The 222,071-nt window shown below is 35.6% G+C and overlaps 2 protein-coding genes and 1 non-coding gene across 4 annotated transcripts in view; all 3 read right to left on the bottom strand.

Moving 5' to 3' along the window:
• Positions 1-13,910: 13,910 nt before the first annotated feature.
• LOC115940033 (U6 spliceosomal RNA) lies at positions 13,911-14,017 on the bottom strand. The gene has a single exon (XR_004074817.1). It is a non-coding gene; the product is annotated as a U6 spliceosomal RNA (small nuclear RNA).
• A 6,704-nt stretch (positions 14,018-20,721) lies between these two features.
• Positions 20,722-121,891, bottom strand: GABRG2 (gamma-aminobutyric acid type A receptor subunit gamma2). 2 transcript variants are annotated; one of them, XM_006730680.3, is made up of 10 exons: positions 121,495-121,891; positions 94,463-94,614; positions 92,875-92,942; positions 90,204-90,424; positions 87,065-87,147; positions 84,167-84,304; positions 38,490-38,642; positions 26,383-26,588; positions 24,399-24,422; positions 20,722-23,099 (listed from the first exon to the last, which is right to left on the bottom strand). In XM_006730680.3, exons 1-10 carry the CDS (start codon positions 121,599-121,601, stop codon positions 22,824-22,826), a joined length of 1,428 nt encoding a protein of 475 aa, XP_006730743.1. In that variant the 5' UTR covers positions 121,602-121,891; the 3' UTR covers positions 20,722-22,823. The 2 variants fall into 2 exon arrangements, with proteins under 2 accessions (XP_006730743.1, XP_006730742.1); XM_006730679.3 differs by lacking the exon at positions 24,399-24,422 and having other exon boundaries at positions 121,495-121,883.
• Positions 121,892-216,268: 94,377 nt separating this feature from the next.
• Positions 216,269-222,071, bottom strand: part of GABRA1 (gamma-aminobutyric acid type A receptor subunit alpha1) — a 59,005-nt gene continuing 53,202 nt past the window's right edge. Inside the window, exon 10 of the mRNA XM_006730677.3 lies at positions 216,269-219,131. Within this exon, the coding sequence (XP_006730740.1) occupies positions 218,820-219,131 (312 nt within the window). The 3' untranslated portion in view covers positions 216,269-218,819. The remainder of the gene's footprint in view (positions 219,132-222,071) is intronic.

The following is a 222,071-nucleotide window of genomic DNA, read 5'->3' as shown; positions in this document are numbered from 1 at the left end:
TTGTTGGTGGGAATGCAAGCTGATGCAGCCACTCTGGAAAACAGTATGGAGGTTCCTCAAAAAGTTGAAAATAGAACTACCCTACAACCCAGCAATTGCCCTACTGGGTATTTACCACAATGATACAAATGTAGTGATCCAAAAGGGCACGTGCACCCCAATGTTTATAGCAGCAGTATCCATAATAGCCAAACTATGGAAAGAGCCTAGATGTCCATCAACAGATGAATGGATAAAGAAGATACACACACACACACACACACACACACACACACACACAGTGGAATAGTATGCAGCCATCAAAAAATGAAATCTTGCCATTTGTAACAACATGGATGGAACTAGAGAGAATTATGCTAAACGAAATAAGTCAATCAGAGAAAGATAAGTATCATATGATCTCACTGATATGAGGATTTTGAGAAACAAGACAGAGAGGAAGGGAAGGGAGGGAAAAATGAAAGAAGAAATGAAATGAAATGAAATGAAGAACAAGAAATGAAACAAGATGAAACCAGAGAGGGAGACAAACCGTAAGAGTCTCTTAATCTCAGGAAACAAACTGAGGGTTGCTGGAGTGGAGGGGTTGGGAGGGATGTGGTGGTTGGGGGATGGACATTGGGGAGGGTATGTACTATGGTGAGGGCTGTGAATTGTGTAAGACTGATGAGTCACAGACATGTACCCCTGAAACAAATAATACATTATATGTTAATAAAAACATTTTAAAAAAACAATTATCTCTTTAGAAGTCATGTACTAATGGTGCAAGACATGTACTAATGGTGTAACATAGTTGAAGTAAGTGAAGGAACTTACAATCTATTTAAAATGAGATCTTGTGATTCTACAAGAAGAAATTTGGTAATCCTTACAAATTTTACCCAGTGGATCACCTGTTATCGTATAGTTTATAATGCCAGGCAATATGGTTCACCCTTGAACAATACAAAGGTTTGGAACACTGACTCAACTGCCCCACCACCCCCCCAGTGCCGTGTATAAAGGGACACCTGGGTGGCTCAGTCACTGGTTGAGCATCTGACTCTTGATTTCAGCTCAGGTCTTGATCTCAGGGTTGTGGGTTGAGCCCCGTGTCAGGCTCCACACTGAGCGTGGAACCTGCTTGGGATTCTCTCTCTCCCTCTGCCCCTCCCCCCACCACCCCAGTTGTGCTTTCTCTCTCTCTCAAAAAAAAAATCCATGTATAACTTTCTAATACCCCAAAACTTAACTACTAATAGCCTGCTGTTGACCAAAAGTCTTACCAATTACATAAACAGTCAGTTAACACATATTTTGTATATTACATGTGTTATATATTATATTCTTACAGTAAAGTAAGCTAGAGAAAAAATATTACTAAGAAAATCATAAGAAAAAATATATTTACAGTACTCTACTGTATTTATAAAAAAAAATCCACATACAAGTGGACACACAGTTCAAACCATGTTTAAGGGTCAACTATTTATTTTACACTTTATAGGTTTAAAAAGCTAGGAAAACAACCAGGTAAGCAGAAAAAAATATTATGAGAATAACAATATTTTAATATTTTTTCTCTAATTTAGTTAATATACTCTGGTTTATTTGTAACAGAGATATACAAAATTATTGGATATATGGTTAAATTAAAAACCGAGAACATTGCAATCTGGCAAATCAAAATGTGCCCTGCTTTCTCGAACTCTTCTTCTCTGAAATTGCTTTTCTCAATGAAATTACATCTAATCAATCAATTTGATTAAGCCATCTGGTGTTGCATTACTTGGGCTGAAATGAACACAGTTTTATTAACTCTTGGTGCTCTACTTCCAAACTGGCATAAGCTTCTGAAATAGGTGATTTCTTGCAGGTGGTATGCAAAATCCCAAAGTAATCATGCCATATCTTCCTGGAAGTTCCAACTTCATTCAAACAGTTTTGGAAAAGTAAACAAAAGAATCACAAGGAGATACATTCACTAGAATGACTAAAATTAAAAGAAATGAAAACAACAAATGTTTCATGGATATTGAACAACTGGAATCCTCGTACATTTTTTTATGGTACCATTAAGTATTACAACATATTTGGGAAAAGTTCTGATGTTTTTTTATAAAATTAAACATATATCTACCCTATGACCTAGCAAGTCTATAACTAGATATATACCCAAGATGTATGAAAGCTTATGCCCACAATGATTTGAAAAACAGTGTTCATGTAAGTTTTATTTATAGTAGCCTTAAACTAGAAAAAAATTAATTTTTCATCAAAGAGATACTAAGAAATATAAAGGAACGACTGATATGCAATTACATGGATGAATCTTAGAAACATTATCCAGGGGCCCCTGGGTGGCTCAGTCGTTAAGCGTCTGCCTTCGGCTCAGGTCACCATCCCAGGGTCCTGGGATCGAGCCCCGCCTCGGGCTCCCTGCTCGGCGGGAAGCCTGCTTCTCCCTCTCCCACTCCCCCTGCTTGTGTTCCCTCTCTCGCTGTGTCTCTCTCTGTCAAATAAATAAATAAAATCTTTAAAAAAAAAAAAAAAGAAAGAAACATTATCCAAGTGAAAGAAGCCTTACACAAAATAATACACATGGTATATTTCCTTTTACATAATACTAGTAGAATTGAAACTCAATATGGTGAAAAAATTCACAAAAGTAGTTGACTCTGGGGAGATGATGGATAGACTTCCCAGGGGAGGGACATAAGTGAACTCTCTAGGGGTGATAATGTTATATTTCTTTTTTTTTTTTTAAAGATTTTATTTATTTATTTGAGAGAGAGAATGAGAGAGAGAGAGCGAGCACATGAGAGGGGGGAGGGTCAGAGGGAGAAGCAGACTCCCTGCCGAGCAGGGAGCCTGATGCGGGACTCGATCCCGGGGACTCCAGGATCATGACCTGAGCCGAAGGCAATCGCTTAACCAACTGAGCCACCCAGGTGCCCCGATAATGTTATATTTCTTGAAATTGGTTTTCATTACCCAAGTGTATGCATTTGTCATATAATGGCACACTCATGATTTGTGCATTTCCCTGTTTAGAAATTTTGCCCCTGAAAATGAGTATGGATTAAGATAGTAATAGATCGATGAATTATAGGTTGAAAAGCAAACATAAAAAATATATAAATCATGTTAGTGTACATATTAGAAGGGAAAAGCCTGTAAAATAAATAGTTTTCAACATGAAATTACATAGAAACGTTACTAAAAGTTCTGTCTTTTGTGATCTTAATATCAAATTAAGATTAAAGTACAATAACTTAAACATGGGCCAATTGATTGATACAAAAAATGGGGACTATTGGCTTAAAACAAGCAAAAAATGAATAGTTAAATATGCTAGGAGAAAATTCAGATTTCTCAAGAATTTTGATGAGATTCTCTTATAAAGATAAATTGAGAAGAAAGGATACTATAACAGTGTTACAATAACACAATAAAATAATTGGTCTTTGTAGCACTGGTTTAAAAACAAAAAACAAACAACAAAAAGCCTGTGTTGTCCTTGCATCCTTACTTACAATTTGATTTTAACGTTGTAACACTGCAAATGAACCTAGATTTTTATGTCCCTTGTATATGAGAACATAGTATTCCTCAATTGTACAAACCCATTGACTTCTAATTCTGACATGATTATAGCTACAAACATCTTGAAATTCTGAATAACATAAATCAAATTATTTTGGAGGCAAATTTGGAATTAAAAAAAGAAAATCTATAGGTGATATAAATAAAGAGTGAACAATACCTATGCAGCAAGAGGGGAATGGGGACCAGAGTTATCCATCATTTTAATCTAGGAGTTTAGAATTAACAAATGACCAAGGAATAAGAGAGAAGTCCTTGGTCTGAATAGGAAATAAGACCCCTGCTTAAAATCATGTCACAGGATGGATTATTTTTCCTTGCAACTTAGGACACTGTATGGAAAATGTGTAAGTGCCTGAATGATCTTAGATATGCTAATTTCCCCCCTCTGAGTCTCCCATTTCCTTATTTACAAAATGGATATTGTAGTTACCAAGGGTTGGGCAGTTTTTATCAAAAGAGGAATCTATTACGTTGGAGGATAGAAATGCACTAGATTTAATAGGTAATTAGAGTAATAAGCAGTTAACTCAAGAAAGCTTAGGTCGAGAAACAAAAGAAGGCTGGACAGAATATTGAAATCCTTAAAACCACAAGAGTGAGGTAAATGAGAGTGCAAACAAAAGGCTGGTTCTTTTGAGTGGTTGGTCTTTTATAGGCTTCCAACCAAAATTGGTGGCTCCATAGCACCTGCCTCTGTGAGTTACTTGTTCTCATATTTTAGTCTCTTATTTTATGCCTCTTGAATTTCCTACCAGTGTCTTAAATATTTTTGTTCATTTATTTTTTTATTATCTGTTTTTCCCATCCCATCACACTTGTCCAAACATGTCAACAGAAGATTAAGGTCCAAAGTCCTAATAGGTTCAAGTTCTGTCCTCATATAACTAATGGTTGCCTCCCTGCCTGGCATTACTGTCTCCAGCCATACTGCTCCTAGCATAGCCTCAGTCATAGACCATGCTCTTTCTGTTCTCTCCGCCTTTAATACTTTTCCCATGGATTTATTGCAAGATCCTCCCTCCCACTCAATACAGGTTTTTACTCAGATGTCACCTCATTAAAGAGGACATTCTGATCACACCAGCTCAAATAACATCTCCCTTGACTTTCAGTAGAGTTCTCTGAAATTACAGCAGTCAATGCATCAGCAAGTGTTCTATTAACATAGGAGAACTCATCTTTTTTGGTTTTTACTTGATAATAGATAGTTATGGCCATGAGTGTGATTATGGAAATTGAGATATACCCATTCTAATTATATAGAGGGTTCCTGTCTTTCTTATGGTACAAATAAATCGTGCTTGTTGTATAATATTAAAGGCATATGTACCAGTAGAAAGAACAAAGTGAGCATTCCTCTTCTCACTGTACCCCCTCCCTCGCACCCATCTATCATCCCTCCAGTCCTCCCTCCCTCTTTCCTTTTTTCCTCTCTCTCATTTGCCCTTCCTCTCTTTCTTCTTTATGCCTCAAGGATGACATGTAGTGCTGAGATCAGCATTCTCAAGAATTAGTGTAAACCCTTCCATATTTTAAAATTTACATTTATTATGTATCTGTGTGTATATGGCCTTATAGGTACGCTTTTTTTTACATATGGGATATACACACCAGTGCAACTTGGTGACTAAATCTCTATGTCTATATAATTTTGCAATGTGCTTTTCTCTCTTAGCAATATATCATGGATTTTTTTTAATGTTAATGAGCTTAGATCCACATCATTATTTCAGCTGCTGCATGGTAATCTATACATGGATGTACCATGCTTGTAATAATCAGTCTCTTTATTTTTTAATTTTTTTTAAAGATTTTATTTATTTGACAGAGAGAGACACAGCGAGAGAGGGAACACATGCAGGGGGAGTGGGAGAGGGAGAAGCAGGCTTCCCATGGAGCAGGGAGCCCGATACAGGGCTCGATCCCAGGACCCTGGGATCACGACCTGAGCTGAAGGCAGATGCTTAATGACTGAGCCACCCAGGTGCCCCATAATCGGTCTCTTTAATGGTTGCTTTCAATCTTATATTAACATAAATGCAGCAGTGCATGTATTATATATAATTTTACATATCTTTTATAAACTTGCGTGGACATTATATTATGTTGCAGTACTACAATAAATGGATCAGAATAGAGATTTCTGGAAAGGTTAGATAGATGATAGATAGATGATAGATGATAGATAGATGATAGATGGGTAGATGATAAATTTATTTTATGACAGAAGTAGCAGGCACTTTAATGTGGCAAATACCTGATTAGTGAGTAATTTTTGTTGGGTTAGGTTTAAGCACATGAAATAACTTAGGTCCTACTTTAAATCATATAAATTCCAACTAGAATGATTAATATAAAAAGAAAAGTACAAAACTATTATAAAAAGATATACAAATGTGGTTTTTACTGTTTAAGGAAGACTTTTTGAAGGAAAAGTACATAAACAACAACTGTGAATTAAAAACTTCTGTATGCTTTAGAAATCATAAAGTTTAAAAAACAGTGTGGGTAAACTGGGGGAAGGTAAATACAACATCTGTGTATCAACAACAGAGGCTAAATATGCTCACCACAAAATAAACACCTACAAATGAATAAGACTGAAAAAGAAAAAAAAAAGAATGAAAGAAGAGATAAAGTGTGAAAAATATACAGAGGATATGAATAATCAATTCACAAAAGAAATTTGAATGATCACGTAGGTAAGGAGAGAGATTGAACCTCATTAACATAAAGAAAGTGCAATTTAAAACAAAGCAGCACAATTTCACACCTTGAAGATTAGAAGAAGTATTAAAAGTCTTAAAGTAATATCTATCAGCAGAAATAAGAAAAACATTTTTCTCCCATATTCTTTCTGGTGGGAGCCTAAATTGATGTAGCCACTTTGGAGACAAATGTTAGTAGGTATGAAAACTAAGAATAAGAATAGGGTGAACAAACCTACCCAGCATTTCTTTCAGATTATATACCCTGTATGTAGGTTCTTCTTTGATTTATTTGAGTTGGAAAAAAAAAATACACATAAATTCAGAGGATTTATAGAATCCCTTAAATCTATTAATATTCCAGGGTGTCCATTAACTTCTGCACCAATGACCTCTGGTGTAGAACTTCCTTGTTTGCAAACTAACATCATGTAATAAATATCCAGTGACTAGCAGAGCCCTCATAAGAGACTGAGAACAATTTAGACATCTCAAAGCTACTTGAAGAGCAAGAAATGGGGCTTTCTCTGTTATAATTTCACCCTTGGTGGAATTCTAGCTGAGAGGCAGATGACCAACTGCTATTCCTGATGTTTGTGCCCCTCCAAAGTTCATATGTTGAAGCCTAATCCCAAATGTGTTGGTAATTATAAGTGGGACATTTGGGAGGTGACTAGATCATGAGGATGGAGCCCTTATGAATGGGATTAATGCATTTATAAATGCATTAGGGGTGTGTGTGTGTGTGTGTGTAATACCTATTCTCTAATGCCAATTAGGTCACTGCTTCTCAAGTGCTTCATAAATTGAATCTACTTCTTTTTCATACAAATTACTTGGGAAGTTGTTAAATGTATAATCTTGGGCCCAATATCCAGAGATTCTGATTCTACAGATCTGGACTGGTATCTGGTAATCTGTATAATTTAGATGTATTCTGTGACTTTTCACTATAACAATCTCCATCAGTATTTATCCCTTCACCTTCCTAAAACTTATGGTCCACCAGGTACATTATAGTCTTCATGACAGACCACCTTCACATCTCATCACATCACCGAATTTTTGCTCCTTCTTTAGTCATGATATTAAAGATGTTTTTCCTTTGCTTATGGATCCCATTGCATTTAGTCTCATTAAGAGTCTGTATCATTAGTGATACAAGTTATTTTCTTTGTCTTCAACTTTTTCTTGATGACAGTATTAAACATGTAAAATTCTCTCCCATCTTTAAAAAGATAAAAACTTCCCTTCACCTCTTTTAGACCCCCTAGAGCTATTTTCTTATCTCTCTCCCTCCATTCACAACCAAGTGTCTTAAAGGAATTGTCTGCAATTGTTGTCTCCATTCTTTCACCTTCTATTTGTGCTTTAGACAACTACTATCTGACTTCTGCCACCTCCATTCAGCTGAAACTGTTGTAGATAAAATCACCATTGACTTCTTTGCTACTAAATTGAATGGAAACTTCCCAATCCCTGTTCTAGTTAAACTTTGTGCAGAACTTGATCTGTTCATTACCCTCTCCTTGAATTGCACTCTATTTCAGAGGAGGTGGGGTTCTGTGACCCCACACACTTCTTGCTAAGTCCTTCTGAGCCTTTTTATTGGATTTTCCTTTTGTTTTTCTCGTGTTTATATCCATTTTTTTCTTTTTTTATTCTGAACATCATCCCTCAGTAATCCTATCCAGTCCCTGATCTTCATGTACTATTTTCTAATAATTTAGACAATATTTCCAGTCTGTATCTCTCTTTTTGGTTCCAATCTAAATATCCAAGTTTCTATTGCATATCACAACCTGGATGGTAATACTACTACTAAATATAAGAATCATAATAATTGAGAAATAACTACAAATCAGGCTCTCCATTAAGCCTATTTCATGAATTATCGCAGCCTTATAAAGTAGGTTCAAATAAGGTCCCCATTTAAAGATAAGTAAACTGAGACTTAGAGTTATTTAATAAGTTACTCAATATGTACAACTAGAATCCTAGAATCCAGATGTGTTTGATTCCTAATCCCACACTGCTAGCCATTTTTTTATACTACATCTAAGGTTAAATATGCAAGGAGTTCTCCACAAAAACTCAAATCCAGCAGATCCTAAACTGAAATCTTCCATCTGGTTTACTATCACAATGATTTTCCACTTTTCCATTGGTTCACACAAGCAAGAAACTGGACTTTTTGGCTTATAGACCATATCTGATAAATCACAAATTTTATAACTTTTACTTTCTTAATAGTTTAAAAATGCAGGACTTTCTATCTATCCCCACTGTTCAAAACACAATTACCTGAATCAGTGCAGCAGCTTCCTAACTGGTGTCCCTGCTTCAGGTCATGACCCCTCCAATCTATTTTCATAAGGCAGTCTGAATGATTTTCTGAAGTCAAATCCAATCATGTCACTTCCTTGCCAACTTAAAGCCTGTCAATGCCATTCCACTGCCCTTAGGATAAACTCCTTACCAGGGCATGCAAGGTTATTTGTGACCTAGTATCTCCTTACATCTCTCTCTTCTTCCATCCAAACTACTCATTTTATTCTGAACTCCAACCTAAGCAGGCTGTGCTTCATTTCAGTTCTAAAATTTTAAAAGAATATTTTCTCCCACCTAAAAATTGTATCCTTCTTACCCCATTCAATGGGTCCTTCATAATTCAACTTAGATGGAGCTTCCTCTTGTAAGCCTTCTCTCCCCCACCAAGATCCTCCTATGTTCTCCCAGAGTGCATAGCTGTTTCCTTATAGAATTCATCACACTGCATTATTATTACTCATTTTCTTACTGAATCTGTCACTGCACTTTATATCCCTTCAATGGTGGCATCATGACATTAGTTTAGTTTAGTTTTCCCCAGAAGCAGAGCCTAAGGGAAGGATTCAAGTACAAATAATTTTGGAGGTGATCTCTGGAAACACTGACTGGAGCAGACTAAAGAAGAGAGGGAAGGGAAGGTAGCCAATGAAAAGCTCAAGTGCATTACCACTATAGGTTAATGGAGCTTAATATGCTGAGGTTCTCTGAGAGCCAGTGTAAAATCTGCATCTCAGAGTTACCCCAACCTAGGAGAGAGTTTGTGTATTCACATACTGTCCTGGTTGCCCTGAACATTAAGTTGTAGCACTGATGAATCCCAGACAAGCCAGAGTGGTTAACCACCCTAACCACCGGCTCCTACCAGTTACTAGTTAAAGGCATCTAAGGGAATGGCAGGTGAGTGGAGAAGTGGATATTAACTCCCTGACACTTGTAGCCTGTTGTGTAGACAACAAAATTAATTCCAGTGATCCAAAAGCCCTCAATCAAAGAAATTTAGGAGCTGGCAACTGAAGGTAGGGCCATTACACACTGGATGTGGGTGATGAATATGAGTTTCCATGGCATTAGCTACAGCCTTGTTTACTCTTCTAGACTTAATGCCTCTGAGTGTCTGGCACATAGTAGGTATCAAAAATATTTATTAAATAGGTTTACGTATGAATAAGTTACATACATATATTAATTTAAGAAAGAAGCAAATTTGTGATTTGTTTATTCTGTCCTCAGCATGGAGCATTAATTCTAGCTCTTAGTAAATGATTAATATTTTGAATGAATGAGTAATTAAATAAAGGTCTTACTGAATGAAGTAGATGATCCTTAAGGTCCTTTAAGCTGTAAGATTCTATAATATTTAAAAAATCAATATGTACCTTCCACAGTATCCTCTTCAAACACATCACATTATTATCTGTGTGGGTACTGTGGAGAGCGAAGCACACTATTTAATCATCCTTAACCAGTCCACATTAGGCAAGTGGAGTGTTGCAATGTTCTTTCATCAGCCTCATAGCAGAGTGACTGTGACTAATTGGACAAGGGCCACCATGACCCAGTTTTTGGGCCCTGTCACTTCAGAAATATTAAAAACACACTGAGATGGTGGAACATAGATCGACTGTTGCCACCTGAGCTCCACTAATGACAGAAGTATAAAGAGAACTCCAGTCTCCAGAGCTATTATTCTGGTGCTTCCCGTGAGCATTTTCTGTATTTAAAAAAAAAATGGAATTGAAAGGGAAGTGTGGGTGTGGAAGAAGCTGAGTCTTCAAATAGCTTTCTGAATGCCTTCTGAAACAGGAAGGGTTTTGAGGAAAGGATTGTGGGAATGTGTTTAAACAACAATGGAAAGTGGATGCACTTTATTTCTGGTTTTTAGAACATTTAGCATTTAAAAATTTTTTTGTTTGTTTGTTCTGGCTAATTGTCTATGTACCACTGTCCTCTGCATTGCTGGTAGTGATTTTTTGGGTAGAATTTCTTGTTCTCTAAGAAAGCTCTTTTTTATCCTGACCACATATAATGTATTCTAAAAATGCAGATTTTTATCACAGCAATTTTCTAGTTTAATAACATATCCCTTTTCTGATTATTAAATCATGTGCGCAGCTAAGGATTTTAGAAAACTCAGAGAGTGATTTTATTAGCATTTTTTTTCTTGTATCTATCATCTACCTATCCATCCATCCATTCATAATTACATATTCTGTCTACCAAATTTGGGAGTTATCTTCATGATTTTCTGACTTAAGATACACTAGGGTACATACTAAAAATCTATTTTGGAGGCCAAGAGTTAGGATCCTAGATAAGTTGCAGGTCATGATTTGCTTTAAATGTGAGTGACTTTTGTAGTTCCATCTCAGATGGGTGGCAAAGGACTTGATTCTTATTGGATAATTCTTTTTGGGAGCCAGCTTTCAAAGCATCTGAGATCTAGGCACAGCTTGAGGGTCAAGTAACTCTGGTCAGGGGATATGGACCCACAGGTACTAGAACAGTGAATGAGAAAACAATGATTTCAGGTCACAAAGGCAATTAATTTTTATGTGCCTAATTCTCTCTCAGCAAATGTATATAGCACACATCAGGGAAAATAACATTTAGAATTTCCTCATTTGGAGGTGCCTGGCTGGCTCAGTCAGTATGTGACTCCTGATCTCAAGGTCATGAGTTTGAGCCCCACTTTGGGGGTAAAGATTACTTAAAATAATAAAGTAGTTAAAGCGGCAGAGGTTATGTGTACTTTACCCCAATTTAAAAAAAAATTTTTTTAGGGTGCCTGGGTGGCTCAGTTGGTTGAGTGACTGCCCTCGGTTCGGGTCATGATCCTGGAGTCCCTGGATCGAGTCCTGCATCGGGCTCCCTGCTCGGCAGGGAGTCTGCTTCTCCCTCTGGCCCTCCCCCCTCTCATGTGCTCTCTCTCATTCTCTCTCTCTCAAATAAATAAATAAAATCTTAAAAAATAAATAAATAAAATTTTTTTTAAAAATTGCATTTGGTGAGGGTTCATGATTCTCTCTCTCTCTTTTTTTTTTTAAGATTGAGAGAGTGCATGTGCACGCATGCACGTACACGTGAGTGGTGGGGAGGGACAGAGGGAGGAGAGAATGTTAAGCAGGCTCCATGCCCAGTGTGAGCCCATAGGAAACCCGAGGCAAGGCTCAATCTCAGGACCCTGAGATCATGACCCGAGCCAAAATCAAGAGTCAGGCACTTACCCAAGCCACACAGACACCCCCACTATTCTCTTAAATTAAGAAATGAAGGTTACTGTATGGGCACAGATATACGTATAGGTATATTTTCCACAACAATTGGATTATTCTGTTCACACATCTTACAGAATATTTTCCAACTATTAACATATTATTTTTCTACTTGCAATTACATAGTTAAAACTTCTCATGCACTTACAAAATGCATTTTGTAAACTAGTATAAACCTAAATAAACATAACAATGGGTCTATTGATATTCCAGAAACTATATCCATTCCCTTCATTTTTTTTTTTTTTAAGGCAGTGTTTGTACTTGGGATGTTTATGTGAAATTCTACTCATATCTTACATAAGTTATAAAAAGTAAACCTGGAATTAATGTGGTCCAAATTTCTCATGAGACTATTCTGAACCTGCTCTCTTTTCCTCAAGGTCACAATGCTGGTTAGTTGCAAAAACAGAGTTAGAATAAAATTGATTTAATTTTCTTTCAAGATTCTTTATATTGTGCCCCTGGCTTAAAAGCCAACAGTTATATTTTATTTTTATGGTAGATTAATATTGTTTATAGATAGATATAAATGAATATAGAAAATGTACATATGTAATTATATCCCTTTAAGTATTTTTGTCTTTTTTTAAATAAATATATATACTGAAAAAGACACTGATCAAGTAATTTTCACAAAATGCCCTACCCATGTACCCGAAATACAGATCAGGAAACGGTATTATCAGTTCCCAGAAGCCTCTCTTGTGCTCAGGAATCCTCTCCTTTCCCATTCCCATAAGAATTCCCCTTCACCACCATAGATTAGTTTTGATTCTTTTTGAATTTTATATACATAGAACTTAAAATATTCTCTTTTGAGTTTGGCGTTTTGCTCTACATTATACATGTGGATTCATTCATGTTATTTGTAGTTTATCTGATTGTTGTAAATTATGTAGTGTAGAATATGCTGTTGTGTGAATATTCTACAGCTCTTTTTATTCATTCTGTAGTTGATAGGCATTTGAGTGGTTTCAAGACATAAGCTATTAAAAAACAGTGCCCTGAGTGGGTGCTTGGGTGGCTCAGTTGGTTAAGCATCTGCCTTTGGCTGGGGTCATGATCTCAGGGTCCTGGGATCGAGCCCCGTGTAGGGCTCCCTGCTCATGGGGGAGTCTGCTTCTCCCTCTCCCACTCACCCTGCTTGTGGGTGCTCTCTCTCTCTAATAAATAAATAAATCTTTTAAAAAATATTGCTCTAATCTTTCAAAAATAAAAATAAAAAAATTTTATGGGTATTTTAAATGAAAATTTCACAAATCATAGTGGGTTGCATTCATTTTACAGATTTTATTTTGAAAATTCTCCTTTATCTCTCAACTGCCTATTACAGGTGAGGACTTTTCTATGTTTTAATAAAAATTCGGAGGTAAAAACTATAGCCCCCACTTTTAAGATGTTTTTAGCTTTACAAGGAAGGCTATATCATATATACATTTTGCAAATTTGGGGAAGGGTAAGGATTTTGTGGCCAGATCTTTACTTGTGAATTAATGGTTTTTACTTACCTGGTAAATTTCCAATTTAATGCTTTTTTGCCATTATTTTATCGTGGCTCATGTGCATTAGTTTGTAATGTAAAATAATTTTCTACCATAGCTCAACATAAGTCTGAAAGCCATAGCTTTCATGGCAGTAGCAGGAATTTTTTTACTTTAATAAGTATTATCAATTCTCTACTGCCAAACTAGGGAGGTGAACAATTTATTTTTGTGTTTATTCATTATTTTTTTAGTTTTTATTTAAATTATAGTTAGTTCACATACAGTGTAATATTAGTTTTGGTGTACAATTTAGTGAGTCAACACTTACATACAATGCCTGGTGCTCATCCCAAGTGCACTCCTTAATACCCGTCACCCATTTAACACATGCCCTGCTCACTTCCCCTTCAGTAACCATCAATTTGTTCTCTGTAGTTAACATTCTGTTTCTTGGCTGGCTTCTCTCTTTCTTCCACCTATGACTCTTTGGTTTCTTAAATTCCACATATGAGTGAAATCCTAAAAATATGGAACGTTTCACAAATGTGTGTGTCATCCTTGCATAGGGGCCATGCTAATCTTCTCTGTATCATTTCAATTTTAGTATATGTGCTGCCAAAGTGAGTACAAGAGGTCAACAATTTAATATAAAACATCTTTCAGAGTACTTTTAGATTCTCTACTTTTAGTTCCTAGGTAATGTTACTGTGCCTAAAAACAAATACATGTTCAAAAGAAATGCATGTTGGCTACATAACTTCATATAAATGACAAAAATGACAATTTTGAAAGAAAAACTGATTCACTAATCTATTAGGTACTAATAAAGTTTCTCTCCTTGACCAAACTTTAGTACAACTTCTCTGAGTCCTTTATCTCAAATAGGCTCAACTTTTGGACTTGTGTATTCACCTTTGCATTGCCCAGTTTCAGCAAGAATCCTGTTGAGTCAATCTAGCAAAAATCCCTTGATGTGTCCTTTTTATAATTTTCTATCCACTGAGTCCTACTGTACTCTGTGGCCATAAATTCCCACTTGTCCTTATATTTGTGGTTTTCCCTCACTGCAAAACCCCCATTGCTGTAGCCTCTCTTAAACAGTCTTTCATAATGTTGTTAACAAGTGTCCTGAATAATTATATTCTAGTGGGGGCTTTTTAATGAAAAATGTATTATCCTGAGGAAACCCAATGATCCACCACCTTCTAGTCTTGTTTTCTATCTGTATCTTATAAATATAAATATAGACAGAAAAGATATAAATACAGTTGAAATTTGAATAATACAAGTTTGTACTGTTTGCATCCACTTATACACAGATTTTTTGATACAGTTCTGTAAATGTTCTCTTATGATTTTTAACATAACATTTTTCTAGCTTAATTTACAGTAAGAATATAATATATAATACATATAACATGCAAAATATGTTAATCAGCTATTTATATCATCAGTAAGGCTTTAGTCAACATTAGCAGGCTGTTAGTAGTTAAGTTTTGAGGGAATCCAAAGTTATATGCTTATTTTCTCTGCACAGAGAGTCAGTACCTAAACCCCTGAATTTTTAAGGATCAATTGTATATTAAAATTAATGAAAGAAACCATATACATATATATATATATAAAATTATATAGGATCTGGGGAGAGGTAAGGATTTTGTGATTAGAGCTTTCCTTTTACATTAATAATTCTCACCACCTATTGAATTTCAAGTACAATACTTTTTTTTTTTTTTTGGCAATACAGTATAAACTCTGTAAGGACAAAGCCTATGCCAACAATTTCTATCATATCTCCAAAGCACAGTGCAGTGCTTGGCAGATGGCAAGTACTCAACATACTTATTGAATTGAATCATATCTTCATTACTTTACAAAGGCATCAAGTATTTTGGGGGTAAAAAACTAAAAGATTAAAAAGGGAGAGACAGAGTCAGTAGAGGCTTAAAAGAGAAAAGGAACTAAATTTAAGTACCAAGTATAATTGCACTACTATTCAGCAGGGTTCAGATCTGGTCTTCATGAGCACTCAGTTCCTTCTCACTTTCAAGGGAGTCAGAACACTGTTCACTAAGGAAGTTGTAGTCTTGTACCTTGTTGAGTGCTGGGTTCAGAGGGTCTATAAATTGATCCATTTTCCGTCTGGTTTTATTTGTAGTCACTTTAGGTTAAATTGTATCCAATAAAGTCTCAATTGTCCCTATAGTCATTTTATTTACAGAAAGAGGACTCTGGCTTTGCTAATTTTAGCATCAGCCCAGTATAGAATTGTACAGTTGGGGTACTCCTAACTCAGAAACCATGTCTCTTTTTTAAACTGAGCAATAGCGGATGAGAAATATTGGCTCAGAAGGTCCACATTTTGTTAAGATAGCTCCAGGCCGCTTTACCCTATAAACCACTTACTGACTTGGACATTTGCCATGGGGCTCACAAGAGGGCCATAGCTATTAGCCCACATTAACTCCCCAAAAACAGTTTCCTGAAGGCATTTCCTTGACTATTATAAAGCCAATTGGAAAGTTGTTCATGTTGAACAGAATACAGAGTGTAAAATATATCAGTTTTTAGTACTCCAATGTGATTCCCTTCAAAGACTACTTTTTCTTCATGGATTAGGCATCAACTGAAAAGACCTAAATTTAACCTTTATAATCAGAGTTTTGATGACTATGATGCAAATGAAGAGGCTTTGCGATGCACTACATGTACTAATTTTTGGAGATTTGCTGGATAGTTTCTTTTTCTCTAGACCCATTCTCCAGCCTTCCTCACCATGAGGTATACCCCATGAGGCTAATCTCTGTAGCCCACACTATCTGGGTTTCCTTGCCTTCTAGTCTCCATTTGGTTTGACCACTGGGATGCTTTAGGTAGCAGAGGAGAGAGTTCTGGGTGTTTGTTCCCACCCTCCCTCCCTGCCTGGCCACTGTTTGGCAGTGGCTATGTCATCTATCTAAAATCACAGCTCCTGTTATGTGGCTTCTATTCTATGGCATTTTCTATGTTCCAATACTCCTTCCTCTTGCACTTTCAGGACTAGAGTGGTGTCGTAGACAGAATAACACCCCAAAGATGTTTATGTCCTAATTCCCAGAACTTGTGAATATGCCTTACTTATTAAAAAGGACTTTGCCGATGTGATGAAGTTTGGAGTCTGGAGATGAGTGCATTATCCTGGATCATGGAGGTGGGCCCAGTGTAGTTACAATGGTCGTTATAAGTGGGAGGGCAGGAGGTCAGAACTAGAGGTATGGTGGAGGGAGCAGAGTTTGGAGTGGTGTAATTGCTGGCTTTGAAGGTGGAAAAGGGCCACTGGCCAAGAAATGAAGGAAGCCTCTAGAACCTGGAAAAAGCAAAGAACAGGTTCTCCCTTAAAGCCTCCAGAGGAAACTCAGCCCAGAGAACATCTTTAGTTTAGCCAGTGAGACTACCGACTTTGAGGTATGATCATGAATTTGTGCTGTTCTAAATAACAAAATTTGTGGTAATTTGATACAGTGGTAATAGGAAACTGAAGCAGATGATAATGGCTTTCTCATGGTACTACACCATCCTTTCATTGGTGAACCTTAACATTGCCTACATCTTTGTGAATAACCCCTTCATTAATTTTTCTTCATTTATCCCTAGTGTACCATTTGATTTCTTCAAGGACTCTGTTAAATGCATATACTTTATTTAGTAAACCACTTTTAGAGATTTATTCTATTTAAATAGTGGGAGATATACACAGTGACTGTGGGAGAGATACACAGATATTCATTGTATCATTATTTATAACAATAAAAATAAGTGATAATGTAAATTTTCAGAATAGGGACTGACTAAATTATGATACAGCTGAATGATATAACAATAGAATGCCAGAAAATGTCTGTTACATATGTACATACATACATGCAAGACTGTGTGAAAAAAAAATCAGGCTATAAAACAGATCTATATCTATACCTATATCCATATCATGTTTATACCTCTATTACCCATCCATCTCACTATATAAAGAAAAAAAATAAATGATGCTTTTAGTGGTTAACTCTTGCTAGTAGATAAAGGATATTTTTTTTCTTTGCAGCTTTTCATATTTTTCTAAAAAGTTTTCATTTGTGTTCAGAAAGTTTTAAAGCAGTAATGGGTTCTCCTCACATATGGTGGAATGCTTTGTATTACAGAGAAAATCTTTTCTAGTTTCACCAATTAGAATAATAATTTCTTCTATCTGCAACTATTTAGTGCAGTTCATTATAGTTACTTGTATTCTTATCTGACTCTTTTATCATGTTATGGGCATTTTGAAGCAGAGAATGCCTTAAAATTTATTTCTTCCTATACTCATAGTACCCTTTGCGAGGCTCCTGATAGGTGTTTACTGAAAGCTTTATATTAAATTGATTTTATAGATGCTTAATCAAAACTTCTTTGATGAGGGACCCATAAAAAATACAAATAACAGAAAAAAACTAAAAGGCAAATTTATATAGCAGGGAGATAGAAGATAACCTGATTTAAGATGCAAATGGTGTTGAATTATTTATATCAGATTCTTGTCACAGAATTGTTCATTTAAAATTTGCTTACTAAGAGGATTGAATAAATGTAAGTACTTAGCTGAGGTAAACATTAGGATTAGGCTACTCAACAATCCCAGTAAGTACTGGAAGAAATAAAATAGCCTATCATACTTTAGTCATATTGGAAAGGCTTCATGGACTAGGTAGAATTTTTAATTAGCAACTGTTCACTGTGTGAACAGAGAAAGGCATTCTAGTAATATGGCACTATTTTGGAAAAGACTCAAGGAGGAAATAGGACAAATGAGTCAAGACAACTGTGTGGAGATATGACACAGTTTAGGAGAGTCTGAATGTTAGATGGTATTAAGAACATTAGAGTGATAGAATTAAGATGGGTTAGAAGGGACCAAAATAGGAATAGTCAGAAAATCCCCAGATGTGACTTGAATTTTCTATCCCTGGTCCAGTGACACTTTTTTCTTTTTTATAGCAATAAAAGTCCTCATGTTCATTTCATTAAGGATCTTATAAATTTAGCTAAAAAATAAATTAGCTTAGTTATATTGGAAAAACATACTATATTAAAATGCAACTACACAGCTATTGATAATGTCACTTATGTTTATTTAGCAGTCCAATTAGGCATTTCCATATTTTTAAGGAAAATCATGTTTTACTTTTTAAAAGCTATCTACATGTATATTTATATTTATCATCTATGGCAATTTAAATGATACTGTTCCAGTTGGGAATAGTTACTCACCAATACTTGGCTCTGTAATTTTCTTCATGTACATGAATTTCCCAAGCATGTTATATCAGTAAAGATGTTTATTATTCCCACAAAGTGGGAATATATAGTAATTCACTTCATAAATTATAATCATTATTCTTAGGCAAGGTAAACTATGATCCTGTGCCCTTTCTTTTCTGACCTTTCATATATGTGCTGAGGAAAATTATTAATATCCAGTCCCTCTTTGGTATTAACTCAGTTACTCCTTATAATAAAACTATGAGTTATAAACCATTATTATTCCCATTTTCAGGTATAATAGGTCTTGAAAGGGCCTGGATTTGAACCTAGGTAAGCTGGAACAAGAATCTCTGCTTTGCCATTTTGTTATACAAATAATAAGGGAAACCTTTTATTTATATCCCAGATATGGCAGAAGAAAGTTATAACTGGATTTACAATTGGTCTATGATTTTTAACCTCAGAACAAGTAATAATAAAGTTCTACCACTTTCTTGATTTGGTAGAAATAATGAGCCTATAGAGACTAGTCATGGGAAACTCTTTGGTTGTCCATTGTCTCAAGCCCTGAGGGACAAAGGCCAACTCTGAGTCTGGAATTTTTCAGATAACTGGAGATCTCTTTTTTCAAACAGAATTCTGAAAGCAGTAGGTAACACTGACTATTGATTGATCATTACATTAGGTAGAGAATGAAAGAAATGCAAAATTTATCATCTTATCTTTTTTTCTGGGTATTCTAAAATTTCTGTCTCATTGCAATAAAATAAAGTGAGGTCGAGATCAAAGAAAGAATGCATCTTCAAGTTTGGCAGATCCTAAAATATTAACAGAAAGAAAGTATTCCAGAATACTCCTGAAACACTGTAAGGCCCAATAGAAAGAGCAATGGTCAGATGCCTCTCCCTCTTGCTGTGTGACCTTTGGGCAATTCAACCAGCAGTAAAAAATATAGCAGAGCTTTTGGTCTAGGTCATTCTCCCTACTCCTACACATTTGACAAAAATTCGTAGTGACAAAGCATAGAGATAGCAATTTTTGACATAATCCCCAAAGACCACATCATTTGGTTAATTTAATTTGACCTTCACCACAGACAAAAAAATGTTGCTACTAGTCAGAATAATATTGAGACTTAAAAGAGGGGATGAAGGCCATATAATGAATATGTACTCAGCTAAAGATAAGGGCATTCGGTTAGACAGAAGACACAATCTAAGTGAAAGCTATTTTTTTAACATGTCTGGAAGGTGAGAAAGAGATGTTTAAATTGGATGCAGGCAGCCATGAAGAGCCAAGAGAATGACAGGCAGCTGTGCTTGTAAAGGATTATGCTACTTTCTTTGGAGAATTTCAAAAGACTTCAGTGAAATATGACACTCTCTCTGGAGCATGTCTCCCTATGTTTTTAAGTTTTGGGGATACAGAGAAAGGTTCTTTGTCCTTAAAAGTAACTAATGTGTAAGATTTTCTCAAGAGAGTCTCAGATCTTCAACCTATAGTTTAAAGGAATGTTTGCAATACAAATACTCCTTAAAAATGAAACCTCATACTGTAGAATCACATTAAGACATACATGAGTATTGCTGGATTTTTTAAGGAAAGTTGATCTGATGGAGGTGAGAGGATCGTGGCAACAGAATACGATACTTTTGACCACCTGCTGAAGGCTGAGTGCCACTTCATGGGGTGGCATTATTATACCTTTTAGCTGGTAAAATGGAGGCTTATAAAGGAAGAATTGACAATTGTCAAACAACGGTAGTAGAGTTGGGATCACAATTATGTCTGAGACCAGTGTCCATGTTCTTAACCACACCACAAGTTTTGAGGTTTGAGCTTTACTTACTTGGTGACATTTCTTCCTTCTATTTCCATTCCATACCCCCAAATATATCTCTTAATTTCTTTGAAGTGAGGAGCATCACCATGCATAATAAGATCACACTGCTCACAAATAAAGCTCACATAAAGGGAAGGCAGCATTGGGGAATGCTACAGGAAAGATGGGTCACAATCTTTACAAGTCCAGCCAGACCACTGACATGCAACCATCAATTAGAATGCAGCATTTTTATTGTAAAAGTCCACATATTAGGCAATTCCCTTTGTGAAAAGGTTTTTTAAATACATAGATGGGGAGCAGCTAATAATTAAGAATTAGATTACATATAATATATATTCATATTGCCAGTACTATGCACACATTGGAAAGCTAGCTTTTTGAGTGTCCCCATTACAGAATACATTTCAAGTTGACAATAATGTGTTTCTTACCATTGAAAATTTGCCAACAACTCTCCCAAAGAGTCAACATTAAATATGTTAACAATTCAAAACATGAAAATAATTCTATTTACATGTGTTTGAGGTCATATACTAGAGCACTGATGTATTAAAGGTTTGTAAAAGTGGCAGCTGAATGTGTTTCAAGATTCATCCAGATAACTCAATGAGGACCTTACACAGTTTCATAACAAAGCCACTCTGAATTCTAACTTAGAAAAATGATTGCCATAAAGAAGAACTGACAACGGGTGCTATTTTAGAAAAATAAGGATTCAGGATGAGTACATGAAGGTGGAGCTCAACTCATCATGTTTGAAGTCTGGGACAACCACTACATGTGATTATCACATACTTGAATGAGGCCACAGTCATAGGTTCAACCTCCATGTAAGTCATTCATTTGTTCTTTCAATTTTTAAAAATTAATCTTCAGTACTTTCTTTTCTTTTTTTTTTTTTTAACAGAGCATAGAATACAACATTCTAAACACCAGTCAGGTATGAATCCTGCCCTTGCCTGTCATGTCTTCAAGTGGAATTGTGGATGGGGTCAAAGCTAACTCATCCCCAAACCTGGGAAAAAATATACAAACTCTAATTATGCCCTAGTAGGCCCATTTCTGTGCATAAACATAGGACTTAAGTATTGTTTTAAAAGAAGTATGGACTTTGGCTATTTTTGCTCATTATCAAAAATTTATTTTAGGCAAAGGTCTTTGGATCCTTCTGTTAATTTTCACAAGACCAAATAACATTTGACAATACCTGTGTGAAAAGATGAATCACTGGTTGCAGCTGGCTCAAAGAGATTCACAGAAGCATATGAAGCCAGTTCACTTCAAAACATACCTGTTGAGCACCAACTATGTGCCAGGCACTATATAAGGTGCTGAGGATCCAAAGAGGAAGTTACAAGGATTTTGCCCACAAGGCACTCACAATCACTAGAAGCAGATCTTGAGATGGAGAATAAATTCTGTTATAATCTATCATCCTAAAGGAAGATAAAGTAGCTGCAAGCACATACAATTACTTTATACTCTATGAAATTGGGCATATTTAGAGGTGGCAAATGTCAATTATTCAGTCTATATTTTACTTAAAGTGTTTTAATATGTCCTACATGGAAAAAAAAATAAGCTGTTTGAATCTTCATGCGTGAGGGAGATGGTAGAGAAAATTCCTCCCTCCAATTCCAAACCCAAACCCTTATAATTACATTCATGATTCTTTTATAGCCCAAAGACACAGAATAAAAGACAATGCTTTATGATGTTAACTTCATTCCATTTATTTTGGCTCTAAAGAGATGCATGCATTAAACTTGAAGCATTCTACGGTATTTAAATATTTACATCATTGTACATGTGATGTGGAGGAAATTTTCTTCCTATCTTGGGATAGAGGTGTAATAGATTTCTAGTCTAGACTCTTATATTTAAAGTGACTTGTGATTTTTCTCAAATGAGGGAGATATCCTACTGGGACCAAATTTATTACAACCTACCCCCAAATGAACATAGGGTACAGTTTTGGACCTTTTGCATCTAATTGTATTTTGAATTGATTAAGGACACCACCACGGTAAGTAGTCACGGCTTCCACTATTTCAATCATTGTAGCTGAAAAAGATCTAGTGTTCTTGCTCTAATTTCACTTTGCCTTGCAGGTTTGAAACACAGCAAACATTAAAGTTCAAATTACACTTACCACAGGAGAGTTGGGCAAACAATAGGACATTAATACAATTTAGCAGGTTAGAACATAGAAACAAATTCAAAATTACCATAAACCACACAGGGGATTATTTAAGTGGACTTAGAAAGGACATCTTCTCTCCATGAGATTTAGTGAATAAAACCCATACCTCTTTCACAGGTAAAGGTAGGAAACCCAATAAACCAGATTGAACAAGCAGAATGCAGTGGGGAAGAAGATCCGTGCATATGAGTCCATTTTGGCAATACGAATATGTATCCTCCCATGTCTCCAAGCTCCTGTTCGACAGTCTTCAAAACAGCAGAAGAAACTGGCACAGTCCTTGCCATCCAGACACTCATACCCATATTCTTCATCTCTCTCTTGAAGGTGAGTGGCATTGTTCATTTGAATGGTTGCTGATCTTGGGCGAATATCAATGGTAGGGGCCTGAGACAAGGGTAGGGAAGAAGAGTTAGTTATACTTCATAAATCCTAGACTAGGTCTCCACAATGTCACCAAGGTGAATGATGAATCTGAAAATGAGTACTCAGGAATTGCTATGAAATCGTGATCTACAATGGTAAAATTGAACTTAGAAGGAGAGCACATTTGCAGATTTCAAATTTTGAGCTTAAGCAGTGCAGCTGAAAATAATACTGTCAAGCTAATAGCTATAGCAAGAAGATTGAACACCAAAAGAACTCAAAGTTTAAAGATTTAAATCAAACAACTACATGGAATCTTATTCTAGTAAATATTAGATGTGAGGTTGGTTACATGAAGGCGTTTAATGGTGCTGCATGTGAGTAGAACAGAGAAATAAAATGCATCAATTTTGAACTCAAATTTTTTGTCATGCTTACCTATAGGCAAATAGTAAACCCCATTACACTGAGCAAATGTACTAAACGCTATTAAAAGAAAATGTTAAAATATATACAAATATAGGAGTTTTCTGAGTTTATACCACAAATGGTATGGCTTATGTTTTAAAGAAATACAGTGTTTTGTCTACCATTCAGCATCTAGAAGCTTCAGAATGTCAGCAATGTTTACCTAATGTGAGTGAAAATTGGGAAAAAAAAGGCTACTGCCTTTTTACTGTTTGAGAAGAAACTAATACCAATCAATCGAATGATAATTTAATCTTTGCTGCCCTATTAATTATGAAAGTACAATAAATCACAATGATTAATTCAGAGGAGTTAATTTTAGGATATTTATTATAAATATGAACCCTAGTGTCTCTAAGTTATCAGAAATCGTTGCATTATTGCATGATAGAGCCAAAAGGCCCCTGGATTATCCTAAATGGAAGGGATGGGTGTTTTAACTTAAAGCATTTCAAAGTTTTATAGAATTGATAGGTTCAAAATTCAGAACAATGGAGATTACCGAGTTACATTTTAAGAGCATTTATAGTATATATGGTAGGTGCAGTCAATGAATTTTATCTGAGAAGGGAGGATAAGGTTTGACTTTGATGTTTAAAGAAACCCTCTTTTCTAATGATATGTCCTAGAGCTTATAGCTTTATAGCGTCAAACCTCTGCAAATTAGTGTAGGGTTGATGACTCAACTCTAGAAATCTATAGAACTTTCTTCATCTCAAAGGTCGTACCTCTCGTAGAATGCTTAAATATCTACTCACTAAAAAAACAAAAAAAAATCGAAACACCATGTAAGCGTTAATAATTAAATTCAGCAGTTGCATGCAGTGAATTTTCATTCCAAAAACATTATACCTTGAAGGAAAACATCCGAAGAAGCTTTGGGTTTGTAGACAGAAAAGAGAATTGCATTTTTTTTTAATTAAAAGAAAAAAAAAAGAAGAAAAAGACAAAATGATAAATTAAAAATACATTTTAAAAACAGTAAAATGAACTGAAATTATAAACACAGAAGGACAATTCTGGGCTTGGAATAAAGTATATGCCCAAATTTGGAAAATGGAATTTGGGGATTTCAATAATTTAATCCATAATTATCTAACTACAGAAGACAGTGTTGTTCACTTGTGAGGAAGCTTTCCACTGCCTGGTTTCCCTGTATAAAAGTACTGTGATTTTATTTTCTAATTAACATCAAGGAGGCCTTACTAGGTAAGTCTTAGCACAATGAACCAAAGGGCATATTTAATGGAAAAATGAAATTTCAGCTTCTCATTCACAGCTTAGGCTCTTTCTAGTTGTGATAAATCATCTAATTGGCTTACAAGAGGGAAATCCATAAAATTTTCAGATAATTTGATTTTTTCAGTTTCTTTAATCCCCTCTGCAATGATAGAGCTGTTAGAAAGGGCAGAAGAGCTTTTTCCGAAGGACTCTTGTTTAAAAGTTCACCCTCACATCCTTGTTAATGCTGGCATGTAATAATGCTGAGTGTCATAGAACCCTCTTCTTGGGGAAAAATGTAATGGAAAGTGAAGGATGGGGAGAAATAATAATTAAAAAAAACACAGTAAGGAAAATAAAATAAGGATAGAAAAAATGCAAAGATAGAGAGGCAAACAGGAAAGGAAAGGACTGCATAAAGCATCGTGAATATTTGGGAAATTAAGGATTAGCATTTCTTTTTGTCTTAATCATCAAGAATAATGATTTTTTTTCTTTACCTGTTACAGATTCTTACATTCAGATAAATATATGCCATTTGTAGAATTTCACCAGCGTTCCTGGAGAACAGGCTTCAACCTAGAATCAGCTGTATTTCCTCATTAAAATGTAGTTGCCCCAAAGTTGGTGGGTCAGAGCGCTAGCCAATATCAAGGCCTTCATGGCCTTTATGACTGACCAGGAAAGCATGAATTCAGGAAGCTAGGGTGACTTCCTTTGCCCCTGTCTTAGAAGGGAATAGACCTTAACTTCAATGGGGCTTCCTAGAAGCCAGACAGCCACTATACTCAGGTGCATAAATGAGTAGCTACTTGCTCTCTTCAACATCCATACTAAAGGATAATTATATTAGGCTTGTATATTTGTGCCTTATCATCTCTATTTAAAGTTTGGTGACAAGGTGAAGAAGTCATCCTACCTTTTTCCAAATCATTGAAATCAATCCAGGTTGGTAACTGTATAAATCATCAACATCAACCATCATCATCAACTATTAATGGTAAGGACTTTCATGTGTAAGGCACCATGTAATGCTTTTTACCTTCATTTCCACAGCAGCCCTTTAAGTTATATATTTTTTATAATACTCATTTTATATATGAGAAAACAAAGACACAGGGAGGCTAAGTAACTTGCCCAAACAATAGATGATCCATTTCATTTAAAAACGATACTTTTTAAGTATGAAACCAATTGTATCTTCTTGTGGTAAAACACACACAATTACTTGCAAAAGTGTGGTAATCTTTGAAACTTCAAGAACATTCAGGCTTCCTAATGGAAAGCCTTGAATGAAAATGTTAATTTAAAACACCAATAATTTAAGAATGCTATAGTAGGGAGCAGAAAGATGACAATCAATGAAACCTAGAATAAATGCATGTCTCAGAAACGTTTATAATCCCTATGAAATGAGAATAAGAGTATGCCTTAGTGAATCAGGTCTCTCCCAAGTAAAAATTCTTCTGGCCTGGTCAAAATCATACATTCTCTTTTCATTTTGGAGCCCAAAGTGTTGAGGCTTAGCCTGCAGACAGGCTAAGACCAAGCCAAAACAAAATCAGGTGGCCTTTACATAAAAATTTCAGTGATCCCAATGGGAAATGATACATACAGGGTTTTTCTTCTTTTTGTCTTTATCCTTGCTTGGTTTCCGGTTGCTGACAAAATAATGCAAGGTGCCATATTCCACCAAAGCAGAGAAGACAAAGATGAAGCAAACAGATACAAAGAGATCCATTGCTGTAACATAGGAGACCTTGGGGAGTGACTTCCGGGCAATGGTGCTGAGGGTGGTCATTGTCAGGACAGTGGTGATACCTGAAGAAAGGTACAGTAAAACAGATCATGCGACCTCATCAGCAAGTTGGGTAACTGAGTCATTACTGAGACCAAATTTGTTTTGTGACTTCTGATAAGCAACCTCAGTAATGGGAAAGGAGGCATAACTAACTGTAACCCATTCACTCTGCCCACAAATATTTATTGCCTGCTTACCAAGTATCAGTTACTATGACAAACACTGAGTATATGCTGAAAACTAAGACATGTTCCCTGACCTTATGTACCTTATATTTTAGTGACAGAGAACACTATAAATCAAGGGGGCAAAGGACAGTATAATTACAAATTATGGTTTATGTGATGGAGAACAGCAGGGATGGTGAAAACCTAATTAGATGGGATACTGAGGAAAGACATCTTTGAGGTGGTGATATTTAAGGAGAAGTTTAAAAAGTTAGAAGACACCAACTTCTGACTAATTGCAGAGTAAATAAAGGAAGATACTGAGGAAGGGACACATTATCTTTTTAAAAAAATTTAGAATACCTAGCACCTGGGGAGAGGCAAGGGTATCAAAGTGATGCTGAGATAACAGAAGTTATATCATGCAGAGCATGTAAAGGAGTTCACACTTTATTTAAAGTACAAGGAGAATCCATTAAGGGTATCAAATAGAGGAAATGAGCTATGTGACATGTTCTGATTAATGAATTTTAAAAAAACTAGAAAGAAGATGGTGTGGTAGAAGGATCCTGAGGTCACCATCCCCAGGGATATACCAAGGTGTAACAATTACATATATTGCAACTCATTCTGAAAATGACCTGAAGATTGGCAGAACATATTCTATAACAGCTAAAGTCATAAAAAGCCACATCAAGAAGGGAGAAGGGTAGGAGGAAAGAGGTATGGTTAGGAACCAAACTACTCTTGTGACTACCCAGAAGTGGGAGGGATAGGACAAGCATGGAGGAATAAGGGGATGAGCACCCCCATCCCTGGGTGCCTGCACTGAGATGAGCCCCCATAATGTCTGGCTTTAAAAATCAGCAGGGCTTAACTCTAGGAGAGCCAGAAAGGTCAGAGGAAACCAAGTCTCCACTTCTAATTAAAGAGCCAGCATGCTATACTACTCACCATGTATTCCAGCACAGAAGAACCAGTTTGATAAGTGCCTGGGTTATACAAGAAGGAGATTTTTTGAACTGGTGTCAGAATCTGCAGAAGCTTTCTCCAGGAACAGAAGTGCTGATGGGCACCATTTTTCTTACCCTACTTCAGCCTGGATGGCTATATGTTTGCAAAAGCCAGTTCTGAAACTCTCTACTTGCTAGCAGCACTTGCCCCACCCCATCATTCCTCAACAGATCCATCTTACATAATCTACCCTCTCCAGCCCCCTCCAAAGGGACTCCTGTCCTGCCATAACTGGCCAGGTAACCTCAGTTGGGAACAGCAACCCCTCAAAGAGACTACTGCCCCACAACACCTGGCAGGTGGCCCTTGCCGGAATCAGTGTCCCTCCAAAGAAAACCCTGCCCTAGGGACTGGGGAGCTAACCCCACACACCAGCATGTCCATAGTAGCTGTAACCAGGCCTCTTAGCTCACTGTACTAGGGGCAGTCCCTACCCACCACTGTGCCCACAGCACTCACTGCCACAGCAGGACAGTGCACACAGCCTACACAAGGGACATCCCTGGAGCACCTGGTTCTGGTGACCAGGAGGGGATTGTACTACAGGGCACCACAGGATGCCTTCAACGTAAGGCCACTACTTTCAAGATCAGGAGATATAGCTGACCTACCTGATAAATAAAAACATAGAGACAAAATGAGGAGACATAGGAGTATATTCCAACAAACAAAAAAAACCCAAAACCACAGAAAAAGAGCTAAACAAAATGGAAATAAGCAAACTACCTGACAAAGAGTTGAAAGTAATGGTCACAAAGATACTCACAGAACTTGAGAGGTGAGTGAATGAACTCAGAAGAAACAGAAAAAATTAATAACCAGTCAGAACCAAAAATATAAAAACATCCCTAACCTGGAAAAGAAAACAAACATCCAGGTCAGAAAGCCCCTAACAAGTTAAACCTAAGGAGGTCCACACTAAGATTTAAAGATAAACAATCTTAAAAGCAGCAGGAGAGGGACCAACAATTACATAAAAGGGAAAACCCTCTAGGGCTATCAGCTGATTTTTTTTTTTTTTTTTTTTACAGCAGAGACTTTGCAGGCCAGAAGGGAGTTGCATGATATTCAAAGTGCTAAAAGGAAAGAACCTACAAGCAAAAATGCTCCACCTGTCAAGGCTATCATTCAGAATTGAAAGAGAAAAAGTTTCCCAGACAAACGTTACAGGAGTTCATCGCCACTAAACTGTCCTTACAAGAAATGTGAAAGAGACTTCAAGTGGAAAATAAAAGGTCATAACTAGAAATAAGAAAATTATGGCAAGAAAAAAATCTCAGTGGTAAAAGCAAACATACATTAATGGTAGCAAATTAATCACTTATTTAGCTAGTATGAAGGCTAAAATGCAAAATTAGTATGATTGATTATAGCTACAAAAATTAGTCAAGGAATACATAAAATAAAAAGATTAAAATATGGCATTATACATAAACATGGAGAGTAAAAATTTAGTACTTTTAGAATATGTTTGAACTTAAGCAATCACCAACTTAATATAGATGGCTATATACTTAGGATATTATATATGAACCACATGATAACCACAAACCAAAAAATTATAATACATACCCCCCCCCAAATAAAGTGAGAGTAATTGAAGCTTAACACTAAAGAGAGTTCTCAAACTGTAAGGGAAGAGAGCAAAAGAATATAGGAAGAAAAAAGAACTATAAAACAACCAGAAAACAATTTTAAAAATGGCAATAAATACATATCTATTGATAATTACCTTATAAATGGACTAAATGCTTCAATCAAAAGACAGAGTGAATAGATTAAAAAAAACTAGACCTATCTATATGCTGCCCTACAAGAGAATACTTCAGACCTAAAGACACATACAGACTGAAAGTAAAGGGATGGAAAAATATATTCCATGCAAATGAAAGTGAGAAAAAAAGCTGGGTAGCAATACTTAGACAAAATAGACTTTAAAGCAAAGGTTGTAACAAGAGACAAAGATAATGATAAAAAGGCCAATACAATAAGAAGACGTAACATTTGTAAATATCTCCACACCCATCATAGGAGCACCTAAACATATAAAGCAAATATTAACGGACAAAAAGGGAGAAATTTGTCAGTAATCCAATAATAGTAGGCAACTTAAACAGCCCATTTACACCAATGGATAGAATATCCAGACAGAAAATCAGTGGAGAAACAGTGGCTTCAAGTGACATATTAGACCAGATGGACTTCACAGATCTATACAGAAAATTCCATTTAAAACTAGCAGAATACACATCCTTTTTCAAGGGAACATGGAACATTCTCTAGGATAGAGCCCATGTTAGGCCACCAAACAAGTCTCAATAAATTTAACAAGACTGAAATCATTTCCAACCACAACAGTATAAAACTAGGAATCAATTACAGGAAAAAAATTGGAAGAAACACAAAGATATGGAGTCTAAAATGCATACTACTAAAGAACAAATGGATCAAAGAGGAAATAAAATATGTGGTGGGATGCTTGGGTGGCTCTGTTGCTTAAGTGTCTGCCTTCAGCTTAGCTCATGGTCCTGGGATTGAGCCTTGTGTTGGTGGTGGGGGGGGGTCCCTGCTCTGTGGGGAGTCTGCTGCTCCCTCTCCCTCTGCCCTGCCCCACCACTCATTCTCTCTCTCAAATAAATAAAATCTTTAAAAAATATGTGGAGACAAATGAAAATGGCTATACTATAGTTCTAGAATCTTTGGGATACAGGAAGTTTATAGCAATACAGGTCCACCTCAAGAAACAAAAGAATATCTCAAACCTAACAATCTCAGATCTAACCTTACACCTCAAGGAACTAGAAAAAGAACAAAGCCTAAGGTTAGTAGGAGGAAGGAATAATAAAGATCAGTTTGGAAATAAATGAAATAGAGACTAAAAAAGAAAAGATGAAACTAAAAGCTTGTTCTTTTAAAAGATAAAATTGATAATTCTTTAGTAATATTAATCAAGAAAAAAATAAAGGACTCAAAATCAGAAATGAAAGAAGTTATAAGTGACAGAACTATAAAAAATAACAATATAGGGGCACCTGGGTAGCTCAGTCATTAAGCATCTGCCTTCGGCTGAGGTCATGATCCCAGGGTCCTAGGATGGAGCCCCGCATCGGGCTCCCTGCTCTGCGGGAAGCCTGCTTCTCCCACTCCCCCTGCTTGTGTTCCCTTTCTCCCTGTGTCTCTCTCTGTCAAATAAAATCTTTAAAAAAAAATAATATAAAAAATTTTATGCCAAAAATTGGACAACCTAGAAGAAATGGATAAATTCATAGAACTATATAATCATCTAAGACTGAATCAGGAAGAAATTAAAAACTGAACAGACCAATTACTAGTAATGAAATTGAAGTGGTATTCAAAAAACTCCCAACGAACAAAAGCCCAAGACCAGATGGCTTCACAGATGAATTCTACCAAACATTGAAAGAAGAGTTAATACCTATCTCTCTCAAACTACTCAAAAAATGGAACAGAAAGAAAGGAATGCTTCCAAATTCATTTTATGAGGCCAGCATTGCCCTCATACCAAAACCAGAAAAAAGACACTACAAAGAGACAACGAATTGCAGACTAATATCCCTGATGAATATAGATGCAAAAATTCTCAATAAAATATTAGCAAACTGAATTCAACAATACATTAAAATGATCATTCAACACTATTAAGTGAGATTTATTCCAGGGATTCAAGGATGGTTCAATATATGTAAATCAATCTATTTTACACTACATTAACAAAATGAAAGATAAAAATGATATGAACATCTCTATAGAGGCAGAAAGGCATTGCACAGAATTCAAAATCCATTTATGATATAAGCTCTCAACAAAGGGGGTATAGAAGGAACGGACCTCAACAAAATAAAGGGCATATATGAAAAACCCACAACCAACATCATATTCCAATGGTGAAAAGCTGAAAACTTTTCCTCTAAGATCAGGACAAGATAAGGAAGTCCACCCTCACCCCTTTTATTCAACATAGCTGCAGCAATCAGACAAAAAATAAATAAATAAATGACATCTGAACTAGTAAGGAATAGGTAAAGCTGCTACTATTTGCAGATGACATGATACAAATATATAAAATACCCTAAAGAATCCACCAAAAAACTGTTGGAATGAATAAATGAATTCAGTGAAACTGTAGGATGCAAAATCAATATACAGAAATCTGTTGTTTCTATACATTAAAAATGAAATAGAGGGCGCCTGGGTGGCTCAGTTGGTTAAGCGACTGCCTTCGGCTCAGGTCATGATCCTGGAGTCCTGGGATCGAGTCCCGCATCGGGCTCCCTGCTCGGCAGGGAGTCTGCTTCGTCCTCTGACCCTATCCCCTCTCATGTGTTCTCTCTCTCTCAAATAAATAAATAAAATCTTTAAAAAAAAAAAAAATGAAATAGAGAGATTACAAAAACAATCCTATCTGCAATTTCATCAAAAAGAATAAAATACTAAGCATTTAACCAAGGAAGTAAAAGACCTGTACTCTGAAAATGATAATGGAAGACAACATAAATAAATGGAAATATATACCATGCTCATGATTTGGAAGAATTAATATTGTTAAAATGTCCATATTATCCAAAGTAATCTACAGATTCAGTACAATCTCTATCAAAATACCAATAGCATTTATTGCAATCCTAAAATTTGTATGGAACCATAAAAGACCCTTTAATTGCCAAAGTAATCTTAAGGACAAAACTGGAGTTATCACAATCCCATTTGAAACTATTCCAGAAAGCTATGGTAATAAAATGGTATGGTACTGGCAGAAAAACATGTAAATCAATGGATCAGAATAAAAAGCCCAAAAATAAGTCCACGCTTGTGTGGTAAATTAATCTACAAGAAAGGAGGCAAGAATATGCAATGGGAAAAAAAGTCTCTTCAGTAAATGCTGTTGGAAAAACTGGACAGCTACATGAGAAAGAATGAAACTGGATCAGTTTCTTATATCATATACAAAAATTAACTCCAAATGGATTAAAGACCTAAATATAAGATCTGAAACCATAAAACTCCTAAAAGAAAGCAGAGCTAGTAAACTCATGGACCTCGGCCTTTGCAATATTTTTTCTGAATATGTCTCGCCAGCTAAGGAAAACATAAGCAAAAATAAATAATTGGGACTATATAAAACTAAAGAGCTTTTTGCATAGCAAAGGAAACCATCAACAAAACAAAAAGACAATCTACTGAATGGAGGAAGATATTTGCAAATGACTTATCTGATAAGGGGTTAATATCCAAAATAGATAAAGAACTCCTACAACTCAACACCAAAAAATAATAATAATAACCAAATAAAAATTGGGCAGAACACCTGAATAGACATTTTTCCAAAGAAGACTCAGAAATAGCCAAGAGACTCATGAAAAGATGCTCAGCATCTCTCATAATTAGGGGAATGTAAATCAAAACAACAGTATCACCTCACACCTGTCAGAATGGCTAGTATCAAAAAGATGAGAAATGACAGTTGTGGCAAGGATGTGGAGATAAGGGAGCCCTGGTACACTGTTGTTAGAAGTGTAAATGGGTGTAGCCACTCTGGAAAACAGTATGGAGGTTCTTCGAAAAACAAAAAATAGAAAATACTGTATGATCCAGTAATTCCACTTCTGGGTATTTACCTGAAGAAAACGAAAACCCAAAAACAATTCAAAAGTTACATGCACCCCTATGGTTATTGCAGTAGCATTTAGAATAGCCAAGATATAGAAGGAACCCACGTATCCACTGATAGATGAATGGATAAATATAATATGGTATACACACACACACTGGACTATTTCTCAGCCATAAGAAAAAAATAAAAATCTTGCCTTTTGTGACAACATGGATGGCCCTAGAGGGCATTATCCTAAGTAAAATAGATCAAAGACAAATGCCATGGATCGAAAAAAATAAAATGTGCAAATGGGCAAACAATAACAAAAATAGATACAGACTCATGAGAACTAACTGGTGTTTGCTTGAGGGGAGATGGATAAGGGTATAGGCAAAATAGGTGAGGGGGATTGAGAGGTACAAACTTCTAGTTGTAGAATAAATAAGCCCAAGAACCATGTGGCTCTCTTGGGTCATTAGATCTTAGTTTAGTATCAAGTTTCCTCAGTGTATTTTCTGTTATGAAATTCCCAAGAGGTGAAAAATTGGTGTTGGTTGAAATAACTTCACAAAAAAAAGAGTAGCCTTTCATAGAGGAGAAGTATGATCAAGGGAACTGCAGTTATAAACTACAATCATAACCTCTTTCCTATATTATTATTAGGGAATAGCCCATCTCCCTTTGTAATCTGTATATTATGTGACAACAGAAAGGACCTCTATCTTAATGTCCTTTGTGACTTCATAAGACAAGTATAGTGCTGGGACTCAATAAACACCCTTTTGAATGCATAAATGGAGCAATCAATGAATAATGTATATATGATAGGTCAGAGAGACTCATGCTACATCTGAAAATAGGAATCCACATTGATGGCCTGTGGGATAGAATTTTAACTGTACATAACAACAGCTAACATTTAGTGGATCTCTTTCTTTGACCAGGTACTGCCTCAAGTACTTTATATATTATCCCACAAAATCCTCACAATGAGGATTATCACCGTTATCCTTTTTCTGCAGGTGGAAAAAACTTGAGCACAGAAAGAATAAAGAATCTGTCCAAGGTAGAAAGTGAGAAAGATGAGATACAAGCCTACAAAGTCTGACTTAAAATGCTGTGCTCTGACCCACATTGTTATATTCCCTCTCTATGAATATGTACCTAATATGCAGCATGAAGCACCAGACACTTGGGAGCTAGTGTATTTTCTTAATTCAGGATGATGTGGACTGTGGGTCTTCCATATTGTCATGATAGAACCTTAGCAATGGTCAAGTTTCTCAGCTACAAACTAGGGGTGGCGTGGGAGGGGCATACCTCATAGTGTTCTTGTGAAGATTAAGTAATATTCATTAACTGCAATTCCTAGTAAAATATCAATAAATGTAAGCTATTTATTTTAGAGAAGAACAGTCTGCTTCTCAAATTAAAAAAACTTCACTCAAGTTGTCCATGCAATAATTCATGTAGAAGTTCTTGACTATACATAATTACAGTTGATATATTTTGTGGGGGAGAATTTATTTTTGATTACTTGAATTTGTAATTTTATTATATATAAACAAACAAACAAACAATAGCCCCTAGGAATTCTCATCATGTATTATTCAGCTGATAATATATCACTTTTAAGGAGGGTAATTTTTTTTTAATATTAGTCACCATACAGTACATCATTAGTTTTTGATGTGGTGTCCAATGGTTCATTATTTGCGTATGGGGGGAACCTTGGCCTTCACATTCAGGCCTCAAGCCACACTTGACCTATGGAGGAGTGAAAATGTCATAATTTACAGCAGATACCATAGACAATTTCACTTAAGAAAATCTGATCTAACATGTAAGTTAAAAACTTATCTAGCAAGTTAGGAAGATGTTATTTAGGCTACATGGAAGTTCATCACAGCCATGTAATGTAAAGGAAGACTCCTGAAGAACCACTTCATGATATTTTCAGGTTTCTGGTTGGATCCGCGGGGAAGAGAACAGTGGGTGGGAGATGAGTGGTAGTTTTAACCGATCCACCCACCAACAACAAGATAGCTGGGGGTGGTTTTTAAAGTCCAGTTTTGCTAAGCAAAGGATTAGGCTTACTTGGGATAGATGAAAAGATATCCATAGCTTTTATCAATTCCTCCAGTCTGGGCATCAGGTAAGCTCTTCAGGCATGCTACCTCACCTCAGATTACTCGTGTGAAAAATACCAACTGGTGTTTTTATTGTTTCATCCGTCGACATTGAACCATGATTAAGGCTTACCAGCTACCACCTGTGTGCCAAACTACATTCAAGTGTTGTAAGCCCCAAAATGACTGCTTCCCGTGCTCTCGTGGTCTGAGCTCAGAAAGAGTCTGAGCCGTGTAGGTATATTTATCTCACTCATCCAACAACTTGGCTTTAACTATTCTGTGACAATAAACTTTAGGTCCACAGGTGTTTAGGGTCATCTGGTTTAATGCTTGATTGTAAACACTGAAAAAGGTAATGTGATCACATGTTAGAATCACCTGGGGAATTTTTTTTTTTTTTTTAATCCTGACATGCAGGCCAAGCTCTCAAAATTTAAATAAGCATCTTCTGTGATTGGACTGAGGCAGCTATACATGTAAAGGCATCCTAGTGATACAAATGTGCAGTTGAATTTAAGAAGCACTGATCTAGAGAATTGAGAAAGCAAAGTTAACACAGAGAAACTGTCTCTCCTGCCCACCTTTCCCCACAACTGGCCTTCAACAAAGCCTCACACAAAGAGCAACTCTAAGCCCCATTAGCCAAGGTGCAGATAGACTATCTGCTGGGGGTGTGATCTTGTGAATGTCATTTAACCTTGCAGCACCTCTGCTTCCTTGGCCCTACAAAATGTGTTAATAATTTTTATTATCACTGTAACTTCTGTAAGTAGTTGTGAAGGGTAGAAAAGTCACGGGGACTATATTAAACAGGCGTGACTTATAGTCAAAGATCAACATAGAAGAGCACGTACCTGTTATTTGTTCAGGGGCCTCTCTCTCATTCCTCATTCTTTAGCTCACTCACCTTGATCCCTTCTCCTACAGCAGTTTTGGCCAGTAAGGGCTCATTTAATGACTGGTTGAAATGAATTATCAAAGTGGCCTTAAGAGGAGTTTGACCAGCAGAAGTCTGGACTTCAAGAGAAGAGATTGATTTGAAATCTTTTTCTTAAAATATTTTTGGTATGGGTAGATTGGAATGTATTAATGCATTTGTTCCATCCATTCATAAGAGCATACATTACTTGAATAATCAGTGAAGAACCAGCTATGGGCCAGGCACTATACTGGGAATGAAAAAACATCTACATTCTGATGTGAGAGACAGACATGTAAGCATATAAGGCAATACATTCTACTCACAGTGACAACAGTCCTAAAGTAATAGGCTCGACATACTTTGGGTTTATTTCAGCTGGTAGAAGTAAACAAGATATTCTAAGTGTTGAATAGGACTTGTAACAATGTACCACATATAACAGAAAAGTCCAAACAAAATTATTTTGAAACAGATGGGAGACTAAATTAGGTTTGGAAGAGGACAAACATGCAAATGATGTCTTCTTCCCAGTAATCTCTTTTGCCCTCAGTTTTAATAACCTGGTACAGAGCATTTTGTCAGAAAATGATATATAGTTGACCCTTGAACTACATGGGTTTGAATTACATGGGTCCACTTATATGCAGATTTTTTCAACAAATAAAGCACAGTACAATAAATGTATTTTCTCTTCCTTATCAGTTTTTTAATAACATTTGCTTTTCTCTACTTTACTTTATTGTAAGAATACAGTACATAATACATGTGACATACAATATATGTGTTACTGGGAAGGCTTCCAGGCAACAACAGGCTATTGGTTTGGGGGGAGTTAAAAGTTATATGTGGATTTTTGACGGCTCAGGTGAAGTTAGAACCCCTAACCCCCACATATTTCAAGGGTCAATTGTAGTTGCTAACATTTCTAATGCTTTAGTATGTTTCATCCATGTGTGGAATACCTTATTTTCTTAAGTATTTTCTGTACCTAACCTAGATTAATCTAATAAAACCCTATAGAAAATGATATATGTTTCACATTTGAGGAAAATATGATTTACAGAAACTAAAGAGCATTTCCAAGCCATACTATACATGTGGGATGAAATCCAGATTTATTGGGTTTTAAAACCGGAGCTCTTAACTACTACAATTATATTTACTCACTAGTCAAGAGCGGGCAAGAGATGTGGTCCTAGTTTTCACATAGCTGATAAAAGAGGACTGTGATTGTATAATTCATCTTTCAACAGCTTAATTCTTAGTTAACTACTTAACATTCATGGACCTAGACTCCAACGTCCTTGTGAGTCTGTGGCTTTGTAATAATCTATTTGAACCTTATTCCTCACATGAGAAAAAAATGTGAAAATATAAACATCTCTATATATAATACATCAAGAAAGATGCAAATAATCTTAAAAGTGTATGCGTTTGAGGTGGGGAGGGGCTGTATTCCCAAAATGTCACAGGTATTTTTCCAAAAATATTTTCAATGGTTAGAGCCAATTGCTGTGTATATACATCTTCAAATGTCATTATGATAATTATGGATGTTGGAATTAATAGCCAGTCATGTGCTGGTAAATGTGTAACAGTTGACTCTAGGGGAAAAAAGGCAGTCCTGATTTTTAGTGTTTGCCGATTTCTATGATGTTAATACTTTCACCTTGGCTGACTTCAATCTACCAATGTGACATCTCTCAATACATTTGGAAAGAATAAACACAACCAGCTCTCATGAGCTTGTGTGAGCAGCTCCGCAAATAACTGCCCAGAGACCAAAACACAAAATCTACTGAAATTAGAAGTTTGTTTTTTTTTTCCTAGTCAAACTTAAATTTATCAAGAGAATTCACTAAAGAAAGTGAATTGAGGTAATTAAGGAAAACTAGAACTGGAAATCTTTTAAACACCTTTTTAAATATGCTAGTTTTCTTTAAAATAAAATCATGTCATTTCTATGTAATTGCTGACTGAATTAACAGCAAATCAACTTAGAAAGGGGAATAAAGATTACTGATACCGGATACTTATCTTGGAACACTAAAAGAAAAAGAAACGTGTCTCACCTAAAGAAGTTCTGGCTGGAACAGCATCCTTATTGATCCAGAAAGATACCCAGGATAGGACAACAATGAGTGTGCAGGGGATGTAGGTCTGGATGGTGAAGTATCCCATCCTTCTGCTCAGGTCAAAGTAGACAGACATGACCACATAATCTCCTGGAACAGAACAGAGCATCATGCCAACACTTATCAAACTTGGAAAGCATTTAGAATAGGGAGCCCAGATATAAACTCATGCTTATATTGTCAATCAATGACAGAGGAGGCAAGAATATACAATGAGGAAGAGAGAGTCTCCAATAAATGGTGTTGGAAAAGTTGGACAGCCGTATGCAAAAGAATGAAACTGGATGACTACTTTAAACTATATAAAAAAATAAATTCAAAATGGATTAAAGACTTGAAACCATAAAACTTCTAGAAGAAAATATAGGCAATAAGCTCTTCAACATCAGTCTTAGTAATATATTTTTGGACCAGTGTAAGGCAAGGACAACAAAGGTAAAATAAAGAAATGGAATTACATCAAATTGAAAAGCTTTTGCATAGGGGCGCCTGGGTGGCTCAGTCGGTTAAGCGGCTGAGTAAAGACTCTCCCCCTAACCTTGCAGTGTTTCCTAAGTGTAGTTATAAAAACCTCTTAACACTGCCTTTGGCGAATTGATGTACTGTCACTTGTCTGAGTCAAGCTTGGTTAAGACAGTGATAGTGACCCAGAAACTAATTAGGGAATTTACCTTCCATTTGAACATCAGTTCCCTCTCAGAGATCATTAAGTAGCCATTAATGAGCAACTATCCCTGAAAACTTAAAGTGGGAACTTCTTGTTGGTAGTAAGTAGGTTTTGATTAGTTTTCTGAGATTATGCTTCTCTATGTTGATTTATCTGGACTTAAGCTACTTAAAATCATGGCATTTCATAAATTAGTTTGGTCTCTGCTTTTCTTCTAGTTTACAATATAATAGACCCAGGCTATAATTGTGGAATAAAGACACTTAATTTGAGATGATCCCCATTAATGTCTGTTTCTTTCCTGTTTCTTTGATCAGAATACTGTAGGCAAATGCAAGTTCTCATATTCTAGATAGGAAAAACAAGGAGAGGTTTTCTTTTTAAATAGTAATATTCAGTGGTGCTTTTTCTCCTTATTTTCAGAGTCCTTGAGAGTTTTCTGCATATTTTAAACATGTGTTTAAGTGAGACTTTACAAATTATAATATTTTAAATAAATCTAGATAACTTTAGTAACTTTTTTTTTTTTACTTCTTATCACATAAGTGAATGAGAATCTACACTTTGGCATTAATGATCTGACTCTTTTAAAGGTGAACTTTAATTTTGTCTCAAGTTAACCCGATAATTATCTTAGTTCAATACTCCACTTCCCTTTAGGTCATAATCTAAACGTCCATAGCCTATTTATCCATCAATTTCTATTTGAAGGTAATAGCTTCTGAGCATCTTTCATCTTTGCCAGCAAATCCAAAGCTTTTCTACCACTAGATTATGAATTCAAACTTGGGAACAGGCCATTTAAAAGCAAAGCAGTTTTACAGTGACAGCCTGATGCCTGTCTTCTCTAAGGCCACAACCTGTGTCCCACCCAGGCGCCCATCTAAGGCCACAACCCTTTTTGTATTTTTAAAAACTCTGGGCCAAGGAGCCTATAAAATCAAAACCCCTGAAAGTGCTACATCAGTGATTCCTAAGCCCAAAAGGTTTAAATGCCAACCAAGTCAAAAGTGGTTATTTCAGCCACTTCAAATATATTCCTTCCATTGATTTAGTCTAACATATGATATTTAAAGTCATAGCATTTAATAAATTAGTTTGGTCCCTGTTTGTGTCTTAATTTAGAATGTTATAGACACAGGCTATGATTGAAAAGAGAAGACATAATTTGAATAACACCCACTAATGTCCATTCTTTCTTTATCTTTTATAAGCTTCTCACATCTGGTTTTAGGAAGAGACTATCAATGTTAATGAACGATGAATTCCAATTTTTTTTAACTGTGGTGCAAAACTATTTCTTAAAAACTTAACAATTCCAGTGGTAGAAAAATCTTCTACCCCGTGAACACCTGAAATAATGACAAGAAGTATTTTCTGGTTACCTGGAATGAGAACTACTATATACAGAGACTGGGGCTGAATGGTTTGCATACATTATCTCAACATCATTAATATCTTGTCAGGTTGGCGAAAAAAAAAAAAAAGATTTCACTTTGTTCCTCACTCATGATTCTTACTCCACTTAAATATAGTTGAATAGAACTTATATTATTCTACTAGATTGACTTTAAAGACAAAATAGTGTTAGGCTCTCCTTATGCTCATAATAGTGTTAGTGTTATGCTCTTCTTTACATTCCTTTCTCTAGTCTCTATTTAAATTAACAAATATTCTGAATCACTGCTATGCATACAGCCCTCTATTTTAGGGAGTATGGAGATTAAGACCTGTGGAATCTCACAACTGATTCTAAATTAAATTAAGATGGAACAAGATAATTTTCTCTTGACTACAATTCAGATAGACAGAGACATGTGTTGAGACAATGCATTAGATCTAACTATATCACCCCTTATTAAATATTTGAATCTGTGGTATACTTCTATGAGGTTGCTTTTGACCACAGGAAAGCAAGAGAGTTGTTGGCTACATTTGCATTTGGGGAAACATAAAAAGCATAAAGGAAAAATATTTACACATTTAACATGTAAAACTTTAGGAGTGCCTGTCTGGCTTAGTCAGTAGAGTATGCAACTCTTGATCTTGGGGTTGTGAATTTGAGCCCCATACTGGGGACAGAGTTTGCTAAATCAATCAATCAATCTACAGCTTTTAAAAAAGTTAAAAGAGAATGCTTTAGATAATTTTAAAAGGAAAATACAACACTTAAATAATATATCTACAAAATAAGAAATTGAAGGCCAGTGTCACTGATACATAAACAATTCCCATTAATCATTGAGAAAAGAAACCCAAATTTTAATTAGGTTAAAAAAATGAATGGATAATTGATGGATATATGAAGATTATCAACTTCAGTAGTGATCAGTGAAATGCCAAGTAAAACAATAGTATTTCACTTTTAACCTATTATATTAGCAGGAAGTACAGACAAGATGTGAACTAAGAGCTACACACTTTTGATAGGGGTAAACATTGACTTTTTGAAAGATAATGTGGAAATATTTTTTTATAAGGATTTTATTTATTTGAGAGAGAGCATGAATGAACATAGGGGGAGCAGCAGAGAGAGAGGAAGAAGCAGGCTCCCCACTGAGCAGGGAGCCCAACATGGGACTCGACCCGAGGACCCTGGGATCATGATCCTGAGCCAAAGGCAGATGCTTAACCAATTAAGCTACCCAGGTGCTCCAGAAAATATATATTTTTTTAAAGATTTTATTTATTTATTTGAGACAGAGAGCACATGAGAGGGGGGAGGGTCAGAGGGAGAAGCAGGCTCCCCGCCGAGCAGGGAGCCCGATGCGGGAGTCGATCCCGGGACTCCAGGATCATGACCTGAGCCGAAGGCAGTCGCTTAACCAACTGAGCCACCCAGGCGCCCCCAGAAAATATATTTTAAAAAATATTTAACTTCAAGATATCTGGAATAAACACTGCCCCAAAAAGGCTTTGTAAATATTGCCTTTTAATTGGCACCACACTTTTCTCCAGGTTTGCTGTGTTCCCAAAAGAATGAGTAGAATACCTAATCCTTGGGCAGAATCACAGTCCCTGAGCTTATGGAGTCTAGAGCATTATGGGTAAGTAATGACTTTCAAGTTTAATCAGTGGTTAACTTCTATACATGCCACTCCCATGTGTTTCTGCATCCATCACCTGCCCACCATTCCCAGTGGTGTCTGAGGCCCCTATTAACTTTTCTGGAATTACATTCAGTATTCTTCCAGCAACTAGGTCCTGTGAGGTCAGAAGGGAAAACATAACCAAACTGTAATTCTTGCCATCAGGGAGTCCTCAGGAAGACATAGGGATATAGCATCACTACTCAGTGGCACAAGGGCTCTAACAAAAAATATACACGCTAATTTATCTTACACACCATAATAAAATGAAGTCTCTGGCAAGCACATTTCTGGAAATTCTACTTAAATAATTCCAATCTTTGAAACCTTAAAGAGATCCATGTTCCTCTTCACAGACAGTCCAAGCCCCTTAGTCTGGCATGGGAAGCGGTCTATAATCTGAATTTAACCTAGACATTTCTCATTATTCCCTTCATGTAGACAAAGTAAATTAAATATTTGCACTTCACATTTGTATGATTTTTCTGCCTTTATCCTTCCTGACCTCCTCTCTCTCCCAGATTCCTAGCACATCTCCTTTTCCTCATTCCAACTTCCAAATGTCCCCAGCACTACCACACTACCACACACACATACTCTGTGCGATGACTAGACATGTGCTAAGATGGTAGTTACCTTAAGTAAAATACAAAATTAAATAAAATTTAAAAATCTATCCCCCCATTCATCAAGGCATTTTCAAGTGCTCGGTAACTACATATGTATTATGATAGTATAGATCACAGAAAAGCTACTTCATCATAGAAAGCTCAATTGGACAGTGCCAGTTTAGACAAATCTTTCTAAAATTTACCTCTGTTCATTCCATTCCCTTCAAGTTTCTCAGTTTAAAATCCATACTGCTTATCATGTGTTTCTGGTCCATTTTACCCTTGGTCCATCCCCGCTGTATCTCACACCATTTATGATTTCCCCCTTTAATGCCCACCCAACTTGATTTACTTTCTATTCTCCTAAGAGAATAGGTACTGCTCATTCTTTTGTCTTCATTTGTCATGTTACCTCCAATTTCAGAAATATCCCCTGTTCCTGTGTTCATGTCACACATGTATACACTCCTCCAAACCCTTTAATAAGTGTCCATTGATATCAGGACACACTAAAATCCTTTAATTTGTCCTTTAAGACTTTGTATAATCTTTCCCCTGACTGCATCTCTAGCCTCATCTTAAATAGTATTTCCTCACACTCCAAATGGTGTTCTTGTGGTTACTTTGTATAATCTTTCCCCTGACTGCATCTCTAGCCTCATCTTAAATAGTATTTCCTCACACTCCAAATGGTGTTCTTGTGGTTCCTTAAATGTCCCCGCTACTTCTTGCCTTAGGATCTTTTCACATGCTGATTTTCTTGGTTCAAAATCTAATACCCCCATCTTTTCTTTAACTCCATTCTTTCTTCAGATGTCAATTTATTCCATCATCAAAGAAGTCCTTAATAGATCTAATGTCTTCAGTAAAACCTCATAGTATTATATGACAGCTAGAGAGCTGATCACAATTTAAAGAATATGATTGGTGTGACTATTAGATTATACTATTCAATTGGTTCACAAGTTCCATGAGGGAAGTAGCTATACTTAGTTACCTATTTTAGTCTCAGCATCTAGTACAGTGCCTCGTACACAGAAGGAGCTCAACAATTATTTGTTAAATGAATAAATGTTTTAGCTTAGAAAGCAATGAAGAAAACCCTGGGTGAACCCCATACCAAAAAACATTTAAGACCGAGACAGAGATCAATATGAACGTTTGAAATATTAAAACTTCACTTTAGAAATTATTGCTTCTGGAAATATTTTTACTGGATACCTTGCTAAACTTAATCCCCAGAGATGTGAATATAAGGTCACAAAGAGCTGTTAGCAATCTTAACTGCTTGCCAAGAAGAAAAAAGGGAAGGGAAATCAGCTGTATCAGAGTGACCGCATTATGCTTATTAAAGAATCGATTGGTGATTTGAGTTTCTCAACCAGATCCAATTCATGAGAGAGACAACAAAGGGGCTTGGCTGCTGAAAGAGATCAATCAGCCTTTCACCTTAAGTCTAATAGGTAGATGTGTTTTCGTTTCAAAACTTCACCGTTTTTATTTCACCTGTTATTTCTTTAAGCTCATATGTTGCAAAAAACAAAATAGCAACTGGAAAAATTACAGTGGAAAGTTAAAGGTGTAATTTATAATTTTTTTCTAGGCTAAGTCTATCTTTTAAAGACTCCCTCTGACTTCTCCACTGAGCAAAGAGAGCATAGAACTGTGGTGAAGACCAGGAGCTGCGTCAAGTAAGATTTCCTAGAAGCAGAGGTAGAGTCAAGAATTCCTGCAAGGGTGAGTGACTTATTGGGGTTTAACTGTTAAAAGAAGGGGAGTGAGGGAAGGAAGCAAGACCTCGCAGTGGGAAAAAAGCTAAGCATAAGTAGGAGAACTTCTAGGAGGTTCTGGAACAAACTGTACCACAAAGTGCCTCCTCGAGGCAAGAGCAGCCGTCATTTGCGCTCTGTAGGCTGTGGTGGAGTGGCCTTAATCTCCCAGTTGAGATGGTTCTATTTTGGCCAAATGCAATTCTGTAGAGAAGGGGACAGTGGTGGGCTGTAAGCAGCCACCTCTTACAGAACCTGGAGGATGGGTACACCAGCTCAGAGAAGAAGGGAAGGAGGGGTCATCAAAATGTCCACTACAGGAACGCCTGGGTGGCTCAGTTGGTTAAGCATCTGCCTTCGGCTCAGGTCATGATCCTAGGGTCCTGGGATCGAGTACCCACATTGGGCTCCTTGCTCTGCAGGGAGCCTGCTTCTCCCTCTGCCTACTCTGCTGGCCACTCCCCCTGCTTGTGTGCTTGCTCACACACACTCTGACAAATAAATAAATAAAATCTTTCAAAAAAAAGTGTCCACTACAAGAGCTGTGATGTCAGACTGGCTAGGTTCAAAAGTCTTACTTCTGCCACTAACTGATTGTGTGATTTGGGGAAAGTGCCTTAATTCTCGGAGTCTCAACTTCCTTACGTGTAAATAGGGATAGTAAAAAACCTCACCTCACAGGGTTATTGTGAAACTAAACTAAAAAGAGTTAATATATGTGAAGTGCTTGGTATAATTCCTGGCCCATAATAAAAGGTCCATTAATGTCATATATTATTACAAAGTAGCATAATCTTTGTAATATTATTAATACCATTCTGGCACATATAAGCATAGAAGAAATAGTACTCTACATCTAAAAGAGAATTGGTTATAAAGGCTCCTAGAATTTATCCGTATCAACCAATTTTGTCCTCTTGAACACCCATCAAAGAAGATTGGTGTTTTATCCAAGGACACAGAGCTACCTAGTGGCAGACCCCTGACTCCTGCTTCCCAAAGCAATACTCCTTTTGTAGTAAATAGCCTGTTCATTTTAAGCCAATGGTTAGGATCATGGAAATAAAGAGGCGGGGGAGGGAAAGCAGAAAGTTGAACAATTACTGAATGTAGTTAATATAGCTGGTTTGGATAACTGGGGGTCCCAACGACAAAGAGAAAAATTCCTTTTGTTTGCTCTTGAACCTTATGTATATAGGCATATTACTTTTAGGAGGATGGAAACTCAACCATACTAGAGTTGTCCTCCTGGAGAATAGCTTTAGATAAAAGGAAGCTTAATATTTGTAAAGCCTCCAGAGATTAGTGGTTTCCTCTAGGTTTACACAGTGAACCTAAGTTTTGCTAATATCTTAGTTCTCTGCAGTTCTGTACTAGAAAATTCTCTTTACTAGATTTAATAGTATAAATCACTCCTCTTCTTCACATGCTTTAGAAGCCACAGTTTCTTAGCTCATTGTGACCTTCTGTAATAGAATTCGTTATTTGGGGTCCATCACCAAATTCCAACAAATAGCAAATAGTAGCAAATAGCAAATAAATTCACCTTGAGATTCATATAAATAAAACAACTCTGGCTCAGAAATCTAAAACTGAAGATAGAAATGAATGCATTTGCCACTTTGATCCATCCAAAAGGAATGCAATTTTTCTCAGCATAATTAAATCTAACTCCTACAAACATCTGACTAGATACTAAACATGTTTTATATAAGTGCAGAATAGGTTGTGGTAGCAGAAAATACACAGAATCCGGTCCCAGAATTCAAGTGCTAGTAATGACACAAACAAGGTCCAGAGAGTAGGATAAGTTGTTTAAATTCTCCCAGGAAAGTAAGGATAAGCATACCTAAGGCTGTTGTGAAAACCACATTTGCTAATGGTAGGAAAAGTGCTTTGTAAGTTTTCAGAGATGATGTATACATGTTATATATTATTACATAGCAGCACAATCTTTGTAATATTATTAACACCATTCTGGCACATATAAACATAGAAGAAATAGTACTCCCTATCCAAAAGAGAATTGGCTAGAAAGGGTCCTAGAATTTATCCATATCAACCAATTTATCCTCTTAAAGACGCATCAAAGAAGATTGGTATTGGCATTCTACAGTATGGTAAGTAAGCTTCTTCTTGAGTGAAATGTTTTTATCCTATGTTAAAAGGCTACCTGCAACCATCAGGAATAATAGTAAAGCATTCAGTCTTACTCTTATTTATATGAACGTCATTGTATCCATGAACATCATTAACACTATCATTTTAACACAGGTCACAGATTTGTGTCACAAAAATCATCTCTTCTGTTCAACATGACACTGAAGTATGAACTGATTACATATCAACATGGCTTGGCAGTCAAAGGTGACAAAATATCCTTTTATGTATGGTTCGTCCTCATGTAGAGTATTACTGTACCACCACCAGATCTCCTAATTTATCTCTCTGAGAAGTCCCATTTTGGGGGAAATTTTAAAATGTGAATTCATATTCCAGCAACTTTGCTCCCTTGGCTCTAAGTTGCTGACTAGAAGTATTTTCAACAACTCAGGAGAGAGAGAGACTAATAAGAAGCACATACCATAGTACAGTTAAATTTGTCAACTTTGATAAGAAAATTAAAGTGGCTTAATAGAGGCATGGCTGGATATTTGAGAAATCCTAAGAAAAATAGTAGTTTTTTACTTCCAGTCCACCATAGGTAAGTGCTAGATAACAAAGGATTTTTTTTTTTTTTGCTCCTTGTAATTACCGATTATAACTGATTGGTCACAGTTGTAATCCCAGAGCCACAGAAAAGGGGTCAATATGTTACACTTGCCATTCTGACATATACATGATGAGAGTGCACTTCACAGAGGAAAAGAACAGAAATCCTACTTGCAACCTGCTGAAAGAAACAAGATTTCCCAACATGAAAAGGCATGGTCCACAGTTCTGTCCCTGAAAAATGGAGTCTTTGGCCATGGGCAGCTACAGTTCCCTCTATTTTCCATCCTTTTAGAAAGTACCAGAAAGAAGAGATTCCACTCTGATTTTCTCCCACTTCATGCATTCTGTTATCTGATAGGTAAAATTGAGACGCTTGCCCACTTAGGAGTTTCCTTACTGGATAGATCTAATAATTTCTTGCATCTGTTCTCCATTTGGTAACATCTCCTGAGTCAAGCCATGGACTAATTTTTAGAGGTTAATCCAGCAGTTGTTCTCACCCAGTCCCTACTTTAGGTACCCAATTGTTGCCAGCCTGCTATTCCAAGCAAGTAGTTGGTCTTGTACACCAACTTCTCCTCTGAGTTGGGTAATCCCAAAAATTAGATTTGGATGAGACATAATACGAATCTTCCAAATCAGTGCTACCAGCAATAAAGATGGTATTTGAATTCTATCTGTTGGATTTATGAATGTATCTCACAGATGGTTTCAAATTCCGGAGGCAAAGAGAAAAATGTTATTAATGATTTTAATTCAAACCCAGAAAACTTTTCTGGAGAAATAACCATAAACACTGTAATTTCTTATTTTTATTCATCTGATGGGCCTGGCATAATTTTGTGTTTGAAGCCAGACCTGATTAATCTAACCCAGGCACTGACATTTTCTTAAAAGGCTCCACAGAAGTTGAGAAACCTAATGTTATCAGAATACCAAGCTTTCTAAAACAGCTTTGAAAGCAGCTGGAAAAAGAACATCCAAATTCAGGCAACTGCAGGCAATGGTTGGAAAAGGTCAAATCACAAAATGTTCCCCACGACGTCAAATCACTCCTGGGGATACTCTGCAAAATTATAAGCTTAAAGACTTGACCTCACTTGCTCTTTGCTCTATGCCCAACCACTCAATTTTAAAGCTTTCTTCCCCCTGCTAGAATTCTCTCACCCAGGAAGTTTTGCATTTTGTGATATTCAAGATAATTTTTAAGATGTTTGTTAAAAATCATTACTAACATTTTTTTAAAACTCTGTAAATTATATCAAACTACATAGAGTTGATTCCAAAAAGCTCAACTTCTCTGAAAAAGGAAGCTGTATCTTTTGGTTGGGAAAGCACTGGACTCAAAGTCAGCAGACCTGTGCTCTAATTCCTGCTTGTTTATTATGATCTTCTTGTGTAATCTTGGGTAAATCCATTTTTCTTTCTGGTTCTTTTGTGTTTTTTATAAAATAAAACTATTCACTTAGATAATGGATCTTGTGGGGACCCTATATAAAATGTAAAATATGATTTTAATATTAAATTTATTATTAGTGATATTATTTAAATCTGCGTATTTGAAACATATCCAAAATTCACCAATGGCTCTAAACTTTATGAAAAATGAAGAAATGAGATATATGACAAAAAAAAAAACCCTGGCAATTTCTGAGTTTGACATTAATTCGCTCTATGACCTTAAGCAAGTTACTTGTCTAGTCTCAGTTTTAGCACATGGAAAAATTGGGATAATAGTCATTCTTCCCTACTAGAATTCTGGTGAAGTGGAATGATTCCTGTTGAGTGTTGAGAACAGGGACTTGAGACATAGTAGGTGCTTAATAAATATTACTGAACATTGTTACCATTATTTTTTTTTTCCTTTTCCTAATGTTTTCACATAACTCAGAGGATCTTATGACCTTGAGAATCTAGTTTATACCAGAGCTGTTCATTTTGATTTGTTTCTACAATAAACATCCATTTTCCTCCATTTGTCAGGAAGGCAAAGCTTAGTCTCATTCATTCCTCCTCTGGTTTTAAATGTAAGACATTTAAAAGCTGGACACCTGACAGAACCTCTTACACTGTAATGGCCTTGGAGTTAAAGATGAGAGCAGAACAATCTATCCTTTTCCTTCCCCTGACAAGACTCCATTACAGACGCAAAACCATGAGAAGGCCACAGCATAGCAGGGATGTAAGAATGCCCCCTACTGGCGGTCAGCAGTCCTTGTACTCACGATAGTGACCACTAAGAGAAGCCCAGGGCTGGTGAGATGACCTGTGTCCTGCCTCTACTCAACTATTAGACATAATCACCTCCTTTTACCCACCAAAAGCCCTTGTTGTGACTTGAGTAATAAAGGAAAACAATACAAAGATTTGAGAAAAGCATGCAGCCACATCCATTTGCTGATTATATTTGGGAATCACATCTCAAGGCTTTTTGATTTATATTTCAGAGAATGAATTCTGACATCAATCTGTTTGCCACATGGAGTCTTGTATCTCTTTCATTTTATAACGGACAGTCTAGATCAGAGGGCTGATGCTCAGCATTCTCTGTCCACAGGGAGATAGGGAATTGTGTTTTTGGGCAAAATGGACCTCCAGGAGCAAGTGTTCTGGGAGAAGGATCATGGGAACCAAGGCATGTAGGTATCTGCCTCAGGTTTCTGCTATTGCAGGATTGATGTAGGAGATTATTAAAGGCCCTCCAAATCCTTTTTTTTTTTTCTGAATTGGCACTTGCTTTATTTTCACAGATGGTATTCCATGTCTAATCAGCATCAAGAACAATGGTTTAATGCTCTGCTCACCAAAACTCAAAGTATCTTTGGCCTCATTATATAGGGAATTTTCAGTACTTTCATTGCTGAATTTGAATTTGATCCTAGGGTGTCATAGCTGAAAGATAATTTAGAGATCAGGCCAGTTTCTTCATTTTCCTGATGAGAAAGTGAAGCTCTGAGGAATACTGGAGCTTGCCAAAGGTCACACCACAGAACCTTCACCAGAAGTTAGGTCTCTCAATTTACCCCTGAGAGCTTTTTTGTTTTCATTAATACTGTCATTTGAATAACTAAACTGTGAGTTGTAAAATTGAAGTATGGTTTTATGCATTAAAGATTTAATTAGATGTTCTCTCTCCTTTCCCATACTTGAGTTCCTAAATAAACTTCAGAGTTAACCAATTCTTTCTGCAGAATAACTGCATTTATGATTTGCAAATAAGAAGATAAAAATAATATTAACTGTAGAGAGCTGTTATTTGCTAAGCACTATTGTTCTATCAACATTGAGGCAACAACCTCTTAGCAGCTGATCACAAGAGATCTCTCAAGGAGGATTTGATGTTAACATCACTAAAATTATAGCCTACTTGGAATCTGGTGTTTAAATAATGGCAAATTGAAGTGCCTTGCTTCCCCTCTGCAGCCTTCTTGGCAGGGAGAAAAAAAATGAAACACCTCACCTTTTTTCAAGCAGTTTCTAAAGGATGTGCACTTTGCAGAACTTATTAATGTGAATTTATAGCCCCTTTGGCCCAAACAGTTCTTTGACAACATATTGGATTTGGTGGCATGAAAGAGTAATTGGAAAAATTTATAAAACCTGGTTTTCAAGGTCATAAATTTTCAATGATATTAAAGAATTGGAAATAGCTGCTTTAAGTTAAATATTTAGTATATTTAATCTTTACAATGCTAGGGAAGAAACTCTTGGTCATGTTTTAAGACTTATGTCTTTGGTGAACAATCTGCAATCTACCCCAATGTCAAATTCACCAAGCTTATATGTAGCTCAACTTTTTTTTTTAAGCTAAAAGATTTTAATTTTTTTTAACAATTAAGGGTATACTAATATGTGTATCTCAAATAAACTGAATTATTTAAGACATACTCCTTTCATAGTCATACAATTAATAGAGAGGGAACAGGAACCAGCCTGCTGGACTAACACATCTGTATTATGCATCAACTTCAATGGCAATTATTTCTCCAATTCTTCTTAAGAGAAAAATGCCAGACAAGTTAGAAGCAAAAAAAGGTTTGCTTAAAAAAACCCTGTATGTAAGGATAAGTTTAGGTCCTTAAAAACCAGGTAAAAAATGATAAAAACAAATGAGAAAAACTGGTTAAACTTCTCATACTAAATTATATTAAAGGCATTTTAGCAAAATAAAGCATTAAACTGTACTTAGTAGACATATACATTCTTTTTCATAGCTACTTCATTACAGATTGATCGACTTTAATCTACTTGAATAAAGAATTATCTGAAAGCCATGCTGACTGAATGTAAGGTAAAGAAAGCAAACATCCCCAGCCATTTTTTGCATGAACATGGATTCTACCATTTAATGGAGACTCAAGGCCAAAAATTTTTAGTGGGTATATTTTACTTCCAGTATAGATTCTCTTCATGTAAGATCATAAAAATGCAATACAATGCGATGAGCCCAATTTAGGAATTATGTGAGGCAGCCCCTATTAACACAGACAGCTCCAATGAGGGAACAAGAAAAGCTAAATTTGGTGTCACTGGGGCTCATTATGTAAGTAGAATAATCAAGTACAAGGAACTAGAACAGACTGAAAATAGGAAACATCATGCCCTAACAGTCATTCAATCAAGGCTGATTTGATTGTTTTGATGACCAAAATAACCCATGTGAGAAATCCACAATGAGTGTGAAGAGTTCAGTGTCCTATAAACACACACAGTGCTCAAAGATTAGCAGTATGACCCATCTCTACAAAAGCTGAAGAAAACATTGCTTGAAATGAAAGATAGGGGAAGATCTGTTTTTAAAAGAACATGGATGCTTTTAAAGGAATGTTGACATTTCGCTTTCAAAACTGAAATTAAACATGAAGTAGAGCCTGGTACAGGATATGTCTGAAGTGCGTAAGAGCTTTGATCTCCCAATGGATAACTGAGACAGTGCTTGAACTTAAAAACTGTTCAAGATTTTATGAACACCCTAAAATTATGATACAGAATAGCAATCTTAAAATGACTTTGGCCAAAATGAGCTACAAAAGACCTGCACTCAGAAAGACCCCAGTTGCCTGGAGCTGGCAAGGAAGATGGGAGGGGCTCAATGACAGCCTGAAGACCCCGAGTGCCCTTTGACCTTACTATCCAATGAACCTACAACATTTCTAGTAGGAAAGACATATCAAAGGCTTTTAATTATTGGGCAATATGGAGACAAGGTGAAAATTTGTTTATGACTACACTTTTAAGATCTTTTAGGCATTTAGGGCTATTCCTTTACTTATTTTTAGCTGTTTACACAAAGTTACCAAATTAATATCTCTGAAAGAAAATAACAGATTACTACAGTTCAAAAGGTGTCTTTTATAGCTCATCTTTTGTAGAAAGACATTAACTGTGGTGACATAAGCCTTCCCCACATTCCTTCATCACTCCTTTATATAGTTTGACCATTATTCTTATTAAGAAAAGACAGTGATAAAGGATAGACTATAAACAGATTCCTTTGCTCCTAGTTCCAAAGTAATTCCTTTAAACAACTATCACTTTAGAGTAAGTGAAAGAGGTATTAATAGAAAAAGAAAATACATATAGCTTAGACTTTAGAATTAGAAGAAATCTCTAGGATCATCTAATACAGCTATAACTGAAGCTCAGAGTTAAAATGATACATCCAGGGCCACACAATTAGTTAGCATCAGATCTAAATATAGAATTCCAGTAGCTTGATTCTCAATTTGAAATTCTCTCCTGGTGAATTTTCACTAAAAGTGTTACACCTAATTTTTTGCTGCATGCACTGACATAATAACTCAATAACCAAAACCACAGAAATATGCAATTCTAGATATCAACTTGTTCAATACTTGCATCTTAGAAATGAAGAAAGGAAAGCCCTTACTCCTCAATCTTCCTCCCAGAGAACTGGAAGCTATCAGGGCTGTGTCCTAGGTTACCTTGTGTAATTTGGTATAAGAGAGAGAGGAGAAGAGAGGAGAGGAGAGAAAGTAACTTTGCATTGGAGAAAATTGATTATCTGCCAGCTGGGAGCTGAGCTTGGAGCAACAGCATTTTGCAAGTACTGTTTCCTCCCTACATGTCTCAAGAAGGGAAACCAGGGCAGTTTCTAGCATTGTTCCTTGAAGAGCTGTGGCATGCTGTTAGTAAAACACACACAGACAAGGGAAGGGATGCCAACAAACCGTCTCTCCACAAACTGTCCTCCAGGGAGAGACTGACAGTGTCTCTCTGCCTCCAGGAGTAAAATAATGCCACTTGCTTTATGTAGGTTGAATGACCGAGATGAAAATCTGAGGCGAAATCAATACACCTCCTCACTGTATCTCTGCCAGGGAAGAGAACTTGGGATAACTAAGCAGCAGAGATACTTGGCTTGGCATGCAGCCATGTTCTCTAATCCCCAGGAAAGGAAGAGCTTTCAGAAAGTTGGACCAGCAGTTATAGGAAAACACAATTTTTCTCGTAAATTATGAGGATCTAAGCAAAAGCATGGTAAAGGCTGAAATTATAGCTCATGTTTTCCATTTCTCTGGTCTTTTCCTCCTGATGCTCTCTGTCCTGTGTGACCAAAGATCTCCTTCCCAGCCCTTGCCCAACTTCACACAGAGCCTCTGCCTTACCTGCTTGCCCTGAGCAACAACACTCTCTGTTCTAAACAAGTTTATGCAGTGAAAACGGTGTGGGCTTTGAGTTTCAATCTGGATCTGCACCTTGACTCTAGTTCTTACTAGGTATTCAACTTAAGGTAAGCTACTTAACTCCTTGGAACATGTTTCTACATCTCACTCAACTCTCTTCTGTGTAACATTTCCTCCCTTCTGACGGAACTGGTAGAAAGGAAGACAACATGATAGACCAGATATCTAATGATTATCTTTCCTAACAGCATTGCTTTTTATAGGGGAATCCTGTAGACACAATACTTTAACTCAGTGGATAAGACTCTCAATATTGTGATTTCTGGTGTTATGGCATTTATGAGTCTAGCATCATATCCAGAGCCATTAAAACTACACCGAGAAGACAGACGGTCTAATCCACCATTAAGGCCAAACTTCAGTATTGCTCATGTTTGGCGATGTGAGCTTCCAATGATGGTTGGATTACATGATAAATAAGGATACTCGCAATCCTATAATCTTACAAAAATCTTAGATTAAGTCATAAACCCTAAAGCAGATCATATAGATGATTAGATAGAGAAGACAGACTAAAACATCCTAATATCAACCTAGAATAATCTTAAGTTTTTTGAGCATAGTTTTCATTTTGGAGGAAAATCCATTTATCCCCAAATATCTAAAGTACAGGCAATAATCAAGATTTTCATGCCAAAAGAAATGATTTATATTCAAAACACACACTTTGTCAGTGTTGGAGATTTGATAATTTTGCTAAAAACAATCCTTAACACAAATCAAGGCGCTTCGGGCAATCATGGTCTCTTAATCTCTATTACTTAGATGTCTGTACTTAACCTTTTTTTCTCTCTCATCATCCCTTAATAGTGCCACTGTTGAATTCTAATGATGGTAGGTTTGCAGAGGTAATGATGTCTGGGAATTTCCTCTGAAATTTTAGAATTGTAAGTTTTAAAAAGTTAAGGAAGATTGATTGCTATCAGAAACAAATAGATTTAGAGTAACCAATGTTTATTGATCATCCGCTATAAGCCACTCCCAGTGGGAGGACCTGAAGATACAAGGGTAAATGAGAAATTCTCAGCTCACAAAAGGCCAGTCATGCAAAATGAGAGGTAAATAGGCAATTCATAGCACTGTTACAAGTGCCATGAAAGAGAACAAAGCAAGAGAGGTGTAAACATTCTCAGGGGTTACTTCATCTCAACTGAATCATGAAGGCCAGAAAGAGTTATCAGGTGAAGAAGGCAAGTAAATGATATGTAGAAGAAACAGCAAGGCATGTGAGGCTAAGAGCCTGAAATATTTGGGAAATTACAAACAGTTCTATGGGTATAATATAGAGTATCAGGAATGAGTGAAGGAAAAGGCAGAGAAGGAACGCTTGGAGAAGTAGGTAGTACTATCTAGAAATCTGAGAATCCTAACTCCAAAATGGTGTATAGGACCCAAACAAAACTTATATATCAGATCTTAAAATGTAGCTGCTACATACATTTCCACTGAGGCCTCTTCGGTGCCCATATCATCTGCAGTCTTGGTGGGAAATGATGTGATTACTAGAACCCTATTTATTTTACCTTAATAACAAAATTTAAAATTGTTCATAAAAATAGAAGTTAATGATAGAAAGGATACATGAGGAGACAATGAGATAACACTGAATGTCCAGATAATTAAAAAGGATTCTAGGGGCACCTGGGTGGCTCAGATGGTTAAGTATCTGCTTTCAGCTCAGGTCATAATCCTGGGGTCCTGGGATTGAGCCCAACATCGGGCTCCTGGCTCAGTGGGGAACCTGCTTCTCCCTCTCTTTCCCTCTGCCTCTCCCCCTGCTCATGCTCTCTCTCTTTATCTGTGTCTCAAATGAATAAATAAAATTAAAAAAAAAAAAAAAAGGATTTTAGCGCCAGAGTTGACCCAAAGATTCAAATGGAAATAAATATAAATTCTAGGAATTAAAAAATATATATATCTAGGCAATAGATTTCTCTAGTTATTTCTCTACCAGAAAGTGAAAGTCTTAGGATATAACATATTTATCCCAAGGTCTTATTTTTTTCAGATTTATTTCAACTATTGAACACATATGAAGTACAGTTGAAAAGATACCATGATCCAATCTGAGAAACCTTGTCCTCCATTCAGTTTTTCATAAGCTTAGGTGTAAACATGTCCCTCCATTCCAAAAAGAACGTGTCCCTCCATTCCAAAAGGAACTGAGAACAGTGTACCTTATTTATTTTAAAATTGTTCTTACATTTTAAAAAATGCCTTTTCTGGGTGATTTATGATATCCCTTGAGCTACTTTGTACAGAAGTATTTCAGTTCTATTTCATTGCTATCAGGAATATTTAAGGGGAGCTAGGAATGAAGGCCTGGATCTCTAGCATTGTGTGCCAGGTAGAAAATTAAGAAAAGGAGTCCATTTTTATGATTTTTAGGTATAGAATTTCAAGTTTGGCCAAGTTGGTGGTATGCTTCATCTCTGCTCCCAGTGTTTCCTGCCCTGTGAAGGAACTTCATTACAATAACACTATTGGCCACTCCATTTCCTTTCGATCACCCCCAGGGTGGAGATAGAATTGATTAGATGAGTGATGAGCTTTAGGAGAAACTAGACATTCATTGCCCAGTTCCTTTCTGTTCTTCTTGGGAGCAAATACCTAAAGGACATACATGTTTCACTCTGTTATTCCCAGCATGGTAATCTTAATTCTTCTAGATGGGTAATTCTAGTTCTGGGACTTAGTATTGTAAAGCTCAGTCTCACACAGGTATATGAGAGATTTTTCAAGATCAGCTTTACCAGTAATGAAGAGGATGCTTTGGTCACTTTCAATTTACTCCTTTAATTTTTCAATTGTTTTAGAACAGGTGAGGCAAAAATGTGTTGTTACTAATTGGAATCCTTAAATACTCAACATTCACAATCATTTGAATAAGCTCAGTGCTTCCTACATCTGAGCCTTTATTTATGCTATCATCCTTGCTTAAATGCCTCTCCTCTCTCTTCAGTCTATCAAAATCTCACATCAAGACCCAGCTCAAGCACTGTATCTTCCAAGGAGCCTGCTTCAATTTATCATGCATCTCTGTGCCTGGCACTGTTTTAACTCTAGTTAACTGTCCTAATCTTAATTTGTTGCTTACCACCATGTTTTGCTGATGTGAACATAAGAGATTGACTTTTCTCCCAGATTTTGTGATGACTTATAGTTTAAATATGTTAACTCTATAGTGGGAATTATTTTAAATGTTTCACACACAAATGAAAGTATTTAACACAATGATTATGAGTACATTCTTTGGAGTCTGACTGTCCTGTTTTCAAGTCTTGGCTTTGCCACATACTAAGTAAGTGTGCCCAGGCAAGTTTCTTAACTTCTCCAAGTCTCAGTTTGTCATTGGCAGAATAATAATAATTCAGTTACCCTTAGCTGCTGTAATGATCAAATGGTAATGCCGTAACAATGATTGCTAAGTCCTTGCAGAATATCCAAACATGAAACCTGTCATCTTTGGACTAAAAGGACTAAGCACTTTGTTTTAAAATATGATTATCAAAATATGTTCTAAAATGTTTTAATATTGGTACTTTCTTGATTATACCCAAATCTACCTGTCTTACAGGTATTGCAAAATAACATTGATTTTAATAGATGTCTTGATTTTAGAGAAATTAAGGTGTAAAATGAATCAATTAAATAAGTTAATTTTTAAGATTTATTGAGAACATATTCAGATTCAGACCAAGAGAGACAACAAGGTTCCTACTTTAATAAATGTCAACAAAAATTGTAAGGGAAATGTATAAAAATAATAAAGGTAGGGGTTAAAAGCATCAAAGATTGAGGACAAATTATTATTCAAAGCTAACTTTGACTTACCTGCAATTGAAAAGAAATGCAAAAATAAATGTTTAAGGTATGTTAGTAATGGTAAGAGTAAGAAAAAATAATCAATCAGATGTCCATTTCAAACTATAAGGAAGAAACTTATATCACACCAAACCTCCAGATAAGACAAAAGCATAAGACCATTTTTAAAAAGGAAATGGATAAAATTTTTTGAAAGGAAATGAAAGCATGTTGTTTGAAGACGTTAGGTAACAAAGGAGGCATCCAGGACCCCTCTCAAAATTCAAGAGAAAAGAAAACTGCAGTCACTTGCATTTGTTGATTCAGCACTTTTATGTTGCTAGGACAGTAAAAAATGGACTTCTGGACAGACCAGAAAGAGGGGATCTGGAAAACAACCTAAGCTTTCAGTTGCATTTCTAATTATTATTTCTAATATCAAGAAATAAAAATGATTTTTCTACTGGCATTTGATTTAGTGATTTTACTAAATTTTGATTCCAGGGGGGAATCTTTCACTATTTGACCTCTACATGTTTGTTGTAGGTTTTTTATTGCAAATACTCTTTATTGTATAGGGGAAATTCCTTTTTATTCTTAGTTTACTAATAGTTTTTATTATTAATGTTAAGTTTTCCAAATGAATATTTTGCATCCACAGAGATATGATATGTTTTTCCCTTTTTATTTTAGGACTGTGATAAATTTAGCATATATTGATTGATTTTATACTATTAAGCCAAACTTTCATTCTTAGAATAAAACATGACTTGGTCATGAACTAACATTCTTTTCATGAACTAACTGAAGTAGATGTGTCAACACCTTGATTAGAATTTTACCTCCAAGATTGAAACTGGACCACTTCCTTATACCATACACAAAAATAAACTCAAAATGGATTAGAAAACCTAAATGTAAGAACTGACACCATAAAACTCCTAAAAGAAAAGATAGACAGTAATTTCTTGGACATTTACCTTAGCAATATTTTTCTGGATCTATCTCCCTAGATAAGGGAAACAAAAACTAAAATAAACTATTGGGACTAGATCAAACTAAAAAGCTTTTACACAGCAAAGAAAGCCATCAACAAAACAAAAAGGCAACCTACTGAATGGGAGAAGCTATTTCCAAATGATATATCCAATAAGGAGTTAATATCCAAAATACACATTTTTTTTTTCAAAAAAATATATGTATTTTGAAAAATCACAGAACTCACCATACAGTACAACATAATAATAAAAAAATTAAAAAATAAAACATTTAAAGGCATAAAAATATAAATAAATTAGAGGTTTTTCTTAAAAAAAAATCATAGAACTCAACAACAAAAAAAACCCCACAAATAATCCAATTAAAAATGGGCGGGCAGCATAGGCATCTTTCCACAGAAGACATACAGACACATGAAAGGATGCTCAACATTACTTATATATGCAATCTAAAAAACAAAAAAATGAACAAAAAAAAAAGATATAGACTCATAAATACAGAGAACAAACTGGTGGTTGTGGGAGGATGGGCAAAATAGGTAAAGGGAATTAAGAGGTACAAACTTCTTGTTATAGAATAAATAAGCCACAGGGATGAAAAGGACAGCATAGGGTATAAGGTAATATTGTAATAATTTTGCATGATGACAGATGGTAACTACACTTCTCATGGTGAGCGTTTTGTAACATATATAATTGTCAAATCACTGTGTTGGACACCTAAAACTAATATTTTATGTCAACTATACCTCAATAAAAAATGTTCATAAAAAAGGCAAAATATTGTTGCAGCTGGAAAAGCCACAGTAAGCAAAGTTTTAGCCTGTAGATATCGTCTAGAAAGATCTGATTATTTGGCTTATCTGATTTATATTCTAAGAGATCATAAAATGGCATGTCATTAACAGGTCATTTCCATTTCATGGAATTTCACAGACCCCAAAATAAACTTTCAGTATTTTTTCTCAGTTGCATTGGTGGGGCCTATAATGCCACTAATGGAAATGAGGCTTAAAATATATGATCATGAGTCGCAGATGGGAAAGTGAAGACTAAACTCACAAAATATTTTATAAGTCTGTATGTTTATGATGTAAGTTTCATCAAGTGATAGGGTCCCTGTAATGAATAGAACACTGTATACAACAATAAAGGCATGTTGTTTTAATCCTAGCTCTGCCACTCTTAGCCCAGTGTTCATTAGGCCTCAACTTCCCCATTTCTACTGAACAGATTAGGCTTCAAGTCTAAGAATTCAAGATATGTACATAACATGGTTATGAAAGAATGTTAAGACAAAGACACAAATGAGCAACTTCTGAAATTGGACTCTTCAGAATTTCTTTTGAAGGATTTCTGTCTTACACTTCTCAGCTTATACATTTATATTTTATCATTCATGTTGCTGATTTCAACAGTTTACAAATAAATGGTTGGATAAACAGTTTTATTCTTCGTTAGCCCACATTCATCTCCACTTCACATTTCATGCTGTCACTGACACCCACAGAGGATACTCATAAATTGTTCAATAGTTTCATTTTCTTGGGGTAGAAACTTCCCCTTGAGCTGTGTATGACAATGCTCACAAGTGTATCCCAATTTCTTATCGGCAGCTATTTTCCTAAGAAAATAATCCAATTCTAGAATGGCTTGAAGAAGAGTCTTCTGTTAAATAAAATACAAAATGCCCAACACTGTATTTTGCCCTATTATTCATTTAGTCCAACTAAACTTGGAGGTAAATATTTTTTTTTTCCATTTTATACATGAAGAAATGGTCATTTAAAATAGCCAACATGAATGACTCACTAAACTGCCAATTGTGGGTTTGTGGCTTAAACCTCTATTTTTCCAACTATTGAGCCCATATTTTCCCCATGCTTGTCTGAAGAACCAAGGCCAGTTTGAAGTTATAATTCTGAGTTAAATTAGTGTCTTCCTAGATGTTGGTCTTTGAAATATTTGAAGCTTTATAGTATTATTCGACCGTTGAGACTCCCACATCATCACACAGCTCTTAATAACTTTGGTCAGATGTTGTAGTAAGAAAGAAGGCATAACTTTTGTTACATTCCTGCCATTTCTAAAAAAGGAACAAGAGTTTTCCCAGTATCCTAGCTCTGTTTGGATTAATTTTCTGAAGAAGGTCAATGTACTCTCCTTTTCTAGGAGCTGTTCCAAGACCTCTACTTAGAAAGCCCCAGTGGCAACCATAGGCAATAATAAAGGTATAGCTAAGTATGCCAGGGGACTAAAAAGCCTATCAAATATAATAGAAGGGACTTCAAATGATAGCAAATGGGAGGTAGGAATACAGACCGCATTACACAATCAATGTAATATGGGAAGAAATGTGTCACGGTTGAACTGAATCATTTATGCATTAGGAAAGAAAAAGGCCAGCTTATCCTTAACATCAGAAGCAGCACTTCTCAAACTTCATTATGCCTAAGAATCACCCTGGGATCCTGTTGACAATATCTAGGGACACACCTCTGGAGACTCTAATTCCACAAATATGGGGAGGGGGTCTGGAAGTTTGTATTTTGAGTGAGTAGCAGGAGCAATGCTGGGATACCTATAATGTATTGTGAGAAACCATGCTCTAAAAAGATCAGAGGGGTAAAGGACAAGTTAACGAGACAATTCTACTTTGTTTTATTTCAGAGTCCTTACATTGCTGTAAGATGAGAAAGAACCAGTTGTCTTTATAAGTCATCTTAATGAATGACATATGAGAAACACAGTCATCTGGATCAACTGCAGAGATTTAAGTAAAGACATCAAAATCCTTTCCCCTACACCTCTTGGGGATGAATGTGTTTCTGAAGCCATTTTCTGAAAAGATTTTACAAATGAACACTATGCATATGACATGGGTTGTGGAACAATTCAGAAGGGGCTGGAACAGTCGCTATGATCAAACATGGTTATGTTTCTGCAGGAAAAGGTATGAATATTCACACTAAATGGGACATAGTCTATACCAAGCTCCATGTTGTTTCAGGTCAGTTTTTTCAGCTAAATGAGTTGAGATCAAGTTGTATTACTTTTGTGGTAATGAAATAAAAACTTCAACTGTCAAAGTAATACTGTAACTTGAGATCAAATACTGTGAATTTTAAAAGCTATACTTCATTAAATACTTAATATTTGCCTGCCATTGTACCTAGTGTATTACATATGATTTTGTTGTTGTTTTCACTATTTTCCTATGAAAAACATCTTCGTGCTCTTATTGTAAAGGTGAGGAAACTGAGGCCCAGAGGGTTAAAGTGATTGGCTCAAAGACAGGCTAGTGAGCGACAGAGCCAGGAGAGGAACATGGCTGACACTCTAATGATAGTATTCTTATGCCATGCTATATTGCTTCTCTCAAAAATTCTCTCATTCACAACTAAATTAAAAAAGACAAATGTGCTTCAGTGGCTATATAAATACAATTTTGAAATCCTTTCTCATTAATTCCTAAAATGATTTACTGTCCGTTATGTGTCTGCATAGTTTTTATGCAGTTTACAAATATTCCCATTTTTCTTTCTTTCTGGACCAGGGTAGAAAACCATTTATTCACTCCCTTTGAAGTTAGACATGGCCATGTGATTGCTACTGCAATATAATCTAACCTCTCTGGATTGATACAGCACTCAGAATCTGCTCTTACCCAGCTTTATTGCTTTGTATCTAAGATATTATTGGCTTCAGTTTTCGTTCCTAGTTTAGAAAATGATCAAAGTAAACATTAATAATGCTGTGTGATAATTTTGCTACTGACAATACCAGTCTTTCCTACCTTGGACCACTTCACCAACAATGCATTTTTGAAGGAATACAAGAAAAATACATTCTGTTTAAGATCTGATACCAAAGATTGTTCTTAACCTCTAGGTTTAACATTAAATGAGAAGTAGTAAATTTGATGTTAACACATTTTTAAAATGATTTTTCTTTTCACCTACTTTTTTTTTTTTTAAAGATTTTATTTATTTATTTTGACAGAAAGAGACACAGCGAGAGAGGGAACACAAGCAGGGGGAGTGGGAGAGGGAGAAGCAGGCTCCCCACTGAGCAGGGAGCCCGATGCGGGCCTTGATCCCAGGACCCTGGGATCATGACCTGAGCTGAAGGCAGACGCTTAACAACTGAGCCACCCAGGCACCCCCACCTATTTTTCTTATTACTGGGATTTTATTTTAATATTCTCTAGGTTTAAGAAAAAAAGCATCATTGTAATGGATGTTTACTGGTCTTTTACTTACTGTCTCCTCCCTCCCTTCTTCTTTGACCAAAGTACCTTACTTTCCCTTTGGGAATTTACTCTTCTTTCTCAGCCTCTGAATTTGGGTGGTTACTCATCCCATTCCAGATCCTAAGGTGGGGATTAATGTGATGATCCTATCCTCATGGCTAGAGCAATTGGTTCAGGGATGTGAACGTGACCAAATTTAAAGTTAATAGAAGAGAAAAATCAGAAATTCCAAGGAGAGATTCTGTCATTGACAGTGGGAAAAATAGGAAGTCTGGTCTCACTGCAGCCATGTACTACTACAAAGTGAGGAGTCAGATCTCCATGGTGACACTACGTTAAGTCTGAGGATGAAGCCAACACCATGGATAGAAGATGGAAGACATGAAAATAACCCAGATCTCTGGCAAACATTTTTTTTTCTTTTTAAAGATTTTATTTATTTGACAGAGAGAGACACAGCGAGAGAGGGAACACAAGCAGGGGGAGTGGGAGAGGGAGAAGCAGGCTTCCCGCTGAGCCGGGAGCCGGATGCGGGGCTCGATCCCAGGACTCTGGGATCATGACCTGAGCCGAAGGCAGACGCTTAACGACTGAGCCACCCAGGCGCCCCGGCAAACATTTTTTTAAGTTACTGTATTTGATACTCATGACTTAAATAATCCTGTATGACACATATTTTGATTATAAAAGTAAATTTTACTTAGACTACACTGAGACAAAGGGGACATAAGTATCATTACATAAGTTGGAAATATGGATTGCTCATTCTTGAATGGAACCAGTATCCAACTAGGCTTTAGACATTCCCCAAATATCCACTGAAAATTGTGCCACGAGAGGAGGTCGTTTAACACATCTGTGTTTTCTATGGATTTACAATCCTTTTGGAGAGCCAGGAAACGTATTGTAATAATTAAACACAAAGTGCTTAGCTGCATGGTGGTGAATTGTAAGTACAATGAAATTACTGAAGATGGCAATATGTGCAGCAATAATCAGGGAAAACATCATGCACAGAGTATCACTAGATCTCGAGTTTGAAGGTTGTTGTGGTTTGGCCATAGAGAAAGGGGTTCAGTATTTCAAGAAGGGGAATAGAACTGTCACGGAAGGAGATGGAAAAAATGGATACCTCCTCATCATTCACTTGGTCTGTTATGGGGGCAAGGCCCATTTCCTATAGCGTAGCTCTTTGCATCTTATATTAATCATGTGATGTAGCCAATATTAACTCCATTTTATAGAAGAGTTGTCCAGTTAGTTTAGTTTGGATTTGGTTTGACTTGATTCTTAGGGGTACAACATTGCAGCAGAGGTCTAACTCATAGTTATTAGGATATAGGGCCTATGAATTACACTTAAATATTCAGATTCTCCCTTAATTTTAACCAACACAACTTTCTCTTCCTGAATTATTCAAATTACTTCAAAATATGTAAGTACATACTTTGTCAGATTTTAAAATAAGCATACGCATCAGTGTGATTGTGTCTGTATGTTCCTTATAAAGTTAGCAGAATACTTCAAGCTCTAATCTAGTGGAATAAGGAAAGATGTATATTAAACTCAACCCATTCAACTCCACAAATTCTATTATGCTTCTTTACATAATTTTAAAACTCTTTAAAATCTGACTTTTGCCTTCAGTAACACTAAGATATTGCAAAGTTAGTGAGAACATTAATTTATCCATGCAAGCATGCATGTTTCTATGTGACCCTTTGATATCTAGCTCTTCCACATTTTACAAGCATAGACATTCAAATGCCAAACTAAGATCTTTCAGCAAAAATAGGAATTAATTTTCCTGATGTCATACTCTCAGTCTCTGTTGAAGGCCAATAATTCTGAGTACAAGCCCAGAATTCTGAATCATTTTCTAAAATGTGCCTACAAATCTTAAATTACATTAAACCACAATCCTTTGCTCTCAAGAAGATACATTCACATTCTTTCTGTTCTGTCCACATCTTTGTCAAACCCAATTTCTCCCTGTTTCCAAGTTTCTGAGTTCAATGCTCTGTCTCCATGATTCTTTCTTCTAGCTGTCTTCCTTCAATTGTACAACAGATACTTATGGAGTGTCTACTCTCCGTCAGGCCCTGTACTAGTTGTTAAGGAGATGACAATGAAGTTGGACTTTCATGACATTTTATCTGGATTCACTCTTTTTTTTTTTTATTTATTTCAGAGAGAGAGAGTGCAGAGTAAGAGAGAGAGAGCATGAGCAGGGGGAGGGGCAGAAGGAGAGGGGTTGATCCCAGGACGCCAGGATCATGGCCTAAGCCGAAGGCAGATGCTTAACCAACTGAGCCATCCAGACACCCCTGTATTCACTCTTAATAATAATTATAAAGGAGAAGCCCTCTCACCAAATATAAAAACCTTGTGGTAGGCTGTCTTAAAATGCATTTTAACCTAAAAATCTACAAAAGTACACTTTATCCACCACTTAAAAAAAATAGACCTAAAACTCTTTTTCTTTGAACAAGATTCTGCCAAATGTTTATCAGTGTGTCACTTCACACATTAATAAACCTTAAATTTATAGACCATAAATCTAAATTCATCTACCTTAAAAATTTGAAGTGTAAAATTTGTTTTAGTATCTCTTATTTTTATAATCATTTACAATTAGCTCACACCTAAATATATGACTTCATGTAATGTCTAATATATCATGAAAATAGTTTGACATTCATTAACATATTTCGGCAGAAACACAACTCTGGGTAAGTATTAAATTCGGCAGAATTATATGGACATGTAATAGAGCAACCCATGAACTTCAAGTGTTCAGATTGCCAGGGACAACAGAGAGAATGGAAAAAAGTAGCTCTGCAGACTAGTTTGAAGTGATTTAAACAAGGAGAGTAAACAGTTCCTCTATAGTTTTATAATTATTAGAATAACTAACATAATTAGATTTTAAGCTTCTGACAGTGAGATTATGGTCTCACATAATTTTGAACCTAACATCCCTCAATAAAATGTTTTGTTTACCATATGTGCTCAGGAAATACCAAATGAATAATGGATGAAATAACTAACTGAACTTGTATCATACTGTACAAATGATCCTATAGAAGTATATAGTGCTTTGAATTACAAAGCCATTTTTGTATACTTTAATCTCATTTACTTATTAGAGAGATTCTGTATGGTTGACTAAATAGAATATTTTAGTCCTTATTTATAGGCATGGAAACTGCGGCTCAGATAGGCTAGGAAACTTGCCCAAGTCCATGCAGCCTGCAGAGATGGTGCCAGAGCTCAGGTTATCTGACTCCTCTTCCAGAATTCACCCAAGTGAATGCACTAGTAATGCACTAGAAAGATGCATTATTCAAGTGAAAGCTACAGTCTGGAGCGCTGACTGCAACTTCCTAATATATATCACCACTGTACAGAGAATTCTAGCAGATATGATGTCACGTTTAGACATGAAATTGCAATTCTAGGGCTATGGGTCTCAAAGAGATCTTGATACTCTTCTTGCTATGATCTATTATATTCTCCTTGGCCACAAAAAGGAATCCTGAGGGACTAAATGCGAACTGAAAGGTTAGATACGACATCAAATGACTATCATATCTGGAGCTGCAGACAGATCAGATTTTTATGGTTGCCAAGTTCATGACTGGTACTCACATGGGCCAAAAATTTAATGTAAAAGACAAGAAAAGGCAGATAGAAACCATACAGCATTTCACTCAGCATTAAGCCAGCATAGCTATTGAAATACCACACTGACTGATGTGTTAGCAATGGCTCCCCAAGAAAACCCCAGTTCTCAGCGTGCTACCCTGGCAGTTACCCTCTGCAGACACCTCTCTCCCACCAGCCTCTGTTTGGGAGGCACTGAGCATCATAGGCGTGGGGACAAGCATCCCCGACCACCAGAAAGAGGGGTGGGTGGAGATAGGCACCTCACTAAATTAAGCCCCTGGAGCAGTCACAATTAAGAATTACAATAGCTCTTGGGGCGCCTGGGTGGCTCAGATGGTTAAGCGTCTGCCTTCGGCTCAGGTCGTGATCCCAGGGTCCTGGGATCGAGTCCCACATCAGGCTCCCTGCTCCTTGGGAGCCTGCTACTCTCTCTCTCTCTCTCTCTCTGTCTCTCATGAATAAATAAATAAAATCTTTAAAAAAAAAAAAAAAAGAATTACAATAGCTCTTAAAAAAAAAAAAAAGAATTACAATAGCTCTTAAACGAGATAATGACTGTACTGGTACTTTCAAATTATATTCCAAACACATACTAAGGTATTTTAAGAATTTGGGATATTTTTAGGATAATAGTTTCTTCATGGGGTGGGGGGCGGAAACTAAGGATGACATGCTATTGAAGCATGTAAGCATTAATGTGCTCTGATGTAGTAAAAAGTATGGATTGTTGTGTGTGATATTTCATCAGTCTTGTCACATAGAGGTTCATGTAAAAATTACTTAAAATTCAGTTAGATCCAGCTCATTGTCAATCCATTGGACTGTGGGCTGCTCAAGGGCAAGGACCATGCCTAATTTATCATCTTGAACCCTATTAATGGTCCTTAGAACACAGGAGGTCCTGAATAAATAACCAATACACAGAACTTAGCTGAGCTCAAAGAGAGGAACTAACCAGAGCTGAAAAGGAGCTACCTCCTGGTGGAGGTTAACAGCATCACACAGATGATGCACACGGGTAGGCTGTGCAGTCTCAGCTGAGTCTGAATCCCAGCTCTTCCACTCACTGTGTGACCTTTGTAAGTTACTTATCCTTTCTGAGCCTCGATTTTTCCATTCATAAAATGGCTGTATTAATATATCCACTGCATTCAGTAATTGAGAGAGTTAAATAACACTGGTACTAGGAATCAATTATTTCAATAGCAAAAAAAAAAAAAAAAAGTCTTTTTAGATTTTTTTTAAACTTTTCCCCAAAAAATGAAGTACAGTTTCTATTAAGGATTGAACATCCTGGGCCAATTCAAAACAACACGAAACAGTAGACATGAAACATCTTTCTAGGCAATATGTTTTGAGTGGGTTTACCCACTAATTTGCATGAATCCTTCATCTACATTGAGTTTCTGACTATTCCTAGCGTTGGTGAAACTCACTAGGAAAGAGCCTTGAAGAAAAAAGGAAGCTGATACATTCAGGGGCCTGGCAAGTGACCTTTAACATTTTTTCTTTTCATCAGTTAGCACAGGGTGAGGTATGCTACTTAGAAGCTAAGCAGCACTGTTGAACTTGCCTTTGGCAAAATCTACTAGCATTTTTTTGGCAAGTGCCCCTGGGGCATGCTGGTCTCAGTTTACATTGATTTCTAAAGTAAATTTTAACTACAGAATTAGTTTTCCTTTTTCTCTCTATCCCCTACCCCTCCCTAAAAGTATTCTCCTAAGTAATTCTACAGAGCAGATTGTTTAAGAACCTGGGATATGTGGCCTTTTCAATCTGATTTCAAATCCCCTATTTCTCTTACTGGCTGAGGGCTTGGACTAGTTACCTAACTTCCCTGAGTTACAGTTTTCTTATCTCTGAAAGCAGAGATATCTACTCGGAGGCTTTTACGGGAATTAAAAGAGAAATTTCATAGAAATTGCCATGGGCAGTTTGTTGTATGTAGTATGTTTTCAATAAATAAGTCATGTTATTAATTATCACACTGGATAACTGTGATGTCTTAAAATAAACAGCAATTATCCCAAGAGACATGTTCAATGAGGATACTAGTTTTTAAGAAGAAATAAGCTTCTGTTTTTCTTAGTCCCAAACAGAATGGAGACTAGCACTAATGCTGAATTTTGCCAATTTTCTTGCATCCACACTTAGAGTCAAGAGACCACGTTGACAGGGCGCCTGGGCTCAGTTGTTAAGTGTCTGCCTTCGGCTAAGGTCATGATCCCAGAGTCCCGGGATCTAGCCCCACATCACATCGAGCCCGCATGGGGCTCCCTGCTCTGTGGGAAGTCTGTTCTCCCTCTCCCACTCCCCCTGCTTGTGTTCCCTCTCTCACTGTGTCTGTCAAAAAAATAAATAAAACCTTTAAAAAAAAGACTGCATTGAATGTTTTGAAAGGAAAAAGTAATTCTTTTGAAATATGTTTCTAAATTTCTACATGAAGTTTAATTTCAAAATGTTTCCCATCCTACATTCCCCATCTAAAAGTTTAACTTTTGATCCCCAGAAAAGTGAAAACACTGAACTTAGCCCGCTTGGCCATCTCGCAAACCCCCAGCAACTCCAAGATTGTCAAATGCGGCAGGTCTCTTATTGACCTTAGGTTAAAATACATTAATTCTAGGAAACAGCCAAATTCCATTTTCCCTGTGTCTTCCACTGAGTATAACTTTCATTACCCTTTCATTTCTACATTTAGCCTTGATCTTTTAATAGCAGATTCCCCCTAGAGTAGCAAAAAAAAAAAAAGAATTTTGCCTTTAATAATACCCTTAATTTTGATCAGCTTGTCATCCTCATTAAGTCTTGATGACAAAATCTGATCACAGGGACCCAGAAGTGAGAGGCAGGAACTTGAGCCACACTCCCAGCCTTGCTCCGTCTGGAGCCGAGATCAATGATTCTTTCTTTTTTTTTAATGTTTTGGTTTCCTTACTGGCACAGAGATTTATATACTTTTAAGCCTTACCTTCAAGCCATGACTTTGGAACTTCAGATCTAGAGGGAGCCTTAGAGGTAATTGTTAAAGTAATGACGATGATGCTTTGGATATGTGCTGTACTCCCAACATGTTACAAAGCATTTCCACATCCATTATCTCCTTTGATTCTCCCCATACCTCTCTGAGAAAGGACTCCTGATAAAGCCATGCACATCTTACAGAAACTAAAGCAAAAAGGGATAAAAGGATTTGATCACGGGAATGCAGCAAGTTAGAGGCAAGCCTGCGAGTGGAACCTGGGTTTTAAGATTCTTATTCCAATTTTTCTGTCCCCACTCCATGATATTCCAACTAAGAATGTACAGTTATAACCACTATCAGCAATGCTAAGCCACATGTGACTTATTCCTCAGCACTGACTGCAACATCTTCTAGCCAATATAGAAGTAGAAATCGCTCATCTGGTCAACTCAGTCATTCTCTCCCTCTTCATTTTTTATTTTTCATTTTATTTTACCTCAATATCTGATGCAAGGGAAAGGACCTGTCTGTAAACTTTTGAGTTATAGAACTTTACAGAGAGGCTTGAGAGAGGTCTGCTGCAATGAAATCTGGAAACTCATCATTAGGTGCTTCATTTCCTGTGAAACTAGTTAGGAGAGCTTGCACTAGCCATTTCACTTCCCTGGGCTTTATTATTATATTTTTAATCTGGGAAATAAGGGCCTTTGACTAGGCAAATATGAAGTCTCTTTGACTTGCAGGTTTTTGACTTTATTACATAACCGCAGTATTGTTAGTAGTGTGGAATGGAAAAATAATGAATTGCTCCAACACATCTAGCAAATATGCGTGTGTGTGTGTGTGTGTGTGTGTGTGTGTGTGTATGTTAGAGACCCCAGGTTGGTCACGGTCAATCAACAAGTCAATTTAATATCCCTTTCCCAAATCCTTCCAAAGTCACTTTATGGGACAGCTATTTAAAGAGTATTCCCACGCACACATCTGCCCTTTTTGGGAAAATTTCAGCTTTCTTCTCCTTTTTTAGTCTAAATGTAAGGTTACAAAGCAAGCAGAAGTGAATCACTGCATCAATTACTATCTTCTATGAACTTTCAATTATAAATCACTTTTCCTCAGAGTCATTAAATATGCCTGAAATCTTCACACGCGTGTGTGCATGCGTGTGTGTGTGTGTGTGTGTGTGTTTTAATTTCAAGGGTTAGGGAAAAGAATGAGAAAGAAGGGAAAATACAATTATATTATGATCACATTGTCATCTATTTCCAAAGCTTTTCACAATTTCCTAAGCATTTTCAGATACTCATAGCAACTGTGGTAGGGAAATTGTAATTCTTCCATTTTACAGATAAAGTGAGGTCTGAGAGGTTAAATGACTTGGCCAGATGTATACATCTATTAATTAAGGTCAGCTAGGACTTAAGGCCAGCTCATCTCACCCCTAGCCAAGTATTCTTTCCTTTCAAATTTTACTATAAGTCTTGTCTTACTAATATACTACACATGTAATTTTTATCCATAATTTTATTTTGAGTCATAGATAATTCCTCTAGTAATAGAAAGCATTTTAACTAGCCTTGTTCAAGATGCTTCTGTTACTTCCTCATTCTTATCTTTGTAAAAGAAAACGGACTCTAACTTGATATGTCTAGTTATCAACACTCTAAATTTTGCCATCGACTTGAACAACACAACGTATTAGATTGTTATGGTTTCCCAGTGGCATGAAGTCTCTTGAAAACATGTGTTCTTTATTGTGTACCACCCACCGACACACACACCCACACACACACACAATCTGTTCATGTGAATAGCTTTTTTCCTTAATGAAAAGAAAATCACTATTTCCTACAAATGAGACCCAACAAAAATGCTATGCCTCAGTCTCAGAGCACAGGTTCAAATCCTGGCTCTGCCTCTTACCAGCTATATGATCATGGAATTAAAAATACTATCTACCTTTTAAAGTTGTTGCAGGTTTATATAAATAAACCTTGTAAAATACTTAGCATTGTGGCTGGCATACATAAAATGTCCAAGAAAAGCTGACTTTAGCATTTCATCTTCATCTTCATCCTCACCACCATCAGCACCACCATCAGCTCATCATTATCAACACCATTTATCTGTGTATAGATTAATAGTAGCAGATCTTTAGGACCAAAATATCTCCTACTACTAACTTATTCAGCATCAGCCAATGAAATGAAAATTCCTTTTTATATTAGCTTAGTCTTAGGCAAGTGGCCAGGAGGGAGCGGTAGATTGGAGATACAGATGCTTGTTGGTTAGTTCTAATTCTTTTAATAACTAGCCATGCAAAAATGTTTGAAATTATTAGTAGCAGTATACTTCACGTACTTCACCTATAACATAGAGGGACAGAATTAATTTTAAGAATGTTTCATAGAGGAAAGGGTTAAAATTATAGCTAATTGTTAAGATTAAATAAAAGAAAGGATTTAAATTTTACTTGAAACTAATCTATTTATACTCTTTTCTTACACAAGACTATTAGAGACAATTTTTTTCTCATGAAAAAGTAACAGCAATCAGGACAGCCTAACCTTTCGTTATTTTGTGGCCTTTATTAAATCATGTTCAATTACTTCCTCCTAGTGACAAGAGGATGATGTTGGTTTATTGTTTCTTAGAAGTTACACTACCTAATATCTGTAAAATTTAATTTAGTACGGGACCAATATTTACAGACTTGTTTTTCAATGTAATTAATAAAGCTGTCCCAGAAGTGTATCAGGGAAAATCTTGCCCATGTTTATAAAATGTGACAGTTCCTATCACCCTACAATCATTTTCATGTTAATATTCTGTCTTTTCATCTGCTCCTTCTGAAGCCAATTTTACATAAATAGGAAATCATGGCTATAGGTCATTGACAAAGAAGCAAGATTGACCCAAAACAGTCTCTTTTGAAGAGAATAAATCTCAGACTCAGAGACATTTTAATGACTGGTTTCTGTTTTCTTTGAGAGTAAGTCATTCCTTTCCCTTGCTAGTGGTGTTTTTTCCTGACCTGGTGTCTCAAGCTATACCTCTTTACTTGGCCAGGCAAATGGGCCATGTACACCGTAAAGGATTATACTAATGGTAAATTTTGATTATGATTTTGCAGTTCCAAATATTGTATTTTTTCCTACCAAGTCCATCCCTACAAAGGCCTTTAGCCCAGTGGCCCTTTGTGTAAGAGAAGCATGCATCCCACCCCATGGGCAACAGGCTTCTCTATATGACTTTGCTTTGGCAAAAGGAATGTGAGCCAAATAACTTAATGCCTATCAGAGCAGAAACTTTAAGGATCATTTTATTCTTCTACTATTTCTCCCTCAGCCATGAGAATAGCATGCCATGGAATGCAATATAATTTTTATTGAGTTTTAAGTCACTGATACTTAAGGGCTCTTTGCTACCATAGCATAGCATCTAGCTTAAACTGACTAATACAGTCGGATTCTGCCATGCTAGTATGCAACTAGCTTTAGATAGACAGAGGATAGCTGGATAGATAGCTAGACAGCAAGGTAGACAGATGCCATCACAATAAAGAGAAAACAAATTACATAGTAGATAAAGAAATATGGCCAGGAGCAAGTCTTTCTGCAAACACAAATTCAGAAACAGCCCTGATATTTGAGTCACCACTGTATTAGAAAATGAGCGTTGTCAGGACCTATGGGTGTCTGTCTAGTGACTTACTCTATGATCTTGGACAAGGCCTTTACCTTCTCTAGATACTTTCCTACAAGACTGGTTGTACATCATCTTACCTGGAAAATGAATATCGCACTATAGAAATACTGTGAAAAGTGAATGAGACGATTCTTATATAAAGAGCTTACAAATGCTAGTACATCATATTATTATTGTAGAGGTGGTAGATCAGTACTATTTTAATGGACTTCCAATTCTCAAGACTATCCATCAGCCAAAATTATATAATTAAGCTATTAAAAATAAAATAATAAATTGAGGTCATACTATGCACTCTTGATTACAAGTGTTCTTTCTATTTGAGGATACAAAGTGTCTGTTCTTCCTCCTCTCTGAAAGCCGTGTCAAAGCCACTGTCCTATCTTTGCCCTCTCCTAATTTCTCATTCAGTATAAATGCAGTTAGCATCCACCCTCATTCCTCACACCCACCATGGGCCTATTTTTCCCATGCCAAATTCATTTTTTCAGACCTTAACTAATTAACCAACCATCTCTATGGCAACACTCTGGGCCTCTTGCCCCCACAGTCACCACCGAAGTTCTCTATACATGACAGATAAAATAGATGTTAATTTCTAAATTTTACAGAATAAGAAAACCTGAGGAAGTTTCTATTAGGAACTTGTGGGGACATAGGAAACCTAACTGCCCACCAGAAGATTGCTTTATAACAAAGCTGCCAGGTATCAGGAAATATAGCACAGCATTTTAGAGGTGAAAGGAGCTTCAAATTCAATCTAGTCTGATTTTTTTTTTTTTTGAGACAAAGAAATCAAGGGTCAAATCAAAATATGACTTGCTCAAGGTCATTCAACTATATGGTAGCATCACCACAAAGGCAACTCTTAAGCAGCAATCAGTTTTTGCTCTATATCCAGTTGTCTCACCTCATCAAAGAAAATAAAGACAGAGCTTTATTGCAGAGCAATAATTGTAACAATCTTCAGAAAAGTACAACAGGACAGGAAAAACTGTCAATTGGCTATGCAAGACTACTAATCAGTAATGTGCAGGAAAATTGCAACCAAGCTTTTGACTGCTTAGATGTGAGCTAAAAAGGACAAATACAAACAAGACTAGATGCACAAATGTCTGCATATATAACTTCACCATTTTATGTTTATTGAAAATCCATCTTCCATGCAAGTGGATCATAGGGATAAAATGAGTAAACTTAAAATCGATTGGCCCTGCATAGGCTAGATATTTATGACAAATAAACCCAGTTGTAGAATGTAAAAAAGCAAGTGAAACGTAGGTTGGCCAGGTTCTGGCACTTCCCTGCAACTCACTATTTTCAAGCAAACCTTAGCTGAGTAATAGTTTTCACATATTTCTTTTTGCCTATAAAAAAGTAAAAAAAAAAAAAAAGTATTCATTTCCACACATACATACGTACTCTCATTTGGGGATTAACTTCATTTGCCCCAGTTTTCCTCAAAGATATGGATACGCTTAGGTTTTCAAAAATAAGGAAACAGTAAGTCACAAAGAAAGACATACAACCACAAAAATACAACAGGAAGTGGTAGGAACTTTGGTAAATTGGAGATTATGTGCCTCACCTATTCAGAAATGTCATAATTCAGTTCTACCCAATGATTTTCAAATACGAATGAAGACCCAGATGTTTAAGATGTAAAGATGTTTAAGATTTTCATATGGAAATTTTCAATTGTACAATGTTGACTAAAATAAAATTAAACTCATCCATGTCTAATGACCCATGCTCTACGCTAAGGTTGGACAACTGGCTACCAAGTTACAACCACTGATTTTACCTCTTCAGAGAAATTCCCTATAAGTAAAATTAAAATTGGGCTTGATCTTCAAGAGTTAGCCCTAAAATTTTATTTTTCTCTCAGTCTATTTTCACTCTCAGTCACGGAGACTGGTAACAAGAAATCACCAACTCAGAAATTGTAATCATTAGGTGGTAATAATTCATATCCATGATTACATTGTCTCTTTAACAAGGAGCTATTTACACAGCTCATGAATTACACACTGTCTTTTATATTACATAGCTCTTCACCACTTAGTGATCAGAATCAGGGTGCCTGGTTGTACATCATCTTACCTGGAAAATGCTTATGTTCAATAAGCATACCAGAAATCATGTTTGGAAACTATTCCAGTAAACTTAGTTGTCTCAGCTGAAGCTTTCATCTTCTCAGCAATGTCACTTATTTATTGTACTTCAGTGTTCTTACAGAGCTGACAGAGAAGCATTTACGGACAACACAATTAGGTTTGTGATGGGGATTGGAGAACTGTAATTTTAAGAAAATGCTATTTTTTAGTATTTCTTTTTGTCATTATTCTGAGAAATAATGCATAGCAAGGGGAAGTTAATTCAGGGGTAGACAAATTGGAAGACAAATATGAAAAATTAAACATTTATGATGTGACTCATGCTAATGAGAAGCACTGTCAATTTCTTAAGCAGCGGTTACGGAGATATCCATATATAAAAGTAAACAAAAACTAATTAAGTCATGTTTAACATATTTGTCAATTCTCGTTTCCTTGGGCTTTTCTGCCCTTCAGGAATGGATTAGTAATACTAGCTGTTCTTGCTTTTTTCTAAATGAGTTAGATTATATGAGATACAGGTGAGAATGGTAAACAAATTCTCCCCAGCTTGTATGCCCAGCAAATTTCTTTTCTGGACTGTTATGCACTGCAGTGTGCTGTGACCTTCATAATAACTTCCTTTTGAAAAAAAAAAAAAAAGAAAGTTAATAAAAAAAAAAATCCTTCTCATTGCTGTTTGCTTCCCTTTTCAGTCTGACAAGCTTAAATTTGCGTATCTGCCACACCGAATAGCATTATTTTCTGAAAATGCAAAAATAAGGTGAAGAAATTATTCAATTGCATCACAGTGAAAGGAACTGTGAATGAGTTTGTGTGTAGAGCATGATGTCTGTCGACTCAGTTTCTATTATCTCACATTTTTATATTTTTAAAAATTATTTAATGTTTTACGTTTATTTGGGGCAGCAGCTCGATAGGAGCTCCATTAGTCATATCAGTCACACGGATGAACGTGTCTTTTAAATATAGCAAAATAGGATTTTCAATTGAATTAGGAAACACCAAAGACTTGGATAAAAATTAACATCTTGACCTAGTTGGTTTTCATAGACTGTCAAAATAAGGTATTAATCTCCAAAATTACTGTAAATAATAGTCATGCAAACCTTTTATTAGGTTTTCTTTCTGATCAGTTTTGTGTAAGGAACAAATTTATACACATGAACTGGATCTGACAGTTTCTTAATTAAGGCCATATTTGGATGGTGACCAATAGGTCCACTTAGCAAGTGAATAGTATTATCTCATAGGCAATAAGTATGTTTTTGGAAAAGGAAAGGGAGGGCGCCTGAGTGGCTCAGTCGTTAAGCATCTGCCTTTGGCTCAGGTCATGAACCCAGGGTCCCCAGAGTCCTGGGATCAAGCCCTGCGGCGGGCTCCCTGCTCTGCAGGAAACCTGCTTCTCCCTCTCCCTCTCCCCCTGCTCATGTTCCCTCTCTCTGTCTCTGTCAGATAATGTCTCTGTCAAATAAATAAATAAAAATCTTTAAAAAAAAAAAAAGGAAAGGGATATCACTGATAAATTCTCACTTGTTATTGTTATATATGAATATAATTGCTATTCCTACAGACTAACATTTTGTTAATGTAGGTATAGGGTTATATTAAGTGATATTACTTCATTGCCTTGTGTAATATTACCTATTATCAAGCTTAAGAATTAACTTTTTCTTTTATTCAATTTATTTCTTTACCTAATATGTTTATGAGAAGCAATAGGGTATAAATTTGGTATCTGGGGGTGCCTGAGTGGCTCAGTTGTTAAGCAACTGCCTTCGGCTCAGGTCATGATCCCAGGGTCCTGAGATCTAGCCCCGCATGGGGCTCCCTGCTTCTCCCTCTCCCACTCTCCCTGCTTGTGTTCCCTCTCTCACTGTGTCTCTCTCTCTGTCAAATATATAAGTAAACAAAATCTTTAAAAAAAATTTTGGTATCTGGATAATTAACTCTACTTTATTGACTATCCTTGAACAAATTACTTAGCCCCTCTAAACTTAAGTTGCTTCATCTGTCAAATAGCAAAAGAATGTATTTCTCAGAGGCTTGTTGTGAAAAATAAAATGAGATCATGCATGTTGAGACCCTAAAAAGCCATAAAACCCACTGTCCCTTCCTAGCACACAACTGAGCTACATTTCCCAGGCTCATTTTATCTCCACGGGAACATACAACATTCTTGCCAATGGAATATAAGCAGAAACAAAGCATGTCACCTTGAAGCCAAACAATTTTCCTTAGATTTCATATGACTTCTCTATGCAACCTCTCTGTGTCTCTCAAGCCCTATCTCCCCACTAGGTAAAGTCAGAGCAACCTTGGAATTTAAAAAACTGATGTGGGATTTTTAAATGTAATATATAAATATTCTAATATCACAACTGAAAGAAAGTAACACATAAAATCTTGGGTTAACATTATATATAACACCATATATCACTAAAAACAAATATATGGGTGGGACTGTCACTCCTTCTAAATTAAAAATCTAAAGGAGTTTGTTTTTGCATTTGACTTGCTTTGAAAACATACTGAAAACTTGATGAAGGAAAACTTTAATTTATAAAGAAAGTTGCTCCTACATTAGGACATCCATAGTATAACTGTGGTTACATCAGAGGTTCTAGATAGGTCTAAAAACGAGGACTTCAAAGAAGCATCTAGTCAAGTGCATTCATTTTATAAACAAGGAACTTTCATCCCAGAGAAGGCAAATGACTTCCCCATGGCTACTCCTGGCCCAGCTCTCTTTGTTATTCATACATTTTCTTCTCTTGAAACCAAACTTAATTTTTTTTTCTAAATTGAAGCTTAAAAGTAAGATAAAAATCAATTATTGTGAAGTCTTCCACTGATTTAAGACATTGCATTGCTTCAAGTAGTTTGAAAGTTTATTATTGACGAAAATGAGCTCACAACTTACTTTGACTCCAAAGTCACAGGAGACTGTGGGATGAATGCACAGTTGTTTATTTGTCTCCTCACACCTAGGTTTCTTAATATTTTTTATTTCAACTTCTTCGGTGAAAAAAAATTACTGTTAACTTGTATCTTTTTTTTTTATTATTTTCCTTTTTCTTTCCCTTAAAATAGTTTACCTCCATGATGAGTAAAGTTTTGAAGTGTCTCCCTGGTTTGCCAAAGACATCTAAATTAAAACACAGTCTGGAAGGTAGGATCTATTTCTTTTTTCTGTTTGGAGAGTTATTTGACCAGTACATATACACTGATATACGTAGAGAAGGTTGGAGTTGAGCTTGGTACCAAATAAGGAATATAGGATACAAAGACATGAAGTAAGTACAACCTACCCAGAAAACCCCAGGGGGGTTAAGGGTACCGTGGGAGAACCGTGGGCAAGGTTTAAAGATATAGGGTAGATTATAAATATTTTAGAAATCAAGCAATGAACATGAACTTTATCCACAGAGCTAGTATTTCTAAAACTGCAGTCTGCCCATACTATTGGAAAGTAAGGTAAATTTAGTGGTATGTGGGCTTTTTATTTTAATATTTGTGTATTTCTTATAATAGAAATCAGGAAAATATAACTAGCACATGGAATCCTAGCCTAAAAGGTGAGTTAAAGACAAAAAGAAAGTAAATAATATTTAATGTTCATGGGTTTACCAAAAACTTATGGGGTTATTTCATGAAACACTGATGTTTGCACTCCTAAAGAAAATATGGAAGCTTTAAAGGTATTCTGACAAGGAAGAATGTGATATATTCTTTTTGATTCAGGATGATGGCATTTGGATCATAGGTTCTCCTACGAAACTTATTTGCCCACTTTTCTAGCCCACATTTCAGGATGAGAACATGAAGGAACAAAGTTCTGCTTGATACGAAAGATCATGTAGATAATTTGGTGAACTGGCAACGGCAACATGATCAGAAAGAACAAAGTCTTCTACTTGGGAGTAAACAATGAGTAATGGGAGTATATGTAATAGAATTCTGCATTGCTTATTAAATTGAGAGAAATTTTACAGTTTTATCAATATAATTGTCACAAGCAATCAATTCTACAATTGCTACTAATCAACAACTCTAAGCAAGCCACCGTCCTAATATCATGGATACAAATATGATTAAAACAAGGCTTCTGTTGTGAAATTTGTGATTTATTGGAATGAGGGGGCAGAAATAAAAAATGCCTAAGCAACACAAGGCAGAAATTATGTTTTTATAAGGTGGGTGAAAATGCTCTGAGGAAGAGTTAATGAAATAATGATGATAATAAGTATTAATAATAATGCCTTCCAATTACAGAGTCCTTTCTATGTTCCAGGCAAAATTTTAAGCATTTTTAATGGAGTATCTTACTTAATCCTCAGAGCAACCCTGCAACACTGGTGACATTGACCTTAGATATATTAAATAATAACACAAGCCAATATTCAAACTTGAGCTGTCTGACTCCAAGAGGACATGTAATTTAAAAATTGCTCCAAATTGTTTTGGTGGTAAGGTAAGTAAAGGCCTCATTGAAGAAGTGCTGTGCTTTTTAAGCCTTAAAGACATAAAGAAGGTAGGGATGAGTTGAAAAGCCATTCAAATGAGAAAGACTAAGATTCAGTTTGTTTATAGGATTGGCTTATTATATTCAGGAAAACATAGATGGATTAGTTCTGTCATCAAACAGGAAATTATGGAAAACAAAGCTAGAAAGTTCCTGAGATCAGGTGCTTGCATATTAGGAACAATAGCTTGTGCTAACTGACCTACTAAATTCTTGAAACATGGTGAAAGTTGTGTGTCCAGAAGACCCACTGGGCCTCAATGGGAATAAAATAGTGTAATAATTAAGAGCATGAGTCTAGGAGCAAGCTATGTGAACTTACAGTCCTGCAGTAAATGAGCCTCTAGAAGTCTGTTTCCTCATCCACAACGACATCTTGGGTATTGATGTGTAGTAAATAGGACCACGGTTATGAGAATTCAAGTAGGTTGTTTAGATAAGAGGTTAGCTACAGTGTGTGTAGTTAGTGCTCAGTAAGTGCTAGACTTTATGATTAATGTGTAAAAGACAGACTGTGGAAGGGAGAGACTGACAGCAGGGACATAACCTTAAAGGCTACCAACACAGTCCAGATGAGAACAGACAAAATCCTGAACTAGGACAGTGGCGATGGCAAGTGAAAAGAGGACAGTTACACAAGATGCTTCAGAGGCATAAATGCCTTTGTGATTCATTAGAGGTGGGAGGTAGAGACATGACTGAGTGTTCACGCCTGGCTCACTGGGACAACAATGGTGCTCTTCCCAGATGCAGAGCAATTATAAAGACATGATGGTTTGGAGGAGAAATCATGGATCCAGAATCCGTTTTGATATATTGACTATGAACTAAAGGTGTTCTTCAAGTCTTATCAATGTACCACCAAGGTAATATTTTTCTCAAATATGACACAGATAGGACTGGTGGTAAACAAGATGGTTCAGGTGGTGGATGCAAAGATTGTCAAATAGCACTGATTTACATGGTGAGAAGATTCTTTCCTGTGTAATGGTCATTCTACTCTTCTGTTTACATCAGTGAATTGTTTTGCTCTGGTACCAGCTGCACTTTCCCATTTCTCTAATACCTTTCTTTCTCTCTTTTCCAATATACTTAATCTGCAGAGCACACATATATGCACTTAAAATTTAAGAACATTTGTTTGCTTTTCATTATATTTTTGTATCAACTTTTATTGTGTCAGATGCTTCTGCTTTTCCAATTATGGTCCTAATATAAGGAACCAGCAGTAGAGTCACCACCTGGATATAACAAAGTCAGGAGAGGTGGGCTTAAATGAATGAAGTTTAGAAATCCCTGCAGTAAGCTAGGTCAGATTTTAGGCAATATTCTCACTCAGTATTGACCAAGGCTTTTTAAAAGGATATACATTTACTGTAAGTCTAGGAGAAAAATCACATTGTAATAAGGTTAAGATTTAAAACGAGTATAAATGTGATCTTCTAATAATTTCCCAAGAAAGTTTTCTTAATAACTTCCTAGTAGGTAGTAACTAGTTATGGAGCTCTGCTTTGAAGGTAAGATGGCTTCAGAAATCACACAAATGTTCATGCAGAAACTTCCAGTCATTACAAAATCAACTATCAAAAGAATCAGGCTGCCTCTTAGCACTGGTGTTAAGTTTCCGTTCAGTCCTTTCTCTTCACAGATGCAATTAAAATGGTACTGCACACAAAATACAAACCAGCAAAAGCCGGAAGTGGATAAGAAGACCAACAGGGAGGCTAACCACTGTATTTAAAATTCACAAAGAGTTGATGCAATCAATTAAATGATGCTCCTCAATATTAAATCTGATATCAATGAAGTTTTGCTTTGATTTCCTCAGGAAGATTAATAACTTCGTGACACCTTGGTAATTTTTCTTGCCATGCCTTAAATAAGTAGATCATTTTCTTCTGGAAATATCTCTTAATAGACAGTAAATACTCTAGATTGCAGAGGGAATGATATTAGGCCCTGTGATATAAAGCCAACCCATCCCTCACTGCCATTTGATTTTATTGCCCCTCTGGGCTCAAATGACTAAAAAGACCTGGTAGTCATCGATTTTTGGGTTCTGTTTTAGGGTGCTGGAATAATTACAGAAATAGGAATATACAACACAATTTAATGCCCAATTTCTCTTTCTGGAAGCATGCAGACTTAGAGATTATTTTTACACATGTTCCTCTTTTCACAGATGGAAAACCAGTTCTAAGGCAATCCTGAATCTTTTTGGGGGACCAAATAAAAGACTGTTCTAGTACTTGATGTTCAGGATTTGCAGCGAATAAGGGAACAGAAGGCCACTTTTCAAAAATATACTCAAGCATTTCTTTGACCTTCTTTTATATTCTTTTTGCAAATTAAGAGAGTTGAGAAATCTGCAAACACTGTTGGTAACAAGTGTTAGGACCAGATAGCTCTGAATTGGAGGATGATGGTTATGAAGATATAATCTTAAATTTATATTTTTGTATAGATCCTTAATTTGCTTCTCTATGTATAGTAGACCAAGGCCCTATTCCAAATCAGTCAACACAAAAATAGGTCCTATGAATTTCAGGAAAGAAAAAAAAAAATCAGGTATGCTGCAAATAAGTCAACAGAAAACAGCTCAACTCAGAGAAATACATTATCAAAATACCTGTCTTGATATTAAGCTGAGAACACAATGTTTATATTTGAAACAGGGACATAATTAGATTCACATAATTTTAAAAGGAATAGCTGGAGGGTTTTGCAGAGGGTTTATACTAGCCACCCATGAGACAGATCAGGTCTGGAAATATGTTTAAATAACACCACATGGGTTTTTAAATCAATTCAATTAATACCATTAAAAATCATGATATTTGATATAAAAATAAAAATTTTTAGCTTCTTGGGCACCTGCATGGCTCAGCTGGTTAAGTCACTGCCTTTGGCTTAGGTCATGATCCTGGAGTCCCGGGATCGAGTCCCACATCGCATTGGGCTCCCTGCTCAGCAGGAAGTCTACTTCTCCCTCTGACCCTCCCCCCTCTCATGCTCTCTTTCTCAAATAAATAAATAAAATCTTAAAAAAAAAATTAGCTTCTAAGAAATCTGAAGTCCTGAGCACATTAGGTCCCATACACATCTGAGAATTATAAATAATATTAGTAAAAGCTACTATTTATTGAATGCTAAGTGCCAGATATCATTCTAAGCATTTTCCTTTTATTTTCCCCTTCACACACATAGTATATCTGTGATACAGGTCTTTTTGTCCACATTAGATATCTGGGAGAGTTGATCCCTGAGAAATACAGTAATTTTCTCAAAATCTATAGGTGGTAACTGATAGATTTGGGATTTAAAACCAGGCCTGTCCCATATCCATGATGTAGCAATTCAAAATATTAAATTACTGAATGCTGAATCAGTCCATATCCAATATGATCACATTTCTGCATTTGTAGAAAGTTAATGTTCCTTGTGTGATTACTTTAAATGCTGCTATTTCAATATACCATGAAACCTATTTCCTAAAAGAAACATTACACCTACACCTCATAAATATTTTGCTTTTAAAATAATTGCTACTCATTTTTGCTTAAAGAAATTACACAAATAGGGGAGCCTGGGTGGCTCAGTTGGTTAAGCGACTGCCTTCGGCTCGGGTCATGATCCTGGAGTCCCGGGATCAAGACCCGCATCGGGCTCCCTGATCAGCAGGGGGTCTGCTTCTCCCTCTGCCCTCTTCCCTCTCGTGCTCTCTGTCTCTCATTCTCTCTCTCTCTCAAATAAATAAATAAAATCTTTAAAAAAAAAAAAAAGAAATTACACAAATAATTTACTAATCCAATTTTAATCCATTTTGCTTCAAAATGATAGAATCCATTTATATTTATTATGCTAAAATACCAATTATAATTTTCTCTGGTAAATTAAAACACTTCATTTAATTTTCTTCATATCATTTGTAGACAAGTATTGAAAAGCCTTCTGAATTATATATATCCCAGAATTTTAACTCTGGAAGGGGTCACTTAAAATTCGAAGTGCATCTTACCAGAAGTCGTCTTCACTACTTCAGTGGTATTTCTTAGTCCAACAAATGAAAATTGATAAAGCCTCCAAGATCTTGTGTCACCCACTTCAACAGAACTACGCTTCCATTGGTAGACAATTTCTTCACGTGGATAGCCATCTGCCATTAGACGGGAAAGCACACATTTCAAATTATTTATAAGTGAACGTATGTAGCAACCACCTTCTATGAACAAGACACTGAGGTAGGTGTGAGAGAGACTGACCTATAAATTAGAAGAAGATCCTGAACTAAAGAATCTCACAATAGAAGAAATAAATACAATGACATTTTCTCCCAACAGGAATTTTAAAAACTATGAGGTCAAAATTACTTGAAAGTCACTTAATTTGCATAGAAGGTATACTATACATGGTTTCATGTATACTATATTCATACTTTACATTGTCTAGGGTAAGATATAAAAAGTAGCCAATATATAAGCAATAGTACATACGCACAGGGATTATTTCATGATGAAGGAGAGTTAACAGGGCAAGGTATTGAGAGTCATGCAGAAACAGAAAATAATAGGAGAGGAGCAGACTCAAATGCCTCTCCAGGGCATGCCCTTGGAGTGGAAGGTGACTGGGAAAAATAACCTCAACTACTTACATTATTCTCTCTCTCAATTTGTTGGGACTTCATTTTAATATATGTAGAAATTCTACTTACTACAATTAAGACTAGTAAAGTAGAAATGCCCAGGGGAAGATACCAATGAGTACTATGTAGATTCTGAAGAAGTCAATCATGTTCAGCCAAGAGAACAGAAAGTCGTCTTTTAAGAAGTATTGTACTGACAATGTAGTGGTTATCAGTACCATTTGCTGGCCATAATACCCTAGAAAAGTTTCTTCATTTTTTTCCCTAAATTATTTGTTTCTTTATGGGGATCAGGGTAGTACTTATTTCATGAAACTGATGGTCAATATATATTTGTTGAATGGATAAACATTATTAAGTTAATTGTAGAATAAACTCAAGTATGGGTGCCAGGCTGGCTCAGTGACTCTTGATCTTGGAATTGTAAATTCAAGCCCCATGTTGGGAGTAGAGATTACTTAAAATAAACTCAAGTAAAAATAGATAAATAGGTAAACAATACTAGACATCATCTAAACTATTTATCTATTAATAATGCTATATAAACCTAAGTCTTAATTATGGAGGCTGATTGACTACTTGGAATAAAATCCCTATGTGTCTTCCTTTTCTTTCCTTTTGGTCCAAGTAGTTGTGTATTATGTGTTTATTGACTAAGGTGAAAGAAAAAGAAAGCATGATCCCCATATTGGCATGGAGCAGAGGAAGGGGGGCAGAATGTGCTGAAAACTGAGAAAAAGAATGATGATGTTAGGAAATTTCCTATGGAGAACACGTAGGTGATTTAACTTTTTTGAGAGCAATAAGTAACATTAAGTTGTGTTTGGGTTCAGAAGACAGTTGTCCATCAGTGACCTAAAGACACAGAAATCACCAGTTCTTAAATTTTAGCTGACTCAGAAAAGGAGTAGACCCAGTTGGAAATTAAAAGAAATGAAGTCTAATCTCCTAACACGTGGGGAAGATTTTACTTAAAAATATTCCATTCTTGGATAAAGTAAAACATATGAAATAAGATGTATAATGGGAACTTTTGTAAATACATATGATATACAGTGATATTTTTCTTCAAGTCCATTCTGGAATTGATGTAATGATGAACAGATGATTGTTTCTCTCATCATTGATTTTTTTTTAAATATAGTTATTATGACTTAGTTGGCTCTTACGAGTCTCTGTCACTCCCTGCCTGAGAAATTCTATTTATAGAAACATAAACTTAAAACTTATAATCAGTTTTTCATTCTGCCTAGTATGCCTAGTTGGCAGACCAAAAATAAGGAAGAGGTGAGAAACCTAAATGAGTGTTGAACAAATAACTCAGGCAAACATCTGGGGGAAACTGAAGCTTGGTTTTGGTTCAAGCAGGAAATATCTACAAAGGTTACTAAAGCTTAATTTGTTTCAGAATCATCATGGATCATCTTGGTAAATAGTCTATTATCTGATAATAATAATAATAAAATTAATAGAGCTTTCTGATGAATCTTATTGTGTGTGAGGTAGCACACCAAGCATTTTACATATATTACATCAACAAAGCAATATCGTGGTGAGGCAGGTCTCATAATCTCCATTGGGCACCTGAGAATGTGGACTCACTGCAAGATTTAGTAATTTGTTCAAGTCCACAGTGATGGAGTGGGGATTTGAACTAGACCCATAAGACACCAAAAATTAGTCTTTTACTCACTGGTAAATAACTAGTTCTAGATATCGCTTGAACTCCAGATGGAGAAGGTAAATTTCAATTTTGCTATCTTTAACAGGTATTACTGAAATTGAAATAAGCAAATGACACTGTTGAATCTATGTACCTCCTGATGTGTAAGGGAGAAAATAAGTAGCAAATATTTTGCTACTCTCTTCTCCTGTGCCTATGGGAGTAGTGGGGGGCGGGGGTGGGAGGAACAGGGAGGGATAGGGGCAGGGAATAAGGATGTAAAATCCACCATTATACCTTTCCATTGTGGCCAGGCCTGGCTTTATAATCCTTCTTGAAAAATGTCTTCAGGCAGCCACTGCAAATTTATTAAAATTTTATACACCAGTGAAGCCTACTTGTAATTTCTGATAAAATAGATCCTTTTTGCAGGAATCACTCTAATAGGAATAAACTGGTATTATGATGAAAGTAACTGTCAAAATCTTCAAAGTCAACAAAATTGCTTGATTCTGCATTCTCTAGGAGTCTCCCAATTAGTTGGCATTGCAATTAGAAAACTGTTGGTGAGAGAGGATACAGAATACATAATACAGAATGAGATTACTTACAGCTGGAGAACTCCAAGGGGCAGGAATGTTCATCCATCGGAAAATTGTGTAACTGCAATTGGCACTCTGCATCAATTGTCAACCTAAATAGAAAGATATGAAACCTAAATAGAAATCATTTAGACAGTTTTAAGAATATACATTAGTACAATTTTTAATGACTATTCTTCATCTTTGTTCCTCGAGAATACATCTCATATTATTATCGATAATACAAGGTGATTCTCCCTGAAGAAACCCACCAAGTCCAGGAGAAAATTACTCAAGACTTAATGTAGACCATTTTCACAGACCAATCAATAGGATTTCATTGACAGCAACTCCATTTTTTCCAAAATTTATGATCAGATAATTTTTGTGGCAAATTAATTGCACACATGAGATTGTTTGTTGAGTATATTTAACAGAACAGTTTTAAGAACTTAAGCTCATTTACTGTTTGCATGTAAATGAATGCTGATAAATTCTCAGCTCTTACCTGCTAATTAAAGCAGAACCTTCTGTTTATAAGTACTTGTTAGCTGTTAGATTTAAATTACTATATGCGACTTTTAAAATACTTGTATTTCACAATGGAGTATTATGCATTCTGATAATGGAACACTATGAAGCCATAAATAGGATGTTATAGAGTAGAAGAATATTTAATGGTAAGCAAGAAATGTTAAATACACATACACAGACATATTAGAAAAATGCTTGCCAGTGAATCTCAATTAGTTTGCATCTGGGTGCTTATTAAAGATACAGATTTTCTGGATTTCAGTACGGGCTGGGACTCTATGAGGGAGAAATTTAATGGAGTTCCAGATGTTTTGACCATCTTTGGAGAAGTATAACTATATTCTAAAATTGTAATGGTGATGGGCTGATGATTTTTAAGATTTCTTATTTGTTAACTATATATCTTACAGGTATTAATCTTGAAGTAAAAAAAAATTATAAACATTTATTTTAAAAGGTTTTACAATTCAGCATAATTTTTAATTGGAGAGATTTCATTTTTCTACGGTATAATAGGACAATTACTGATCTTAAACATAAATAATAATATTGAGCCTTTATTGGTCTATGTGGCACTGGGTATGGTAAATTGTTCTCTAATTTAGTAAGTGTTATTATGGCTTTATTGTACTTGAACTTGTCCAAAGTCACAAAGCTAGCAGCACAGTTGAGATTTGAACCCAAGATTATTTGTCTCCAAAGCCAAAGGTTTTAATCATTGTCACTCAATAATTACATGCTCTTCCAAAGAAAAGGTTAGTTTCATTCATAAGTGAAATTATAATTAAATTTGATATTTTATTATTATTCTCAAATTAAACTGGAATTATTAAATTGAAAATAATTTAGAGAGATTGTAAAGACAGATACATATGTTATCTCTGCACACACAAATATTCATAACTTATTATAGATTAGCAACAAGAATAAAATCATCTCTCTCTGTAGTTCACAACTCATTCAAACTTGGAATCTCATGAGTGGCATTTTTGAGGTGGTTTCCATAATTAAATATTGTATAGAGATTCTACAAATTAACAGAAGTGAAAAAATGAGTGTAGTTATGAGAACAATCAAGGGACTTGGAATAGTGTGAATGACTTAATATTTCAAAAGCAAGACTGACTCTGATTTATCAAACTTTGATTTCCACTAGATTCTAATTTCAGTCATTACCTTATCTCTCACATTTAATGAAACCCATGATGAATACAAACTGTATGCCATGAATTTCTTTTGTAATTATGGCCATTTTTCCTAGTTACTGACGTAACTCTGATATAGGTTTTGGAGCCACTTTAAAGTATTTTATTTTGCATGCCAAGTGTTATATAAGAAAGTATATGCCACAAGAGTTTTTAAAAGGAATCATTTTGAAGCTAGAAGTTTCAGGATCCTAAGACCTAGAAAAATCATATTATCCATAATTTTTACTGAAAATATATATAAATAATTTTAATATCTGTTGTGCTTACTATATATCAGGCTGCATGTGAAGCATTTTACATATTGGCCCACTTAGTCCTTATAATAATAAGAATCATTATCTCTATTTTATTTTTATAGAAATTAAAGAAATGAAAAGAGTTTGCTCCGACTGTCTTGGATGGGGGCATGAACCATGGGGGTGGTGCGTACCTCTTTTCCAATAATCTCCATCAATTCCTACCTAATTTCTTTAAATAAAGATGTAACCAAGTAAAAACATCAAACTTACTAATAAAACTTTGAGATACATCTTCTAGCACCAAGACCCCTGCAACAAGATAGCTGCCCCTAAGTCCTCTACATACAAATTCTGAGGAGTTGCCCTAATTCATATAGATAGTAAGATACAGGTCTAAGAACCAAAGCCAGATTTGTCTGGTTCTTAAGTCTATGTACTAATCTATTATGTTGTTTAATAATATACTATCACCCATGAAAAACCTCAACATCAAAATATTTTAAATGCATGTAGGTATTAAGTGCTAAGATAATGGCATACAGTAATTTAAGTAGAAAATCTCCCAACTGTTACTTATCATTTAAGTTCATAAAATAAAAGAAAGCTCCTTCAAATTATCCCTAAAGAAGTCTATTTCCAAAATAGCCAGTAAATTAAGTCAAATAGCCTATCAATATAGTGCAGAGTGAGTGCTGGGAGATAGAACTCATCGTACTTGCTATTGCACAGCTAAAAGAGAAGGAGGTACCAGGAGACCTCCACACCGAAATTTCTCCTTTAGCAATGGTTTCCTTGGAAACAGAGACATTTCCAAGCATAACAACTAGTGGTCCCAAGGATAACTGTCTGTGTTTTCGTTTCGTTATTTTAAAGTAGCAGAACACACAGGCAAAAGCCAACACTGGTGCAAAAATCAGGTAACCTTATAAAGGCAAGGGGAATTTCATGTCCCTGCAAGAAAACAGAGTTCTCACATCAGTCACAGAAAGTAAAGTTCTACCTATGATTTGAAAAAGCTCATTGATAAGAGAAAGAAAAGCAAATTTTGTACTATCACATACTATTTTGATCACACATGCCCACCCTGATGTAGGTTTGAAATTTCTTTCATTCCTCTTGTTTTAAGAGAGTGTAGTTGATCTTTGTTTTATTCCCAGAGATTACTCCTTTCTTTTTTCAAAAGCATACCTTAAGGTGTAGAGCACTCGACCATCATTCCAAATTCTCAGCATCCTATTAGGGGTGGTTATCCAGTGTGCATCAGCCTTTTTGGAGTTTCTGAAGAAAGTGTCTGGAATCCAGATTTTCCCTACCATGTTGCTATTCAATCGGAGGACTTTAATGGTGCTGTTAAATTTCAGACGTCTGTCATACCATGTTTGTGCAAAAAATATATCAATTGTATATTCCTGTTTTGTTTTTTTTTAAAAAAAAAGGTGAAATAGAACATTTTTAACACAGAATTGTATTGTAGATCATTTGTTTATATTTATCATTTGTATTCTCACTGCCAATACAAAGCAAAGCTACTTTAGTTTTGAATAATCCAAAAGAAAGCAAAAGCTTTGCTAAGGAAACACACCCATCTTTTCTAGACAAATTGATATTTTTATGAAAAAATAGATCTGTTTAGATGAATTCCAGCAAAAGATCATAGTTGTGATATGATCATTTGCATTCTGGGTCTCGAGCAGTTTCTCATGTTAATTTGGGCCAGCTCATTCTTTGTTGTGGGGGCTGTGTTGTGTACTTTAGAATGCTCAGTAGCATTCTTATCCTCTACCCACTAGATGCCAGTAACACAAACACCACAGCACCCCCCCCCAAGCCCCTGCATATTGTGACAGCTAAAAATATCTCCAGACATTGCCACATGTGTCTCTAGGAAAACAATCACCCAGGTTCAGAATTCACTGCTAAAGAGTGAAGGAAGTCCATACTATTCAAAACAATCTTAAACTGGAGCTCGGGAGGCTCAGTTGCCTCATAATAAAATTGGGATCTTTAAGAACCTGTCTTGTTGGGATGCATGGGTGGCTCAGTTAGTTAAGCAACTGCCTTTGGCTCAGGTCATGATCCCAGGGTCCTTGGATCGGGTCCTGCATCAGGCTCCCTGCTCAGCAGAGAGTCTGCTTCTCCCTCTGTCTGCTGCTCCCCCTGCTTGAGTTCTCTCTCTCTCTCCCTCTGACAAATAAATAAAATATAAAAAAAAAACAACACCTGTTTTGTTAGGTAGTGTGAAGATGGAAAAGGGGAACGCACATCAAGTAGTTTGTGCAGTGTCTGGCAGATAGCAAACACCAAATGTAAGGTAACTTCTCAAAATTTGTTACTATTATAGTTGTCCTTTTCTCCAAATAAGAGGAAATGAACCAATTAAAAAATAGTCTTTACTACTGTATTAACCACATCACAAAGCACATTCACAAAGTGCTGTGATGAGCAATGACTTTTAATGATTACCCTCAAATATATATCACTAAAGTGGCAAGTGATTGACTTCAATCAAAGAGAAGTAAAGTGTCATGTGAATTCAGACCACAGACCTGGAGTCAGAACACTCAAGTTCTGGTTTGTCATATTTAGATATTATTTAACATTATTTTATAACTTGATTTTAATGATGTCTATAAATGAGAAAATTGAAGAAAAATTCAGTGTACTTAGAATATGAGAGCTGGGCAATGAGAATCATCCATATTACACATAATACACATCCAAAAAACAGCCTGTCAGGATCAGACCAGAATCTTCTTCCTTTGCCTCATTTGCATTGTTCTGTGCTATTTCTTTGCACCTCCTGCTGTGTTATTGTATTGTAATTAACTACATTTCCACTAGCGTTAAGCCTTATCACTTTGTTCACCACTTAGTTCCATATTTGTAGTCTACGAACAGTAAGAAGGGAACCTATTTTATGAAATTCTTTGTCAACTAGTTAGTGATGTGCCAGTAGGTAAAGTCATTAAATAGCTTCTGATCTACATTTTGGCAAGAAGAAAAAAAATACACATACACACAAAAATAAAAGCTTTAAGGTTCATTGAACCAGCATTTCATAAAATGTGGTCCTGGGATAGCAGTTCTGGGAACTAATATTCCTGAAATTAAAAGTTCTAATTAAATAAACTATCCATATAGCTTTTTCTTAAATATTTATAATTTGCATTAGAATGCTAAATATACTGAAAATTTTAGTTATAAGGAAGACCTGTGTTGGTATTTCTTTAATGGTTTACTTGCATGGTGTATGCAGGTGGTGGTAGACTTTTTCTTATCACCCCAAATGAGAACACTTAGAGTTTCTCATCTCCCTGACTCAACAGAGTGTCCTTACTGCTAGCTTGGTAAACACTATTTCAAAATTATACTATGACTATGTTACGTTTGTTAATGTTATGTTATGTTATAGTATGTTCTACTTTATTCTAGACTCCAACCTAGTTTCTTATTTTCAGATTCAGAGAGAACAAAGCTATATTTATTGTTACATCTAATTCACTATTTCTTCTGATAAATAATTCCAGTTTGAAGCAAACTATGCCTTCTCCATACCATCAAATTCTAAAAATTAGTGGAGTACTGTATTTTATTTTCTAGTAAGCTATACTTACCAAGTAAGCAATGATTGTTGAATTTTAAAAGTATATCATTTTTACAAAAAATAGTTTATATACATATGATCACACTTAGTTCTCATAACAAATTATAAAAAATATCTTTATATTACAATAGAGAAAAAAGAATCTGAAACATTGTCTCTCCCTTATGAATTTTTCTGTCAGCATACTCTTTGCTATTTTTATGATGCCACATCTCCTCTCTAATATGTTAACAAAACAGACAATTAGAAACTTACCATATTGATAGCATTCACTGGACCGATGCTATTCACGTACATGTCTGTGTGAATTAATGTTGGTTTCACTGTAAAGAAAATGATAGATATGTGCATGTGGTGAAGCACAACATTTTAATGTTCTAGTGTTATTCTAGAAATAAATTTATTTTGCTACATTATAAGTGATTTATTCACAATTAATTTGGTGTCAGTAACTAATTCACTCCATTTAAGTAACTATTTGTTTTCCCAAAAAAACTCCTTTTAAGCATGTAAATGCAGTAACTAAGCATATTAGAGTTTGAAACTGATTATCCTTTAAAATTGTGTATTAAAATAAGCAAATAAGAAAACGCTGCTCAAATTTTCTTCAGCCTTCTCTCAGATATCTCAGATATATCTTTAAGCCCTGGAATCTATTTGGGCATGGTAACCTGACTTGACCCATGTAGAAAAAATAACTACTTAGTGATCTAGAAAAAATATGCTTTAGAAACATGAAATAGACATGAAGAGCAACAAATATTATGAATTGTTTTTGAAACATTGCCCTCTGTTGATTCCTTTCATGACCACTTTGTCCTCATACACCTCAGCCAACCCAAAATCAATCTTCCTCAATGACTTACTCAATTGTGTGACTCATCAAATAATATGAGGAAACCATATGGAAACCCAATACACACCTATTAGTCAAAGAGGAATGATATTAAAAATCATGTAGTATTACATCCATGACCAAATGGATATGCTCCATTTTCATTTAAGATTTAATGAACAAGGATTCATAATATCATTCTGTGCTTCAATTCAACAAGTACATTTTTCTCATCTTTATCCACTCTCCCTGAAAGTGCCATACTGTAATTTTCTATGTTGGACTGAATTCTTCACTAGTCCCTACATCTACGCCTCTGCTTTCACTCCAGTGAGGCTACTTCACTGCCTCTGAACTTCGGGCTTGACCATCTAACTTGTGTTGGCTAATACTACATGGACAAGTGAGTACGCTAGTTCTAATCCCAAGCATTAAACCTTATGTTTGAGTCTCTACTTTCTGTCTTGCTCTTTGTTATTTTCATGAGAAGGATAATCCTAGCTAGTCTCCTGGCCCCAGGAGTAGAATGAGAATACAGCTTTCTTAAATGAGCAGCTCCAACCTGGCTTAATTTAGATTAGACTGCACCTGGCAAAGTGCTAAATAAATGCTTATTATTATATGTCACTGAGATTTGCGACGGTTTGTGACACAGCAGTAGGTAACTAATATATCCTTTCTTTACCATTATTTACTTGTTTATTTTTGATGTTACTTCATAAAGAAGTTGTCATATTCCTTCTACAGCCTTTGTCTAAGATATCTAGGAGAATTTGAATTTCCAGCTCTCATGCCTCATTTGAAGATTATCAATGCTCTTTCCTCATTTTGCATTTATCAAGGCCCCTCCCACCCCTATGCCTGAATGCTACTTATACATACTTTATTTTTACAGCATATAATGATCATTTAAGTATTTCTGGTTATTGAAACATACTAATGTATTCTTCTAGTGTGGTAGGCACGTTCGTTTCTATCTCTACTATATCACAAATTACTTTAACATACCTCCTATATCAGGCCGAAGTTTATTGTCATATCCTTCCAGGAGATTATTTAAGATGACAGTGACATCACCTTCAGGAACTTTTGGAGTCAAGACCCATGTTTTGTTAGAAGCATAATCTTCATAGTCATCATCAGATTTTTGGCTAGTGAGACTAAGAAAACAAAAATATTGGTCAGGAAACATATAGACTATATCCAAGAGGACTTTTTACTCACAGTCCACTGGGGAGAAAGGAGAAATGAACTAGGATTACAGGAATGTATTACAATGGACAACAGTGAAATTTTTCACTGAGGCTCCATCTAGCGCACAGATGTAGATTCAAATTTATTAAAGTGTACTCTCCAGTTTTCCAGAATGCTCTGTCTTCCCATCTATAAGTATACCATGTTTTACAAGTGATTTTTGCCTTTCTCATAGTTGATATTCTTCCTGTCCACCTGCCCAACCTCACAAAGGACTTATTAAGAAAAAAACTTTTTGTGAAAATGATGCTTAAATGATGATAATGTAGTCTCAGAATTCAGACATAATGTCTACTTCTTCCTCCCCGAAGAAGTTCACTTGCTTCAACCTATTAATGAAAGTAAGAGACTGATAATTAGATTCACTCCCACAAACCGCCAGACAAGCCTCTCCCCTCTCAATTGAACTACTAAGGAGAACTTAGTCTTGCTGCTTTTTCTTCCCCCAGGGTGTGTGTATGTGTATTTTTTTCCCCTCACTTGCACTGAAAGCAGGGGCGGTCCATTTATCTTCGATTGTTAAGAACCTGGTACTATGAAGAAAAACGTAGTTGCAGACTTTAAGCCACTCTTTATTAGAGCAAAATTTCCTAATCCAGAAACTCATACTAATAGTTAATATACTATAATTGTGTAATTGAAACTGCCTACTTTGAGTGATCTAAAAGCTACATAATATCCTGTGATTCAGTTTTCCATGCCCAAACCTGTCAGAAAACTTCCACAATTAGGGCCAGAAGTTAAGGCTGACTTTGGAAAGATATTGGAATCATACTCATTCATTTTACATATATAAAATATATGTATGTATATGTGTGCATGTATAGATAAATAGATGAATCCATATGGTAGAAGAAAGCTGATTGCATGATTAATCTGGTTCGAGAATGAGCATGGGAGATGAAGTTTTAAGAGTAATCACTGGCATGGATCAATTTAGTAACCAAGTAATCTCCTCTTTTATTCCTTTAAAGCTTTATAAAGAGGAACCATTATAAAAATTGAGCCATACATCTGCATCAAACCTCACAGAGCCAGTCTTACTTCTGGAACTTCAATTAGCAGAACGACTTTAAACATTTAAATTTCATAAACCTCCCATTTAGGGTATGATGGGCTGGATAAAACTTCAAGGAACTCTCAAAGAGAAAGGCCCTGGTGTCGGCAGAGGCCAGGTCTCGGCTAGGGAAATTCTTCTTGGGCCTTAATTCATCATTTCTCTAGAGCATTGCTAAACACTCCCTAATAGAGTTCTCATTCTGTGACCTAAATCTCACTAGTTTAAGAAGAAAAAACAGCTCTCTGACCAAGAGATTTTCAAGTCCCTCCAATAACTCTGAGAAAAGAATGTGGTTGGCCCATTGGATACCATCATTATGGAATTTTACCACCATTTAATTTGTTCTTGCAAAAGTGTTTAAAAAAAAAAAAAATCTTTCCCTCCCTCCCTCTGAGTCTCTCTCTCTGTGTCTCTCTTTCTCTCTCTCCCTCAGACAAATGCACCTTATTAAAGTTTCTTCAAGGGAAGGGAACAGATATTAAATCATTTGGTTCACTCGCTTATAGCAACTCCTCATACTAACAAGTAAATAATCCAAGCATGATGGTACTGTATTACTGTTATTACCATCATCTGGCAGACTAGGAGGAAAAATACATATAGTGAAAATACAAGGGATACTTGCTTAGGAGGAATACTACTTTCCAGAATTGCATAAATAAATCTTTTAGAATCATCATCTATTAGATGCCAAAACAATAAACAAATGGATTATTTCATTTAAAAGTATCAGTGATAGATTTTGTCGTAATTGAGGTTGCCTCCTTAGCCAGAGAGAGATAAAAAAAAAAAAAAGAGTTGAGAAATTAAGAGTATAAAGTTTGGAGTTAGAAAGTACTGGGTTTACTTTCTGGATTCATCATTTCTTACCTCTATCATTTACTATTTTATGACCTGGGGCAAGTTATTTAACCTTGCTAAACTTCACAAAGTTTTCATCTTTAAAATAGAGTTAATGCTAGTTTAAGAAAATCACTATAACCATCAGTTACTGGCTTCAGTTGACAACATATAATGGGTTACTGTTGTCATTGTCCATGCCTACAGATAATTTATTTTGTATTTTTGAATAAAAAGACATTTGTACATTCCCGATAACTGAGTGCAAGAGCCATGTACCAATGTACTGCTTTCAACTTAAATCATTGAGGCATTTTTACTACTATTCTGTTAAAGTCAGGATTTTAGTGTTTGCCATCACCAGATGAAAAGTTAAGAAGCAGCCTTTCTGTGGAGAGTAAGAATAATTGTGTACAAAGTAGAGAAATAATCCAATTATGTGACAACTTTTGTGTAATAAAAATTTAAAATTAAAAAAAATAAATAAAATAGAGTTAGTGCTAGTATTCATCTTATTTTTGTGTAAGGTTAAGATAATGGTTATTAAATGCTTTGCATAGTGCCTGACACATAGCCCTGAAAATAGGTCTGTTATAATTATTGTTATAAAGTGACCACTGCTAGATTTATAACAACAGCTCCAACCATGTAACTAAAACCTGAATCCATGGATGCTGCTTTCAGGCTTTTATCTAATATGTGCTGAGAAAAACTAAAAACAGATGTTTTCCAGGAAAAAAAAATAATGAACCCCTACATTATAAATAAATGAAGTTTTTATTCTCTAGAGTTTTCCCAGCTGAGGTCTAAATTAATGGGGCTGATGCATAATCTGGGATTGTTTCCAGATTTGTCTTAAAAAAAAGAAAAAAGAGCCTCTCTCATTCAACGTTGGCTGTTTCTCTAGAGAAGAATTCCTTGGAGTCAAGACCTCCTGATTTGTAGGTAGGCTGTCTAGGAATAATGAAGTCTGATCATTAGACAAGGCATTCTGTGGCATTGTCAACCCCATAAGAAGGCCTGGGCAGAAACAGATTGATAATGATTCAAGAAAACAGACTTGATAGTTGAGTGTACTGAGCACAAACATAAAGTTGAACTTCTAGCTAAAGCCACCTATCCGAATGTAACAGCCTTTACAAGTAGTTATTTCTTGTGCCCTTTAGTTTTAAAAAGTAATCTTATAAAAAGAGAGAACTAAAATTGAAATTAGTCTTAAATTAGCTTACCATAATGAAAAACATTTTTTCATAGTCTGAGTGAAAATTTGTCAAAAACGGTGCCAGAAAAGGTTGTAAAGTTTTCATCTTTGAAAGCTTTTTAAGAGATACAGAAAACCATCTGCCTGGGACCCTTGGACCAGCAGCATGAGCACTGCTAGGATATTGCTGGAAAAGCAGGACCTTGGGTCCCACCTGAGATTCCTGAATCAAAATCTTTAACAAATCTTCAAGTGATTCATATGCATATTAACATTTGAGAATCTCAGTCACAGAGTGTTTGGGGGGGGCGGGGGGCATCTTTAAAAATACATATTCCCAGGTTCCCACTTTAAATCTTCTGAGTCTCCATGTTGTAAATTAGATTTTTATTTTCATGTTTCCAGTTTTATGCATGATTTGAATTTATGAATTATTACAAACATGTAATAAGCTCATGTTTATAATCAGAAACAAAAGCTGATTTTAAAAAATGGCTTAGAAAAACAAAAGAAATATTTGATAGATGCTCAGTGAGAGGTTGTTCAAAATCACATAGAATAATCTAAATACTTGAATTTTGGTACATATTTTGTATGTTTGACACTGAATATTAATTATGCAGTTTATGGAATTTTAAATTTTAATCCATGTATTTCAGATTCCCACAAATTCAATAAAGATCTAAGTTTTGTGGCGGAGGGGGGCGGATAATCTAGTCACTTTACCATCCCAGGGTAATATAACAACAAACATTTGGGTGAGATATAAAAACATTTGTCTTTTCGTTCAGGCATCTTAAAATCCATTGGTATTTGGCATCATAAAGACAGAATATATATTTTTTTTCTTTCTCTGACATAGGTAAGTAGAATAAAAAAATAAAAAATCATTTATTTTTATGTTTAAACTATTTTTAAATAATTAGTGTTTCAGTCTTTCATAGTTTCAGTAATATTTTGTTGGTACAAGTTTTAGTTTTATTTTATAGGTGCAGTGAGTTATATGCAGGGTATTTTATATGTCAAAATAAATCTCTCAAGATATATAGGTCAGCAAAATGAAACCTTTTGGATCTTTTCTATTAAAAATTCCTATGCATTGGATTTTCTGCTTTGTTAATATTACCTCTACTGCGAATCTCCACTGCTTATATAATCTAATCTCTATCCCTTCTTTTTACTGTTTTCACAGAGATACCCTTCTACCCCACATTTTCTTCAGACCATAGAATCCAGTGAGAATCCTCACACTCCAAAAGCATCAGAGAGGAGAATGTGTTGTTTCTTACCTCATTATGTTACTGAAGTTTGTTAAGTTCCTGAAACTTGGCCAAACTCCAGTCTAACTGCATGTATTGTCCTTCCTGCCTACAATCTTTTCTCTTCACCTCCCAAACCAATATTTGGCTTGGCTTATTCCTTCTTACTTTTCAACACAAACATCACCTTCACATAGAGGTCATCCCTTATTGTTTTGTTTTGTTTTTTAAAGATTTTATTTATTTATTTGACAGAGAGACACAGTGAGAGAGGGAACACAAGCGGGGGAGTGGGAGAGGGAGAAGCAGGCTTCCCGCAGAGCAGGGAGCCCGATGTGGGGCTCGATCCCAGGACCCTGAGATCATGACCTGAGCTGAAGGCAGACGCTCAACGCACTGAGCTCTTATTGTTTTATCTAACTTTGTCACCCACCCCACCCTTCATATGCTCTAGCCAGTCCCTTCATAGCATTTGTTACAATGTCTATGTATTGATTTGTTTATTCTGTCTCCATTACTAGACTACAAATTCCATGAGTACATGTTTAATTAAGATTTGTGGAAAGAATAAATGTTCTTGCTAACTAGTTTTCCTAAGGTAAATAATAATACCAATGATAGCTACTTTTCAATATTCACTATGTCCTAGGAATAACTTTAAGGACTTCACATACATTCTCCCACTTAATCCTTAAAACACTGATATTCCTATAATTATCCCCATTTTGCCAATGAAGAAAAACAATGATATTTACCAACAGTCACTTCAGTTTGCCAAAACCAAAATGTTTAACCATTATGCTGCAAGGCTTTGAAAAAGAAAAATTGGGTCCAAAGAATCTGCTACTGTACATTCATCAAAAAATAAGATCCAAAATAAATGGTTGCTCAAGCTCATTTTCCTTTAGGACAATAAATTAGTTTATGCCTGAGCTCAATAAAAGTATGGCACCCTCCCACAAAGTTAGTAACATTCAAATTTCGTGAGCTTGCTGTTACAGATACCAATAATTTGATCTCCCCATACTGAGGAATAAAAGCAGAGCTCACAATTTAACTTCACACATGTGATAAACTGTCTCACACTCTTTCTTGGCTTGGAGAGCAATGTACACTACAGGGCAAGGCATACATATCAATCAGTTCATTTTAAAGGATGTCCTCCAGCCACTGCAAAAAGCAGATTTTGGTAAAAAGTGTTAGAGCAGGTATGAAAGGTGAGTATATGTCTCAGAGGACACAGGGAGCTCATAATCTGATCATGGGAGGAGGGGGGCTCCACTCTGTATTGTCCAGGAAAACTGGGAGCTCTCTAGGGACACTGCAGTATTCTGTGAACAAGAACACTGGGGCACCAATTAGTCTTTCACATAGGGTCTTTCGTGGCCTATGGGATTCTATACCTCTCAGTAAGGACATGTAAGGAACCTATGTAGAACCTGTTGGGAAAGGTGCTTCTGCTTGTCTGTGTACACATGAATGTGAATTTTCAAAAAGAGGAGCGGTACAGCAAGGAAATAAATCCCCAAGCATCAATTCTGATCGTGAATTGTCCTACTTATAATGACTTCCTTAGCTCTTACCAAGTTCAATTTTTTAATATTAGATTAACAGCTATTGTAAGTATGTTTATTTGACTGAGTCAATTATCAGACACATATATCCAATGTGTAAATGCAAATTGTTTATTTTATTAGCAATCACCAGTGACCTGTATCAAATAACTGTGGGGTTTTATTACCTAAGATAAATTTCATTGCAAGTATCAGAACATTCAAACCAAATTGGTAGGCACTGACATATATAGTCATAAAGCCTAATGTAGGATCAGCTTCACAGTGCTCTAGATAGCTTCACAACTATGGTATTTGAAAACTCAGATTCTTTCTAGTTCACCCATCTATCCTCCACAGTGTCAGCTTCAACCCAAAGATGGCCTGACTATGCAGTCAAGAGATGCTAACAACTCCTTACACCTCTATGCCTCCTTATTTACATCTATGAAAACAGAGATATACTCTTCCAGAAGTTCCTTCACAAAGAAAAGTCCCCAGAGAGTCTAAATTTGTGCATCGCTAGCCAAATACATATGAATTCATACGTATGAAACTGAAATCTATGGCTAGAGGAGATTATGTTGATTATTTTGGTCTAATTATCTATCCTATTAGTATCCAAGATGGAAACAGCTTCACAAAAGGCATGAGGATTTCACATACACCCAATGAAAATTGGGATAATTAATAAAGCAAGGAGGGGAAATGTGGAAAAGACAACCACAACGCTCGTTGGGGTCAAGGGGTGTACACAGAAAAAAGCCATCAATGTGAGGCCTAGGATTATCCCTGAAGTCCATTTTCCTTGGTTAGCCACCTCACCGTACTTATGTTGTTTGTTTCAACCATTCTTAAATAAAATTGGGAGAATGTGGAGCAAATAGGACTCATTCACTGCTAGAAGGAAAACATTTGGCATTATCTGCTAATGATAATCCCTATTTCATATCCCAAAAAGTCCATCTCTGGATTTATTTCAAAAAGAAACACATGCACATGTCTACTCTAAGACTTGATTAAGAGGGGCGCCTGGGTGGCTCAGTTGGTTAAGCGACTGCCTTCGGCTCAGGTCATGATCCTGGAGTCCCGGGATCGAGTCCTGCATCGGGCTCCCTGCTCGGCAAGGAGTCTGCTTCTCCCTCTGACCTTCCTCCTTCTTGTGCTCTCTGTCTCTCATTCTCTCTCTCGCAAATAAAAAAAAAAAAAAAGACTTGATTAAGAATGTTTAGATTATTAATAGATATGAACATAAAACAAAACATAACCCAAACAGATGTGAACATAATCCAGTAGTACAATAGATTAATAAAAGATGGTATATTCACATAATAAAATATCATACAACAATACAAGTTGGTGAACTATTGCTAAATTCAGCAACATGAATAAAAAAAAAATTGAGCAAAAGATGCCACACATACACACACACACACACACACACATACACACACGTGCTGTGTTTCTGTTTATATAAAATTTAATAAAAGGCAAAATTCAACTATAGAGCTGAAAGTCACGACAATGATTTCTTTGGGGTAAGAGAAAGAAGAAAATGAGGAAGTAAGGGAGGATGTTTACTAGGGTGCTAGCAGTATTTTATTTCCAGTTGTGGTTGGGGGTTATATGGATTTTGTGATGATTCATTGAACCATATTTAGGTCTTTTGTACTTTTCTACATTTTACTTCACAACAACAACAAAGCATTTAAAAAATGAGGTTTAGGTGTGAGAGTTAAAAGTAGAACATTAGGTTCCTAAGAGCAAGAAACGTTTCTGTCTCCAACAGTGTCATTTTCTGAAAATTTGCCAAAGTGCCTGGCACGTAACAAGACACGCAATGAATACTTTCCAAAATACTGGATGAATCAATGAGAGTATGGGTTATTTTAAAAAATTTAATGTTTGTGAAAATCTACATGGAAATGTAGATTCACTCTCTTTAAAAATGTACATAGGTAACAATTACAGCTAATATTAAAATGAGTGGCCTACATAATGCCATCACATGATTGCCATCACCTTCTTCATTGAACACTATAATTCCTTGTGTGTAAAAACTCAGGTAACATGCCCTGAAGATATTTTTGAGAGTTAAAAAGAAAATAAAACCAAGGTTAGCCCCAGAAGCCAACTGTCTATAACTGTTTGATAGAATAGAAATAAAAGTGTTGATGCTAAATTGTGATAAGAAATGTCAATGGATACAAGAATTCTTGACATCCAAATGTCAATAGATACAAGGGTATAAATAATGATATTTATAATGATAATAATGATTATTAAACTGACAAATTCCTAATCTATCCCTTTATATATAAGGTACTTTTATGTGATTTTTTAATAAGTGATAAAAATAATATTCGGTTTCTTGTTTGTGTACATTTTGCCACAGAGTAGAAGCTTTGGCTTCAAAACCTGAATGATCTTGGGAACCTGAGACAACTCATCTTGCACACTATATACTGATGTGGAATTTTTAAAAGGAAGTGAGGCCATAACTATGTTGGTCTCAAGCAACAATTTTTTTTCTATGACGTAGCAGAACTTAGCCACTGCACTTGTATTATTATTGGACTGCAATAACACAGTGATAGACTAGGCCAGTACAATTTTGGGGGCTGCTCTCCCTCATTCTAGAAATACACATGGAGTTTGCATTGAGTTGCTATGTTCTGACTATGAAAATCCAAGACTAACTTTAACCACAGAAATATGTAAACTATAAGCTAATGTCAGAGAAGGTTGTAATTTATTTACTGTCAAGAAATATTCTCAGAAGGAAATATTTGTATTTCTTCCTTTATCTACTTGATTATCATTCACTAGGAATGCACAATGTTCAGCATATAGTGAATGTTCAATACATTATATAGACCAGTCGTTCTTACCCTGACTGCATGTTATAACTACCTAGAGAGCTTTAAAAAAAAATACCAGTGCTGAAGAACTGCCTCTTAAGATACTCAATTAATTGATCTAGGACAGGACCAAGACATTGGTATTCAGCTAATTCTAAGGTGCTGCCAGAAGTAAGAGCTAGTGCAAGACAGTGTGATAGAGCTTTTTCCCAAAATAAGTACCACTTTGGTTATTACTCTCAACCAAGTCAAATGTCACTTACTAGTGTTTCATTGTACACTGGACGTTCAAAATAGCATCATCCTCAAAATTTATGTCCTATTAAAATTATCCCATATCAGCGGTTCCCGGAACTTAGGACACCTGTCCCTGGTAACCAAGACAGATTTAAGTGTCACATAGGAATAGCATTTAGACATTGAAGCACATAATTTGAAAATTTTTCCTGTTTTAATTTTCTGTCAATACACTCAATTATACTAAGGACAGTGTCTCAGTTTATTTATAATTTCTCTTTAACCACATTCTCCAACTTGCTAATCTACTTTCTAAGGAGAACATCAAGCTCAGCACTTCCAGTAGAAAATAATATATAATTAAGATGTGATAACATTGCACTGATTTCATTGTATTTACTTTGCAGGTGGCTTGTATTATGAAAACTGATTTTCCAGATTTTATTACTTTTATTATTAAATGTATTAAGTAAAACAATTACTTTAAAAAGATACCGGTTTTATGAAAAATATTAAGTAAATAAATGATCAGGTGTCACTTAGATGTGGCAAAAACCATGAAGGTGGCCAGATTTGGGAAACAATGCCTTATAGCTTTATATTTCTTGGTCCTTCAGTTAATTATTTGAGATTCTTTTGTGCAAAGCGCAGTTGTAGGTGGAAAGAAGTAGAAAGTTCAATGCTGATATCAAAACACCTTTCATCTATTTGAGGAAACAAACACCTAAACAGCTAGAAGCAAGAAACACTGAACTAACAATGCAAGACAGTAACAAAAACATTGTCACATGGTAGACCATGACTAATCTCTGTCTGCAGTACCTCCAACTTGATGTTAAGGTTATTTCTATAAATGTGCCTCTGCATTTATTATGAAATCTCAATTTCTGTAGTAAGAAGGATAGTTTTCTCTAGAACATAAAACATTTTGAAGAACTGACCCAACTTTTGATCCCTCTTCTAGCAAAATAAAAGGTCACACATATAAACATGCAAAATTGTTCTCATATTTGCAAGGAGGCCACACATGTGAATAAGAGAAACTTTGTGTACTTTCTCCCAAAGGTTAAACTGTCCCAGGTTTAGGATAGTTTAAGGGTCAGTGAAAAGCAGTGTACAAAAGTGAAGGCTGATTCTACTGCATGGAATATCTGCGTATATTCAGATGTTTATTCAAATATATTCAAAATATATTAAAAATTCATTGGAGTCTGTTCTTCGAGAGCAGAAAATGAAATATTTCAATTTTGTCTTTATATTCAAATGTTTGGAAACATAGAGCTAATTTACTCAGGTGGCTGATTGAATTTTCACTTCTATGTGGGATTTTACCCACATGACCAGGATTCTAGGAAATTTTTTTCCTCTTCTATATTTTCTAAAATTGCACCATAGTCTTTAAGTTCAAGTCAACACAAATTTCAAATCTGTCTCTGTGGTCATGTCTACTACTAGACTACTCTTAACATTTTCATTATTTGACTCTTCCTGCTAAAACATGTTCTCAAAATCAGGGTTTTATTAATCACTTTAAAAAGTTAATCAAGTCTTATCTCATCTTTCAGCTTTCTTCCTCCTCAGTCCCTACCCCTGTTATATGAATAGTCCATTTTTATCTCAATATAATATAAATTTATATAACTAGGAATTATAAATACTTCACAGAAATTTGTGTTTATTCGTTTTTATTCAAAGGCATCTTCTATAAACTAAACACTATCCTCAGTACATTGTTTACGAAAATATGGTAGTGTTAACAAAAAAATTTCTATATTGAAAATGAGCATGAATAAGTACTCTATGGATGTATTTTAGAGAGTCCAAAATTATTTTTGTGCTTAGAATCCTGGAAGAATGTTAAAAAAAGGGGGGGGGGCTCATGGGGGGCTCAGTCAGTTAAGTATCTGCCTGCAGCTCAGGTCATGATCCCAGGGTCCTGGGATCCAGCTCCACATCTGGCTCCTTGCTCTGAGGGGAGCCTGCTTCTCCCTCTCTCTCTGCCTGTCACTCCTCCTACTTGTATGCACTCTCTCTGTCAAATAAATAAAATCTTAAAAAAAGTCCCGATGGACTTTGAAATCAGCCTAACTTCACCCCAGTTTAAGTGCATTTCTATGGATAGAAAACTATCCATACATTTATGTATGTATCATTTATATATTTATAAACATAGATCCTGTACAATGCAATAAGTTTAAAAGCTTTAAATGACAAGGAATTCATACCATGTAGAGAGTGCCTTAATGGAATAACAAGGTCCCTTACTGCCTTTTCTAGGTAATGTATTACTACCTTTTTCAAGAGACTGCAAATCTAATGCACAAATCGCAAAAAGAGGCTCCACAGAATCCATGTTTCTTCCTACAAGTTCCCTATCGGTTTTCTTTCCATCCTTTCCAGTATCCTCAGGTACCTAATTACCACTGGTGTCAAAACAGATCACATTACTGATTACCATTTCAATGATATCACTACCAATGAAAAGGTCCTGACTAATTCAATCAAGAGTACAACCTCAGTCAAAATAAAAGAAACTTCCATTTGTCTGGAAAAACTTAATATGGTCATTTTGTGTAAGCATTCCAGAAAGAAAAAAAAAATCTAGATAATCAGTTTTTAAAAGTTATTATTCCAGGGGCGCCTGGGTGACTCAGTCGCTAAGCGTCTGCCTTCAGCTCAGGTCATGTTCCCAGGGTCCTGGGATTAAGTCCTACATCGGGCTCCCTGCTCAGCGGGAGGCCTGCTTCTCCCTCTCCCACTCCCCCTGCTTGTGTTCCCTCTCTCGCTGTCTCTCTCTCTGTCAAATAAATAAATCTTTAAAAAAAAAAAAAGGGATACTGAATTACAAGAATTTATGTGTGTTAAAATTCATACAACTGCCCACCAATAAATGTCAATTTTATTCTACGTTAAAAATAAAACAAAAAGCTATTATGCTGTAAACTTAAATCACTGAACTTTTGAAAATATTCTTTGATATAAGATTTTTGTAAAATTTCCTGATACTAAAGTATGAGGTAATTGAGCCCAAACATTTAAAAATCTCCTGGTGGGGGGGTGCGCCTGGGTGGCTCAGTTGTTGAGCATCTGCCTTTGGCTCAGGTCATGATCTCGTGGTCCTGGGATCAAGCCCTGCATCAAGCTCCCTACTGGACAGAGAATCTACTTCACCCTCTCCCTCTGGCCCTTCCACCTGCTTATGTGCTCATGCTCTGTCAAATGAATGAAATCTTTAAAAAAATATAAATCAATCAATCAATCAATCAATCAATCAAACTCTCCTGGGGAGAAAGGAATTTTATTACTGAAATGGTATTGTGGTTTCCTTTTAAATTGCTACATAGATGTTTGGATCTCTTTCAGCCTTTTAGATGGAATATTACCTTTCATGGCTTCGTTGTTCACAGATTAAGTTCAACATATTTTATGGATAGGAAATAAGTATACTTTTGTTAATGTTCTCTGAGAATCCCTTAAAATGTAAAACTCAGTCATCCAAATAACTGCTCCTAAATCATATTAATTTGTAAGTAAGAGACTATTTTTGCCATTTCTTAGATACAAAGTACTTATCTTTATAAAAACATATCTGTTTAAACACATTAGTTAAATATAATGCAATAATTTCATAACAATGCCATAAAATAATTACTACACTTCAAATAACTGAAATAATAGAATGATTCTTGATCCCACTAAGATTTTATAGCAAAATGTAGAATACTATGTATAACTCTAAGGAAGCTTAAAGTAAAAAATTTAGTTAATTGTAAGCAATTGAGAATTGGCAGGTAAATTGTAACCCTCACCATTCCCCAAATCATAGAGGCACATGTCTTAAGAAAAAAATTGATATTATTTGAGGCATTTCTCCTGACACAAACCCCGTATCTGGAATACAATTCAAATTCTTCACTAAGGCTGCAAGGCCATGTAACAGGAAGCAGCTTTCTGCCTTCCAAATCCTATATCCTGACCTTTGATCCTTGGACACTGCCCAACCATCTGGGCCTTTTTTTAGTTCCTAAATCACACCAAGTTCTTTCTCCATTCAGGGCCGTTGCACCTGCTGTTACCTATGATGAGAACAGCCTTCCCTTGAATGTTTTCATGGCTGAATTTTTTTAATATTCATATAAACTCAACTTCTTACCCATTAGTCAGAAAGGCCTCTCCTGACCATTCTACCTAAAGTAACTCTTTTCTTCTCTCCATCACACAACACTTTTAATTATTTCTTCAACTTTTACCTCTATTTGAAGTTTGTTTACTGTTTGTCCCTAGACTGCAAGCTCTAAGAGGATTAAGAAGATAGAAGTTTTTCACACTGTTTTATCTCCAACCCCCACAGTGCCAAACAAGTGTTAGGAATGCAACAAACATTTAATTATGGCAGGAGACAAGGAGGAAGAAGTTTGTCCACTTTGCATTTATTTTCATTCCACATTTAACATAGCACTTTAAAGTTCAACAAGAGTTGAATGACATCCCACATTAGCCTATTTCAAGGAGAAAATGGACAGAATCACATGGATCTATGAGTTTAAAAAACGATTGATTGTGAAATGTACATCTCGTTACACAATTTCCTTAAATCAGAGGCAATAAGTGAAACAAATCAATAAAAAATAGAACACTGTCTATAAGTAAATTTATAAAAATATGATTATAATATATAACATAGTATAGTGTTTTGCTTTTAAAAGCACATCTTTATTCTAGAAAATACTTCCACAAGAGCAACGACTAGGTTTGCCTCATCCAATGCTTTACAGCATCCAGCATAGTTCCAGGAACAGAGTGGCTAGGAACTAAACAAAACATGATTCCCAAAATAAATAAGAATTAAGGGCACTATTCAGATCACCTAAATCAGAGTATGTAACCACTATGTCCAAACTTCTGCTTTATGTGCATTTTTCTGATAAACTTCATTGATGCTTAAACATTTACTAAGCATCTGCTTAGGAGATTACATGGAGTCTGAAGTCCAAGAGAATAAGATTAATGAGAAAATCTCTCCCTCCTTATGTGATTCTCTAAAAAGTTCACTTTGATATACTCATTCATCAGAGAAATTGAGCTGCATATGGAAATGGTAGCAGATCTACAAAAAGGAGCTCCCATTATGGACCTTGGAAACACTGCTAATGGCCTGTTGACCACAAGGGTACTTGAAAAATCACATGTTTCAAGGAGTATTTGATGCCAACATAGCTCTGGTTTTGTGGCACTGAGTTGAATTTTTTGCTGTTTATTTTATTATATAAAAGATTTTGGTGAAGTGACGTGGTGTGACTGGGAAGTTTTATTTTTCCCTTTCAGTAGGGTTTTATTACTGAATATTTTTTTATGCTTTCAAATATAATAATTAGCTTAGTTAAATACCATTCACTATGCTCCTTTTTAGTCATGAAATAGAAAAGATTTATAACAAAAATATCTCTCAATCCTAAAACATCTCTCTGATGAAAATTCTGTATTAAAGAATTTCAAAAGAATTTGAAAATTTTCAAAAGAAAATGGAAGAGAGGTAAGAAGCTCTGAAAGTAGTACCTCTAAAGGAGGTAGGAAAATGAAACCAGCATTTGAAGGAATCTAATAAAATACAGTGTGACAGTTAAGTTGGGTCCAATGAAGGATCAGGAGCTAACACTGGAGAGGTTGTCAGGGATCAGATCATGAAGGACCATATTGGGTAATCAAATGCCCAGTTTGCTTGGGAAAGTTCCAATTGGCACCTGTGATCCTGACACAATTATTAATAATTATGCCCTCTTTCACTATAAAAATGTCTCCATTTTGCATAACAAATATATGGTATATTACCTACAAGTCTAGTTAAGAGAATTGGATTTTATGGTAGAAGGTGTGTTATTGCAAATATTTAATATGGCAATAAAACAACCATATTTGTATTATAAGAAGTCATTCTTAAGTAAAACTACATTTATTTGCAGATAACAATATTGTATTATAAAAAATCATAAGGGATCTATTAGAATTACCAGAATAAGTTCTAGAACAAATACCACAGGATATAAAATCAATATACAAAATAAATTGCTTTTCTATATAATAGTAATAAACATTTGATAAACAATTTAAAAGTATATAATTTGAAATAAGACACAAAATACTTAATAAACTTAAGAAACATGTACAAAATGCCTACACTGAAATAGGACAATAAAATAGTGAGAAAAATTTAAGACCAGCTAAACATATGGAAAGATAAACCATGTCCATGGATTGGAAGACTTAACATTGTCAAAATGTCAATAATTTCTAATTTGATCTATATGTTCAATACCATTTCAATAGAGACACAGCAGGACATTTTTGTTTTGCTTGTTTTTGTAGAAGTTGACAAATTTACTAAAAATACGTAAGGATATTAAAAGATGCAAAATAGACAAATCAGGTCCTACAAAAGAAGAACACCTAGGTTGTGTTTCATATTCATTGCCTGGTTTCAAGATTTACTATAAGGCTACAATGATCAAAGTCACATAGTACTGACATACAAATAATCTAGTAGATCAATGGAATGGAATATAGATTTCAGAAATAGACCTAGACATATATGTTACTAACATTTTGACAAAGTTCAAAGGAATATCAATAATAAAAGAAAAATCTCCTCAAAAAATGGGGCTGAAGCAATTGGATAAATGTAGGGGGTAATAAATCTCATTCTCTAACATATTAAATGAAAATAATAAAACATTGAGAAGGATATTAGAGCTAAAAGAGAAAACTGTAAATATAAAGTCTCTAGATAAAATAGAAAATATTTTTGCAAATTTGGAGGAGGCAAATATCCTAGGACAGAAAAAACACTAACCATAATGGAAACAATGACAAATTGTACTTTAAACATTTTGCTCACCTAAATAAATTAGTAAATAATAAGTGTACCTGGGTGGCTCAGTCAGTTGAGTGTCGGACTCTTGATTTCAGCTCAGGTCATGATCTCGAGCCCCATGTCAGGCTCTGTGCTCAGTGGGGAGTCTGCTTGAGATTCTCTCCCTCCCTTCTCCTTTGCCCCTCCCCCCCAAGTAAATAAATAAATCTTTAAAAAAATAGTAAATAATAAACCCAAAGACAGGAAAAAAATTTTCCTACATCTGACAAAGGGGTTTTATATAAAATCATAAAGTACTTCTACAAATCAATAATAAAATCAATCAAAACAAAAAACCTGAGGGGCACCTGGGTGGTTCAGTTGGTTAAATGTCCCACTCTTGATTTCAGCTCAGGTCATGATGTCAGGGTTGTGAGATCGAGCCCCACATTGGCTATGCGCTAGACATGGAGGCTGCTTAAGATTCTCTCTCCCTCTCACTCTGCACCCCCCCCACAACCTGTTTGCATGCAAGAGCACTCTCTCTCTCTCTCTCTCTCAGAAAAAAACCAATGCAACAAAAACACCAAAAAACCTGAATAGGTACAATTTTACTCCCACTGTAATGGTTTAAATCCAAAAGACTTTAGTTACCCGTCTCTGCAGTGTCCCCAGTGATCCTATCTTTCTGGTACTCACACATTCACATATACCTTTCCCACTATGCATCAGGATTGTTCCTTGTTACTAATGCCACATGACATTAGTGATGGTACATAATTATAAGATTTTATTACAAAAGTCTGTGGCTTCTGTCTCGAATGCTCTCTCTCTCTCTCCCTCTCTTTAGATCTCTTTCTTTTCACTCCACCTCTCCAACACCATGGAGAGACCACCAGTGAAGGAAGTGGAAAGTCCTGCCAATATAGTAGTGAGCTTGAGAATGGCTTATCTAGCACCTTCAGAGAACTGGAACCCTGTTCAACAAATTGATTACAACCTCATGAGAGGTCCTAAACCAAAATCATCCCGCTAAGTCACTTCTGGATTCCTGATTCTCAGGAGCCTTGTGAGGTAAGACATGGCTTGCCTTTGGGGGGAGGGGGGGGTTGTTATTTTTTAATGTTTTGGATAACTGCTTATATAAAAATAGATAACTAATGCAAAGGCAGATAATACCAACTAATGCAAAGGCAGATAATACCTTAAGTTGTAAGGATGTGCAGCAACTTGAACTGTCACACATTAGAAAACTGTTCTGATAATTGCTTATAATAAAAAAATAAATTCTAGGGCGCCTGGGTGGCTCAGTTGGTTAAGCGACTGCCTTCGGCTCAGATCATGATCCTGTAGTCCTGGGATCAAGTCCCGCATCGGGCTCCCTGCTCAGCAGGCAGTCTGCTTCTCCCTCTGACCCTCCCCCCTCTCATACTCTATCTCATTCTCTCTCTCAAATAAATAAATAAAATCTTTAAAAAATAAAAATAAATAAAAAATAAAAATAAATTCTATGTCCCAGTAATTCCACCAAGAAAAATGAGAAAGGGTCCAATGAAACACTTGTACAGTAATGTTTCTGCCAGCTTTGTCCAAACTGCCTCAAATTGTATACATCAAGAGGAGAATGGGTAAACATGTTATAATTCATACCATGGGATTCCTAAAAATAAAAAGGAACTCATGATATATGCAACATTATTATGTGTCAAAAACATTATGTTTAGCAAAAGAAACTAGACACAAAATGTTGGTTTCATCAATATAAAGTTCTAGAATAGAAAAAAAAAATAGTCTGTTGTGAGAAAAATCACAAGCGAGACTATCAGGAGAAGGGAGGAAAGGGAGAGTAGAGAGGTAGTTAATTGAAAAGGAATGTAAGAAAACCTGCAGATGTGGCTGAACTAATATATATTGAAAACGTGTGTGTGTGTGTGTGTGTGTGTGTGTATGCATATGTATATAGGAGCGGTGATTATACTACTGCATACATTTGAAAAAATTTCATCTAACTGTACACCTAAATTCTGAACAGTTTACTACATCTCAGTTATATAATTAAGAAAATATTTGATAGGAGAAATCTCTCTCTGCTGTGTAGTAAATTAATAAGACAGCAAAACTGGCATCAGAAAGTACTTTAGGTGACTGATTTAGTAACCTAGGTGATAGATGATGTTGAGTTTAATTCCATGATCAGACCTATTAGGCACAAAGAAAAATGAAGTTAGTCATGACCCTGAATAGCAAAATATCAGCTTGGATTGTCTCCTTCCTCATTACTCTCCAGATTCGACCCATTGCTTCCATTTCAAATCTAATATAGATGTTGCCATCAAGAGTAACAACATGGGTTTGCTCTGAATAATAGGTTGAGTAATTTTGCTCAGAAACTCAAAGACAGTGGTTTCACACTATCTCTGGAAAAAGATCCTTATTTGCATATCATTAGAGAAACTTCTTCAAGAAGTTCCATGTGTCAGCATTTATTTTCTTATTATACTGGGATCTAATCTACATATGTTAGAAATATTAAGTTTACAAAAATGATCTAAAATGAATGACTGGTCTAGGCATTCTACAAACTTAGGGACCTTTCCCGTATTTTCTTATCTTACACAACTTAAGGTAGGGGACTGAAGAATTAGAGAATTCTTATTAAGAAACCCTCTCCTCAGGGCGCCTGGGTGGCTCAGTCATTAAGCGTCTGCCTTAGGCTCAGGTCACGATCCCAGGGTCCTGGGATCGAGCCCCGCATCGGGCTCCCTGCTCCATGGGAAGCCTGCTTCTCCCTCTCTCACTCCTCCTGCTTGTGTTCCCTCTCTCGCTGTGTCTCTCTCTGTCAAATAAATAAATTTAAAAAAATCTTTAAAAAATAAAGAAAGAAACAAACAAACAAACCCTCTCCTGCACTCTCCCCAAATTTCGATTTAACAGAGGTGGAGAAGATACTTCTGCTTCTAGGAATATCCCCAGGAAATAATGACCCTGTAGTAGTAACAAAAACAATGACAACATATAAGGGATGATTACCATGTGTCAAGCCCTTACCATGTATCAGATCAATTACTACTCAAACTTATGAAGAATTATTATCTTCCTTGTCTTTATATGAAGAGACTAAGGCTATATGAAAGTAACTGAGGGCCAGCAAGTAATGGTAGGGATAGAAATTTAAATTCTGGTCAAGTGTGGCTCCGTAGCTTACACTCTTTAAGGACCACACTATACTTTAGGACCTGTTTGCTTTTTTGTTTTTGTTAGCAGCTATATATACCGAACTTAGAGTGAGATACTGTTGGGAAGATAAAAAGGGTTTTCTTTCTTCCTTTTTTTTTTTTTTTTTAAGATTTTATTTATTTATTTCAGAGAGAGAGACACAGCAGGAGAGAGAGAGGGAACACAAGCAGGGGGAGAAGGAGAGGGAGAAGCAGGCTTCCCGCTGAGCAGGGAGCCCAATGCGGAGCTCGATCCCAGGACCCTGGGATCATGACCTGAGCCGAAGGCAGATGCTGAGCCACCCAGGCACCCGTCTTTCTTCCTTTTTTAAAATAAGACAAATTACAGGGAAAATAAAATGCAATTTTCATTATTTAATTAAAAAATAATTATTAAGCATTTTTAGAGGCAAAGCACTTCTCTAAAAGCCTGGGTTATATAAGTAGACAAAACAGTGTCTTTGCTTTCATCAATCCTGGCTTCTACTGAGGGTAACAGAAAATAAAAAGTAAAAATAATAAACCAGTAAGCAACATTGTATAAAATTATCTACTTAATTACTGAAGGCTCAAAGTATAAGGAAGCATAAAACATAGATGAGAATAAGTGGAATTGTGAGTAGAAGGCTGAATGTTGTTTGCAATACTACACTGAATGATCAGTATAATTGGGAAGGTAATATTTGAGTAGGTGAATTAGCCAATGGATATCTGGGAGAAATACAATGCATAGGGAACAGAATATTAAATATAGTTTCCCTGTTGTTATCATAACCAATGTCTCAGAACAGGGAAAATATAAGTAAGGAGTGTTAGACTCTCATTTAGTACGAATGTGGAAGGCTGCCAAAAAGAGGCAGAACTTTCTAGAGAAGGCTAAAAACCAGTCATGGGTTCCTTTTCCTTCACCCACCTTGTAGCCACATAATAGAAGTTTAAGGATTCAATGAGAGAGGCATTCTTGTATAAGAAGTTTATTGGCCTATGAGTAGAAAGAGCTGTGCAATTTCATATTCCCTCCTCCCATGGAGATATTTGCACCACCTCTAGCTCAAGGCAATTAAAAAAGGAAGTCAAGAAATCCACTCATAGATGTCTACTATGATGGAAAACTAACAAAGGCAAATGCTATCTTTACCCCAAATAGAAAATTTGCATACCTGCTTGTTAGTGCTCTATGAACACAAAGTGGATAGAGAACTCTTAGGTAAATATGCCCTGTATTCTCTATAATCTAAGCAGTCTAAAGGACTACTGTAGCCTGATTCTTTCCTGAAAAAGTCTAAAGGTAATAGGCTGGTTTGAATAACCTGAATAGTGAATCTGAGTGAGAAAGACCTTTACTTCCAGAATCTGACAGGCAGTTTTGCTAAGTCCATCCCTCAGTCCATTCATTCTTCTTTCCTTCCTTCCCTCCTCTCCTAAGCTAAATGGATGTCAAAAAATAGTCATGTTGGAAACATCTTTTAAAAACTGTCTATTTGGTGAGGTAATGCTAGCAGAGAATCAGGGTGAATGTATTTTGGAGTGGAGCTGAAGGGGTATCATCTGACATCAGCCATCATATAGCATAACTCATGTCAGGGAATAGTGCAATGCTGGAGGTACCCAAAAGTGGAAAGGAGAAAGAGGGTTATCTTCATGGAACCCATCCAACACCCCCATGAAAGAATAATTCAGCATCTAGGTATCTGTCACCCAGATAACACAATTTAAGATCTTTCTGCTCCTTTAATTATCTTCTTTCCCTCCACTCCAATCTCACAAAAAAGTCAAGAGCAACATACTAAGAGAGAAGGAAAGGCCTAACAAAAAAGTGAAGAAGTAGTGTCAGACTAAAGAAATCTTAGGTTAAGCCTGATAAGAGAATAGAAGAAAAAAACAAAACTCAATGGGAGATTGAAAGATGAATTTAGATGAGAATTTAATACCTAAAAATGAGATTATTCTAAACTTTGAAATGAATAGAAAATTTATGGGATTTACCTTAGATATTGTCCAGGTATGGGGAAAAGAGATTCAACAGATAAGATTTGAAGAGAAATATAATTTTTAGACTATACCTACCTAAGTGCAGCATGTTCAATAAATCCGTTATTGGGAAATACAGGCAGATTTTAAGTATCATCTAATAGAAGACATGAAATTAAAGATCTACAAAAATCCTTAGAAAAAATGAAAGATAAAGTAACTTCAATATGTATTTTTTTTAAAGATTTCATTTATTTATTTTAGAGAGAGACTGAGCGCGTGTGCATGTGGGCGCGCGCGCGCACACACACACACACAAGTGCTGGGGGGTGGGAGTGGAGAGGTGTGGCACAGAGGAGGAGGAAATGGACAGGCAGACTCTGCACTGAGCATGCCCAAACTGGAGCTCGATCTCACGATCCTGAAATGATGACCTGAAACAAAATCGAGAGTCTGAGGCTTAACTGACTGAGCCACCCAGGCACTGCAATCTGCAATATGTAAATATTTACAGTTGACATTTTAATCACCTCAATCATACAAGCAACTGCTTGATTAACTTTGGCATGCAATAATATTAAAGTGCATAAGCTTTAATTTTAAAGGAATATGAAGTTACAACTAGAAATTGGGGCTTCATTTTCTTCTGAGAATATTTGCATGCACATTCTTATTCTCTGTTTAGTCTCATGAGTTTGATAAGGAAGATAGTATAATAGCTGTAGGAAATGAAATATGGAGAAATTAAGGCACTAGTTCAAGTCTTCTTGAATATTAGTTGTAAAGCAGGATTAAAACTCCCCTAGTCATATTCCTAGGGCAATAATCCAAACTACACAAGTATAACCAGCCCTCTTCTTTCCAAAGGTAAGAAAATACTTGGATTGTTTTGTGATATAAAAGCCCTCTCCAGTTGACTTTACTGGGAGGGTTATTTGCTATTCATTTCTCCCATATTCTAGAGAATAAATATCCTTTAAAAGAAAATAAAAAGCCTTCTTTAAGTTATACATTAGTGGCTTAGAGTAAAAATAAAATTTAACTCCCAATCATATTAATCCCTATAGTATTATGATAAGAATGCAGAATATGGTAATAATTCTATATCATTATAAAAATCATTGTATAACTCTATAGATAAAGTGCCATGTAAATGCTAAATAAGTAGCACTGATATTATACTCTCCACCCATTAATAAGGAAAACCATATGAATACCAAATAACATAACAGTGGGGAAAACAAGAATGCTTTTTAAGCAAAGATCCTTTATAATAATTGAAACCCTGCCATGAACTCAAGTTTGGTTATAGAACCAAAGTCTATGTAGTGAGACAAAAATATATACCTGTTCCCCTTCAACCACAATGTATGTCATTCCAGCAAAGCCTACCTGTATTTAAACTGTGAAAATTCTGTCTTGGAATGGCTAGGAAATTGTGACAGTGACAAGAAGCCATAGCCCTACTACCATATTTACAACAAAGATAAAATCTTCAAAGTTAGTCTTAATTTCAATTTGAAAAATTATTGACATGGAAGCAAATTTTCAAGTGTGTAGAACAGAGACCTTGATCATTAAATATTCTGTAATCCAATTATTTTGAGCAGATTATTCTAAATGAAGTCTAAGCTATCAGAGAGACATTGATGTAACTATTTAAATTAAAAGCCAATTCTTAAATTCCTGCCTACAATCTAAATGTTTTGTCTGGAGTGGTGAGCAGCTGGATTCTGAGAAATACTGGGTGATAATATTTCTTTTCTTTTTTTTTCCCCCCCAGGTAGATGTTTGCCTCAGGGTAGATTATTTGAAATGTTCTATCAACAACTTAGCAATTAAGTATGCTGAGGAAATTATTTTTTTCTAGATAAAACCAATTGGAGCATTTGGAAAGATAGGACAGAGTAAGGTTGTATGTAGAGAATAATTGTTAACTAACAGGGTTAGAAGGAAGAACCACAATGTCCCCTCTACATGAAGGATAATAGACTGCTTAAAGTTAAAAACTATGAAAACATTGATTATGGGATAAAAAAAACACAAAACTTTAGCAGCTCACAAGAAAAGTCTCCTGAAGCATTTCTGTTCAGGCAACAGCTAAGAACAGAAAATATTTATGAATCTTTAATTCAATTTTCTTTTTTAAAATTCAGTTGCTAGCACTTCAAAGTAAGGGTCACATTGAAGATCAAAAAGTCAATCAAATTCATCTCTACTCTCCTTGAAAAAAAAATTCTTTGTTATAAAAATCTTATTTTATTCCAATAGAAAAATATATTTACTTTTTAAGATTTTTTTATTCAATTGAGACACAGAGATAGAGAGAGAGAGAGGGAGCATGAGAAGGAGAAGAGGCAGAGGGAGAGGGAGAAGAAGCAGGCTCCCCGCTGAGCCAGGAGCCCGACTTGGGGCTCCATTCCAGGACCCTGGGATCATGACCTGAGCCAAAGGCAGATGCTTAACCATCTGAGCCACCCAGGCACCCCAAAATATATTTACTTTTAACACTTAATTCCTATTTATTCTAAAAATTTTTTTGTTGTATCTCTATTTCTTCTTGTTAGTGTATTTTTACTCTGAGATGGAAAATAGTTACATTGAAAGAGTTTATAGATTGTGAAATTTGTTTTAAAACCTATATGAATGAGTAGTTGTACATGGAATGTATGTAGTTTGTGAATATAATTACACACATTCATACATATATGCATATTTTATTTTTCAGCCCATGTTTCCTCACACATGAGTTGCATTTATTAAAATCCTTTATAGGTATTCCTTATCCTTTGTGGTTTGTATAATATGCCCAATGACTTCCAAATAAGAAATTCTATATGTGAAATTGACTCATTATGCTCAGTTGAATAGTGAAGTAGCAATAATCAAAGCACTTGTAAATATTAAATACGGTGATAAATTTTAGAAATCAGCAAAGTAAATACCACTTTTCTTCAATGTGTGGTCTAGGGTACTTGTTGAAAATGAATATTCCTGAGTTTCATCCCAGACATAATGATTCAGAATCTTTCAGTGTATGGTTCAGGAATCTCCATTTAAGCAAGTTTTCTAGGTGTTTCTTTCAATAGCACTATATACAAGATACAGGACAGTTTATATAACTTTGAGGTTCAGAAATTAATATTTCACACATAAGAGATATTAGCTATTAACATCCTCACCTCAATGCTTTATATCCTTCCTTGTTTTACTTTTGTATAAACACAATATAATAAATTTAATCAATTTAATAAAGGAGAAAAACTTACTCTTTGCAGTTATGGAAATGAAAAAGTCAATGAAATGTTTGTTTTTTTAATTCCCCTTCAACATTCTAAGTGCTTCTACTGCCACTATTTACCCAAAAAGCCTCTTTTAAATTGGCTTCCAGGGTCCCACATTTTCCCGGATGATTTTTGTCCTTCTTTAGAACCAGCTTTAGAAATCAAAGCTTCTATTTCCATCCAGCCCTATTCAGCCACTCAAATGGCTTTTTTTTTTATGGGATTGCAGCAAACTAAAACTCTGATCACATTCTCTGCACTAAACTGCAATGACTCCATTCCCTCTCATTACTGAGAAAATGTGAAAATCCTATTGGAGAGTTTACATGACACACAGTTCCCTTTTTCAGGGCTATTTACAAAGCTCATCTAGGCTATTATGCAAAGAATTAAAAATTAAAATGTATCACTAAGTTTTACTTTTTACATAATATTGGAAAAGTCAGAGCTGTGGCAATAAAAAGACATCTTAAACATACCATTATGAATAATAATAAAATTACATTTTTTCATTAAAACAAGACCATTGGAGATAATAATAATGTATTCATCTATTTTGTTAAAAAACTATTTACTAAGATAGACATGAGTAGGAAGGAAAGACCTATTTCCCTGTCTTGTCTAAATTTCAATCCACAGGTTTCATAAATGCTAAGAATATGAGAATGATTTTCTATCCATAGCAACTATCAACTCTCTAACTTCTGAAACAAATTAAGAGCTACATATAACACTAAACAGAAAAATATATGTGCAAATTTTAGATAGAAAAAATGTTTTTCCAGGATTCCACTCAAATGTAATGCACATGAAACATTTCCAGTAAAAGACTGTCTCCACTTTTGAGAAAGCTATTTAATCTCATGCTCTTAATGAAAACACATTCTATTTTAAAGTAAAGGAGAAAGGTATGAAAAGTGCTGAAATAATTAAGCAGACCCTGTCTGCTTAGAAACTCCAAAAAAAAAAAAAAAAAAGCTTTCACACCTTGTTTTCCCTAGATCTCTTCTTAATCAGAAATCTGCATCTCCCATTACCTACCCTAGAGAATGGAGGACCAGAGAAGTTAACTAGAAATTTTTTAATAATAGTTTAACCCCTATCCCTTTTATCTCCTTTTGTTACAAATACTACATAAGAATGTCAACTCCCATGAAAACCTTAGGGCAATGGCTTGATTTTTTCTATAGCTAGTTTTTTCTCTTCTTTTTTTCTTTTTTTTTGGGGGGGGGGAAGGGGTATGAGAGTAATTCTTATAGAGTTTATTTTAAAATGACAGTATAGAAGAAAGCATGAAATGTAAATAGTGAACCTCTAACTTGCCTTTGGACCTGGCTGGACATCCTGAGGGAATGTATATGTGTGTTGCCAGGGGCTGTTTGGGTGTGTAGATAAATAATGACCTATAGGTGGAGGAATATTCACTGATACTTTTGGTGCAATGAAGTTCAAGAAAATTTAGGAGCAAAACACTTCAGAGCACACACTGGCTCAGGGTTTTGGGGAATTCATCTCCCCCCTTCCCATCGTTTCCATATAGTTCAGCAAGGCTTTAAGGCATCAATGCATAACTTGACAATTTTGGCTTAACATTCACCTGGTTCAGCTTATTTTTTTCAACATTGCAGCAAGACCAAGTCTTTTCTAGTCATATATCCTCTATGCTTTCATCAACTACATTCTCCATCCCATGCCCCCTCCCATCTTCAAGGAGGGGGTAGAGAAATCAGAACAGGGCTCCCAGAGGTCATTAGTGCTCCTTGGCTCCTTTGGCCTTCTGTCTGTACTATACAATGTCCTGTATAGAATTAGATTTCCCTATGGGGTTAGATAAACCTCTTTCCTTTTGGCCCTAACTGGGACTGCTGTCCCTGGTGCTGAACCATGTTTGCCCATCAGGGAATCTCCTGCCAGGTCAATGGGGCTGAATAGAAAATCTGGCTGACTGATTTTAAGAATGCCCAGGTGCAGGAGCAAGCAATACTTTGGTGTACAGGAACAGAACCCCTCCATCCCCATACACACACACACACACACACACACACACACACACACATCTCCTGGGTGTTCTCCAGGATCCCATTTGCAGTTATCTCCTCCAGACCCCCACCCAAAACGCCTCCAACATGGCCTCAAATGCCGGCTTGTATCAGCACAGCCCACCTCGACATCAGATTGCAGTATTATCAAAATGCTACTCCCCAAACACAAAGTCTTTATGACGTTAGCTTTTCTACTCTAAAACAAAACAAATAAGATCCAATAAATTAATAAATAAACGAAAGTGACCTTCCTCTTTCATCCCTCTATTTTCTACCCTATATTTTCACATTTCCCTAAATTATAACCCCATATCCTAGAACAGTGTTTAAAATCTGGGTGGTCTCCCTAGTTCCACATCCCCACCCCCTCCCCCACCCCTCTGGAACAAAACAACGCTGAAAACAACACATCTTACCCGGGGTAGAGCGATAGCAGGAGCAGAATCCACACCGTCATTTTCTGTGAAAATACAGGAGTCGAGTAGTCTGAGCTTCCTGTGCTCCATATATTTGTCGAACTCATCGCTTTTTTTTCCTCCTCTGCCTCTAATCTCTTGGTTGCAGAAGAATCCCTCCCCTTTGTATTATTATTATGCTTATGATCTGATGGTGGCTCCCCCCACCTGCCTCTAGTAGGTCCCGTCACTGGGGAACTGTATTGCCACCAGCTTTGGGAATTAATATTCAGGGGGCAGAAATAAGATCAGCACAAACGCTTGCAGATACCATCAAAGCGTCAGCTCTGGGAGCGGCTTCCAAGTCTAGGGGAATAATGTATTTGAGGCAGGGGGAGGGTACAGAGAGAGACGCACACCGATACAAATAAGGGAGAAAGATGCGCGCACACTCTACACATACTCATGCCCCTCACACACACATACTCCCCCAGGTCCATCATTTTAGGTCTGTTTATTTGTTTGCTCTGTTTTGATTTCTTTTTTTTTTTTTCCTTTTAGCGTGCGAAGGCTGGGATAGGGTTGTGTGTGTGTGTGTGTGTGTGTTTAAAAGAAATTTTAAAAAGATCAAAGAGTCTCTGTGTGATTAACATCACGCAGATTAACTATGAGATCAAAGTGGAAGAGATGCTCGCTGCTGCAGCACGAATTAACACATGCGTGGTGTCTTCCCAGCGCCTTTAAACTCCTTACTGCACACACAAGCATGGAAGGACTGACTTTCATGCGGACAAGAGATGCCTTAACAAGCCAGTAAACTGTATCACCAATGACAGAAGGTTTGTCTCATCACATCTGCCAAGAATCCTTATTAAAATCATGCAGTCTTAGAAATCATGGTTACACTGTAGCGGGAGGAGGGGCAGACAGTGGGGGAGGAATGGCTGTTTCTCTGTAACATCCTGTAGGGAAACAGATTTGGTGAATTTTCAATTTGAATGAAGGGAGAAAACATGGATAGAATTAAAAGACATGAAAAAATTCCATGCTCCCCCGGATTCACTCCTCCCTTTTCTGTTCCCCATCCCCAGTGAAAATATAAAGACACAAACTACTTGAAGGTTGAAGAATGTAACTGCATTGACACAGCTGCTTGCATAGAGAATACAGACCACAAAATAGGGGCTGCTTTTTGAAGAGACTTGGACAAAGGGGGAAGGTTGAGAGGACATTTAACAATATAAGGAGATTTCTATTTGCTGCGTGGGGATTGACTTTTTTCGTTCTGCTTGGTGACAATCCTGAAAATTTGTGGGGTGGATGAGTCGTGTTAGCATGCTTCCTTCTTGCTTGGAATGTTACCATGGATACTGATACATGGGAGATATCCCTCTGTGCCATCCTAGTTCATCTGCCACAGAGGAAACCCCATTTACTCATCATCATAAAGAAGAAAGTGAAAGAGTGTTTCAAGTTTTCTGTAGAGTCCAGACCACAGCAAAGATGTACATGGAGAAATACAGGTAAAGAGGACAAATCAGACCCCCTGCTGGTATATAGCAGGGATTCATTTCAAAACCTGCGCCTTTTCTACAGGAGGAAAGTCTTCCAGGTAGGGAACTTGAGTATGGAGTCCAGGAGGCCTACGAATAGAACATGAAACGAGTAGGTCCACCCTCCATCCTCAACCCTAAAAACTGTCCAAGGACAGAAGAATTACTAGCAGCTCCTGCCAATGACAGAAGTTGAGGAGACTCTGACAATGAAGCACAAAAGGCCTAACAGACACACCTGGAATCCTTTAGAGGATTCCACACCTTTAGAAATCTGCCTTACTTTATGTCATTTGAACAAAAGCCAATCAAAACAACACTATTCACAGGCAGCAATTGACTTCTTTCTATTGTGATTAAAATAGAGGGAGAACAAATGTAAATCCCTCTCTTTGTAATTCTCTTGTTCCTTGCTGTGCTGTGAGGAACTTTGGCCCTCCTCATATTTACATTTATTTACAAAAAGATGCTGGATTGTTAATAGCTGTATTTTTGTTTTTAGTGAAGATATTATATCGTATTTTTGTAAGCCAAGGCCCAATGCCTACCAAAACCAAGCCAGGGAGATAAATGAAAGAAAAGGGCTGTTTCTGAATCAGTAAAGTGGTGGAAACCATACACACTTGATGAGTAACTACACCCCATCGGAATGGAGTTGCCACTGCCCCCTTCCAGTTAGAGCTGCCAGAGGATACGGGAATAAAATTATGAGAAATCCTAATTTTTAAAACACAAAGGAGGACACACCAAACACAGGCAGGCCATTAGGTTACGAATATTGTTTCATACCACGTAAAAAGTTCATGTGACAATTCTGTCTTCTACCATACAGAAAATTTCCAATTTTGCAACGTAAGTTTTTTTCCCCAAGTTTAGTAACAAGCATATTAACCTGAAAGAGCGAATGCTATCACATTCACAAAGTAGTAATTCATATACTGATCCCTTATCCGTCTCGCAATGATCTCCATAAATTCTAATCCATTTTAATAATGGACTACCTCTCAGCATATTAAGAGAATCCATAGAGAAATTTTACTTTTTATAGTATTTGGGTACAATTTTACCTGCACTATTCCTGGTTAGACTTCAGTTTGCCTCTGTGGACCTTTCCTATCTAGTGTGTGCTCTGAAGAAAATTATTTTAATGTATTTTTTAAGATTTTGCAATACATATTGAATTCATTGGTAATTGCAAGACACCTTATCCACTAATTTCTTTTTTTTCTATTTTTTAAAAAAATTTAAATCTTTTAATTACCTTTTAGTTACATACTTCAGAAAGTATGTTTATAATGCATATTTAAATAACCATTATGTGATAAGTAGGATGCTTATATTTTCACAGTAAATTATATATGTATTCAGACATATATTTATATTAAAATTTAAAAATTAATGTAAAACAGAAAGGAAAATCTACCACCTGCATCCTGTCATCCAAGCAAGCCATTCTCAAAATGCTGGAGTTTTACAGTTTTTTTCTGAATAAAGTTTTATTTTTATTTTTAATTTGACATATTTTATTACTATTATTATATTATTACTATGCTCAAAAGTGAATTATGAGGTCAAAAGTTGGACCAGTTTGGTTTTTGATACCAAATCTCTTATCATTTGGAGAAATAAAACATATTACTTAGGTTCTAGTTCTGATAATGATGAAATTGGCTAGCCATCCTGCATATAATAATTTTAAGCGGTAGACAAAATATAAACAATTGTGTAAAGTACTAGAAAGCTACCCCAAACAAGCAGAAAGTGTTGAACATTTGGCCACAGAAAGATAAAACTGAATTGGAGGAGATCTAAAGTTATGTGGCTTTTCCACTGAGGGCAATTAAAGGATGACCAATTTTTCCCTATTTGCCATGAACTTGCCTGGTGTTAGCATGGGAAGTCCCACGTTCCAGGAAAACCCTCCATTCCAGAGGGACTGGATGGCTAGAATCCAAACGCAGCAATTTACTGGTTTGAGATTTAAAAGGAGGGTGTGGGGCTGCCAGAGCCTCTCAAACTGAGGGCAGAAATCACAGAAAAACAGCAACAACAAAGGGAGGTAAGACTCCAAATCTGTATGCAAATCTCCCTTAGATGTTTGTTTTTGGGTGAAAGGGGGAAAAGATGCCAAGAAGCCTGGAGAAAAGCAAAAACTTAAAGACTGGAAAAGCTGAACCAGTATTTCAGCTTCCAATCACTGCAGGGGACACCGAGTTTGGAGTCTGAATCCACCAAGTTAGAGGATCATAATAAATACTTCACACTTTCCTTAAAAACCCTAGAAGTACCAAAACCCTTCCTATTCTAGGACTAAGTATTTGCTCTAAACTAAGGACAAAACTGAAACTAACCTGAAAACAGTATAAACTAATCCTGCACCAAATGAAGGTCATTTGCTAATAACTCCTAATAAAACAAAAATCAACGTTCTTTAGAGGATTTTTAAAAATCAGAATGTCAAAATATATAAATTGTGTGGATACATGGTAAAATTCTTTGATACATGGCAAAAAAAAAAAAGTAAGACACACAAAGCACAGGATAATAGGACACATATTTTTTAAAAAATAGCATTCAATATAAACCAACAAAACCTGAGATGCAATTAGCAAATAAGGGATATTCAGTCAACTCTTTTAAATAGTTCAGTGACTTAAAGGAAAACATGGTTATGATGTTTATGTGGTCAATGAGTATAGAGACTCTCAGCAAAGAAATGGAAACTTTTTTTTTTTTTTTAAGATTTTATTTATTTATTTGACAGAGACAGAGATAGCGAGAGCAGGAACACAAGCCCCGGGAGTGGGAGAGGGAGAGCAGGCTTCCCGCCGAGGAGGGAACCCGATGTGGGACTCGATCCCAGGACCCTGGGATCATGACCTGAGCCGAAGGCAGACGCTTAACGACTGAGCCACCCAGACGCCCGAAATGGAAACTTTTTAAAAATGGAAAATTCTAGAACTGAAATTTATAATGACTGCAAGGAAAGTTTATGTATGAGTTTTAATAACAGATTGGCAAATGCAGGATAGCAGAAGAAATAATCAGTAGACTTGAAGATAAATCAATAAAAATTATCTAACATAAAAATCATAGAAAAGTGTTGAAAAAATTTAAAAGTGCTACTAAAAACCTGTGTGACAATATCAAGCCTAATAAAGTTGTGTAGAAGGAGAAGAAAGAGAGAATAAAGCAAAAACATATTTAAAGTAATATTGGCCAAAAAATTTCCCACAATTGGTGAAAAATATTACATTAGATCCAAGAAGCTCAGTGGACCCCAATCAGGGTAAACATAATGAAAACTACTCCTGGGAACTTTCTAGTCACACATCTAAAAACTAAAGATTAAATGAAAACTTTAAAAATATTCAGAGAACAATGAAACACATTAATTGCTAGAGACTAGCAATGCAATGATGGTTGACTGATCAAAACAATCAGGGCCAGGAAACAGTGGGTGACATCTTTAAAGTGCTGAAAGAAAATGCATACATTGAATTCTATATCTAGTTAATGGATCCTTCAAAATTGAAAAAAAAGAAAAAGACATTTTCAAATAAATGAAGGCTGAGAGAATTTGTCACCAGCAGAGCTGAGATAGAAATAATAAATTGTTCAGGCTGAGGGAAAGTGATACCATATGGAAATCCAGATCTATACAGATGGAGAACATCAAAGATGGTTAATATTTGAAGAAAAAAAAAACACATTTTATTGTATTTCCTTTAAAAGAGATCTGACTTTTAAATGCAAATATTGTAACAGCTCATTTGGAGTTTATAACACATACGTGCATAGTAGCACAAGTATCCCAGAGCTGGGGTTAAGTAAATTATACTGTTCCAAGTTTCTTCTATTTCATGAAGTGACATAATAGCAACTGTAAATAGACTTTGATAAATTAAAAATGAATATGGCAATCCTTAAAGCACCACTGGAAATAATATAAAAGGTATAGCTAAAAATCATTAGAGAAATTAAAACCAAATACTAAAAAATAATAAATGAAAAGGCAGAAAATGACAGAATGGGGAGAAAACAATGAGACAAGGAGAATACAAATAGCAAAATGCTGGCTGAAAATTGATATAAATAAAAGGATTATGAGAAGAGATAAAGCACTCTTCTTATAATGCAAAAGGATTGGTTCATCAAGAGGACATAAGTATTATAAAATTTTACATACCTGATAATACAGCTTAAAATGAAATGAAGCAAAAACTCACAGTAGAAATAGATATATCCCACACAGTTGGCAATAGTAAGTCTTCTGACTTCTCATTTACAGAACACTTTACTCAATAATTGCAGAGTAAATTAGCAAATGTACATACTTTTCAACTGTTCATAAAATAACCCTCAACAAATTTCAAATTTTGAAAGCTTACAGTGTATATTCTCTTACTACAACAGAATTCAGTTTGAAATCAATGATAGGTAGAAAAGTTCCAAAAATTTTGAAAATTGAACAGTATAGTTCTAACTAATTCATAGATCAAAGAGGAAACCACAGTTGCCTCAAAACAAATGAAAACACAACATCTCAAAATTTGTTTTGTGGAGCTAAAGCAGGACTTGGAGGAAAATTTTTAACTGTTAAAATATAGAAAAGAAGAAAAATTAAAATCAATTAACTAAGCTTCTGGCTTTAGAAGCTAGAAAAAGAATAAATTAATGAGTTCTACATATACATATCCATTTGATTTTCAAAAAAGTGAGGCATCTCAAAGGGGACAGCTTAATATTTTAAGAGTGATGTTGGAAGAGATGGATAAATTTTATTTTATTATTATTATTTTCTAAGGAGGCTCCACACTCAATGTGGGGCTTGAACTCATGACCCTGAAATTAAGAGTCACATGCTCTACTGAGTCAGCCAGGCACCCTCAAAGTAGGCATTTAAAAAAAAAATAACCTTTGTTTTTTATTCCATCATACATGCAAAAGCTAAAAATTAGTTTTTAGAATGAAACACTATCTTCATGACTTTGGGGTAAGCAAAAATTTCTTAAAGAATGTATAAAAATTAAGCATAAAATATGACATTGATAAATTGGGACTCCAGAAGAATCAAAATTTCTGTTTATCAAAAGATTCTACTAAAAATAATGAAAAGGCAAGTCACATATAAGGAGATTTTAACAATGAAAATATCCAGCAAAGAACTTGTATCCAGTATACATAAAGAAATCCTACATCTAGTTAGTGAAAATGCCAACAACCTAATAAAAATGGTCAAAATACTTGAATAGATACTTAAGAAAAAAAATGGTGTATCTAAAAAGTACATGGGAAGGTTCTCATTGTCAGCATTCATCAACAAAATATGAACTGAAACTACAATGATACGTCTTCATATTAACAAAACTGGCAATACCAAATTTTTTTTAATGTAGAGAGCAACTAAAATTCATACATTTTCTGGTAAGACTGTGAAATGGTACAACCATTTACAGAAGATTTTGGCAGTTTCTTACAATGTTAAACATTCACTTGCCATATGACAAAGTGATTCCACGTAGGTACTTATCAAAGAAAAATAAAAACATGTGCCCCCCCAAAAAAGCCCTGTACAAGAAATCTGTAGAAGATTTATTAGATTTGAAACAATATCCTCAATATCATCAATAGGAGAATGGATAATCAGATTCCATGCCATATTTATAAAATGGAAAAATGCATTATTTAGTGATATTCTTGAGAGTAACTTATTCACATGCACACATACATACACATATATAAATATATATACACACATACTTATACATATATGCATTCAAGAACATAGTTGGATTTCAAAAATATTATGTTAGGCAAAAGAAGCCAGGCCAAAAATAAATAAATGAAAGATTCCAGTTATATGAGCTTCAGAGGCAGCAAAAGAAGTCTATGTGACTAAAATCAGAATGGAGCTTCCCTAGAATAGATGCAAATTGACTGGTTGAGGCACAGGAGAGATTTCTGGGATGAAGGAAATATTCTCTATCTTGATTAGGAAGGTTATTAAACACAGGCTTATCTACTGATAAAACTTATCAAATTTACACTAAGATCTAACCATTTCACTGTATGTTAATTTCACTTTAATATTAAATGTTATTGATAAAATAAATAGCATCCTTATCAATAAGCATAATTTGCATCAGGCACAGTGCTGTGTGACAGGCATTATTTTATCCTCCTTGAAAAACTATAAGGCAGGTACAATTCCCTTGCAATTTTCCACATGGGAAGGTTGAAGTTAGGGAGGTTAAATTATTTGCCCAAGATAACCCACAGACTTATTATATAGTCCATGGCAGAGTAGATTTTAAACATAGGCTATGTAATTTAAGAAAAACTGAACTCTTAAGCATGAGTATACAGTTTCTGAGTAACATAATGGTGGTTCAAAAAAAAAAAAAGTTATTGTCTTCTCTAATTATGAGCTATAATAAAACTTTAGAGGCACATGATATAATACAAAGAACAGAGTCCAGAGTCAGGTTTTGTCATGGACTCTGTGACTTTAGGAAAATTACTTCATTCCCTTAGGATTTATTTTCTCATCAATAAAATGAGGGATGATCCAGGTGATTTGGATGGATCCTTTCAGTTCTAACATTTAGTAACCTATAATTCCAATAGCATTTTAGGGGTAGTAGAGTGGATGGAGTATCTATAGTTCCTCCAAATACGTTACAGCGTGACATTAACAGGGTTGATGTCTATGTTATTGCACAACTGGCTTGGTTATTGCAATCTCGGTCTCCTTCGGTCTCCTGGGAAACTCAAAGTACCTCACTGCTCAGGGTACTGGATGAGCCAGATTCACAGGTGGAGTCTATTCCCCATACTTGACTCTAGACTGATCGTGAATTTGCTTTGTCCAATAGAATGTATAGATGTGTGAGTTCTGAAGTCTGAGCCTCAAAGGGCATCTACACTTCTATCTTTATCTCTTTGGAATGCTCTTGCCATCATGTAAAAACATCAGTTCTCCATAACAACAGGGCATTTACTTGCTTTAATTTCAGTGCACTCTCCTCAGCACCTAAGAAGACGGCTTGGCACATAGTATTTGCTCATTGAATATTTACTAAAATCTCAAAGTTGAGTCTTACAGAGTATCCTCCAGAAACAAATGAAGTTTACATTTGCAATAACAGTGGATGAAGGCCATGTTGGCCATTCCTTCAAAATCACTGGGTATAATCTTTTTTTTTATATCAAAACTGTGGTCTGAAAACTGCAGGCATTCTCAACATTTACTTAGCATGGCACACAATGTAAGAATTTGATCAATGCTGTGAATTACCTTGTAATGATTCTCAGATGTTCCAGGCAATCATGACACAGTAAAGTGGAATTTTCCAGGCTAATGTCTCTCACCGTTAATGATGTGCCTCCCAGGGATTTTCTCTTAGACTCTGGAGTCACAGAAGTGTCATTTAGTGTGACCATGTTAGTGGATGGGACTGGTGAGACAGACAGGCTTGGAGCTGTAGTATAAATTCCCCCACCCCCCATTGGCTCCAGAATCAAGTACCCCATACAAGAGGACTGTAAACCACAGGGGAAAATAAGGACGAATGAAAATGACAGCAAATGATGATAGTGATAATTTATGGCATTCTTCAAATGCATTTAATTTCCTTTTTTGTTGTTTAGTTGAAAGGTCAATCATCTTTCAAATGATTTCATTTTTTAAAATTTTAATTGTGGTAGAAAACACAAATATAAGTACAATAATTACTGAAACATCACAGTTTATTTGACACAGTTTGCATCAGCAGAAAACAAATGTGAAAACTGAAAATATTCAATATGGAGCTATCAAATTGTAAAAACATTCAGCTTAAAATTATCAGACTATTTTACTGAGGAAACTAATTTCAGCACCTCAAAATTAATACTTAAAAGAAAACATGGCTTCTTTAAAGCCACAGAAAATATGTGAAAACTTCTACTGTCTTGGTCAAAAAGTGAGAGGGGTCAGCAAGAAAAATTATTCCACGTTTTAAGCCTTATTAGAAATTTTACTAACATGCCTGGGGCACAACTGATAGAGATTTTTTTTTTTTTTTTTTACATTTGTCTCAATCTGCATATGGACTAATAATAATGCTTTGTGGGTTACATAAATTAATATATAATAATTTATTTACACAATCTACAGCCTATATTGTAAGTTCAATAATTACCTCTTATTATCATTATGTATTTTCCTAGTATTTAACAACATTCATCAAAATTTATTAGTACCTAAGAGTTACCAGGCCTCCGTCTAGGCATCATTTAAACCAAGTTAATTTACACCCATTTCATGCCCTTGGGGAGATTACAGCTTAGCCAGTTAACTTTCTACCATGCTCACTCTTAGCACACAAAGCAAGCCCTTTCCCTCTCCTCCTTTCTGTTTCATAGTATCTAAACTCAGTCTCTAAGACATAAGTTCTTATAAGATCTTTCTCACAAAAATTCATTTCAAGTCCCTCTATGCACTCATTCTTCTTTCTTCCACATGAAATTCCAGGCACATTGCACAGCTTTTTCCAGCACTGTCCGCTAACAAACGAATAGGTATTTACCAGGTATCAACATGTACAATTCAACTTAACATAAATCTCTTATACACTTCCCAATGTAGAACATTGGTGCTGCAGTGAAGACTTACTTCAGGATAAGAAATCTGAAAAGGGCAGGGGGAGACTAATGGACATTTCTGCTTTTTCTTGGTATACCTCCCCTTAACTCTGTCCCTAACAGGGAAACCCCCACATAAACACAGCAAACACACACAAACATGTACACACCTTATGGCTGGAGTTTTTTTAACAAGGGGTGGAAGTGGAGATATCACTTGATTGGTATATTCGAATCCAGTGCAAGGGCCTTAGATACACAATTACTGTCTCTGTCTTACGAAGCACCTTTGAGGGTTCCTAAAAGATACCCCACAAAGAGCTGCCAAAATTTTCCTGGGATAGACAACGTATCTGAATGGTGCTGATGATTCCCTCAGCTTGTGCATCGCCAGGTAGATCTCCGTCTCTGTACCGATCAGAAATGCTTTACGTGGAACCTTTCAAGGCAGCCCATAGCCGACCCTCTTCCTTGGGAGCCATATCTGACTCATAGAAAACACAAATTTGTTGCCAAGCTCTGAAAGTACAGAATGTTTCCAATGCACGCAGTCTCTTCCTCTGCTACCAGAAAGCTCTAGTCATAGCCTCTTTTCTTTAGACGGTTAGAATTCTGAGTCATATGCAGATCCCTCTGTCCCCCTAATTTACCAAGGAACTTCTATCATTCTCTTTGACTGGTTCTCTTGAACTCCAGCCCTGTGGCCTAAAATGAAGGGAAGAATTCATAATAGCTAAAATGTGGAGGCAATGCCAGGGTGCATCAGTAGATAAGTAGATAAGCAAAATGTGGTGCCTATATATAATGGACTGTTTTTCAACCTTAAGAAGGAAGGAAATTCTGACATATGTGATGACATGGATGAACCTTAAGGACATAGTGCTAAGTGAAATCAGTCAGTCACAAAAAGACAAAGTGCATGATTCCACTTATATGAGATACTTAGGGTCGTCAAAATCATACAGACAGGAAGTAGAATGGTTGCTAGAGGAAGCAGTGAGGAGGAAATGGGGAGTTATTGCTTAATGGGTATAGTGTCAGTTTTATAAGAAGAAATGTATTTTGGAGATGGATGGTGGTGATGGTTGCACATTATGACAATAATTAGAAGAGAGAATTCTTTTGACATTAACTCAATTCATATTAGTAAAGCAGCTACTTACAAAGTTTATTCCAACTCGCTTGAATCCTTTTTCTAATAGAAAATTCTAACTTAATTCTCTAGACACCTAAGCAAACCAGTATGCTTTCAAGTTAATTTATCAATTCATGCATTCATTCATTTAACAAGAACTTTTAATTGTCAACTGAGGTGTCAGACACTGGGACATCTGGATGGCTCAGTTGGTTAAGTATCTGACTCTTAATTTCAGCTTAGGTCATGATATCAGGGTTGCGAGATCAAGCCCAAACATCTGGTTCCACGCTGGGTGTGGAACCTGCTTAAGATTCTCTCTCTCCCTCTACTTCTGCCCCTCCACTCACCTCTCTCCCTCTCTAAAAACAAAACAAAACAAAATAATAAGGTGTCAGACACTGCACCAGGTGCTGACAATATAAAGGTGACTAAGCCATGATTTTTGTCCTTAACCCCTATACAGATTCATTACGAGGGCAGCCTGGTGTTCACTTTCAGGGCACTATACATACATTTTGGAAGAATGATTTAAGAAGATGAGTACTGGTTGACATTCTAAGAGATTACACATGGCTGGTTATGGGAATTTGATATTGAATAGAATATCAACTAAGCCTTTTTGAAATTACTGTAGTTCATTGATGTTCTATTTATAAAATTAGATACTTTAATACCTTTATTACCTTCCCCATATTTGCATTAATAGCTATCAAATTACTCAGTGAAAAAGTCATGGAATATAATGTAGAGCCTGAAATTGATTTTTGAAAATATCCAACCAATGCTTCTCCTTGTACAAAAAAGAGAATTAGGCCCAGAGAGGTTTAATGACTGATCCAAAGTTACCCAGCTAATTAATAACAGTCAGGATAGGAAATGCCGATTTTCAAACTGCAAAACCTCATCTGCCTCTCCCAAACCACAAGAAAACAACTTTAGTTTATAGTTTAAGACCAAGTTGGAGATTGTTACCATAAAATATGTTTCAGTACTTCTTGAATATGATGAAATATATGAAATTCTTTCCTGTTTATTTTATCCAGTCTTAAAGGATAATTTACTTTTCATTGGGTCTTGCTATTTAACTCTTCAAATTAGTAGAAGACCAGTTATCATTTATGACACTGGGGATGTAGAAGGAAGGAGTGCTTACTCCTGAAAGGCAGGCTGTGGGCGTATTCAGTTAGGTAGTTTCAGTTGGTTATAAGTATAATTTAATGATACAACTTGGTTTGAACCACAGTGTTGGTAACATTCTCAACCTCCTACTCTTCCATTCAGATAGTCTTATTTCTTTCTTGGAATCTCGATTCTACCCAGGTAATTACCCAACTGACAAGCAAGTATTTTATTTTTATTACTTTTTTTAAAAGTACTTTGTATAGCAATGTAAGCAGTGATTAGAAGTTTTATTTCTATTTGAGACAAATTTGTTCAACTAAGCTAGCATTAAGCTCTTAGTATGAGCAAAGAAATATGAAAAACAAAATGTTCTTTCTGAACATAAAAATCTATGCTTTCAAACATTTTTCATTTTCCTTTAGACCATATTAACCTTGTCATCTCCAGATGCTGGGGGAGGACCCATTTGGTCATTTATCATTTTATTTCAGATTTTGCACTTCAGTCTTTAAATGAATGAAAAATTCTCGGAAAATTCAAACTCCGGTGTGATATGTAGCTGCTTAAAGGGGCTGTTTTTCTTTTGCTTTGTTTTGTTCTTAAGCATACTTAATTAATGAATACATAATTATATTCAGAGCCACATTTTACTTATTTTATGAATAATTCTTGAGTAAAATGCCATGCTTCTTGAATTCTTTAAAAAGCTCAAGATTAATTTGTATTGAGGCATAGGTTAAGTAACAAGAAAATAAAAATAGCACAATTTACATTTGATGAAAAACAAGAATGTTAAAAACAAGGAAATACATATGTTTCATTAAGACAATATTAAAGTATTTAGTGACATGGAAAATATTGGTGACATTTTGCTAAATAAGCAGGGTTAAAAGGTATATAATTACATGATTTTAATAAAGTTAAAAAATTATTGATAGTTGAGAAAGAGCGAGAGAGATGAGTGGATGGTAGACAGATTGATACTTAGAATGAATATATTTTGGCTTCTAGAATTAATTGATTGGATATAGGCTGAAAATTCACTAGCTCTGTATTAATTATATTTCAATACCTATTATTTAACCTTTCTGAGCCTCAGTTTTCTCATCTGTAAAAGGTAAGTAACAGTGTTAACTACTTCACAGATCATTAGGAGTAAAATAAGATAATCGCAATCAAGTACTTAACATAATACTAAGCATATAATGAACAATATCATAATAGTGAACACTTACTGCTAATATTACAATATAATTATATTTTTATACATGATTTGCTATGTGCAAAATTTTACATTAGATATTAGCATCTCACTGTAAACATAAAACATTTAAATTCTTAAATTTGATTTTTGTTTCAATAAACATTTATCAATCACCTATTATTATGTGTAGGTTTGTGAGAAAGATATGGACATATAATGATCTATGAAGTCATGAAGAATGGTAATCACAGTGGGTAGAAAATGCAAATAAGAGAAAGTGAGCACAAACTTGAGAGCCAGAGAGTGAAATCTCAAAAATGAGAAAGTAAAGACCAGGTGATTTTTCCCCATGACTTCTATTGTTAAACATACTGTACACCCCAGAGAAAGCAGACGATGAAGTAAATGAATTCTTTATGGCCTTATTTATCTTCATTTCCTACATGCCACTAAGAGTGTGAACACTCTACCAAGTCTGACATGATGTTATTGTTGAATAAAATGAATTTCATGGACTATTTTGGTATTTTCAAGGTTATTTTAATTATTCTTATTTTTTACCTTACATGCAGAATTGAGAACTTAATATCCCCACAATTAAGGAAAATGAATTATAAAATATATATAGTATTGTTTTCAAATACAACCATACAGTTATCTGTTGAATGAATCTTAGTGACAGATAATTCAATAAAACCTCTTCATTTCACTAAAAATAATTTGAAGTCTGGAAATGCTAAATGACTGCCTAATATAATATAATGAAAGAGCAATAGAAGCAGGCCAACAGCCTTCCAATCTTTGTGTTTTTCTCTATTAGAAAAGACACATTTCTCAGTGGGAGAAAAATTGGACTGGTGTGTATAAGATAAATGCCTTTGTTAAATCAACTATGACCAGAGGACAGGGTAACAAGGTACAGACGTGGTCACTGACATGGACCCTCTATCTTAGCTGCCTCAGAAGAAGAATGAGTGAGTGCTGTGCCAAGCACCATCTCAGCTGGTTTGTGTGATCTCCTTCAGTTTTCACAACTCCTTGAAATAGGGAGTAGTGTTTTGTTACTTTCACAAATAAGTAGAAAACTAAAATTTAAAGAGATTAAATTATATTTACAAAGGAAGTGTCAGAACTTGGTCTGGGAACTAGATCTTCTTGATACCAGAGGCTATATCCCCATTCACTATTCCATGCTATCAGAAGAAAGTCTTTCAGATCCTCTGCCACCCATGCCATGTCTCCCTTCTTCCTTCCCTCTTTCACCCTTTCAATTATGGCTCGAGTTGGTCCTTGAAGAAAAACTTGCAGTCAAAAGAAATCCCTATATTTCTCATTTAATTCATGCACATCTACTATGCATTCAATAAATGGCCATTGTAAAATTAAACTGAATCATCAAGGTGTTTTTTATGCTCCATATATTTTAGTACTCTATATATGTCGTCAGAAATTCTATAAATACACTTTAGAGGGGCGCCTGGGTGGCTCAGTCAGTTAAGCATCAGACTCTTGATTTCGGCTCAGGTCATAATCTCAGGGTCATGAGAGGCTCCATGCTTAGTGGGGAGTCTGCTTGAGATTCTCTCCCTTTCCCTCTGCCTCTCCCCCAACTTATTCATGCTCTCTCTCTCTGAAAGAAATAAAATCTTTAAAAATAAATAGATAAATATACTTTAGAAAGATACTTATTTGCAAAAGCTTTCAGTCAAATATTTTGGTACTTATCAGGCACTACACAGTTTAATAGGGTATTAAATTCTAAATCTTCAGCCCAGATAACTGAAAGGTTAGTGCACTTATAATCTTTAAAGTTTTGAATTCTATTTTGTTTTTGAAAATTATGTTTCATTACATGTGGACTGTGCCCCCTTCAATGAAAAACCTAAACTCTATTTGTGTAACTACCTCCATACTGCCTTAGGTTATTTATCACCCCTCAAAGACATTAACAAGAGGCAAAGGTTATTGTTGAGGTAAATTCCTACACAGAAGTAAAGAGAACAAGACCAGTAGGAAAAGAGAACATTTGTGAAGTGGAATAAATGAAGTTGGATCCAGTTCTGATGAGAGGTTTACACTCTGAAGGCCCTCCTCTATTGTTGGATCAATACACACGAATCTTTTCAAGTCTACCTAATATCTATCTCTTCCTCTCCCTCCCTCTTGCTAGTAATACTTAGACACTGCAGAATATGCTGACCCTACTTGCAATTCCAGGGTTGAACCCTGTTGAACCAATCCATTTCCAGTGATTGGTTTAAGTGTGGATTTCTCACATAACTCAGGCCAATGAGATAAGAGGAAAAAATCTGGTAAAATTCTGCAGATTTGCACTCTCTCTAAAAAACAGATCAAGAAGTCCATTTCTAAGCTTTTGCACAGTGAAGGAAACCATCAACAAAACAAAAAGGCAACCTACTGAATGGGATAAGATATTTGCAAATGATATAACCAGTAAGGGGGTTAATACCAAAATATATAAAGAACTTCTACAACTCAACACCAAATCATCAGGGAAATGCAAATCACAACCACGATGAGCTATCACCTTGTACTTTTATCAAAGTGGCTAAAATCAAGAAGACAAGAAATAACAATTGTTGGTGAGGATGTGGAGAAAAAGGAATCCTTGTGCACTGCTGGTAGGAATGTAAATTGGTACCAGCCACTGTGAAACACAGTATGAAGGTGCCTCAAAAAATTAAAAATAGAAATACCAAGGCACCTGGGTGGCCCAGTCAGTTAAGCGGCTGCCTTCGGCTCAGGTCATGATCCCAGGTCCTGGGATGGAGCCTCACGTCCAGCTCCCTGCTCAGCAAAGAGCCTGCTTCTCCCTCTGCCTGCCGCTCCCCCTGCTTGTGCTATCTCTCTGTCAAATAAATAAATAAAATCTTTAAAAAAATAGAAATACCATATGGCCTAATAATTCCACTACTGGGTATTTGCCCAAAGATAATGAAAACACTAATATGAATAGATATGTGCACCCCTATCTTTATTGCAGCATTATGTACAATAGCCAAGATATGGAAGCAACCCAAGTGTCCATTAATATATGAATGGATAAAGATGTGGTACACGCACACACACACACACACACACACACAGAGGAATATTATGCAGTCATAACAAAGGATGAGATCTTGCCATTTGCAACAACATGGATAGATCTAGAGGATATTATGCTAAATGAAGTAAGTCAGAGAAAGTCAAACACCATATAATTTCACTCATGTGTAATCTAAAAGACAAACGAATACACAAACAAAGGCTGCAGCTCCTCTAGGTGTCTGTTCCAGATCAGCTGCAGCTTCTTGCAATACCTTGGAGAGCTATATAAGGTTAGGGGAGCAGGAGAAGAAAGAGACATAGAGACTACCCTTTCATCCTCTGAACTTAGAGTTCGGCAAGATAGTGGATCTTCTTATTAAATAAACTAAATTGACTTTTTCTGTTCATTGCAGCCCAAAGTAGCCTGATGAGGTCTCAAACACTGCCAGTGATAACATAAATCATTGTGACATGTTGGATAATCACCAGTAAATAACTGTCAATAAACTGTTTACTTCATCTTGTCCCAGTTAGCAATACTAGAAATCTTAGGAATATGTCCAATTTAAATAAAATACATATATTGCAACCTTACTTGTAAAAGCAAAAACAAACAAAAAAACCCCTGGAAATAGAAAGGCCCTTACATACATGTGTGACTAAACAAGCTTGGTGCATTATAGAAGAGCATGGAGTTCTATAGAGTACTATACAACATTTAAAACGGATAAAGTAGATCTATAATATTTAGGTTGGGAAGTGTTAATGTCACAGCAATTTTATTTATTTACATTTTCTCTACACCCAATGTGGGGCTCAAACTCATGGCCCCAAGATCAAGAGCCACCTGGCCTTCTGACTGAGCCAGCCAGGGGCCCCTGTCACAGCATTTTTATTTATTTTTTTATTTATTATGTATTTAATTAGTTATTGTATGATCCTGTTTTATGAAGGAGTTATGTATTGGCAAAATTTTAAAATCATCTTCTCAGGCATAAAGAGAAAATTGTGATGTAATTTTGAACAGTGTTCAACCTGAAAGGGATCTTAAACATCTGTTACAACCTCCCTATTATATGAAAGGGGAAACTGAGTTCTGAAAGGGGTTTGTGATTTGCCTCGATTCTTCCAGGTAGAAAAGAGTACCAGCATCCTGAAATTCACATCTGTATATGGATAAATTTGTGCCTGACAGTAAGATAAATAAGTGGGGGAGGGGTGCCAAACCAACATTCCACAGAGGGTAAATAACAATAATATATCAGGGCTTCAGAAGAGCCTTCTACATTAAGAGATGCTCCTGATTTATTTACGGACAGCATGCCTTAATGTTTAAGATACCAGGTGCTGGAGTCAGAAACGTTTTGTTTTTTTTTTCTTTTTTAAGATTTTATTTATTTACTTGACAGAGAGAGAGCAAGAGAGCAGGAGAAGCAGGCCCCCCGCTAAGCAGGGAACCCAATGTGGGGCTCGATCCGAGGACCCCGGGATCATGACCTGAGCCGAAGGCAGATGCTTAACTGACTGAGCCACCCAGGTGCCCCCAGAAACATTTTAATTGGAATTCTGAGTTTGTCATTTCAGGTGTTTAATCTTGGTTAGTTTACTTAACCTGTGTGAGATACGGCCTCTTGTTCTATGTAATGGGAATAATTATCAGAGTAGTCTGTAAGAACCGTTTCCAAGGCTTACAAAACACAAACATGAAAATATTGGATTTACCATTCTACAGTTTTGTAATGCCAAACGTCACCTAATCTTTTTCAGAGGTATACTTCACCACCAAAAACTGGCTTCCAGTTCTCAGTCTACAGAGCAGTTTCAGCACAAGATAAGGAATGAAGATAGATCATGTCTCTATATTTTTCTACACTTCTGCTGATACTTTAATCTCAACATCTGATTATCCTGTGCTCCTGTATACAAATAATACATGTAGAAGTTCCAAGAGTCATTACCAAATATACTTGCCATTGAAGTTCACCCAATACCAGACATTACCACCAAATTTCATTTTCTGGGGACTTCAAAGCACAAGCTTGAACTAATAATTCATAAAATAAAGAGGGGCCATTTTGAATGATAGTTTTCCAGTTCTACAAAACTATAAATCTCATCCAATCAATGGAACAGAAATTATGGAACCAGGAATTGGATTATTGACTTTATTTTGTATATTTAATTTCTTTAATCTATCTAGCCTCTGAATGCCTTTTCATCTTCTGTACTAGTAACAGGCAGGATTCCACCTTCCTTTATTGTAGACCGAAGGCCTAAAAAAACATCCTTCTTCCCATGCCTGGGAAAATGCACAAGCAATGGACTCCAGCTCAGTCAGCACATGCTACACATTTGACCCAAAATTAATGGCTGATTTAGAAATTAATCAAGGTGGTACATGTGGCTAGTATCAAATATCAAGACTATTCCTGATATATGTCCTTGGTTGTGTTCCCTGTTGCCATATCTCCTTGATGTTCTGGAATAAAATTATGACTAGAAAGAACATTATCACAGTATAGAATCCAACAATGTTAAATCTAGAACCAGCTCTTAAGGTTCATTAAATCCAACCCTCTCACCCCCTATGACTTTATACAGGGTATCTATATTTGCTGTGTCTTGCACATTTTTAATTATTATATAGAAACAAAAATAATAATTCTACATACGCACAACCTTGGCAAAGCTGTGGAAGAAACTGGTACATGTGAAACAACTTTTCAAATTCCGAAAACCCAAAAGGCACTAACAGCATGACAGGTTATTTTTCTCCCAATTTCACACTTAAATAAAACATAGTTCCATATGGAGTGTTAACTTTTTATTCCATTCCATTCCATTCAGAACATTCACCTGACTTCTCTCACCTCTTGGTCTTATCCTCTTATGAGAACTAAGAATCTAAAAACAGCCAAGTAGGATGTGGGCTGTAGGATATTTGTAGAGAAACTTGAGTGAGACACACTTCTATATTTAAAGTGAAAATTCTTTGGCCTGATTAAAAAGAAGGTGAACCTAGCCAGAGACCTCTGCTTTTATTTATTTATTTATTTTTTAACTCCAGAGTCCAGATTAATGTTTCAGGTTTTAGATAAGGGTGGTAGGTGTGTAGGTAGAACAGGACGATGAGGAAATATTAAAGGCAAAGGAAGTTTTCAGTAGTAATTTAAGGGATCAACAGATAAAATCTAAGCTTTTATAAAATATTTTTCTAATATTTTTTATAGAGTATAGTTTCACTTCAGTTTGCTTCTCTGACTATTCTGCCAGCCCATAATAAAAACTAATATCCTACTGGGATATCCTAAATTCTCTAATTACTATACCTTTTTAGGAAAAGGTAGAGAATAGAACCATCTTTGACAGCATTTCTCAAAATCTATTACACAAGTCAATAATCCCATGGAATGATCCTCCAAAGGGGAAGAGGCATCAGAATCAAATAAATTTGAGGAAAAATGTGTACAAGGTCTCCCACTTAGGAGAATCACAAAACTGTTTTACATCCTCTAAAATATTCTGTAGTAAAGAAACCTACTACCTTTGTTTGACAATGCATTTCCCAAGCTTATTTGCCCATGGAAACCTATTTTGCAGAACTTGTGTTAGGTGGAACCAACTTTATGATAGTTAAAGAACTGAACATTGCTTCAATCTCCAGCTTTCGGCTAGATATGGGGTGTTGAATTCAAGCTGTGACACAGGAAGGAGAAACTTGTGTGAGTTGACTATACTACTTTCTACTTTCCATACCTCTCCTTTGGAGCTTGACAGCTTTGACTTCCCTTGTGATGGACAATTCACCATGTAAATAATAGTGATATATCATCAAACAATCAGGTTCCATTCAACTCATCAAAAGTACTTTGCAGCTCTTGAATGGAAACTGGTGTCTTGAATGGATGAGCTGGTTTCATCGCCTTGCGTGTGTGTGGCGTGTGTGCATGCACACAAACACAAGCACACACACATGCACATCTGTTCCAAAAGAAATACAGACTTACATTTGGCTAAGAATCTGGCTTCTGTGAGAGTCAAAATGGTATCGATTTTAGTTCTTATCAGTTAGCAATTCTAGTTCTCATCAGTTTTTTGTTTTTGTTTTTTAAAGTTCTCTATGCCAGAAATAAGATCTAGGGATAGGCAAAGTGTGATTCCACAGCTCAACCACACCACAGGAGACAACAGATAATGAAAGTAACTAATGCCAGGGATCCCAAGTAATACCGTTGGTTTTGTTCTTTTTAAATTTTGTTCTGAGTCTTAATTCTTATTTAAGAAAAAAAATACCTATTTTAAACAGAAATATTACACAGTTTTCTGTCATTCTTCATTAAATAATTTTAAATTGAATAGTCAGTAGATAACAAGAGAGTATGTATGCAATATATGTAACGGGTCAAGAACAAAGATACGGCAATCCCCTGTGGGCACAACACTCATTTTAATTAAAAGACTGTTAGCATTAACCTGAAGTTCTCTATATATCCAATCTCTTTACCATCTCTACATCCTCAGAATAGACGCTGTATTGAATTTCTTTATTGTTTCTTTGCTTTCCTTTAGCTGTTTATGTTTATATCCCTAAAAGTTTTCTGTTTCACTTGAAATATATCTTAATGGAATTACAATGCTATCCTTCACTTTTCCCCCCCTCAATTTACATCTTATGATTTATCCATGTTGTTTTATCTAGCTATATATATATATATATATAATATATATGTAATATCTATATTTATTTACCATAGAATAGTCCATTGAATTACTATATCACAAATTAAAACAAATTATTTACCTTTTCTAGTGCTGGTAGTTATTGGATTAGTCACTCTTTTTTCAATTACAAACTAATTCTTTTATAAACATTCTTGAATATTTCTTCTGGTGCACATAAACAAGGATTGAACATATAGGGCAGGTATTTAGGAATGAAAATACTAGGCGTGTGGTATGAGTAAAGTCAGTTTTATCAGGTAATACTAAATTATTTTTCAAAGTCATTACATAAACTTATTCTCCCACCAGCAATATATCCAGTAGCTCAACAATGTCACTGACATCTGATATTATCTATTTATGATTTTTAAGGAAGCATTAAGATTACCATTTTATAGTTTCTAATCAGTGATTAAGTATATCATCTTTACCCCCTCATTTAGAAAACATTTAGATTCATCAGCACATATGCCTCACAAAAGATTCGTACATAAATGAAAATGCAGGAGAGCTAACTTCCTATGAGATGAGAATATCCTTTGTTAATGTAATTAATGAGTATATCATATATAATGAGAGGTGTTCAATTATTTATCACTAAAAATAAAATTAAAAGACGAAATGGCAAATGAAAATGTAGTGTTTTTGTTTTTTTTAAGATTTTATTTATTTATTTGACAGAGAGAGACACAGCGAGAGAGGGAACACAAGCAGGGGGAGTGGGAGAGGGAGAAGCAGGCTCCCCGCTGGGCAGGGAGCCCGATGCGGGGCTCGATCCCAGGACCCTGGGATTATGACCCGAGCCAAAGGCAGATGCTTAACGACTGAGCCGCCCAGGTGCCCCAAAAGTGTAGTGTTTTAACCAGCATGTATCCTTAATGTGTGAGAAAAACCATAATCCATCAATATTTCTTTGCTTTAAAAACCTCTGCAGCCAAATATATTTAAAACGATCTTTAAAAAGAGGATACTTGTAAAGTTTACTTATGTCTTCTTAGCTATAGATATGTTTTTAAATGAATGGTAATTCAAGTATGGCTGACATACCTTATAATTCATGTATGTCAAGAGTATGTCTTCCTTCCTTCCCTTCCTTTCAGTAAAAATATTGAGCAATTTACGAGGTGATAAACATTATGCTAGGTCCTAATCTAAATATATGCTTATTTAAAAATAGTTTTATATTCTAGAACTATTTTTAAGCAATGTTTTAAAATATCTGTACATACTTGATATCTTTTTTTTTTTTTAAAGTTTTATTTATTTATTTATTTATTTGACAGAGAGAGACGCAGCGAGAGAGGGAACACAAGCAGGGGGAGTGAGAGAGGGAGAAGCAGGCTTCCCATGAGCAGGGAGTCCGATGCGGGGCTTGATCCCAGGACCCTGGGATCATGACCTGAGCCGAAGGAAGACGCTTAATGACTGAGCCACCCAGGCGCCCCAATATCTGTTGTTTTTAAATCTTCTGTATAGAAAGGCAGTGGTGAAGGGAAAGCATGTACTATATTTGAAAATATGCTGACCCTCAAGTCAATTTCTCAGTTGTGTAACAAAAGACCTGTAGGTCTTAGGTAAATCATTTTCCTTCTTAGCAACTCTATTTCCTTCGTGTACAGGAATAGAGGACTGACTTGCTAAAATTTGTAAAATATAGTACAAGAAGATAATCTTTCCCTGTTGAAGGAATTAAGTTTCATCTTATTATAAAATATAAAATGTACATTATGAGTGTGTATTAAAGTGTAAACCTTTCAAGTCATATATGTAGAATTAAGATACAAAAAATATAATGCCTCCTGCCCAGTAGTTGGTACAGCTAGAAAATCACAATTGATGGGAGGTGCCAAGTAGGCATTTAAAAAATTACCCTCATGATACACTGACTTAAAAGCAGCAAAAAAAACCCAGACAACTTACAGTGAATGTATCTATGAATGAATTATTTTATAAGTATAGATATATCATTGAATATATATATAATCATATATATATATAATTATTATTTCCATAGGTTAAATTCCTGGTGTTGGTAGTTAGGTCAAAGGAGGTATACTTTTTTAAAGTAGTTATAGTTACTTGCTGAAAATTATCCAAAAAATGTGCAATGATTTACATTACCACATTACCGCTGATAGTGCTTGAGATATAGTATCAGGCTATTTTGAGTTGCAAATTAATAAAAAGTATCAATTTCAGTTTATTTAATAAGAAAATTCATAGTTTCCCATAACTGGAAGTTACAGAAAAATAGTTATTTTCCACAATGAAAAAATACTTAAATACTTCAACACCTACTATATTTACAGGGTTAGATTCACGTGTTTTTATTTCAACACCATTTGTGAATTTGTGCACAATTACTTTTTACTTTTAATATACAAAGTGGATAAGAGGCCAGGGATATAGATAGACAATCCTGAGTAAATTGTTAGATAACAGGTAGTTCAAGCTATCTGGTTTGTCCATATCCCTCTGGAAACACTCTCATCTTCATGTATATGTTGTGGGAAGGGAGGGATAGGAAACGGACAGCTAAGTTTTCATATTAATGCTGAGATGTTGAATTATTCTAGGCATTTCAGATAAATGAATAAATTAGCTGAAGTTACTTGATAGGCAAATGAAGTCACACTTGATTTTTAGAAGATTCTTGGAGAAGAAAGGATCACTATTTAACATCATAACAAAGAGGCAGCAAGTGGAGAAAAACAGGAAATTTTTTTTTCCCCCAAAAAACCATCCCTAATGTATCTTACAAAGAATGTGCTAGAGAAACAGGATTGAACATCTGTGGAACCAAAATTCAGAAAGACATAATGATTGTTCAGAGAAGATATAAAGGAGTTAACATAAAAGAAATGTTGGTTACCAAATCTTGCCTTTAGCAATTGTTCATTGTATATGGCACCTGTCATATCTTGCCTCTTTTACAGATTTTGAGTTTTGTTTTGGAAATACAGCTATTTCAAAGTCATGTACACAAGCCATAGAGAATCAAGGTTTGGCCATGCTTGCACAGGAAGTCCTAAGCACTAGTAAAGTGAAATTCTTTGCAATAAAACTGCAGTAACACCTTGTCAAGTTAACACAAAATAATTAAAGGAAGCAAAGAGAACAGGTGGTGCTATTCTCGCCTTTAGAGATTATTATCACTTCAATTAATAGGAAGCAAAAATGTGCTTTACCTTTTTGGTAATAAGAATATAAATATTATTTTAATCATAGTTTGACCATAGTAAAAGAATACATAATTACAATTTATAATGCGATTTTAGAATTTTAATAGGCCTTGGATATTTTGTCCTCCAAGAATATCCCTAAAGCCTTTCTCATCAATGCCACATTTTCACTTGTGCAAGGCAAGTTTCTAACTGCCTCTATATACAAAATTTCTATTTGATGCTATCAGATGCTTTCAGGAAACATCACAAATAAAAATTTAACTCCAGGTTTACCTTAGTGAAGTGAGCGGGCAATAAATAGAGCAATGTATTATCATTGCAAGAGGAATTTTGGTGTGTATGTGTTTAATTTTAGCCTGAACTCTTTCTTGTTATATTGTAAGGTAAATATTAGGGAAGGGTTTGGTTCATACAAGCTGTAAACAGTTATTTAATTCAAGAAAACCAATTAAACAGTAGTGCCCAAATGAATACTGGGTATTCTGAAGACATTTCTCCTATCTATCTACCTGGTTGGTTAATGCTTTTCCTAACATAAGAGGGGAAAAAAGAAACTCACCACCAGCTCATGAATTGGCATACCTCTTCCACTAGGCAGATCACTTTCCTCATTTGAAATCATGTTCAACAGGACTAACAATGGCAACAGAGGCTCTTTGAAATGGTAAGGAACATCAGTGGAAAAAATAATCACTTTTTCTTTGAAGTTATACTATCACAGGATCCAATTATCCTTTTCAAGAAAACATTCTTACTATAAAGCTGTATCTGTGATTATAAAAAGACTATTAGCAATAGAAAGATGCATCTCCATTTGAGGAGCTCAGTGATTCTTTCTCTGAAGCAATATTACAGAAATGGAGAGCAAATCTGAATTCAAATTAACCAAACTTAAGACTTGATAGGTATTGAAATTCAGGCTTTAAAATGTTGCAGGTGAGTTATGCATTTTATCAACTCCAATGTTAGTTCAACTAGAAAGTTCTCTTGGACCAGGCTAGCTAAATTTCATTCCATTTCTATCATATTTCATAGTTTTCAAAGAACTTTTCACTATGAGAAACTATTTGATTATTATTATTAATTATTTTTCTAATGCTTATTGTCAGTCTCCTTACTAGAAGGTGATTTCCATAAACTAAGGAATTTTGTCTGTCTTGTAAATTTCTAATGCCCAGGAGATCTGCATTCAATAAATATTTGTTAAATGAATTAACAAATGATTGAATCAAATAATGAAAATGAACACCACATCCAGTTGGATATAGATGAAATGGTCTTGCTCTCTCTGAACTTATAATTGTCTAGCCAAAAATCTATTGAACTAAATTTGCATAACAGTCATATTAGTTCAGAGGCAAAATGGCAAGGCATTGAAATTCCTAGCCTTGAATCCAGAGAGACATGGGGTAAACAATGTTTGACACTAGCTCATTGCTTTGGACTAGCCCTTAGAATTGTGACAAATCCCCTGACCATCTTGGGTCACAGTTTCACTTGCTACACAATGGAGATAAAACTTTATAATATATGGGAAGATTTAAAACAGATAACCTATGCAAAGTGTTTGACATTGTATTAAGTACTCAATAAGTGGTAGCTGTTGGAATTTTTATTAGGAATCTGTGGAGTTCTTCCTGTACAAAGTGAGTTCATATGTCCACAGGCCATCAATTACAACATATGTCAAAGAGGATTTTCCTCAGTGTCCTTTAATCTTTAATTCTACATGTCAGAGTTTATATCTAGAATGGGAACATCAGTTATATGACATGTAAGGAGTTGAACTATACTTAGGGAGATTTTAAATACTTTCCTTTTAGAGACAACTTAACCACCTATATTTTGGAAATATTTCAAAGCTTTCTTCTGCATGAATGTACCTCAGGCAGTTTCAGCAAGGAATGTCTCTGAGCCAGTTTGATATTCTTTATTTCACATTGGATTGAGCTCACTAGAGGTAAATGTTAAATAAAGGACATTTACTTGCAATAGGTTTGTGGTTTTACAAATGCAATGCTGGTAAAAATAAAGCAAGTCATTTGTATTTAACATCACTTCAGAGTGAAGAAAATGTTGTGAACTGAATTAAGTCAGAATTTGAATGCCTATACGACCTTGACAGGTAAGTACTGTATCTGATTCACTTTTGTAGGGTTTTTCCCCAATTCTTTCTAGCTACTTAGGGAAAATATTACTTATTTTCTTTGGTTTTGGAAAACATTTTCTTGAAAGAAAATAACTTCTATCCTAAGATATTTGAGCTTTAAGTTAAAAACTCTATTAAGTAACTTGCTTCTCAAGTAACATTATTATTTAAGCCCTACAACACAACGCTCTGAAAAGACATCTTTTTTATGTATTCTTAAAAATACTCTTTTACAAAAGGATCAGGAGAATGGAACAGCCTCTATCAATAGACGACCTCTTAATTATACATGCTAATGGACATGGGAAATAGTTCAGAGGATTTCAAACTTCAAGCAAGCTTCAAATTATTTATATATTACTCTGATATAATGATGTATTTCTCTGATCAGAAAATATCTAAGATTTCTGTTAATGAAATGAGAAATGACTCAGAGCAAATTTAAAAGTTCTAAGCAAAAAGCCTTGCTATTCACTTAAACCTTTACTTTTTGAGGCAGAGAAATAATTCAACTTCTTTGGTTGAAGCAAAACAATATAGAAAGATTTCCCCCACCCTTTCTTTCTTTTGCCTTCATTGCCACCCCCTACTCTCTCTCAACCTTACGCCTCACATCTTTCTTTGAGGTCAGCCAGGGAAATTTAGCACTGCATCTTAAGTGATATTTATTTTTTTCTTATAATTGAACTATAAACTTCATATGGAAATAAGAATAAGAGAAGACTACTGGTCCTGACAAAGATAAAGTAGCTGTCAGCAGGCCATCCTACTCTTTAAAAAAATAAACTATAAAAGCTGGTTAGAATATTTAAAAAAAATCAGTTGTCTGCTGTTTGGTATATTCTGGATAGCAGGTGCCATTATTGAGAGAAGGGATGCAGGGCTGTTGAATTCCACCTTTACCTTGGCTTTTGTCCTAAGAGAATGTTGTAACAATAGGAGTCAGCAAACTCCATTAAAGTATTTGTCAATCCTTGTTCAGATTGTGAACCACCCTATATAAACCACCTATATAAACCTATATAAACCACCCTTCTTGGCTTCTTTACCAACCCCTAAGCTATACATATATAGCAGAAGATTTGAGGAGGCCTCGAAGTGAGAACCACTCAGAGGCTGGAGAGCTGGACAAGTATTTCAGAGTTTGCAGGATACTGGGAGAGAGAACTTGAAGTCTGAGCCCAGCTACTGAGAAACCCCAGAAGGGCATGACTATGGAATAAGGATTGCGCCCTAGTTTTAAGGGAAAAATGAAATGGAGTCATACCCCAAAAGCCTCAAAGTTTAACACTGTCAAGTTGATCTGTCTGTAATCTAATTGCCTGACAGATTTTAATTAAATACTTTTTAGAAGCTGATATTTTTCAACCACCTATCTTCCATGGTGCCCAATGGAAGAAAGTGACGAGTAATCAAGAGGAAAAAAGATTCAGTCATAGCAAAGTCAGAGATAATTGAGATAGAGATTGTAGACAAAGTCATCAGGATAACTATAATCATACGATAAAGACAACTGAGAAAAGGATAGAAAATGGAGGGAAAAAATACAGAATTTCAACAGATACAGAATCCATTTAAAAACATTAAATGGATATTTTAGGACTGCAAGATATAATATTTGAAACTAGGAATCCTTCAGGCAATTTTTAAGAGCTAACTGGAGACAAGAAAATTGGATTTGTGAATTAAAAGAATTTATAGAAATTTATAGAAAAGATCCAAACTGGAGTAAAAAGAGAAAAAGATTTTTAAAGATAGTGTCTAAGAAACATGTAAGGTACAAACTGCATACCATCTTTCAGTTAGTGTTTCTTTAAAAAGGGAAGAGTACTACTCGAACATAAATAATGTTTGAAGAAATACTGTTCAATAATTTTCCTAATATGATGAAAAAAAACCCCATGGATTCAAGAAATTCAGCAAATCCCATACAGAATAAATACAAAGAAATGACACCTAACTACATGATAGTTAGAAAGTAGGTATCTTAAATATAACCATATGAAAAGTACATAAACAAAATAAAGCAATAAGACAAAAGGCAAACTTTTGAACAAAATTTATCAAAGTACAAAGAGAATCTTTAAGGGATTAAAATAAAAATACTGCCAACTTAGAATCCTGTGCAGATAAAATATTCTTCAGTAATTAAAATAAGAGAAAGGAGGATTTTCTTTAAGAGAAAAAAACTGATATTTGAATAATTTATTGCTGGCAGGGCTAAGTACAAAAATTAGCAAAGGAACTTCTTCAGGTTAAAGAAAACTGATCCCAAATGGAAGCACAGAATTTTAGGGAAAAAAAAATACTAGAAAGGTAAACATGATAATAAATATAAATGAATATGAATCTCAACTACTTAATAAAAGAAAAATAATGCCTTGTGAAAGATATATTGAAAAATCATACTTAACACAAAGGATAGGAGGTGTTAAGTGAAGATTAAGTGTTACAAGTTTCTTTTATTCTTTGAGAAGTGGTCATGAATGAATTCAATCAATAGTAATAAATCTAGTATGCACATTTTAACCTATAATGTAACCACTAAAAGAATAAAATGAATTACAAAAGAACGTATTAGTGAAGAGCTAATAAAGGAATAACATTAACACTGATTTTTTTCTCTTGGTTATGTTGAGTACCGATGGGCCCATCAAAGGCATTGTGTATTGCTCTTACACATTTTTTATTTATAGCATTTCCTTTTGATTCCTTTTAGAGTTTCCATCTCTGTTTCTATCACCCATCTGTTATTGCATGTTGTCTACTTTTTCTATTATATAAAAAGTATACATATAGGAAAGGAAGAAATGAAACTCCATTTAATAGATGACATGAGTGTCTATGTAGAAAATCTCAAACAATCTTCAAAAACCAAACCAAACAAAAACAAAAACAAAAAAACACAAACCTCCTGGAAGTTAAAAGCATGTATAAGATTGCAGGATATATGGTTAATATACAAAAGTCAATTGCTTTTCTGTATGCCAGCAATGAATAGTGGAATTTTTTAAATTACAAAGTCAATACCAATACCAATAAAAAGAAAAAATGCAATACTGAGTTATAAATCAAACAATATATATGGTCTATATATGAAAGACTACAAAACACATATAAAAGAAATCAAAGATCTAAATAAATGGTGAATTATTCCATTTATGGACTGGAATCAGTATTATTAAAATGCCAATTTATCTCAACTTAATCTGTAGGTTAAACACAATCCCAATAAAAATCCCAGCAATTAGAAACTAATCCTTTATACGGAAAAGCAAAGGAAGTGGAATAATCCACATGATATTGAAAAAAAAAAAAAAAGAACATTGAAGGACTCACACTATCTGAAGACTTATTAAAAAGGTACTGTAATCAAGACATTGTGGTATTAGCAAAACAACAGATACTTATATCAGTAGAACTGAATACAGAAACTATAATACAACAGATCTAAGCAAATAATAGTCAATTGATCTTTGACAAAGGCACAAAGGCAATTCAATGGAGAAAGGATAGTCTTTTCAATAAATGGTACCAGAACAATTTTATATTCAAATGTAAAAAAATGAACCCATACATAGAACCTACCCCTGGCATAAAACTTAACTCAAAATGGATCATTTAACTAAATGTAAAATACAAAACTATAAAACTTCTGATAGAAAACAAAGGAAAAAATCCACATGAACTCGCCGAGTTGATAAAAGTTTTAGATATAAAACTGAGAGCACAATTCATGAAAGAAAAACATAAATTGGATCTTACTGCAATTAAAACTTCCTGCTCTATTAAAGAAATTACTAAAAAAACTAAAAGAAAAGTCACATACTGTGACAAAATATTTACAAAATATATCTTATAAAGAACAAGCATATAAAATATACTAAGAAGTCTTGCAACTCAAAAAGAAGAAAACAACCAGATTTTTTAAATGGGAAGAAACAGGGGCTCCTGGGTGACTCAGTTGGTTAAGTGTCTGCCTTTGGCTCAGGTCATGATCCCAGGGTCCTGGGATGGAGCCTTTCATGGAGCCCGGCATCAAGCCCAACGTCAGGCTCCCTGAGGGAGCCTGCTTCTCCCTCTCTTACTCCCCCTGCTTGTGCTCACGCTCACTCTCTCTGTCAAATAAATAAAATCTTTTTTAAAAAAAATGGGAAGAAACGTATCTGAACAGACAATTCATCAAAGAGATATAAAGATGACAAATGAATATATGAAAATATGTTCAACATTATTTGTCATTAGGCAAATGAAAATTCAAATGAAGAGTCACCGGGATGTATATTACAATGATTAAAATAAAAAAAAAATTGACAATAACTTATTGTTGGTAAAGATTCACAATCCTAGGATCTCTCATTCATCACTGATAGGGGTGCAAAATGGTACAGCAACTTTGGATGACAGTATGCTTGTTTTGCAATCTCACCATAGTTTTACCACATGCTTTAAATCACACTCATCATACCCAACTGATTTGAAAACTTCCATCCACACAAATCCTGTTTGTGAATGTTACATATTATATTCATAACTTTCAAAAATTTGAAGCTAGCAAATTGCTTTTCAATAGGTGAATGGATAGTTACCTGGTACATTCATACAATGAAATACTACTTACTAGTAAAAAGTAACAGAGCATTTAAAAAAATAGAAAAAAAAGAGATCAAAATGGCAAGCAACTTGTAGCCAAGAGAGATAAAGACAACAACAAAATCTAATTAAAACAAAACAAAAACAAACCTGTTTAAAAAATTGGTCAAAGCCCCAAACAGCAAATTCTAAAGATTATTAACTGATCAGCAAACAAAAAGTGAGCAATATAGTTTATCAGCAAAGAAATACAAATCATTAACACAATGTAATATACCCATGTACCTAACAAACATGACTAACATTAGAAAGAATGACAATACCTAGTGTTACCAATGCGCTGCCTGTTACCATGCTAGTAAATTGGAATTGTCACTTGGAAAACCATTTGTCAGTTTCTAAGAAAGATAAACTTGCATACTCAATGACCCAGCAGTAGCACTACTGGGTATAAATTCAAAAATAGTTCTTAGATCCACTAAAAGACAGATACAGCATGTTCTAGCAGGCTTTTTTTTTCCAACAACAGTTTAAATTAAAAAAAGATTATCCTTTTTATGGCTACATAATATTCCATTATATGTGAGGTATATATATATCTCACATCCTCCCTATCCATTCATCTACCAATGAACACTTAGGTTGCTTCCATATTTTGCCTATTGCAAATAATGCTGCAATAAAATAGGGGTGCATATCTTTTTGAATTAGAGTTAGTGTCTTTGTTTTCTTTGGGTAAATATCCAGTGGTGGAATTACTGGATCATATAGTATTTCTATTTTTAATTTTTTGATGAGTCTCTATACTGTTTTCACAGAGGCTGTAAAATTTACATTCCTACCAACAGTGCATAAGCATTCCTTTCCATATCCTTGCAAACACTTATCTCTTTTTTTATTTTAGCCATTCTTACAGGTGTAAGGTGATATCTCATTTTGGCTTTGATTTCTTTGATGATTAGACAAATGGATAATGAAGATGTTGTATATATAACACAACAGAATTTAATACAGCCATAAAAAAAGGATGAGATCTTGTGACAACATGGATGGACCTAGAGGGCATTATGCTAAGTGAAATAAGTCAGACTAAGACTAATGCCATATGATTTCACTCATATGTGGAATCAAATGAAACAAATGAATCAACAACAAAAGAGTAGAATCAGACTTACAAATTCAGAAAACTGATGATCCAGAGGAGAGGAAGATGAGGAGATGAGCAAAATGGGTGAAGGGGAGTGGGAGGTACAGGCTTTCTATTATGGAATGAAGAAGTCATGAGAATAAAAGGCACAGCATAAGGAATACAGTCAATAATATTGTAATACTCTTATATAGTAACAGATGGTATTATGCTTGTGGTGAGCAGAGCATAAAGTAGGGAGAAGATGAATCACTATGTTGTACACCTGAAACTAATGTAACCTTGTGTGTTGATTGTATTTTTTAAAAAAATAGCTTAATGTCTAACAGTATCATGAATACATCCACTGTATATGTAACATGTATAACTCATACATCTGAAAGTGAAAACATTAAGATGCTAAAAATTATCTCTGTGAATGGTGAATTAGGAGTGATTTCTGAAAAATAAAATTTCTGTGTTTTTTCTGTTTCTTGAGCTTTTTGCAAAGAGCATGTATTACTCTTTAAAATTTGGAACACATATACAAGCCAAAAGATGCTGCTAAGAGCAAACAAACACAATCAGTGAGATGATGCTTCTTTAGAAAACTCTTGACCTGATCAGTTTCAGAAGACAACTTTCTGAAATAAGAAATGACACCCAGAAATGGAGACAATTACACTTACAAATTAGCATATACAATTCTGTTTAGCTTCAGACAAAATTAAAAACCTGAAATAATTTTTACATAAATTCTTCAAGCTCTTGAGGACAGCCTCCAGCCCACTGAACCTTGAGGCATTAATGTCAGAGTGTAGTCACCCTACATTAACTTAGACCCATACTGATAGAGGACTACTAAAATTAGAATCTCTCCTTTGGAGAGGACATAATGACAGCCTAAGTGAATTTTTCTCCCTCTTGAGAAAATGTTAGGAACAAGATACCATCTGGTAGGTGTATGTACACATGTCAGTGCATAACAATCTATCATGTCCTTTTGAGAATAAAATGGCTGCAAAATCAAAAGTTCACATTTTGAACAGCGTATTTCACACATCCGTTAACTTTACACCAAATGATATTCTTAATATTTTCTGGAATAAAGGACAATAGACTGCAGAATATATTTCACAACATTTCACTTAATCATGATAGTAAATCTGTATAAAAATTAGACATCTTGAAGTATTAAATGGTCACCAATATGGGTGGCCATGCTTATTCCCAAATATGTTTAATAAACATTTTTTAAAGTAAGGTGATGAAGGGTGGTACAGGACTTTTAAGATTTTCTTTTTTTTTTTAAAGATTTTATTTATTCATTTGACAGAGACAGAGACAGCGAGAGCAGGAACACAAGCAGGGGGAGTGGGAGAGGGAGAAGCAGGCTTCCCACTGAGCAGGGAGCCCGATGTGGGACTCAATCCCAGGACTCTGGGATCATGACCCGAGCCGAAGGCAGCCGCCCAACGACTGAGCCACCCAGGCGCCCAAGATTATTTTCTATAGAAAATAATTTAAAATGATTTTTACATATATTTCTCTGTGTGTATGTATGTATATGTGTGTGTACATATATATATGTATATGTATATGTGTGTGTACATATATATATATATATATCCCAAGCTTCATTAATATAGCAATATCTGATGTGGGAAACAAAGGCAAAAGAAATAATTAAATTTCCTTACTGCCTACAGCTTACCGACAAGTCCTTGAACAGGCAGAGTGACATTCCTCTAGGAACTCAGCAGCCTAGATGTTAATACTTTGCTAAGAGCAAAAGGCAAACTTAGCTTAACATTATCCTGACCCCTCCAGGATCCTCTAAGTCTGCTTTAACATATAAAAATTCCTTTGGAAATTTCCTTTACCTCTACCCACCAAGATGTATGTTAGCAATCATCCCCCAAGCGTATGACCCCCTATATACCTCTGAATGGTCTCAGGATTGAGTTTTTAATAAACACTAATAAATGACCTTTTCCTAACAATAGCTGGCTCCCTCAAGGTCCTGGAAACCTTGTTTCAAAATGCCTGAGGCTTGTGCTTGCTGTCCCTAACCCCCACCCAACTTGAAAGTATATAATCTGTCATTTCTCATGACCCAGTGTAGCCCCTTCTGCCCACAGATCCTATCCCCTTGCTTTAATAAAACCACCTTTTTGCACCAAAGATATCTCAAGAATTCTTCCTTGGTCATTGGCTCCAGACCCTAACACTTAAAACCACATCAATATCCTAACAAAATAATAGCAATGAAAACCAACAACTGAAAATGAGTAATAAGAAAGTTGTGGGCATCACCAAAAGTGAAGGAGGTCATTTAACTTTAGGAAATTAATGTAATCCACCAAATTCAGATACTAAACTAGAAAATTTCCTGGTGTTAATAGATTCAGAAAAACAATTTGATAAAAAAGCATGAAATATACTGCATTTTAAGTAGCAAACTAAGAAAGTCCTGATAAAATTCATTTATGGATTTCAGGATAATGATTACCTCTAGGGATGGAAGGATGATTGGACTGAGGGAGGGCACTGGGGACCTTCTAAGAAATATTATATCAATATATTTCTTGATAGTGGTTGGTGCATGTTAACTTTTTAATTAAACATGAATTATCTAATTACATATTCATGTTTGCTGCATTTTTATGTGGTTAAAATATATCACAATAAAAAGAAACAAAACAAGTAACATAGGTTACATTAAAAAGAAAAAATATTATCAATCTCTAGTCACTTACACAACTTTAGAAAACTTACAATCTAAAATGATATTAGAAATTCATGAGAATTCTTTTAATTTTACAGATAAAAATTCAAAATTTCCACTTGGTTTGTGGTTTTGCAATATTTTGGTTTGTATCTTTTTCCCCCAGAATGATTAATTTTTTTTTATTTATTTGAGAGAGAAAGAGAAAAACCCCATGTGAGGGGGGGAGGGACAGAGGAAGAGGGAGAGAGAGAATCCCAGACTCTGAGTGTGGAGCCCTGACTTGGGCTTGGAGCCTGATCCCAGGACCTTGAGATTATGACCTGAGCTGAAATCAAGAGTTGGCTGATTAACCAACTGAGCCACCCAGGCAAACCCCCAAATTGATTTTTGAACTAAGAACAATATTGTAGTATCACTGAATCATAAACAAAATAAATATCAAAAAGTCATTCAGAAGAATAGTTTATCATTAATCTGAATGTACCTTTTATGCTTCTTTTTATTGTTCAAGATAAATGGAAAGGAAGATTTTTATTATGTCTTAACAATGTGCTTTTATTCCAAATCTTATGGTTTTGCTTAAAGTGAAGAGAAAGAAAAGACATCGGGATTTTAACATATGAATGAAAAGTCAACTTGTTTTTAAAATCTTTTTTTCCCCTTAAATTTTCAGTCATTTTGGAATTTCCAATTCAATCTTCTAAACTATGAAAAATGCTTTAGGTAATTTGGTTAAAACACTGACATTTGGAAATGATGTTTAAAAGGCTCTATAACTTGAAACTTTAAAAATGAACCATCAATTTTAGTCTTGCTGTTGAGATTATAAACATGCCATATGTTAGCTAATCTGCAAATAATACATCTGTATTCATTTGTGGAATTTCCCTCCTCCAGACTTCTATTACAGGCTCCACTTAAGTAAAGAAGCATCCTGTGAGTTACAGTTACCACACTTCCCTTCTGTGGGCTGAAGATTTTCAAGTCCTCCATGTAGCCATGTGTAATCTGCATTGAGCATAGAAGGCTTAGGTTTGTGGAGGGGAAGGGAGACAGAGGGATGATACAATTTTTATCACCTTTTCATCAATAATCAAAACAACAGCTTTTCCTAAGTATCTATAATTCACTAAATAGCTGTTAGGAATAATAAGTGTAATACATAGTTTTACCTTCAAGAATTGTATCATATGATTGAAGAGATAATGTACAGATACCACACACAACCACATATTGTATTAAGTAACAGATGCATGGGAGAAAAGTATGTATTAGAAGAGATAAAGGGAGGGGCACCTGGGTGGCTCAGTTGGGTAAGCGACTGCCTTCAGCTCAAGTCTTGATCCTGGTGTCCTGGGATGGAGCTCCACGTGGTGTGGCTGAGGGGAGCCTGCTTCTCCCTCTCCCTCTGCCCCTCCCCCTGCTGTGCTCTCTCATGCACTCTCTCTCAAATAAATAAAATCTTTTAAAATAGAAGAGATAAGGGGGAAAATTGCACCTTTGGGATGCATCTTTGCCCTTTCTGTCAAACTATTAATTTTTCAAGATCCCATTTAATGTCACTTCCTCCATAAATGTTTTCCTGCCCTCCCCCCACCTCCCAGCCAGCCCCCACGCCCCTCCTCTCAGGCAGAGACAGATGTAAACCTTCTTTTCTCTGTGCTCTCACAGCACTTAGCACAGATTGCTAGGACATTTGTGTTCTGAGTCTTTCCCTTCAGCCTGTACCTAAAAGCGACTACAACTTGCTTTTTTCCTTCCCCAAAGTATAGGAAAGTATTCTCCCTTTTTAGGGTTAAGTGGTTTTGGTCTTGAAGAATCTAGAGAAGAGGAGAATGGAAGGACAAGAGATCTTTGGACAGAGTTCAGAAGGGAGTGCATATCTCCATGCTGGGAGGTGAAGAGGATGTATTAGAAAACTTGCTCTAGGCATTTATTAATCAGGCCATTTCCTTCAGAACGTGTGAAGAAAGAAGAGAATCCATCTTCAATATTTGTTTGTAAATCATGCTGCAAAATAGCAAACAATCCTTAGAGGCTAAATCCCAGGGGTCATGGCTTCATAACCACATAGCCATGGCTTCACAGACCTGGAACACTTGATTATTACACTTTTCACAGCACATTGAAATAATCCATTTAAGTTTGTAGTGGGATAATATTTTGATATAATAACTGTTGGATATATCTTTTCCTTTCTACTCCCCCCCACCAGGTCACCCCATCACCCTGCTTTTTATGTAGCTATTCACATTAAATTAGATCATAGTGATGGATCAAATGCATAGAAAAGTTTAAAAAATACTCTTGAAAGTTTGGAGAGGATTTAACCTTGAAAGCAAAAGGTTTTAGTTTGTATGAGCTTGCTAATTTGGAATTCAAAAGGTTAAGCCCTAAAAAAGAGAAAGCTCATATAATAAAAAATATATTTGCAAGAAAATACAGACAAATCTGTCTTCACTCCTCCAGCCTAAGAATGACACTCGGTAAAGTTGGAGTTTTTTTTGTGGGATCCTGGACAAAAATAACAGACTTTCCAGGAGCATGTTGTCAATGACTGATTGCCCAGGAGCCAGTGGGGGGGCTGTGCCATATCTAGGGACGTAAGTGAATGCCGTCTAACACCTGTACAGAGGGTACAGTCCATCTAAGACCTGTTAACCAACATTAACAGGTTCAGCAGAAAGGATGTGCAGTCTGCCAAGCCCTGTCCAAATTATTCCTTGCCAACAAGGTCCCTCCTTTTGCCAGTAGAGCAAAACGTTAGAAACATCGATGCAAACAAAGACGCAGCATCACCCTCTCCACCCCTGCTAAAAAAAAAAAAGTTATGAAAAACAAGGTGTAGAACTCTAGATATCTAGAAGACAGATGGCAGTTTGAGAGTAGAAAACTTCATCTTGTACACATATATGGGATTGTAAGGAATTACCTAAAATTGTTTCACATATTAGTGGCTCTCAACCAAAGATAACCTGGTCCCTTCCTCCTGGAGACATCTGAGCATGTCTGGAGACATTCTGGTTGTCACACATTGGTGGGGAGGCAAAAGTGGGGGTGGGAAGGATGTTCTATTAGCATCTAGTGAGTAGACTCCAGCAATGCTGCTAACTACCCTAGAATACACACAACAGCTTTCTTACAACAAAGAATTATTTATGGCCCCAAATGTCAATAGTGTAGAGGTTGTGGAAACCACGCCCTAGAGCATGGCCTGTAGTAAAAAAACTTTTGTTATGCTTACTATGTATTAGAACGTGATCTACTAGCGATGCAGAAGTTTTATTTTTGTCTAAAAATTAAGGTTAAGTGAAAGAGAAGAATATTCTCTGTAAATGGGAAAGAAAACTCTCAAGGTGATTTTTAAATTATTTTTTTCTTCCAATTCTGTATTCAGTGATACCATATTGTAACTTGAAATTGGTCCTAGTAGAGTATTTACATCAAAGAAGTTGACAAAACAAATTGGAGTTTTATTTTTTTTTTAAGATTTTATTTATTTATTTGAGAGAGAGAGAGAGAGACAGAATGCACAAGCAGGCAGAGGAAGAGGGAGAAGCAGGCTCCTTGCTGAGCAGAGAGCCTGACAATGGGCTTGATTCCAGGACCCTGGAGACCATGACCTGAGCTGAAGCCCAGATGCTTAACCGACTGAGCCACCCAGGCATCCCTGGAACTTTTTATTTTCCCCAGAGAGCTGTTAAATATTTACCAGCATACCACTAAATAGTGAGATTAGTGTTTTTGAAAGATTAGTAGCTAGTTTGGGTAATAAGAGTAGAAGGAGGAAGCCTGGTTGGAATCTGTTAAGAGTTCAAATGAGAAATTGTTAGGTCTTATTGGCCAGATATAGTGGGGTTGAAAAGAAGGGGACAGATTGAAGAAAATTAAAGAGATTTAGTAGTGATTAATTGGATGGGGGCATCAGTTGCTTTGGGCCATTGGGTGGATGATGGCTCTATTTACTGAAATGAAAAACCCACAAGGGGAACAGGCTTGAAGTGAATGGTGGTAAGCTACCTTTTGGACATGTTAAGTTTGACCTGCCTCCGATATTAAGTTAAAACATCAATCAAGCAGATGGACATAGACATATGCTCATTAGTGTTAACATATAAACGATTAAGACTATTATTAATATTACTGAATCCCAATATTCAAATGGAGTTGGAATTAACTTCACTTAATGGCATGGGATTTTAGAATTTTATTCCATCTTATTTCTCCTCCTCCCCATCACACATATTCCCTCTTTCTCGGATGTTGGACATCAACCTGGAAATCCCTATTCTAACCCCAAGGACTTCAGATGGTTCTTAGTAAGCAATTTTTATTTACACCTAGATATATGGATGAACAGCTCTGTCCTTTCAGACAATTCATTTCTCAGAACTATTTACACCTTCTGTCTTCTCCATCAAGATACTGGCAGTTTCCACAAAGTCACAGTGAGGCCAGCCATCATGGTCATGGACATGCTACATATCCAGAGAAAAGTACATCAAGGCTTGGAGCCTCTGCAGGTAAATATGATTTAGAAAACATGAAGAATCCTGGAGGTCAAGAAATGTCAGTCATGGCACCAGAATCATGTTTAGCTGCCTTTGAAAGTTTTTTTTGTCCTGTTTCGCTTTAAAACTCTTTGCAAAAGACAAAGACAAAAAATAAAATAAAATAAAATTCTCTGGGGAAAAAAAATAACTAGTGTCATGAGGAAGACCACTTGGAGAGTGACTGCAACATTCAGGTAGTGAGACATGTGGTGTGTGATGCTGGCAGGAGCAAAGGTGAGCAAACCGAGTTAGCAAGTATTTTATTTATGCCTAATATTGCCTTCATCTTTTGACACATTCTTTCAAGCCCCCAACATTTCCCAAGAGTCAAGTGAATGAGTTTTTCCCTTGCCAAGTGCCAGATGGCTGGCGTCTTATTTGAAGAATTTAAAATAATTAAACAAATCATTCCCTAATTGTTTTGCCCCATCCTCGAACCCGCAAGTCTTTCTAGGTCTTTCTTCCAAATGATGGATAAACAAATGCTGAAGTTTTATATGTCCTTGTTTAACTCCAGGCCTGAATTCATCCTGCAATCAGACTGACAGCCTGAGTTTCCCATAAAAGTTATTAAGCAACTGTCATAGACCTGGCCTTCTCCACTACTGCAGGGAAGTGGCGAACTGAAAATAGGATTATTTCTCTCTTAGATGTGTGTCTCCTTTAATTTGTATATTCTAGAAGTTCAAAACTGAGTTTGAGTCCCTTTTCTGCCAAATAAGGAATTATATTGGTATCTATCTCGTGGAGTTTTGGAAAACATATATAAACCTTGTAGTGAAGATCACCAGACTGGCATGCTATATAGGCCTGACCAATAATGTCTGACAGCTACTATGGACGAAATTGGCCATCTTATATGTGAATCATTTTTCATAGTCCTGAAAAATTGGCTATGCAACCTCCACTCTACAAATTACAAACTAATGGATAGTGCATAAATTCCCATGGTAACATAAGTAGTAGCAAGGAGAGAAGGGAGATTCAAACTCAGTCTGTCCAACTTCAAAGTAATTGCTCTTTTCAATATGAAATTATCTCTCATATTAGACCTGGCTTCCAAACTTCCCTCTTATTAGCATTAACACCTAATTTACCTATAATCAGAAGTTCTTAATTTTAATTGCTTAACATGTCAAGAAAAAAATGCTAATTATATAATACTTTTCATGTCTATTAGAAAGATAACATCTGTCCAGGTTAATAAACGTGTTAAGTACCTAATATGTTTTAGCTAAGAGTGAGCTATTCTGTATTAGCTCTAAGATAGTGACAGTTAACACAAAATTCCTAAATTCCCCAAATTTAAGAGTATGATGAATTCAAATATTGATAGAGTTATGGCAAAAAGGGTAATCAAGTTCAAGATTACTGGGATTATAAATTGGCAAAGTAACTTCAGACAATTAGATGTTATCTACTATAATGGAAAATATTGAATATCTGAGTCCACTTTAGGTTCATAACCTAGATATTCTTTTACAAGTTTCGAAGGAGACATATGTAAGGATATTTACTGCATTATTATTTGCAGCAGGGTAAAAAAATTGTAACACTCTGAAGTTCAATGACAAGGTGAATGGTAATTATGGTAGGTCTATGTTTTGGAACAGTATGGATTAGTTACAGAGATGAAAAGATTTCTATCTACTTTTTCAGAAAGAATGCTAAGACTTTGTAGTGATAAGAATGTTTCAGAAAAAGTATGCTAACATTTCTTTAAAAACATTTTTCCCAGGTGCCTGGGTTGCTTAGTCATTAAGCATCTACCTTCAGCTCAGGTCATGATCCCAGGGTTCTAGGATTGAGCCCCGCATCAGTTTCCCTGCTCAGCGGGGATCCTGCTTCTCTCTCTCCCTCTGCCCCTCTCCCTGCTCATGCTCTTTCTCAAATAAATAAAATCTTTAAAAAAAAAAAAAACAAAACAAAAACAAGAAACAGGGGCATCTGGATGGCTCAGTCGATTAAGTGTCTGCCTTCAGCTCAGGTCATGATCCCAGGGTCCTGGGATCAAGCCCCGTATCCAGCTCCCTGCTCAGCGGGAAGCCTGCTTCTCCCTCTCCTACTCCCCCTGCTTGTGTTCCCTCTCTCACTGTGTCTCTGTCAAATAAACATTTTTCCCCTATTTTGCAAAAGAGGAAACTCTTCATAGAGTAAATAAATTTCCAAGGGTCAAGAAGATCCTTGTATGCAAACTTAGATCTATCTCATAACAACAAAACATGTTCCTAGATAGGAGAAATCAGAGTTATTAAAGACAGAACCTCAGAGGTCTAGTTTAGTTCAGAGGCTTCTTCCACATATTCTGAAGGGCCGAAGAGGGACTGTGAGTTTGCTAAGAGGGAACACCCTTTGCTTTTACTCTTCCTACACCACCACTGCACCCCTTTTGACTTCAACTGCAATAGCTACACGTTCTTATTTGAGAGTTTGCTGGAAAAGAATTTTAAAAAGTGTTCTATGTTAATATCCATGTGAATCCAAATACTTCAAATTAAAAATAAGGGAACTAAAGCCCAGAGAGGGAAACTAGGTTGCCCACAGTCACAAAGCAGAGAACGAGAATTCTAAGTCCACATGGCTTTCTGGTATACCAAGCTTCTTCTACACAGTCTCAGATCCTAACCCACGTGCCTGTTTGAATGAGGAGAAAAAGTCACTCACTGGAAAAGGGGTCATGCATGAAAAGCATGTTAGGGGGGCAAAGACCAAACAAGTGGAGGCTGGGCCCAAAGAGGGAAAACTGAAGCTGCAGATGGATAAGAAGGGTGAGGAGCCTTTCTTCATATTTTTGCTTTCGACATACATTTTCAGAGGTTCTGTTTTTCTCTTGGAGCTGGAACAAATTTTCAAAGGGGACTAATTGCACTCTCTTAGGGGAAAAAAGTAATTGCTTCTCAGTTTAATTGAATGAGGATAGATTAGTTTCCGCCGATGGTTTGTCTTCGTTTAGTAATGGAGACTCACTGAAAATGAGCAGCCGAGGAGCAGAGGAAATGGGTTCTTAGGGCCCAAGCTGATGGGTGACCAGAATATTAACACTGGTCTCATTTCCTCTGTTGAAACTTCAGGGCATATTTGTCTTCTTTTGTTTACCCTTCATCATAGTTTCTGTGGCCTTCACATGTCACCAAGCTCCAAGCTTGGAAATACTGTTGTACAATATTGTAGGAGAATACTGGACTAGAAATAGGACACCTGCTTTACATAAACTTGGGAAAATCCCTTTTAACTCCAGAGCATCTCCTTTTGCCACCTATAATTAGAACTAAAGAACATAAATTCATTCCAAGAATATTTATTGATTATATTTAGAAGTCATGCTTTTCTCTCACTTTAGGTATTTCTTTCCATGTGAAAGGAAATCAGTTAATGTATCTATTGGCTTCTCCCTGCCTCTTCACATACTGATTCTCTGGGAGGGAAAGGTGACCTCATAGGATTAGATTGATTGAGAAGAATAAACTGGCCAGGTTCAGTTTAGTTCCTTTTTTCACCATAAACCAGGAATCTCATCTGATGTTCCAGGGGTATATTCTTTTGTATCAGGCTGTCCCAGACCGGAATTGCCTAAGATAGTGAAGCAGAGTCTACTAATCCTTGAGCAATGTCGATACATTATAGCCGGTAATGTAGATGATGCTTTGGCCTTCATCTGCCATTCTTGTTCATTCTCTGTCTCGTTCTCATGCTCTGGAAAACATGTGGAAGAGATGTGGCCTCTCAAAGACTTTGACATCTCCAATGTGTCAGTTACTCTTCTAGATCTGAGGATGCAATGGTGATATTGACAGATAAGGACTGTTTAAATGGAGCTTGCATTCTAATGGAAGAAATAATAAAAAGCACTAAACAAATATATAATTGTTTTAGGATAATTGTACGAGACAATAATTAACTGAGGGGTAACTTCAGATTGAGTAGTAAATGGACATTTGAACTATGCCTAAGAAGAGAAAATTAGAAAGGTAAGTGAGAATCTGGGACAAAAACATTCCAGGCAGAAGGAAGAACAAATGAAAAAGATCTTGGCATGTTCAAGGAACGAGGGTGGAAAAAAAAAAAAAAGGGGGGGCTAATACCACTGGAGAAAGTGATAAATGGGAGCAAATGTAGGGAAATTAGAACAAAGTGATAGGCAGAAACTTATTCCAGTGAAAGAAAGGATACATTCTCTTATATAGTATCACAGGCATGCTATTTTTTAAGGTGGTCACAGGGAGAGAAAAATAGGATCTCTTCTTAAAGGAAATATTTTAAAGCTTAGAAGCACAAGGAATTTGATTACTGAAATTTAAATAAGAATTTTGTTTTTGTTGTTTTACTTATTTTTATGCCTAACATCCTATCTATTTTTATACTTTCCTATGATCATGCACAAAAACAAGGAGCTTGTGACATGCTGTCACCTCACTGTGTGTCACACACACAGAGCCTGAGCAAAATGCAGGGGGCGGGGGAACCTATTGGAACTTTTTTTTTTTTTTTTAAAGATTTTATTTATTTATTTGACAGAGAGAGACATAGTGAGAGAGGGAACACAAGCAGGGGGAGTAGGAGAGGGAGAAGCAGGCTTCCTGCTGAGCAGGGAGCCCGATGTGGGGCTCGATCCCAGGGTCCTGGGATCACGACCTGAGCCGAAGGCAGACGCTTAATGACTGAGCCACCCAGGCACCCCCCTATTGGAACTTTTAAAGAGATAAGCAACTGACAGCTGGAAGTCCCATTTAGGTTGTTTTAGGTCTATCTCTGCCATCAGTTGCAGATCTGAACAAGCCCTCTTGAGACCAGTTTCTTCTTAAAAGATCAGGAGAATCTTAACTCTTCCCTTCTCTCAGCCACCTAAAGGAAGAAAACCCTTTCAATTCTATCTCTGAAACATTTCTTAAATTATCACTGTCCTTTCATCCCCAACTTAGCTAGACAGAATCTACCTCATCTACCTCCAACTTTTTTCTATACGATTTGCCTCCTCCCCCAACTTCTTTCACAATTTATGGAGGTTTAATAATAATGCAACAAAAGAAGAAGAGCACACCGGGAAATGATGTAGAGGGAGATTGGAGTATGCAGCTCATTTATCTGAGGAATAGCACAATGTTCCCATGCATTTATTCATTCTAGGAACAGCAGGTTGAGAAAGGAAGGCGGAGTAAACACACTTAATTCTATAGTAGTGACATTGAGTGAGAATGAGGGCATTGAGCTATTTAAAATAGCAGACCACCCATCGATAGCATGAGAAATATATTGTATAGCCTACAAAATGCCAAGATTTAAAGTAGAAGAAACTTAACACAGCGTTCAAATATTTAGCTTCTCTTTAAACTTTGGAAGAGCCAACATATTTGGTCTACAGGTTTGCATGGCAGCTATTATTGGTCCCTATGTAGAAGCTGCTCCATCTGCAAAAGATATGCATCCTTGTGACTTTGTTCATCTCTACCCTGCTCACTCTAGGAATTTATATTATACTGCCTTTCTCCTACAGGCAGTGAAATTTAGGTCTCTTGACTTAAGAGAATGCAGGCTGTTGCTCCTAAAATAAGATAATTCCATTAGGCAGAGATATGGTTTCATACACTTGCTCTTTACCTAACTCATCCTATGGGTTTGCACAAATCCCAGATATGCTTCAATTTCCTCATCTGCAATAGGAGGGTTTTACCTCACAATACGGATGTGTAAATGAGGTGGTTTGAAGTATTTGAAAACACAGTGAAAAGGAACTTAGAGCTTACTAATTGAGTAGTTGTTGCTAAAGATTTTACAGGAAATTTAGAAGCAGTGCTGGGGTTTTCTAGAGTAAGAACTGGTGATTTGGAATCCAACCTGCCTTAAGCAATATAACAGGCATCTATTTTGGAATGTTCCAGGCATCCAAAAATCTTTTGATAATATCTGAATTTTTCTCATTGGAGAATAAACCCTTCCATAAGAAAATCCATTTGATTTGGTTCTGGTGGTACTGTATTCATTTCTGGCTTTAGGAATAACTTTGCGGCTCAGACTTTACCAATTTAAAGCTCTGCAACCCTCTCCCTCTGCTCTCCCTTACACATACAGAGTGATTAGTTTAGAAATGGGTAAGTAGCCATACCAGAACTAGTGAAGTAGATGATGCAGTCATGGATTTTGTGGAGATGATTAAAACAATCTCTCTCACTCCTTGTCCTTGAGACAGTGAGGATGTACCTTCGGACTGTCAGAGGCCACCTAGTGGAGAGAGCTTGAAAGTACCTGACGCAAGTCAAGCAAAGCTGGCTGAAATATGGATAAAAAAGAAAAGACTTCATGATACATTCTTGGACTTTAGCTTGCTACATTTTGATTCTGTGAGTCAGGAGATGCCAACACCAACTTCATCAGTTTACAGTGAGGGTCTCCATGAAAATGAAGTCAACAAAGAAGAGAATGTAATAGAGAAAGAGAAAAACTGAGGACTGATGAAATTATCTGATGTCCTGGATCCAGCCAATGCCCAGTATCTTCCCTGAAGCTTTCATTTATACAAGGCAGTAAGTTTATGTTTTTATTTCAGCTAATTTGAGTTATATTTTATTACCTGCATCTGGAAGACTCTTTACAAATACACAACATCAACACTTTATGCCTTGATACTTAGCCTTTAATTTTATAGTCCATTCTACTATTCATAAATGACTCCTGTGAATTTGTCTTATCTAATTCAGCCAAAAATGCATGACAAGATCATAGACCATCCATGACATACCCCTAAAGTATCTCCCAGTGGACCTTTATATAATAATATATAACAGCCACTAAAAAGGTAATGGTTGTACTTGTATTTGTTGATTGATGGGTAACAGTGGATGATTGCTATTTGTTAGAATACATTTCATGGGTGAACTAGTAATACAAGGAGAAAGCTGCCCTTGGGATGGGGGTGCGGCGGGATTTAAATACATTCTCTCTACACAATTATTCAGAAGTCCAATTTAATTTCATATTTTCTTATAGTCAAGAAGCACTAACCTGAATAACTGCCTAAGAATAATAATAATACTGATGATAGCTACCTAATGTTAACTGAGCACTTGCTATATGCCAGATACTCTGCTGTCCACTTCAAACCTTTAAACAGGTAGCAACCCTATGAGGTATAGAATTTATTGTCCCCATTTTATAAATGAGGAACTTGGGGCTGATCATAATTAAAAGCTTTTCCTAGTATCTTATAGTGGTGGTACTGGGACTCAAATCCAGATAGATTCCAAACACTGTGCTCTGCACAAAGTCCATGAATATTTTACAAGAGAACAGGAATTCAATCACCAAAGACTTTTATTTTATCAGGTAAGGAACATGTTTATTCAAGTCAAATCATTTCAAATATTCTCCACATTTGATAAAACTCTATCCAGCACTATTTGCATAGTCTAGTAATAGAGATATACTAAAACCCAATTTTTATTTCTGTAGATTTGCTAGGAAAAAAAACCTAAGTAAAACAAGATCTTTCTGGCTCTGTATTCCGTTTTGGCAAAAATTGAAAAGATACAGTTTTTCACAAAACATTGTCTTGTTTAAACTATTCCAAGTGTAACTTTTCTTCATTTCTTTAGAAAGCCACATTGGCCTTATGTCCTTTACAGAGCATGGACTTACACAGAGTGAGAGTTCATTACTTTCCTGATGAATTAGAAACATCTGTGAGGCTGATAGATTGCTCATCTAGAAAGGACGAAGTGAAATACTATTTATTCTTTATTAAGGTAAAAGAAGAATCAACATTACTAGAAAAATTGATATACCTAGCCAGCTAACTGAAGGTTTATGTTAACTTGATGTATTAAATGTCATTTCATATAGGAGATCTAATTTATGCCTCTGTGATTAGCTTTTTAGAAATAAACATTTTGTTTCATTAAGCATATATTCTTTTTTAGGGGAATTTTAGTTTATTTATCTACTATAATATGTAGCAGTTACTTGACCTTGAAGAATGAATATATATATATTATACAGAAATAAAAATTGACTCAACTGGAAAAAGAAAAAAGTGAAATATACATCTAAACACAGGAAAATTTGTTCTGAGAAATATTAAGAATTAAATCTTAATTTCTTTAAAGAACAGTTCTTAAAACAGAAAGTAAATATGGCCTAAAACCTTTTTGAATCTTAAAAGGTCAAACTTGACTGGAGTTATTTTTAGTCATGCTCTGTAATATCTTTAGCAATCAAGAAGATAGGAGATTTATACTTCCATTTTTATCTCAGACAATACAAAGACCAAAGCTGGTATTAAATTCTTAGTAATATGTAATATGTATTAATAAAGTTACTTTTCTAACAAGTACTTGTAATGAAAATTATTTCTAGAGCCCAAATAAAAGAGTCAAAACTGAAAAATATTAGAGGGATCTATAATCTGTTTAGCTGATTCTCATAAATCGACTTTCCTGTTGTAATACCAAAGCAAAGAATTAGCTTAGACAGATTATGGATTCTTTAACTATAATTAAACCTATTTCATAGTCTAAGGTCTGAGTGACAAAGCCAGACTCGGGTACAATTTAAGATAGTCAACATTTTAGTAAGGATAAAGGCCATAGAAAACCTGATTACAGGAGGCTTTTGAAACATCGATTTTAAAACATTATAGGACATAAATGCCAAAATAGGACAAATGCCAAAAGAAAAGGAGTCCTGTGAGTGTAAGCTTTGGATAAAAGGATTAGGATTTATGTGCCATCTATATTTCTGATTTGGGTAGGTATTTATGAATATGAAGAAAAACATTACTTCTTTACAAGGAAATGTGCAGTACAAAGAGTTCTGTGTGCTTTCAAAAAAGTCTGAGTATCTCGATGAGATGACTAGGCTAAAGATTCTGTATCTCCACTGTGAATATAAGAAAACCTAATTTATAGAAGGACTAATGGGGAGGGCTGTAGGTCAGATAGCCAGGCTAAGATGTCTGAGAGCAGGCCTAGGAATCGTCCAGAAGAAAACCAGAAAAATCACAGAGTTCAACCAGTTGAAAGTCATTCCATCTGACTCCTGCAGGGTTAAATTCTTTAATTCTCTAGGTACACATTTTCTTTTAGTTAAAATATAACCTAATTAAAAGCAATTTAAAGAAATAGATCAAAATACTTGTTTTATGGATTTTTGTTTCTCTAATATTAGACTCTTAAAGTAAACTCAATTTACAGAAAGTATACACATTTTTTTTTAAAAGATTTTATTTATTTATTTGACAGAGAGAGACACAGCGAGAGAGGGAACACAAGCAGGGGGAGTGGGAGAGGGAGAAGCAGGCTCCCCGCAGAGCAGGGAGCCCGATGCGGGACTCGATCCCAGGACCCTGGGATCATGACCTGAGCTGAAGGCAGTCGCTTAACCAACTGAGCCACCCAGGCGCCCAGTATACACATTTTTAGAACCAAGTCAATTATCTAATTAATAACTGCTAGTAGTGAACAGTGCATATAAAAAAGGCTGTTTTAAGTACATAACATGCATTAAGTTATATAATCATCACCCTACGAAGTGGGTACTATTATTCATCTAGTTTACCCACATAGGTACAGTGAGATTGAGTTAACTGACCAAATATTCAACTCCTAAGTGGCAAGACTGAGCCATGAACCCAGACATGTTCCAGAAACTGTGCTCTTAACTAGGACATTGCACTGCCTCTTTCCTAAGTGGAGACGCTCTTATTTTTAACATTTAAGAGAGTTGAATACATAGAAATTTAGCCTCTTTTCAAGATGACCGTGGAAGTATCTGGCATTATGCTTCATTACAAAAACCAAAACTGAGATAGGAAATTTCAGACAGAATGCAAAAACATACCAAAACTTTGAGAATCTGGTTTTTTTTTTTGTTTTTGGTAAAATCTTCATTAAGGGGAAAAAAAGAGTGAATTACCTATAAAAGTGTCTGACAATGGGCCATCAGTGACTTTGCATATATGGTGATTAACAGTGATGTAGATTTTGGAAGATGGGGATTTTAGAAGGTTTTGAGTACTTTTTCTTTTCCAATGTTATTTACTTTTGACATTTAGAAAGAAAACATCTTTTGAGAATTTCATTTGAAAAAGTTTTTCCATTGGTGAGTAGATATAGAAATTCTGGTATAACCATGCAGTGAAATACTACTCAGAAATAAAAAGGAATGAACTACTGATATATCTAACAGTATAGATGAATTTCAAAAGCCATACTAAGTGGAGGAAAGTAGATAGAAAGACTGCATATCACAGAACTCCATTTATATGAAAGTACAGAAAAATTGAGGCTTTAGGAAGAAATGCAGATCAGTGATTTCCAGGGGTGTCAGGTGGGGAAAGAGGATGGACTAAAGAGGGACAAGCAGACAACTTTTGGGGTTCTTGGTATTATGATAATTATATCATAGTCCCTCTCTCTCTCTCTCTCTCACACACACACACTGAAATATTCACTGACACTGGTAAATTTTACTATATATAAATTCTACTGCAATAAAGCTGGTTTTTAAAATATTCAAACTTCAACTCAAGTAACATTTTATTCAGGGAATTAACTGGATTTGGAGACAAAAATTGGGGTTGCTATTTCAATATTTTATATTATTAACGATTTTATTTATTTAAGAGAGAGAGAGCGCACAATCAGGGGGAGTGGGAGAGGGAGAAGCAGGCTCCCCGCTGAGCAGGGAGCCCAATGTGGGGCTCGATCCCAGGACCCTGGGATCACGACCTGAGCCAAAGGCAGACACTTAACCACTGAGCCACCCAGGTGCCCAGATACCTCAATATTTTAATGTGATATTAAAACTTTTCTATTTTGATAAATGCTTAAGAAGGTATGAGGACTTGATTTTTTGTTAGTCAATTACTAAAATTTTAGACAGTGTTATACACAGAAGAAATACTTTTCCCTCAAAGCCGTATTAATAGTCATTATAGCTATTGTTATTTGGATGATAGCTATAGATTGTATAGGATAACGAGTATGCATAGAAAATGCCAGAATACAATTTATCTTTCTACTTATCAATATTTTCCATTCAACAAAATCAGATTTTCAGAAATTACATTCATCTTATAGATGAAGAGAAGTAACAGTTTTGGAACTATGCATGGATTCCAAAACCTAATGTCTATTCTGAAATAAGGCATTCACTAAAAACAGTCACTTTTGCCATTTGGCTACATCCATGATGATAGAGTATTTGATTAAATATTTAGGTTAAAATCATTTGTTTTCCAACTTATTGTCTGATAAATAGTAAGTACATAGAATGCAAGTTCTCTCACCATTTTATTTGTATTAGTTAATCTTGCTACCATTTTTTTTCAACAATGATTAAAGGAAGTTTTCTGATTTTGATAAGGAGGGTAGCAAGATGAATTTTTCATTCCCACTTTTGAAATAATGCATTTTTTATTGGCCTATCTTTAAAGTCAAGTAAATTATAGTTCATTTAGTTCAGCATGCTAGAGGTAGATAACTTTTTACATTTATCTTCATGGATAAACTTTGTTTTATCAAACCAAAGTTTTTCCTGTATATAAAAGAGTAATGTTATATAGCTATTTTCTGCCATTTTCATATTCTGGTTCTTTTTGATAAATGTAGAAATGAAAGGACATTTGGCTAAAAATCCTATTTTGGGTGGTGAAGTTGCTTATCAAATATTTCTTCATAAACTAACAAATATAAGATTGTGTGTGCGTGTGTGTGTGTGTTTAAAGAGTAGATTGTTCATGAATGCTTTTCTTTCCTTAGGAAATTTTGGGTTGTACTGAAAGCTTTGGAGCAATTTTACAACCCTAATATAATGTCACTGGGTGAGTTAAACTGAGACTCCCTCACTTTGCATCAGTTGACCTTGACACCACTGTGTCATAATCAAGGCTCATGAAATCTTAATTTTATGTAAAGAAGGATTCTAAAGAAGGATTAAGAGAATTCTGAACAAGGTTTTAATGTTAGTTAATAGCCGTGCATATGTAGGATACAGATCTCCTAATTCTTATTTCAGGGGAGCCTTTTTTATTTCCTAAGAACTTTTGACTTTATTGAAGCAAAGATTAAAAACTATTAAAATTTTGTTAAGTTTCCTTCTGTTAAGAAAAGAGAAGTAATGTGCTCAGTTAAAAAGTATGTCTTTATCTAGCTAACCAAAAGCTTATACTCACTAAATGCACTGAATGTTTTTCTGATGTACAATTTTTGCATTTCAATGTTTTTATTAATAAAATGACCATTTCACTTATTAACATCCAAGTATACTTTTTTTTTTTTTTTTCCTTACATGGGTTGTTTTTTCTACTGATATATACTTGTTTGGTAGCCTGGTAGCCTTGAAGGAGAAAAGGTGCCCTTAATCTTATAAGGTCAAACTTGATAGTAAGGAGTTATTTTTAACAAACAAAAGCAAAAATAAGATCTCAATTATAGATCTTAAAATGAGACTTTTTAAAGAAAATAATTTAAAATATAATGAACTTAACAGAAAAATTGTGGATAGCTGTGACAAGTGAGACTATAATTCCCCTGATTACCAACTGTCCAAACAGTTTCATTAAAGTAACCTACTACAGAATTAGAAGAGGATCTACATGTGTATGCTTATATACTCTACAGAGATAAAGCTATAAATTTCCATTAACATGGAATTCCATTCCTTGGATTTTAATATGTTGCATTACATTATTATTTAGTTTAAGGTATTTTCTAATTTCCCATGTGACATTTTTAACACTTGGATTATATAGAATGCTATTTATTTCCCAAGCATGGAAGGGCGGTGGGGGTAAATAATTTCCTGTGAAGAATCTCTCTGTGGTAGAGAATGTATTGCCCAGTGTTGGTATATTTTAGTAAATGTTCTAGATGCACTAACACACAGTATTTATTCTGCTTTGGGTTAGTATGACACACTATTTCCCCAAAATCAGTTTTCTTCATCTATTTTTACTGGTTTTTTATTTGCTTTATATACAGAGAGAAAGGAGTTATCTTCGATTATGATTGTGTATTGATTTATTTACCATTTTAGTTACAATGACTTTATTTATTGTGCTAATAACACTTAACATGAAATGTACCTTTGTACCTTTTTAAGTGTACAACAAAATATTGTTAACAATAGACAAAATGTACAGATCTCTGGAACTTTTCATCTTGCATAATTGAAAGTTTCCATTGATTAGCTAGTCCCTACTTCCCAATCACCCCAGTCCCTGCCAACCGCCATTCTACTCTGCTTTTATGAGCTTAACTATGTTAGACACCTTGAGTATAAGCGAGATCATACAGTATTTGTCCTTCTGTGACTGGCTTATTTCAGTTAGCCTAAGGTCTTTAAGGTTTACTCATGTTTACACTTTATTTCAATGATTTCTTTTTATTTTTTATTTTTAAAACTTTTTAGGGATTTCTTTTTAAAGGTTGAATGATATCCCATTGCATGTATATACTACACTTTCTTTATTCATCTGTTGATGGACATTTAGGTTGTTTTCACAATTTAGCTGTTGTGAATTGTGCCGCAGCAAATATTGTGCTGATAGCAATGCAATCCCTGTTAATATCTCAATGCAATTGTTTACAAAAGTTGAAAACACAGTTCTAAAATTCATATGGAACCAGAAAGGATGCTAAAAAACCAAGACAATTTTTAAAAAAGAACAAAGCTAGAGGCATCACCTGATTTCAAAATATATTACAAAACAATAATAATTACAACAGTATGGTACTAACATAAGAGGCAACACAATATACCAATAGAACAGAATAGAGAGGCCAGAAATAAAACAATTATGGTCAACTGATCCTAAATAAGGGTGCCAAAACTACACCACTATGGTGAAAGCAGGGTCTCTTCAATAAACGGTGTTGAGACAACTGCAAAAACTGCATATTCACATGCAGAAGAATGAAGTTGGAACCGTATCTTATACCACACACCAAAATTACTCAAAATGGATGAAAGGCAATTTAAGACCTGAAACTATAGAACTCCTAGAAGACAACAAAAGGAAAGTTCCAGGACATTGGTCTTGGCAAGGATTTCATGGAAATGACAACAAAAACAAAAAGAGACACATGGAACTTCATCAAACTAAAAAACGTCTACACAGCAAACATAACAATCAACCTCAGTGTGAAAATGCACCCTAAGGAATGGGAGAAAATAAGGGACTAATTTCTAAAATACATCAGAAACTCCTACAATAACAAAAACAACAAAAACCTTAATAATCCAAACTAAGAAATGGGCTGAAGACTGGAATAGACATTTTTTCAAAGAAGACTTACAAATGACCAAAATGTGTGTGAAATGATGCTCAATGCCACTAATCGTCAGGGAACTGGAAATCAAACCCATAATGAAATATCACCTCACACCTGTTAGGATGGCGATTATCAAAAAACGAAAGACAACAAGTACTGGTTGGGATGTGGATAAATTGGAACTTTTGCACACTCTCGGTGCAAACGTAAAATGGCAGTCACTGTGGAAAACAGCACGGAGTTACGGAGTTATGGAGTTTCCTCAACAAAAAAATAGAACTAAGATATGATTCAGCAATCCCACTTCTGGATATTCAACCAAAAAAATTCCAATCAGGACTTCAAGAGGATATTAGCACTTCCACGTTCACCAAAGCCCTAATGAAGTTTACTGCGTGTGTCTTAAGACTACATGATTGCATGCATAGAACTCTGACACGGCTGTATTTGCCTGTGGAATTCACATTTTTTTTTTTTTCCCCAGTATGGTAAGTTCTTTATACTTGTAAAATTTCTTAATTTCTTTCATCTGGTATTATAATAATTAAGCAACTCTCCAGCTTCCAGTGCTTTAAAGATGACCTTTGATTTTCTTCTGCCTTCCACCCTTTCAAAATGCTGCTGTGAGCTGCTCCTTCTAATAATTTGTCCTTTTTTCCCCTTCCTCTATTTCTTTAAGATCATCTCTTTATCTTTAGATTTCAAGAATTTTAATGTAATATGCTCAAGTGTTGTTTTCTTTGGATTTATTTTAGGGTATCTAGAAACTCTTAACCATGTGAGTTTTAGCTCACTAGTTTCAGAAAATAGTAAGTCTTCAGAGATTATCTAGAGCCATCCAGTTCTTTTCACTTCATGGGTTTCCAATTTGAAAGTTTGCAGAATCTATGTTCATTTCAACATTAAAAAAAGCACATGAGACATTTTCTCTATGTTCCAAAACAGATTTACTTTCTTTCTTGTATTTTCCATTCTTTTATTTTCTCTCTGGGCTTCAAATTTGACATTTTCTACAAGCCTATCTTCTGGACAATTTATTCTTTTTCTGGCACGTGTAAATAACTATTAAAGTCATTAATTATATTTTAAGATTATTCTTTCCTTCTAGCATTTCCTTCTGATGCTTTTAGAAAGGTATAGCTATTTAGCAGCATGGGCTTCAAAAGCCACTCATTTTCATAAAGTGGAAAGTAAATATGTTTAATTTTATGCTGTCAGTTCCCAAGATCTAGTTATTTAAACTCTGAATATAAATAGATTTACAATGACTTTATTATCAACACAATATATTTTCCTTAAATTCTAGGGGTGAATGATAGGCTGAGAATTTAATAGAATTCTAATGGAAAAAAGGTGAGCGTCTCTGACTGATTAACATAAGCTGGAGGGTGGGAGGGCAGGCAGGAAGAGTGGTTTTTCTTTTCACTACTGTGTTCCCAGCACCCAGAAGAATGCCTGGCACAAAATATGTGCTCTTTATTGTCTGAGTTGAATAAATGAATCATGAATCGAAGTGGAGGTAAATGAGCAACTCATTTTTTTCATTTTTTCACCCCCTCATAGAATAAGATCTCAAATTAATCTGAGCCACTAATCTAATTAATACAGATAGCAACATTAAAAAAAAATATTTTAAGGCATGAGTTGCCTTGATTCTGTAATTTTAATGAAATAAAATAGATTTTGTGATAAGAAATATTATCAGAGATAAAAATGGCATTTCATAGTGATAAAAAGGATCCATTCATGTGAGAGACAATGTTGAATATGCATGTGCTTAATGGGATATTAATTATAAAACAATAAAAAATTGATAAAACTAAAGGAGAAAACAAAAATAGAGAATCATGGAGATTTTAATAGCATTTCTTAGTTTATAATATATACACTAAATATCCACAAGAACACTGAAGATTTGAAAAACAGCATCAACCAACTTCTAATTGACATCTTAAAACACACTGAACAACTTTAGTACACACATGCCTTTCAAATACATAGACAATATTCACCAGTACAGACCATACAGTGGGCAATGAAACAAGTCTCAATGTATTTCAAGGGTAAAAATAAAGCAGACTATATTTTCTTGCCAAAATGGTATTGTTAGCAATCATTAATAACTAGTTATCGCTCATGGTCTCTATAGATCTGGAAATCAAACAACATACTTCTCAATAATCTATGGTCATATGAAGATATCACAAAGGGCATTGGCAGCTGTTTATTTTGCCCCAGATATTACTAAAGCCCTGGTACTGAACTGCTTTCAGTGAGGAACTATGGATGTTCCTTCCATGTCTTCATTAAATGAACTCCAGCAACCTCAGGGACTCATTTAGGAAAAATATTTAAGAAAATTAAAAGGACTGGGATTAACATGAACATTGCAAAGATCTAGGAGATAATATAAATTGGAAGAGCCTGAATGAAAAGAGTGGCTGCCCGACTTATAAACATCCTGGCAGAAAGGGGTCCACGCTACTCAGTACCAACCAAAGGAGGTTCGCCTTGCAGAGATCTTTGACAGACATTTTCCAGCTTCACGGGTTTAGACCTACGACATGCAGGATAAGCATTACACATCGGTGGCCTCTCAGACTGATTTATGAGAAGAGCACAGCATCACTATCAACATAAAATCTTCACAAAATGCATCAACGTTAAATCCAGTAAGCGGATTCAAAATGCTTTTGGAAAAGTAACTTCACTTTCAGTTTGATTTATATTACTTGAAAAGAACAAGAGTGTCCTATATGCTACAGACAGTTCTCACTGATATGTTTATTTATTTGCAGGATTAGTTTTTTCCCCTCCAATTAAATCAAGAGATTTCACTTCTCGCTTATCTACTTTGCTCAGCTGGCCCAGGTTTTCTGATATTCCAAGCCTCAAGGTACCACTTTTTTTTTTTTTTTTTTTACAAACCCATTCCTGACTTTGCACAGGTACTATTGATGGTGATTTCCCATATGTTCAATAAATGCTTTCACTCTATTATACTGCACTTCACTGGATACAAAATCCCAGACTTTGTTACAGATGCTGTAGTTGTATTCCCATTTAAACCTCCCTACAACCCACACGTTAGTATTGTGGTTTTTAGCACTCTCATTTTCCCAAGGAGGAAATGAAGCACATCTCCTCATTTCCAATGAGCAATAAGTACTATAGATAGGATTTTAGACCAGATGGACTGAGTCCGGAACTGACGCTCTTGTCGACACTGCATGCACTATCTACTCGACGGTAGGTTATAAAAATACATACGTACAAATATTATAACAGAAGATCAAAACATAAAAAAGTATATATTGTAAGAATTTTTCCCCTGCCACATCCATCCATCCATCCAAAGCATCTCCAAGTCCTCTAGATATTTAGCATCAGAGTCTCTAAATCTGTAATCCTTTGTGACCAAAATATCCTTTCTCACCTTGACCATCTCTTGCAATATGCCTCTGGTATTATTTCAGCCTTGGTCTCAGATGATCTATTATCCACATAGCAACAAGAAGGGGTCTTTTAAAATGTAAATTATTATATTACCCTAACTTCAAAATTGTCAATGACTTTCCACCGCTCCTTGTGTAAGATCTGACGGTTTCCTTTTCCAGCACCATCCTACGCCACATTAACACGCACGCAATATGGCCTGGAGTACTGGCCTCCTCTCTTTTCCTCAAAAATTCCAAGATTCCTGCCTTGCCCCCATCCTCTAATTTACTGCTGTTCTCTTAGCCTAAAACATGATCACGTTCAAATTGACCTACTCCAACTCACAGTCACATTCAAATCCACAAATGACGATCTCTTTTTCATTTTTCGGATCTCAACTTAGAAACTAGCTCTTCAAAGATGCCTTTATTGTTTTTCCGTATCAAACTGTGCACAGTTCCTCAAAAAAACCATATTAAACCAGCCGGCATTTGGGAGGCATCCCTGTACTCACTAGGCGGCGGTACACCCGGACCTAACATAGGGCCCACTCCCTCGCCCCCACCTCCCTTACCCACAACCTCCCACTCCCCTCCCCCACCCCCCACCTCTCCAACCACCTAGAGCTCAGCGGCCAACTCGAGACTCCTATCTCAGATAGCGTTTTCCCAAACCCCATTTCTGTCCTCTCCTAGCTGGCTCTGCAATTGTGTTGGCAACCTTGGGAATTTCCTGGATGAAATCTAAAATCAACTTCTGAACAGAGGGCAGAGAGAGACCAGAGAAAGAGGTAGACCACTCTGAATTGGTAGATAGCAGGTTTAATAAGCAAGGAAACTTACATATGAGGTTTGTCTTGAGTGGCCACAACGCAGGTAAACCTCCACACTGGCCGGCCAGGATCTTAAAGTTTATATAGAGGCCTTAATGAGCTTTAATTATGTATCCATTCCAGATGATCTCAACAACGCATTACTCTTTCAAAGCTACATCCTTGAAATGGCTTCAGCTGTGGGAATGGTGGGCAGAAGTACCCTCCCAGGACGGGGGGGGGGCGGGGCTCCAGTGGGGTGGGTCCAGCTCCAAGGTAAAATGAAAGTCACATCCCTTCATCACCTCCTCCAACACAATAGCACCCCTGGGCATTTATCCCAGAAAAATGAAAACTGATGTCTACTCAAAAACTTGTGCAAGATTGTCTTAGCAGTTTTATGTAATAGTAAAAACCTGGAAATAACACAAATGCCTTCAATAGGTGAATATTTAAACAGACTGTGGTACATCCATTACTTGGAATACAACTCAGCAAGGAAAAAAAACCAAATTATTTCACTTGTGCTGAGTGAAAAAAAGACAATCTCTAAAGGTCAAATACTCTATGATTTCATTTATATAATACTCTCAAAATTCCAAAATTATATAGAAGAAAACAGAGCCATGACCATAGTTTAGGAATAGTGGAGTGGAGGGATTGGGTGTAACTGTGAAAAGATAATAGCAGGGAGATCTTTGTGGAACTGAAATACTTCTGTGTCTTGACTGTGTGTGGTGGTGATTACACAAATTACACGTGTGATAATATGACAGGGAACTATATACACACATTGTAGTTATCTCAAATTCCTGGTTTTAATATTGTACTATTTATTAGGGAAAATAGGGGATAGGCACACAGGACGTCCCTGTGCTGTTTGTCAACTTTCCATGTATCTGTAATTATTTCAAAATAAAAAGTTAAAAAAAGAATTAAAGGGCGCATCTGGGTGGCTCAGACAGTTGAGTGTCTGACTCTTGATTTCGGCTCAGGTCATGATCTCAGGGTTATGAGATCGAGCCCCGTGCCTGGCTCTGTGCTGGACGTCTAGCTTCACACTCAGCAGGGAGTCTGCTTGAGATTCTCTCTCTCCCTTTCCCACCTCTGCCCCTCCCCCACCCCACTTGCGCACACATTCTCTTATCTCTAAAATAAATAAATAAATCTTTAAAAAAAGAATTGAAGTACAGGTATTAGATGAAAAATGCTTAAATATTTACAATGTAAATTGACAACATTTGGGGGTATAGGGCATGCTATTCTGACTTACGTAATCCTTACAACTAAGACATCCAATGAGGGTTTTTAGCAAAAGCTTTCTAGCAAAACCAACGAAGGATTGCTTTTTCCAAAATTGTGGCTTGTGGTGGTATATCTGCATGTAGGGCTGGAGGTTTTGGGGTTTGAGTACAGTTATCTTTTCATGTGTACTTCATTTTAATAAATTTAAAAGGCCCATATTTTTCTCCCAGATGTTTTTTCTATGTATGTCCAACCACTAAAGTGAGTAATATTTAATTAAAGATGTTCAGTAACACAGCCTTGTTAAATTCAAAGTTAGTATCACAAGACACATTGTAAGTTATTGAGGACTGTGTAATGGTTACTAGGTAGCAAAAAATATTGGGGTGAGAAAAAGATGATAGAAAAGGACAAATTATCAGGCAAGAAGAAAACGTAATTAAAATCTAGTGTAACAGAAAGTAGTTTAATTAATACTAACTTATCTACTGCGTTTTTTAGCTTCAAGTAAATTTCCAGTGATATGGAGCAAATCTTTTAACACACCATTTTTCCAGTTCAGTAACTCTTCCATCTGCACTTAAATTTATTATACACTTTTAACCAAACATTCCCTGGACATTTGAAACTTGGGTTTCCCAGTATCTGATATTCAATAATCACTCAATCTTTAAATGTATAGTCATTTACTCATTCAGGACATCATTAGTTACTCCAAACAAAATTTAATGTTCCTACAAAGCATCAGGAACAAAACTGTAAATAAGAAAGGCTGGCCTCTGCCATCAAGGGGCTCATGGTCTAGTAGGGGAAGACAGAGAGATAAAAAGGCTATTACAATGATGGGGAAATACAGGGTATCACAGAAGCACATAGAAGGTCATTTGACAAAGGTTGGCAGTAGGAGGGGAAAGGAAGAGATAAGTGGGCTGATATTGAAAGATTAAGTTTTCCATATGGAGAAACTGGAGAAAGTGTTTCAGGCATAATGGCCCCGGGGTGGGGAGGGGGGAACACCTCCATCAATGGGTAGTTATTGGAGTCTTACAAAGAGAGGGGTGATATCTGGTTGGTTTGGAGTTTAGAACAAATACTATCTATGGAGCTTTACCTGGAGAAGATAAGGTCAGCATTATGGAGTCAGAAGGCTGTGGTAGTAAATCCAGCCTAGAAAGGACTATAGCAGTGAGAATGGAATGAATTATTTGATTTTGTGAGAAGTTGGACAAGAATCAAAGACGGTATGAATGTTTAGATATGACTGAAGAGGCTTAAAACGTTTCAAAGATGATGTCCGGGATGTTCAATGATGTGTTATGGCATCTGTTATGCTCACTGGTTCGATAGTCAAACAAGATTATTCATGGAAAAATAAGGTAACATTAATCATATTTGAAACAAACAAACAAGTTAAATAATTGTGTGTGTGAGTGTGTGTGTACACACTCATATACATGGAGAAAGAGAAAGAGAAAGAGAGAATTTTGTTGCTAACTCAATAGCATGTAGTTGGAAAATATGAAGCACAAATATGAGGGCTATTGGAAGGTCTACAAAAGCCTGAGTTTTCTGTCTGAGAATATTCACTGACTATAAGCATATGCACTCTGGACACAGAACAGGCTGGAATTGCTAGAAAGCTACTGTCCCAGGAGGTACCCTAAACCAGTGAGGGACAGAGTTGGTGGAAAAATCAATCAGCTCCTACATTCTTCAGTGGGATAATTCTAATATATGCTCTGAACAGGCTTTTAGAGCCTCATTTCCCCCTGTTTTCGTCATCTGTCTTTGGATCATATCTCAAATAAATTGCTTGCAACTAAATCCTTGCATTAGGTTCTGTTTCCTTCCTACTGTAACTTTGTGTATACGTTGCCTGATATTTTCTGTCAATTTTAAAACAACAGATTTTCTTGGACGAGAAAAACAGATACATGTAGATAGGAAGCCAAAGTTAGGATAATTTACTAGGTTACTTATTTTAGAAGTGTCCTGATCTGCTGTGTACTGAAAGTACAGCATCTTTAATAAGCAATATTTCTTTTGGTAGAGAATATTTTGTAGGTTGTTCGATTTTGTGATGCAGTTTGTTCTATAGGAGCTTTTTTAATTCTAAATTTTTAACACAACATGTATTTTTTGAGTGCCTTCATGTGTTTGTTCATAAACTGAGGGAACACCTGATGAAGTAAAGGGTAGAATTGTGGTACTCATGGTAAAGAGCATAAGGTACAAAGCCAGGTAGACTTAAGACTCCTCTATAAGTTAATTAAGACACTTACCAATGTATAATTTAATTAGAGCAAATGTCTAATAGAAAAACATTTCTATCCTCTAGGAAGAGATGGAGGCATTTGCTTCTTAGTTTTTCCTTCCATTTTAAAGATTATAACAGCAGGTATGTCCATTATGGGATTAATAGAACTGTGTGAGTTCTATGTTCCAGGGGCCTGTAACGAACTTCATACTCACAAGTGCTGAACTCCTTGCTGAGGCTTATAATTCACCTTGTTCTGTAGGAACGTTAATTTCCACTACCCATTTTATTCATTCCCTTTACCCCAAGCTTCTAAGATATGTCAGAAGCAATACTCTTTCAAAACGGTCATTTATTGTTCTGGCCAATTTCAAGGCCCTTTCTGTTGATTTCCCCGTAGACCATCTTCTGATCCCAGTTCATCTTGGATCTGTTATTATTTCCTCACTCAGGTGTGTCTTTCTCTTTTAGGGAGTGCCCACACCTGTTTTCCATCATCGCTGGGCCTCACTCAGCGTGGGCTCCAGAGCAGGCTGTGTCAAGCTTAGGAATTTTGTCTTGCCATTTACATGGAAATTGAGAGCAGTACTACCCTATATGCTTTGATTATACAGTATGGGGTTTCTGTTTTCTGTTTTTGTTTGAAATCTCTTCTTGTGGATCTGTCTATACCTGAAAAACAGATTTTAATTTAATTAGCTGCCATTATCCTATGAACCTGAAAACCCACTCTTAGGAATTTTGAAACTTAGCTTAACGAACCTAAAGATTTGCTCATGATCAACCCAGGATATTAAAGAACGAGACAATTTCACTGGGAAAAAAACAAACAAACAAACAAAATCAGATATCTCTTAGCATCAAAAATGAAAGCAATAGCAACAAGCTAATATTTCCAATTTCTTTTTATGTTTCCTCATTTGATTATTAGAGTGGGAAAAAATGACATGGTAGGAGAGGTCTGGGCAAAAAAAAAATCTTTGTGAACATTTTTGAATAATAAATAATGCCATTTAATGAAAGCCAGATTTCTCCCTTTCCTAGCTGTGTAATCTGGGCAAATTACTGAACTTTCTGTTTTAGTTACATCACAAGTTATTTAGAAATAAATTAGATAAGCTATAGCAAATTCTTCGAACAGCCCCAGTACATGGTAAGCGTTCAAAATATTGTAGTTATTGTTGTATAATATAAACATCAGAAATCAATTATTAAATTATACTTGAGTATGAATTTGAGTAAGTTGTTCCCTGCTTACTTACTTGGCTTCTCAGGTCCCTATCATTCCTTTTGTCTGTGATTCTTCCAGCACCACCTCTAAGTGCTTCTAAAAAATAGACTTGGTTATTGAGCCAATATTCTTGAAGAGGCCTTTTGCATGTATCAACAGAACCAAAGTAGTGTGTAGACTCTAAGAGGTATATATTTAAAAAAAAACAGAACAAACCAAAACCAAAACAACAACAACAAAAAACGAACAAAGCACTTTGCTGTTACATGGACAGGGAAAGCACAGAAAATGCATGTGTTCTGGTTTTTAAAGTTCACTGTGTTTTATAGCACTGTGAAAATGACCAGTTTCTGAGGCGTGCCAAGTTAAACCCAGCTGGGCCAAATATTGCTGGAGCTCCTCCTAATGGAGGTAAGTGGATGAAGGTCAAAGTGAGTAATTAGTAAAAACTCATCATTCTTCCTATTTGCAGTTAGTGGAATGGTTCAGAGCAAGACCAACATTTCTTTTGTAATATTAGAGAAAACAGTGCCAGTTTGAATGATGAAGAAAACTGTCTAGTTATTCCTCTGGATAAAGAAACACAATTGCTTTTAATAGAAAGGGAGCTGATTGAATGTCATCTTAAGATAATCACGGTAAAAAAAAAAAAAGGATAATCAGGGTATTTTTCTCAACTAAGTCATCCCATAGCAATTCATGCATAAAATATTCCTTTTGGAAGTTAAAAAAAAATCAGTATTCAGAGAGCACATACATTCAATTTAAACCTAAAAGACTGTCCTGCTAAATTTGATGTGGAACTCATAATAAAATTTCAGGATCTCCTGTCTTACTGCAGGTCAAATGCAGCATGCATGTTTCCACTCACTAACTCTGTAGAGGGACAAGCACAGTCTTAATTTAAGCTGATGAACTATTTCTCTTCTAGATTAGCATCAGGGATGTTATTTACAATTAATATAATGGCATATCTAGACTTCCATCTTTATGGATAATGATAATTTATCCCCCTAATTCATTCAGATGCTTTTGTGTTTCTCCTTTTGAAAAAGAAAGTCATCTTGAAATACTTTCTAAACAAATTGCTTTGGGGAAATAAAAAGAAGGGTTAACTACAATACTATGAAATATTCTTTAATGGCAGTTCTTGTCAGATGAGAGCAAAAAGACATAAAAAAAAATGGTGACAAACATTTACTTTATACCTGATGGAAAAATAAGCATTTTATTCAAAATATGCTAATAACTATTTTCTTTTTTATGTACAGGAAAAAAATGTTAGTATCAGTGCAGAAATCAAAAGGACCAGTATCATTTAGGAACAAGAACTTTATCTGGGAAATTTTATTGAATATTGTGCAATGCTAATGCTTACATTTAGCTATACTTTACCTTGGAAAGGACTTATCTGATTGTTCTAATTGAGAATAAGGTTTGTTTCTTAAGTACAAAACATTTACCCATACAAAAGTGGAGGTAATTTTCTTTTAACTAAGAACTATATCAATAATGAGTAATAATTCTTTTTTTTTAAGATTTTATTTATTTATTTGACAGAGAAAGACACAGCAAGAGATGGAACAGAAGCAACGGGAGTTGGAGAGGGAGAAGCAGGCTTCCCGCTGAGCAGGGAGCCGGATGCGGGGCTTGATCCCAGGACCCCGGGACCATGACCTGAGCCGAAGGCAGAGGCTTAACGACTGAGCCACCCAGACGCCCCATGAGTAATAATTCTTGATTCTGGATCTAAGATAGGCCAAATTATTGATACCAAATTTTTAAATATCTACTTGTTAATTTGAAAGAGAGATCTCCGTGAACAAAATGTCAATGAATGTATCTTTGTATGTTCCCTTTTCCTTTAAGTGGAAGATAAATATTAATTAGATACTAACAGTATAGGAACCAATAAATATTGTGACTATTGTTGATTGAATAAATATCAATGCTAAATATCAGGTTTAGCGGTCATTTAAATTATATATTTTTAAACTTTTTTAAAGATTTTATTTATTTGACAGAGAAAGAGAGCACAAGCAGGGAGAGGGGCAGGCAGAGGGAGAGGGAGAAGCAAGCTCCCCACTGAGCAGAGAGCCCAACGTGGGGATCCTGGGACCCCAAGATCATGACCTGAGCCGAAGGCAGATGCTTAACCGACTGAGCCACCCAGGAGCCCCATAAATTTTAGAAGTATAAGATAACAGAAACATAACTGTTCCTTTAGGGCAGGGACGATTTCTTGTTGTTCTGTGTATAGTTGGCGTCTGACACACATGTACCTGACACACAGTATGATACATGAAGTGAAACAATATGATAGTCCTGATTCAGCAGATTTTTGAAAGGTCTAACATACAATAGACACTCAAGAATTTTTTTTATTGAATTCAAAATGTACAGAAGACAAGTTTATGAGGTTATAGGTTGGCTTAGAGAATGATTATACCTGAAAATTTCATTTTCATTGTAAGTAATTCATCTTATTTTTTCCCCACTAAATTTCAGCCAAATTTCTATTGTATTTAATTTTTTAAAGAGCCTTAAAAGAAAGAAAAAATCTACTGTAGGCATCTCATTGCTGAAATCAACAAATGGTACATTCAGCTGACAGATCATACCATTCTAAATGGGCTTACTGGCTTTCTTCTTGAACAGAAATCCAGTTCTCAAAAAGGCTGAGCAACCAAGCCAAGGAATCTCTTTAATTTCCCCATTAGTTAAAACCAATGCCTGCAAGTCCTAAATCTAAACTTTTAATAACAAGAAAAACAAAACATTTAAAATGAATGATTAATTTAATATTAAAACTATTAATGGTCCAATTGTGCCCTAGAAAGTTACATGATTAGTTTGCTCATTTGATCTGGTTAGGTGTGGTTTTATAAAACAAACAGAAAGTATTTTCTTTGAACATACTCTGTTTGATCATGACAAATACTTTCGGAGCCTGCTGTTACCAGGAAGCCGTGTAAAACAATATAGTAACAGGAGATTCTTATTGGGCATTATCAATTATGCTCTCTTCTAAAGTATTTTAGAAGTAGTAGTCCTTTAATTCTTACCTACGACCTTATATGGCATATATTTTACAATTGAATTCTTTATAGATGGAGAAACTGATGCATAGGAAAGCAAGAAAAGTTTTCCAGAGTAATACAGTTAATAAGTGGTAGTTAATAAATAGTAGAGTTGAGAATATGAACACTGGCAGTCCAGCTTCAGAATAGTCATAGTTAAGCTCTTTCAGTTGTAGAACAGGAAGTTGAGGTAGGATAGACATGAATTCTGGTCCTTGTAATCTTGGACCAGTCTTTTAAATGAGTTCATCAACTTCAAAATGGAGATACTATGCATTTCTTATGCATAATGTAGTATTTGAGAGCATAGATTCTGGAACTAGATTGGTTGATGCCAAATTCTGCTACTTACCAGCTCTATCATTTGAGCAAGTTATGCAGTATCTATATGCATTGGTTTTCCCATAAATATTACAGGGAAAATAATATACATACATAGATATTGTGAGGATTAAATTAGTCTCTCTCTCTCCTTTCTCTCGCTTAGAAGAAAGTCTGGCAAATATAAGTGCTTTAAAAGTACTTGTTAAATATAAGAAAAATGTAGGAATGAAATTAATTTAAATAAATGGCTATAAAGCATCAAGTAGAAACTAATTAGAAAGTAGGCACTGTTATCTTCAATAATCTAATAATATCTCTCATGTCCGATCAATCTTATACTTGGATTCTTGTGCTGTATGCTAAACTACTTCTAGTGACTATAAAATTTCAATTTTGTTCTCAATGCCTGGCTGCATTTCTTTTTTTTTTTATTTTTTTTATTCATGAGAGAGAGAGAGAGAGAGGCAGAGGCAGAGGGAGAAGCAGGCTCCCCGTGGAGCAGGGAGCCCGATGCGGGACTCGATCCCAGGACCCTGGGATCATGACCTGAGCCGAAGGCAGACGCTTAACCGACTGAGCCACCCAGGCGTCCCAACCTGGCTGTATTTCTTGCTTCCAATATCTGAACTACCTTCTCTCTTTCTCCCTTGTTCCTTACTGCTCTTTAATATCATCATAATTATAATCATTATCATTGTCAATTACTTAGCTTTTAACTTAACCCTCACTTTCTCTGGGAAGACTTCTTTAGCTCATTTTAGCTAACATGGGAGCCCTCACTCCATGTTTTCTCAGCACTTTATACTGACCCTGTTAGAACACTTACCTACAGTTTGTACCATAATTATCTGTTTGCTGGCCTGTCGTTTCTCCTCAGTAAAGCATATCTTACAAAAATGTTCCATCCCTGGCACACCTATCACAATTTCTGACACGTAGCACTTTTTTCTGTATGAGTAAATGGCGTATTTCTTTTTTTGGTCTACTGAGAACAAGCTCTAGATCAGTGGCCTTTAAAAGATGGTCTGTGGAAATATTTTCTCGGCCAGTGAAAAAAGTAAATAAGAAAATGTGGTCAGTTTTCATAAAGATAAATGTAATTATTATTTTTTCAAATTTCTGAGATATGCACTTCTTATTCTAATGATAAAAATTATTTCTTTTGGGCACCTGGGTGGTGCCTTCGGTTAAGCAACTGACTCTTGGTTCCAGTTCAGGTCATGATCTCAGGGTCATGACATCGAGCCCCATGTCAGGCTCTGGACTCAGCACAGAGTCTTCTTGAGACTGTCTCCCTCTCCCTCTGCCCCTCCCACACATGCACTCTCTCTCTCTCTCTCTCTCTCTAAAAAATAAATACATATTTTAAAAAATTATTTCTTTAATTAAATGAAAGCAATAATAAATGAATTAGTTTATATTTTCTTAGAAAACTAAAAAGCTGGCAACTTCTATTATTGGGATCTTTCTTTTTTTTTAATTTAACTACATGTGAAATCCAAAATTCTGGTGGAAAGGAAATGAGGCATAGAAATAAGGACATAAGTAGATGATGCAGAAAAGTAAGAGTAAAGAGGCTTTTAAAAAGGATAATGATATATGGTATCATTTTTTAATAATATTGCTTAGAATTAGTGATTTTTTTGTGTGACAGCCATGCATGTTAAGCTATTTATTGTAACCAAAGTGAATATTCTATTTGTTGTACCTGTCCCCAAACCAAGGTTCATAGACTGGAAGTCATAGTGCTTCTGCATTTCAGTGATGTATTTGACAGGGTTCTAAGAAATGTTATTGGACCAGGTATAGAAATATATCATAGCTAATAATGGAGAGGGGTGGAATCAGTCTAAAAGTGATGATATATGTCAATGTCAAGTCAGAATGTTATGGCATTTTCTTTGGCTCTGGCACATTCAAAATTTTATTAATGACTTGGATGAGGACACTGATAGCTTGCCTATCTAATTTTGAGGTGACAGATACTGTAAAGAAACAAAGATGATCAATTACGGTTTCAGAAATAAAGAAGTCCTTGAAAGGTTGAAATAATTTTAAGAAGAAAAATATTAAGTGACACAAATGTATGCTTGCTTGCCATAAAGAAATTCACAAGAACAAGTTAGTTAGCCATTGAAATAAAGGTAGAAAAGATGTAGGAATTTTAATTCAATACTAGCCATAGTAGAAAGTACCTAAAAAATAATTGTGATCTCCTTTGTAATAATAAATGAAAGGATAGAGTCAACATAAGGAAGAAAACAATTCTTTGCTTTGGGTACTGGATATTACATTCCAAGATGGTTTCATAAAGGCAATGTATCCATAGATGGGTTAGCAAATGTTGAAGAGAATTAACCTGAAAAAAGAGACAATTTAAAAGAATTTTGTCTATATTTTCAAATATTTGATATAACTTTTTCATTCTGGGGAGTGTGTGTGTGTGTGTAGAAAGGTATCTTTGAAGGAAAATGTTTTTCATTTATTTGTAAAAATATTGTAGATTATGTAACATCGAAGTAAATGATTATAGAGACAGTCTATTACAAACAGAGGAAAGTAATAATGAAGTCATTTTCCTACAGTTGAAGGTCGGGAAAAAAATCATGTTTTATTTCCTCCCAGGAGACTGTTGAGGAATGCAATTACTGTTCAAACTTATTTGAATATTGTGAGCTGCGAAATATACATTCATTTAATAAAATTGCATTTGATTTTTGCAGATAAGTAACGTCATAAGTGAAGGTGTGAGCCATATTTAGAGGACAGTAAGTCAGATTTGAATACCTTTTATACATTTCTGTTTCTGAAAATGCATTTTAATCATAATAACGAAGGAGAGCAAACAATAGGGAGCTGAGAAAGTGACTTTATAAAGTATGTTTGCATTTGGTTAGTGTTGACCACAAATTCAGTCAGAGGACTAAAGAGGAAGGGATGGCATCTAAAACTCGTATGTCACTCCAGATGCCTTTTTTTTTTTTTAACCCCAAATACTGCTTTTCCATCTTGTTCCTACTTATTATAATAGGCCCATGGGACAAAATGAGTATACTGGTTAATCTGGAACTACTGTAGAAGGGGAATACTCTTTAACTTGAATAAATGGACTTTCTTTCTCTATTTTTTTTTACTACTTTTCTTTCATTATGGATGTCCCACTTCATTGGTGCAGCCTACAGGTAATATGTCACCATGATGAATGCCACCTGCTTCTATCAGACAGTGCTGTCTAGTGAAATGAGGGCTCCATTACGAGCTGTAGTTCACTTCTGATTTTAACACAGATTGGTTGAGTGACCTTGAATAAATTGGGTCATGTCAGCATATTGGAGCTTTTTGGCTGCATCCTTGTCCGCCTCATGTATAATGAATATATTGCATATGGTAGCCTTTCAGTATGAATAATCCAAGTTATCACTAAAATAGTAACAATATTTCACTATTTTATGACTAGCATTGCTAATTTCCTAACTTCATCTCAATAGCTAGCTTCTTTATCAAGATTATAGGAATGCTTCTCTATCTGTAATGTTATATATCTTCATTTAAACATTTTTTAAAATGTATTTTTCTTTATTAAGGTATAACTGACAAATAATATTGTAGGATTGTAGAATACAGTATGATGATCTGACATATAGATACATATGTATACACACACTGGGAGGGGTTTCCCTATTGAGTTAATTAACACACCCATCATCTCACATATTTACATTTTTCATTTTTTTAATGAAAACATTTAGTTCTACTTTCTTAGCATATTTCAATTATACAATATAGAGTTATGCTATATATCTCTTATTGTCTTTGGTAGAGTTGTTTGGGATGTTCAGCTTGGAATTTAGTTCTGAACATGATTGCACCAGTAATGTGTTGTTCAGATATTACAGTTGCTCAAAATACTTAAGCACAAATATTTTAGCTAGATATTCTTTTCCTAAAAAGAATAGGTTATTTACTTTTTGTGTAGATAAAAAATTTTTAATGTATACATGTGTACAGAGTAAACTAAGTTTCCCACCTCACTGCCATTAATTCTTCTTTCTAGAGAAATTTTTGCCATCAATTAATCTATAATATCTCTATAAGTGTGTGTGTACATTTCTTTATTAATCTCAATGTTATTCAACTCCACTTGTTTTTACACAACTTACTATCACTTAAAAATAAATCTTTGAGGGCACCTGGGTGGCTCAGTTGGTTAAGCGACTGCCTTCGGCTCAGGTCATGATCCTGGAGTCCCGGGATCGAGTCCCACATCGGGCTCCCTGCTCAGCAGGGAGTCTGCTTCTCCCTCTGACCCTCCCCCTCTCATGCTCTCTCTCTCTCTCTCATTCTCTCTCTCAAATAAATAAATAAAATCTTTAAAAAAATAAATAAATAAATCTTTGAGATTGTCGCACATCAAGATCATGTAGATATACTTTATTTTCTTAATGATGATATATTCTTTAATTGTAATAATGTATCATAACTTATTTACTCCATTCCGTATTGGTGGACTGCAGAGTTTTATGATATTTTGTGATTAGAAACTATGCTGCAAAGAATATTCTTGTATATATGTGTTTATATATATGTATACATATATATATACATACTTTAAAACATTAAGTGATTTTTAAACTGAAATTCTTAGAATCAATAAATCTGCAAAATGAAGAGGTTGAGAATGCTATACTGTAAACATTTATTTTGGCCAATATATGTGTTGCCATTCCATGAAATTCATGTTAAGAATAAAAATATTGCAATATTAAATATATTTAGGCCTAACTGTACTATGTCCATTAGCTATTTATAACACAGCTGAAAAAAAAGGTATTCCACTTCTGGTTTATTTTCCCATGTCTTTGATCTTTCACCAAGTAAGAGATAAGCATTGATCAGTAGCACTGATTATATCTATACCTTTATATTAAAGATGTATTTGATGACATATGTGGGTATCATTGATATCCTTTACAGGTACCCAATTTTAGTGGTTGTATTAGAAGATAACCCTGAAGATTGATGATATTTAAATTATACTCTGCTACTTTTTCCTTTGAACAATTCAAAAGACAAGCCAACTGGAAGTTAAACAGCAATTTCTACTTCATTAAATTTTTATAAAAAATACATGTGATTTAACAGAAATTGCTGATAGAATATGTTTTAACATTATGTCTTTGCATTGGAAGTGCAATTACTGCAGAAAATATTTTTCTTGTCATATTGATTTAACATTGTATTCTCCCATGCCCCCTTTTTTTCACTTGACACTAAACATAGTTTATTTTAGATTATGTGATAATAATTCCTGAATGGTTTACATATTCTGCATTTGGAAATCTTCAAAATGTTATTTTTCGATGTTCCTAATCGAGGCTCAAAAATGTGAGTGATCCTTTTTTGATTAAGATTATTCCTTAGTGTGAATATGAATAAACACAGGCATGGTTAAGTGTAATTAGATTTCGTTACCAAGGAGAATGTTTAAAAACAAACAAATAAATGACCAGAAATACATTTAGCACTTCAAATATGAAATGGATATCATGCAAATGTTGGTAGTATGTCACCTATTCTTCATGCACACAGGTTATGGTATCAATGTGCATAAAGAATTTCCATCAGCTGTCTTAAAGTGGTATAGAGACCATGCCAATATTGAAGGTTGTAATTTATTTTATTTTCACCATTGTCTTTTGGAAGACATTTTTCTGTACTGCCTTAAATGCAGTTAATTAGTTACTTATACATTTTGAAAAAAATATGAAATACATTACAAATATTATTGTACTATTACACAAATAATTCAATATTTGCATGGCAATTTGATGTGTCTTTTGTAAAGTGTGACTTTTACTTTAAGTTTTATATTTATTCCTAACCCTTCAACTGTTTTATTCTTAAGCCTCTAGTTGAAAGCCACCACACAGGGAGGACAGCATATGGATTCAGGAATTAATCTTAATTTTATTAAAGATAATCACTTTTTAAAGATTTTATTTATTTATTTATTTGACAGAGAGAAAAAGAGAGAGAGCGCACAAGCAGGCAGAGGGAGAGGGAGAAGCAGGCTCCCTGCTAAGCAGAGAGCCTGCTGTTGGACTTGATCCCAGGGCCCGGGGATTATGACCTGAGCCAAAGGCAGACACTTACCCGACTGAGCCACCCAGGTGTCCCATCCATGCTATTTTCAAAATGAAAAGCAAATGAATGATGAGATCAAAATGCCTTCATAGTAAACAATGTCCTTATGGCCAAATTAGTGTAGGTAGAAAGGTCAAAACCTGGCTTTACTGGAAAAATGCATGCCAAAATGTTCAAAGTAACTCATCTTGGTCTGAATGGTGCCAGTATAGGTAATTTTACTTTCTTCCTTTTCATAATCTGCTTGCTATATTTCTGTAATAAACACGTATTACCTTTGCAAATGAAAAGAAATGAAGCAAAAAGCAAGCAATCAAGCAGAGACAAATGATACATGGACTTGGAAAATCTTTCTGGGTGTTGTAGAAATGGTAGTCAATATATCACAATTGCAGAGGTAGACCCACGTTTTGAAGGAATCAGTAGCTACAGTACACAAAGTCCCCCAAAATAGACCATTTAGGAGGCTGTGAGCCCATTTAAGGAAGCTATCAGGATATTGCAGGGGAAGAATGATGACTCCTTGAACCGAACAGGCATGGGGATGTTGAAAAGTTAGCACCAACGGACTGCTAGAACAGTTGAAAGACAACCCAGCAGAAATAAAAAATAGGAAATGTCCAAATGGCATGGGTTTCAACCTGAAGCTCTCAGTTGTCTTTCAATGTCAAAAATAAACAAATAAAAACAAACAAAAAATAAAAAGAAATAAATGGTCATGTGTCAAAAATTCTGTAGAAAAAATTCTTAGTGTCTCCAGATTTCTGATTTTGTATTGGAACAATCAAATTTCTCTAGAGAAACGTTTTCCAATATGCTACTTTGGGTGGGCGGGACGTGGGAGTTGAATTATAATTTCATATTTATCACTCTAAACTACATTCTTAGAAGGGTGTTATGACCTATTATTTATTTGAAAAGGTACTTAAGGATCAGTAAGAGAAGTGTTGCAGAAAAAATGCTGACTCTGGAACAAGAAATCCTGGGTTCCATCCTGGTCCTATTCACTGACTATTTGTGTGGTTGTGAAATGTTGGACCATGATTGTGCTGTAAATCGCAAAAGTGAAGGAGGGCAAATGGTTCCAGATTGACTTTTAGTTTTAAATTTCTGTGTTTCCTTCCTTCACATTTTAGTAAATGTGCCGAAATCAAAAACTTGAGTGCAAATTACATACTCAGCAACAAACAAAAGATGAAATGATATAAAATAACATTTATTTAGTAACTACTATTATGTACTAGTTTTCTACATGTCTCAGTCTGTGTGGGGTGCTGTAACAAAATACCATAGATAGATGATTTAACCCACAGGTATTTATTTCTCACAGTTCTGGAGGCTGGGAAGTCTAGGATCAGGGTTGCCAGTATGGTGGGCATCTGGACGAAGACCCTATTCCTGGCTTGTAGATGGTAGCCCTTTCTCTTTGTCCTCCTGTGGTGGAGAGAGAGAGAGAGAGAGAGGGAGAGAGAGAGGGAGACAATGGCCCTGCTTTCATGATGTCATTTAAACCTAATTATCTCCCAAAGGCCTCACCTCCAAATACCATCACATTGGGGGTTAGGGCTTTAACATATAAATTTGGGGAGGATGCAAACATTCGGTCCATCACGCTCTGTGCTGTACATGTATTAATTTATTAATTCTGATACCAAACCAATGAGACTAAGAACTTTTAATATCTTCCTTTTAGAAGATGAGGAAGTTGAGATAGAGAAACGTGTAGTAATTCACCCTAGGTCACCCAGGTAGGAAAATGTATACTCAGAAATGCAAATTATAAAACTCACATTCTTAACCACCCTGTGCTGTACAGTGTGATTGATTACATGTTGTAGCTACTCAGAAAAATAAGTTAAATCTGTATCTTTCACATTAGGGTTATATATAATATATTGTTTTATTTTCTTTAACAACTGGCTAATTTCAGGGACTGGAATGTTCCTAGATGTTGAGTATGCCATGACTATCAAATCTAATTCTTACCTTAAGCTTTGTGCTTTTCTGAGATTCCCAGATAAATTTTTAACAGTAAAATTTTCCAAAAGTAATATATGTTTTATTAGAACATAAAGCTCAAAAATAATAAATATCACCTCTAATGCCACCACCTAGGGGAAAAAAACCAACACTGTAATTAATTGTGCATTAAAAAATAAAGAAAATGAAATCCTAGTAGCTAAAAAGTATTTACTCTCTTTATATTTTAGGAAATATCCACAAACATTTTTTTTATTTTAAATCTATTTAGCAAATATTTGTTCTTATTTCTCACTGCATCTATTGTTTATTTTAGTGATGGATCTAAATGCTCTAAATCTCAGCTTCATGAGAGTCTATACGAGGAAGACCTTTTGTTACAAACTAATATTTTATTAGTTTCATTGCATTCTTTCTCTTTCCTTCCTTCTCTCTCCCTCTATCTCTCTCTGTCTCTGTCTCTCTCTCTCTCCCTTTCTTTCTCTTTCGCAAAAAGCAATTTTTAATTTAATTTTATTAATTCCCAGATCATTCAGTCCGACAACTCAATTTTCCTCTAAGGGAAATATTGAAATTACATACTTTTATCCACTGATTTCTGGAAAATGTTCAGAAATAACTTTTGATATAATTATAAAATGCTCTTTCAAAAAACATTATAACCAATAATGGAATCTGGAGCACTAGGATAAAAACTTAATGATTCTCTGAGCAATACATAAAACCAACACTTAAACTCATAAAAAAAAAGCAACTTACCTCCAGATGCTTGAGTCTAGGCTCTCCATCTTTAAACCTGACTAGAGTATAGAGGAATTAAGCAAAAAAAAAAAAGTTTTCAAAAAATAATGAAAGCAAAATTTTAGTAAAAGAAATTATATTAGATACAATGAAAAAATGAAACATTTTGTATTAATATTTAGTAATGTAAATTCAGTTTTAGTATCCATATCTGGTAAAACTACAAGGGTATGTATACCTGGATGAAAATGTGTATGAAAATGTAAATGTGAAATATGCTTGAAAGCTATGCTGATAATAAGTCTCATTAGTTTAGAGACGGGATTATAAACATGATTGCTGCTGAGGCTTGCTGATACGATGAACAAATCAATTAGCTCCAGTGTAAGAAAACTGTAAAGTTTTATATGCCTATCCTTTATTTTCTTACTTTTTATAAACACATGAAGAATTATGATTTTAAGATAAAACTCCAGTATCTTGAACCATTTGAATAGAGTAACATAAACATCTGTGACTCAACACATGGTTTACAAAATGTGACATTATCCAATTTGCTTCAAATGTTTTTCAAAGAAAAAAGCAAAAATAAATGTTGAAAGAATTAAAATTCCCCGTGTAACCTCCCCAGATCAAACCAGGCATTGTTTTAAGATTTTACATATATTACATATATTAACTGATCCGCTGCCAACATTTTTATGAAGTGGCTCTACTCATTATCCTCACTGTACAAATAAGGAATCAAAAGTTTAGGATAATTAGATAAGATGATTTGAACCAAGGCCATCTGACTACAAGTGTCATTGTACATGTAGCTCCCTGGGGTCAGCATACTCCAAATCTACCAGAAATTGTCCACAGCTGTTGTATCAGTTGACACTCCCACATCCCAAGTATGAGATTTCATGATTCCCCACATCTTTGTCCACAGCTGTATTTTTAGACATTTTGATTTTTGCAAATTTGATTATAGTGTATTGTTGCATTTCCCTAAATCCTGATAAAGTTGCACATCTTTTCATATGTGTATTAGCTGTATAATGTTTCCCTAGATTTTTCTTTATCACATTTTAATGAGCTATATTAAGGTATAGCTTAAAAACAACGGAAGTGTGTAGTTTCAACAAATTATGAAATAATTTACCTGTTTAATCTCAATGAAGCTCATTTTCTATCAATCTCTCGCTTTCTTGGACCCAGGCAAATACTAACCTGTTTTCTGTCACTCTCAATTAGACTTTTCTTTTCTAGAATTTCATGTAAATCATGCAGTGCCCAGTCTCTTCTGTCTTCTTTCACTCAGCATATTTTTTACTTTTATTCATGATGCTATGTGTGTTAGTACTTTGTTCCATTTATTTGTAAATAATGCTCTATTGAATAAACATGTTACAAACTATTTATCCACTCACTTGTTGATGGACATTTGGGTTGTTTCCCTCTCTGTTTTTATTATTACGAATAAAGTTTCTGTAAGTATCATGTACAAATCTTCACATGGACCTGTTTTCATTTCTCTTGGGCAAATACCTGGGAGGGCAATTGCTAGATCACATGACGAGTCCACATCCTTCAATATTTTTAATTTTAGCTGCTTTGGCAGGTGCGTAGGGGTTGGTATTTGTTGTGGTTTGATTTTTTTAAAGATTTTATTTATTTATTTATTTATTTAGAGCATGCACGAGCAGGGGGAGGGGCAGAGGGAGAGAATCTCAAGCAGACTCCCTGCTGAGCGCCTAAGCCAATGCGGAGCTGGATCTTTCAACCCTGAGATCATGACCTGTGTGGAAATCAAGAGACGCACACTTAACTGACTGAGCCACCAAACTGCCCCTGTTGTGTGTGTGTGTTTTTTTTTTTAAGATTTTATTTATTTATTTGACAGAAAGAGAGACACAGCGAGAGAGGGAACACAAGCAGGGGGAGTGGGAGAGGGAGAAGAAGGCTTCCAGCGAAGCGGGGAGCCCAATGTGGGGCTCGATCCCAGGACCCTGGGATCATGACCTGAGCCGAAGGCAGATGCCTAATGACTGAGCCACCCAGGCGACCCGCCTATTGTGGTTTTAATATGCATTTCCCTGATGATTAATGATGTTGAGCATCATATCGTGTCAGTGAGACCACCATGCTCCCCCACTTAGCAACACTCTTGCTGAAACATTAGGATATTGTACCTAGACAGAAAGCTGGGATGATCACGGTGCTCACCTCAGTTGTTTCCTTTTTCTCTGTGATCACGGTCTTTCTTGTCTATCTTTTAACGTCTGAATGCTGTGGATTTTTGTGTTATTCCAGTTTTCTAACTGTTTGCAATGAGAAGGTACATTTGATCTTAGTTATTCCATTATAGCCAGAAGCTGACAAAATAAATTTAAAAAATTATTTTTAAACAATTAGGAGTTAATTGAACTTAGTTTTGCTAATGAAAGTATATTTAATTAAACTATATAGAGTTTAGGAGTTTCTGTTTTTTCATTATTTATATTGTGTACTTTCCTTCTGGATTCTGGATTACATTGATTAATAACTACTTTAGTAAAGTTAATTTGTAAACTCACACATTCTTTATAAGTCTGAACATGTCTTTATTTTTTCTCTCACTTTAAAATGATAATTTAGGTGCACACTAAATTCTAGTCTGTCAGTATTTTTTTGATTTTGAAGATAAAAGTAGTTGTCTGTCTTGTGTTTATTTCTTCTGGTATCTTATGTGTCCTATCTTTTTCTTACATTTTAACCATTTTGTTATCCTCAATATACAGTAGACTGAAAGTAGAGAGTAGAATGGTAGCTTTTTATAATATATGTTATAACATATAGCTCAACAATAAAAAAAGATAGAGAGACTAAGAGGGAAAGAAAAGGAAAAGTTTACTGCCAGGTTGATCAATGAGATTCTTTTAAATTTGAAAAGTTCATTTGAATTGCAATGGTGTGCTGAAACTGCCCTTACAATCACATTCCCTTAATCAAGAGTAAGCTTCAGTTGTGAGAATAGATCATTTTTTTCCCCTTTGAGGTCATCCTGTTACAGATGAAACAGCATGGCCCTGTGTTTATACTGAAATGGGTTTTCGAGCTGTGCGGGAGCAGAGGTGGTAATACATGGCATGATTACATTTAATTTATATTTCAATTCTGACTCTCTTGAGTCCTGGCTCTGCTTTCTCATTTTCTTCTTTTTGTGACAGTGGTGTATAGGGTGATGACTACAGATTTTCATCAGTAACTCCCAAATCTCTACTGGAGTCAGTATGCTATAGCAACTTTCTCTCTAGAATGTTTTCCTTTTGTTTTGTTTTGGAACTTTGGTGACTTTCTTTTTCCCTTACTCATCTCTCTCTTTTCCAGAAACATAAAATTATTTGCAATTTGGGCTGCCATTCTACTAACCTAACAAGTAAAATTATTTAATTAATTAATATCAGATTATATCAAAACATTAACATCTATATCTTCCGATTAATTGCTGTCAAATTCCATGTGCAGTGTCAATTATTTCTGTTTTCTCAGAAATGGGTAGGGGTGCCTGGGTGTCTCAGACAGTTAAGCACTCTCACTCTCTCAAAAAAAAAAAAAAAAGGAAAGGAAAAAGAAAAAGAAATGGGTTAAGAACATTGCTGTGTGTGTTATAGTTATGAAAGAGAGAGAAGCTGAAATTTGAGCTTTTTAAAAGCCACTACTGTTAACAAACCTAAAGTTTTAGAATATTTATCACAATTATTCCTACATGTTCTCTAAGGTTTTCTACTGTCTTGCATTTTAAGCAACACCTGCAATTTTGGAACACTGTTTTTTCCTACATGTTCCTTTTTCTTCTCAGATGAAGATTCTCATTCAAATAGAATGATTATATTCTCCCTATGAACAAGTGTGCACTTACAATTAGGCAACAAACTATAAAATTGTGGCATTAAAAATAATTATTGTAAATGATGTGAAAAATGAAGAACAAGTTGGGAAAAATGTAGATACCGTGATGCATAGAATGCATACAAATGCCAAAATTTATAAGCGCCTCCTAAACCAGAGGGTTCTGCATTTAAGTCAGATCAATAGATATTTGCTGAGCTCCTGCTTTGTTCCTGGAAATATGCTAGCTGCTATGATACATATAGTATCTCTTGCCCTTTTCCTTCTACAGGGTTAATGTCTCTTGAACCAATTTTCTTCTCTCTGCACTTCCTACTTTTCCTTTGTACAAATCTCCATCCATCCTCATATACCTCTATGCCTGCAGCCCCCAGGATGATCCACCCCTAATCCACTCTTCCTTATGTGTTTCCTTGAATACAGGCCTGCTCATATTATTCTACGGTATTAACTCTTCAGTGTCACTCCATTGCCCTCAGTTTAGCATTCACATTTCCCATCATGATATAGTAGGCATCTCTTGAGTCTGTTGCCTTTTATTCCTTTTATTCTAGCTCCTTTTGTTAGCACAGCATATTCCATGCATATTTGTTTTGAAAGAAACTACTCTCCCATTTCACAGTATTCTGTTAGAACTGCCAACTACAGTGTCTCTTTAAGAGCAAGTATGTGACGCAAGCTAGACCAATCAAAATCTTCCAAGAATTGAATCCACATTGTGCCCAAAATGACCCAAAGTGGTTGGAGTTAAGTTAATGCAGTGAATGTGCCTTAAAGAAAATGCCATGAATTCCTGCTACTGAGTTTCCTGGGAATCTTCTAATTCCTATATTTCTTGGGATCTGGCTACATAGCTTCTCTAATAACTATGTGATTTAACCAGTTCAATAAGTTCCCTTATTTTCTAAAAAGTTATCCACAGTTGGTTTGGATTACTTTCAAGAACAGTTATTAACAGATCCCTTCATTGACCTTCAACCCCATCTCTTGCAATGCTCCACCTTTCATCTGAGACTTAACTGAATTCTCTGTCCTTCATCAATTCACTAGCCTGTTTTTCCCATCGTTCTCACAAAGTGCCCTAGTTGTTTTTCATCTGGCTCTAGATATTTTACTCCCCATACCCCCCTTTTTTGTGGAAACTCTATTCCTCTTATCTGTACTTCTCTAATTCCTACATATCCTCTAGAATTCAGCCTGTATTTTCTCCAGGAAGACTTCTTTTATATCCCAGATGCTTTTACTTTATGCTCCTATAACCCATTTATTACACTTTTCAGTTGTTGCTTATCTGCTGTGAGAGATGGAGTTCCGTAAGTGGAGAATCTGTGTCTATCTTCTTCATATTTTATTCATGGTGCCTAGGTCAGTGCCTAGCACATAAAAGCGAATTAGCAAATATTTGTTGAATAATGAGTGAATGAATGAACATAAGAAAAACTTATTTAACTCTATAAGACATTGTATAATCATGCTTCCCATTGAATATAATCAAGGTCCAGGCAATGAGTTTTCTGGCTACTAAAAAAAAGGAAAGAAATTGAGATCAAGAGAGAGATAGATCTGTGCTAGGTCAGGTTACCTGGGAAGGATGCAGACAAGACATGGGGAAAACATTTTGGCCCTAGCATTGCAACTTTTGCATTCGAAGGGTGCTTGTGAAATCAGCTTTTTGTAAGGTAGCATTTCAGTGTCATGTAGATCTGTTGACAAGTAAGTTTTATCTCACATGTCAGTCTGGTTTTTAGTGGGATAATGAGGATTCATCCAGTCTTGCTTGGCATGAATGAGTATGGTGATTGATTAGCAATATCTGCCTTGGAAGAGGAATGAGAAAGTTTGAACAGGAGTGATAGGTATTTTCCATTCATATGCTGGTATAATCCATTATCCTCTAGTTGCCTTTTGAATTAAATGGTTCCAGGAATTTCCCAGGGAGATGTAGAAAATGTCAGTTTGAGAAATCTACTCATATAAAGTTATAGAAACATAAAATTGTTAAGATGTCTCAAACATATCTATTGACATTATAAATTTGGAAGTCAATGGCTAGAGAGAAGAAGGCTTGCCCATAAATGCCCACCAACTGATTAGCCAGAAACTTATTTTTTCTATTTTCTGGTTTGGAGTTTTCAGGTTGCATAATCGAATTTAAGAGTTTGTTTGTTACCAAAGACTCTGCATTTATAAAAGTCAATTAGTTGTGATGACTCCCCCAATTTACTTTAGTCCTCTGTTTTTAAATAAGAAAGATATAGTTAACAATTGGATCACCCTATACTATATATGCAGTTATTAGCCAACACTTGTCACATGGTAAGAAATTAAGTGCTATCAGATAATTCTATTGTCACATTTTAGTTCAAACATAACATTCAAATGACTAAACTTCCAAATTCCTTTAAGAAACTTTGTGTCCGTTTTCAAGCCTTGATAAAATTAGCTGTTTAAGGGAGTAGGGTCCCATGTCATAAAGGGCTACCCATTCCATTGCGACTTCTTTATATGACCTTTTCCTCTGTTTCATATAGTACAGGGATGAAAGTCTAGAAAATTGTGGGCAGGATGTGGATCATAGAAGAAAGTGGAGAGGAGAACTGGGGAACAGAGAGAAGTCTAGAGAAGTAGGAAACATGGAAGAGAAACCAAAGTATCAGGCATGATATTTTAAACAAGGTTTACTCTAATTCCATCTCTTTTGTAATCTGGTGTTCTATTTTCAAGGTTAAGTTTTCCTTTTCTCTGTACAAATTTTATGAATTATTATATTTTATTTACACAAGCAGAGGTGGTGACAGCAGCAGGCATGGCTTTGGAACTCTGCCCAACACTCTTAATTGGCAGTTATTACCATTAATAAAATAATGACTGATAAGCAGAGCTAGCAAACACAGTCTTCGTTATATGCTAGGCACTGAGCTAACCGCTTATTCACATTATCTCAGTTAATCACACAACTCTGTGAGAAGAATTGTCCTATCTCATAGATAAGGAAAATGAGGTTTGCCCAAAGTAACAAAAGTAACAACCAAGTACAAAAACACAAAACGTCATGTTTCTAAAGTCCATGCCTTTAGCTGTTCTAGCAAACTAAATGAAGCACTCACCTCTCTCCTCTTTCTCTTTGTGGTTTTTACTCAGGAAGTGACTTCCCCCACCATCCCCACTCGCATCAGTGTGAACAAAAGGCAGATCCTTCGGAAACCCTCCAGCCCCATCGATCCTGGCTGGGTGGGCTCCTGGTGAATTGTTTGGTGGGGCCCACTCTGAACTCTGTGAGGCCTCTGCACCTGCTGTTGCCTCAGCTTGGAAGACCTTCCTGGATCTTGTTAGCTCATCACCTCGAAATCTTGGAAACTGACCTCCCAAGCATGAATCAGGTAAGCTCTTCAACCCCTCAGCCCCAGTGGCTACTCACTCCACTGCAGCAGACCCAAGGCTTTTGTTCTTACCTTAATCGCATTATGCATGATATGATATTGAAACCGTTGGTTAAATTTCCACTTTCTTCAAATAGATAATGAGGTGAGAACAGGAAATCAATTTCACTCATCCTTCTATGCTTAGTGCCCAGCACAGCAAATGAAACAGAATAGATGCTCCAAAAAGAGTATTGGATGATTGAATAACTAATATAATATGTATTAATTATTAATATATATTAATATATTATAATTCCTGAAAAATTCCATGTGCTAAGCATTGTACTTGATTTTTCCTTGCATTACCTCTTTCGATTTTTCTAGTCCATCTGGTAGCTAAATCATATTATTCTCACTCTAAATCAGGAAAACAAGACCTAGAGAAGATACGGAGTTTATCCTTGTTCACACAGATAGTGCCAGAGGAAATCTGAATTTGATCTTTCTAGAGTAGAATCTATACTCATAAGTACTGCACTTTATTAGACCCCTTCTAATAAGGGAATGGAAATAAATCAAACATCAAGACACGTGATTTTAGAACATGGTCTTACAATGCGAGCTTCCATTATTGGTCCCCTATTTAAAAATAAAATGGCTTAAACAGCCTGCTTTCTCATCGTTCTCACAACACACTTCTCCCTCTTGTGATGCTGCCTACTTTTGGTCTGTTTATGCAGACACCATCCATTTGGGGTGACTGAAGTCACATTCTTCCCTAATTTTCTGAACTCCAGCTGATACACTCGTCTCTGAACTCACAGTGCATTTTGTCCCTTCATTCTTTTTCTTGTGGTTTTAGTGAAATTCTGCTGAGGTTAGGAGCACAGTCCTTGGAGTCAATCAGGGTTGAGGTTGTGGGCAATTCAACAGCACAGTTGCTTTGCCTTTGGGATAATGCTGACCCTCCACTGTGGCTCAGTTGGGCAGTAAGTCTCAGGATCCAGGGACAGACAGAGCCGGAGGCCGTGAACACTGGGCAAGTCACATGGAGCCTGGGTTGCGAGGGAAGAGAATAAGGAGAATAAGGAAGGGAAAACCTGCTATTCAATGGGAGGAATAAAACTTAGAAATCGATCTAAAACAAAAGTTCCACCATAGAGGTTGGAGAGGACTTTGGAGTGGTTGAGATATACCCGGTAAGACAAATATTCCCAGGGAGGTTACGTTTTTGTCCAGGGAATTGACCAAACACATGCAAGAGATAATTCTCTCCAGGTCAGGGAAAGGTTAAGATCACACATCCTGGGATGCCTGGGTACCTGTCAGTTAAGCATCTGCCTTTGGTTCAGGTCATAATCCCAGTGTCCTGGGATCAAGCCCCACATCGGGTTCCTTGCTCAGCTGGGAGCTTGCTTCTCCCTCTGCCTGCCACTCCCCCTGCCGTGCTCTCTCTCTCTTTCCCTCTCTAACAAATAAACAAAATCTTTAAAAAAAAAATCACACATCCTATCTGTCATAGCTATAGAAATCTTTGACCTTGTGGTTATCTCTGCCCTTTTCTGCTTCTGATAAACAAGATTTATTTGCTGTTATAGTTTTGTTTTGTTTTTCCTTAGGTTTGCATTTATTTTTTATTCTTATGGATGTAAAAAAGGATATTTGGCCTCTCCTTAAAAGCAAGTCCTCTTTGTTCCCGAGCATATTTGTATCAAACAAAGAAGAGCCAGATGGAACAGGTGGGAAGGAAATATTCCGTATTTCTCCTGTGTCGTACGAGGGTGTCCTGATCTCCAAGCCACCTGCATCCGTCAGCAGTCCTGATGAAAGAGCACAGGGCCTGGCAGTCCGTGGAAGGTTTGCTCCCTGGTGCTGTCTGGACTGCCGTGGGCTGCTCCCAGCCTTATGGTGTCCAGACACTCTGTCATTTCTGCTTTATCCCAATAACCTTTGGCGACAACAAAAGCAAACAGGTACCTGAAAGCCAAGGATGCCAATGTAGTGAATTTGCCCTTTCTTTACTTAAAAAATGCAGGTGTCATTGGTACCACGAGAAGCCATGAATTGTTGAGAAGGTTCATTTAGAATCAAGATCACCTGTGAGCTTGTTATAATTCTAGACTGAAAAACCATGTGGCCACCATCTTTGCTATGCCTTTTACCCTCTTTTTACCAGGCTCTGCAAATAGGAGGAAATATGTGGGGAGATAGTAACTATGTATGTATATTTGGATGTGTGTGTGCGTCTGTCTCTGTTCCTTTTTCTATTTATGTATGTATATAGAGAGAGATGCCAAGAGATACACACATTACATAACATACACATACATACATAGCTATTATTTCCCCAAATATAGGAAAGAGAGAAAGAGTTAGATACCTAGATTTATGAAGAAGGTACTGCATTAGAGAGTCTGATGGCTCAGTTTCCATTGAGATGTGCCCAATGTGACAGACTAGGGGCCTCCAAATGCCTACAAAGTCGAGAATGATAATATCAATGAATGAAACCAGACAGGTGTGCTGGGTGGTGGCGAGAGCATACGAGAGGGTGGGGAGATTATGAAGAACTGGAAGTTCCATGCCTGATCTGGAAGGGGAACCAGACCCTCACCTTTAGTTGCCTTGCAGGATGCAGCTTTATTGTTGGCAGATTTTCATATCTCAATAAAACTGGAAAAATATATATGCAAAATTTTTTCGATTCTTAAAAATAATTGTGGATGTCTAATTCTCCTATCCCAACCTCACCCTCATCTATTACTCATTATTCAACTGGCCCATTCTCATTTACTATTGACAGTCTTTCTTTACATGTCTAAGTTTACAACACATTCCAACCTGTGCCTACTATTTTTCGTATTTCCATTCTTTCCATACATTACCTGATCAATAAAAAGTGAATAAAACTCAAATATCAGTACATACCCAAGCAGAAGACATACTGTTTAAATCTGTAAATAATTTAAAGACCTAATAATCTCTTGGCTGGGTTTTCTAACTGCTCTTTTCTTTGGGAGAAATATGCTTTATTTTCTTTATTTCCTTTGTCTTTTTTTCTTTCCCTAAAATCTATGTGGTATGTGATAATGATTTTTTTTTTCCCCAAAGCAATTCTTATCTATTTTCAAATCAACTCTACATGTTTCCCCGTGCCCCCACTCCCCGGCTGTCTTATGAAAACAGGTGTGGGGTATAATGTGGTAGCGTTGAAAGGACCTGAATTTTTAATTCAGACAAGCCTAATCACTATCATTTGATTAACTGCCATAGATTCTCAAAAACTTAAAATTAATTCCAGCCTCTTATTTATAGTCTACAATACCTGCTAAGATCTGGTCCCCACATACCTGGCCACCATCTCCTACAGCTCCTACCCATAACACTTCAGCATGTGTACTTTATTTATCCTTTAGAATTTTTACTAGCTTATCTCAGCCATACAGCCTTCTGTCTGGCTGGGGTAGATTATCAATTTCTGGCTTTTCCTTGTCATTCATGTCTCAGAACATGTGTTGACTTCCCACAAAGATCAACCATAGGCGTTATCTATACTGGTTTATGTTCTTCATTGTACTTATTATCTAAATGATTTCACTTTTTAAAAAAATATTTTTTTAATTTTATTTGAGAGAGAGAGAGAGAGAGCATGTAAGACAGAGAGAGAGAGCATGAGTTGGTGGGAGAGGCAGAGGGAGAGGGAGAAGCAGAATCCCGCTGAACAGGGAGCCTGATGTGGGGCTCAATCCCAGAAACTGGGATCATGACCTGAGCCGAAGGCAGACACAACCAACCGAGCCACCCAGTTGCCCCAATGATTTAACTTTTAAGAGCTACTTTATTGAGGTATGATTGATATACAAAAAGCTGTATATATTTAATATATACAACTTGATGAGTTTGGGGATAAGTAGATACCTGTTAAATCATCATCACACTCAATGCCATAAGCAATTTCATTATTCTGTGTGTAAATATTCAGTTAGGGTTTTTATGGTAAAGGAGAAAGGAAGGTTAGTGTTACTTACATAAAACTTAACTATTTGCAAGGCTGTTTCAAATGCTTACCAAGATCATCCCCATTTTCTAAAAGAAAAAAAAAATTGTTATTTTTTTCGTGGCTATCCTGCCCTCTGCTCTGGTAAACTGACTTTTCATGAGGAAAATTGCACAGTAGTTTGTACTGACTAGTGTAATATTTATATTCATACAAGTACAGTTTGAGTAATTATTTTCTTGCTAAGGGTATTGCTAACATTGTAACTCTTACTTTTGACAGAATGTATAAAAGAATCATAAACTTCTATATGACTTGACAAGGAAGTGTAGTTCAAATAAATAATCCCATAGTAGCCTGGCAAGCTTTAGGAGATAAGACCTGTGTTTTGACTAGAAACCCTTCTATGTGCTTTCAGTGGGTCAGTAAGAGAATATAGTAATAGCCTAATGCCATCTATTAGAAAATACCGCCTATTGATACATCATATTATTTTTTAAGCCATCAAAATAATTTCCAGATATCCATGATTGCTAAATATAATTTGGGCCACTATTTGCATATGAATTTTGTTGTAATTATATGAAATTTGTTGACACTTACAATAGAAAGATCTTCTCTAGCTTCTTCTCCCTAAACCAACACCTACAATAGTTGTCTTAAGTAACATCGATACTACAATTGTTTAGATAGGAACATGCAAATAGGGCATCTTAGAAATAGCAGTGACTGGGAAGTTGAAATCACATTTTATTTTATTTATTTATTTATTTATTTATTTATTTATTTTTTTAAAGATTTTATTTATTTGAGAGAGAGAGAGCACATGAGAGGGGGGAGGATCAGAGGGAGAAGCAGACCTCCTGCTGAGCAAGGAGCCCGATATGGGACTCGATCCTGGGACTCCAGGATCATGACCTGAGCCGAAGGCAGTTGCTTAACCAACTGAGCCACCCAGGCGCCCTGAAATCACATTTTAGACACCATCTCTACCATAAACTGTGCAGATTGGGTAAATCATGTCTTTGTGCTTTAATAACCTCACCTATGAAATGAGGCTATTGGCCGAATGTAGCTTTCAAGTCTCACATACTGCATTTTCATTCTTAAACTAAGAGGATCTAATTCCTGGTATTTAAAAATAACCCATTCAGGTTTATATATAATACTTTGTTTTTTTTTTTCTTACAAGTTAATGTTACTTCTGTATCTTGGCATTTTTATTCAGTACCATCCATGATGGAGGACTTTAGTAAATGAAGGCTTTTTGGATGATGACTAAAATGATAAAAATGAGGAGGAGAATGAGAATGTTAGTTTGGTCAAAAATACTATTTTTCTCCCAGTGAGACAGAGGTTAAAAGAGAAAACAATGCTTTTATTTCTGTTGCACCTTTGTTAGGTTTTTAAATTTATTGTAAATAACACTTACGTGCTTTTGGATTTATGAAAATTAATTATTTGGTTTCAAATGTTGGCTATGGAAGAGCTACTATATATTATTAAATAGATTATTATACCATTATATATTACTGTGATAAAATCTTAGAAATAGGCCATGGATTATAGTCAACAGTTGTCAATACTTCAAGACTCAGATCCTTGGGTAATAGATAATAGGTAAATTTCTTAAATTAGAAGCTTTAACTCTTCCTTGCTTTGATATAAGGAAGGTCTATATCTGTTCACTATCTAGATTACTGACACATGAGGAGGAGCTCAATGACAAATGAAAATACTGTTGCTTAGAGAAAACACCTCTTCTTCTAGGTCTAGGAAAATCCACCTGTGTTCCTATATTAGTTTCCTAGGGCAACTCTAACTAATTTCCACAAACTTGATGGCTTAAAACAATAGAAATTTATTTTCTCAGAGTTTTGGAGACCAAAAGTAAGAGATTCAGGTGTCAGCAGAACCACACTCCCTCGGAGGGCTTTAGGGAGAGAATTCTTTGTCTCTTCACACTCCTGGGGGCTTCAAGAGTTCCCAGTGGTTGCATCACCCTGCTGTCTGCCTCTGTCCTCACATGGCCTTCTCTTCTGTATATGCTTTATCTTCTGTCTGTGGCAAAGCCCTCTCCCCATGCTTTTCTTATAATGACTTAAAAAGACTCGTCACTGAATCTAGGGCCAGATAATCTAGAATGACCTCATCTTGAGATCTTTAACTTAATTAATTATGTCTGCAAAGACCCTTTTTCCAAATAAGGTCATATTCACAGTTTCCAGAGTTTAGGACATAGACATATCTTTTTGGAGGTCATCATTCAACCCATTACACTTTTCCTTATATATCTTCATATAAAATCCTCTTTATGGGTCCTGGAATCAAGCCCCGCATCAGGCTTCCTGCTCAGTGAGGATTCTGCCTCTCCTTGTCCTTCTTCCCCGCCCCCACTCATGCTTGCTCTCTCTCAAATAAGTAAATAAAATCTTAAAAAAAAAAAAAGCCTCTTTATTCTATTACTCCGTGTGCCATGTATGTGTTCTTAAAGCAGATCTGTTCCTAGGGGAACACCAGTGTCTAACGCAGTTCCTGTCACATATCGACTCATAATACGTATCTGCTTAATGAATACCCATAGCCTTCAACATCTTGATTGGATTAAACATTTGGTATCATTTCAGTTAAATATCTCTCTTCTCTGTAAAGGATAAGAACTAAAGATTCAGATAGTACAATGGAAAGTCCAATATAGAAGAATGTTTATATTTTTATTTCTTATGAGAATTCAAGAAATGTGTACTATAATCTTGAATCTACCATTAGCAGGGAGCTTATCCATTATGGCTTCCATAATTTTTTTTATTTGTAAAATAAAGGAATTAATTTAGATTACCTTATAAATCCATTTAAACTCATAAAAAGTGACCTAGTTCTGATCCCATTCCTATTTCTGGTTTGGCATTTTATAGCTACAAACCAATTGGTGAGTTCTATAATCTTTCCAAGGCTTCGTTTTCTCATCTGTAAAATGAGAATTGTCATCAGTGCATCACAGCGATATGAGAATTAAACGAAATAGTATATGAAAATAATATAGTGTAATCCCTGACACTAAGAAAGCAATACGTTATTGGGAACAATTCATCAGTGATTATTATTCCTGTTATATCATACAATGGCTTATTTTCCTATGGGAGTTTTGTTTAGGATCCACGGAATACACAGATATGATTGAACATCAAGAATTAACTGGGGCACTGGTCAAAACTGGTTGAAGAGAAAAAGTCTCTTTTCTTTGGACCACATATCACTTTAATCTTACCTTTGAATAATCCTTTACTCAAGAAATTGTTTTTGAATAAAAAATGTTCCTGAGAGTACTTCTTTTTTTTTTTTTTAAAGATTTTATTTATTTATTTGAGAGAGAATGAGAGAGAGCACATGAGATGGGGGAGAGGCAGAGGGAGAAGCAGACTCCCTGCCAAGCAGGGAGCCCGATGCGGAACTCGATCCTGGGACTCCAGGATCATGACCTGAGCCGAAGGCAGTCGCTTAACCAACTGAGCCACCCAGGCGCCCCCGAGAGTACTTCTTTACTGGTACTACCTAAGGCTTGAATTTAAAAAGCAGTTTTAGTATATTATTTCTGTGTCTTCTATTTTTGCAGTGGCCATGAAGGGAAGAAGCAGAACTTAATGTGGACAACTGACCTCCAAATATGTGGATTCAATTTCCCCACGTCAACTCATCAACTCCTAATGGTAATCAGTGCAGAAATAGGACTGCTGAAGAACAGAGAATCACATTATTGTAAAACCAAATTTACATGTTAAACCTTTTAGTATCTGAATAACTTTGTTAAAGAGAAGTGCTCAACAGTATTTTGAAGAGACCCTTTATGGCACCCCTCACCCTGAACTAATTGTGATGCTGGAAATTCTAATTCTATTCAACAATGTCGTTTCATAACCTTCAATGTGGGGAATACCTAGGCAGTGTTTCATTATTGTGTGCACATTTGCCACCCTCTAAAACTAGATCATTCTAAGCATAGATTGTACTTCATCTTTCAAGATCATACACATTTATAATAATTATAATGTCCACAGACATTTTCCTGTTCTTACATCATTTGAAAACTGCAGCTCATGAGCAAGTGGAGAGAGCTGCCAACAGCAGGAGCAAATGTTACCGAATGACCTACAATAGCTGTACTAGAATGTAGAGAGCAGAATAGACTCTCATTTGTAATGTCTGAAATTGAGTTTTCTCTTTAAAGGACAAATTTAATTTTCAAAAATATTCAGATTTTATTATGTCGGAAAAAAACCCCTCTGTTTTAACAGGTTCATTGAATTTTATTTCTTCATTTTATTTGTACTCACTTTTCCATTTGTGGGTGGGATTTATAATAGTTATCAGTTTTACACTGAATGAGACAAAATCTCTAAGATTTAATTCAATAAAATTTAAAATTCCTTGTCATTTACAGTAAAATGTATATACTTTCCCTATTAAAGCCATGCTTTGTTGTTTAAATCCTCAGTCTTACCTCCTTCCTCATCCCTTGTATTGTTACTTTAGTTTCTGAAATAAAAGCAATGAACCCATAAAAACATAGGCCGTGGGTAATGTGGATACCACATGCAAATAATAAAATAATAGTTCAAATTTGCTTTTGAGCTCCCCTAGTGACTATATCGCCTCTGCTATTTTTTTGTAAAGACTTTATTCATTTGAGAGAGAGAGCGCAGGATCAGATAGAGGGTCAGAGGGAGAAGGAGAAGCAGGCTCCCCACCGAGCAGGGAGAGCCTGACACGGGGCTTAACACCAGGACCCCAGGATCATGACCTGAGCTGAAGGTAGATGCTTAATGGACTGAGCCCCCCAGGCACCCCTCACTTTAGCTATTCTTATTTCTGAATCTAGATTTTCCCTTTAGATTTACTTTTTTAATGATTTCTATGTCTTTAATGAGATCCTCTATTTAATGTATCATTGTCGCAATACTTTTATTACTTGAACATAGCTTTTTGATTCTTCAGACACACTGATTATACCGCTTTGAAGTCAGCCCACTCTGCATGCCTTATTTTCCTCATCTTTCTGTTAAATTTCCATTTCTGGTTCTTTTGGTCTTTTCTTTGCTCTACCTGGGATTGTAACTTCTAGTTACCATCAGTATTAGTCTTCCTATTCATTTGCTTATAAGATTACTACTGTTTCTAACAATATCCATGGGTATGGAACTTCTGCATGCTTTGTCCTAAATTAAGGACCACTTCAGGTGGGAAGCTGTTTGTTAACACAGCCTGTCCTTCTCTGGTAGCATTATTGCAAAAATGTAGATAAAGAGATCATGAGTGTAAATCCAGGTTCAAACATGGCATGTAAATATTCTTACAAAAGTTTCAGCCCTGTTTAGTTTTTGTTTTGAATAAATACTCCTTTGTTGTGGGGCTTTGGTTGATTTCTAGAGTCCTGAATTATTGTTGTAGAAAACCTGTCAAGTTTCATTTTGTCTTGGGAAAGTAGATTTGCTCAGGTCTTTACTTTGCCATTCTAGGAATGTTCACATTAATTATTATTATTATTCCTGTTTCCTGCATAAATAAGGCTCAGCAGGAACTGCCCAGTGGGCCATGTCAATATTTAAAGTGAGATCTCTAATTTCAGTGGCTTTTTATGCTATGATGGAGATGGGTACCAAAGTGTCCATTATGAGCCACCCTATTCATCTCTAGCATACTTCACATGATCTTTCCTTTTGATATGAAATGACTATTTGTGTTGTTTGTAATATTTTATAAGATTATTAGTTTTTCAAACAAACATAGACCATTAGTCAAGGAAATCCAGTGTAAATTTTTTTTTGAAAAAGATGAATTTTGAAAGTATCAGCTTTATAATGAAGGCAATATTACTTACACAGTGTTTTAGGCAAATCAACAGGCCTATATAAATTTCTCTTTTATAACTACACTGCTTATGGTAAGAATCAAAGAAAGTAATATCCATAATTATACTTTGATGGGCTATTAATGAAGAAATCATACTTGCCATAATAAAATGTGCTACATGTTACAGTTAGAGAAATACAGGTAAGTTACCAACCCAAACCAAAAAGAACCTTAATATTTTACAGCCCCATGCAGATATCGACTTCTCTTTAGACCACAAATGTTTTGTTGAAAAATAATGTGACTTTAGAAAATGTAGGTAATCAGCATTGTTTCAAATGCAGTTTTGAAGTTCGCTCACTATTAATGAGGAACACCTTCCCTTTCTCTGTGAAGTAATTCTTGCACCAAACATAGTACAGTTGCTCAATTAATATTATCAAATTAATGTATGAATCGGTATCGATTTTCTGAAAAACAGAGGTCATTAATCAGTTGAATTACCCAAATTCAACTGGCTCATATGTTATATTTGACAAATACAGTAGTTTGAAAATTGTGGAGTTAAAAAGAATTTCAGTATTAAGTGTTTTTTTGTTACGTTGGGATATCTGCAGCAATACACAGCCCCCTTCTCCACCTGGTACAAATTAGTTGGGGCTGAGGCTAAGGAGACTGGGCACGTGGCCTGTTTCTCACAGGCCTGAGAGCTTGCTCTAGTGTCATATTAGGTCTCCTTCACACACATGTTAGTTCCCTGACAATAGAGTTTGTGACTCTCTGAGTTAAGTGTTAATATGTTACTATCACCTTTCAATGAAAGGCCTGTCCCTCATCATCAGCCATCCCCAACAACAGAGTGCCTGATAAATATTGAGTCATCTTTTAAAAACTCATAAAACTGCCCAAGTATTAAATGCCCTATACCTTGTACATTTATTGGTAGATGTGCATCTTGTTTAAAATGTTGTAACTTTAGGTTCACTTGGATTCTCTATGAATTACGAACTTTCCAAGGTCATCCTGTCATCTTCACTTCTGTCATCTCAGTACCTACCACAGTAGCTGAAGGGTGTTAGATGGTGGTTAAAGGCTCACAACGCATAAGGCTGGCCTTATATCCCCAGTCCACTGACAAATGGTCCTGGACCACTTCAATTCTTCTTACAGTTCAAGTTTTAGCTTGGGCATGATTAGTTCCTACAGATACAACTATGTAAGTTATGAGGAATGCCAAGTTAGCCCTGCTATTTGTCTCTTAGCACCCTCTACTTTTCTCACGGTATTTATATTATCTTTGCTTGATTCTCTGTCTTCCTCTCCTAATTGCAATTTCCTTAAGGAAAAAAGCCATGAAATATTTATGTCTACACCCTTATCATGGAGCACAATACTTAATACAGGATAGAGACTCAGCAAATGTTAGCAGAATTTAGCATAATTAAATTAACATTTGGAGTTTGACTGAAATGTGGCTATAATGTAATCAAGTCAGATGCTTGTTCTTGTTGGTCACCAGAGTTGGAGAGATTTTAGAAAACTCCAACAGAAGGTCTTAACAAACAGGTATAATGAAATTCAAACAGATGGTCAGCAATTATGCCAGGTCCATTCCAATTTTGATTTCTTAGCTAATTATTATGGTGGGCCCCGACATGGATATATTTTGATAGCCAAAATTACCATCGTTCACTACATTCATTTTTGTGAGAGCCAAGAAATCAGTGAATGTGGATTCAGCTAGTTTACGTGAGCAGTTTTATTTGGATTGAATAAGCAATTTGGTTGGAGGATTTTAAAATTACTAATTTAGCTAAATCATGAACCATTTTTTTGATAGATGATTTGTAGAGACAGAATTTATTTTGTTTTTGCCTGGCCACCATCTAACACAGAAAGATTTTGCCTCACATAGTCTTGTCTGTAGAAACCCGGTACAGTTTTATCCCTGTCACTGAAATCATTTTTCTATTGTCTTTCAAGTGATTATAAGTATTTTGTACTTTAATCTGACTTTGTGGTCATAGAAACATTGAGGAAAAGAACAGCCCCAGGGGAGCTTTTCAAATGACAATGCTCAGACTCCTCCCTCAAAACAAACCAGAGTCTCTGCGCAGTAGTTCAGAAAACAGATTTGCAGTATTGACAATAGATACTCTACTATCATTTCAGGATTTTGATTCTGTTCTATTTATGTTTTATAAATTTTGAGTTGAAGTGCTACTGGTTGCACCAGAGATCGGGCATTTAATAATTCCTCTTTTTAAATGATTCATTTAAAATCATAGTTTAGGGTCATACTATTGACACATCTTCAAAATTCTTCTCTGTACCCTAGATTCTTGCTAGCACTTGGCACTTTAAGGTGCTCCCACGCGAAAATGTTTAAAACAGGTCGGTGGTAAGTCCTATGAACAATAGGAAAAGAGAGTCAAGCATTCCATTTGGTTATTGAATAATGTTAACTTTATTATTATAATAGAATACAGTATGACATAAAATTAAGAGCTTTTGCTAAACTCTGTAAAGCAATACATGCATCTGCCATAAACAACCTCGATTCATGTTAGGTTTTATTGCCACTTCACTGCACTAAGGTGCAATAAACATTCAGTGTCATCTTTTAAAAAATGTTCCTGGGAGTAAACAGGACCTGTCCTCTATAAGAGTGTATCTTTATTTTCAAGGAAGACTTAACTAGTATTACATGGTTTAGCAAAGCACTGTAGAAAAGCTACATAGAATAATTTGTCTTTGATAAATTGTGCAATCAATTTATACAATAGAATACTATTCACACATACTAACAAACTAAGAAATGATAGAAATGCAATCATTGCATAGCAGAAAGCAGACTAATAAGAAATATTCACATCTAGTGAGCAAAATACAGACCAAATGTTAGCCATGAGGAGTCTGGAAGATAAAATGCTCTTAATAAACACATTGGGTTAACGCCGAAAAATAACAGATATAAAGAGCAACACAGAGATTAGAGCCATATTTCATTTTATTTTTTATACATAATATCTACACATGATACCAGAGGATGAAACGTCCTTGGTTCAGTCTTTATTGGCCTAGCTCGTTGAATTTAGGCAGGACCAAATCAAACAATAAAGCACATTTAAAAAGAAAACAGTTTGTTTAGGAAAACACAAAGTGTGTTTTTTCCTACATCATTGGATAGCAGCTTTTTGAAAGAAACATTGCTCAAAACTTGGGTACGGATCCCAATGGACTTATTTGGCAATTATGCTGATAGGCTTATGTTATAGTATTCTAAATGTGGTTAGATTATGACCTGTGGATTCTGGATGCTAATTTTAAACATCTCTGAAATTCTATCAGACAAAAGGAGACTTCAAAAATACCTTCTGCATAAATATTCATCTCTAAAACATCTGGGAAGTAATGAAACAGACCAGAATTTTTATAGGGAGTATTAATGGACCTCTTGTAGTTAAAGCCCTTACATAGTATACCTACAAATATATTGCTACAGTATAAATGAAATGTAATAATGTTACTTAATAAAAGCTATTTCCTGTACATTCTTTCATGTGTTTTTATATTTAATGCTACATATGGTATAACACTTATTGAGATAGTTGGTATCAGCAGTTATAGCAATAATATACAGTTGATTTTCTAGCTCCAACTAATGCTTTTCCATTTTCTTTCTATTTTACAAGAGCCTCAAATAGGGAAATGCGGCATGACTTGAGCAGAGAGCAAGTGATTTACTACTGTACACCAGACGATAGTTTGAAATTATAAGCTTTCTCTATATAAGCAGACTTTATACCCGTCTATTTTAAATTCCATCTGATTCCCACAGGCTGTTCTGTTTTTAATGCAGGCTCTAAGGTATTTCCATAGCACTTTACAACATTCTAACAGCTAAGAGCGGTGAGTCCTACACAATATTTTAAGAACACAACTTTAAAAAAGTAAAAAATGTACAATCTCATGCTGTATATTTACATACATAATTTATATATTCTATATTTGCTTATTAGTCATAAATTTCAATCTAAAGCTTTTAATGTACTGTTATATAAAATAATACATTCAACAATTCTAGAGCTTGCAAAATATGTTTGCCCCTCTAAAAACATCTTTCATAATGAGAATCAAGTGATTATTGGACCCATGTGCTATCTGGATATAGACAGGGTGGCAAAGGGAATATTTTTTAATTGTTTTATTTTTTATTTTTTATTGAGTGTATGTCTCTGTTAAAATGATTCCTCATTGAATCTAGTGATAAAAGCTCAGATGATGGTGAAGTAACCTATTTAAAGCATTTCTCTCTTTTGGATTAAATGTGCTTAACGGTAAGGAACTGCACGTTTGCCTATGCAATTTCCATGAATTTTAAAATATCCTTTAACAACAGAATAATGCATTAGCCATTTTTAAACGGAGAAAAAAAATGGGGATCTTCAGCTTTGGAAACAAAGTGTTAAAGCTATACATCAGTTTAAAAAACAAAACAAAATGTAAAGTACACTGCAGTCTATGCAATAAAGACATAGATTTTTAAAATTTCTTTCATTAAACATTTATAATTTATTCCTTGAAACACCTCCACATAAAAATATTTTCGACATATACAGTATCTTTTTTTTTTAGAATATTTGGAAATATATATCTACAAATGACCTGGAGTTATAAAGTTTTATTTTCCTTCTACTTTTCTTCATAGCTTGGACCTACTCCCCCAGCCTTTCCTCTCTCTTTCATTCTGTCTCCTTCTGTCGTGACTTTTCTCTCTTGCTTCCTCTCTCAGAATCCTGTCTCTCAGCTGTATGCTCTGCTTTGCTCTGGACTGCTGGACAGGGGTCTGTTGTTCTTGTATGAATTATGGAATAAGGAAACCTTCAAATTCTTTAAGACAGAGGCAATAAAGCAGGTGGAAATCACTGTGTTGAGAACAGAAAGCAATTCCCAGTGTAGAGGACTGAACAACAGAATGTGAATGAAAGGACCTATTGATGTGGGGTGGGGGCTTTTAGCTGAGGCTCTCTGTTTAAATATGTAGCCCAATAGACCAAGTTAAAGATTCCAAATAGCAGTGGGAAAGCTATTCTTGACAGTCGGTCAATTTTGCTGACACTGTTAAAGGTTTTCTTGGGTTCTGGTGGTTTTGTTTCCGGCTTGACTTCTTTTGGTTCTATGGTTGCACTTTTAGCAATCGTAGCTAAGCCGGGGTCACCCCTGGCCAAATTGGGGGTGTAGCTGGTTGCTGTTGGTGCATAAGTGTTGTTTTTCTTAATGAGAGGATCCTTCACTTTCTTTGGCTGTAGAAGGAAAGAGTAAAATCATTTTGTTCAGTAAACTGTGGGAAGGAAGTTTGTAAGTTGTTGAGCAAAGTGACCTTTACTCTGGAACCCAAACCTACGCTTTGTTTAAAACGTGAGAAATGTAGTGTATGACTGTATTATTGAGACAAATGAAAAATGCAGACACAAATGCCCAGTTATAAAATTGACAGATTTGGGCATCTACTGTCCAGCACAGTGTTTACAGCTAATAATACATATCCTAGACTTGAATGCTGCCAAGACTAGGTCTTAAATGTTCTCACCACAAAAAAAGAAATGGTAACTTTGTGACAGGATGGAGACGGCAACTGATGCTATGGCAGTAATTGCTTCACAACATATAAATGTATCATATGAACCACACTGTATGCCTCAAACTTACACAATGTCATGTGTCACATATCTCAATAACACTGGAAAAAAAATGCATAGTATTTTCCAGGCTTTCCAATCAGGAGGTAGAGTGATGTGATGCCAGTTTAGGAGCCTATCCTCAAGAACCTTTATAGCCTCAGCCTTTACCCTCTAGAAACATATTACTGCCTCATGAAGAAGCCTGGACTAGAAAACTGGGTGACCAGCGATCATGTGCCGTAGAGAGGGCCCGCCAGTGTGAGGCCCCAGACGCGTGAGAGGCCATCGTGGATGCTCTCCCCCTGGTGGAGCCTTTCGTGTACTGCAACCAAGTTACTGAGGCCACAGTCTACTAACCTGAAGTACCACCAGGTTGTTCTCAGCCCCAGCGCCTAGTGGTTACTTTAAGGCACTAAGTTTTGGAGTGGTTTGTTTTGCAGCAGTAAGGTGCTGAGCCAGTTATTATTTGCTCCTTCTCCCTATGTTGCAAGTGGGCAAATGATAAAGCAGAGTTATTTAGGGTATCCTGAAGTCAATTCTTGTTCAATGTCAGCTGCTTGTCCATGTTATCTGTGCAATGAGTCACAACCTGCAGCATTTCTTGGGGTTTCTGTCCTATAGAAATTTCTAAAAACCGAAGTGGTTCATTGTTTACAGCTATGTGGTCTGATACATTTGCCACTAGCCACTTACGATGACTGAGTACTTGAAATGTGGCTAGTGTGTAAGTATAAAATATGTATAGGATTCTGAAGCCCTACTATAAAAAACAAATGCAATATATCTCCTTAATAGTGTTTTCTATTGTTTACACATTGTAAATATAATATTTTTGATATATTGGTTAAATCATATTATTAAGTCACTAATTCAACATCTGAAACTAATACTATACTGTATGTTAACCAACTAGAAATTAAATAAAAACTCGAAAAAGAAAAAAAAGAAAAAATTAGTTTCACTGGTTTGTACTTTTTAAATAAGGCTATTAGAAAATTTTAAATTACATATATGGCTCACATTTGTGTCTCACATATTTCTGCTGGACAGCATTATTGTAGAAGAGTAGTTCTCACTCTTCTGTGCACATTAAATCACTAGTTAAAAAATTTTAAAGGGCAAATATCTTGGGCACAATCCATATTTTGAATCAAAATTCCTCCGGAGCAGAGTCTGGTTACTGACACTGCAAAAGGGCATACAGAGAATACTGATGAGCAGCTAAACTTGACCAACCAGACTCAATGTTCTCTGAATAATTTGTATTTTTATTATTGAATCAGAATAAAATCTTACTATCAGAAGACCTGCTGCTTTTCACAAGACACACTAGTCAGGAATTTTAACAGGTTAATTTCTTTATCCAGCCCTGTGAACTATCTACTACTTTTTCTACCCTCTCCGAATCCTTACGAATTGCATTAAGACAACAACAAAGAGCCCAGAATTTTTTCTTTCTAGTATTACATCACTAAAAGTAAGACCACTTACTCCAACTGTACTCCTATTTTATAGTGAATACAGATTTGGTTAAGCTTTATGAATAGTGACAGAAATTTCCATAATAATTTGTACAAAAATAAAACAAGTAAAAGTGATTTTCTCTTCAATGTCAAAATGACTACAGGTCAAAAATAGATATGGTTTAGTAAGTTATGCAGGGAAAGACTAACACCATATATATGATTTCACTTACATATGGAATCTAAAAAACAAAACAAATGAATAAACAAACACAAAGCAGAAACAGACCATAAATACAGAGAACAAATTGTTGGTTGCCAGAGGGGAGGACATGGGGGTGGATGGGCAAAATGGGTGAAGGGCAGAGGGAAATACTGGCTTCTAGTTATGGAGTGAGTACATCATGGGAATAAAAGGCACAGCATTGGGAATATAGTAAATGGTATCATAACAGCACTGGATTGTGACCCTTGGTAGCTAGACTTGTGGTGAGCATAGCATTAATGCATAGAGTTGCGGAATCACTAGGTTGTATATCTGAAACTAATGTAACATTTTGTATCATCTATACTAGAATAAAAAAGTAGATATGGTTGATTACTTCAACCCAGTTAAAAAGCCAAACTGAATTTGCATTAGTCCATTTCTTAAAAAGTAAGAGTTCCAACATTGCAGAATACATGAAAAAGCATGCATGTCCTTTAGATAAAATGTATATGTACTCTATTGTGGAAGAGAGGCAATGGGTTCCAATCTAATCAAAAGTTGTTGAGTGACAGACACCCTGTTAGATAAACTGAAACGAAAAACCTGCAGCAGGAATAATTCTTAGAGAGAGTTTATATTTTTGATAGATTTCATTTCTCCCAGTGCCAAATTATTATAATACTCCAGTACTAAGTTTCTCAAGTTAAGTGCTTTTATTTGCAACATCATGTTGAATAAAATATTGAGAAATATCTGGTTGGCTTATCGGGAAAGAATACTTAATAATCTTCTTAATTTTTGAGAATGTTGAGCTCCCTACACTCTTTAAGAAATTGGTATTTCTTTTTTTTATTAACATATAATGTATTATTTGTTCCAGGGGTACACGTT

The sequence above is a fragment of the Leptonychotes weddellii genome, chromosome 7, assembly GCF_054177405.1.
Source record: "Leptonychotes weddellii isolate Sample4059 chromosome 7, ASM5417740v2, whole genome shotgun sequence".
Lineage (NCBI taxonomy): Eukaryota > Metazoa > Chordata > Mammalia > Carnivora > Phocidae > Leptonychotes > Leptonychotes weddellii.
Note: the sequence above shows the minus strand (reverse complement) of the source record. Positions and strands in the feature narration are given on the sequence as shown.

Coding starts and splice junctions, on each gene's coding strand:
- GABRG2 (XM_006730680.3), bottom strand. CDS start 121,601: ATGAGTTCGACAAATATATGGAGCACAGGAAGCTCAGACTACTCGACT. Junction 90,425..92,874: donor CAGTGAATGCTATCAATATG/GTAAGTTTCTAA, acceptor AAAACAAAACAG/GAATATACAATTGATATATT. Junction 84,305..87,064: donor CCCCTTGGAGTTCTCCAGCT/GTAAGTAATCTC, acceptor GTCTAATGGCAG/ATGGCTATCCACGTGAAGAA.